Consider the following 239,979-nt stretch of genomic DNA (forward strand, 5'->3'; position numbering starts at 1 on the left):
TCTTGGGTGTCAGGGAGAAGAGAGAAACCAAGAAATGGAGGCCATCATTCATCCTCACATGCCCAGCACCTACCAAGTAAACAGTAGTCATAGAAATTGAAATGAATATACTTGGAAAATCAATAAAAGCTTCTTGGAAAAATGGGGTCTGAGCCGAATGAGTCTTTCTTTTTTTTAAGTTTATTTATTTATTTTTGAGAGAGAGAGAGAATCCCAAGCAGGCTCTGTGCAGCCCAGAGCTGGACACGGGACTCGATCTCACAAACTGCGAGATCGTGACCTGGGCCAAAATTAGGAGTTGGCCGTTTAATGGACTGAGCCAGCCAGGTGCCCCTGAGCTAAGTGAGTCTTAAGGCAGGATTTCCTGAGGGGGACCGGGGGGGGGAGGGAAACATGAGAAAGGTACAGAACTGGAGAACACACGGCAGACAGTTGGGCCTAGCAGGGAACCAGCCCCCCTTGGGCAGATGTGCCCCTGGGCATGGTGAGAAAGGTAAAATATGAGAAGAAACTATGAGAAGAGCTGAGAGTAAGGACCTCACAGTCCAAGAGAAGGAGTTTACACCTGAGGAAAGGGAGCTATGGAGAGCGGCAGGAGGTTGCTGAGCCAGTAAGTGATTGAGGAAGGCAGTCCTAAGAATGATGACTCTTGCGGGATGGGCTGCAGGGCAGGGACACTTTAAGCAGAGAGCCAAGTAAGGAGCTTCCTGGAACAATCCAGATTGCAAGCGACACGCCTGGACTAGGTGGTGGCGGCGGAGGGAATGTGTGAGATGAGCTCGAAGATATTGCAGGGGGGAGAACCCCGAGTCTGTGGTGAGTGACTGGAGCCTGACCAGATGGAAGAAGTCGGGGACAGGATGCCTTCTGGTGGGTGTTAAAAGAGGGGCGGGTCACGATCTCCACGCTGCCTCCCCAAAGCTCGGCACCCATGCATCACACTGTGAAGTCCCACCTTAAGGATTTGTGTTATCGCCCTTACAACACGCTTTCAAACAAAGAGGACTTTTTGCTGGGGAGTACTACCCAATGAACTGAATTCACTATGTCAGAGACTTGAGAGTTCTCTCCTCTTCCTGAAAAGGTTATTGGAAATGAACCTAGGGGCACCTGGGTGTCTCCGTCGGTTAAGCATCCAGCTCTTGGTTTTGGCTCACATCATGATCTCACAGTTTGAGGGTTCCATTCCAACGTGGGGCTCTGTGCTGACAGCACGGAGCCTGCTTGGGATTCTGTCTCTCTGTCTTTGCCCCAACCCCCCTCAAAAATAAATAAACATTTAGAGAGAGAGAGAGAGAGTGGGAGAGGGGCAGAGAGAAAGGGAGACACAGAATCTGAAACAGGCTCCAGGCTCTGAGCTGTCAGCACAGAGACCGATGCAGGGCTCGAACCCAGAAACTGCGAGATCATGACCTGAGCCGAAGTCATATGCTCAACCCACTGAGCCACCCAGGCACCCCCCCAAAAATGTCTTTTAAACAGGAAGTGAACCTACAGCTGCAGTAGGCATCCAAGAGAAGCCCGGACCCCACACTCCTGAGCCTCAAGAGTGAGAGAGAATTCGAGGCCGATGCCTGAGATGAGCAGAATGAACATTGCCTGGAACGGACAAAAACAGTAATTTTAAAAAACAAATAGAAATCAGAGAAGGAGAAAACACAAACCTTAGTTGGAGGCCGTAATGAAAACTCCAGAAAACACTGTTTATGTCTCTCTGTCACTGACAATGGAACCAGATTTTTAGCAGAACAGAGCACCGTCCTTTCTACTGCCTCATCGTTCTGGAAGCTGGATTAAACTAGATAAAATCTCTTTTTAGGTAGCGTATTGAGATATCCTTGACCTACAATAAGCTACATATATTTAAAATATGCCACTCGAGGGGCGCCTGGGTGGCGCAGTCGGTTAAGCGTCCGACTTCAGCCAGGTCACGATCTCGCGGTCCGTGAGTTCGAGCCGCGCGTCAGGCTCTGGGCTGACGGCTCAGAGCCTGGAGCCTGTTTCCGATTCTGTGTCTCCCTCTCTCTCTGCCCCTCCCCCGTTCATGCTCTATCTCTCTCTGTCCCAAAAATAAATAAACGTTGAAAAAAAAATTTTTTTTAAATAATAAAAAATATGCCACTCGATAAGTTTTGACACGTGTATGCACCCAAGAAACCCTCACCACAAGCCACATCATAAACGTATCCATCAGCCCCAATAAAGCCCATTTTTGAGAATCACTGAGAAAATCTCCAACCGGAAAGAGATCATCGGAGCCCCCTTGCTCTGCAGATGAGGAAATGAGGCACCAGGGAGGAAGCGGTCCACCCAAAGCCCCCTGATGAGGGCTGATGAGAGGTGGAGCAGGTACCAGGAGCGCCATCCTCGCTCTGCGGGTCACTGCTCTGACACTGGCCTGTCCTGTTATCCCAAGTAATTCTTCTCTGCTCTAGGAAAAGACCGTTTGAGACCAAATGCTTCTTTAGCAATCTATCAGTGGGGAAGCTGTAATTTAGAAAGAGAAAGATGATAGCTCTCTTTAGAAAAGGGCTCTAATGGCATGTTACTTTCTATTAAGGATAATGTTAGGCACACTGCCCACTTTTGCCCTTTAACCCCAGGAAGTAAGCTGCCTGATAGTAAGGAGAGTGAAGGATTAAATGGAACCACGGGAGACGCGACTACAAATTAAATCCTCCAGCAGAGCTTCCAGCCTCCAGAGCACTCCAAAATCAAAACTCAAATAAAATGTTTAGGGGCTCCTGGGTGGCTCAGTCGGTTAAACTGCCGACCTTGGCTCAGGTCATGATCTCACGGCTCGTGAATTCGAGCCTCACATTGGGCTCTGTGCTGACAGCTCAGAGCCCAGAGCCTTCTTGGGATTCTGTGTCTCCCTGGCTCTCTCTCTCTCTCTGCCCCTCTCCCACTCATGCTCTGGCTCTCTCTCCTTCAAAAATAAATAAACATTAAAAAAAATTAATAAAGTAATAAAATAAAATGTTTAAAAAAAGAGAAAGTGGACAATAACAAGAATAGGAACACAAGTGCACACACACATGCACACAAATATATGACCAATTTTCTCAAATGTTCAATATCTCTAATAACCAAATAAATTCTATATTTAAAAATGAAATGCCATTTTTTTCCCTGCTAAGTTGGCAAAATTGTCGGGCTTTTGGAGTGTTATAGATGTTTGTTTGCTTGCTTATTTTTAATATTACCCAGAACTGCTGAGGGTTTGGGAGAATGAGCACTAGTGAAAGGGTATATGCTGTTACAGCCTTCCAAGAGAGGGATTTGGCAATTGAAGTCCAAAAATCTACCAATGCGGACCTCCGCGCCTACCATTCTCCTCTTAGGCGCTTGTTCTTTTTTTTTTTTAATTTTTTTTCAACGTTTATTTATTTTTGGGACAGAGGGAGACAGAGCATGAACGGGGGACAGGCAGAGAGAGAGGGAGACACAGAATCGGAAACAGGCTCCAGGCTCCGAGCCATCAGCCCAGAGCCCGACGCGGGGCTCGAACTCCCGGACCGCGAGATCGTGACCTGGCTGAAGTCAGATGCTTAACCGACTGCGCCACCCAGGGGCCCCATCTTAGGCGCTTGTTCTAAGAAGATCGTTATGGACAGGAACAAGGATTTACCGAGGGTTGATATTGTTCCAAATGGTGCAGACTTGGAAGAATCCTGATGTTTTCTAACTGGCAATTGGTTAAATCAGGCAGAAATCCACACAAACCAAAGATGAAGGGACCATTAAAAATGACGTTGTAGGGGCGCCTGGGTGCTTCAGTCAGTTAAGTGTCCAACTCTTGATCTCAGCTCACGTCATAGTCTTAGGGCTGTGGGATCGAGCCCACTATCAAGCTCCGCACTGAGCATAGAGCCTGCTTAAGATTCTCTCTCCCTCTCCCTCTGTCCTTTTCCCCAGCTCATATGTGTGCTCTCTCTCTCCAAAAAATAATAATAAAAAAAAAAGTTTTCAATAAATATTTGAAAAATAATGTTAAAAAAAAAGAGTATGTAAAGACCTGGAAAGATGTTCACAGAATATTACATTTTTTTAAAAAAACCACTTACAAAACAAAACAATTATATAGGGGAGAAAATGATTATATAGGGAGGAAGAAAATACCCCCAAAGGTTAACCTAATGATTTGTCTACACAAATTGCCAAAACTTTTGCATGGTTGGCAGTAATGTTAATTTTCTTCATTTTGCTTAAAATTTAAATAAAAAGAAAGACCAAATCTCCCTCTGAGGTAGGATAGGAAACTACAGACCCCAGCATCTTTCCTTATACCTTGGTCTCACCTTGGTTTGGCATCCCTCCTAATACTGTGCTTTCTAGGCTGGCTTTCCTTTTGGCCGGTGAGTTCCCGATTTGAGTTCCCCCTAATACTCCGTTTTCTCACCTGTCAGTATTTTGGGGCTCCCCAGAGCTCAGCACCCCGGCAGCTCTCTGCTGCCCCCTCCTGCCCCCAGCAGACAACCACTGTGTCGATCCAGTGGGGCCCAGTTTACACTGGGCCATTACACAAATTCTTTTTGGTATTAAGTCAGTTGAGAACAAACAGACTCCGTAGATCATTTGCTGTTCGCAACACCAAGGTCAAACGACCTCCAGTACAATAACTATTCGTCCTTCCTCAGCTGGAAGTCAACAGAGCCAGCCAATGCCAAACTGTGAAGAACCGTCTTCTCATCCTTCTCTTCCTTCTCATCCTTCTCTTTCTGCATCAGAAATGGGACCATCCCATTTATGGTCCCGGTTCAGGGTCCATGAATGGATCCCTCATTTATGGACTATCTCCGACATGACCGGCGCGGTTAAGTAATAGGGCTTCAAAGATGGAGAAGATTTTATCAGGCAAAGAGCTCGATGTCTAGACCAGCAGTGTCTAATAGACCTTCTATAATGATGGAAATGTTCTATATCTGTGCTGTCCCATAAGCAGCCGCCAGCCACATGTGGCGATTTTTTTTTTAAGTTTCTTTATTTACTTTGAGAGAGACAGAGCGAGCGAGCAGGGGAGGGGCAGAGACAGAGAAAGAGAGAGAGAGAGAGAGAGAGAAGCCCAAGCAAAGCAGGCTCCGTAAACCGTCAGTACAGAGCTTAATGCGAGGCTTGAACTCACAAACCGTGAGATCGTGACCTGAGCCCAAATCAAGAGTCAGACGCTTAACCGACTGAGCCACTCAGGTGCCCCTTATTAATTTTGTAAAAGTTTGTTTATTTATTTTGAGAGAGAGAGAGAGGAAGCGTGAAGTGGGGGAAGGGCAGAGAGACAGGATGAAAGAGAATCCCAAGCAGGCTCCTCACTGTCACTGTCAGTGAGGAGCCTGATGTAGGGCTCGAACTCATGAACCATGAGATCATGACCTGAGCTGAAACCAAGAGTTGGAGGCTTAAGTGACTGAGCCACTCAGGTGCCCCGCCACATGTGGCTATTGACCACTTTAAATGCGACTAGTGGGGCGCCTGGGTGGCTCAGTCGGTTGAGCGGCCGACTTCGGCTCAGGTCATGATCTCGTGGTCCGTGAGTTCCAGCCCTGCGTCAGACTCTGTGCTGACAGCTCGGAGCCTGGAGCCTGTTTCAGACTCTGTGTCTCCCTCTCTCTGACCCTCCCCCGTTCATGCTTTGTCTCTCTCTGTCTCAAAAATAAAACGTTAAAAAAAAAAATTTTTTTTTAAAGAAATGTGACTAGTGTGACTGGGAAATTGAATCATTTTATTTTATTTTAATTAACTTTAACCTAAATTTTAGAGCTAAAACAGTGTAAAATATTTTCCCTTTAAACACTTTAATGTGTCGGTAGGACATTTTTAACTGTTGAAAATTCAGCATCCGAATTGAGATATGCTGTAAGTGTAAAATACACACGAGCTTTCAAAGACTAGTATGAAAATTAGAATATAAACTATCTCATTAATAATTTTTATATTCATTGAATGTCAAATGACAGCATTTGTTAGATAGTATACCTAGGATAGATTAGATAGTATCCATATCTTGGATTGATAGAACATTATTATAATTAACTGCATCTGTTTCCTTTTCCTTTTTAAAAATATTTATTTATTATTTTTTTAATGTATATTTATGTTTGAGAGAAGGAGAGATAGAGTGTGAATGGGGGCGGGCCAGAGACAGAGGGAGACACAGAATCCGGAGCAGGCTCTAGGCTCTGAGCTGTCGGCACAAAGCCCAATGTGGGGCTCGAACCCACAAACTGTGAGACTATGACCTGAGCCAAAGATGGACGCTTAACTGACTGAGCCACCCAGGTGCCATAAATGTCTATTTATTTTTTTAAAAAAGAGAGAGGGAGAGAGAGAGAGAGAGAGAGAGAGAGAGAGAGCAGGGGAGACACGGAGAGAGGGAAACAGAGGATCCCAAGCAGGCTCTGTGCTGACAGCAGAGAGCCCAATGTGGGGTCAAACTCATGAACCGTGAGGTCATGAAGTGAGCCAAAGTCGGACACTTAACTGACTGAACCACCCAGATGCCCTCCTTTTACCTTTTAAAATGTAGTTACTAGAAAATTTAAAATAACGTATGTGGCTTGCATTTAAATTTCTATTGAATAGCATTGTCTAGACTTAAAAAAAAAAAGTGGCATCTAAACAGTCTCCTACTAAAATACATTACAGTTTCCTGCAAATGTGCACAAAGTCTAATACATAAAAATTAAGCAGTAGACTTACCTGATAGAGTCGAGTAATTAATTCTCAAGAGGTAAAAAAAATCGTAAAATCCTCAATTTCAACATGAATTAAGTAATAACCTTTTATCCCAATTGAAAAAGTAATTCATGCTGCTTGTTAAGAATTGAAACATTGCAGAAATAACTGTGAAAGCTAAGGTACTCTTAGAAATAATGAACGGTTTTAGCTATACAAAAAACATATTGTGGGGTGCCTGGGTAACTCAGTTGGTTAAGCGTCTGACTTCAGTTCAGGTCATGACTCGTGGTCCATGAGTTCAAGACCTGCACCAAGCTCTGTGCTGACAGCTCAGAGCCTGGAGCCTGCTCTGGATTCTGTGTCTCCCCCTCTCTCTCTGCTCCTCCCCAGCTCGCGCTCATTCTCTCTCTGTCTCTCAAAAATAAACATTAAAAAAATTTTTAAGTGGCACAAAAACAGACACTCAGATCAATGAAACAGAATAGACAACTCAGAAATGGACCCACAAATGTATGGCCAACTACTCTTTGACAAAGCAGGAAAAAATACCCAATGGAATAAAGACAATCTCTTCAGCAAGTGGTGCTGGGAAAACTGGACAGCGACATGCAGAAAAATGAACCTGGACCACTTTCTTACACCATACCCAAAAATAAACTCAAAATGGATGAAAGACCTCAATGTAAGACAGGAAGCCATCAAAATCCTCTAGGAGAAAGCAGGCAAAAGCTTCTTTGACCTTGGCCATAGCAACTTCTTACTCAACACGTCTCCAGAGGCAAAGGAAACAAAAGCAACAATGAACTATTGGGACCTCATCAAAATAAAAACTTCTGCACAGCAAAGGAAACAAGCAGCAGAACTAAAAGGCCACGGACGGAATGGGAGAAGACATTTGCAAACGACATATCAGATAAAGGGTTAGTATCCAAAATCTATAAAGAGCTTATCAAACTCAATACCCAAAAAACAAATAATCCAGTGAAGAAATGGGCAAAAGACATCAATAGACATTTCTCCAAAGAAGACATCCAGATGGCCAACCGACACATGAAAAAATGCTCAACATCACTCATCATCAGGGAAATATAAATCAAAACCACAATAAGATACTGCCTCACACCTATCAGAATGGCTAACATTAACAACTCAGGCAACAACAGATGTTGGCAAGGATGCGGAGAAAGGGGATCTCTTTTGCACAGCTGGTGGGAATGCAAACTGGTGCAGCCACTCTGGAAAATAGTATGGAGGTTCCTCAAAAAATTAAAAATAGAAATACCCCAGGACCCAGGAATTGCACTACTAAGTATTTATCCAAGGGATACGTGTGTGCTGTTTTGAAGGGGCGCACGCACTCCAATGTTTATAGCAGCATTGTCAACAATAGACAAAGTATGGAAAGAACCCAAATGTCCATCAATAGAAGAATGGATAAAGAAGATGCGGTATCCATAGACAATGGAGTATTACTCGGCAATCAAAAAGAATGAAATCTTGCCATTTGCAACTATGTAGATGGAACTAGAAAGTATTATGCTAAGCAGAATTAGTCAGAGAAAGACAAATATCATATGACTTCACTCATACAAGGACTTTAAGACATAGAACAGATGAACACAAGGGAAGGGAAGCAAAAATAACATAAAACCAGGGAGGGGGACAAAACGTAAGAGACTCTTCAATATGGAGAACAAACAGAGGGTTACAGGAAGGGTTGTGGGAAGGGGAATGGGCTAAATGGATAAGGGGCATTAAGGAATCTACTCCTAAAATCATTGTTGCACTATATGCTAACTAATTTGGATGTAAATTAAAAAATAATAATTAAAAAAAAACACGTTGTTGTCATCGGTTATTTTTGTTAGTGTGACATGATAACTATATTCTGGGAAGAGCTGAATTATATTCCACAATATGGATGTACTATAATATATTTACGCAGTTCTTATTTATGGCATCCAATATTACAAAGAACATTCCTGGGGCGCCTGGGTGGCTCAGTTGGTTAAGCGTCTGACTTCGGCTCAGGTCACAATCTCACGGTTCGTGAGTCTGGGCCCCGCATCGGGCTCTGTGCTGACAGCTCAGAGCCCGGAGCCTGCTTTGGATTCTGTGTCTTCCTCTCTCTCTGCCCCTCCCCTGCTCATGCTCTATCTCTCAAAAATGAATAAACATTAACAAAAATTTTCTTTTAAGAAACATCCTTGTAGTACTTTTCTTTTTAATGTTCATTTATTTATTTTGAGAGACAGAGAGAGTGTGAGTGGGGGTAAGGGCAAAGGGAGAGGGAGAGAGAATCCCAAGCAGGTTCCACGCTCAGTGCCTGGAGGCTGACGTGGGGCTTGATCTCATGACCATGGAATCATGACCTGAGCCAAAATCAAGAGTTGGATGCTTAACCAACTGAGCCACACAGGGGCCCTGCTTGTAGTACCTTTGTATACTTTTTATGTTTACTTTTTCTGCTTCTAAAATAATATTTGCATAGTAAAAACATTTAAACATAACTGAAAACTCTAACACAAAAAGTAACTACCTCTCATGTTGCCCACTCTCCCTTGTCCCAATCTGTACCTCTGATGACTGTTACCAGTTGGATGTAGTATTCCACCAGAATTGTTTTCTGTATCTATATTAACCAGCTTATTTTTCTCTTTCACAAAATTTTAGACAGACTATACATGCTATCCAGCATACTTTTTAAACAATTTCTTTTCAAGTTCATTTATTTGTTTTGAGAGAGAGCAGGGGAGAGGCAGAGAGAGGGAGAAAGAGAGAGAATCCCAGGCAGGCTCCACGCTGCCCGTGCAGAGCCCGACGCAGGGCTTGAACTCATGAACTACAAGATCATGACCTGAGCCAAGGTCAAGAGTCGGACGCTTAACCAACTGAGCCACCCAGGCGCCCCCCACGCCCAATATACTTTTTAACTTAAAAAGATTGTTTGGGTGGAGGAAGTCAAAAGGTAAAAAGAAAAAAATGCAGTTGATACAAAACAGAAATTTTAATTCATATTTAAAAATTGTTTTTAAAAAGAGTGGATTGATGGATCAGAGGGTAACACTATGTGTAACTTTTTGAGAATCTGCAAAAATGTGTGCCCCGCATTTTTATAAGTATTTTGGAAGACACCTAAGTGAAGATAATCCTTCATTCCAAAGAGCCTACAATTTACAGCGTATGGAAAGATGAGATAAACATGCCTCCATTAAACATATAATTATAACCTAGCTTATAATTAAGAGCCAAACCATGTAGCTCTCAATTAAAAGTAGACCCACAGTCATAGAGAGGAAGGGAAGAGAAAAACATATGTATTATCTGGACACTTTTTCATGTTAGTGCATATACTTAAGTTACCAGTAAAGGCTCATCAATAAGAAATGTGTTCAATAAATTATGATATAACTATACAGTGGAATACTATGCAGACATGAAAAATGAGATCGATCTTTATGAATTAACACAGAATGGTGTCAAAAATATACATGTAAGCAAAAAAGGCAAATTGTTGAATAGTGTATATTACAATTCAACTTTTGTAAGAGAAAAAGTATTTGTACCATTTTGCCTGGCTATCCAAATGTATTTATTTCTAAATTCAGAGAGCAAGTGTTAAAATCTGGGTAGTGAATTCAGATTGTGAAGGATATTAAGTTTTCTGAATGTATTCAGGTCCTGAGTTTCAGATAGTGGATAGTAAGAGTTGAGATACAGAGAAATATACCTCAGGGTATTTGTCCAAATCTATTTAGTTGTTAGGTTTGGAAAGCAAGAGTTAAGCTTATTACGTGTGCTTATGCACAAAAATGGCCTGGAAATAATATACACTGAACTGTTAGCAGTAACCACATTTGGGGTGGAATTTTCTCTCTGTTTTAATGTAACTGTGTTCTGTGAGTTTCTTACAATGCACCTGTGCACTTCTAATCAGAAAACACCACCACAAAAATGTCATTTTTAAGAAGAAGATTCTGGGGCTGGGGTTGGGGGGGGGGGGGCAGGACCTGGCTGGCTCAGTTGGGAGAGCATGCAACTCTTGAACCCAGGGTCATGAGTTCAAGCCCCACGTTGGGAGCCTACCTAAAGCTAACTAACTAACCAACTAACTAACTAACTAATTAAATAAATAAATAGCTAGCAGATTCTGGAAACCTGGCAATCTAAACATACAATATTTCAATGAATATCCTTAAATATGTACCTATTTTGTTTGTGTGTACACCTGAAAGGGTATTTCTGTTGGACCAGTTCTTAACAGTAGATTGCTAGGTCACAGAGCATGAAGATTGTGTATATTCCTCCAAAGAAATTATACCAATTTTCTTTCCCACCAATACTGCTTCAAAAGGGCCTTTCTTCCCACTACTGGTATCATCAAACACTGGACCTATGCTGGGCTAAAATAAGAAAAATACTTTGTTTTATTTTGTATTTGTTTAATTAATTGTGAGGTTGAGCACCTTTCTGCATATCATTTAGAATCATTCACATTTCCTCTTCTGTGAACTTCCTATCCACATATTCTATTCCATAGATCATTTTGCTACTAACTAGTTTGGCTTTGTCTTCTTTTTAAAAAATCTTTACGTACTGGGGATATTAGGGCTTGTCCTAATTTTGTGTTCCAAAGAATTTCTCAGTTCGCCTTTTCACTTTATTTACTGAGATTTTCTCTCTCTCTCTCTCTCTCTCTCTCTTTCTCTCTCCAGAAGTTTAAATATTTGTATGTAGCCCAAGTAACACCCTTTTCTTTTAAGACTTCTGGATTTTAGCTATATTATGCTTGGAAAAGTCTTCCCAAGACTTCCTTGAGATTAGGAAACTTTTTACTAGTGCTTTTTTTCTAGTACTTTTGTGATTTCCTTGTTTTATCTTTTAGTTTTGTTCCATCTGGAATTAACTTTTGTATAAGGAATTGGTTCGCGTCACCTTTCAGACATATTCTTCAGGAATATGTTTCTCAGCATTTTATACGTGTTCTTTAATTTTGATCTCTTTTTTCCCCACAAATGAACAGAGGGCTTACATCCAAATAGGTGACTGATGCTAAAATGCACCACTTCGAGGATGTCTAATGATTTCCAGCTTTCTCTCAACTGAACTAAATTTGTAAAATCTCCTTTTCTTATCGCTAACATCAACACATTCACTTTTCCATGTATACATGTCAAGAACTAAATATTCAAATAGATATATAAACATTGATGAGCAAAGACGGCGATGCCATTGAAAGCAAACAAACGCAGTTGTTTAAAATGTTCCCCTGTGACCTCAAGTACAAAAATCCAATTTCTAGGAGGTTAGGTGTATCGATGCATCATGTCCAAAAAATCCAGTTATTGGACCTTGGAACATGAGAGGAAGAAGGATGGGGGTTCTTTATAGTACGATAGGATCAGGGCTACAACGGGGGGCTTAACCGTGGGAGCCCAGCATTGCTGGAAGAGCCACAGGAAATATTTCCTAGAGCGGTGATCTTTGAGATTGGTCTTAATAGCGAGGAGGGCGTCAACATTTGAGGAGTCCAACATCCGAAGATTTGGTGACTGGCATTTCAGGTAGAGGAATCAAGTGTGGGAAAGGTGGTTAGGCCGGAAGGGGCTTCTTAAAGTCCTCTCATCCTCCCCTCACCAAAGGAGGAAAGGATCCACTGTCAGGCTTCTTCTTACTGACTGATCATTTGACCTCATTCATGATAAAAGTATTGTTCCAACCCCACATATACATTTCATACCTTCTTACCTTAAAAGGCTTTTCCCTCCTTAAACTTCAAACAAAAACAAAGCAGAGCAGCAGATTGTACAGGCAATAACTGAATGACCAAACTTAGGTGTGGTAGCCTTAGCTTCTCACTCCCAGAATGCCTCTCCTCACCAGCAGGAGGTAAACCCTCTCCTTTGGGTCAAGGCCTAGATCCTGCCCTCGCACAGGTCGCCTTCTTCCACATCGTTCCAGTTACACTCCCAGCCTTTTTCCCTTCCTTGGTCTGAGCCCCCTACCTCCCACGAAGTCCCAATACACCCAGATCATTATTACACTAAAAAAAGAATTTTTCAGTATTATTTAAAAACTTAATCCTACTTGCTCTACTCCCTCAGCCCCAAGACTCTGCACATTTGAAATTAATTAAAAACTTTTAATACCAGTATTCCCAATTTAGCAACCACCAGGATATATCCCTGGACCTCCTATATAACACGATTTTCTGCCAAGTGTGCTACGGGCTGTATTCCTCAGGCACTGATGTTCTGGAACCCTCTCAGACCAGCTCGCCAGAACCCAACCTGCTCTTCCCTTCCCAACTCCACGTTCACTGATGCCACTTTGGTAGCTGAAATAAGCAATAGTGGGAGTATTTATATCATGCAAATCAGCAAGCGCTACAAAATCAAGGCTTTTAACAATCAGAGCCGATTGTTAAACGTTTACCAGCACACCACTGTTTTAATGATTCTTTTGGTTTCCAGTAATAGAAACCCACTTGAGCTAGAGTAAGCAAAAAGGGGAAATTATTATAAGAATCTGCTAGTGAAGTGTCGGATGCCTATGAATGCATAAACAAAGGGGTCTCAGGAATTAACAAGAATCAGGGACTTGGAAGCCATCACATCTCTCTGCCCTTCACTGTCGGTTTCATTCTTATCTTTCAGTCACTACCTGCCTTCTCTGGTTCCCAAAGTAAAGGGAACCGTGGACCCCCAAAATCTGCTGTTAAGTCCAGTCACCTGAGACTGATCTCTTTCCTGGTCCCAATTCCAAATCTGCAGGAAGGGACTCTGATAGGAAGAAAATCCTCCTGAAATCCATGCCTGCATGGGGTGAAAGTGTTATGGGAACAAGCAGGATCACTATGTACTGACATTCATGAGAAGCAGGGGGGAAAGAATCTCCTGGAATAAAAAAGGAATGAGGCGGTCAACTGAAAAAGGTCCACAGCATTTATGAAGATCTTTTCTCAGAGATTAATAGTTCCCACCATCGTCATCACAGGCAAAGTCCAGCCCCCATCCAAGGAGCACACACACTTTATTAGAAGTTATTTATCTTCAAGGGGCCCGTGGCTGGCTCAGTTGGTTAAGCGTCTGACGTTTGGTTTCGGCTCAGGTCACGATCTCACGGTTCGTGGGTTCTAGCCCCACATCAGGCTCTGCCCTGACAGTAGGGAGCCTGCCCAGGATTCTGTCTCCTCTCGCTGCTCCTCCCTTGCTCAGTCTCTATCTCCCTCTCTCTCTCAAAAATAAATAAACATTTAAAAAATATTTTTAAATAAATGAAAGAAGTTATTTATCTTCTAGGTGAAAGGAGCCTAAGAATCACAGAGAACAAAAAAATGGCTAAGACCCTGTATTAGCTGCAAGTCACAGCAAAACCAACTTAAAATGCTCAATAAGGCTAATTTTCTTGCCCAAAAAGAAGTCGAAAAGTAGGATGTTTCCAGAATTTGTTAATTCAGCAACTCGGGTCCTAATCTCTTCTATATTCTTGCTGGGAAGTGTTCAGAGTAATTCCATTTGGATACAGGTAGCTGTCACTGTTGCAGCCATCGCGTGCAGACTAGACATCTTTCACCAAATGAAAAGGGACCACTTCTTCCCTGTGCAGGTCTTTATAAGACTGAAGAAACCTTTCTCAGAATGCCCCCCACCAGCAAACTTCCCTTTCCAGAATTAGCTGCCATGCCCACGTGTGAACCACCCGCTGACAAAGGAATGGGGGCAAGAATGAAAACCCCCACAGATGCAAAGAGACAAGATGACCCTGGCCTGAGGTGGCATTTTTCCAAGTCCCTTTGTCCCACACTCAACTCAATGACCTGTTAGTCTTACTAACTCTGGCTGCAGACCCTTCCACTGGGGCCTGGTTTCTATCTCCCTGCTTCCCTCTCTTGATTTATACTAATTAGTAACAGAGTTGGCTCCCTGCCTGATATTCTCACTGCTAAATCAAGATTTTGAGCCCATGAAACTTCATGGTGACAGAAGGCCCTAATAAATGAAGACAATACTAGACAACAGGTCCTTGTAATAAGGCAGCTTGAGGAAGCATCTATGAAAGAGGCCAAGCTCCAAAGATAAAAGGTAAGAACTAGAAGAGGGCATTGCCTGGGATTATAACATTTTTATTTTTTAGAAAAGTATTTCATGCATGTCCTTTGCACACTTAGCTGAAATCTGCAATGAGAAATAAGTTATTCAAAACAGGACAATTCTATTTTTTTTTTCATAATACATCATTCCACTGCCAACTCCTCGAGGTCTCTCTAATAACTTCCAGTCTCCATACCAAAAAAAGCTCCGTTTTCTGTTTTTATCTGTAGCTTCGTGAAATTTAGATATAAAGTGAAGCTCTTCTTTCCGCTAAAAAGTGCCTATCAATGTACCGTTCGGTTCACATGCAATAGATACTTTAAAAAAAAAAAAAAAGTATCTTCTCCCTTTTGTCTCCTTCACCATTCCCGCATGTTTGTGCATAATTTGTATTTCCTCTTACCCTCCCGTGCACCTCTGTGACCACATGTTCCTGACAGATAGAGAAGATCCAGGTGGCCTGGTACTTGGAAACTTGTCAGATGTTATTCAAAGCAATAAAGAACACATCACACAAGTCTTTGGTATATTGTTACAGGGAAACCCTGTTTAGAATGTACTAATTGGGAATTTGCGATCATTTGAGGAAGGGCTGGCTGAAGTTAACCTTTGTACTATCTATGGAAGAAAAAAAAAGAGTTCACTGAAGTTCTGAATAGCGTAAACAAGATTGGAAGGGGAATAATTATCTACTTAAAAGAACCAGTTGTTTTGAAAAGCTTTAGAAGTATCCTTTTACATACAAACAGGGTAATTATGATTTAAACAAAGGCTGGCCTGTTTCTAAGCCTTCTTTGAAATGTCAATTACAAATTACTCTTGTTTATTCATCAAGGCAAAACCCACCCCTGCTTACCAAGCAACAGTTGGTTAGCTTGCTTCCACCTACTCTATTTGAAAATAATAAACCGAAGCTCTTTTAAAGCAGTATTGTTTAATTCAAGCTTTTCACTAATCTTGACTGTTGGTCCATCCTACAGTGTGGGTGAAGAGTTACTAAGTACTAGCATACAGCAATCGGGAACGCAGAGTGACGACCGCCTTCACTAACTTGGGGGAAAAGCTGCCTGACACAGAAAATCTACAAAGAACACTACTCCAGAGCCGCGGCTTTTATTTCTCATTTTGCCAGAGTAAGAAACACATTTTGCATGGCAACTCAGTACGCACACACTGAAACAAAAACAGTACTTACCCTTATTATGCGCAGTACACTGTTATTTTCTATTTATTTTTTCATAAATGCTAGTCACAGCCCTCGAAAATTGATTTCACAATCTATGAATGGGTTGCTGTTTTGAAAACACGAGGATCTGTTGGGAGATAGCATTCCATCCTGAGCGAAAGGGGCTGGTGCTGGGGAAGAGCTGTGGTTGCTCCCAGATTTCTTGGCTCTCCTCTCAAATCCTTGGCCATCAACCTCACTGCTCTAGTCACTACTGCCTCTTCTTGTTCCTGGATGTGCTGTGCAAAGCTCGTTTCCTATCCTCACCAGCCCTCCCGGCCGAGTTTCCAGTTCCCTCCTTTTCTTCAAAAGGCCACCCTGAGTTTCTGCCTGAGCTATCAATAAGCTGGCCATGCTCACCAATGGCAGAGGAGGCGAGCTGGTGTTGTGAGGTCTCTCCCCACGGTGGGGACCCTCCCCAGCTTTACCCAACTGCTCCCATCTCTGATTCTTGGTTCCATTTTCTATGAACAGTCCTCCTCTGGTATCTGGGCTCAGTTTGGTATTTAGGTCTCCCAAGTTCTTATCTAATTGCTCTCCATTAAGGACATGGATAATGTATTACCATCACGGTGAAAACAAAATCTTTATGGACAGACAAAACCCAAGACCCAGCGCCCCCACACTCACCAGCTACATGACCTCGGGTATGTCGTTCAATTTCCCTGACCCTCAGTTTCATTATCTGTGAAATTGGGAAAACACCTATTTTGCAGGCTTGTGAATCCTTATAAAAGGGCTTATGCTGGGGGCACCTGGGTGGCTCAATCGTCTGAGTGTCTCACTCTTGAGTTCGGCTCAGATCATAATCTCACGGTTCGTGAGCTCGAGCCCCGCGTTTGGCTCTGCGCTGACAGTTCTGAGCCTGCTTGGGATTTTCTCTCTCCCTCTCTCTCTGCCCCTTCCCTGCTTGGGCTCTCTCTCAAAAAAAACAATAAACTTTAAAAGTAAAATAAAATGAGGGCGCCTGGGTGACTCAGTTGGTTAAGCTTCCGACTTGGGCTCAGGTCATGATCTCCCGGTTCGTGGGTTCCAGCCCCACGTCGAGCTCTGTGCTGTCATCTCAGAGCCTAGAGCCTGCTAGGGATTCTGTGTGTGTGTGTGTGTGTGTGTGTGTGTGTGTGCATGCGCGCGTCTGCCACTCCCCCACTCGCACTTTGTCTCTCTCTTCTCCTCTCAAAAATAAACACTAGAAAACATTTTTAATAAAATAAAACAAAATAAGACAATAAAATAAAATGCTTGCTTCAGTGCTGGCACATAACAAGCATTCTCTAAATGTTGCCTATTTTATCAGTATTATTGTTGTTATTATTGGCTTCGATTTAACCAGCTCCTCTCTTCTCCCGCCAAAACCACACCACCCAGTCTTGGAAGGCAGATACTGGTTCAGAGTTTGAGACGGTGTTCCCTGTAGACATAGTTCTCATTCCCCATTCTCCAGCCCCTCTCCAAATACCTCCTGTGTCATACTCTTCCTTCACTACATCCATCTGCTAGACCCTTGCTTCCACCCCATAGTTCTCTGCATTGCAGTGCTTGACAAGAAGTGTGATGCGTGATGTAAGCGTCCAGAGGTCAGTTGTGACCGCTTAGCTGCCTGAAGGGGCCACAGATAGGAAGCAAGCCCAAGAACCCCATGCCTTCCCTCAAGCAAGCTACCCAAACAGGTTACAACTTCAATCATGAAAAGCAGAGGTGGCTTACTTTATCCCGTGCAGCAAGGAGGGACTGAAGAACTGTAGAGCAACCCAGGGACCCCATCCTTACAGCTCATGCCAGGCTCTACAGGCAAGCAACACCCAGCCACGACTAGTGTTTGCAGCCCAGGTTTCGTGAATTATCTCCTACCTCACAGGTTCTACTCCTCTCCCATTAATCCACTTCCAACCATGCCTGGCCATGCTTTGGATCCTCCCCTACCCCATCCTTGCCTTGTTCCATTGATTCTGTGCATTTCTCTCCTTGGCTTGGGATGTCCCCCCAGCTGTACTGGACCTCTGTTTTGGTTTAATGTATTCACAAATTTACCCTAATCTCATCTTTACAGCCCCTGGTTTAACTCAATCCTGATTCCTTCTTCTACCCCCACTATCTCCTATCCCCCACTCTAATCTGTTCTAGCCCCCATGGATAAGACCAAGAAAAGTAGCAGTCTTTGATAAGACTCTTCAGATTATAATGTTTGTATTATATAATGTGATCTAAATTCTAAACCCACAAGCAAAACATCTGAGGCATGGGTCCTCACTCTGTTATCCGGAGAATAGTCATCATCTTCCTTTTCCTGGTGAGATCATGTCACTTGGACATCACTTCTGGCCGTGTGAGAGGTGGTGATTGACTTACCTTGAAACCAAGATCTTTTAGGGGCGCCTGGGTGGCTCAGTCGGTTAAGCATCCGACTTCAGCTCAGGTCACGATCTCGCGGTCAGTGAGTTCAAGCCGCGCGTCGGGCTCTGGGCTGACGGCTCAGAGCCTGGAGCCTGCTTCCGATTCTGTGTCTCCCTCTCTCTCTGACCCTCCCCCGTTCATGCTCTGTCTCTCTCTGTCTCAAAAATAAATAAAAAATGTTAAAAAAAATTAAAAAAAAAAAAGAAATCAAGATCTTTTATCTTCAGAGAATAATGGCTAAGATCAAGGTAATTAAGAGCCCAAACTCTGAGGGGTGCCTGGGTGGCTCCTTAGTTAAGCATCCGACTTTGGTTCAGGTCGTGATCTCCCGGTCTGTGAGTTCTGAGTTCGAGCCCCGCATCAGGCTCTGTGCTGAGAGCTCGGAGCCTGGAGCCTGTTTCAGATTCTGTGTCTCCCTCTCTCTGCCCCTTCCCTGCTCATGCCCTGTCTCTCTCTGTCTCTCAAAAATGAATAAACGTTAAAAAAATAATAATTAAAAAAAAAAAAAAAAAAGAGCCCAAACTCTGAAGCCAGACAATGCGGGTCTAAATCTTGTCCCTGCAACCTGCTACTATATTTTCAGCTTGTTCCTTTGTTTTTTGTGTTTGTTGTTTTGGGGGGGGTTGGGGTTTTGTTTGGTGCTATTTTGGTAAACAACAAGCATCTTGATCATATCAAGTTAGAAATATCAGAATCATTCACTACGCCTTGGATATTGGCCCCTGTCCTGTCCTGTCTCTGCTTTCCCCAACTCCTCCTTTTTGCAGTCATGAATCCTTTTTTGTATTTATTCAGCTGCATTATTTATCTGTCATGTTGTCTGGCACTGTGCTGGGTCATAGAGATACTAAGATGACAAATCACGGACTCTCCCTTAAAGGTGGACAAATATGTATAGAGGTCAGAGGGACATGCAAAGAAATCCATTCATTAAAATGTTAAGGATGCCGAGATAGAGAATGCCGCAAAGTACGCTAGAGCATAAGGGAGTGCACAGTGAGTTCTGCCTGAAGGAACAACGTGGAAGAGGGTGTCAAGGAGTTAGGGAAGGTTTCATGGAAAAGGTTGATGCTTCAGGTGACTCTTGAAGTCCTGCTCTTCGCTCATGGCCTCAGACCTGTTCCAAAACTCAGGCAATCTGAACAAGACAGTCTCCACAAATAAGTTCAGAAATTTCACCCATGTCCTGGATTCTAGTGACCTAGTTCCAGTGGTTGGGATTCCCACATTGCCCCTCAGTTCCCTTTGTTGCTATCAATTAAGAAATCTACCATCAGGGGTGCCTGGGTGGCTCAGTCGGTTAAGCATCCGACTTTGGCTCAGGTCATGATCCCACAGTTCGTGAGTTTGAGCCCCACATCGGGCTCTGTGCTAAGAGCCCAGAGCCTGGAACCTGCTTCGGATTCTGTGTCTCCCTCTCTCTCTGCCCCTCCCCTGCTCACACTCTGTCTCTCAACAATAAAGGTTAAAAAAAAATTTTTTTTTTAAAGCTACTATTAGCAGGAGTAACCCCTGAGCCAAAAATCATAGCTTGTGATCTCTCTGCCAGTGAGTCATGAAGGGCTCAGTCCCCAGTATCAGGTTGCAGTCTTTATTATCATATATAATATCTAAGTCCTTCCCCAAGATTTAAGGCCTTCTTTGAACTCTAGCCCAGGGACTACAGTCCCTGCTGTTTATCTTGTCCTTGCCAGCCTTCTTCTCTGGGATCTGGGGCCTCCTTTCGTATCCCAGCTGGGGTTCTGCTATCCATCTGGAGAATGGTCTCCAGAATGGCCACCCATCTACTGAGACCTGCCTGAATGACCCACTGCTGGGATTCCCACTTAACTCAAAAGCCCAACCTCACATATGTCTGGATTGTGGCTAATTTTCCATAAAGATTCTCTCTGACCAAATCTTAGTCAGGCTCCTCTGAGCCCTCTTCACACCCAGATCTCAACTTTGGTGCCTGGCCCAACTTTTAGCAAGAATCCAGCTAAGTAAGTTTAGTGAGAGCTCCCTACCCTTAATATCTGATTAATATCCTCTTCTTCTATCTTTGATGCCTAAATCCTTGACTATCTTTAGCAAGAATCCTGTTAGGTCAGGTTGTCGAGAATCCTCTATCCTTGATGTCTCCTCTTAGTAATTTTCCATTCATTAACCTCCCCCCCACCCTGCTCCTTGGCTGTAAATCACCCCTCGTCCTTGCTGTATTTGGAGCTGAGCTTGATTTTCTACCCTATGGCAACAGATTTAACCCCTATTACAATACTCTTTTTCTTTTTAAGCAATGGTTGATAGATTTTTTTTTTTTGGTAGCACTTTGTGGCATAGTTTTTTTTTAATTCTTTAATCTCAACTTTACTGAGATATAATTCCAACTTTATTGGTGTATAGCATGCATAATTTATAACATGTATAGTTTAAGGTGTATAACATGATGATTTGATACACATATATATTGTGACAGATTACCACAATAAGATTATTTAGCACTCCATCACCTCGCACGATTACCATTTTGCTGTGTGTGGTGGGAACCTTTCAGATTTACTCTTAGCAACTTTCAACTATGGCATTGTAACAGTATTGTTAACCAGAGTCCCTATGCTGTACATTAGATTACCCAAAACTTATTCGGGTCTTTTTCCAGGCTCTCTTCCTCCTCACCAACTGTAGCTGATACATGTGCAGCAATGCAGCTCAGATAGAGTCACCTGAAAATACGGACCTGGAGAATGTGGTCCATTCCATGCCAACCAATGTCACCTAATTCATTCAGTCAGTCAGACCGTCAAAACATAAGAATACATTTAAATGGTTTGTGAACATAAATATATTTTCAAAGAGCTTCCTTATTTGTAGTACAGACATAAACAAAATACAAATATGCAAGGAATAAAATATGTCTTCTGCTCTTTTGAATAAAAAAAACCCATAGGAGATGCAGATCTTTGATGTTGTAACGGTGCCATAAACAAATTCACTGGCCTGTTTTTGGACAAAGGATTATCAGAAATTTTACCTCTTGGGTTCCAAGTATGTTTTTGTTGTTAGTAGAGAGACTCTATTGTAAAAGCCTCCTCACCTAGAGCTCTGGTGATTTTTTTGTGTTTTATTCATCTCTTTCATTTGGCTTTGCGTAAGGTAAGGACTTGATAAAATTCAAATTTTGCTGTACTTTGTGCTAATGTCAGGTACACGATTTTCCTCTTGAATATCTGCCTTCGTGTGGGTTGTTCCTGAAGTGTTTTGAAGGAAATGGCGTGTCAACCACTCACTGGTTCTCATGGCTTTGCAGTGGAGGCAGGGCCTTTCCCTGGTTTGGTAGCTTCCCGCATTCCTTTGCCTCTGAGCTATTTTCCTCTTCTGAATACTAGCTGGTGATGGGTGATGTTCACTTTCACTCTCCTTCCACGAAGAGGCTCCCGAGTTAGATTCTTCACCGTCACACTCGGTAGTATCACTATCACGTTGGGTCTGATTCACCCGGCTGAATTGAGAATGGCGCCTGGCTCGTCTTTGTTCCAGAGAGGCGTTGACCAAAGCCACTTCAGAGTCAGTTACGGGGGTGAGTTGGCTCTGCTTTGGTTTTTTCATCATTTGTAAAGAGGCCCAGTCACCATCTTTGCTTTGCCGCTTAAAGGAAGCATCTTTGCTTGCTAACAGCCAAGGAAACAGATGAATATGTTAGGCATGTTATTGGTCACCGGAACTTCATATTCCCTAAGGAAGCCTATGGCACGTGTGGACTCACTCTCAGTTGCCATTTGCCAAGCCACCACTTTTCTCCACTCACTTGCAAGTGTCGGCGTCTCCCTGCATCTGTACAACATGTACTACACCAAATCTCCTAAAGACCAGGAGGGTCAAATGGATGCTTGACACACTGCTTTTGAAGTTTTGTGGGCCCCTGATATAAGACCAAGGGAAAGGTCTCTAAGCCTTTCCAGAGAAGGACCCTTTTTTTTTTTTTAACGTTTATTTATTTTTGAGACAGAGAGAGACAGAGCATGAACGGGGGAGGGTCAGAGAGAGAGGGAGACACAGAATCCATAACAGGCTCCAGGCTCTGAGCGGTCAGCCCAGAGCCCGACGCGGGGCTCGAACTCACGGACCTCGAGATGGTGACCTGAGCCGAAGTCGGCCGCGTAACCGACCGAGCCACCCAGGCGCCCCGAGAAGGACCTTTTTTAACCTTGCCTTGAAGTCTTAAAGATTCCACTATGTATGTGAACGTGATTTGGGTAGCGGGAAACTAAAAAGGATCTTTTCTCTACACAGTGAGTGTGCTGGAGTTGTCTTTTGCCCAGCTGGCTGGCAAAAACAGATTGTTAAGCTTTCAGGAGTTTAATAAGATAGCTGTTAAAACACAGCCATTAGTAAAAATGAAATTATACAAACTCACCATTAAATCAATTTAGGTTACATAAATGTGATAAATACTCAAAACTAATCACTTCCTAATTATTTCATTACATTTTATTATGAGGTATGCTCTTAAAGCTATTTCTGTCCTATCTGGTTGGAAATACCACGTAATCATGTGCTACTCTGCATCTCTCCCCTGTAACATCACACTGGTAATTTGAAATCAGTTTTGATGGATGGCGTAGAAATCGACAAGCACTAAAACTCAGGTCTCGGTTTATGGGTTGTGGGTTGTTTAGGCTTAAAGTGATGAAAAACAGGTTACTAACATAGGTTACATTTAAAAGTGACATGGGCAGGGCGCCTGGGTGGCTCTTGACTTCAGCTCAGGTCATAATCTCTGGTTCTTGAATTCAAGCCCTGCATTGGGGTCCTCACTGACAGTGCAGGGCCTGCTTGGGATTCTCTCTCTCCTCTCCCTGTCCCCCTCCCTCTCTCTCAAATAAATAAACTTTAAAAAAAATGAAATAAAATAAAAAATAAAAGTGTCATGGGGTGCCTGAGTGGCTCATTGGTTGCGTGTCCGACTCTTGGTTGTGGCAGGTGATGATCTCCCGGGTCATGGGATTGAGCCCCATGTTGGGCTCTGCGCTGGGCATGGAACCTGCTTGGGGTTCTCTCTCTGTCCCTCCTCTGCTCACACATGTGTGCTCTCTCTCTCTCAAAATAAATAAATAAACTTAAAAAAAAAAAGTGTCATCCTGTAGCCACCACATTGTGAATAGCACCCAAAAACAAGGGAAATATGCTTCCAGAGTATTCTAAAACTATTATCCAATTCAGCAAAGAAGTCACATCATTGACAACCAGGTTAAGTTCTAACATACATCTTGTTTCTTTCATCTTACTCCTTAACTTAAAGGAAAAGAACATTCATTTTGGAGCTACACTTGTTCGTCCATTGCAGCCACAGGCCGGCCAAGGATGCAAGGGTCTGGCAAAAATCAAGGAAAGCATTTAGCTACAACTGGCAATCTATATGGAATTTACTATAAAGTGTATTACATGTTTTGTTACTTGTAAATTGTGCGACATACATCCTTCATGTCAGCGACATTTAAAAAACCCCACGTAGACACACATCCACATTTTTGGGGAGCCAGTTGTTAAAACACTTAACAGCACACCACAGCTTATAGGTTATTTAAAAAGATGTCATACATGGGGCGCCTGGGTGGCTCAGTCGGTTGGGTGTCCGACTTCGGCTCAGGTCATGATCTCACGGTCCGTGAGTTCGAGCCCTGCGTCGGGCTCTGGGCTGACAGCTCGGAGCCTGGAGCCTGTTTCCGATTCTGTGTCTCCCTCTCTCTCTGCCCCTCCCCCGTTCATGCTCTGTCTCTCTCTGTCTCAAAAATAAATAAATGTTAAAAAAAAAATTAAAAAGATGTCATACAAAGCTCACAATGCTGTAGCAACCCGAACATTAAAGGCTATGTGAAGGGAGAATGTTGAGGAATGAAGCGAGAGCTTGAACTCTACCTACCAGTAATTTATTTATAGACTCTAGGCTCTGCAAAAGCAGGTAAGCTGTCCTGGGCTAAAGCAAGGAGCTCCCGCAAGGGGCCACCACAGGTCTGGGGAGGCCCTATAGCCATTCTGGGCTGTTCTCTGTACTTTGCTTTCCACATTCAGCACACATTTCTCTCATCACAGTCCAATACCAAATATGTACCCATGCTCACCTTTACTGACCGAGGTGCTGGTCCCACTGTCTTCATCCTTTTTCTTCTCTGACATCTGTTTCAGAAATACAGATTAGTAATAGCAATCTCGGTTGGTTTTCGCTTACATTTACTTGTAAAACACTGCTGCCCTAGGGGCACCTGGAAGGCTCAGTCGGTTAAGCGTCCGACTTCAGCGCAGGTCATGATCTCACGGTTTGTGAGTTCGAGCCCCGTGTCGGTCTCTGTGCTGACGGCTCAGAGCCTGGACCCTGCTTCAGATTCTGTGTCTCTCCCCCTCTCTCTGCCCCTCCCCTGCTCATGCTCTGTCTCTCTCTGTCTCTCAATAATAATAAATAAACATTAAAAATTAAAAAAAAAATCCACTACTGCCCTAGACTCTTGGACAATGTCTAATTTTAAACATTCAGTACGATTCAATAAATTCTTTTTAAATTTTTTTTAACGTTTTTATTTATTTTTGAGACAGAGAGAGACAGAGCATGAATGGGGGAGGGGCAGAGAGAGAGGGAGACACAGAATCGGAAGCAGGCTCCAGGCTCTGAGCCATCAGCCCAGAGCCCGATGCGGGGCTCGAACTCACGGACCGTGAGATCGTGACCCGAGCTGAAGTCAGATGCTTAACCGACTGAGCCACCCAGGCGCCCCCGATTCAATAAATTCTTACTGAGTTTCCATTACAGTGATCCATCTGCTGCCCACTGAAGATCAGGCTTTGATGCCGAATCTACCAATGTGTTTTGAACCAAACCAAATGGAACAAAGACTTGAAAGAAAATACTGACAAGGATCTGTAGGTTATAAAGTTTTCCTGTATTCACACTGTAAAGACATGTTATTTAAACCTCTTTTTTTTTTTTGAGAGAGAGAGAGAGAGAGAGAGAGAGAGAGAGCTTGAGTGGGGGAGAGGGGCAGGGACAGAGGGAAGGAGAGAATCTCAAACAGGTTCTATGCTCAGTGTTGATTCCCCTGAACCTGGGATCATGACCCAAGCAGAAATCAGGAGTCGGATACTGAAATGACTGATCCACCCAGGTGCCCCTAAATATCATTTAAAAACAGATTTGATGGTACTGGGATTGATTTTAAATTACTTAAAAAATTTTTTTAATGTTTATTTATTTTTGAAAGACAGACAGACAGACAGACAGACAGTGTGAGCGGGGAAGGGGCAGAGAGAGAGGGAGCACAGAATGTGAAGCAGTCTCCAGGCTCTGAGCTGTCAGTACAGCTCGAACTCGTGAACTGTGAGATCGGGACCTGAGCCGAAGTCAGACGCTTAACAGACTGTGAGCCACCCCGGCACCCCTTAAGTTACTTTGTAAAGGACATTTCATCAGGTCTCCTTTCTATTATCTTTGAAGATCTTTACCAAAGTTCATAAACTTAATATCTCCTAAATCGTTTAGGAACTTTCCTCCAAAAGGCAACCATAACGCATTATCTGTGAATCTGGCAACAAAAAAGAAGTGGATTTCTTTGAAGAGTTCCAATTTCAAATATTCTAGCCCAATATTCCATAAATAAGTATGTTCCATTGTTCAGATCCGTGCCCCATTTTTTGATGCTGAACGTGATTTTGCCAAAAGATATAAATATAAAGCAAGTCTTTCAGAATGTATCAAAATTTTAGAAATACTGGTAACACTTTTGACACACAATAATTCTCACTAGGAATCTAATAATCCAGGGAATAATCCCCCAAAGAGAGAAGACTATGCACAAAAATAATCAGAATGTAATTAAGATAATATAAAACTCAAAATTCAAAAGGAGGCAATGGTTACATAAACTATGGTACAATCATCATATATGGTTGTAAAAACTATTATAATAAAGGCATGTCACAGCATAAGAAAATGCATGTTATAATATTAAGTTAAAAATCAAGATGCATGGGAATGCAAGCTGGTACAGCCACTCTGGAAAATAGTATGGAGTTTCCTCAAAAAATTAAAAATAGAACTACCCTACGACCCAGCAATTGCACTACTAGGCATTTATCCAAGGGATACAGGTGTGTTGTTTCAAAGGGACACATGCACCCCCATGTTTATAGCAGCACTATCAACAATAGCCAAAGTATGGAAAGAGCCCAAATGTCCATCGACGGATGAACGGATACAGAAGATGTGGTATATATATATATATATATATACATACATACATACACACACACACACACACACACACACACACAATGGAGTATTACTCGGCAATCAAAAAGAATGAAATCTTGCCATTTGCAACTACGTGGATGGAACTGGAGGGTATTATGCTAAGTGAAATTAGTCATTAAGAGAAAGACAAAAATCATATGACTTCACTCATATGAGGACTTTAAGAGACAAAACAGATGAACATAAGGGAAGGGAAACAAAAATAATATAAAAACAGGGAGGGGGACAAGACAGAAGAGACTCATAAATATGGAGAACAAACTGAGGGTTAGTGGAGGGGTTGTGGGAGAGGCAATGGGCTAAATGGGGAAGGGGCACTAAGGAATCTACTCCTGAAATCATTGTTGCACTATATGCTAACTAATTTGGATGTAAATTAAAAAAAATTAAAAATAAAAAAAATCAAGATGCAAATTTGTATATGCAGTATGATCACAAGTTCACTAAAAATATGAAAAAAGACTAAGCAATGTCCACAAGTGTTAGCAATGGTTGAGTTTGAGTGAAAGAGTGTTAGTTTTCCTTATAACTTTTTAAGTTGTCTCCAGTTAGGAAAAAAATGAATTTTTGTAGAAAGTCCAACTTCCTTCAGGTAGAAAGTGCTGTACTTGGGTATTCATAACTACAATCCAGGACCCTTGGCCCATTCCTTTCTTAGTATCTGATCTCTGCAATAGCAGGCAAGTATCTTTAACAAGGTGCCTCTCTCCTTTTTGGGTTACGGCAACCATTCTCTGAAAACCTTAAGAATGAAAACTTCTTTTAAGAAACCACTCTTTTGGGGGCGCCTGGGTGGCACAGTCGGTTAAGCGTCCAACTTCAGCCAGGTCACGATCTCGCGGTCTGTGAGTTCCAGCCCCGCGTCGGGCTCTGGGCTGATGGCTCAGAGCCTGGAGCCTGTTTCCGATTCTGTGGCTCCCTCTCTCTCTGCCCCTCCCCCGTTCATGCTCTGTCTCTCTCTGTCCCAAAAATAAATAAAACGTTGAAAAAAAAAATTTTTAAAAAGAAACCACTCTTTTGAACAAAAGATACAATGGGCATTAAGGAGGGCACTTGTTGGGATGAGCACGGGGTGTTATATGTAAGTCATGAATCATTAAATTCTTTTCCTGAAATCAGTATTACACTATATGTTAACTAAACTCTGATTTAAATTAAATACATATGTACATATATGTATGTGTATATATGTACATATATGTATGTATATATGTATATTTAATATATATTTATTTTAATATATTAACATATATTTTATATAGTATATATAAATATATATTTATAAATTTATATATTATATAGAAATTTATATATTATATAAGTATAATATATATTAATTTCTATATAATATATATTTAATTTAATATATATTTTAATGTATATTTAATATAATACATATATACATACATATATGTACATATATATACACATACATATACATACATATATGTATATATACAAAAGAAACCACTCTTTTAGAAATGATTGGGGGGCTTATTTTAAATTGAATATGTATAGAGATAATTATTAAATGATTAGCAGCTTATAAGCCTAAAAGTAATAGTAGTTGGTTATTTCCATGTAATCTGGAGTGATTTTTATTTCATTGCTTGCACTTTTCTATAATTTCTACGTTTTCTAGAATGCATACTTTTGTAATGGACGAGGAAGGGGGAATGTTTAAAAACATTTATTAGGTTTATATCATTTTCACAGAAAGCCTCTATATTTGACTTAATGTCACATTAAAATATAATCACAAAATCCTGAGAAAGATTTTGCATCAAGCTAAGTGGAATCATACGAACTGTGGTTATCAAAAGCATTTTATTAACTATCTGCGTGTGACTCCGTGAGTGAAAACAGCAGCAGAGCCTGCCCTGAGGAGTAGGGTAGAACAGAGGAGAGATCTAGGCTAAGGCTAGATCTCTGCAATTTCTACAACTCTGCAATTTCTCTAATTCACTTAACACCTCTTAAACTCAGTTTCCACATATGCAAAACAAGAAGCTTGGACTGGCATTGTTGGGAAAAATACCAGCACCAGCAGTCTGAATAAACACTAAACAAATGTGTAAACTAAATATAGTATTCATAGTCTCTGAAAGCAAAAAGTGAATGCATCCTGAAGAGTGGCAAATCCAGAGGAAATCCCTGTGCTTCGCAGTGGAGGATAATTACCACCACATTTCCATCACACTTTTACCATTACTTCAAGGTTTGTACATAAAGGCTCATAGGTTAGCAGAGAAAATGAAGTTCAAAGTGAAAGAAAAATTCCATCCTCCTTGACTAGCTCTCATACGGTTCTCAGATTTCAAATCTGGGACCCTTCAGAAGAAGCCGTTCAACCAATTGTAACTGCCATAAGGATACAAAGTGAAAGACGAAACCTCTAAGATAATTAAGGTTTTAATCAGCACTGAATAGATTTAATTCAACATTTCAGCTATGCTTTGAAGCAAACGAATTATATGGCAGGAAACCATGGTCTGTATCTCCTCTGTCACTAACCACTTGTGTGACATTGGACAAGTCGCTTGATTTCCTTGGGGGTTTATCAATTAAAAAAAAAAAGGAGGGATACTGATACCTTACTCGCCTACAGAAAGGAGGCAGGACAACGTGCTCTCTTCAGGTCCTTGAAGCTCAGGACTCTGGGACTCCAAAGAGCTGACGCAAGCAAAGGAGAAGAATAGCTTAGACCTCGTAAGTGGTCTTCATGAGGAAATTGCCAGGAATCAATTTCAATTTTTTGTTAATTTTCTAAAGTATCTTTTCTGGCCCATCCAGACAAATTCAATATACTTAGCTAGGGAGTTTAGGACACATATCAGCGATCACTATTCTAAATCTCCTTTTGGCAAAGTATCTACTTGAAGAAGCATTTAGACTTTAGATGAAACTTCTCAGGGGGAAGAGGTGGTGAGGGGAAGAGTCTCTGATTATCATAATGGAATCCAGCTGGCATAGATAGACCAAACCTCCTGCTCTCCTTCTAGAGCTGATGCAGCACTCGGTCTAGCTGCCCGTTGCCAGCCCAGTGTTCTGACTGTAATGCCAAATGATGGAGGTTTGATTAATCATCAGCCTGTATTAATGGCCAGCAAGGACTCCATGTCAGCAATTTATAAGAGCTCGGTTACTCATAATATGTTGGAGATTCACAGTCCTGAAAATTTGGGCTATCTCCTTCCTAAGAGGATGGTATTTTCTTCTGCTAGTAGGTGGTCTAGAATGGCGACCTTCGTTCTGTTTAGTTTATTTCTACATCTTATCTGGAGGGAGAGTATAGTGCCTCATTCTACAAACTCCCAAATCCTACAACACGTCTTCTATAAATACGACAACTTTAGTATCTTTGATTAGAATTACGTGGCTACAAAAGGAATGTGGAGGTCATTCACCAGTAGGGAAGTTCATCCCAGCATTACATAGTCTATGGACAAACTGCAAACCTAAATGTCTCAGAATCACAGATTTGTTCTGGTGCAACCACAAGACAAAGTCATGCAGTCATGAGGAGTGCTGCTGTGTGAATACGATTTGAGGAAGTGTTACAATATAACACTAAGTTTTGAAAAGGCAGGATACGAAAATATGTACAATACAATGCCAACAATGTAAGGTCAAGGAGAAATGGAGAGAAATATATTGAGATAGAGAAAAAGAAAAAAAACTAGAATATACTCCAAAATGTTAACAACAGTTATCTCTAGAGAATAGGATTACGCTAGCTTAAATTTTCTTCTTCATCCTTTTCCATATTCTCGGATGCTCTACAGCGAGATTGCATTATTTTTAAAATAACTTTTAAAAAGTAGTTGGATCGAAGTAAAGTGAATTTATTTTATGGAAAATCCCCTATTCTACAGTCAACATATTCTATAAAATGAAATTGGATAGCCTACCCAGACAGAAGCCCGCGAAAATAACATCAGGACCAATATAATGACAAAATACCAAAGCAGGAAGCTCCCTATTGCCCCGCAAGAGTCATCCTTCTGGCATTCATAATCCTGACTTGGAATAGGAAAACTTAAAGGTAGGGGAGGAGGATCCACCTCCCAAAATAAGGAAAAAAGGTCTCCCATGATGGCTTCTCGCTTTGGAAATAAAGCATGCTCAAAAGAATGAAGATGACTGAGAAGTACTTCACTCCATGTGTATGACAATTTCCTTGGCAACCTATTATGACATATACTTCAGTAACTGTGACAGGAACCGGCAAACACTTCTTGGATTTCTAAGCTTTTGGAAGATTTACCTAAATTATTTCTACGAAAGGTTATGGTATTTACCCCCTATGTCAATAGGGTGCATTCTGCCCTAATCTTTTTTTTTATTTTCCTGAAATTTGTATACACTGTATTTTCCTTAAATTTAATGCCTATAAAATCTAAGTCTCTGAGGTATTCATTGATTTTTTTCAGTGTCTTTTACATGTATCGTATCACATACCATATGTAGATTAACATACGTGGGTCTAATGTGTTATAGACTGGATTGTGTTCCCCCAAATTCATATGTTGAATGAATAACCCTCAATTTGACTATAATCACAGATAGGGCTTTAAAGAGACAATTAAGTTGAGGGGCATCTGGGTGGCTCCATGAGTTGAGCGTCGGACTCTTTTTTTTTTTTTTTTTTAATGTTTATTTATTTGAGAGAGAGAGCACAAGCAGGGTAGGGGCAGAGAGAGAGGGAGACACAGAATCCAAAGCAGGCTCCAGGCTCCGAGCTGTCAGCACAGAGCCTGATGCAGGGCTTGAACTCACAAGCTGTGAGACCATGACCTGAGCTGAAGTCGGAAGCCCTATCGACTGAGTCACTCAGGCGCCCCAAGCATTGGACTCTTAATTTCGACTCAGATCATGATCTCACAGAGTTCATGAGTTCGAGCCCCACATAGGGCTTTGCACTGACAATGCAGAGCCTGCTTGGGATTCTCTCTCCCTCTCTCTGCCCCTTCCCTGCTCACAAGCTCTCAAGAATAAATAAATAAATTTTTAAAAAGAGATAATTAAGGTTAAGTGAGGTCATAAAGATAAGGCCCTAATCCAATATGACTGATGTCCTTATAAGAAGAGTAAGAGATGCCCCAGGGGTATGTGGACACAGAAAAAAAAGGCCCTGTGAGGACACAGAAGTCAGTAAGCCAAGGAAAGAGGCCTCAGGAGAAAACAGTTCCAACCTGGAAAACTGTGAAAAAATTTAATTTTTGTTGTTTAAGCCACCCACTCCAGGGTACTTTTTACAGTAACCCTAGCAAACTAATACATAATGCCAGCTATATATCAAATTTGGATAATAGTACCGTTCCTTTTTTTTTTTTTAATTTTTTAACATTTATTTATTTTTGAGACAGAGAGAGACAGAGAATGAACAGGGGAGGGGCAGAGAGAGGGAGACACAGAATCTGAAACAGGTTCCAGGCTCTGAGCTGTCAGCACAGAGCCCGACGCGGGGCTCGAACTCACGGACCGTGAGATCATGACCTGAGCTGAAGTCGGACGCTTAACCAAGCCACCCAGGCGCCCCAGTACAGTTCCTTTTTAAGCCTTCAACAAATGCACGATAACTTAAGGACATCAAGAGAGGAACGATGAGTCTGTTGTAAATGACATCAAATGTATACAATTTCCTAGGAAAGATACATGGGGTAGGGAGGAACCTAGTATTTTAATTTTGACTGTACATTGAACCCTTTCACTGCGAACCATTTTTGAGTTAGTTCGTCTCAATCTAAAACTAGAGCAAAACACTACTGCTGCTAAGGCAGTCCAAAAATTATTAAAATCGCAGTTAAAAAAAAATCAGGTCTTTTAAGAGCATAGCATACCTGCAGATTCCATTGCATATTAATGATACGCAGTAAATAAATAATAATTATTATCTATTAAGGAAACAATTTTCTTCTATTTGACTTTAGATGCATTTTAGGAAACTTTTTGGTCATTGAGACGTACATGACGTAACAATCCACTAGCCTCTTGTGAAAAGGTGTGATGTTTTCATTAGGGTAACATTTCTCCACATCCCCAACGGCGGGTCCCAGCGCCCTGCTCTTCCTGGCTGTTGGCCCTGTGCTTTAGGCCGGCGTCGCCTCTTCCAGGAAGCTCTCCTTCCGGGAGCCCATCCGTGGCACGCCTCTGGGCTCACCTGCCCCCACCTCTCCTGCCCACCTAGGTCACCAGCTGGCTGAGCTCTTCCAGACACTAACCAGGGAGCTCCACTTTCGCATCCCGGCGCGGCTCAGTGGCACAGAGTAGGCGTTTGGATTCGTTCAATGAAACCAAACTGAACTCCCCGATGAACCTCTTTTCCCTCTCAGGATCAGTTCCGAAGAATATGCAAGAAAAGGGACGATTTCATTTTTTTAAACCTCAAAACCACTGGCAACTTTGACACGTTTGGGGTTTTCTTCTCACTGCTGCAACCTCATCACAGGGATATTTAAGAACTTACACTGGGTCAGAACACTTTTTTTTGTGAGAAATGCTTCGCTGAGGCTGATGGGTGTCTGGACACATTACCACATTCTTTACCCTACAATTGGCTACCCTGCTTAATGAAATCTGCTTTAAAATGTGAGTCCATAAATGCTCTAAGGAAGCTAAAGTTATATTAGTATATAGAAATTCAGCTTGTTACAGTTATTTCTTTTTACTGCGGGTTCAGAGCTTGGTCTGAATTTTTGCTGCCCAACTTTCTCCCCGCAGCTGAGCGGGAGCCACAAACCTTAAAGCTGTTTCCCAGGCAACGTTCCTAGCTCTAGGGCTCCCAGCCCTCTCCCCAACCTCCTCTTCTCGCGAGAAGGTCCGTTCTTCCGGTAACTGTCGTCCGGCAAACTGGTTGCCTACGCCTTAGAGCTTGGCTTCGCGCATGTGCAGTAGAGAGTGGCGCGAGCCAGCAGCTTCCGGCCGAAGAACATGGTGGGTTTTCGGGGTCATTTTTGTGCTTGGTGGACGCGGAGTCCACGCGTGCTGTGGGGTTTCCACGACTGCGGATCTGCAGAGGGTTCAGCCATGGGGGGTGTGGCCAGGCGTCCCTCCACCTGTAGCGGAAAGGAAGAAAGAAACGATAGGGGTTGCTGAAGTTTGTGCTGGGAGACCCAGGGAGGGAAGCTCTCGGGACTGGGAAGTTTTGACTCGCGGACTGGGTGGTGGGAAGAGCGCTGCTCTGTGCTTTCTGGGCAACGACTCCAGATATGGAAGTCTTAATGTTTTTCTGCCGGAGATGAGGCCTAGCGAAACAAAGGAAATATAAATCCCACGTGGACCCAAACTGCACCCTCCCCAGTCGCTCTCATCCCCTCCACAACAGGAGCGTTCACCCTCATAAAACTTCAATCCTCACACTTTATCGGCGGCAACACAAAATTGGGATCTTTGGCGCCCAGCGGTCCGAGTGCAGAGTTGTTTACGATCTTCTGCGTGAAGATGTAAGAGGAGAGCCTTAAAATTTTTTTTAATATTTACACTTATTTCTGAGACAGAGCATGAGCGGGGGAGGGGCAGAGAGAGACAGAGGGAGACGCAGAATCTGAAGCAGGCTCCAGGCACTGAGCTATCAGCCCAGAGCCCGACTTGGGGCTCGAACCTACAAACCATGAGCTCATGACCTGAGCTGAAGTCGGAGGCTCAACCGTCGGAGCCACCCAGGAGCCCCAAGAGGAGAGTCTTGAATGGCTTGTAGCTAATATGGAATATTTTCTCTCAAAGCTTGGTATTTTGAGTTTCTTAAATTAGCCCCCTTGGGCTAGTCTTTGTGACATTCCAAAACAATACGGAGTAATTGCACATAAAATTACCACCCTTTTAAATTACAAAATAAGACATTTTTATTCATTGGAAGTGTTCTCTGAAGTGATGAGCAAGTTCTCTATTGATTACAATATGGTGTATGGTGCCTATAAAGTTATAATTTAGGGCTCCCTTTTCATACAATAATAATGAAATGAAAATTTTTGGAAAGACAGTAAAGATAAGGGAAAATATGTGCAGCTTTTAGTTACAATTATAAAGGACACAAGTTGGATTTCTTAAATGGGGAAGTGGTTTCTCTTGGTTAATTCCTGTGCTTTTTTGTTTTTGGATAGATGCAAGGGGAGGCAAATCCTAGTGCTTCCCTTATTGACAGAACCATCAAGATGAGAAAAGAAACAGAAGCTAAGAAAGTGGTTTTAGCCTGGGGACTCCTAAATGTATCTGTGGCTGGAATGATATATACTGAAATGTAAGTTAATTAATCAAAAAAAGTGAAACTTAAAGAGGACAGTGGTTGGTTCCACAGGTTTTTGTGTTTTTTTGATTTTAGGTGTTTTCTGTTGTTTGGTTTTTGTGTTTGTTTTTTAAGATTTTGAAAAGCGTTCTTAATTTTTTCAGGACTGGAAAGTTGATTAGTTCATATTATAATGTGACATACTGGCCCCTTTGGTATATTGGTAAGTAATTAATTTTTACTGTGATTTAGGTTTGCTACCAATGAAAAACTGCATTCATGCTTAATTCAGCTTAGTATTCATTCCTTCACTCCATAAATATTCAAGTGTGTAGTGTGTTCCAAAAACTGGGAATATAGCAGGCAGGGAACAAGATCCTTGCCCTCATGGAAGGAACATTCTAGTAGAGGAATGTAGAGGAGACAAATTAAACAGTACAGTTCCAGGTAATCATTAGAGTCCTCTGATGAAAAATAACTTCTGGTGGTGGTGATTCGCATTTATTTTCTCTGAAATGCCTTCCCTAAATCCCTACCATGTCTCCCTTCAAGAACAATCAGATTTCTATTCCATTAATGCCTTCCTCAGGTTCCTCGTTCTGTCCTCCTCTCTACTTCTCTCTGCTCTTCAGTATAAAGAGGGTATAAAGAGTCTTTATGGCCATTAAAGTGAATTCTCTAGTCTAATACACATGTTAATGGTGTGGCAAGTGAATAAGCAAGAGTTTTGGGAGCACCTGGGTGGCCCAGTCAATTAAGCGTCCGACTTTGGCTCAGGTGATGATCTCACAGCCCGTGGGTTCGAACCCCATGTTGGGCTCTGCTGACAGCTCAGAGCCTGGAGCCTGCCTCGGAGTCTGTGTCTGCCTCTCTCTCACTGCCCCTTCCTTCCCTGCTCGTGCTCTATCTCTCTGTGTCTCTCAAAAAATAAATAAACATTAAAAATTTTAATGGGCAAGAGTTTTGGGATCTGCATACCTGAGAGTGTATAATCATGACTTCGGTAACTAGCTGTGTGCTCTTGCAAAAGTCACTTGACTCCTCTAGTCAACTGAAGGTGAAAATGTTTATTGTACAAGGTTGTGAGGGTTAGTGATTTTTTTTTTAAAGATTTTTTTATTTTTAAGCAATCTCTACACCCAACGTGGGGCTCCAACTCAACCCTGAGATCAAGTCGCTTGCTCCACCAACTGAGCCAGCCAGGTGCCTGAGAATATTTTGAAATTTACTAGTAAATGCCATAGACATTATACATAATAGACATTCATTAAATGGTAACTGTTATGAGGACTAAGAAGATAGTTTTCAGTTGTGTTGTTAAATTGCTAAAGTATGAAGGGTTTTGTTTTCCACTCACCTTTAAATGTTATCCCTTCCATCCTCCCCCTTAAAAAAAATAAATTATTCTCTTCCAGAGCTTGCCCTTGCGTCCCTCTTCAGCCTAAACGCCTTATTTGATTTTTGGAGGTATTTCAAATATACTGTGGCACCAACAAGTCTGGTTGTTAGCCCTGGACAGCAAACACTTTTAGGGTTGAAAACAGCTGGTAAGTGTTTTATATCTTTTGCAAAGGTGGGGGAAAGGTTGGCAATAAATCTTTCTCAATTTAATTTGCCCTTTTTATAGACTCAGCTGGAAGGGACTTCTAAAGCCATCTGGTTCAACTATATTAAACAAGTCTACAATAAATTGTCTTAAGACCAATGATTATCATTCCTATTTGTATAAACTGAATGGAAATACTATTCAACAACCTTTGTTCCATTGTTTAATTACAGTTAAAATTAAATGACTAACCCTTATGGATTGAAGCTAATCTCTTACTTTAAACTGTATGGAAATGGTAAACCACTACTTTGTGTCCTTAGGTAATAATATGTAATTTAACAACCAAGTTATTCTGTTACTTTCTCTTTTCCTGAAGAAAAGGATTCATTTCATTAAGTCTGTTTTTATAGAAATTTTACTTATACATGCATGCACATATTATTTATTTATTTATTCATTCATTCATTCTTTCTTTCTTTCTTTCCTTCCTTCCTTCCAGTTGTACAGACTACTCCTCCACACGATCTGGCAGCAACCCAAATCCCTCCCTCGCCACCTTCTCCTTCAATTCAGGGTCAGAGTGTGTTGAGCTATAGCCCATCTCGTTCACCCAGTACCAGCCCCAAGTTCACCACCAGCTGTATAACCGGATACAGCCCTCAGCTGCAAGGTCTGTCATCAGGTGGCAGCAGTTCCTATAGCCCTGGAGTGACTTACTCTCCCATCAGTGGTTATAATAAGGTAATGAATCTTTTTTCCTGGCCAGTCACATTATTTTAGAATTGGGAGCTACCTTGAAAATCACCAAATGAATCAAAACTCCTCATTTTCTCACTGACAGGACTGAGAAACAGTGGGTAATTGACTTGCCCAAATTGCCCATTTAAGAGCCAAGAACAGAACCCAGATCCTGATACCTATTCAGACGTTATGTATACCACACCCTAAAATGAAAGAAAAAAATCAGCTTTTGCAAAGATAATAGACTGAGAGTCACCCTCTAGGATCTTTCTGCAGGGTCTTTCAAACAAGTTGAGACTATGATAATTTTTTACTTTAGTTTTTTAAATCTATGTTTGCCCTCTTTCTTTGCTTGTTTATATGAAACTTTTGTATATCCTTACAGAATCTTAATGCTTTTCATCATGTGGAATATCTCCTAAGCTAAAAACTGGGATTGTTGTGTAGTTTGACTCTTCATGATGGACACCACCCTTCATGATGACTAGAAACCTCCATTCCAACTTCCACAAAGTGGGTTTGATAGAAGCAAAATTGACAAATTTGAAATTGTGACTCCTGCCTGAAGTGTAAGAATATAAAAGGAGTGTTAAAGGGGGCATGGTCACGTTTTCAGATGCTCTCACTAGTTAGAACTACATCCCTGTAGCTGCTAGTTAAATGAGGAATGTTTGGAAGTGAAATCAACACACTGCCCTTACCTGTTACATAATATTTTCTTTGTAATGAAATTGCATACTACTGGTTACCCAATAACAATTTTGGCAAATAATAACATTTAGAAAATTTTGTATAAGTTAAATTTTATGAGGAAATGTATATGTAGTGATAATTAATAACCCATAGGCAAATATGACTTACAGTTTTTGTTTTCATGAGAAAAAAATCACTCATAGTTTTACCAACCAAACGTAATTTCTGTTTAATGGCTACTTAATACCCATCTAGTGGAAACACCATAGTTTACTCTTGAATCTGTAAGTTATTTTTATTTCTTAAAAACTATTAATCTGTACTAAATAGCTCTGTATAAACTTGGTAACATTAATTATCTTTTTTCTCCGAGACTGTAACCTTCTTGAGTACAGGATTGTGTGTTTTTATTCATGTTTGTTTTCTTAGCATAGTATATGAAATATCAACAAATATACATATTTGTTGAACTAAGTTAATACCATGGAAAAGTTAATGAAATGGAATAGTAATTTTTCTAGGGAAAAAATGCTGAGATTGACTAACAGGTAGAAAACCTAAATAAGGAAGAAAAAATTTGAACTTTAATCAAATATATCTGCAGAATATATTAGGGTTCCGAAGTTTTGTCATTGAGTTCTTTTAAGTTTTCAAGAAACTTTTCAACTTTTGATAATGGAAATGTTGAAACATAGACAAAAACGAAGGGACTAGTACAGTGCATTTCTAGAGTCAGAAAACTGGATTGAAATCCTGGGACAATCTTGAGTGAATTACCTAATCTCTCATATCTGAAATTAGTATGGTAGTAATATTTACTTATTATTGAGAGGATAAAATAAAATAATGTACATTATGCATAAGATGTGCCCCTCAGCAAAAATAAACCAATTAGTGAATAGCGCAGATATCATCATGGCATATAGAAGGATCTTAGAGAAGGGGGCATCTGGGTGGCTCAGTTGGTTCAGTGGCCAACTCTTGATTTCAGCTTGAGTCGTGATCCCAGGCTTGTGGGATTGGGTCGGGCTCCGTGCTGAGCATGAAGCCTGCTTGGGATTGTCTCTTTCCCTCTGCCCCTCTCCCTGTTTGTGCTCTCTCTTTCTCAAATAAAACTTTTTTTTTTTTTTTAATAAAAAAAATAAATAAGAGAAAGCAGGGCGCCTGGGTAGCTCAGTCAGTTAAGCATCAAATCTTGATTTCGGTTCAGGTCACGATCTCAGGGTTGTGAGATTGAGCCCTGTGTTGGGCTCTGTGCTGACCATGGAGCCTGCTTAAGATTCTCTTCCTCACTCTCCCTCTGCCTCTCTCCCTTGCTCACACACTCACTCTCTCTTTCACTCTCAAAAAAAAGAAAGAAATCAATGTGGAAGAGGAGTAACATTTTTCTTTTTTTTTCAACTTTATTTCTTTTGCCACTATACTGGAGTAAATAGTTAATAAAATGGGTAATACCAGTGACCAGTAGTTGTATTTTTTTAAGTTTTATTTATTTAGGTAGTCTCTACACCAGACTTGGGGCTCGAACTCACCACCCTGAGATCAAGAGTTGGATGCTCTTCTGACTGAGGCAGCCACGTGCCTCCATATTTTTAAAGTGTTTAACTTCATAAAGAAACACAAGTTAAATGTAAATTTTTTAAAATTCTTCTATATCCAATAAACATTTTAAAATAGTGAAATGGACATATGCCAAAATAGGTCCGCCTATCAACTTTTTTCTGAATAGTACTTAGCACAACATTTTCATTTAATAGAATCGGAATATGTATTAAATGTTCATATGCTTTGATCAGATCATTTCCGTTCTAAGAATCTCCTGAAGGACATTTCTCAGAAATTAAGAAAAGATTTATGTAGGGGCACCTGGCTGGCCAGTCGGTAGGACATGTGGCTCTTGATCTCAGGGTCATGAGCTCAAGCCTCACGTTGGGTGTGGAACTTACTAAAAAAAAAGAAGAAGAAAAGAAAAAATTTATGTACAGAGATGTTAACATTATTTACAGTGGCCAAATCTTGTAGATAATTCAAATGTATTGAATGTAAAAATAAATAATGGTATGTATGTATAATGAAATATTGTATAGCTAGTAAGAATATTACAGAGGATTTTTATAGGAAAATCCTTGGTTACCTTTAAAAACACAATGAGGTTTAGGGACACCTAGGTGACTCGGTTAAGCGTCCGACTCTTGAATTGGGCTCAGGTTATGATTATATACTTTGTGAGTTGAAGCTCCACATGGGGCTGGGATTCTCTCTCTGCCTCTCTGCCACTTGTGTGCGCACACATACGTGCTCGCTCTCTCTCTCTCTCTCTCTCGTAGAAAAAAAGTTAAAAATGAGGTTTAAAAAACAATTGTTTTGTTTAAAAAAATATGTAAAAACAAAAATATATTGATATAGCTATATGCACTTAAAGATTTGAAAATACATAAAATATGAAAAGGGATTATATTACCTCTAGGTTGTAGTTCTAAGTATGACTTATTTTCTTCAAACTTTCCATTTTTTAAGACGTGCACATAGTGCTTTTTTAAAAAAATAGACTTTATATTTTAGAACAGTTTTAGGTTTGGGCACCTGGGTGGCTCAGTCAGTTGAGTGACTGACTTTTGATTTCGGCTTGGGTCATGACCCAAAGGTTGTGGGATCAAACTCTGCTTTGGGGCTCTGCCCTGATGTGGAACCTGCTTGGGATTCTCTGCCTCTCTCCCCACTGCACTCGCTCGCTTGCTCACTCTCTCTCTCTCTCAAAAAACAAAACAAAACAAAACAAAACAGTTTCACAGCAAAACTGAGAGGAAGGTACAGAGACCTGTCCTATACCTTTTGCCCCCCCACAGGCACAGCCTTCCCAATATCAAAATCCCCCACCAGAGTGGTACATCTGTTCCAGTTGATGAACCTGCATTGGTACATCATTATCACCCAGAGTCCACAGTTTACTTTAGGATTCATTCTTGGTTGTGTACATTCTGTGGGTTTAGATAAATATATAATTCTGTATACCCACCATTATGGTACGGTATCATATAGGGTAATTTCATTGCCTTAAAAGTCCCTCATGCTCCACCTATTCATCCTGTCCCACTCCTGACCCCGATCCCTGGCAACTACTGATCCTTTTGCTTTTTCCATGTTTTGTCTTTTTCAGAATATCATATAATTGGAATCATACAGTGTAGCATTTTCAGATTGGCTTCTTTTAGTCAGTCATGTGCATTTAAGGTTCCTCCATGTCTTTTCTTGGCTTGATAGCTCATTTCTTTTCAATGCCAAATAATATTCCATTATGCAGATGTACCACAGCTTATTTACCCGTCCACCTACTAAAGGATGTCTTGGTTGCTTCCAAGTTTTGGCAATTACGGAATAAAGCTGCCGTAAATACCTGTAGGCAGGTTTTTGTATAGACCTAGGTTTTCAACTCCTTTGGCTAAGTCCCAAGGAGCACAATTGCTAATCAGATGATAAGTGTAGTTTAGTTTTGCAAGAAACCTCCAAACTGTCTTCCAAGGTGGCTGTACCATCTTGCATTCCCACCAGCAGTGAATGAGAGTTCGTGTTGCTCCACATCCTTAGCAACTTCTGGTGTTGTCATTGTTCTGGATTTTGGCCATTCTAATGGGTGCGTTACTTTCTGAAAGTCAAAAACCAACACAAAAGTAAATTTCAATAAGAAAAAGTTCTTTTATTTTGTATAGTTGGCAAGCTATAGTCCTTCTCCTTCTTCTCCATACCCTACAACTGTTGGACCAGTGGAGGGCAGTGGGTTGAGATCTCGCTACCGTTCTTCACCCACCGTCTATAACTCTCCTACTGACAAAGAAGACTACATGACAGACCTACGAACTTTGGATACTTTTCTTAGAAGTGAAGAAGAGAAACAGCATAGAGTTAAGCTGGGTATGTATATTTTTATTCAGATCCAACTCTCATTTTTGGTGTTGCTTTTATGTTATCCTTACCCTATTGTTTTCATTATTTTGATAACTGTACATAAATACTTCTTTTTTACTAATATGTGTAGCTTAGGAGAGAAATACATTTTGTTCTTATATTTTATAGAGTTAGAATTTTAAGTGCGCCAAATTTAAGAAGTAAAATGCAGTTGAACTGAGAATTCTTGAACCTTTTATCTACATTAAGATTGAAAGCTTTTTCTATATATAAGTTATACTTTCTATTCAAAAATTGAGGCTATAAAATGTTTTTGAAGCGGTGCAGAGCAAAGCTTATTGAAGTGATAGTTGTCTCTTTTTGGTCCTTGGGAAGATTGGCATGACAGGGAGGGATAAAGGAGGGAGAACATATTTACTCCAGAAGTGCTGCTGTTTTTCAGAACATTTTCGAACTTCTCTTTAGTTTACTTTGAGAAACAGTGTTAGCAAATCTTAATCCATTTGGGGTGGATTTGATTATAACAAAGTCAATTATTTGAAACCAAATTAGGTTATTGAGCCACGTAATGATTTTTCCCCCTCAGGAACTTTCACAGAAAGCACATTAGGTGCTAAAGCATGGCCACAATGAGGAAGTCCCTTATTGGACCATGGCTCTTTGTGTCACTTGAAATCTCTCCATTGATTTTTAATTTAATTTTGCCTGAAAGTGCCAGAAATGTCAAAGAAACAAATCAATATTATCTTGTTATTTGTCGATGCATGCTTTTTCTTCTTGTGAAATTTTGAACTATTTCAAGTTTTCTGAAAATTATATAGAGTATAATGCAAAGAACAACCTATGTCATTCCCTCTCCCTATCTTTGTCTTATTGAGATATTTTCTGGCTTCCATTTTTATTTCCTCTTTGATCCATAGGACTTACTTAAAAGTGTTATTATTGTTTAAAAGTAATATTAGTGATTGGTGTTGCTTTTAATTTCCAAACACTGAAATGAAGGCTTGATTATCTTTTATTTTTCCTCTTAAGTTAATTGTGCTACACTAGAGATTGTGACCTCTACCCTGTTAATTCTTTGGTATTTTTTAAGACTTGCATTTGGGCCTGTTGTGTGATCACTTTTTATAAATGGTTTTTGGTATGTTGAAAAGGATGGCATAGTCTCTACATACTTGGCTCCATATTTGCTCATTGAACCAAACTTCCTGAACGTGTTCTTAAATTCTTTATCTTATTAATCTTCATCCACTTGCTCTATTAGTAAGAAAGTCAGTTAAAAGCTCCCACTGGTTGTTTTACATTAAATGTGTCCTCGTAATTCTGTTAAATTTGCTAAATGTATATGAAATTATGTTAAGTGCATATAAATTCATGATTGTTAATATCATTCTGGTCAGTTATTTCTTTTATCTTTATCTTAAGCTTTTTGCCTTGAAATCTTTTCTCTGATATTAACACAGCTGTACTGATTTTCTTCTGGTTAGTATTTGCCTGGTGTATCTGTGTCCATCCTTATACTTTGAACTCTCTGTGCCTGTAGGTTTTAGGTAATTCAGTATTTATATAAATTAAATAGTAAGTATTTTTGTGAGGAGCTACTTTGAGACTATATAAGTATCTTCTTCCTCATCAAATTTGACTTACTGGCTTTAACATCCTTTTAAGTTTCTTTTCAAAATTATTACTGTGTTGTAGTGGCTATCTCATTCCATCATTCCTTCTATATTATTCCCTTTTACATTTTTAAACATGTTTTGTGATAAAATATGCATAAGGTTTACCATTTGAACCATTCTTAAGAGTATAATTCAGTGGTATTCACATTGTTGTGCAACCACCTTTTACATTCATTTGTTGGCATTCTGTTGCAAGATAAGAACTTTTTCTTCTCCCCAATTATGTCATTTGTTTTAGTGGTTAGATTGTTTCAGGTTTGGGTAGTGGGATCCTCTGGTTTCTGTTTTTTGTTTGTTGTTTTGTTTTACTGTCTAGCACCACAAGATATTCCAGGCTTCTCTTGTACTTTCCTGGTTAACTAGCTCTGGAGTCAGTCCATTTCTCCAAGGGGACCATGATTGCTTTTAGTGGAGAATGATGTTGAGAAATTAATGTCTGGGCACTGGGTATGTCATTGTTGATGGGGTATCATTACTCTAGGTCCTCTCAACAGACAGCCAGGAATATATATGTATATACACACACAAACACACCTATATGTGTTTCCATATCCATCCGCCTATATATTAAAAACCATGAGTACATACTGATACCTCCAATTGCAGTCCAACTATGCAGGGTTTATTCTAGCCTCCTCCTTTTTCATATTTGTAACTCCTTTCTCCAATAGTAAAAAACCAGGCACTCACATTTACTCTTTCTCACACACTTTTTTTGCTGCCTGGCCACTTCATCCTTAACTATTTCGAATGCATCTCCCAAGAATGTGAACATTTTCCTTTCTGACTATAGCGTAATTACCATACTTGAGATGCTAGTGTTATTCATATTCACATTTCTTCCAATTGACCCAATAATGGCCTTTGTAGCTTTTTTTTTTCTTTTACTGGTGCAGGATCTGATCAAGGATCATTTTTCCATATTTAGCTGCCATGCTTCTTTTGTCCTTTTTAATCTAGAACATTTGCGCGTCTTTGTTTTGTTTTTTTATGACATTTATATTTGAAGAAGTCAGCCTAGTTGTTTTACAAATTTGGATTTGTGTGATCATTTTTCATTATTGGATTAGATAAGAATCAGTTTAAATACGATTTTTTGGCAAGAATACAACTTAGGTGGCAGTGTGCTCCTTTCAGCATATCACGTCAGGAGACTCATGATACCATTTTGTCCCTTTATTGGTGAGATTAAATTGGATCAGTTGGTCAAGATGATGGCAACCTTGGCCTTTCCCTTTTGTAATTAATAAATAATCTATAGTGCGATACTTTGAGACTTGTGAGTCCTGTTCCCCAACAGCCTTTTACCCGGTGGTTTTAGCATCTGAATGAGTTAATGCAGTGGTGGTTGCAAAATGGAGACTTTCTAATACTTTCATTTCTTCTGCATTTAGTAGTTTGGCATTCTTCTGTTGTCCCCCTCACCCCACAGTTTGTTTGTGCTGCTGGTTGGTTCTTCCATTAGCAGTATCTAACCTGCTGTTTAACTCACTGAGTTTTTTCATTTGTTGTGGGTGGGTTCTTTCCCCCCCAACCCCCCCCCAGTTTTCAAGGTTTTACTTGGTTCTCTTTCAAATATGCATGATTTATTTTAGTGTATCTTGTTCTTATGTTTTCAATTTTTTCCTATCTCAGTCACTTTAAACATGACTTTCTAAAAGTCTCTGTCCTGTAGTTCAGTTATCTAAAGTTCTCGAAGATTAAATACTCACATTTTTGTCTTGTTGATTCCTTTGCTTGGAACCCTGTTTCCTCTTGTGATTTATGTATTTCTTGTTTGTTTTTGGTAAGTTTATCTGCAGTACAGTTCTATCTGTGCTCTTCTATCCTGGGCAGGCTGGATACAAGCCTTGTCTCCTCCTAGCAGTTTTGTATTTGCCTCTGCCAAGTACCTAAGGAGTATTATGACCTTGAACTAACTTAGGTAATTTCTGGGCTAGGAGGTTCCTGGATTTCACAGGTAGTATAAATGGGTGTTCTAAACCCATATGTAAATGGATAATTTTTAAATCCCCATACAACTTAGATGAGTTTACTTATTATCTCCTGGTGCCAGTGGACAGATTTTTTTCTTATCTACAAGAATGTGGCCATTTGAGGTTCTTGGCCCTATGCTGGCTACAGGGGATAGAGGTAGGAGAAAAGGGTCTGAGTCCAACCCTACCCCACCTTTGCCTCATTACCATTTCCCACTTGGGCAGTGAAATCCAAGCTGATAGGTTTCCCAAAGCCTACAGAATTCTCCTGAGCAGCCACAGCATCAGCTCACAGGGATGCTGGGGAAAAATAATATTTCCTGCCCTCAAGGAACTCAAATTCTGTTTGGGTAAAAAGACAAACTATAGCCTTAAAGTGTAATAACTGCTCTGGTAGAATCCTCTAGAGGATTAAGTCCCCATATTAACTATTAACATTTCCTAGAAGTAAATTTATAAATTTAAAAGTGTAATGGGCAGTCTCTTTGAATGCAACGCAGGAATTATTACAGGCTATAAAGAGAATGCAGTGTAGTACAGGGAAGAGTGAGTGGAGCTGCTGGCCCACAGAGTAGTTTATTAATAGGAAGCTGTAGTCGTACCATTCAGAAAGAGCTACTAAAAATTCAGGCAAGGAACTTCCTTAGCCTATTTATTTCCTGAGGAAATTTGTCTTTTGTTTGTTTCTTGCTGAGTCATTTGAAAGTCTTAGAGAATGAAACAAGCCTAATTTTACAACAGAAATAAACAGATACTTTCAACTACTTGATTGATATTGCTCAGAAAATGTTCTTTTTAATCTTTAGCACAGGCAGTCTGTGTTCTCTAAAGAAGAGGTAATGTCAGGGAGGAGGGAAGAGAAGAGTCCCTTGGGGCTTTGTCTTCCTTGATTGCCATCGCCTAGGTGCCCAGGTACCCAGTGTTCGTGTGCTAACCCTAAGTGACACAGTTACTACAGCACACACTGATGCTCTTTAAATTCATTATTGTAGGGAGTCCAGATTCTACCTCGCCTTCCACCAGTCCTACCTTCTGGAACTACAATCGTTCTATGGGAGATTATGCACAGACTTTGAAGAAGTTTCAGTATCAGCTTGCCTGTAGGTCTCAGGCCCCATGTGCTAACAAAGATGAGGCTGATCTCAGTTCTAAACAAGCTGCAGAGGAGGTAAATGGAAAATAAAAATGACTTAATATTTCTGATTGCAGATTGTTAGAAAGTCTCTTCTACTTCTGGAACATTTTTTGTCTGTAATCTTCACTTTTACTGGCCAGAAACATAAATCTGGCACACATTAAACACTGGAAAGACTCCTGTGTAACTTCGTGTATCTAAAACTGAATTGTATTGTACGTTTTATTCTTCGTTGCATACAGTTGACATTAGCGTCCTGCCTAAAACGTTTTTCTGCATTCATTTATAAAAAGGTATCTCAAGTATCTATTTGTACTTAATATATACAAGACTCCTGCTTTTAAAATACATTTGGATTAGAACATTTGAACTTTATCAGTTTAATACCAAAAATAAGATTTTTGTTTTGTTCATAAAGCAGGAATCTTCTTTAAACATACCAACATAAGGAATTTTAAAGATCTGTCTGTGCATGTTCTTACATATTAATTAGATGAATATCAGTGTTGATGAAGTTGTTTTTCAGATTTTTTTTTCCACATATTTTTGAGAGTTGAGGAAAGTGACCAATTTCTGACAAGATTTTTCCTCACTGATTGTTCATTTGAAACATATTTTTAATAGGTTTGGGCAAGAGTGACTATGAATAGACAACTTCTTGATCATATGGATTCGTGGACAGCTAAGTTCAGAAATGTAAGTTCTGACATTACTCTTCAGACGATGTTGTTGCCTCTTACTATGCGAAGTGTGTTATTAGAGTATTATTTAGAGGTGTTAATTACTAATTAGAGTATCAGAATTAATTATTATGAAAAATGCAATATGGATGACACATATGTAAGGATAAACATGACATTTACCTTATGGTGTCTGTTTTCATCAGATTGTTTTTCTCTCCATATTTAGTAAATCAGTTTCTTTTGAATGATAAAGAAATAACATATCTAGTTATTAAGATCTTCCCAACAGCTCAATTTTATTTATTTTTTTTCAGAAATTTTTTTTCCATTTTATTTTTCAAAGAGCTTTTCTGGCAGAACCTTTTATATGTCTAGAAATATGAGGGAAACAAAAATGAGGTCCTTGCCCTCAGGGAACTTTTTAAGTTAGAGAGAGAAGGTAATGTATATTATAAGCTCCTTCAGAATATTTCAATTTCTTCAGTTGTTTTAGAGAAGAACCTCTTCTCTTTGGCCAATTCATACAGAATAAGTGAGTTCCCTTGTTTCAGCCCTGCCTCTTTCTACCCCTCTGTAGTCTCTGTATGTCCCAAGTTCTGTTGGACACGCTGGCCCCCCTCCACTGCAGGTAGTTCCGCTTGGATTCCACGGAGGCTGCCAGTTCTTCCACTATTTCACCCTTCAACACTCATCCACTCACTCTACATCTTCGAGAAATATGTTGAAATCACTTGTCTACTTTTTTATTCTTTTACTATAATTTTAATTAGGTATCAGGAGGGAGTAGTGAAAATAGCAGCCTGTTTTCTTGAACCAGAAGCACTGGATGGCTTTCTAAACATAAAAATTCCCTCACGAAGATGAAGGGTACAACATAGGGAATATAGCGCTGAACCCCTTGGGTAATTTTGTTGCATCCCAAGGGTGGCTCGCGAGTAGAATGCATTGAGTACATGTTGGAAGAATGAATGAATAAAATGATGTCCTAGTACTGTACTCTCTTTTATTTCTAATTACAGTCTTGAAAGTTTCAAGTTTTTTGGATATTTTTTAAAAAGCAGTGTGCATATAGCATATAATATTGTGTAATACCACTTACTAGCAGAGTCTGGTTAGCACGCGGTGATCAAAGACATTAATATTTGTAGCAAAACATGTGAATAGTCACACTAAGTGTGTAAATAGCCTCATTGGAATTTAGTTCAGGCCTTGCGGTATATCTGATTTGCTTGCTAAATGGATTACTGAAAAGTTTTGTTTTTATAGATTTCTTAATTCACAAATTTGTATAAGGAGTTGTAGACTTGTATTTCATCGGAAACTTCTTCACCCTTCCATTTTATAGTTAAACAGAAGCATGGAAATAGAACTAACGTAGCAGTTAAAGTTGCCACGAACACCTACGTGAAACACATAACACACGAACAACTTAAATGGGGTGTTTCCTTGGACAGTCTTTTCACATCCAGAATTAGATTGATGTTAGCCATCCAAAGTGGCATTTGAGGTTCTAATCCTAAAGAAATATTTTAATATGCATAAACCAGTATCAAATAGATCTGTTTTCCACGTAGTTAGCAAATTGAGTAAGCCTGCTGAGTTAATTATGTTAGTTTGAAAAACTATCTTATTAATTACAAACCAGTATAAACACGACATGGATAAATGTATGATAATTGCTGTAGAAATGTAAATCGGAGATTATCCTTTTAGCTAAGTATAATAACCACAGGAAATTTTGAGAAAAACTTAACTAAAATTTTTGTATTTTCGTCAGCAAAAAGCAGGCATATGTGATTTAAGAGTATAACTTTTTACACTCTGCTGGCTTGCTTACTTAACTGTCTAGACTTCAGGTAGCTGCTACTTCATTGTCTTTCACTATATTCTGTTAATATTCAACTACAAGACAGTAAAAATATTCTTAGTGTTTCATGAATATCATTATTTGAGAAATACTTTAGAATTATGTGTGTGAAATCTTTGCCTTGTTTCTTCCCTAGTGGATCAATGAGACAATATTAGTGCCACTGGTACAAGAGATTGAGTCTGTCAGCACACAGATGAGACGAATGGGCTGTCCTGAGCTTCAGATAGGAGGTATGTGAAAATAGAGACCAACATTTGATTTACCTTCAGTGAATCTGCCAAGTAGAAATTTTCTTTTTTTATTGGGCTGTTTAACAACTTCCTTTGTTATCTTGAGGTGAGGACAAAACTAAATGTTTATAATATATATTAGAATTTACTTGCTGTACAGTTCACCCCTTTAAAGTCTACAATTCAGAGATTTGAGTTGTGCAAAAAGAATCAAGTTTAGAATATCTCATCACCCAAAAAGGAAACCCCACATAACCTTTAGCAGTCACCCTGTTTTCCCAATAACGCATTCCGCAGCCCAAGGCAACTACCAATCTACTTTCTTAAATTTTTTTTAATGTTTATTCATTTTTGAGAGAGAGTGTGAGTGTGGGAGGGATAGAGAGAGAGGGAGACACAGAATCCGAAGCAGGCTCCAGGCTCTGAGCTGTCAGCACAGAGCCTGATGTGGGGCTCAAACCCACAAACTGCGAGATCATGACCTGAGCCAAAGTTGGATGCTTAACCAACTGAGCCACCTACGTAGCTACTTAGGCACCCCCCACGAATCTACTTTCTATCTCTATAGATAAGTGTGTTCTAGATATTTCATATGAATGGAATCATATAGCATGTTGTCATTTATGACTGGCTCTTTCACTTAATATGTTTTCAAGGTTCATCCATGCGTGTTGTGACATTTATCATTGCTTCGTTTCATTTTATTGCCAGACAATATCCTGTTATATTGATCTACAACATTTTGTTTACCCATTTATCAGTTGGTTGACATTTGAGTTTTCACTTTTGGGCTATTATGAATAATGCTGCTATAAAGAGTTGTATGCAGGTGTTTGTGTGGACATAGGTTTTAATTTCTCTAGGCTAGAATGACTGAGCCATGTGGTAACTCCATGTTTATTCTTTTGAGGAACAGCCAGACTGTTAGAAAGTAGCTGTGCTGTTTTACATTCCCACCAGCAGCGTATGAGGGTTTCAGTTCCTCACATCTTCACCAACACTTGTCTATCCTTTTTATTATAGTTATCCTAATGGGTGCGAAATGGTTCCTCATTGTGGTTTTGATTTGCATTTTCCTGATGTCTACTGATGTTGAGCATCTTTTCTTGTGCTCATTGGCCATTCATACATTTTCATAGGAGAAAATACCTTTTCCGATCCTTTATCATTTTTAAATTCAATTATTTGTCTTTTTTTTTTAAGTTTGTTTATTATGAGAGAGAGAGAGAGAGAGAGAACGAGCAGGGAAGGGATAGAGAAAGAGGGAGAGAGAGAATCCCAAGCAGGTCCCACACTGTCAACACAGAGCCCAACATGGGGCTCGAACTCATGAACCATGAGATCATCACCTGAGCCAAAATCAAGAGAAGGACGCTAAACTGACTGAGCCACCCAGGTATCCCTGGGTTACTTGTCTTTTTATCATTGAGGTGTTTTTTATGTTCTAGATACAAGTCCCTTGTCAGATATTAATTCCAAAGTTGTACAAAGCATAAAGAATGTGTAACAGTGCTAATTGAAAATCACCTATTTTCAACTCTTTTACCTGCAAAAAATGAAACTATTAAGGTTCCATATAATTTGCCAAAAATATATTTACCATAACATATTTAGGGTTAAGTAATTAGGTTTCAAAAGAAAAAGGAATATCTTAGTCAAGCGCCTCTTTCTTATTTTTTTTATTAAAAAATTTTTTTTAATGTTTGTATTGTTGTATATTTGAGAGAGAGGCAGACAGAGCATGAGCAGGGATGGGGCAGAGAGAAACGGAGACAGAATCTGAAGCAGGCTCCTCACTCTGAGCAGTCAGCACAGAGCCTGACACAGGGCTCAAACCCACGATCTGTGAGATTATGACTTGAGCCAAGGTCGAATGCTTAACCGACTGAGTCACCCAGGCGCCCCTCAACCACCTCTTTGTAGAGAATAAATTTTTCCTTGAAATATTTAAGTGCTTTGGATTGCACATTAGTACTTTCTACTTACTTTGCATGTCTTTTATTTATTTATTTTTTTACTTTGGGTGTCTTTTGATCAACCTTTATTCTCTGGAGACTAAGAATAGAATTGTATATCCCAAAGGTGTCTATTGAGTATCTAAGTGTTTCATGTGTAATTTGTATAACCCTCACATCAACCTTGAAAGCTAGCTGTCAGTGTCCCATTTTATGGATGAGGCTCCTAAGACACAGATTAAGTATCTTGCCCAGTGTCAACACAGAACAGTGTTTTGAGGCCAGAACTGTTAGACTGCAAAGCCCAAATAGTTACTTTCTAGATCTTGGTAATGTTATTTGAACCTGTGCTTGTTCTCTTTGAGCTTTCTTTAAAAGCTATAAAAATGTTATTTTCTACAATATTTTACCAGTGTGATGTGCTTTTTGAAAAGAACAACATTGCTGGGGTGGGGGGGGAGGGGGGCGCCTGGGTGGTTCAGTCGGTTAAGCGTCTGACTTCAACTCAGGTATTGATCTCATGGTTCGTGGGTTCAAGCCCCACATCAGACTCTGTGCTGGCAGCTCGGAGCCTAAAGCCTGCTTCAGATTCTGTGTCTCCCTCTATCCCTGCCCATCCATCCATTCATACTCTCTCTCAAAAATAAATAAAAACTTAAAAAAAAAAAAGGACAACATTGCTTTGTGACTACAAAATGCAGTGTATATTATGTTCATTGTAGAAAGGCTGGAAAGTAGAGACAGAAATACACAAGAATATTATCCATAATTCTGCTTCCAGAGATAACAACTATCAATTTTAAGTCACAATTATTATTTTTGATTATGATACTAACTACATATATGTATATCAATTGTAAGTTATACCATAATATAACATTAAAATTTAAAAACTATATTTAGGAGCTGAGGACATATATTACACATGTACGTTTTTTTTAATGTTTATTTTTGAGAGAGAGCGCTTGTGTGCGCAAGTGGGGGAGGGGTAGAGGAAGGGGGACAGAGGATCTGAATCAGCTCTGTGCTGACAGCAGAGGGCCCAGTGTGGGGCTTGAACTCATAAACCGCAATATCATGACCTGAGCTGAAGTCACACGCTCAACCAACTGAGCCACTTTAAATTAGGGTCATACATGAATAGATAAAGAAGATGTGGTATATACATACAATGGAGTTTTACTCAGCAATCAAGAAGAATGAAATCTTGCCATTTGCAACTACGTGGATGGAACTGGAGGGTATTATGCTAGGTGAAATTAGAGAAAGACAAATACCATATGATTTCACTCATGAGGACTTTAAGAGACAAAACAGATGAACATAAGGGAAGGGAAACAAAAATAATATAAAAACAGGGAGGGGGACAAAACAGAAGAGACTCATAAATGTGGAGAACAAACTGAGGGTTACTGGAGGGATTATGGGAGGGGGATGGGCTAAACGGGTAAGGGTCACTAAGGAATCTACTCCTGAAATCATTGTTGCACTATATGCTAACTAATTTGGATGTAAATTAAAAAAAAAAAAAATTAGGGTCATACAATTTTGTTAACTGCTTTTTCCCCCAATTTTTCTATTTGTTAAATATTCTCCAGTACTGGTTTTGTGGCTAGATTGTATTTTTTTTTTTTTTTTTGTATGTGTAATACATTGTATTTAACTGATCTTGATTATCTAAAATGTAGGGCTTTTTCCCTTTGTTGTTATTAATAATGCTGTGAGTAAATACCATTTTGCCTAAATCTTTGTGTACATTTGTAATGATTTCTTGGGGATAATTTCTTAGAAGTGGAGTTGGGGCACCTGGGTGGCTCACTTGTTTAAGCGTCTGGTCTTGGCTCAGGTTATGATCTCAGGACTTGTGAGTTACAGCCCCGCTTCAGGCTCTCTGCTGTCAGCGTGGAGCCTGCTTCAGATTCTCTCCGTCTCTCTCTGCCCCTCCCTCACTAGTGGGCACACGCACATTCTCTCTCTCTCAAAAATAAACATTAAAAAAAAAAAAGAAGTGGTTAGTTCAGTAGGAATAAATACATCAAAGCTTTGATGATGTACCTAACCCTTTGAAAAGCTTATACCAGTTTATACTCTAGCAACCATGTCACAGAGAAGAATGCCTTTTTCCCCAACACTGGACATTACTCGTAAGGTTGGACGTTCTGAAAATTTTTGCTTATTAATTTCTTTGTATAGTTGTGTTTCCTGATATGATAAATCACTGTCATAGAAAGTTTCTACTTGTCAGTGGCTTAAGAGGCAACTTTTTTTTTTTTTTTTTTTGAGAGAGCGAGCATTTGAGAGAGGGAGGGGAAGAGGGAAAGAGAGGGAATGAGAATCTTTTTTTTTAATTTTTTTTTTCTTTATTTTTGGCAGAGAGAGAGAGAGAGAGTGAGCATGAGTGGGGGAGGGGCAGAGAGAGAGGGAGACACAGAATCCGAAGCAGGCTCCAGGCTCCGAGCTGTCACTACAGAGCCTGACGTGGGGCTTGAACTCACGGACTGTGAGATCATGACCTGAGCTGAAGTCGGACGCTCAACCGACTGAGCCACCCAGGTGCCCTGAGAATGAGAATCTCAGGCTCCATGCTAAGCAGGAAGTCCAACACTAGACTCTGTCTCACGGCCGTGAGATCATGACCTGAGCCAAAATCAAGAGTTGGACACTTAGCTGACTGAACCACCCAGGTGCCCCTAAGGGGCAACTTTTAACTCAATGTGATTTTTTTTTTTAAGTTTATTTATTTATTTTGAGAGAGAGTGAGCGAGCAAGCACAAGCTGGAGAGGAACAGAGAGCATGGGAGGGAGAGAGAGGGAGAGAATCCCAAGCAGGCACTGTCGGTGCAGAGCCCGACGTGGGGCTCAAACCCAGGAACTGTGAGATCATGACGTGAGCCAAAATCGAGTTAGACACATAACCAACTGAGCCACCCAGACACCCCTCAACGTTTTTTGGGTTTTTTTTAAGTTTATTTATTTTGAGAGAGCTCTCACAAGCTGAGTAGGGGTGGGGCAGAGAGAGAATCCCAAGCAGGCTAAGCTGTCAGCGATGAGCCCTACACGCAGAGCCCCACTGGGGGCTCAAACGTACCAACTGAAAGATCGTGACCTGAGCCGAAATCAGAGTTGGTCACCTAACCGACTGAGTCACCCAAGCACCCCAGCTCAACCTGATTTTGAAAGCTATCGTGTATCTTTTTATACATACCCCACAAAAAAAATTTGTATCAGTTGTGTATAGATTTACCAGAATGGATCTGGCTGCTGCTTTTGGCGTGCGTGTGCAAGTGGTGTGTGTGTTTATAAATCTGGCCACCATGCCAGAAATAAAATAAATTGTAGGTAAAGGCGATAATGCTCATTGTGAAAGTAAACTATTCTATTCTTACTTTCACTTATTCTTTCAACGCCTATTGAAGGAAGAGACCCACATGAAGAATAATCTGTGTCCTATGTGTTTTGTTTTTAACAGAGGCTAGCATTACTAGCTTGAAGCAAGCCGCTCTGGTCAAAGCTCCTCTCATCCCGACTTTGAACACGATTGTGCAGTATCTAGACCTTACACCCAATCAGGAATACTTGTTCGAAAGGATTAAAGGTAACTAGTAATTTGAAGAGGAAAAAAATTTCACTACTTTGAGATTTTATAAATAAAAGTAACAAGGGGAAAAAAATTTTAAGTATCACTTTTTTTTGTTTTATGAACATATATTTAATTAGGGCTTAGTTAAGGCTTATTATACTTGAATAACGTTTGGGTTTTATATTTCATATTGCCTAAGACTTGTCAGAATGATGTATTTAGCCTTAAATGTGCTCATTAATTGCATTCTGTTGAGGGAAACTTAAATGTGAGCTACATGGGCTGCAGTAAATATTTCACCTATTTTCTACCCTTAAACCACTAAGAACGGGTGCCACTGTGACATTCCTTATCATTTTAGCATGTTGGTCCTTCTTTCTTTCAATTCTTGTAATGTATATTTAATGTGTTGCTACTTTGAATTTCTGTTATATTCGGATTATTTGGAGGGAAATGTGATCTTCTGAGGAGACGGATGTGAGAATCAGGAAAGTTAGCCTCCCTGATACTCCCAAACTCTCTTTATGCTTCCCTGCTTTTATTTGGATAAACTGTAAAATGTTCTCATCAGTAAAAAAAGCTTTAGAAATAGTATTTCACTCTTCAGATTTATCATAAATCTTAACTTGAAAACATTATGGTACCCTCTCTCCCCCAGGTTTGGACTGGGGTTCAGAAATAAGCATTTTTCATGACTTTTAAAAAAACTTTTTATTATCAGGAGAATTCAGATATTCCTAACACTAAACACAACATTGTGCTCAAGCCTCCTGTACACAGCCCCTGGGCCTGGCAGCCTTTAGCCTCTCGGCACCCCTGGCCCTATCTATATCCCCATCTACCTGCTCCCCTCCTGTGTTATATATAGTTCTATGTGCTGTTGTCACTTCATCTGTAAACAGCTCTGTATGTGTCTCAAAGATAAGGCCTTTTAAAAACATAACCTCAGTACAATTATCACACCTATTATTTTTTTAAAAAAATGTTTTAACGTTTATTTATTTATTTATTTATTTATTTATTTTTTTTTTTAATTTTTTTTTTTCAACGTTTATTTATTTTTGGGACAGAGAGAGACAGAGCATGAACGGGGGAGGGGCAGAGAGAGAGGGAGACACAGAATCAGAAGCAGGCTCCAGGCTCTGAGCCATCAGCCCAGAGCCTGACGCAGGGCACAAACCCACGGACCGCAAGATCGTGACCTGAGTTGAAGTCGGACACTTAACCGACTGAGCCACCCAGGCGCCCCCACACCTATTATTTTTAAAACAATTTCTTTATATCATGAAATATATAGCCTATGTATGTACGGATGTCCATCCATCCATCCATCTCATAAAATGTGTAATTACTTTGTTTGGTATTGCTTGAATTGGGATTCAGATATTATCATATATTGTGACTAGTTGATACAGCATTTTAGTTACTTTTAAGCTATAGGTTTCCTGTCCATCCTTTTTTTCATTTGCAACTTATTTGTTGAAAAAACTGGATTGTTTGTCCTGTAGAGTTGTCCATGTTGTGGATTTTACTGAATGCATGCCCATGGGGTGTGGTTTTACATGATCCTCTGTCCTCTGTATTTCGTGTAAATTCAGGTTGCAATATTTTGGCAAGATTGCCTGATAGATAGCAAGGTGTTTGTATATCCAGAAAGAAATGTGTGTGCACACATATATACAAAGTACATATAAAGTATTGTTATATTCTAGATCAAATATACAAAAAAGCTTAAAAAAATTGTACTTAAAAAAGTACAATGAACAGATAGAGGCCTTCTAGATTGAACAGTTAGCAACATTTTGCTATAGTTGATTCTCTTTGTCTACATATATACACACACACTTTTTTTTTTACTCTACCATTTGAAATTCATTATAGATATCATTACTTGTTAGTATGATAATTCCTAAAAATGAGAACATTCTTCTACATAAACCCAGTACATTTAACAGACCTTTAAAATTAGCAATATTTCTAAAATCATCTAATATATAATTCATATTCAAGTTTCCCAATTGTCCAAAGAATGTTACTCTTTTTTTTCCTAACCAGAATAGAGTCTAGTTTCACACATTACCTTATGGTGTTTTATCTTTCTTTGGTCTCTTTCTCTAGAACAGTTCTGTCCCCCTTTTCTCCCCACATGACATGGACTTTTTTAAGAATCCCGAATGGTAGTTTTATTCTGTGTTTTGGAATTGTCTGGTTTTTTTTTTCATGGTGATGTGTGAGTTACTATTTTATATCTTGTGTTTATGTTAGGGTGTTTTCATCAGGTTTTGAAGGTGTTATGCTTCCCTTATTGTAACCCCTTAGCCTTTTCTTCTTCTTTTTTTTTTTTTTTCATATTTTTGGCTTCTTAAATTTCATCTTTGTTGCTTCAGAACTTTCTCAGGGAGGCTGTATGAGTTCATTTAGATGGAATAGAGGTGGAGACTTCAAAGGACGGAAGTGGGATACAGACCTGCCCACTGACTCAGCTGTAAGTCACTACTTCTGTTTTCTCAGTTTAACATTTTCCCATGTTAATTGGATTTATGTGCTTTTATTTTTCCATTGTAAAAATAAATATTAAAAAGAACTTAGAAACTAAGAAATAAAAGTTTAAAATTGTACCAGCATCTATCTTAACCACTGCTAATAGTTTGGTGGGGTTTTTTGGTTGTTGTTGTTGTTGTTGTTTTAATTTTTTTTAATGTTTATTTGTGAGAGAAAGAGACACAGAGTGTAAGTGGGGGCGGGACAGAAAGAGGGAGACACAGAATCTGAAACAGGCTCCAGGCTCTGAGCTGTCAGCACAGAGCCCGACGCAGGGTTCAAACCCACGAGCAGTGAGATCATGACCTGAGCCAAAGTTGGAGGCTTAACTGATGAGCCACCGAGGCACCCCCTGGAGAGAGAAAATCTTTTAAGCAGGCTCCACATTCAGTACGGAGCCTAACGCAGGGCTTGATCTCACAACCCTAAGATCGTGATCTGAGCCAAAATCAAGAGTCATATGCTTAAATGACTGAGTCACCCAGGTGCCCCAAGATTGTGCTATTTTTTAATGTTTTTATCATAGTTGTTATTATCCCATACATAAAATTTTGTATCCTTTTTTTTTTTTTTCACTTTTGTTGTGTAAGTGTTTTTTCATTATTACCCAGTGTCCATTAACTTTTCCTATGTTGGACCTAAAAGTTTGAGAAATGTGGTAGGGGAGGAACCTTTGTTTTTCTGTTTTAAATAATATTGTAACTGGGGCGTCATGGTGGCTCAGTCAGTTAAGCATCCGTCTTCAGTTCAGGTCATGATTTCATGGTTTGTGAGTTCAAGCCTCACATCGGGCTCTGTGCTGACAGCTCAGAGGCTGGAGCCTGCTTCGAATTCTGTGTCTCCCTCTCTTGCTGACCCTCCCTCATTCACGCTCTGTCTCTGTCTCTCTCTCTCAAAAATAAGTAAACATTAAAAAAAAATTTAAATAATATTGTAAGGAATATCATGGTGCATGTTTATTCTTGGGGATTATGGCTTTAAGAAAAATTCCTGGAATTAAGATTTATGAGATCAAAGAGTGTAAAGTTTTTGAACATTTAAGAGTTTCAAGATGTTTTTTATTTTTTAATAGTGACCGTCAGTGTGGAAAACATAAAGCTCCAAATGATGATATTCAAATTGAGAATGTATGTCTGTTTTTATCTTGTTTTTTTGTTATTAACTATATGAGTATGAATGATCCACTTAACAGAAGACTTGGAATGTCTTGCTTTGTCTTTTCATTTTATAGATTTCATCTTATAAATACAACTACTTGAAAGCATTTTGCTAGTTCTCTCTTTAGGGAAACATTTAAAGATTGGAGTCATCATAAACAGCAGTGTTTTCAAAGGGCTTATATCTATGATAGATTTTCATGCTGATTTAAAAAAATTGTTTCCTCATCTTCAGATCATCATGCATGTATTTTGCACCTACCTTGATTCCAGATTACCTCCACATCCTAAGTACCCTGACGGGAAGACATTTACTTCTCAGCACTTTGTTCAGACACCAAATAAACCAGGTATAAACCTCCTAACAGAATGAGTTGAGATTTTCACATGAGATATATCTAGAGGTTTAGCTTGTTTTTTAATGTAGCGTATTTCCTTTACAGATGTGACAAATGAGAATGTTTTTTGCATCTATCAGAGTGCTATCAACCCTCCTCATTATGAGCTAATCTACCAGCGTCATGTGTACAATCTTCCAAAGGTACACTTCTTTTTTTAAAAAAAAATTAATGTTTATTTATTTCTGAGAGAGACAGAGACAGAGAGAGACAGAGTGCGAGCTGGAGGGGGCAGAGAGAGAGGGAGACACAGAATCGGAAGCAGGCTCCAGGCTCCGACCTGTCAGGACAGAGCCGGACGCAGGGCTTGAACTCATGAAACCGTGAGATCATGACGGAGCCCCCCAGGCGCCCCCAAAGTTACTTCTAAATGTAGAAATGGCTATTGAGGAAGGTCATGGTGATTTGCTTTGATAATATTTTTTAAATTAAAGTCTCTTGTCTAAGGAACAGGTAAACTGTTTAAATTAGGGAAAATGAATTTCTTAAATGTCCCTTTTTTAAACTATAAAAGTAATATATGCTTAATTTGGGAAAGTATAAAGAAAGAGCAGGGGCACCTGGGTGCCTCAGTCGGTTAAGGATGCGACTTCGGCTCAGTTCATTCGGCTCAGTTCATGATCTCATAGCTCACGGGTTTGAGCCCCACGTCGGGCTCGGCATTGGCAGTGCGGAGCCTGCTTGGGATCCGTGCTCTCTCCTCACTCTCTGTCCCTCCCCCACTCACACTTTGTCTCATAATAAATAAATTCTGAAAAGAAAGATCACTCATTCCATTACTTAAAGGCAGCTATTGTTAACATTTTTGTGGTATTGCCTTTGGTAAATTTCATTTTGGCCTTTTCTCTGTGCTATTTTATGGGTTGAAATCATATTATTTATGTAGTTTTATTTCCTTTTAAAAATTAACTTCCTTAAAGAACTCTTTTGCACTGCTGATAGGAATGCAAACTGGTGCAGCCCCTCTGGAAGACAGTATGGAGGTTCCTCAAAAAATCAAAAACAGAACTGTCCTATGACCCAGTAATTGCACTACTAGGTATTTATCCAGAGGATACAGAAATGCTGTTTTGGCGGGGCACATGCACCCCAATGTTTATAGCAGGGCAATCAACAATAGCCAAAGTATGGAAAGAGCCCAAATGTCCATCGACAGATGAACGTATAAAGAAGATGTGGTATATGAATACAATGGAATATTACCTAGCAATCAAAAAGAATGAAATCTTGCCATTTGCAACAACGTGGATGGAACTAGAGTGTATTATGCTAAGTGAAATAAGAGAAAGACAGATATCACATGATTTCACTCATATGTGGAATTTAAGAAACACAACAGATGAACATAGGGGAAGGGAAGCAAAAATAAGATAAAAACCGAGAGGGAGACACATCGTAAGAGACTCTTACAGAGAACAAACTGAGGGTTGCTGGCTGGGCGTTGGGTAGGGGGATGGGCTAAATGGGCGATGGGCCCTAAGGAGAACACTGGTTGGGATGAACACTGGGTGTTATATGTAAGTGATGAATCACTAAATTCTATTCCTGAAATCATTACACTCTATGTAACTAACTTGGATTAAAATTTTTTTTTTAAAGTGAATGGTAGAAAAAAAAATCTTTCTTAATTTAATTAACTTAAATATAATTTCCATCCTATAAAAATCTTTCATAGAAATACTTTTTAATGGCTATAAAAAAGTTATCATTATATGGGGTGCCTGGGGGGTGGCTCAGTCGGTTAAGCGTCCGACTCCGGCTCAGGTCATGATCTTGCAGTTGGTGAGTTCAAGCCCTGCATCGGGCTCTGTGCAGACAGCTTGGAGCCTGGAGCCTGCTTCAAATTCTGTTTCCCTCTCTCTCTGCCCCTCCCCTACTCATGCTGTGTCTCTGTCTGTGTGTCAAAAATAAATAAAAGCATTAAAAATTTTTTTTTCTTAATTGTTTTAAGTTTATTATAAGATTGTAACATAATTTATTCAACCGTTCTCCTACCATTGAACATTTTGGATGTTCTAAATCTTTGTTTTATAAATACTGCTGAATATTCATCTTTATGGGTATAGCTGTCTACATTTTGGGTAATTTCGTTAAAGTCCAAAAGTGGAATTCTAGGTTACAGAATATTTTCAAAGCTTTTAAAATATATTACCAAACTACTTTTATACAAAAGGTTATGTACCAGTTTACATTTCTATTCAGGTATCTTACTCTTAACTGCAGACTTCAGTTCTATTGATGACCTTTGTAGTTATTGTTGTTACCAGCTTCTTTACAAAAAAATTTTATATTGACTATAATCATAAATCGTGTTCTCCTTCAGATTCCTAGAAGAGAGTATTAATTGCATTTTTTTCAAATTTAATATTCCAGCTTTATAAGTGTTAATATTTTGGGCCATTGAAGTTTCTGTACAAATCCATGCAAATGAAAGTCTGAATTACACGGAATTCTGAGTTAGTAGAATGTGAATTGATAGGATCTGCATTTATCTTTTTGTTTGATTTGTATAATCTTTGGCTTGGCTTGGTTTAAATCTTGCTGTCTTTTTTTGTCTTTGTTCCAGGGCCGAAATAATATGTTTCATACATTGTTAATGTTTCTCTACATCATAAAAACCAAAGAGTCAGGAATGCTTGGGTAGGTATTGATGCTTTAAAAATGCAAGTACTTAACTTATTTACTGTTTTTCTTCCCATGTTAAGATTCTGCAGAAGCAGCATCATATATTGAAAAGATTGTGGACCGAACAAGAGATATGGCTTTTGGCACTAGCTCAGCCCTGTCACTAACCAGTTCTATTCTCTTGGGCAAATCCATTGATTCCTCACCAACCTCCATTTCCCTACTGGTTTCCCTCATTGGCTTTACGGTTGTGTCCCTCAAGAAGCAACTCTGAGGATGTATTTCAAGCTCTTGCCAATTTAAAATTTATCAACAGAACAAAACAAAAGCCATCCCATTTCAGACACAGCCTTCTGCAAAATGTTTATACTTCTAGAGAGGCTGAGTCAGCACCCATTCCATAATATTATTAACTGGGACAGAAAAATGGTCAGTTGAAATTGTTTACTTTGTTATTCTAAATATTTAGAATGAAGCTCACGTCCTGTTTCAATAAATTCAGAATTGTCATATGGTCATTTTGGTGATCCAAAATATTAGCGTATCAAATAATATTTTGAAGCAGGAGGACTGGTTAAGGCTGGGGAAATCTCGTAATGCAAGGTCTAGAACTCTCAAAACCTGACGTTAAGAAAATGTGAAGTGAAAGGCTTGGAGTGGAGAACGTCTGGGGTCCATTCCAGTTCTGATACGCATGCCTCTTTTCAGTTTAGCTTAGGTGTCCTGTTTTATGTGTGTTTTAGAACTACATTGTCTGATAGAGCAGCCATCCATCACATGTGACAATGAGCATTTGAAACATGACTAATCTGAATTGAGATGTTCTGTAAGTGTAATGTATATAGACCAGAATTTGAAGACTCAAGAAAAAGGGGGGTACAAAAGATCTCATTAATACTTTTGTGCATTGATTACCTGTTGAATTAATACATTGGATATATTGGATTCAATGAAATATATTACTGAAATTAATTAAACCTGTTTCTTTTTACTTTCTATAAAAATTTTAAGATGTCTACTAGAAAATTTAAAATTATGGGGGCATCTGGCCAGCTCAGTCAGTAGAGCTCACGACTCAATCTCTCAGGGTCGTGAGTTCAAGTCCCAGGTTGGGCATAGAACCCACTTAAAATAAAATTTTTTTTAATATAAATAAGATTAAATGTAAACAAATAAATTTAATAAATTAAATATAAATAAAATTAAATATAAATAAAATTTAAGAAGTAACAAAAATAAATTAAAAATATATTTAGAAAAAAATTTTAAATGATGTATGTGGTTTGCATTTCACTGACATCACATTATATTTCTACTGGACAGTACTGCTCTAGAGAAAGCCAAGTTCCTGTCCTTAAACATATTAGATTCAAAGATTTTTAAAAGACATAAACAGTCCAAAAAAATTTTTTTTCACCAAATCAGTCTATGGTTTTAATGTGATTCCTATCAAAATCCTAGCAAGTTTTTTTTAGTTCTCTTCTTTATTTTTTTTAATTTACATCCAAATTAGTTAGCATATATAAAAAAATTTTTTTAATATTTATTTATTTTGCGGATGGTGGGCAGAGATAGAAGGAGACACAGACTCTGAAGCAGGCTCCAGCCTCTGAGCTGTCAGCACAGAGCCCAGTGCAGGGCTCGAACTCCTGAGCCATGAGATCATGACCTGAGTTGAAGTCAGACGCTTAACCAACCCAGCTACCTAGGATCCCCTTTTGTCATATATATATATATATATATATATATATATATATATATATATATGTTTTTTTCTTTAATGTTTATCTATTTTTGAGAGAGAGAGAGAACGAGCAGGGGAGGGGCAGAGAGAGGAAGACAATCTGAAACAGGGTCCAGGCTCTGAGCTGTTATGACAGCACAAAGCCCGACAGCGGGGCTCGAACCCACAGACTGTGAGATCATGACCCAAACCGAAGTCTGACGCTTAACTGACTGAGCCATCCATGTGTCCCATTGTCATATATGTTTTAACGTAAGAAAGATTAAATAGGAAACTCACTTTTGTGAAGCATCTAAACTAAATATTCTTTTTTCCTTATTTTTTAATTACAAAAGTAATACATGCCCAATATGCAAATACCTAAATGCTACAGCAGTGTATAGACTAGAAATTGAAAATTCCCATCTGGTCAGCCTCTCAATCCCACTGCCTCTGAGTACCCAATGTTAGCAGTTAAAAGTGTATGTTTATAGACTACTTTCTGGGAATAAGTTGATCTGGGTTTTATTTTTCATTTTGTTTAAACATGTATTGTGCCTAAACATATTATCCTATGCTTTTTTTTTAATCTTTTTTTTTTTTGACATTTATTCATTTTTAAGAGACAGAGACAGAGCATGAGCAGGGGAGGGGCAGAGAGAGAGAGGGAGACACAGAATCCAAAGCAGGTTCCAGGCTCTGAACTGTCAGCATAGAGCCCGACACAGGGCTAGAACCCATGAACTGCAAGACCATGAGCCCAAGTCAGACGCTTAACTGACCGAGCCACCCAGGCACCCCTCGAATGTTTGGTTTTAATTGAAAGTTTATCTTTTCCTCTCTAGATCCAAATTGACATTTTGATGCATTAATGATTTGTCATGATAGCTTGAAGTTTGTGTTGAGTGCTAGGTACGCTTTGTCCACATAAAAGTGGAAAAATTTCAGAAGTACTTAGGAGGCTGGCTCAATCTATAGAGCATGCAACTCTTGATCTGGGGGTTATTAGTTCAAGCCACGTGTTGGGTATAGAGCTTATTTAAAAAATAAATAAAGTAAAATAAGATTGAAATATTTAGTGGGGTAATGACTTACTTAGAGGCCAAGAAGAATTCATACAATTTTTAAAGTGCATATCTTGGGGCGCCTGGGTGGCGCAGTCGGTTAAGCGTCTGACTTCAGCCAGGTCACGATCTCGCGGTCTGTGAGTTCCAGCCCCGCGTCAGGCTCTGGGCTGATGGCTCAGAGCCTGGAGCCTGTTTCCGATTCTGTGTCTCTGTGTCTCTGTCCCAAAAATAAATAAATGTTGAAAAAAAATTAAAAAAAAAATAAATAAATGAAGTGCATATCTTATTGAGCAACTTAAATGTGGAAAAGAAACATTTCAAACTAAAACTAATACATCTTTTATTTATTTGAGATTTTTTTTTTTCTTAACCAAGGGAAAAACTTTGAAATTATTAACTTTTTAGATGATTGATTAATCTACTTGATACATTCTAAAACAATCAAATGCTTAAAAACTATCCTATAACTTAAAGGAAATAAGCAAGTGGCTCAAATAGAGTCCATTTGGAATCATGCCCATAAAGCAGCAGCAGATTGATCCAAATACATTATCCAGTCAATGCCAGATATTTGTGCAGTTACTGGAATGAGGTGACTGGTTTACTTCCAAAAGGGGGAAAAAATCTAGACAGAATTAACTGCACAACAATTTAAGTGTTCTGTTCAGCAACTAAACCATAAATAAAGTTTAAAGCTACAACTAAATGACAAACTGAAACAAAATTTTATAGTTGCAACAGATATAGCAAGTCCAAGCTAATATCCATCATATGTAAAGAGCATATATAAATTCATTAGAAAGAAAATATATAGAAAATGGTCATAGACATGAAAAACTTACACAAAAAAGCTTTGTGCATATGGCTAATAATCACAAAAAGATGCTGGTTAGCCTCATATAAAACAAGCCAAAATTAAAACTTTTTTCCTATCAGATTGAGATTTAGCATTTGCAGGGTTTTTTTGTGTTTTTTTTTTTTAAGATTCTTTTTTTTTTAAATATACCCAACATGGGACTCTACACCCAACATCACAACCCTGATACCAAGATTTGCATGCACTACTGATTGAGCCAGCCAGGTGCCCCTCTCATTGGCAGTTTTGGTGAAGAGTTCCTTGAAGAAATGGGAAAAGCCAATTAATACATAAATGACCTTTTTTTGAAGGGCATTTTTGTAATATGTGTATATATTTTAAAATTTTTGTCAAAAGCAATAATTACTCATAATTTTACAAGTCCTGTGGTGCTATAAGTTCATGACAGAAATAACCAGTTCCCTGATCAGCCACCTGATCTAAAGACAGCCACCTGAAACTCTCTTAGCCTTTTTCTTCTGATATTATTATAGTTCCAAATAATAGAGGCATGCGGCTGTCTCTTGATTCTTCAGTTTGGGACATCGGAGGTTGATTTCTTTGTCAGATGAGTAATCTCTTTCTCTTATAGTCCTCTCCTTTGTACTTTGAATACTGTATAGTACTCTCTAGAGTAGGAGTAGATTTTTCTTTTTGTTTATATATAAGTAGGGTTTAGTTTAAGCTATATTAAGAATTCCCATGTACACATTCACTAAAGCATCCATAATAATTAGTAAATTCTTAATTCGGGTTTAATAGGTAAAATTCTCTAAGAAACCTAGAAGCTCTCCATGTAACCTCCATGTAAAAAATTTAATTGCTACCTCTACTTTAATCTTGCTAAAATTATTCTGTAATATTCCTTGAATTTTCCACACCCTGTAAACGCATTTGTCCTAAATTGGGGTTTTAAGCCCAGTGAAGAAAGCAATTACTATTACTAGGGTCCACCTGATAAGCCATATGTAACATAACTCATTACAGAATGGCATTAAATGTTATCAGTTAAATATGTATTCCTTGTAAAGACTAGTTTTTGTTATTTGAAGAGACCTTAAATGTTTGGAAATCAATTCAACTAAGAAGTTTTTTTTTTTCTTTTTATAGGAGAGTTAATCTTGGTCTATCCGGTGTGAATATTTTGTGGATTTTTGGCGAGTAATGTGGGTCGTTTAATTCCAAACATTAGGACTTTTATTTGATTGAACCAGGAGTTGAATCTAAGCATCTCTGAGTCACTGTGTCTTTTGAAATAAGATACATGTGTGTGTGTTAACAGACTCTTTTAGATTTAACGAAAAATTAGCTATTATGAAACTTCTTGTTAAAGTATTTCCTGTGTTCTCTACACCGAGAGACATTACCTTCACTTTTTTTATTACCTTTCAGATTTTTCAGTTGTCTGTGAAACTGCAAACCTTCAGATATTTGTTGACCCAAAACAGTGCAATTTCCCCTTAAGAAATTTGAGTCCTTTTTCATTGTAACCTACAAATGAGAATCATCCACCTGATTTTTCCCCACAAAAAAAAAAAATTATTTTTTTCAATCGCATTTTTGGTGTAAATACTTAAAAAGAAACAAGGAAATTGCTAATTCACCTTTTTTATCTCTTTACTTCCCTGTTGTTCTGTAGATCAGCCCAAGGCCCACATGTAAAGAGATGAGATCAACTTGTAAGCAATGTATTATTAGTCCATGTGCATTTTTAAATAATATTGAAAGAGGTTTGACAGTGTTGGCATGTTTAGAAGTCAGCTCTCAGATTAACTCACAGAGTTAAACTATCTGGGTCTTAGGTTAAAAGACTGAAGACATTAAGAAACTCTTGCTTTCTTTTTAATAATTCAATCTGACTGTGTTATTTTAAGAGTTCTCTTTTGAGATCATACAATATCTGTTTAAATTTTTTTAGATATGTTCAAAATATCTGGAGAGTAAGAAGTGACTGAGTTTTGCTTGACTCTATTTTCTTACGTATCTATGTATAGGACCTTGAAGGCTAGCTAGCAAGTGTGTTTGTTTTCCGGATTGACATCCTATTAGAGACCACTTCTGTCACCTTACGTAAACCTGGAAACAAAACTAGAATCTTCTGAGTAACTGCATTTTGGTCCTATATGTGCATCCCGTTTTTAATAATTTGTAAATTCTGTTTTTCAACAAGTCGTTCCTGTGTTTTGAAAGTCCTATGTCCAGAGGAAAGGAGGTTTCTTTTCACTGCTTTTGATGTATGTTGAACATGTTTGCTGTGGTATTTTAGAAGAAAATGTCAATTAAACATGTTAAATACGAGAACATGTGAAAATCTAAGTACTGTTTCAAAACTTATTGAAGGTGTCACAGAATAACAGTTGTTACATGGTTAACATTCTTTATTAAAGGGAATAAGGGAAAAATTTTAACGCATTAAGACAAAGGTTTTTTTTTCTTTATAGGACTTATGGCAGCTTTTAGTCCAAAAATTCAAAGCTATAATATTTTTATTTTGTGACTATCAAGAAAATATAATATGTGGGAAATATACATGTAAAAAGACTAGAGATACATGCTAAAAAAGAAAAGCTCTTTTGTTTGCATACTGTGAGTCTAGCATGGGTTACTATATTCTAGGTAGTTTTCTTATACTGACTAGTCTCCACAAGTGTTTGAGCCAACTTATACTTTAATGTAGCCTTTATTAAAAATACTTTGATAAATTAGTTGGCATTCACACGTCAGGAAGACAGTGCACTGCAAATATGGTAAAATTTTTTGGGTCTTTGTGTTAAAATGAGTAAATACCCACTTTAATTAAATGTTATTTATAGGGTATTTTTCACGAGTTTTTCTTTTCATTGCTTGACTCATCCTTGTGGGATCAGATCCACCAATTATGTTGATTTTAGATTATGTTCTCTGTATCATTTATCCTTCCCCCCCCCCACCCCAATGAATATCAGCCTTTACTTCAGCCAAATTTGTTTTAGGAGCGTATCTAGGTGTTCATAATTTAGTTCCCACGAAGACAAAAATGCTGTGTTGCTTGGCTTTCTCAAACTGATATATGGTACACTTTAAACGGATATTTCCGTGGTGAAGACACGTAGCATATGGCTGGCACTTCTAAACCCGGCTTTGGAACAGAGTCCTTTATTTTTTTAGAATATCAATCTTTTAAATGTGGACTTTTCCTCAAAGGTCAGTCTTGGTCCTGTGTTTCCCTGTCTCTGCTTTTCCTTAGAGATCTCATTCACTCCACAACTTCGTTTATCACCTCTCTGCATCTGATTCCCAAATTTACCACCAACCATAATGTCTCTCCCGCCTGAGCTCTGGCGTCCGACATTTCCATTCGTGTGTCCTGTGGACTGTGTGACCGGAACTGAATTCACATCTGCCAAAACCCGCTCGCTCTTCTAACCTCCCTTTTTCTGTTCATTGTACTACCAGTTGCCCACACTCAAAACTCCGGTGTCATCTTTGATTCCTTCGCTCCCTGGGTCCCCAATCCAATTAGGCAGCAAACCGCATCCATTCTTTCTTAACAGTGTCTCCTGCAGCTGTCCCTTTCCGTTTCTGCTGCCCCTGTGCTCATTTGCACCCTTATCAACTCACATAGGACCACTACGACAGCCTAATTCATCTCGCAGCTTCCTAATTGTTGCCGAGCTTCCAGACTTTCCAATTCATCCTGCACATTCTCTTCAAATTCATCTTCCTGAAACACCTGTTTGATCATTTCATTCCCCTGATCAATTCCTTACCCTGACATTTAAAGCCCTCCACAATCTGGCCCCAAGCTAGCCTTCTTCTCCCAGATCCTCGGCCCCAGCCAGGGCAGGCTGCCGCTCACTGGGCTCTCTGTGCGCTTCCTCCCGCTTGTCCCCCTCACTCTCTGGGGAACCCCCAGAGCAGCCTGCCCCTGCCTTGAGACTTCACTCTGATTAAACCTGCTATTTTTTGGAGCTAGTCCTGACCACTCCAGCTGGCAGTCGTTTCTCCCCCAGGGTGATTGGATCCGTGCCCCTTTTCTGGCACTCAGCAGCCATATGAATAGATTCAGAAGTGACTTTTGGTCTAACGGTGCGTCCTCGTATCTTTTCTCATCTGCCGAAAAGAACGGAGTTTTTTACTAGTCTGAGCTGTCCTGCTGTTCGGGACGACTTGACAATGGCTAAAGCCACCGTCTGGGAAAGGCTTGCATTCTCCTCTTTGAAGGATGCCTTTCGAGCAGCCAGGCTCCCTGGCTTTCCTTCTGTGTTAGGCCTGAGGAGAAGGAAGCAGCCCCGGGACCGGACAGCAACAGCGGGGCTGCCCGAGTGAGGTGTGAGGAAAATGCCACAACCGGGTCCCTGCACCCCAAAGGTCTTCCTCAGTGAGCTGGGTGAGGCCCTGCGCCTTAGCATGCTGTTCCAAATGCCACAGCGTCCACGGGAAGGGGCACGGGGTGCACCCATCCCTCGGTGACTCCGGTCCCGGCCGCCTCCAGACCGTGGGTAGTGGCCGAAGGCAAAAACGCGTGACTATGAGCAACAGGGGGCTGGGCTCTCTGGCGGGAAAGCTTCTGAGAAGGATCTGGGGGGGCCTTGTCTGCACACTTAAAATGAGCGGGGTTTGCACGAGCACCTGTGCTTCCTGGTCCCTGGTGACCAGGTTGCCACATCTCGCTGGGTGTGCCAGTGGCTTTCTGCTGAGTCTAGAGGTTGTTAGGTGTTGCTTCTGAGCCACATCTTTAATTCGAGCCCTGGAAGGTCATCCAAGATTCCATTTCCACACTGACTGAGCTGTACTCACCTCGGGGACAGGTCGTGGGTTCCACAGTCAGGGTTAGGAAGAGGAGTCCGTTACAGCAGAATGGGGCTGCAGAGCAAGCAGGACCCCGTCCACCCAGGGATATTTCACCACAGTGTCCCCTGCAGGCAGTCCCCAGCTGCGGCCGTGGGTGCCGTAATGACAGTTCAGAGCCTGGAGCCTGCTTTGGATTCTGTGTCTCCCTCTCTGCCCCTCTCCCACTCGCTCTCTCTTTCAAAGATAAATAATAAACATTAAAAAAAATTTTTTTAATAAAATAAAGCTATAGTTACATCCTTTCATGTCCCCAAAGCAAAATGAATACTCCAAAACCAGTCTGGCTAGAAGAGCCACTGGCCTGAATGGGCTGAGGCTTGGGAGGGCTGAGCTCTTTTCCCTGACTGGGGCAGCGTAATTACCTTTTACGCTGATTCTGATTCAGAGATCACTGAGAAGCTACAAGCTAAAATAACGGATGACAGTGCTTTTAGGTAGGGAAAAAACTGGCTTTGCAAAGTCCCCAAACAGCCTATTAGCATAAACGTAAGAAATGGCCCCTTTGGCATTGTGAAGCCACTATCTCGTTCATGGACCAGGAGACCTTCATGGCCTTGACACGCCCTTGCCCCACCCCAACTGCTCTTGCCCAGCTGGATCTGCCCCCTGCTCCCTCCTTCCTCCCCCCACCCCAGATCTGGCCCTTCCCCAGCATAGACAGTGCTACCTTTGTACCTTGAAGGCTGGGCTTTCTGGTCTACCAAGAAAACCCCGTCTCCTTCCTTTCCCATTTCTAAACTAGAAGGAAAAAATAACAACCCTGAATCAGACTCTGCTTTCATGAACTGCATCCCATAGGGGGAAAGTCAGAAGGTGGTGATCTGCTCCGCTGGGGGCAAGACTTGTTTTCTCAGGCAGCGGCCAGGCACGATTTTTCCTCAGACACACGGTGTGTAGACTGGAACCGGGCAGCTCTGTGATAGTTTTGGCCCAGGCTACAGGCATCCGCGTCCTGAGCTCCAGCTCCACAGAAAGGCCCCTTGTGCTCCTAATGGGGAGGGGCATCATCCACTGGACAGCCTGTGGGGCAGAGCAGTCCGGCTAACTCGTGAAAGTAAGACTTGGCAGAAGAAAGATCTAAAGCCATCAGCCCCCAAACCTGGTAGTTTGAAAAGGTGTTAACGTGGCATCCGTCTCAAGTTAGTTAACCACTCTTAAAAGTAAATTCAGTAAGGGGCGCCTGGGTGGCTCAGTCGGTTGAGCGTTCAGCTCAGGTCATGATGTCGCGGTTTGTGGGTTTGAGCCCCACGCTGGGCTCTGTGCTGACAGTTCAGAGCCTGGAGCCTGCTTCGGATTCTGTGTCTCCTTCTCTCTCTGCCCCTCCCCCACTTGTGCTCTCTCTGTCTCTCAAAAATAAATGTAAAAAAATTTTTTTGAAAAAAAAAAAAGTAAATTCGGTACGATGTTCTGCTTCCAGTTCAAAGTTCTGCATGAGTTCTTTAAAGTCTTTTTTAAGCCATCTTGAAAATTCCTGGAGCTAACTACCTTAAAGTTGTGGTTAGACTGTACTTAGAACTCGGAGCTAACGTCCACATCCCAGAATTATGGATTCTCTTAAATGAGACACAACGTATTTTCTATGCAGCCAGAGAAATGATCTTTCATTGAAACTGCTCTATCTCTGAGTCAGTTGCTACTTTTTCCCACCTCAAGACTCTGTTTCCCCACACATACGCCCTCCCCTCTCACCTACCCGCAGTAGTTTTCTGCTGGTGACGGATCTGCAGCTCTCACTGGCTTGCCCTTCTGACCCTGTCCCGGCAGGTGCAACAATGGGGCAGTGCTAGAACAAATACCAAGGAAAACCAGAGGCCATGCAGACAGTGGAACTCCTGTAAATGTTGGAGCTTCCGTTAGACTCTGGCTCCCTTCAGGTCCTTGAGGGCAGGTGCATGTGAGATACTCAGGAACTATTTGTTGGATTAACAAGCGGATTGAGTAGAAATTCACTTGAAAAGCAATCCTTTTCTTGTTCTGGACTGGAATTTTCAATGTGCTTTCCATGCTGAAGACTGGTAGAGAGCTCTCTGGCTGGTGAGTAGAAGGGCGGCAGAGAGGAAAAAAAGCTAGGGATTGGCAGTTGGCTCTAAACTTGTAGAGAAGAAGGTCAGAGGACCCACTCTACATTTCCATGCACCCTTCTTCATTGGGCTCTATGGAAATTAATTCAATAGTAAGGAGTACGTATACGCCTGGGAGTGGGTGGAGCCATCTAGATGCACATCTGCCAGCAGTTTCTCAGTTGGGTGCAAAATTGGTGGCATCCTGCAAGCTGACACAGCCGGAGCTGTGTTAGGATAGATGCGAGGTGTGAGAGCTGGGAACCCCGTGATCCGGTCCCGGGATACCATCATCCCGTTCCCTGGCACACTGCAGAGTTTTCTCCAAGTATGTGTCTCATTGGACCAGAAGATGTATTTCCTGAGCTGCTTCTCTGGAACATGCTTTCTCTGAGGATAGCCTCCGTCTGTTCCACAGAGTCTGTGCCCCCCTGGCCACACCAGGATCGGCCACACTCCTCCACTGCTGGTGGCCCTGGAAATTAGTACAGCCTTTTCAGAACATAACACGGGGCTACACGTATATCTCCGTCACTCCTGCTGCATAACAAACTATTCCCCCAAAGCATCATTTGGTATCACTTTTCCCCGGGGAGCTGGAAGACTGAATCGTCTTTAAGGCTCGTTCATTCACATGGCTCGTGGTCGACACTGGCTATTGGCCGGGGGCCTAACTGGGAATGTGGGCGGAATGCCCACACAGGGCTCCCACATGTGGCCTGAGCCACCTCTTAATTCCAAGAGCAAGTATCTTGAGAAAGGAGGGGGGAGATGGGGACAGAAGCATATTACTTTTTATAACCTAGACTCGAAAGTTGCACGTTTCTTCCACTGCATCCTGTTGATCGAGGCGGCTACAAAGAACGGGCCAGTTTCAAAGGGAGGGAGCCTAGACCCCACCTCTCCATGGAGAGAGTATGTGGGATGGGTCATATGTTGATGTGGCCGTTTTTGAAAAATGCGATCTACCACAAAGTGCAGTGCCCACCTCCTGCGATATTAATACTCTTTGGCCCATCGATCCCAGGACAATGTATCCTAGGAAAATATTCAACAGGAAAAAAATAAGTTATGCCTAAAGATATTCATTGTGAGCATTTGCTCATTGATTTATCCATCCCCCCAGTAAATATTGTTTAAATTCTTTTGCCAGGTGCTAGGAATACAGAGGAGACTTAATATACCCGTTTTCCCCTCACATGGTTTCTAGTCTATAATAGCTAAAAACAAAATCCATCCAAATGTCTAGTGCTAGAACGGTTTAATCAATTATTGTACCTCAATTCTGTGAGATCTATCCTTGAATGAGATACAGACTTAGTTTGACCTCTTTCTAAAATTCCTACAACTCTAACAAGACTATGTAAAAAGATGGGGGAAATGTCGGGTAGAAATGAAAGCAAATCAAAGTTGTACGTCTGCTGTGGTTACGATTATGTAAAAATATGCATGTGGATCGCCAACTACAACAGAATATCCAAATGTGAACTCACTTGTTGAAACGGGAACGTGGATGATTGTTTTTCCATTTTCAATTCCCTCTCAATGGTACGTCGCTTTTACAAAAAAAAAAAAAAAAAAAAAAAAAGTCCAGAAAGGGGGGTGGGGGGGGGGGAAAGTGGTGCAAAACAGAATTTTACAGGTCAAAGGAAGAGAAGGCTCTGCTGAGTGAGAAGGTGAGGTGGGACAGGTGGCAAATGAGCTTCAGCAGGAGGAGAAAGCAGCGGGATCCAGCCATGGAGACAGGAGCGGGGGAGCTGACTTTAATTAAACTGCAAAGCATCCCACCCGAGCCGCGTTTACCGGAGCCTGGGAAGTTGGGGCTCGCAGGAAAGGTTCACCTAAGGCTGCAGAGTTGACCGTAGAGACTCCGCCACTTTTTGAGCAGAGATTGAAGTCAAAGGTGTGCCCAAGGAGGATGCCCCTGCCCGCTGTCCCGAGGATGACAGAAGCAGGCAGGGAGGCCTGGGAGGAGGCTGCTGCCGAAGGCCAGGTGGGGCAGGAAAGCCTGGAGAGCGTTTGTGAAAGCAGAAACGGTCACAACGTGGTACCTTGGCAGACACAGCCCCCCGGGACTTCGGCCTGCGCGGTTATGACGATTGCAGCGCTAATCGCGGAAATTGGAGGAAGAAGAACCGGTTGGCAGAAGAGAGATTTTCAACACGCTGAGTTCGAGCTGTTAACTGGGACATCCACATGGAATGACAACAGATCGCTGGAAACAAAGTCTGAATCCTAGGGAAGAGATCCCCGTTTTGGCAAAATAGTCTGAACCTCCCACTCGGCCTAGAAGGCTCTTCCCCCAGCTGTGTGTAACATCTGCTTCCTGTCTTCAGGAAGAGCTCTGCTCAAATGCCACCTCCTTGGATGCTTTCTTGCCACCCTAAAATGGCACTGCTGTCACCATCTCCCTTACCCCGCTCAGCTCTTCTTCATTGCAAATACGTGAGACTTTACTTACCCCCACCAGCTCCCCCCTTTAGAGATGGGACGCCTGCGTCATCGTCCTGTGTTAAGAACTGCACGTTGGGGCGCCTGGGTGGCTCAGTCGGTTAAGCGTCCGACTTCGGCTCAGGTCATGATCTCGCGGTTCGTGAGTTCGAGCCCCACGTCGGGCGCTGTGCGGACAGCTCGGAGCCTGGAGCCTGTTTCAGATTCTGTGTCTCCGTCTCTCTCTGCCCCCTCCCCCACTCACCCTCTGTCTCTCTCTCTCCTTCAAAAATAAACATTAAAAAATTAAAAAAAACCCTGCACGTTAATGGGCAAAGGGGCGCCGATTCGCTCTTATGTGAATTTCCATTATGAAATGATAATAACAAATGGCATATATTCTTCTGACTCCTGAGCTCAGTCTAAAGATTGAAAACTTCTCTGCTCAAAAATACAAGTTAGAAGAAAGGACACCCACCAACTGGTTTTTAAGAACGTCTCCTGCATAGCGGCAGGTACTTCCAGGCATATCCCATTGGCCAGCCCTTAATCACAGGGACACATCAAGCTGCAGGGGAATCTGAGGAAAGTAGGTTTTGTCTGCCATGATCATGGCCATGGCCAGCTGATAATCCTAGCACTACAGACGAAGGGGAGGGGTTGGATGTTGGACAGCAGCAGCAGTCTGACACTGACGAGATGTCTATACAAACCCACAGAGCCTTGGCTGTGCCTGCCTCCAAGGGCCGTGAACATGGTACAGAGTCCATTGTCCCCTGGAACGGTGTAACTCACCAAGGGTTTCCTAACCCTCTCCCTGGTCCCTAGGCACTGACAATAACGAAATGTTCAACATTTCTGTGTTCCAGATGCCAAGATCTGTAGAGCAAAACATTGCAGTGACATCTACAATGCTTCTGCTTAACATTCTAAGTATTTTTAGCCAGCACCAGCTACATAATTTGTGGGACCCAGTGCAAAATTAAAATTGGGGAGGGGGGGGACACGCCTGGGTGGATCAGTTGCCCTGACTCTTGATTTTGGCGTAGGTCATGATCTCAAGTTCACAGGTTCAAGCCCCGCGATGGGCTCTGCGCTGACATCATGGAGCCTGCTTGGGATTCTCTCTCTCTGCCCGTCCCCTGCCCAAGTGCTCTCTGTCTCTGTCTCTCTCAAAATAAATAAATTAAAAAAAAAAAAAAAGAAAATGTGGGGTCTCTTGTTAAAAATTACCAAGAATTTCAAGACAGCCACAACAGAGCATTAAACCAATCACAAGGCCCTTCTAAGTGTGGGGTCCTGGGTGGCTGTCCAGGTGGCGGTCCTGTGACACCAGTTCTGTGTTTAGCCTAATAAAAGAAAGGATGTGTGTGTGTGTGTGTATCTTTTTTAAGTTTGTTTATTTTGAAAGAGAGTGTGTGAGCGGGGAGGGAGAGAATCCCAAGCAGAGGCCGCACTGTCGGCAAAGAGCCTGATGTGGGGCTCAATCCCATGAACCGTGAGATCGTGGCCTGAGGCGAAATCAAGAGTCAGATCAACTGACTGAGCCACCCGGAGCCCCAAGGAGCTCTTTAGATTGTGTGAAACACCACATGCAAGCAGTGTTGGCTTTGGGGGCCGCATCAGTTTTGGGGTGAGATGTTTTTCCTTGTCATAGCTTAGAAAGCCTGGAAGTGGCCTTGGGGATCAAGCAGCTGGACCGTCTCATTGTACAGAAGGCCCAGAAGCCCAAAGAGGGCCTGCCCCTGCCCAGGGTCCCGCTTGGGCCACTCTAGAAGTCCGGCCTTCAGACTCCGCGGTGCCGCAGGAGGTAGTCGTTTGTCCCCATCAGGCCGGCTCTGTGGTGCCAGGCCACAAGGCATCGTTGACACTCCTGGGACCTCCCAGCGCCTACTTGGGCTAGATTCTTCCTCCAGCCTGTATGGTCAAAGCAGACAAAACCAGGAGGCTCTCCGTCCTTGGTTCCTTCTAGGGGATGTGCCACGAGTCCTCGGGAGCTGAATGGTGGCTTGAAGAGCTTGGCCACTGCGCTCTGATACTTACTTCCTCTCCACAGATGCCTCCAGGCTGGGCATCCGCGGCCTTGGTGCGGAGGTGGGCAGAGAGGTAAGGGCGGGACGCGGCGCACCTGCCAGGTAGGTGCTGAGGGCTCGCCCCGAGGGCACTGGCCGGGGTAGAGGCCAGGCACGCCCTCCCGGTGGAAGCGGGAGCGGGAGGCCGCGGGCCCGGAGAGGATCGGCCGTGTGGGAGTCGCGCTGAGCCGGGGCAGGCGCAAGGGCAGATGAATGTGTCACGGGGAGCGGGGCGGGTGGGGTGTCAGATGGGCACGCTTGTCTCGGGGGGAAAGAAGGTTGTGCGAGACGCGAGGCGGAGGAGAGGGGAGCGATTAGCGAGCGGGCGTGAGTCACGCATCCAGTCCCCGGGCAGCGGCGCGCGCCGCGGGCTCCCCTGGGTGCGGACTCGGTGCCAGGCGGCGCAGCTGGCGCCGGGAAAGGTGCCAGCTTTCCTGCGGGGGCCTCGCGGGGTGGGGGCCGGAGCCGGGGATCTGATGGCCACCTGCTCCTGGCGTGAATCCAGAGGGCGCTGGTATCTGTGCCTGCGGGGCCCTGCCGGTCCGGCGCCGCCACCACCCCCATCCCCCCGCCCCCCCGCACGTCGCGCCCCCCACCCCCCGCGGCGGGAGGACAAAGAGGGGCCGCCCGACCGTCGCACGCGGCGGGCCCCGCACCGCAGGAGGGAAGGGCGCCCTGCCTGTGCCGGCGGAGGCCCTCCCGGCCAGGACAGATGCTGTCCCTGCCTCCCTGCCAGGCCGGGACGCCCAGGCCGGTGACTACCAGCTTCCCTGTGCCGTGCGGGGCCGAGGGCCAAAGAAATCAAGTGGTTTTCATCCCCGCCGTAGGCCGCAGGGCTGCCAGTGGCTCAGGCCTTCATCCTGAAGGCACCTGGGCCCCCACTGTGGCCCGAGTTTCTAGAAGGCTCTTTTCAGAGTCGACCGCTTCTCCCTCCCCGACGTGGGCCCTGAGAGGGGTGGCCGTGGGTACGAGGGAGCCTGCCTCAGAAAAGGCACTAGGAAGGGAGGCCTGGGTGGCTCAGTCAGTTAGGCTTCCGGCTTCCCCTCAGGTCATGAGGTGGCGGTCGGTGAGTTCGAGACCCACGTCAGGCTGTGCTGACAGCTCAGAGCCTGGAGCCCGCTTCAGATTCTGTGTCTCCCTCTCCCTCAAAAATAAATAAACATTAAGCAAGAAAGGGCACTAGGAAGCCCCCCTTCTCCAGGAAGCTGCAGCAGCCCCAGCTGCTGGAAGGAGCTTCTGTTCCTAACCTCCGTCCTCTAACTAGGCTGCTGCCCGGGAGAGGGAGGTAGGGAAACAACGGCCTCTCCTCCTGAAGGTCCCTGTGGCTATTCAGGCACCCGCTCCACTGGCTTCTCTCTGTATCCACGGGGTTACTCGGGGGTGTCACAGGCCGGATGTCGGCCTTTCCAAAACTGTACCTGTGGCTGCTGAGGAGGAGGGGGTCTCTTACACCCGCGTGGTCACTTGCGTTGGCTCCTCTCCTGAGAAGCTCCTCTGCCCTGGTTGGGGAGAAGAGTGGGGGGCACTGGCGTGTGTCCGGAAAGCTGAAGGTCACTGTCCTGCTTGGCCAGACCTAAGAGAGGGAAGGGCCAGGCCGGTCTCGCCCTGGCCTCTGTCGCCACTGCCTGACCGCCACGCAAGGCCTCAGAAGAAGGGATCTGGCTACAAGACTTCGGTGTCATTTCCCCGCCTTCAACGTCAGTCAGCAAATTTATTGAACTCTTAATATGCTCAGGGCCTCGCCGCTCTCACCTGAGGCTGATCGCTGCCCTTCCCTGCATCCATTTTCTCTGTCTGCAAAAATGAGATCAATACATCTCAGCTGAGACGTAAGAGGTTCTTCCACGGCAGAGCTGGTAAAGGAACAATAGCCAGAGGCCTTCACCTTCCCGCACAGCCCGACGAGCGTGAGGCAATAAATGAGGAGTGCACAGGAATCCCCCCCCCCCCCCCGGAGGGAGCGCGGTGTGGACAGGCTTCCTTCACAGCCGCTGAGGTGCGAGGACGTGTGAAGGTTGGCCCATCTTCACACTTGGTAGCAGATGCCTCCCTGGGTCACAGTCATCCCCTGCATGCGTGTGTTTTTGAACTTAAAAAATTTTTAATTTTACTTTTTAAAAGTTTATTTATGGATTTTGAGAGAGTGGGAGGGGCAGAGAGAGAGGGAGAGAGAGCATCCCAAACAGGCCCCGCGCTGTCAGCACAGAGCCCGATGCGGGGCTCGAACTCACAAACCGTGAGATCGGAACCTGAGCCAAAACCAGGAGCCAGACGCTTAACCAACTGAGCCACCCGGGTGCCCCGAGTGGTATTGAACTTTTCACGTCACCTCTGATTTGCCCCCTCTGCCTCAGCGTTTGAAACCTCATGGTTTATGTACCATAAATATGTATGCACAGCCGCTGGGGTGGTTCAGTCCTCGGGCCATTTTGTCGGTATATTTGTGTTTCCTGACCTTTTTAGAATATCCTTGAGAAACAGAACACAGTTCCTGTTTCTTTTGTTTCTTTTTGCTCACCAGGGTCTACCGTGGGGTTCTGTACACAGCTGGTGCTGAACTGCTTGCTAAATAAAATGGTGACAGCTTAGAGACGGTCCAGAAAGACTCAGTTGGTTGAGCGTCCGACTTCAGCTCAGGTCATGATCTCACAGTTTGTGAGTTCAAGCCCCGCATCAGGCTCTGTACTAACAGAGAGACTCTTAAGAGGCCCGTGGCGGTTACTGGAGATGTGGTGTGGCCCTCTCTGCAAGGCCCTGTCTCCCCAGTGCCCACACCTGGCTGAGGTGACCTGCCTGGGCCGCCCGCCCTCCCTCACCCCCTTCACGACATGAATGTGAGGGTGGGCCAGCTCCTGGCAGACCCGGAGCTGAGCTGGGTGCAGCTGAGGCAGCCCAGCCGGTGGCCATCTTGCATCCGCGTGGTTGAGGGCTAGGTTGGATGGGCTCAGGCCCTTCCATCCCCACAGAACGGGGAACACTGCTGTTGGGCTGCTCAAAGCTTATCCAGAGGACGCCAGACCTGAGTCTGCACCTTAGCTCCCAGGCAGCAGGATCGAGGGGAGGGAGCAGCACATCCTCAGAGCCCCCACCATACTCGCAGGCCAAGCGGCCCCCAACCCCCCATGGAGCAAGAGGATTTGGGGGCTTTAAGGGCCCAAAGTCTTGGCAGGCTTCTTAGTCTCCCCACCTCCCAAGCTGAGTCAAATTTCAATTGAAGCCTGTGAAGCACAAAGTCCTACAGAAACCATTAGGAGAGTCTTCTGGAAAATAGAGACTGACAAGAATCCCTGCAGGGAAGAGGATGAAAGAAATCACAGCTCACCAAGCCCTCTGGGCAACCAGTCCCAGGGCACCCAGCAGACGGCTTCTCCATCTCTGTCGTGCCCAAGTCCTCTCCCAACCCTGATCTCATTAAAAGGAAACCAAAAGAGCCATAGTATTTGGCTTCCATCTGGTCTCTTGAGAGTCAAGGACTTTAATCAGTAAAATGTTAAAGAATAAAATAACTCTACAATAACAAGAAAGCCGCCAGCTGGCCCTTCCAGTGACCTTGCCAGAGTGCCTGGGAAATGGATCACACCATCTGGGCTTGACTTCCCTCCTGGGGAAGAGTGAGCAATTATGCCATTTTAGGATCCAAGTTTACAAAAAATTTATTTCCCCAAATAAGAAAACTTGTGCCCCCCAAACAGCTTGTATCTAATATATCATCTGCTTCCTGCATCCCACTGCCCCCACCCCAAACCAGCCCTCCTCTCTTCCCTATTCCAGGCCCACAATTCCAACATGGCATCTTCGGGAAGGGTTGACAGTTCAAGGCACCACAGAGGGCTCCCTGTGAAGAAACGTGGAAAAGCCTAAGAGCAGGAAATAAATTACACTGGTTGAAAAGATAAGAAAATTGGTCGAATTCCTCCTCCAGGTCCAAGTGTAGGACTTACCAGACCTCTTCCTGGGGCCATCTTGCTCTCATGGGGAGAACCTAAACTCAAATCTATGAAGGAAAGACAGAGTGGGCAAGGTGCCCAGCAGGTGACAGTTGAGAGAGAAGAGTGCTGGTGGTTCAGGCTGGGTCTCCCTTTTTCAAGGAGCCACTGAGAGGGAGCTTCAGGGTGTAGACCTGGGAGGCAGCCCTTAAATTCCCACATAGCGTCCTCTGGCAATGGCCGACTAGCCCTTACCCCATCTGGTGTGTCCCTGGGAAAAAGAGGCAAAGGGGAGCGGGAAGGACTCCACCACAGTAGGCAGGGTTGAACCTGGAGCCTGGGGCTCAGGCTCTGTGCTCTGAAGTGCCGTGAGGAAGGGGCTCAGGCTCTTCCTCCCCAAGAGGGACAAGGAAGAGGAAGCAGTCTGAGGTAAACCTCCCCATCGAAGGATATATGTTCAGCCTTGAGCCACTTGGCTGGCTCCCCCTCTCACCCCACTCCCCTCCTCAGACTCCTTTTCCACAGCCTGTGGAAGCCCACAGAAGCTTCTTTCATAGCCATGGAAGCTTTGCCCGGTTCAAAGGGTTAGGCACCACAAGCAGGCCCCGGGGGTCATTGTCATCTTGGTCTTCAGTGCCCTTTCTGAAAGAACTGGCCATCATCCTCCCAGGACCAGCCCAGACTGCAAAGGTTGGTGTGGCCCGAGAGCAGTGGGAAGAAGCTACCTCCCTGAAGGGTGACCTCTGAAGTCAGACCCCAGAGAGACACCCTCGTAAGGTCAACAAGGGGCTTTCAGGGTGAACAGGGCCAGTGAGTGGCACCTGGGTGGGGGTGGGGGGATCCTGAGTCTGGGACCAGAGCTTCTTCCAGGCTGTTACGTGTGGTGTCAGTTGCTCAGGAAGTATCTAACCATGGAGCTGTGGATATTCTGGCACTTTCCAGGTCACCCTGAGTTTCTTCTTATGTCTCATCTTCACAACTTTTGAGGGCAGGTTTTCTCATTTAAAAAACTTTTTTTAATGTTTATTTTTGAGAGAGAGAGAGAGAGAGAGACAGAGTGTGAGCGGGGGTGGGGCAGAGAGAGAGGGAGGCACAGAATCCGAAGCAGGATCCAGGCTCCAAGATGTCAGCACAGAGTCCCACGCGGGGCTCGAACCCACAAACCGTGAGATCATGACCTGAGCTGAAGTCCGGTGCTTAACCGACTGGGCCACCCAGGCGCCCTAGATTTCCTCATTTGAGAAAGGAGGAAGGCAAGGCCCAGAAGATCACATTCTAAGTAGAATCACTGAGACCCAAAGCCACGTACTGTTTAAAGCTCATGTAACTAAAGTGCCCCGGCCAGTGCCCCGGTCCAGGCGCACCCGCGGCATCAGGGCCCCCCTGGGCCTGCCGGCTTGTTCTCTTCAGGGCAGGCTCTCCTCCAACAGAGGCCGCTGGCCCCCACAGCTTCAGGCTCGCAGCCTATCTGGTCAGCAACCCCAAGAGAAAGGCCCCGAGTCTTTAATTCTTTAAGAGAAAGTATTGAGAATACTCTTATACGTACTACCTGGATTTGTCGTATCTTTATATTCTGTCCTGAGCTGGTGTTTTAAAAACGATCTTTTAAAGAAGAAAATACAGGAAAGGGACAAATCGTGGTACCTTCAGACAATGGACTATTATTCAGCACTAAAAAGAAGTGAGCTCTCAAACCATCAAAAGACATGGAAGAAACCTGAATGCATATCATTAAGTGAAAGAAGCCAAGCTGACAGGGTTACATAACGTGTGATTCCAACTATGTGACGTTCTGGAAAAGGCAAAACTACAGAGACAGTAAAAAAGATCAGGTGTTGCTAGGGTTTGGCGGGGGGGAGGGGGGTAGGTGGAACATTTTTAGGGCGGTGAGAACACCGTGTATGAGACCGTACAATGGTGGATACGTGTCATTACTCATCATCAGTCCAAACCCACAGAATGGGCCCCACCGAGAGCGGACCCCGAGGTAAACCACGGACTCTGGGTGACAACCACGTGTCCATGTGGGTTCATCAGTCGCCACCAAGGTACAGCTCTGATGCTGGATGTTGTTGGAGGGGAAGGCTGGGGTGGGGGAGGGGAGGCACATGGGAAAATCTCTGGACCTTCTCAGTTTTGCTATGAACCTAAAACTGCTAAAAAAAAAAAAAAAAGATGAAGTCTCTTAAAAACACACAGAAATACAATTATTAAGAACGATGACACCCAAGTCTCCACGATGCTCCCCCCACCCCCCGAGTTAGTTTCCCAATTCAGCTTCAACAAAGTACCACAAACTGAGACGCTTCAACCACGGGGAAGGTATTCGCACACAGTGGTGGAGGCTCAAAGTCCGAGGTCAAGGCTTCCGCAGGACCGGTTCCTTTTGGGGCTGGCTGGAGGGGGGGGGGGGTCCATTCCCTGCTTCTCCCCCAGCTCCGGTGTTTGGCTGGCAATCTCTGGTCTTACAGACGCATCACCCCATTCTCCGCCTCCGTGCTCGCGTGCTGTCCTCCCTACACGTGTGTGTCTGTTCTCAGATACCCTCTTGTTATAGGGACACCAGTCATACTGGATGGGGACCCGTCCTGATGACCTCATTTTAACTCAATTACCCGTCTCTGAATATGATCACCTTCTGAGATACCAGGGGGTTAGGACTCCAACCTATGTTTTAGGAGGTGGGGGGGGGGAGGACCCGTTAACACCCACTGAAGACACAGCCTTGCCCTGACCTGTGGGGGCCGACTGAGCGCCACATGGCTATGTCGCTGTTCGGACTGCATGTGTCCCTGGCGGTATTCCGGCTCGGAATTCTCACGGGTGATTTCACAAGCAGGCTGCAACTCACACCTGGCTCTCCCCATCTAGAGCAGCCTGTCAACGCACGGCGGGGTTAGACACATTTTCCAGGTGTCACGGGACGATGCAACACGTGGCGGGGTGGCCTTCACTCGGCAGGTGCAGCCAAGCCTCAGCCCGGCACACCCAAAAGGTCTCCCGGAGACTTGGGCGCTCCCAGCGCTTTTCTTCTCTTACGACGTCTCTGAGCCACAGAACCCATATGCCAGACATTCCGCGGAGGCAGTTCCGAGGCGAAGTGTCTCAAGATCTATCGCCCAAAACACACTTACTGTCTGACACAGCCATTTCTATTCCTCTTAGAGTCCCTTTTTGCATTGCTGACTCCCGAGAAAGCTAATTAATTATTGGAGACACCACTATTAAATTGACACGGTGATTAATCTGATAATCCCTTTTATGAAATTACCTCTGAAATGCTAACTTTTCATCTTTTGGAACTCACTGTGTAAATTACTCTGAAGATTACATTGTACCGGCTTTTGGCTCTGTAAATCTTAACGGCAGTTTTTTGCCAAAAGCAATAAAAGCTGTCCCGAATTTTATCAGGTCAATCAGGAAAGAGGCAGGCAGGCAGGAAATTGAAGGTGACACACTGCAAGTGGGGGGTTTGCCTGACGGATTGTTAGAACCTGCTGTTGCCAGTTGGCTACAGGAGACTTTGCGCCGAGGAGAGGCACAGCGGTAGCCTCCTGAGGCAGAGGGACAGGAGCCCCTGGTCGCAGGTGTCGAGGCTCCTTGACACAAGAGCCAGTGTGGTTCTAAGCGGTGGTCCCTTCCCCCCTTCTCTGCACCACCGTCCCTACGTCCCCTCCCAATGCACCTCCTGCAGTGGTGGAGACCTCTTGGTGCATGACAGAGACAATGCCTGCCCTCCTGGCACTTCCATTCTAACAGAGGCAGTCAGACAATAAACAAGATAAATGACAAGTGACAGGGTGTGAAGGGGATAAGGGAGATCTAGCGGGGGTGGAAATACACAATTTTTAAAATATTTTTTTTAATGTTTTATTTATTTTTGAGAGCGAGAGACAGAGGGCGAGCAGGGGAGAGGCAGAGAGAGAGGGAGACACAGAATCTGAAGCAGGCTCCAGGCTCTGAACTGTCAGCACAGAGGCCGACGCGGGGCTCGAACCCATGAACTGCGAGATCATGACCTGAGCTGAAGTTGGACGTTTAAGTGACTGAGCCACTCAGGAGCCCCTGGAAACATACAATTTAAACCAAGGGTCAGGGAAGGCCGTGTTGCCTTGTTTACCTCACCCTGGCCCTGCCTCGTTGAGATGACATTTGAATAAAGAACTGAAGGCGAGAGATTGGCCACATGGATGCTGGAGAAAGAGCTTTCCAGGGCACAGCCAGTGCCATGGACCTGGCATGGAAACCTGACTGGTCAAGGAACAGCAAAGGGGAGCTGGAATAGAACGAGCAAAGGGGCAGAGGCAGGAGTTAAGGTCACAGAAATTTGGAATCCATGAGCCATGGAAAGAGCTGAGTAAACCTGGCACTTCGGGGTGTTTTGCAAGGGAAAAGCCAAGTCTGTCGATCCTGTTCTCTGCAGGTGTTCCCTCCCAGCCCTGGGTCCTGTCCTGAAGGCGTCTTCCAGGCAGACCACAGCGTCTAAGGGCCCACTCAAGGAGAAGGGTGTGGACTGCACGACGTGTAGGTGAGCACTTCCCAGGCCTATAGTCCCGCTGCCAGGGTTCTCCATGCATCTGCCCCGGGAAACTGAGGCACCTCCCTCCAGCTTCCCACAAAGCATCCACGTTCTTTCTGCTTTGCGGGGGGCAGGAAGCTTACTGCCTCCCACCTCCTTCTGTCCCAGGTTTTCTCCCATTTCTGCCTACACAGGTGAGAGCCGAACAGTGAACCCCCCCACCCCACCCCCGCCCCCGCCCCCAGCCAGGAAGGCCCATGCCTGAGGTGGAGCCAGTTTCTGACCAATCTCTTATGAAGCCTGGAAACCAGAAGAGGTTTCTGATGCCCTCAGCGTGCGGGAGTTGTGGTCAGCAGCTGGAGTGACGTGGCGACAAATGGAAAGCACCTGTCCCCTGGAGGGGGGGAGGGGGGGCACCTCCAGCTCACTCTGCAGCAGGAGAAGGGTGGGCTTCTCTGTTTCAGACAAAACCTATCTATGGCCTTGAGGCTCTGGATCCAGCCTCTGTGGCTGCCCTCCGGCTGAGCTGCCCCACGGAAGGATTTTTCTGGAAAGGGACAGCCAGGTGCACACTTGGGGAGGCTCTGAGATCTCCGCCATCCCTGTTTTCTGCCCCCTAGGTGTGGGGATGGAGCCACTGACCGCCAGCTGTCACAACAGCGTGTGCGGTTGTTTTTTTGGTGTGTCCCTGGCCCTCCCCGCTCATCTGCCACTGCACGGATGGTGCCTGACTCCTCTCCCCCGCTCCTCCCTCCATCCAGGCCCACACCGCGTTCCAGAACAATCCCCCACCGTGCGTCTGTGGAAGGGGCCGGTCTCCCCGTTGCTTTTCCAGTGAGCCTTTTCTTCCCCTGAAGCACATCCAAGAGCGCCGCACCGACTGCCCTCTGGGTTGCCATGGAAACGAAGCATTCTTCCCACTTCCCTCTTCTGTTTACCTTGGTCAGGGACTGCGGCAAAAACCAGCCAGTCGCTGAAGGGGAGGGCGGGCGGCTGGGGGAGAGGGAGGGAGGAGGGGAAGGCAGCCGCTCTAAACCAGATCATTCCGGTTCGGAGCGGTTCCCCGCTCTACCCCCGAGAGGCTCTCCAACTAGGCGTGGGCCGCGGACGGCGGCTCCGCGCCCTGAGATTAGTGGAGAGGGGTCTGGAGGCTACTCCGCACCCCCCGCCCCGGGCTCCACGTCCGCCTGCGCTCTGCCTGCCCGGGCTTCCTCCCCCGCCGGTGCGGGGTGTTGGCGGAGCCTTTGTCGTGCGGCCCGGGCTCGCCGGCCTCTGCTCGGCGGTGGTCGGTCGGTCACGACACCAGGGCGCCCGGCGGAGGGTGGGGGAGCGATGGGAGCCGACGTCCAGCCCCGCTCTGTGACCTGGCCCAAAGCACCCTCACCCTGCCCGCACCGCTGCCGTGGCCTCCCAACCGAGGGCCCCGCTTCCTCTGGCACCCTCCCTCGGCAGCGGGGGGGATCGGTTCGTCCTCTCTCTGCCTTCCAGCTTCCAGTTGATCTTAGAGTGAAAACCAGACGCTTTGCCCGGCTCTTCCATCATCTGCCCAGCCTGCCTCTCCTTGCTTCCCTGGCCTCCCCTCCCGGGTTCCCGTCCTCCCGCTACGCGGCTTCTTCCCCTTCCAGAAGACGCCAGGGGCCGGGTTTTTGTCTTTGGAATGCTCTGGCCCCTTGATGTAGTGGCATTCTCCCTCATGTGCTTTCTAGCTCCTGGCGCGCAGTCATTGATTGCATCCTCGGGAGGCTCTCCCTAACTTGTCCGTGTCCGGCCGCTCGTGCTTCTTCACAGCAGCTGTCTCCCCGCTCCCCGCCTCCCATGGAAGCTCCCTGAAGGCAGGCGTGCTCCCCGCCGCCTGGCCCGGCCGGCTCCCGGCCCCGCGCGGGTGCGTACTAGGTGCTCAGTTAGTGAGCGGTCCGGGCGGGCGCGCGCCGGCGCCGACCCCGGCCTGCGCACCGCGCGCTCCCGCCTTCGGGCCGGGGGTCGGGCGCCCCCTCCCGGCTGAGCTCCGCCGGCTGCCGCTGCCCGCCAGGGGGAGGCAGAGAAGCCCCGGGACGCGAGGTCGCGGGCCCGAGGCCGGCGCGCCGCAGGGAGAGAAACCGGCTGCGGGCCTCGCTCGTGCGGGGGAGGCGGCGGCGGCCAGGCCGCCCTCGCCGCCAGCCCGGGGCTCCAGGGCCCCGGAGGGCGACCGTTCTGGGGCGGGGGATTGCAGGCAAGGCCACCCCTTCTCCGGGCTTTGCGGATCTGGGTAACTCTCTCTGCAGGCACGTCACTGCGCTTGGCTTGCCACCAAGTGGGGGTCAGCCCTCCAGGCTTAACATTCCAGTACCGCTTTGGTGGGGAGAAACGAAGCAGGGAAAGGCGCGGCTGGCGCTTCAAGGAGGCACAGGCTGGGTGGGCTCCGAGGTGGTGAGGTTGGCGGTGGGGGGAGCAGGGCTGGAGTTCCAGTCCTGGACGCCGCCGGTGCACCCCTAGGTACATGTCACTCCCCGCAACGGCCGAGTTACCGTTCTTACGGATCACCTCTCTGTGGGTGGCAAGTGGGCCTCTTCCTTTGGGGGGGGGGGAGGGGGCAAGGGCAGTTGCCAGCATCCTGAGCCACGATCTGATCTTGGCTGTTGCAGTGCACGCTCTCTACCTTTTCCCCCAGGATGAGGCTCAGGGAGTAAATGAGACCCCAGATGCCTGGCGGAGGCCGGAGCAAGTAAGTTCGCTCACTTCAAGTGGAGGAGCTCTTGTAGACATCCTTGGCCGTCGCAGGGAGAGCCACCTGGGCTCCAGTAGCCGGGCAGCTTTCGGTGGAAGGTGCAAGAGGGACGAACTGACCGGTGTGGTCTAAGGTGATGCGGACTGAGTAACATTGGCTTTCTCTTTGCACAGCTGCCATGGGCACAGCCACCCTACAGCTCCAGGCCAGGTGCGGGCTCCTGAAATAGCAAGAGGCCGGAGCTCCCAGCTGTCTCTGTCCTTCTCTCCTTCGCAGCCCTGGGCTGGGCTGGGCTGGGCTGGGCTGGTCACTGCCCGGTCTGCCTGAGCTGAGCTCCGCGCCTTCCTTCCTAGGAGAGCTGCGGAGGCCCTCCTGTTAGGCGGACCATTGGAAAGGTCACTCGTGTGTTTGAGGATTTGAGAAAAGTGTCTCCCTCTTCCACCGGAGACTTCGAGGCCAGACCCCAAGGCCTGTGCAGGATGGGTGGGTTTGCCGGGTCTGCTTTGTGTATCGCTCAGAAGCCTTCCACCTCCCCTCCCCTCACTGTGGAGTGGATGACAGAAAAACCCTCTAAAATAATGTCTTATCTTGCTTGATTTTATGAAGGGACAGGATGGTGAGGAATGGTCTTCGGGCAACAATTAAATCTTGAGACTTTTTTTTTTTTTCTTTCCCTCTCCTGGATTTTTTTTTTTCTCCTACCAGCTTCCAAGATTGGCTTTTAAATCGAAGATTTCCAAATACCAGTCAGGCTACCTCTTAATCAATGAAGAACTTAAAAATACTAATACTCCAGCCCTGCCCTTTGAATCACCCAATTTTTTACAGCCTGATTTGGTCAGAACGGACCCAGATTCACAGTATCCTGAAAAAGGGCTAAATCGAAAGAGTCATGAAGGGTTCTGGTTTATAAAGGAGAGAAAAGGGGGAAAAAACCGAACAAAAACCGTGAACATACTTAAAAAAGCCAGCAGTCCCTGCTGTGGCCCTCTACATCTCCCGGGCCACCTTACCACTGTTAGCTCTTTTGGCTGTTTTTGTTTGTGTTTTCTGATACCTTCCTTTATGCCTCTAGTCAATATGCTTTCCTGGTTAGTGCTTAATTTGAGACATTCTGTATATTACCTTCCGCCATGGAACATGAGGATTTAGCTCTCACCTATGTCACCCCACTTCCCTTGTCTCGTCCTCTTACTTTCTTTATTGGTTAATTTTGTAACTTTTAGTAAATACTTCGTCTTCATTTTCCTGTACCATCAACTATAGAGAGCGAGAACGGTAAATACCCCAGGCATGCTTCAAAGCACCTCACACATTATTGCAGCCACACAGTAACCAGGACTGAGCCGAGAGCCAAGAGCTAACCAAGCCTTGGTTCTCCAGCTCTCCAGGCCATCTCCTTCCAGCACTGTACTGAGGTAGCCGCTAGCTCCGCATAACAGCTTATACTTACAGAAGTGAAAATTAAATGGAATGAAAATTGTAGTTCTTCGGTCACACTAACCACATCTGAAGTGCTGAATAGCCAGTGGCTACCACATACTGGACAGCGCAAATATGGAACATTTCCATCACCGCAGGAAACCATTGGTTTTGCGCTGGTCTGGAAGCTGGGCCTTTTATCTGAAGGTAAGTATGGAAACTGGATGGTTTTACCAGTGTCGTCTCCCATCAAGCAATTACTACCAAAGATTAACTGCAAGAGAATTGTGGTCCTACTGTTCAGTTATAAGAGCTTCGTAACAGCATTCTGACAAACTAGAATCTTTCACGTGTAACTGGAAGAACAAAACCACCCAAACCAACTAAGCCACTGAAACCTCTTCCCACCCAAGCTAAGACGGGGCTTAACTAAGAACCGAATTAGATACCAACAAGAGTTCATTTCAAAGCTCTGGCTGGTCTAAAGTCTAAAAGGCACAGGGTCCACTTCTTGCCCCTGATGGGCCTCACGGGAGTATACTTCAGAAGACGTAGGAGAAATAAAGCAAAGGAAACGAGAATGCTCTGCGTAATGAATGTGCTCTGCGTATAAACTGTAACGTGGGCTGGGAAGCCCTATAAATTAGGGGGTAGAAATTGTTATGTTTTCCTCTGGTCAATTAATGGCAGAATATCGAAGATTACTTGTCCCAGGAAGGTATATTTGATCCAACAGTTTGTCGATGAAAACTAAGAGGCATATGTGCGATTCTGGACGAGAGACCTTAAAAGTGACCAGACTTGGGAGTGTCCACACCTACACCGGACTTCAGAGCCTGAAGAAAAAGCACTGCTGGGAGAGGGATCCTAGCAGAGGGTGAAGCGATACAAAGCAGAGGTTTTGGAGAAAGAAGCGTCTGGAAGACCGAGGCAAGAACCAGGAACTGTGGTTTCATCCCCAAAGGACCCCCTGGGAAGGGCTCAGCTCCTCCTGGGGTTTTTTCCTTGACTCAGAGACAGTTGTGACTCTGTATGTAAAGATTCACATCTTCCCTTTGAATTCCCTGTAGCTCCTCCAACTCTTCAGAAAAGCCTTGAGACATCCGTACAGACTTGGCTAGTGGGAGTTTGGGGAATATACAGAACGGGACAGGAAAAGGGAGTGTGGTCTGCCCCACAGTCACTCGCTCCCTTGCTGGTGTCCTGAGGGGAAGAGCGTTCTGTTGAGGGGACGGTTGTAGGTCCAGGAGTCCCAGATGGTGAGCAGAGAGAGGGACGCACAGCAGGCGGCGGTGGAAGGCAGATGACTCACAGATATTAATTACAGAGAAAAGTGCACCCTGGTGGGTGGGAAAGGGGTGGTGGAGGCGGGCAGACGGATGCTTACGTCATAGAGGTGAGCTCGCATACACGCAAATCACCGTCCCACAATCAAGGCAGCCTTGAGCCAAATAGATTTGGATAAGATTTATTGATCAGATTGTTTTAGAAAACCAACAGCAAAACACTGACAAGGTACATAAATACAGATTGGACATTTTAGGGTAAATTCACTATTTTTCCTACGTGCTCGTAGGAGACCAAATAAGGTGGAAAAGCTGTCCTGATCATATGGCATGCACACCAGACTGCAAAAGGACTTCCACACTATTTAACAGGACTGTGGCAAATAGCTTTACAGTAAGGCAAGCATCGTGTGTGGCCTAAGCACACCCTGTACAAAGAGCCAAGCCCAGGCCTGCCCTCAGAGACTGCGTGAGAGGTTCCCCTTTCTTGCCTAGGTTCTTCCAGTCAAATCCTCATCGGCAGGTGCCTTTACAGGGAAATGCCTGGCGCTGTCCCTGCTCAGACTCTGTGTACAAGGAAGCGGCTTCAGAGAAAGTCAGTGTGTTTCTGATGCCTCCTTTGTATTCTAAATGTGCAACTAGTAAAACAGCAATCACTACAGCTCAGTGAGACTGCCTCGGACTCACCCTGCGCACTAAGCAGGGCCTTTCAAAAACTTCTATGAAGTGAAAAAAAATAAAATCATGAAAATTACAACTAAAAAGATGGTACCGCTTTTGAAGCACAACTCAGAACTCCTTTTTGTAACACCAGGTAAGAGAAGAGGTCGCTTCCCACCAAACCCAGTGACCTCAGAAGGGAAGCAGCATCACTGGGCACGACCCGCGGCGGCACACACGGGAGGTACAGAGCTCTACGAAGCCGGCCTCAGGCCCTGCCAACGCCCCTAGAGTCCCGAGGAATTTGGGGAACCAAAGCACTTTAAGCTAACAGTGACCAGTTTTTGGAGCTCGCGATCACGGGACCGTAAGCCCTCATCCGGCCTGGAGCTCAACGCCAGAACAATGAAGAATAAGGAAAACGGCTTCTTGTGCTACATCAGAGTGCTGGCAGGTAGACGATTTATAGTAACGGTGCCACCTGCTAAACATCTGCAAGACCACATAAAAACAAACTGGTTTTACAGAATTAAGACCAACACAGACTTACAGGGTAATTCAACCTTTTCCTACATGCCAAGCTATATGGCTGGGAACAGAATTCCCAAAGGAAAAAATAAGGCTCCTGCAAGAACAGAGGAAAAGCAAGTATTTGTCAAGAGCCAAAGAAATGTGTTCAAATGATGGGATTCTCTCTGCATCACACACAGCAGCTTTTTCTTCCTCTAGGTGCTAAGAGTTCTTTGGTGGTTATAGGAGAGACAGCCTAGAACTCAGGGCAGGAAAACCGTGCCGAAGCAGAGGAGTGAAGAGTTAACATCTCAACTCAGGATTACCACCCGTGGGTCCTAATTTCAGCATTCAACAGCTGTCATCAAATTGACAATTACAGCTAATAGGGCTGCCTATATGCTTGCTGGTTTCTAGCCCTCCGTGACTCTTCGTTTTCATTTCTAACTACTTATTAGCCCTACTCCACTGAAAAGGAGGTGCTTGTGGGAAAGGGGTAAGGAGGAGGAAGAATATAAATGGATCAGTTGTTTGATAGAAAAGTTGAAACACTGATTATCTATGAGTTTCAATTATCTGTGCTTTACTCTTGCTACTCTGGGTAACCAAAGGTCACTGTTAATAAACCTTTTGCTTAGAAATGTTAATGTTTATCATCATATGTTTAAATCTAGCTATGTGATGGACATGAATAATTTAGAGCAAATTTTTACACCATGTCACGAGGGCCCTGAAAAAAGACTCTGCCAGTGGAAAGGATTTCAGTTTGGCCCCTGAAGAACAGTGAAAATTTCATTCTATTCTATATTGGTTAATAAGATTTTCCAGAATGTGGAAAATATTTTATTAAATGAAGAAAGCCTCATTTTCTTCGTTTAATAAAGTCTTATATTCACAGATAAATTAGTATGTACATGGGAAAGCTGACAGTATTAAATATTAGATTTTAATTCTCCATTTAGAAATTCCTTACAGGTAGACTTCCTTTTTTCGTGGGCAAGAAATGTAGTAAGATATGCAAACATGAGACAGTACAAAAGATGACTGGGGGAAAGTCTCAACTCTAACAAACCCAAGGAATAAGAAGTCTTTAAGAACTGGAGTAAGAAAACAAGGACCTGAAAATCCAGATTGACCAAGAGTTGGCTTACGCTAGCTGGTCACATCTCAAATTCTTGGTATAAGTTGACTCTAAAGGAATGAGCTGGCTTTCCCCAAGGCAGATTCAAAAAAAAAGAAAAAAAAAAAAGTAGTCTACCTGCTTTATAGTTACACCCTATATATAATCTGTATATATCCATATGTGTTTCTATATATTGCACTTAAATTTACAGGACTGCAGTAAGATGGCAGGGAGTACCTCAAAGAGGCAGAGGAGCAGCAGGCATAAACTTTCCTAAACCAAGTAACAGTGTCAGGAATTCAGGGTGCTGGTTATAGGGATACTAAATGGTCGGGGACCCCCTATATAAAATTCTGCTCATCTATATTTAAGTCATCATACACACAGTCTCATTTGGCATCCAGAACATGTGCATATGTGTGGTTCTATAGCACTCAGAGCTGGTCATTCTACATCGCTTTCACTAGTGTTATATGAAAAGAAGACACTTTAGGCCAAGGGTATGTACTTTTATAAAAATGTCACACACAAGGTCTTGGATGTCAGGCCTCCAAAGTCTACCTCAAAGAAGACTGCCCTCAGAAGGCTTAAATCCTTTTTGCTAGCAAGTGTGGACTGAACTAGACTCTCTTTCTAGCTCTCCAGTGTAGCAAAGCTAGAGACCTGCTTATTTCCCAAGGAGCACGGAAGGGTAAGCACAGAGGCTGAGCACTGAGGCTTTGGTCCCTACGTAAATCCATGACAAATACCCTTTCGCCACCCTAGACCGCACAGCTTATTTAACTGGATATAGTCCACCGAATATCCAGAGACCAGGCTGGAGTCGTGCGGTAAAGCTTTGTTTTGAACTCATGGCGCTGTTCAACCTGACTTGCTCCGGAGAGAGCTCCTCACTGGAGTAAGCTTAGCAGTGGGCGGTAAGAGGTTAAATGTCAAACAGACTTGGTCGTGGCAAGATGGGGGTGGGACCTCTAGAGGGAGTTGCTCCTTGTCCTGCCTCTGCCCCACACCCATCATTCCCCCAAAAGGACCCAAACTCACAGGTGAGTGGTATCATAAGACCTTGCAGAATTTGGGCTCCATGAACTCAACCCAACATGGACGGGATGTTCTAATAAGGCATGGAAGTTAAGAGTCCAAGTCTAGAGACCACAGTTTTCTCTTGCCCAGAACTCAACACTGGAGGGTGACTTTTTAGCCATAACTCAAAGGTGATTTTAAATCCACACATGAGCTAAAGAGATCCCTTCTGGGATGAAGGAAAAAAGAAGAGTAACTTTAAAAGCTAAGTGAAAAAGAGGCACTTAAAGGAAAAATGTGTCCCAAATCTCCCGTCTGAGTCTCCTGTTGTGAGGTGACCAACGGGATGATCAGCACTGTGCCTTCTTGTATGCCTTCCGCACCTTTCGTACACCTGAGGACTTCCAAATGTTCACGTCTCAGTGACTTGCTCAACTACTCTAGCAGCCTGATGGCAAAGAAGTGAAAATTCAGGTCACTCCTTTTTTTAGAGTTAAAATACAAAACAAACCAGAACTAAAATGTCACACCAAAAAGCTAATGATCTTCAGCTTCATTCCTTCCTCATGCTAGTTTTGAAAACAATAGTTCTTTGGGAAGGATGGCCTGTGGCTTTTCCCCCAAGACCTTTTATCCAATAACTAGACAATTACTCACAGCACCATGCACATTAAAGCAGACAAAAAAGAGGCAATAAGCTAAGGGAAAAATCAAGGGCCAGTTGGCTTTCTAGAGATAAAACCAACCCACTGCCTGAGAAAATGGCAGGTGCATGGCCCAGTGTTCAAGTTCTGAAAAGGAAACGGCCAATATGATGGTCAAAGCTCACAGCCTGGAGCTGAAGCCCTCCCCGCCTTGCTCTTTTCTGGCCTCTCACAAGCTTACTTTTACGCCCCATGGCATTTATGCCACATATTTAGGGTCTACAAGTCCCCCCACGAAGAAGTCAGAGATACTTGAAACCAGTTGTAAGCACAAGGGAATTTCAAAACTGCCCAGAACAAAGAACTTTGACCACCATCAATTCCTTGATTTGAAACGTTCTTGGTGCCATAATTTCTAAGAGCAACAATAAACAGCACAACTACAACACACACACACACACAAGCCTTTTGACAGCCAAATCTAACCATTGCTGGCACCAGAAGAATGTGGAAAGAAATCACTGATCAAGAGTTGCTGAGCCGCCTGACTTTCCTCCAAAGTCAAAGGATGGGTTTGGGTATCGATGCAGCAAGATGTCAGCCGGTGCTGCCATCAGATCCAGCCACGCAATTAGAGGCGTCTTGGAAAACAGTAAGTTTGACGTCTAGGTTGGCATGTAACCTGCACAACTCTCAAGGTCAGCCTTCTTGTTGTTGTTGTTGTTGTTGCTGGATTTACATTTTTTAAAATTTTATTTGTTTTTGTCAATGATGCTGCTTTAATTTGTGGAGCACTGGCTGACATGGTCATAGTTTCAGAGATCCTTTAAAAAATTCTTTATCTGATCATGATTCATAACATTGTTAAGGTACTTTCAGACTTTCCCTCAGGTCCATCCAGGAAGAGGGAGTATGTGAGTATGTGTGTGTGTTGAGGCAGGAGGGAGAGAAGCAAAGAAAGAAGCATGAGGGAAAGTGAGATTGCCATAAACTTAAAACCAATTTACAGAAAGGCATCTGATGTATTTTCTGAATAAGGCCTTGATCAGGGTAACCAATTCTACACTGCCCATAAATAAAGGAGTCTCTTTAAATTAACATTTCCAGTATCAATGAACAGTCCAGACATCCTCATTTCAAGCGCTCGATGAGTCCCTGTGTGAGTCCAAGGTGCAGAAGCTGTGTGCGGGAGAGGTTTGCTAGGTTGGGGAAGGCTGCAAGCAGCTTCTCCCATGCCAGTTCCAGCAGGCTCGGCACCACCAGCCAGATCTTAAACAGTGACCCAGTCCGTTTGTTTTCATGGATGTTCACCACTCCTCCATGAATGTACATGCAACCAGCCTATGAACAGACGGCAGTCAAAAGAGGACAAATTCAAATGGGAGAGAAGCAGGTAACTTAGGCTGAAGAGTCAGCGACAAAGTGCACAGTAGGCCAAATGGAGGCGGGGCAAAACAAAAAGAATTTCTCACTGATCCCAACATAGTGCAGAGATCAAGAGGCGTTTAAATAATAAATGAGTTTACTAGGGGAAAACTGTAGCTTTTTTCTTTTTTTTTTTCTTTTACTTCAACGAACATTAAAGTGACATTATATTAAGTATTCATTGTGCCAAACACTAGGAACACAAAGATGAAAATAAAGGTCTTTGCCTTGAGAAACTGGTGGGATCTTAAAGAACAAGGCATCGGGGGGCTAGAGCTATCCTGCCCTCCCAGAAAACACCTTTTATGTCACTGCAGGGGCCTAAATGCCACGCACAGCATTTCTTTTATATTTCTGCTGCTCTTTTAAACTGTGTATGATGGTTTTTCTCCCCTCTTCTCAGAAGAAGGGCTGGCTTTGTCTAGAAGAAAGTTTTAGAAACACATTCTTTATCCAAGGTTGGTAATATCAGAATCTTTTTTTCTCGCTAATATCACTGTAAAGATTTATCATCTGCAACTATGTAAGGAAGATATGACAACAAAAACTTACTGGTGTAACAGCTGCACAGTGAAAATAAACTGGCTCTGGCATGGTAGCTGGGAGCTTCACCCATTGAAAAGTCTGCAGATTCAGCTTCCAGATGTCTCCCAGGATCACTTCTCCATTATAGCCCCCACAAATAAACACATCTATCAAGAAGAGAGAGAGACCCATGATCACACCAAAGAAAAGAGCCACAGCCACAGCGTGTTTTGTAGATCACCTGGCAGGCTGACAGGGGACAAGTTCAGAGGATTCCCCCCCACTACAGACGGCTCTAGCCGGGTGGTCCTCCCCTGCTGCTGTCTTGTCCCTTGCTAAAGTATGGATACTATGCTGGGATCTTTGCTAAGACTAAGGATGCAGCAAGCCTCTAAGCAGGCCTCATGTCTGGGTCCTCAAATTCAAATACCTGTAGGCACAGGAAGTGAATGAATGAGAAGATCCAGGGAAAATAAACAAACAGGAGATCCAGGGAAACAAATAAGAAGAGCGCACATGCCCTGCACCAGCTGACTGATACCATGTAGAGTTTAAGGTCAGCAACTGTTGGCCAGATCTGTTTTTATGAGAGAAGCTGGAAATCTGGATTTTTTTTTTTTTAAGTGAAACACTTCGATTCTAATCCAAAAAAATTTCATACACATGTGAGCCAGACAAAACATAACTGCAGGTCACCAGTTTACAAATTCTTCTTTTAAATAATGCTCTAGAAAGGATGGACACCTATCTGCCCATAGAGACAAACGTCTTCTATGTAGACATTTAACCTGAGGAGAAACATTCACTGCAATGTTCAATTTGGGGGCAGAAAAAGTAGTTCTTACAAATTTTCTTTAGCCAAAAGAGGATAGTTTGAAGCCCCATTGGATCTAAACAGTTTTTTAAGTTCTTTAAACCTTCTCCAAAATCAAAGGTGTTTCTTGCTTTCTTTCTTTTTTTTTTTTTTTTTTTACCGTTGTCATTGCTTTGTTTTTGTAAAATTAGACAGTTATAACTGGACGACTTGTAACAAAGTCTACATAAACATTCATACCAAATGCCCCAAACTAAGGCTGAACTCCACTAGTATACTGCCTGGCCTCAACAAATCAAATGAATAGATGTCTTAATTCAGGTCTAGAAGAGGGTTAAGCCAATACTTCATTAAACTACAAAATACACTGGAAACATTTTGGCCTAAGATTCAAGAAAAGTTCAGCTCCAAAGCAAGGTACAGCTTTGCTTCTTCCAGAGGCAAAGGTGAACAACGCCACTATCTACAAATCCTACCGAGAAAGCAGGAGCCTAATAAAATGTACCTCTGTACTAGAGATGGCAGCATGATCCTAGTGAAATCCAAACAAAACTGCCGGAAGGATACAGGCTATCAAATTCATTTACACACACCTTCCTCCCAGGAAAAATGGAAGGGGGTATACCAAACGGTCAAAGAAGTTGTAAATTAAAAGACAGGAGGGTTGTCCAAAGAGGAGTCCATTTATCACACTCGGATGAAGTAGCCTCAGCTGCTTTCTGAAGCCACACAATGCCTCTGTTGTAATACGGCCAAAGAATGAGCCAAGAGTCCTATTTGGCATCTGACAGAACACAGAATAAACTTTAGAAAATACCACTCTGGAGGACTTATTGTAATTTTAATACTTTGTCCACCAAGGTGTCCATTTTGTATGTCAAGATCATTAGTGTTACCCACCACAGCCACAGACATTGGTTGGGGTGAGGTGCTGAAAGGTCAGGTGGTGTAATAAAAGCTTATTTATCACCAATTTTTGAGTTCTCTGGTAACTGAGGGAACCCAAACACCCCACGAGGTTACTGGATGAAAACTGCTGAGAAAACCGTAATTTTATGGGTTTCCCTTTAAGTTTAAACTATGAGAAATAGACTCTTCTCAAAGTTATGCCCCCTTTAAGGAGCTATTATTAAGAAATAAAGCCACCTGGGTGGCTCAGTCAGTTGAGCATATTGAATCTGGCTGGGGTCACGATCTCACGGTTCATGAGATTGAACCCCACATCGGGCTCTGTGCTGACAGCATGGAGCTTGCTTGGGATTCTTCTCTCTCTCTCATCATTTCTCTCTGCCCCTCCCCCACTCACGCACTCTCACTCACCCTCTCAAAATAAATAAATAAACATAAAAAAAAGAAGACATTCTTGGTACATACGATTACAAAAATGAAACTAGAATGTTCTTTAGAATACTTACCATTTTTTATTTGAACGCAACTGTGACATCTTCGGGCTGCAGGAAAACCTGCCAAACACATGAACACGAATATCCCATTATCCACAGAAAGAATAGAGTAACGGTGATGTGCCACGGTGAAAGACACCCTATGAATAACTTACTTAAAACAATCCCTTTGTTGCATTGAGCAACCATTGTTTAGTCCCTCCAACCCTTCCTTTTTTCACATTAAATTAAAGCCATCGGAGTCCCATCATAACTACAATGCTCAGGTGCCAGGGGAACAAAACGGGGTTACTAATGGCCTTCCCAAGCCCTTATGCCCACAAAAAACAGGTGGACCTTGATTCAAAGTGCCTGCTTCCTAACCCACCCACATCTCCCTATTTCCACAGAACTCAACAATCCCCATTAAAAGTCTCTGCACAATTGCGGAGGAAGCATAATTGGGCTAAGGGATAAAATAAGTTATAATACTAGTACAACAGATATTATACTTGTCATATAACTCAAAAAAAGCACTTTTTCTCTTCTAAAATAAGTAAAAATACAAAGCATAGTTATTAAAGAAAAATGAATCAATAATTTAAATTTACCTATTTTTTCGTGGGGTTTTGTGGCAATTTCCTCCCATGCATTCGTTTCAAGGTTGTATGCATGGATCTTGGGGAGAAAAAGAGAAGATACACACACATAAATAACTTTAGCTTATTTTTTTAGAGAAGGAGTGTGTAAGTGGAGGAGAGGGGCAAAGGGAGAGAGAGAGAATCTTAAGAAGGCTCTGTGCTAAGTGCAGAGCCTGATGTGGGGCTCAATCCCACAACCCTGGGATCATGACCTGAGCTGAAATGAAGAGTCAGACACTTAACTGACTGAGCCACCCAGGCACCCCTGAAAACTGAATTTTTAACAACAACCTGTATAAACATGTATTCTTGGTTGAAAAGTCTTCGTTTCTTTTGCTTTTCTCTGATTTTCCCTAATACTAATATTAAGGCAAAAAACATTAAATGAAGCAGTTGAAAACTAGCAGATATAGGACTCCAATTTTTTAAAATCACAGAAAAAAAACGAAGTAAAAAAGTTGGAATTCTACAACTACCACATTTTTCGCAATGAACGTGTGTATCATTTTTTTTTATACCAGAAAAAAGCAACTGTTCATAAGAAAATATGAGAATGCAGTTTTGACAAAACTTGAAAAAGATCAATAAGGTTCCAAAGCAGACCAGGAGCTCTGTAGCCTAATCTAGATTTTTCCCTGGGAGATGTGCATTTAGAAATGCCATAGGAATGGATGAATAAAAACCTTCAGAGTACAGCTTTCTAAAGTGAGTGACGCAGAGCCCTAAAAATACTGTTCTTTTTAGACATCTCACTGATGATGAGAGACATTCTGTGGGACATTCTGAGCAACGTGGCTCCAGTTCTCATCGGTTTCTCCATTTAAGCTACTGTGTCCTCCTTTTGGTCTCTTTCCTCATCCAGTTTGTGCCAGGATTCATTTTCATGTGTTTTTAGTGGGTGATCACTACAACTGTCAACTGGAAAGTGTAACAGAGGCATAGTTCGGCCTTCTGTTACGAAGAGCAGGTAACACACAACAGCTGTTAATGAAGAGCCTGTCCAGAAATCTAAATATCTACAGTAACAGAATTATCTTGCTTGGTATGAAACATGCCTCTTCCTATCCTTCTCTCTCTCTCATTATTATTATTTTTAAATATACCTTGTTTAAGGAATAAGCTGTCCAGGAAGTACCACCTCCCAAGATGTAAATCCTCTGCCCATCATGTGCAATTTCATGTCTGTATCTGAAAATACACAATAAAATCCATTTATAATAAAGTGAAAAATTATCTACCTAAGATTTAGCTACAGGATATTTTTATTGGATAATTATTCACAGTAATAAGTTATTAGAAATAACCTAGGTGGTCAACAAGAGTGAATTGATTCAACAAATTATAGAATATATATAAAATGGATTAGTATGCATCCAATAAGAAAGTAGGTGTAGAGGATGGTTAATATATTGGAAACTTCTTTTCGTGTCATTAACTAAAAAAAAAAAATGCTCTCATGTAAGAGCAGATAGGCTATAATCTCATTAAAAATTTATAGTTACACAAATACGCACAGAAAATGACTACAGAGATACATCCAAAATGTTAACCCTGGTTATCCCTAGATTTAGGTTTTGTTTTTTTATTTTCTTCATTTTGCTTATCTGTATTTTCCAGATTTTCTAAAGTGATCTGTCTACATTTCATTAGAAACCCAGGACTATGCGCTTTTAAATGAAGATACTTATTTAATAGATACAAAGATATCAGAAAAATTATGCTACTCAAAACTGTGAATATAATGTGAAACACCTACCAGAACTTTCATCCAAGCAGTCTAGCTAGAAGCTGAAACAATTTATAATATGTCCATAAAATGATTCAAGAAGGCAACCATGTGAAAATGCTTTGAAAACTTAATCTATTTCCTCCTTTCCCTGAGGCCCTGGTGCTGATAAAATAAGTTACATCAAAATTACTCCAGTAGCGGTCCACCTCCCAAGTCCTCACACGGTAGTTCTACAATCATCAGCCCACTGACATACTGCAAAAAAGATAAAGTCTTCCTTAGCACCTCTATGCTATTTTGTTTAAAGGAAACAAAGAGTTAACTGCATTCATCCGAACAGAGTGAATAAAAAAATGTTTACTGTCTTTGCATTTAATGTGTATTTTTTTAAGTTTATTCATGTAAGTAATCACTACACCCAACATGGGGCTTGTACGCACAGCCCTAAGACCAAGACTTGTGTGCTCTTCTGAGCCAGCCACGTGCCCCCACTGTCTTTACTTTTAAACAGGAGGGGAAGAAATTAAGTTTTTCATAGAGCTTACTGCTAAAAGGCAACTCCTATCAGGAAACAAAAGTGAAAGGCCTACACCTGTTCCTAGAAGGCAACTAGGAGCACCATGTGATGTTTGCGTGCTTAACAGGGCACTTAAAATCAGTGGCCTCCCCCCCTCCTTTCCATCCATCCATCCGATCAATATTCATTGAGTACTACTATGGGAACTGATGCCACGGGCACTGCGCCTTCTTCTGGGTATGCAGCTGGGAGCAAATGAGCCAAAGAATCCTAATATGCTAGTTAAGAAGGGAAATCAAAAAAGTAACTAGAAAGTAATTGTTTTGTCTATAACATGATATTTAATTACAATTGCTACCATTGGTTTCTTCTTCAAAGCGTTACTATCTTCTTAATGCAGAAAAACTGAGGTATGAAAGAAAATAACATGAGGAAAAAAATCTATAGTTAATGGAGAAATAGCACTCCTTAACCAGAAGACCTTTCTTTAATGCTGAGCTGGCATCTACCAGCCAGTTAGCTATTTTAACCAGGCTTTAAGAATTTTCTTTAAACCATATTACCAATATTCTGAATAAAGTCAAATCTCAGCAAGAATGAATAAATGTGCTTTAATCCTAGAACCTTACCTCTCTTCTGGCAGATCACAGGATAGGTTGTTTGGTTTCAGTTGTGTCCACTCTCTGGTATTGAGATCTAATTTGTGCAGATCTGTGCTATAAATATAGCCAGTTGTCCCTCCAAAAACATAAAGGGAGCCATTGATGATCGCCATGGCCTGGGAAACAAGGAAATGTGAACACCACTGACTCATGAACACTTTGTTAAAGAATGTAAACTTACTAAATACCCCAAAATCAGACTTTATGAAATTCTTTTGTACTTTTTAACCTAGCATATCAGACGTTTAAAGGATTAAAGATTTTAGAGAACCCAGAGATTACTTTTAGAAAGGCAGAGCTTTGCTCAACTGGAAAGCAGTCCTACCTAGATAGGCAAGAGGACTGGATGTTCCTTACGGGTCTTAGCCAACCCAAGAATGTATATACATCGGGGGCATTAGCATTTCCATGCAAAGCTGCTTCTCTTTCTAAGCAGTATGAAGAAAACTGCTCGAAGAAGAAGAAGCAGATATGAAAATAAGCCACCAGAACTCCTTAAGTAAAATGTCTAGAGTTAGCAGTCATAAAACTTCACATTTTCCACCAGATTCTTCTTTAGCATAAGCTCAGCTTTTGTTATGATCATGTTATCAGAGTTTAAATGCCTCCTGCGGTGGGATAGAGTTATCTAGTGTGTGCCTCTACACATAGCTCAGAAGGAAGGTATTTACCAGTACGAAAGCTGGCCAGCTGAACAAGAAGCCAAAGCTTAGCTGTTTTAAGCTTAGTCCATTACTTTCAAAGGGTCTCTGATGCTGGTAGGTCGCACCCTATCTTTTTGGATATAACTTTTCAAACCTATGATTTGAAGCACGGCAATGTAACTAGAAACTCATCTCCACATAATCTGTGTTTTAGCTCAGATCAGTCTTATAAAAGTCTTGTACCAAAGTGCGGAGATCACCTCCTCTACTACTTAGGTTAGAAAGCTCTCCACAGAATCGCATTGTTCTAAAGGTGGCAGCGTGCAGACCATACGTAGAGCCCAATCTCTCACTGGAGGTGGGGGTGGGGATGTGGTGGGTCCTGACACTGAAAAATACTTCTGTATAGATCTAGATCACGATGCCCAATTGGACTAGAAACAAAGAGTGAGGGAAAAAAAGGAAGGGAGAAGGCGAGCAACCAGATTTATAAATTACAACTTCGTATCAGAACTGAAAAATCAAATATTAACCCCAGTGAATTTATTCTCTGTTAAAAACATGGAAATAATTATTCTGACATTGTCCCCCAAACTAGAAAAATCTGCAGAAATACATCCACCGTGACTGGCCACAGATTGGTACCTGTCCATATATACGACTGGGTTTCTTCCCACGACAGCTAAGTAAAGCCCATCTCTTATACTTCACGTTACACACGTGGACATCATTGCCGTTGCTCTCGCCAAATGGGATGCCTGTACCTCCGAATACCAACAGGTTGTTTCCATGCAGCACAACTGGGGAAGGAGAAGCACAAATTCCATTTACGTACTGGCTACCTGTAATATGTTCCCACATAAACCCAGAATCACTGAGAAACTGGGGGGAAAAAAAAAAGCCTGCTTTAATGCTCTCAGAAGATAGCCCAAACCACTGACATCTAACTACTACAAAGTACTGCAGAAAAAGGTTTAATTCACACTCTATGGACTGTGTCATGTAGCCAGCTCATTGTTAGGTGTGTGACATGTATTCAATGTGTATTTGTGGAGTTCATGAAATACTGTGGATAATAATACTAAATGACATGAACCACTGCCGCTCAAGGCGGTTCAAGTACGCAGTAAGGCAGAGGAACATGAAGTATTATCTTTGTCTTAGCAAAGGCCCAGCAGGGCTCTGGATGAAGGGATAAAATGATCATTCTGTTTTTGCCAGGGGAATGAATGATCTCTACATTTTAAATTATGGTTTCTGTCACCTTAATCCTCCACCAGATAAAAAGAAACACCAATATCCTGCTGGTACCTTTGGTGTTCTTCTCTAGATCTCTTCTGTTCCTGCCACACACACACACACACACACACACACACACACACACACACATTCTTTCTCTCTGATGACAAATGCTCCCAAAATAGTGCTACTGTATTATTTCAATGGCATTTCTTTTCTAAAATCAATTATTCAGTTAATACAGAATAAGAATCAGCATGGGCTCTGAAGCCAGCTAGAGCTAGGTTTCAATTCCCATGTGACCTCAGGAAAGTTATTTAATCTCCAAATTAATCCTCACAACAGCCCTATGAGGTGGGAACTAATCTTATCTTCTCCATTTTTATAGCTGATGAAACAAGTGGAGAGTGGTTTAACCTTGTTGAACGTTCCCCAAAAAGAATCTTGCCAAGCTAGGATTCAATTCCAGGCAATCTAACTCCAGAGCCTGCACTCTTAGCCATTTCCTTAGGGCATCTCTGTAGCCTCAGTTTCTCTTTTTTTTTTCCCTTCCAAATTTTGATTTAAATTCTAGTTAGTTAACATATAGTGTAATACTGGTTTTGGAATAGGATTTAGTGATTCATCACTCATATATAACACCCAGTGCTCATCTCAACAAGTGCCCTTAGTACCCATCACCCATCTAGTCCACCCCCCCCCCACTCACCTCCCTCCATCAACCCTGTTTGTTTTCTATCATTAGGAGTCTCTTGTGATTTGCTTCCCTCTTTTCCCCCGCTTCCCATATGTTCATCTGTTTTGCTTCCTAAATTCTACATGAGTGAAATCATATGGTATCGGTCTTTCTCTGACTTATTTCATTTAGTATAATATACTCTAGCTCCATCCATTTCATTGCAAATGACAAGATTTCATTCTTTTTGATGGCTGAGTGATATTCCATTGTGTGTGTGTGTGTGTGTGTGTGTGTGTGTGTGTGTGTGTGTACCACATCTTGTTTACCCATTTATCAGTCGATGGACATACTTGCGCTCTTTCCACTCAGTTTCTCATTTGTACAATGGCAGTAAGTAATTCTAGTTTGTGCATTATACAGATGTCATTAGGTAAACAGATACTACACGTGAAGTACTTTGTTCAGAAGCTATCATTGCCATTATAAGCCCCATCTGTTGATCTTCTACTACATTGTGCTTAGCATACATACATATATATGAAACTTTATACTGAACCCACTGAGATATCACTAATCCCAGTTTACAGGTAAGGAACTTGACGCTAAAACTCATCAAGCAAGCAAATGGTACACAGCTAGATTTAAACTCAGGACTATCCAACTGCCAAGTGATTCTGAATCACCATGCTATATTATTACCATAGTGAAAAGTCTACCCATTAACAGGGTTTAATCATATTACAGCATTATTATAAATTACGAACAAAAAACACACGGCACTAAACCTGTTCTCACAGACATTGCTTAATTATGAAAGAGTCAAAAGTTCAGGACGGCTTGCACTCACGTGACATAGATGCCAATTCCCGGGGCATGTAGCCATCTGTGCCCATCTGGTGCCATACTCCTGTAGCAAAATGATACCTCCAAAGCTCCCTGAAGAGAGGATAGTCTTCATTATCTGGCCCTCCAGATTCATCGTAATCTGGGTTATAACCTCCAAACACATAGAGGTTGGTATTATCTGCCACACAACGATGTCCACTTCGTGCTGGTGGAGGTCTGTGGCCTAGGAAAGAAGAGGACAGTCTTCCACAGATGGCCAAGCAGATTAAAAACACAAACAAAATTTGGTCATAATCATTTTAGCTTTAAAAGGGGATGGGGAAGATTTATAACGTGGATTTACTTTTTATTTGCTTAGGTTATTTTATACATTCGCGCATACTACTTAAGATAATTTTAAGGAGCTAGTCTCCATTTCTATTTCATACAACTACTTTCAGATTTTGGAAACTGTAAAAATATTTTTTTCCAAGGGAGGAAAAATAGCATTATAAACTCAAGAAAATGGCTGACAACTTGAAATTTGCAAGAGAAGGAGGAGGGGTTTAATAATCCAAAAGCTAACAGGACAAATTTTCTTATTTCCTTAGAGGAGAACAAAAACACAGGCCAACTAAATTAAACTGAAAATATTAGAGAACTACATAAATATAATCACAAATGTGAATGAGTCATGTATAAATAAAAATACACACACATAAAACCTATGATTTGTCCACAGTATATAATTACACACTTAAAGAGAAAACTGGCTTTCAAAGAGTTATAGCAAAATTTAGAATTTAAATCCCACTCCAGACATTATGGCAGTCAACAAAAAATATCCTTATACTTATCTCAAAGAGCATCTTTCACCCTATTAAGAGCTTCACTAAGGAAAGCTATTTCTACAATTGATATTTGAAAGCTTTCTGAAGCTTTCTGTAATTTCTGAAATTATATCACCTAGTTCACTAAAAACGACTTCAAGATTATTTTAGAGCAAAAAAAACCTAAAATTTTATATTGTTTCTATTATCCTTACAATTGTTTATACCAGTCTACACAAACCCTTACATAGCTATAGAACCAAAGATGCTTAAACAACATATTGGATAGAATAAGAAGCTACTATAGCTGTCTGTTACCTTAAAGACTTATCTAATTTCTTATATTAGGAATAGGCACTAGTATAATGTTAATTAATATTTAGGACGATGCTGGGCACCTAACAAACTTCTGTAATATAAATAAACATTTATTATCAACCTAACATAAGCCTTATATATATATATTCTTAATCAAAATCCCACTTCCTAAGGTATAGTTTTAAATAAGAACTGAAAAGAAATTGCACAGATCTAAGAGAAACTAAAAAACTAATGAACCATGAATCACCGAATCACTCAACTCCGACCTGTTAGTCCTGCTTGAGAATCTTTGACGGTTCCTTCCTGTTCAAGTACGGAGTGTTCAACTAGTGATTTAGGGCCTCTGATGACCTAACTTTGTCCTGATCTCTCACACTCCTGCCTGTTTAAGTTTGTCTCGCTGCTTGGAAAGGCGAGTACTTCCCTTAGACCTTGGCCTGGCCTCCTACCCTTCAATGCCTACTTGTGGAAATGCCTCCAAGTCCAGCCCTTACAGCTTTCTCACCAATAAAACCCTAGGGCCCTTACAGTTCAGCACCCTACAATTCAAATGATAGGATACGCACTTTCTATAAGATTATGTAAACACATGAATATATTAGGCAATCTAGAATCAGTTAGAAAATTGACTCATGAGCCGTGATTTACCTCAAGTGAAGAACTCAATTTCTCTTTCTAGGAATCTTGAAATACAGAAAGTGTGGTGTGGAAGAAAGAGCAAAGGCTCCTACAAATATCCAGATTTGAATCCAGGTTTTTTTCTAACTGCTACCTTGAGCAAGTCACTGACCCTCACTGAGTCTCAGCTTCCTCATCTGCATAAGGGGATATTATTCTTGTACCTCACAGATTTTTCATACTGCTATTAAAATGTTTATTAATAAAGTTTTATTTTAATGTTTATTTATTTTTGAGAGAGAGAGACAGAACACGCCCGAGCAGGGGAGGGGCAGAGAGAGAGGGAGACACAGAAACTGAAGCAGGCTCCAGGCTCCGAGCTGTCAGCACAGAGCTTGACGTGGGGCTCGAACTCATGAACTGTGAAATCATGACCTGAAGTCAGGCACAACTGACTGAGCCATCCCAGCGCCCCTAAAATGTTTATTGGTTTATATATGAATCTTCAACGTATCTGCAAGCTATTTGAAGAGAGAGAAATGTACTTGTATTCATCTTTCTAGCACCAAGCCTAAGGCACACAGAAAACACTAAACAAAAACTTACAAATTTAATTCTTCTCTACTCATTTTGTTAATGTTTTTCTCCTCCAAATAGGTTATAAGCTCCTCAAGGGGAAAGGTCATGTATAACAATTATTCTGTACTACCTCTAACACCTAAAACAGCTGGAGATATTTAAGGCACTAGAAGTTTCACTGATTTTAAGTCAGAGTAAACAATGACAGGGACGCTCAAAACAGTACAGCTCTCAGTGGACTTTGATATAATTATACTTAAGAGATATACGATTTGGGGGGCAGGAGTTGGGTTATACAACGGTCTTCTCAAAATATAAATGTTTCTAAAAATTAGTGACACAAGTTTAGGGGCACCTGGGTGGCTCAGTCGCCCGAAGTCCGACTTTGGCTCAGATCGTGATCTCACAGTTCATGAGTTCAAGCCCCACACTGGGCTCACAGCTGTCGGCACAGAGCCAGCCTCAGGTCCTCTGTTCCCTTCTGTCTCTGCCCCTCCCCTGCTTGTTCTCTCTCTCTGTCTCAAAAATAAATAGTATTTATTAAAAATAAATATTTATTGAAAATATGTATATTTTTAAAATATATAAATAAATAAAAATTAGTGAGGCAAATTTAAAGAAAAAACAGAATTGCTGTGGTCAGCAGATGGGAACTCTAAGAATCTCTATAACGTCACTCATTTTATTACCTACAGTCAACAGACAATTTTTTAAAACTGCTTTTGGACAGAAAGAACATACAGTCTATTCTAGGATTTTCTCTAAATGGCTGTACAGCAGATACTCCATTATAAGTTTATTGACAACTATTTTTGTGACAACTATAACTCAAATGTATTAAAGGTTGAGGAGTTAGTGAAAAGACAGTTTTAGATTTATCCACTCGTTCATTAAGCCAAAAATCTTATCAGATACTTGCTATGTACCAGGTACTGTGTAAGATGCTGGGGATACAGCGAAAGAGAATGGAGATACCATAACCATTTCTGTCCTTTAGAGCTTGTAAAGGCTAGTCCTACACTGTCCAATGCAGTAGCCACTAGTCATATATTAATGTTGAGCATTAATTAAATCAATCAATTAATTAACCAACATTAATGTTGAAATGAGGATGGTCCAAACTGAGATATGTTCTAAATGTAAAATGCCCACTGGATTTCAAAGACTTAATATCCAAAAATGAATGTAAAATTACAAATTTTCGTATTGAATACATGTTGAAAAATTTTTTATATCCTGAGTTAAATAAAAGTATTATTAAAATTAATGTTGCCTGCCTTTTACATTTTTATTTTTATTTATTGCTTTGAAATTTAGAAACAAATTTTATTTAAGATCTGAAATACAATTCCTAAAATATCAACTTCTCCAGAAAACCGTGGCTACACAATGCATTGCCTCTATCATGTTAGAACGTGCATTAGACTCAAATACAAAAACCATGAAACAAACCACCATCCTTCAACAATTTGAGCAGAGAGAGAATGCCTAAGGAACAACATAGATGGACTTGCAGAGGACGGGCTGTTTTACTTCAAGCACCATAAAAAAAAAAAAAAAAAAAAGAGCACAAATGGCCTTTTACATTTTTAATGTGGCTACTAGAAATTTTTAAATGTTGTGGTTCACGTAACATTTCTATTGAACAGGGTTGGTCTAACTCAATTGCTGGCTTTTGTAAGTAATTTCATTATCTATGCAAATTAAACTGCTGGGTAAAGACCATCTGATCAATTTTTGATAAATATTAAACATCCTGTCAAGAGGTCTGATAGCCGGGAGTGAAGAGGTTACTGTTCTTTCTCTTTGGTCAGTAACTAGAGATTTCTTTGTACATATTTATAGCCCAAGAGTGACTAACATATCAGAAAGTCAAATTTTATTTTGAATAAATCATGGGAGTTTGTCAGGGATAATGTCATGGAGACTAAGCATTGATTTTCATTATGTGGGATACAGCATAGGCTCATCAACTTGACCGAAATAAAATCGGGTTTTAGATTGTTAAATAGTTCTCTGAATCCTCCCCCAAATTCTCCACGTGTAAATCCCACCTTCCTAAAAATGACTTGCTACTATTAAAATCACCCAGGGAACTAGGTTACCTGATTCAGGAACTTCCACTAGAAAATGTAAAAACTCCAATGTGAACTTGTATGCAGAGGTGAACTTCTAATATCCAGAAGGCAACCTCCAGCTAAGGCAGTGTGCACCTACCATGTCTGAGCCATCTTCTCTTCTGTGTGCTCACCCTGTCACAACAACTTGCTGTTTACCCCAGGGAGTAAGCAGGAGCTTATGGTAACCAGGGAAATGGGCTTTAGTTTCCAGCCTAAAGGAAGGAAGAAGCTAGCTGTCCCCCATCAGGGGATAGATGATTAAGTTGCAGCTGTTTTCACCATTACAATATTGTAACAAAGCTTCCGTTATGTATATTGAGATGCAAATGTCTGAGTATTTCTGGGTCAAAGGAATATACGCTTTGACCTGTTACAGATGCAATGTTGTCACAGAGCCATACTGCTCTCCAAAAAGACTGGAACAATTTACACTCCAGCAATGATTTCTGGAAGTGCCTATTCATGCTGTCTTCAAGCTCTTTCATTTGTGCCCATCAGAATGGTGCAAACTGGTGTCAGGTAATTTGTATTTCCCTGATTTTTACTAGTTCACATGTTTATCAGCCCATTTTATTTCTTCTTTGGGGAACTGCCTGATCACATCCCTTGCCTACTTTTCCATCTACTGAGTTTTCTTCTCACAGGTTTATAGAGATTATTATATTTCTTTCTTCCAGCCTGCTACTTGTCTCAATTTTGTTTATGGTATCTTTTAACAGATGGAAGTTTTCGTCTGAATCTTTCAGTCTTTTCTTCTAAGGTTTCTTTGCAAAAAGAAAAAGAAACAAGGCTGCTCTGTATCTCATTTATTTCTAAATCATTATAAAATTATAAAGAATTCCTACTTACTTCTAGTAATTTTACAGTTTTGACTTTTTATATTCAGAACCTGAATATATCCAGAACTTATTTTTGTGTATTATAGGAGGTAGGGCTCTAACTGTTCCTCTCAAATGGATAGGCTGTTGCCCCCAAACCATTTATGGAAAGCCACCTCTTCTATACTGAATCGAACCTTTATCAGACACGAAATTGACATGTTCTAGAGTAGAATCAGGAAAATCCCAATTATCCAGGTCTAATCACAAATTTAGACACAAAATCTATTACTCTTTAAGAATGCACACAGTCAATGCAAAGCAAAACCACAAAATCTTAATGGCAAAAGCTTGCAAATAAAATAGCATGTTAACATTTATTGCTTAATAAGTCTATTACTTACAAGATGTAGCCACCTCTAAATGTTCTATCAAATATGTGTGGGGAGGCCATTAAAAAAATAAGAACTTTCACCGCTAAAAGTATTAGCTGGTTATAAATATCAAATAGCTAAAGGATAAATTGTTTAACTGGTCACTTTTTTCCAAATATGAAGCTTTCCATTACCTCTGCCGGAGAAGACAGGTCTTCTGTTGTACACCTGGAAACCTGACAGGAAATCCAAGGAAGACTGAGCCAGCTAGCTCCCGCCCCTGATCAGCAACCAGACCTTTTTACTACTCCCAGAGTCCAAGATGCTCAGGCAAAAGCAACCCATTCATATCAGCATGCAATATTACTTAGTTGTGTAAGCATTTCCTACCAAAGAGACTCTATGCCCTATACGAGATGTGTATGTAAATATTTGGCTTCTCAGGGCAGAGTAATCTTTAGCGTCTAAGATGGCAGCAATAAAATAAATTCGCTTTGACAGGTTCTGGTGTTATCGTGAGTTAGTTTCAAGTGCTGAGCACAGCATACTTGAGACAGCAGTCACACTGTTCTAGGGATCAGTGGCCATGGGCTTCTGGGATCTGTTCAGTTCCACTGTCTATTCCTATACCATTATCACACTGTCTTAATTATGTTAGCTTTGAAGTATCAATCGACATCTAGTAGGACAAATTCCCCTTTGTGTTACTTTTTCATAAACCTCTTGGCTGTTTTTCTCCATTACTCACGTAATGAATTTTGAAATCAGTTTGTTAAAAACCTATAAGAAGTTCTTTGGTATAAGACACCATCTTATACAGATGATCAAATTTAACGGGGTCATAATGGGACAAATCAACACCATGTGCAATGAGATGAGCACAGCATTACTTCCGAGTATTCCTACCAAAAATGCATTAAGCTGAATGTAAGGGACACTGCACAATATAACTAGTGTTTACTGTTCAAAAATATCAACACCAAGGCTGAAGACGAGAACTGAACGCAACACGTGATCTGGGACTTTTACTAAAAAGGATATCATCGGAATAATTGGCAAAATCTGAAAATAAGGTCTGTAAATTAGATACTAGTGTTAATTTTATCCATTACTTATAGTTTCCTATTTTGTGTACGAGTCTGCAGTCAAAGAGACTACTTGTTTTTTAGGAAAAGACACTTAAGTATTTAGGGGCAAAGGGGCATGATGTCTGTAGCTTACCCTCAAGAATGGTTCAAACAAACAATATGCATGTATATGTATACATGTGTTATACATATAGAAAGGGGGGGGGGATGGGCAAGGAGAGGAGAGAGAGAAGAGAGGGAATAGGATAAAGCAAATGTGATCAAATATTAACATTTGGAGAATCTGGGCAAAAGGGATAGAATTTTTTACCATTCTTGTAGCTTCTCTGTTGAATCTGAAATTATGTCATGAAGGAACATAATCTCTAGCCTTTTATCCTCATCTTATTTGATAGTCATCAGTAGTTTCACTGTTTTTATTTCTAAGTAGTTTACAAATTTCCATATAATTGTGACTAGGTATCTCTTTTATTTTCTAATTTGTTGCTGTTAATATATAGGAAAGTAATTTATCTTTGCAAGTTTAAATTTTATCCAGCCAACTGTGTGAAGTCTAGTATTAGTTATCATTAATTATCTTGAATTTTACAGTAGACAATGATATACATGTTATTAATGACAACTTTCTGCTTTCTTTCCAATACATGTACCTTTTATTTTTTTCCTTGTCTTCTATTGTATTGGCTGAAACCTCCAGAATAAGGTTGAAGAGTGGAGATGATAGTAAGCATTTTTGTCTTATTTTTACTTTTTTTTTTTTCAGTATATGAAGTTTATTGTCAAATTGGTTTCCATGATTTTTACTTTAATGAAGATATTGGTAATGTTTCACCATTATATATATTTGCGGTTGGTTTCTTTTTTAACAATTTTTTTTGAGAGAGCATGAGTGGGGGAGGAGCAGAGAGAGAGGGAGACAGAGGATCCAAAGTGGGCTCTGCACTGGCAGCAGAGAGCCTGATGTGGGGCTCGAACTTGCGAACTGCAAGATGATGACCTGAGCTGAACGAAGTCTGATGCTTAACTGACTGAGTGGGCCACCCAAGGTGCCCCTACAATTAACTGGGTTCTTATAGATAGCCTATCAATAAAATAAATTTTCCTTTTTTCTTGGATGCCTGCAAATGTTCCCTGCCAGGAATGGGTATGATTTTTTTAAATAAAATTTTTACTGAAATGTAACATAGAGAAAATTGCATAGGAGAGTACAGCTTGATGCATTTAACATTTAACAAAATGAACACACTGAGAATCAAAGTTTATAAAATGCTTTTTTTGATATCAAGAAAAGCTTGTTTTCCCACTTTTCTGATTTTATTGAAATAGTTAAGCTTTCTTATTTTCCTTTCTTTTTTTCCTAGGGAGATCTTCATCCTATAACCTCTAATAATTTTTAAAACCCATAAACTTTTGTTTTTCTAACAATATTAAGAATAAACCACATATGGAAAGGAAGTTGGCTATTAACAGCGTTTACTTCTGTAGAGGGGAATAAAGTGGAGAATAAAGATATAAAGTAGGACCTTTGCTTTTTTAATTTAATCTCTTTCGCTGTGAAATATAACACATGTACAGAACACATAAAACTATAAATGTGTAGCTTAACAAATTATCAAAAAGGCAATATGTAATCATCACCCAGGTCAAACTACTGAATACTGGCAGCACTGAGACACCCCTTACCTGCTTCTTTTGGTCACAACTCCATCCATCCCACCTCCTTCACTTCTAGAGGAAGTATATTTCCTGATTTTTATGGCAACTATTAAACTTGCTTTCTTTTAAAGGCTTTATCATACCTAAGTTTGCATTCCTAAACAGTATTGTTTATTTTGGCCTAAATTTGAATTGTATTTTAAAAAAAAAATTTTTTTTTTTAATGTTATTTTTGAGACAGAGTGAGGAGGGGAGGGGCAGAGAGAGAGGGAGACACAGAATGCGAAGCAGGCTCCAGGCTCCGAGCTGTCAGCACAGAGCCTGATGTGGGGCTCAAACCCACAGACCGTGAGATCATGACCTGAGCCGAGGTCGGACGCCTAACTGACTGAGCCACCCAGGTGCCCCTGAATTGTATTTTAATAGAATGATATATAGTATGTATTCTTTCTGGGCTCTTTCTTTCATAACTAAGTTTCTGAGATTCATGCATGTTGTTGGGGTGAATTAGTCTGTTCATCTCCATTGCCAAATAGTATTACTTTGTGTGAATATATACCATGATTTATCCACTCTGTGTTGTGTGAATGGAGATTTGGGTTGTTTCAAATTAGTGGTTCTTAATGCTGCTATAAACATTTTTGTACAAGTTTTCAGGTGCACAGGGGTCAATGTTTGTAGGCCATAAATCTAGAAATGTAATTTCTGAGTCATATTGTAAATCTTTACCTTTACTAGATAAGGCCTAACTGTTTACAAACTAGTTGGTATTGTCAGTCTTTTTAATTTAGCAATTCCTAAAGGTTTGTAGACCTCTTTTCATCATGGTTTTAATATGCATTTGTCTCTGCGGTGCCTAGGTGGCTCAGTGGATCAAGCATCTGACCTCGGCTCAGGTGATGATCTCGCAGTCTGTAAGTTCAAGCCCCGCGTCAGGCTCTGTGCTGACAGCTCTGAGCCTGGAGCCTGCTTTGGATTCTGTGTCTCCCTCTCTCTATGCCCCTCCCTGCTTACACTCTCTTTCTCAAAACTAAACATTGAAAAAATATGCATTTGTCTCATTACCTTTTTTTATTTATTGACCAACTGGATTTTTCTTTGGGAAATGCCTCCTCAAGCTTTTAATACATTCTTCTATTGTGATGTCTATTTTCTTCTTCCTAATCTGTTAAGTTTGTTATATATGCTTGAGATAAGGACGTTCACTTTTCACCCTCCTATGTACTTCCGTATTATTTGAGTTTTAATAAACCCATATTACACCTGTAAATTCTAAAACAAAAAATCAGATGATCTTAAGCAGTTTCACTTTCTCCTTACCCCCAATTTGTTTAAATCACCTGAAATGTCACAGAATGTTATTTATAGGTATATCTATCTATCTATCCACACACACACACACACACACACACACACACACACACACACAAATATGCACACATACACATATTTATATTATCCTGTGTTTTTACAGAATGTTGTATATATAACATATATACACACATATGCATACACATACACGCATTTATATTATACTTCTACATTTTTATAAATCTTTTCTTAAAAATCAAACTAGGCTTCATAGCCCCTTTATCTGGACACAACTTTAAGTTTTACTGGTTTCTTTGCACACTGTTGCTTTCTATATCCAAATCTCCCTCTTTCTTGGATTTGTTTTCATTTTACTGGGAGTATCTCTTCAAAGTAATTTTCCAAAAAGGGTATGTATGGTAAACTTTCAGAATTCTCATTTATTTTGACCCCCACATAAACATTAGTGAGGCTGGGTGCAGAGTTCTGTTCAAAATAATTTTCTCTTAGAACACTGAAGCTACTTCTCTTCAAGAAAATCATGTTGCAGGTGAGAAATCCAACACCAGTCTTTCTATGTAAGCTATTTTCTGTCTCTGGAATCATAAGGAGTTCACCCATGTACAGATAGAAGCTTTTGTTTGTGTTCTTCCTGCTTGTTCCTTGGTAGCCCCTTCATAGCCTCTTCATTTTAGGGAAATATTCTCCATTTCTTTATTTTCTCCCTTCCATTGTCTGATCTTTCCTTCTGTAACTCTACAAAATGAATATTGACCACTTAGATTTGTCCCGACAGTATGAGTTTCTCTCATGTATTTTCTCTTTTGGTCTTCTTGCCTTATGGTCTCTACATTTCCTCTTTTATTTTTGTAAAAATTGGTCTTAAGACTATTATTGACCACTCCAACTGCATTTTTATTTCAGCAATCGAGACTTCAACACAGAGGTGCCTGAGTGGCTCAGTCAGGTAAGTGGCCAACTCTTGATTTCAGCTCAGGTCATGATCTCATGGTTCGTGAGATCGAGCCTCGTGTCAGGCTCTGTGCTGACAGAGAGTAGAGCCTGCTTGGGATTTTCTTTCTCCCTCTTTCTGCCCCATGCTTGCATGTGCTTGCTCTCTCTCTCTCTCTCAAAATAAATAAATATAAACATTTTTTAAAAAGACTTCAACACAGAACTAATTATTTAATCATTCCTTTTTCTCATGGCAGTTGGTTTTTAATTTATGGGCCCAATTCACTCTTGATTCTGAGGAAACCTCCTATGATCAGAACTTCCTAAAGTTCCATTCCGCTTCCTCATTATCTCTGTTTTTCCCACGTCAGCTATTTGTTCATCTTAGTCATCCTCTTTCAAGTTTAGTCTCCTGCAAATGTCTGATGGGCCTGGATCACCTATTTATATTAGTAAGTGAAGGACTACATGGGTTAGTAACTGTAAGAGGCATGGGTTTCCTCAACAGTTGTATTACTCTGTCTCCAAGACTCCAAATGAGAGGTCTCTTTCACTGTGGGTCTCTGCAGTTAAGTGGTACAGTGGAGGTACACTGACAGACAGGTTTCCCTTTCGAAAGAAGCTGAGAAAAGGTAAGCAGTTTTGCCTTAGGATTGCCAGAATAAGGCCGTATTTTGACGGTAGGGTCCTTTAATGTACGTCAATCCCGGATTGAGTTCCCTTTCTTTTCCTGCTCCTGTTCCACCCTCCTCACCCATCTATTGTGGAGGCGCACACTACCTAAAGCTCTGCTTTGTGCTCCCACTCTCTCTCCAGTCCAAGTCCATGGGAACAGGGCCTGCTCAACCATCCCCAAAGCAAATCCCCTAACCCCACCTGAAGAGCTGTTCTCGTAGCTTTATCCTAGGAACTAAAGCTGTTGTCAGAGCTCTGTCTATAGAGACGGAAGAAGGGAAGTAACTGTTTTGGAGGAAGTCCCTTAATTATTTGCCTTGATGTTCCATTTTTCCTAAACCTGCTCCCTACTGCCACACTTGCAGACTCTAGGCTTGGAGTTTCAGTAAAGAGGCCCTATGGAGAATTCTCTGACTTCAGCATGCAGCCGGAGCACCTATTTTGAGTTCCATGTTACTGTTTTGGTTTCTCAATCAATAAAATTCCAACTGCTTTCTATTACCTTGAAATTCCTTAGACTTTCTGGTATCAGCAAATAATAATGAAAGCAGCTAACATTAATTCAACATTGGCTAAATATAAAAACTCCAAGTACTTTGCACACATGACCTCTCTCGGTCCTCACAATGACTCTAGAAGGTAGGCACTGCTATCATCATCCTTATTTTACAGATGAGGAAATTGAGGACAAAAAAAAAAAAAAAAAGAGTAAGGAACTTGCCCAAAGGCACACAGTTGGTAAATGGTAGAGCCTGGATTCAGACATAGATAATTTGGATAAAAAGCCTTTCTTTTCTACAATCACAATTTATTAGTTTTCTTATGTCTGTTTTGTCTTTTGCAATGATATCTAAGAAGTATGGAAAGATAAATGGGTATGTTTAGGCCATCATTTTGTAATGGAAACCCATTGTTTTTATTACACCAATATTGTTTTCACACCACACTTTTAATTGGTAGAAATATCTTTCAGAGAAAATGCAGGTTCTAGAGAAGGAATCCAGTGACAGAAAACGAGCCCCTTGAAACTGTTAAATCAGAATCAACAGAGGTAATGCATAGGATTCCCAAAATGAAAGACTTAAAAGTGGCAACTTCAAGAGCATAGATTTTTTTTTAATCTAAGAAAACGATAAACGACAGCATTTTTGTGTTCTCAACAACTCTAGTTTACTGCCACATCACCAGAGAGAAGTTGAGAACATACGAAAATTTTAGTCCCATCCTATTTATTCCCTGACAGTGGCCTTAATAATTCAATTCAACTGAAATACATATGATACGCCTACCACTTGCACTGTGCTACAAACTGGAGACAGAGAAATGTCAGGCACTGTCCCACCATCCCTGCCCTTGCAGAGCTTACAGTCTAACGGCAGGCACGGACAAGGAAACTGATGACTGTAATTCAGTGTGATAAGTGCTATGACACAGGCAGGTACACCGAGGGTGCCATCGGGGCAGAGACAGGCCTTCCCAGGAACTTCCCTGGAAATAACTCTTAACCTGAGGGCTCAAGGATACATTATTATTGGTTTGGGGAGATTAAACTGAATGTATCATCCTCTCTTCAAATCTGCCCCACTCTCCACCCATTTAACATGGGTAAAGAGCACACAGGTCCACACAGAAAGCTCCTCCTCTTCAATATTAGTCGAATCAAGTGTCATCAAATTCTACTTCCTTATATTTCAAATCAACTCCCTACTCTCTACTCCTAGTACAACTACCTTCACTGCAGTCTCCATCGTTTCTCACCCCAATAGCTGTAATAACCTTGTAATTAATCTTTCAATTAAATATCTTCACTGGTTAAAAACACAAAATGATTCTGAAAACTTCCCTTGGGTTGTACCCCACTTGATCTGGACCTTCTCCAGCTTCTTCTCTCCATCCCCCTTCCCCCTATGCTGAACCCCCTACGGTTCTCTGGAGACTATGCTCTGTTTTGCCTAACTGCCTTTCCTTAAGCTATGTGGTCCCCATGATTTGAGATGTTCTCCCTTGCTAACCCTCCCTTGCTAACTAACACCTATTCAGCGTTTAAGTACATCTCTTCTGAAAAGTCATCCTGATGGCCACTCCTCTGTCTGTGCTCCCCACAAGCTGAGTCAGGAGCCTCTTCTGTGCAATCCCATACCATGCTACCTCACCAGGACACTTATCACAAAGAATTACACTCAAATTATTTTCTGTAATTGTTTATCTGATTCTCTGTTATTTAGATACTGAGCTGATACACTGCCTGCTACACAGGAGGCAATCAAGAAATACTAAAAGAATGAAAGAATGAACGAACGAACGGAGAGAGTTAAGTCTGTGAAAGCTGATGAGAGAACCAAAGGAGATAATGGAGAGAAGGACAGAACGCTGGAGAAATGCCCACCTGTAGTGGGTAGGAAGAAAGAAGCTAGTGAAGGAAACAGAATGAACAATCAAAGAGAAGAAGAAAACATCTAGGATTGTACAGGAAAGTAACCCAAAAGAAGAGAAATATTTAAGAAGGTGCAGGTGGTCAACAGCATCAAACACTACAAACAGGTCAAAGAAAGCGAGAACTAAGACAAGACCACTGATTTAGAGGCAGTCACTGGTGACTGATGATGGTGATTGATGCTGGTTTTACTCCCACCTCCCTCTCAGCACAGGCAGAGGCCATCTTCCTAGGCCATTCATTGTTGGAGGCAATTTAGGGCTTACAAAAGAACCAAAGATATGCGACTTACCTGTACTAATCTCTTTTTTCCATGACTGAAGAATTGAAAAACAGAATATTCAAAAGGAAATAAAATCTCACCATCCAGATATAATGTTGGTTCAGTTTCCTTTGTTTTTTTTTATGTTTATATTTGTACAAAATTGTATTATATTAAATTCTATATCCTAATTAAACAATTTCTTAATTGTACTTAAATTTAGTCAGCCCAAGTTAGCCTTCTCATTGTAAATCAATAAATTGGCATTTTAACTTATAAATAGAAAAAAGAAAAAAATGTTATAGAATTCGATGTGCCACTTGTTTGGCCACATATGCAAAAATGGTTTTGTCATATAATATTAGAATTATCTCTTAGTCTGTATCAATAAAATCATTATTCATTCTAAAAGGGAGCATAACACCCTAAGTATCTTATTTTGACCATTAAGTCTAGATTTCATTCTTTCCATGCTGTGGAACATGGCTGCTAAAAATAGATTAGGTACTAGATATAGAAACATCTATTAGCAGCTGCAGGATTTTTTTTTTTTTGTAATAATCTTCAGTCAAAATTAGATATACTGGCTTATAAATAATTTAATAAAGTCTAAATCATCACATTAAGTGTGCTTGTCTGACAATTTGCTATATCTAGAAAAACAGTGTGAACCAGTTTTCAACCCTCTTCTGAGATTCTTTTTCAGTATGGAGTATGTTCTGGTAGAAAAAATAAGAAATAGAAGGAATGCAACACTTCTAAAAGTAAGAATTACAAGGTCAAAGGATGTCAACATTTTTAAGGTTTTTTATATCATATAGCCAAACTGAATCCAGATAGGCTGTGTTAACTTTACACTTCCCTCAATATATGAGCTTCACGTCCCCATACTTTTGCCAACACTGGGCATTCTTATTTTTAGCCTTTAGCCAACCTCATACGTGAAAATGAGATCTTATTATTTTAATTATCATGTTTATGTAACAATAGTGAAAATAAGTATTTGTTCATATTTACTGATGCTTCCTTTTTCTGAATTGATTATTCATGTTCTTTTATCTATTTTTCTAGTGGGCATTTGCTTTTAAACTATTGATTTATAAAAGCTCTTTATATATTCATGGTAGTAACCATTTGTTACAAATATTTCCCCCTTTTAATTTATCTTGTTATTTATGGTTTTTGACATAGAGGTTTTTAATTTTTATACTGTCACATCAGTTAATCTTTATTTATTCCTCAGATGATATTTAGAAAGTTCTTTCCCACGCCCATATTTTATAGATTATTCACTCAAAGTTCTCTCTCATATGGCTACAGTGGAATAATACTGATATCAGTTAGATGATTTATTTCTACCATCTAGTACACATTAAGTGTTTCTAACTCCCTAAAACTTACAATTCCAACTCCAACAGTGGTCAATATGAGACACAGGTTTAAAATTAAGTTCTAGACTTTTCTTACTCCAATTTTAGCTGTTTAGACAATTTTTAAAAACCAGAGTTTTGACTTTAGAAAATTCAAAGTTCCCTTTAACCCATATGAAGCACAGATCTCTTGCTAGTTATCACCCACCTCTCAAAAACCTGTTAGGGATCCTTATGATGGGACAGGACTGAATGAAGCGCCTCCTAACTGGGTCCCATCGTATTTTCTTCTTACCTGTTACCACAATCATCAGCAATAAGTCAGACACATACAACACATGGCAAATAATACATAGTTACTGTAGTTATAAAGACAGAAAAACAGGAAACAAAACAATACTTGAATACAGAAAGAAGTGATGTAAAGTAGCATTTAACCCTGTTTTGGAAGTCAAAACAAAATTAAATTAATATACAAGCAGTGATGAAGGTATTCAACTCACCCCCAAAGAATGCAAACAATATGTGCACCATTTTTCAGAATTCTGGTTCAACAGAACATGCATTCAATAATCACCAATGCCATCTTGTGGCAAAAATTCACCAGTAGCTTTACAAACAAATTAGAAATTATGACATTTTAAAAAAATCAGTGAATGTCAAAAAAGGAGCACTGACTAAAATTAACTCGGCATAATGCAGGCTCCTGTTCTCTTCCGGGTTTGGTATTCTTTTATCGGTTATACGGTTAAGAGGATAAAGCAATGGGCACCATTCTTTGAATATGAAATAAGCAGATCTTGCTATAATTAAAATGTCATGGTGACAACCAAATAAAGCAAACATTTAATATCTTGGCACTTCCACTGGGAGAGAGAAAAAAGGAAATTCATCTGCCTTCCAAGGAAGCAAACCAGTTCCATATTAACCCCAATTAAAGCTTGTTTTCTTGTAATATAGTAGAGAAATACAAAGCATTATTGAACTGTTAAAGGAATAATTTTGTCTCTTTCCAAAGTTTTGATAGCTCCCAAAGATGGCTTTTATTGGCAATACAAAAAGTTAACATTTGTATAGAGTTTAAAGTTTATAAAGAGCTTCCACGCATGTTACCTCATTTGATCCTCACAACAATCCTGTACGGCTTCAACAGTTATTTCATGAAGCATCTGCTATGCCTTGAGCCCTCGGCCAGGCTCTAGTGTAGCGCAAGGATATGTCCCCTACCCTCAACAGCTCTTGGTCTTATGAGGAAGGCAGATGTCTAAACAAACAATTACATTACAGTGAAGTAACTGCCATAACAGTGGCCGTAAAGACATTTTGAGAAAGATGTTATCATCTTAATTTTACAAGCCAGGTAGCAAAGCAACTTAATGCCTCACTCAGGATCCAAGCTCAGCCTGACTTTAAAACCTGCCTTCTTTCCACTACACCACACTTCCCTGTCTCATATTCATTAGAAAGCGTATAGGTTTTGGGTTTGGCAGTTGCAAATACACTTAGATGTTCATCAGCAAGGTACTGGTACACAAATCCTGTGCGATGAAAAGGCATTACTGGTGCGTGCGTTATGCACTTCATACTGTGGAGTAGACAGACTCCTTGGCAAGGAGAAGAATTCTTTGTTTTGCAAAAGGGGTTATCTTTTAACTGTCTAAGTCTTTTAAATCAGCAATGCCCAAATCTTGGTCTACAGACCACTGCTAGGCTAAGGTGAAGATTCACCAGTCCAAAACAAAATGAGAAAAAAGCGGACAAGGTAGTGATTTGTTTTTTTTAAAAGGAAAATGTTCCGTTTAAGTAAATGGCCTGTCCTTTTTTCAGAGATTAGAATTTTTTTTTGATCAAATATGCTTCATTTTAGGAGATGAAGGTTAGAGGAAATGGTTAGTTGGTTTTGGTTGAATTATTCTTTCTTAGAAAAACAGAAAATGTTCAAGGTCTATGTGTATCCCCAAAATATATACATATATATACATATATATGTATGTATGTGTATATACATATATATGTGTATATATATATATTTTTAATTACAAATTTATGACATCCAAAAGTCTGGAGAATCACAGGTTAAATCAATACAATTTTTGTTGATGACTCATAAGACCAACATTATAAACCACACTGTCAAAGGATACATAAGATGTATAAGAAACTTCCCTTGCCCTCAAGAAGCTTATATTCTAATTAGGGAGACAAGACAGACACATAAAACAATTAGATAGCAATACAAGACAGAATATAACAAGTGATTAGCTTAAAATTTGACATTTTTATGTATCAAAAGTGTTAAAATGTACATACCCTTTGACCCAGCTATTCCACTTCTAGGAATTTATTCCTAAAGAAACAATCACAGATGCATGGAAAGATGTATGGACAAAGATACTCACTATGATACTATTCATAATGGCAAAAAATTAGAAACACTTTCAATGTCCAATGATAGGGGGATGGTTAAGTAAGTATGCTAAATAAACATACTTAAATATGTTCATATTTCACACACCACTAAAAAGTATATACAAGAATATTTACTAACATGGGAAAACATTCACAATATATTGCAAACAAAAAAATGCAAGTACAAAATAGTACTAGAGTCTGATACCATATTAGTAAAGAAAAAAGTGCTTGTATAGATTCACGAAAAATACAGGAAGGATGTACATCAAATTTTAATTGTGGTTAACTTTGGGTGGTTATTATGAATGATTTTTGGATTTTTCTCCTTAATGCTGGTCTTTATTTTCCAAGCTTTCCCATTGAGTAGGCATTACTTTTGGACTGGAAGAAAAATAATACCATATTACTTTAATTTATTTATGCTATGTTAAAAAAATACTGTAAAGAAACATACCAAAGCATTAACAGTGGTTATGATTAGGGTTGAGGGTTATCATCTCTTTTATATTATCCAAATTTCTAGGACATATTTTATAATGGAAAAACACAAGCAAATATAGAATGACACTGAGGGAATAACATTGAAAATGACTGAATCAAAGTTATAATAAAAATGCTTTTGATGTTTTCTCAGAGCTCTGCCACACATCTTTGGCCTCACTCAGCCGCCAACATGAAGTCTGTCATAGGCATAAGCTAATGTTGAGGTTATTCACACAAGGTAGGCACTGACTTCAGAACCCACGTTTTCTTCCTTCACCCAAAGATCAGAAAAAGAGAGAAACCAGCAATAGAGCAAATATATGCCGTTCCAAATTCATATAGATATGTTCCTGGTCTGAAGTTTTGCTCGTTAAAGATTTCATTTGTATAAATTCAAACTGCCAATCTTCATTCGTGATTGCTTCTACTCTTCAAAACAAAAACAAAAAGGATAATTTCTTCAATGATTTCATCAATATTTTATTTTTGCTGATTTTTGTTATTTTTTTAAAGTAATCTCTTCACCCAACATGGAGCTCAAACTCACCACCCCAAGATCAAGAGTCACATGCTCTACCGACTGAGCTAGCCAGGCACCCCTATTTTTTGTTTTTAAGTGTTTTCTTTTTATTAAATTTATTTAATTATAAAAATGACACAGTCATTGACTGAAACAGGCTATTAGGCCAAGCACATTCTCCTTTCTCCAAAGCCCAGCAAATAACACAAAAGCCATTTTAAATTTTTTTTAATTTTTAAATTTTTTACAAATCCATAATCAAAAGAAAGCAAGGAATGTCTTCGGTGGACTAACACCATCAGGAATCACTGCAACGTGAGAAACATAGTCCGATACACCCAGAGGAGAGGGCTACTGCAAGTGGTCAGGGCAGACCTCACAGTAAATGAAGCCCAGAGGTGGAAAACAGCAGGAAGAACTGACACAATTTACAGAATTTACAGGTTGGGGGCCAGCACAGAAGTTACAAAGCAGATCAGCCTCTCCCGCTCATTTACCTCTTTGGGTCAACCATTACAGAACAGAGGGTATTTGCTCCAGAGGGAAACGGTGGCATCAAAGGAGAGGTGTCCCTCCCCTCCCCAGGTAGGAACAATGACGATAAACACCAGATCAGAGAGACAGGACAGAGCTTGGGTGGATACTAACTCCCAGGTCGAAGAGGGGACGCTCACACTAAAGAAGACCCTGGCAATGGTGGCTCCATCCTACTTCACATTTCATCTCTCCCTACAACCATTAAAGATCTGCTGCAGTAACAGGTGTGATATTCACAGGAAGGCTAACTAGGACTCTCAAATAAAGATGAATAAGCAAAAACCCAAGATTCAGACATGAAAAAGACTCAGGCATGAATGTGACAAACAGAGGAATTCAGACTAAAGAAAGAGAGTTAACAAGTTAAATAGAGTAAGACCTTACATCAAGTATAATTAATATCCTCAGAGATATGCAAAGTAATAATACATTTATTAAAAAAAATCAATTGGAACTCTCAGAAATTAAATTTTGATCACCAAACTAAAAAACCTAGGAACTGAAAAGACACAGTTAAACAGCAAACTAAATTAGTACAATGAAAGATGGGGCCAAGAAATTCACCAGAATATAGTATAGAAGGAAAAAGAAGTAGAAAGTATTTTCAAAAGTTAAGATATAAAAGAGAACTGAGCAATCGCTACCAAAATTCCAACTGCCCTTTTTCCAGAAATGGACAAGCTAACTGTAAACTTCATATTGAAATGTAAGAAACCCAGAAAACCAAAGCAATCTTGAGAAAGAACTAAATTAGAAGACTCGCACTTCCTGACTTAAAACTTACTACAAAAATACTGTATTCAAAACAACTTAGTACTAGCATAGGATGGACATAGAGATCAATGGAATAGAATTGAAAGTCCACAAGTAAACCTGTACATCTATGGTCAACTGACTTTTGACGAAGGTGACAAAGGGGAAAAACAGTCTTTTCAACAGATGGTCCTGAATTCTGTATCTACTCAAACTCTCAATCGTGAGAGTGAAATTAAGACATTTTTTAATGTACTAGGAAACAAAAATTTTGCTTCTTTCAGACTTCTGGCAAAAGAATTACTCAAAGATATATACTTGGGGCACCTGGGCAGCTCAGTTGGTTAAGTGTCCGACTCTTGATTTCGGTTCAAGGTCATGATCTCACGCTCCATGAGACTGAGCCCTGTGTTGGGCTTAGCATGTAGTACAAAGCCTACTTGGGATCCTCCCTCTCTCAAATAAATAAACTTAAAAACTTTACTTGGAGCTAAAAAAAATTAATCCAAAAACAACAAACAAGGTACAAGAAAAGAGTAAGGGGAGAAACCAGTAATATCTTGAAGTTAAGTGCTGATTGGGAAAAGAACAAAACACAAAAGTTTACTAACATTCAAAACTCCAATCTTAGATGATATTGACAGGAATCACTGTGAGGGTAAGAAGGGGGTTGAGAGAAGGGAAAGCAGAAGAATAAAGTCTTTGCCTTGTTTAGAAGAAAGATGCAGAAAGTGATTAATACAGATATTGATAGAAAAACACAAATTTAGGTATTGTGCAAAAAAATTAGTAGGAGTACTAGATGGCTTCACTCCGAACATTTAAGGAAGATATATGACACCCATCTTACACAAATGCTGTCAGAGAATAGAGAAACTCCCTTAGGAGACTAATAGAACCTTGATATCAAAATCTGATAAAAACATTAAAAGTAATTACAGGTCAAAATCCCTTATAAACAGGCTCAAAAATTCCAAACAAAATATTACCAAATAAAATCAAAGCTATATAAAAGGATAATACATCATGATCAGGTAAAATTTCTTCCAAGAATGTAAGACTGATTTAACATTAAAAAATCAGTATAATTCGCTATATTAACAAAATAAGGAGAAAAACCACAACATCATTTCAATCAGTGCAAAAAAACCTTTGGATAAAATACCAAACTGCAAAAAAAAAAAGAAACTTAAGCTCACACAAAAACCTGTACACAAATGTTCATAGTAGCTTCATCAATAATAGCCCAAACCTGGAAACAACCTTCCAATGAATGAGTAATTTAACTGTGGTACATCCATACCATGGCATAAGGCTCAGTATTAATGAACTACTGATATGTGTAACAACTTAGATGGCTCCCAAGGGAATTGTGCTGAATGAAAAAAGCCAATGCCAAAAGTCAATGCCAAAAAGTCAATGCCAAAACTGTAGGACTCCATTTATGTAACGTTCTTAAAGTGACAAAATTATAGAGATGGAGAACAGATTAGTGGTTTTCAGGGGCTTACCAGGGGAGATGGCTGTGACTATACGAGGGTAACATGAGGAGTCACTGTGATGGATCTGTTCTATATCTTGACTAGGTGGTCACACAAATCTACACATGTGATAAAACTGCCTAGAACTCAATACAAACACACACACAAATGAACGCATGCAAAACTAATGAAATCAAAGTAAGGTCAAACAAGCAGTATCAACGTTGACTTCCTGGTTGTGTTATTACACAATAGTAACAAAATGTTATCATTTGGGGAAACTAAATGAAGGGTGTATGGAGCATTCCATATTCTTTCTTACAGTTGCATGTAAATCTACAATATCTCAAAGGAAAAAGTATTAAAAACATGACAAAAACTGATTACGTTGCTATGGGGCAGACTGCATTCAAAATGCTATGTCTGAAACAATTATAAATATTTTAATAAACCAAACTATTTAACATGATCTAAGAATTCTGATTTAGGTGGCTATGCCATGTGGCATGATCCTATTGCTTTATACAATTCAGTGTCTATAAAGAATTTCAGAAGAGAAGCAAATTAATACTGTATTCAGAATCACTGCACAGTTGTGTAGGTTGCACACTGCACAAGAGCTCCAGGCCAAGTGGCTAAGTGAGGCTAAAATCCAGCCAACACTCTACTCCCCAGTGTACTAACAGGACTATGCTTACCTGGAAAAGGCTTTATTTATTTATTTATTTATTTATTTATTTATTTATTTATTTATTTTAAGATACTTATTTTGAGACAGAGAGAGAAAGTGCATGAGTAGAGGAGAGGGGGAGACAGAGGGAGAGACAGAGAGAGGGGAAGGGGGGAGAGAGAGAGAGAGAGAGAGAGAGAGAGAGAGAGAGAGAGAGAGAATTCAAGCAAGCTCCATGCTCAGCCTAGAGGTCGATGCGGGGCTCAATCCCATGATCCTGGGATCATGCCCCGAGCCAAAATCAAGACTCGCAACTAAATAAGCCACCCAGGTACGCCTATTTTTTTTAAGTATACACTCAACGTGGGACTTGAACTCACAACCCCAAGACCAAGACTCACATGCTCAACCGACTAAGCCAGCCAGGCACCCCTGGAAGAGGCATTTTTAAGTAATTTGCATAACAGCACACTTTGGGCTGGCAGTGACCACTTTTTAAGTAAATGACTTTCTTTTACACTTAGAATTAACATTTATCCAGTGTCTACTCCTAGCAGTTAAATACACTCATTTTTAAGTTTCTGTCTTTTGCCTCTCAAAGCAAGAAGATCTGAACCCATAATCTTAATTCTGTCGTGTTAGTTGAATACAGGGTATTCTTTTGGAGTCTTTGGATCAGTCTCAAATCCTTTTGGAAACAAAGAGGTATGTAAATCAACACAAACTAAAATATAAATTAAAGTGCTATATTGTACTGTGTTATGGCTTAGTCATGGCAGCATTTTACATATACATGTTTGTGTGTGTGTGTATCAAAACAACTGAATTCCCTTTAATAACAATACTGTTCCAGGACTCATTTAATCCTCACCACATCTGTATGAGACAGATACTATTATGATTCCCAACTTACAGAGGAGGAAACCAAGACATAGAGAAATTAATTTTCCCAAGGTCACTTAGCTAGGCAAATGAAAAATCTGGGATTCAAACCCATGCAGTTTAGATCCAAATCACTCTTAACGACTCTATAATAATGCTCTTAGTCACAATTCAATTCAGCACCTAAGAAATGTGTCTAATAGAGGCATTTGCTAAATACTTGTTGAACAAACGAATGAACAAATGAAAGAACATTAAGGCAAGGACTCTCAACTAAAGGTACATTCTCCCAACCCCTCCAAAGAAGTTGTTCTCCTCTCCCAAGAGTCTGGTGTTACCCGCACCCCCCCCCCCATATACCATCATATTGCCACCCTTATTAAAATAAAAGCCATAGTAAGTCATTGTAATGAATGAAATAACTGTAGTGTTTCTCATCCCTTAGGCTTTTAGGAAACAAGAAGCATGCACTCTGGTTCAAGGGCCTTCAAGCTAGGGGTAAGCAGCTATTGACTACTTACTCGCTTCTACTGTCCTTCGCTAATACATACACAGGAAATGTATCTTTAGGGAGTTACAATATTGAGGCAAAAGCAGCTGTATACCCCCCAGCTACCAGATATGTTATATCATCTGTCTTCAACTACACCATTTACTTATTTACTTACTTATAAAAAACATTCTATTTTCAGATATATCTCTGTTTATAAGCTAACTCAGGTACTTTTGACACTAAGAGAGGGATAAATGGTAAATGAATGAAAATTGCTGGTTCTTGCCATCTCTGTTGCTTGTCATTGCTGTTTCTTAAAACATGTTCATTTCCCCTGCTGTGCTGCATTTTTCTGTTTTCTTTCACATTAGTCTCTTGTCTCTTCTGACTTTACTCCTCTGACATTTGTTGCAGAAAGGAGGCCTATCCTGCACAGACTTCTAGAAAAGTGAAGTAATCATAGCACACTGAAAGACATCTTCCAATCTTAAGATGCTTTTTGTCATTTGGTTTACATTATTAGTTATTCAAGTATTACTTTACTGGAGAAAAGAAAAAAGCCTCGTTGGTTCAGTTTTGTCTTTGGGAAAGGGAGGTAGGCACAGGAGTTGTACTAGGCTCAAACTGTTCTAAAAGGTAGATGGAATATTTGAAACTAGTGCTCCTAAGTGAATCCTCAGCTATACTGTCCTTCCTTCGGAATAGTAAGAATAAAATAGGCTAAAATCTTTACAGATTAAAAATTAATAAAAAAGTATAACCCATAAACCTGTGTTAGATTAAAATATTAAGTCCAACAAAAAAAATCTTGGGAACACTCCTGATTTAAAATAGCACTACACATTCTTAATGTTTATGAATGGCTGCCAAGGTTTTCAAATAAATTTTTAAATAAAAACCTTACTCCTTTGGATCAGCTTAATCTTTTGATAGAAAGAATTAACTATAAATATACCATAAACTATATATAAACTAAATGGTCTCTAAAGCTCTAAAAATTCTACAATTCTCAATGGAGTCGGAAATGCTCTAAGCATCTCAGAAATTACCTAGTGCGATAGTTCCTGAGATGCTAGACTAGCCGGCTCATTGCAAACTTACTAAAAATAATAAAAATAAAAACAAAACCAAAAAGCAGATTACCAGGTCTACCCCGGTAGGTCTGGCATATTAATTTTGGTGGGGAATCAGGTTCTATTGAGGCTAATAAAAATTACTGGCTCCCTTCCCAGAAAAATGCACATTTTTGTACATTTTGTACATTACAAATATGTGCATTTGTACATATTGATATGTACATATCAATTGTACATATGATATAATCCCCTGAAGACCCATCCCCTGAAGACAGACTCATGAACTGATGGCCCCCAGGTTAAAAAGTAAAACAGAATTCAGACCCAGAATGTTATCAATGTTTTCCAAAGGGTGGTTAAATGGAAGAAAGAACAGATTCATTCTATAATCTATAAGAAGATACAACTGGGAGAAAGTCATAGAATTTGTAGCTGCACTTAAGGCAAGTCTTTGTAATAATTAGAGCCAACACATAATTTGACAGCTTTCTCCACAATGTAACAGGCAGTCCATTAGTCTAAGAGGTCAAAATAAGGAGACATCTTTAAAATAGAGATTTAGGAACACCTGGCTGGCTCAGTTAGTAGAGCATGTGACTCTTGATCTTGGGGTCATGAGTTCAAGCCCCACATTGTGCACAGAGCTTACATAAAAAACAACAACAACAACAATATTAAAATAGAGATTTTATAAAAAGATTAGAACTATTGTGGAATGGATTCTCATATTGTGTAGAAGCTAGGGCAAGATAATTAATTTCTAAGGTCTTTTTCAATTTTAACATTTTATGGCTCTAAAGAGTTTTAGAAGAGAGGACAAAGGAAAAAGATAAAAAGTTAATTTTAAAACTTTTTTTTTTTACTACTTATAAAATATTTTTTGTGTTTAAGTATTAAAAAAATAAACAAGAGCCTAAATGTCCATCAACTGACGAATGGATAAAGAAACTGTGGTTTATATACACAACGGAATACTACGTGGCAATGAGAAAGAATGAAATATGGCCTTTTGTAGCAACGTGGATGGAAGTGGAGAGTGTGATGCTAAGTGAAATAAGTCATACAGAGAAGGACAGATTCCATATATTTTCACCCCTATGTGGATCCTGAGAAACTTAACAGAAGACCATGGGGGAGGGGAAGGAAAAAAAAATGGTTAGAGAGGGAGGGAGCCAAAACATAAGAGACTCCTAAAAACTGAGAACAAACTGAGGGTTGATGGGGGGTGGGAGGGACAGGTAGGTGGGTGATGGGTATTGAGGAGGGCACCTGTTGGGATGTTGTATGGAAACCAATTTGATAACAAATTTCATATTAAAAATAAATAAATTAATAAATAAATTAATTAATTAATATAAATAAAACTGCCTGCATTTGTATTCTATGAGTATCTGTGTTAATGTGGCCATCCTGAAATGTAAACCATAGCTAGAGAGTCTGCTTTCCTTCTTTTCTTTTCTTTTTCTTTTTAGAGATGGAGGGGGCGAGAGAGAGAGAGAGAGAGAGAGAGAGAGAGAGAGAGAGAATCCCAAGCAGGTTCCACGCTCAGCTCAGAGCCCAATGCGGGGCTCAATCCCACAACCCTGGGATCATGAGCCAATACCAAGAGTTGGACGCTCAACTAACTGAGTCACCGAGGAACCCCAAGAGTCTGTTTTTCTTAATTTAATATTATCTCCTTTTTTATCTCCAGCAAAGCTTCGTTTAAAAAAAAAAAAGAGGGCCACCTGGGTGGCTCAATACTTTGCTACTCATTCTGTTCCTTGATTAAAATTAGAAAAGTAATCAATTTTGAAGTGAAGACACAATTATTTTTTGTTGTTTATTTTTGAGAGAGCGAGAGACAGAGTAGGGGAGAGCAGAGAGAGAGGGGGACAAGAGGATCTGAAGCAGGCTCTGTGCTGACAGCACACAGCCTGATGCGGGCTTGAACTCACAAACCGTAAGATCATGACCGGAGCCGAAGTTGAACGCTTAACCGACTGAACCACCCAGGCACCCTAGGACACGACTGTTCTTTATGAATTCACTTTCCCTTCTCTCAAGTCACCATTTTCTGTTGGCAAATGCAATGTCTTCAAAGAAAATATTTAGACTTGACCAAAAGCAATAAAAGTTGTGTTGGACCAAACCTGGGAAAAAAGCAACAAACAGTCACCAAATAACAAGTTTTTAATGTTTGCTATCTTATACAAAACTGTTTTTAAAAGTTCAATATTTAAAATGAAGCTATTTTGAAAAATTGGTGACAATCCTGTCATGTAACAAGCAGAAAGCCAATAAGAACTTAAATGCAAAACTAAAAAATATCAGATTGAATACTGCTAAAGCAGACATGACTTCTAGTAAGATACTTGCTTGAAGCATCATATTAAAAAAGAAGAGCTATTCTAAAAAATAAAATAATAGCTATTCCTTCCTTAAAAATAAAAATTTCAAAAGATACATTTCACAAGAACATTTGCATTGTAGTACTTTTTCCATAAATGCATAGTGAAGTTTTGTACTTAAAATTATAACTGAGCAGAAAAAAATTTGATGTAGTTTTAAAAAGTTATTTTTCTTCTGAAATGGTTTTCTCAATGTTTAGTTTAGTATATGCATGTGCATTTAATGCTAAATATGTTACCTCTTTCTAAAGTACCCAGTTTGGAACGCACATTAGAAATTCCGTATTCTGGGGTGCCTGGCTGGCTCAGTTGGTAGAGCATGCAACTCTTGATCTTGAGATTGTAAGTTCGAGTCCCATGATGGCTGTAGAGATTACTTAAAAATAAAATCTTTAAAATAAAAAAAAAAGGTGCACCTGGGTGGCTCAGTTGGTGAAGCGTCCAACTTCAGCTCAGGTCATTCGTGGTTTTGAGCCCTGTGTGGGGGCTCTGTGCTGACAGCTCAGAGCCTGGAGCCTGCTTTGAGATTCTGTGTCTCCCCCTCTCTCTCTGCACCTCCCCCTCTTGGACTCACTCACTCTGTCTCTCTCAAAACTAAATAAACATTAAAAAAAATTTTTTTTATCTTAAAAAAAAAAGAAAAAGAAATTCCATGTTCTTGCATGAGGTTTGCATGTTTGTATTTTGAGGAATTTGTTTTATGTGACACCAAGATGTTTGTGGTTAGCAGTTTTTGATCAATTACACATCTGATTCAAATTAACTGAGTTGAGAGTTTGTTGATAAAACCATATGGTAGGAGCTACTGTGGGTAAAAAGGGAAATAACTCAAAGAAAAAGCACTATTCAACTCCAAAGACTATTTATTCCTTTTTTTTTTTTTTTTTTTTGGTAAGTGAGGGAGAACGTGCACACATGAGCCAGATAACGGGGAGGGGGTAGAGGGAGAGGGAAAGAAAGAACCTTAAGCAGGTTCCATGCCTAGTGCAGAGCCTGACCCAGTACAGAGCCCGATCTCATGACCTGAGCCGAATCAAGAGTCAGATGTGTAACCACCTAAGCCAACTAGACACCCCTAATTTCACTGTCTAATCTTATAGACAAACCAATGATATCTTAGAGAAAGCTTGAAGTAAATTCACTGACCATATAGCAAATATAATAAGAACATGATATCAGGTTGGATTCTAAATGTAGCAGGAAGCAACTGAAGGATTTTGATCTGGGAAGCACATCCTAAAAACCATAGTTTTGCTTTAGGAAGATTAATCCTGTTTCAGTATATAAAATAGAATACGAGAAGAAGACAGGAAATGACAGAAACATTAATTAGTATAATCCAGTTATAAGGCAGTGAAGGCCTGAATTACATTAGTAAGAGAAAGAAGTGGGAAGGATGGGCAGTAGAGAATACAGCACAGAGTTAAGAGCATGGACTGTAGAACCACATTGATTGTTCCAAATTCCAGCTCTGTCTCTAGTTAGCTAATGGCCTTAGACAAGAAATGCTGGGTCTCAGCTTCCTTCTCTGTGAAAAGGGAACAATAACAGTACCTACTCCTCACTGGGTTATGTTTATAAAAGTTCCTAGTGTTATTATTATGAGGATTAAACCTAAACACTCCCAGACAAAATGGATGGGAAAGTTGAGTAAAATAAAGGGATAAATAGCAGCATGAGTTTTTAGTTTCATAACTAGAAGAAAACTTTAAAAACAGACATTATATGGGTAAGTTGGTAATATTTATCACTATGCATTGCAGGAATGTTTTCTCTCTCTTTAAATTTTTTTTAATATTTATTTTTGAGAGACAGAGCATGAGTGGGGGAGGGGCAGAGAGAGAGAGACACACACAGAATCCAAAGCAGGCTCCAGGCTCCCAGCTGTCAGCACAGAGCCCGATGCAGGGCTTGAACTCATGAACCGTGAAATCACAATCTGAGCCAAAGTCACTCAACCAACCAAGCCGTCCAGGCGCCCCAGCAATATTTTCAAATTGTAGATGAGGAACAGTTTAAATAAGTATCTATTGCATGAATGGTAAATTACTGTACATCCATATAACACAATACTTTCAGCCATGAAGAAGAATCAGATCAATCAAAATCTAAATAGTAATATAGAACTAGCCCCAAAATATATTTTTAGTTAAAAAAAAGGATAGGTTCATAAAGAATACTTTATATTGTACTCTAATTGCTTAAAAATGAAGATACAATGTATCTATATGCATACATATGCAAATTCTATTTCTGGGAAGGTACACCAGAAACTCTTAACAGATGATTCCTCTGGAGACAGTCTAGAGAACTAGGGATTTAGGGCAGAAGGGAAATTTTGTCTCCTTTGTATACTATTTGATTTTACCATATTTATGTAGTGCTTTTTAGTTAAAAAATTTATGAAAAGATATTAGGGGATAGGCTGAGTCCAATAACAGGAAATCATATTTACATATTTTAGCCTGAGCATAACTTTTATTCATTCTACAAGTTTGCTCAATATAGATAACTGGTAATCTGGTCTAATGATCTTAGGGTTCAAAACCACTAAAAAACTGCTTTTAAAAAGGTCTTAAAAATAGTTCAGGAAGGAAAAACAAAGTGAACCTTAAAAAGTATAGAGGCTATTAAAAATTAGGCTGTGCTTCAAAATTCTAAATTTATATCTCGGTTTGTGATATGAACTGTGTTATAAACAGTTCATAGTTCCGTAGGCCAGCCCACCAAAGCCTACCATACCGACGATGGTAACTAGAGCACCGTAGTATTAGAGTCCACCATTTTAGAGCCTTGAACAAGATGACCTCTCCCTCCTTCTTGAAAGGCTTTCTTCCCTTGGCTTCTGTGAAATCAAGTAGTCCTAGTTTTCCTATTATTTTACTGACTTCTTTGCTTGCTTCTCCTTTCCTTCCCACCTTCCAGTTAGTCTTCTGTCCTTATTTCTATTTAATCTTCCTTGGTGATCTCATCCAGCCCAGCAGCTTTAAAATACCATCTATATGCTAATAATTCCAAAATTTATATAGTGACCCTCTACTTCTCCCTTAAGTTTGATTTATATATGAAAATTGCCTACCCCATATTCTCCACGTGGAGGTCATATAGGCATCACATGCTTAACATAGCCAAAACAAAATTCTTGACTTACCCCCACAATCCTGCTCCTTCCCGTCTGTTCCATCTCATTTAATGACACCATCATCCATCCAGTTGCTCAAGACAGAAACATATGATTCCTCTCTTCATACCTCACAGTAAATCCTGTTAATGCTATTTTCAAGGGGCACCTGGTGACTCGGTAGGCTAAGCATCTGACTCTTGATTTTGGCTCAGGTCATGATTTCATGGTTCGTGAGATCAAGCCCTGAGTCGGGCTCTGCACTGAAAGCACAGAGCCTGCTTAGGATTCTTTCTCTCCCTCCTCTACCCTTCCCCTGCTTACACACACACACACACACACACACACACACACACACACACACGTGTGGTCTCTCTCACAAAATTAATAAACTTTAAAAAAATGCTACTTTCAAAATACATCTCATATTCAATCACTTCTCACCACCTATACCACTATACCCTAGTCCAAGCCACCATAATCCTTTGAGGAGACAACTACAAGTCTTCTAAATGGCTTTTATGCTTCACTTTAGCCAATTCCCACACTCCATTCTCCATCCAGCAGTTAGAGGGAGTTTTAAAAAATATAAATTGCTGGGGCACCTGGGTGGCTCAGTCAGTTGAGCCTCCAACTTCGGCTCAAAGTCACGATCTCACAGTTCGTGAGTTTGAGCCCCGTGTCGGGCTCTGTGCTGACAGCGCAGAGTCTGGAGCCTGCTTCGCATTCTGTGTCTCCCTCTCTGTCTGTCCCTCCCCTGCTCATGTTCTATCTCTATCTCTGAAAAATAAACTTAAAAAATTTTTTTTAGATGTAAATTGCTGACTGACTTATTTTGCTTAGCATACTATTCTCTAGCTCCACGTTGTTTCCAATGGCAAAATTTCATTCTTTTTTATGACTGAGTAATATTCCTGTGTGTGTGTGTGTGTGTGTGTACACATATACATTCCACAGCTTTATCCATTCATCAGTCAACAGACACTTGGACTGTTAAGTCAGTCAGAGAAAGACAAATACCATATGATTTCACTCATATGTGGAATTTAAGAAACAAAACAAATGAGCAAAGGGGAAAAAAGAGAGGGAGAGACAAACCAGGAACAGATTCTTAACTATAGAGAACAACCTGATGGTTACCAGAATGGAGGTAGGTGGGGGGATGGGTTAAATAGGTGATGAGGTTTAAGGAGCACACTTGTAATGAGCATCAGGTATTATATGGAAGCGTTGAATCACTATATTGTATACCTGAAACTAATATTATACTGTATGTTAACTGGAATTTAAATAAAAAACATTAAAAAGATGTAAATCACATCTTATCAATCCCTTGCTTAAAACTGTCCAATAGCTTCCCTTCACCTTTAGAATAAGGAAAGGTCACAAATTCAGTTTTAGACATGCAGAACTTGAAGGATATAAGGCATGTAAGTGAAGACGTGAAGACAGTAAGTATATGGCCCTCAAGAGAGATTTGGGCAGAGGTTAGAAAGTGGCCTTACTTATTGGCATATGGATAGAAATTGAAAACCATGGATTTGGAAGAGAATACTTAAAATTAAGTTTGGAAAAAAAAAAAGGGTGGAGGCATAGGATCATGACTTGAGAACTCACATTAAGGCCTGGTGGAAAAGGAAGAGTTGACAAAATTAAGACTGGGTATGAGAGGCCAGACTCATAATAAGAAGAGCAGATCCGACACCTAGAAAGCTGATGGAAAAGGATGTTTTAAAATGAAGAGAGATCAAATAAAATGGAGATTGAAAAACATTCGTTTGATTTGATAACACATTAGTCATTCTGTGACTTTAACAAGACCTACTTCAAAGACGTGATGGGGAGGCATGGCGATTAAGACAGCAACTCTAGTCAATGCTTTCACAAACTTGGCTATCAAAGGAGAAGGAGAGGGGCACCTGACTGGCTCCGTGGGTTAAGTGTCTGACTCTTGATTTTGGCTCAAGTCATCATCTCACAGCTCATGGGTTCGAGACCCACATTGGGCTCTGGGCTCATAGCACAGAGCCTGCTTGAGATTCTCTCTCCCCCCCTCTCTCTCTGCCCCTCTCCTGCTCACACTCTCTGTTTCTCTTTAAATAAATAAATAAAAACAAAAAAGGAAAAGGAGAGATTAGAAGACATAAGACTTAAAGCTATAACGCTATAGGAATGATTTGATGGAGAGAAAAAGGTTGAAGACACAGGACATAATATACATTTTCTGGAAAGGCAGGAGGGGACAGAATCAAGGCACAGATGGAAGAGTGGTACAACTGTTTATGATAATGTTCAACATAAAAGTGTACTTGGAAAAAAAGAATATTTAGAAAAGCCACACAAAACTTGTATGTGCTAAATGCCTCAGTAAAGAAAATCTATTTTAGACTATGTAATGTAAAAGAACTCTCTTGCATCAATACCTGCAGACATTGATAATTACCAACTCATTCAATAAACATTTACTAAAAGCATAGTAAGGAGCTGGACAGTGTTCTAATCTCTGCAGAATACGGTAAAGAGTAAGACCTTACTTTTGCCTTTAAGGAACCCATAGTTAGCAAGCAGGTAAGTTGAGAATTGCAATTCAGTATACATCAGTACTGTGATACACACTTTGTATATATATACAAAGGAAGGTGGTGACACAAAGAAGGGGCACAATAGCATGGGCTTTGAAGTCCAACAGACTGGTCTGAATCTGAACTCTGACATTTATTAGCTATATACCTTTGGGCAAGTTATGTAGCTTCTCTCTAAGCCTCAGTTCCTCATCAGAGAAGAAGATGCAAAAGTTATTTTCCTCACAAGGTTAGGAGGATTAAATAAGTTAATGGTTATAAAACACCTTGAACAGGGCCAGACACATAGTACCTACTCATTACAAACAACCTATTTGTATTAAAAAAGAGATTTAAAAAAAAAAGAGAGAATTTTAAAAAGTTGTATAAAGTACACTTGAATGGGTCTTAGAAGACAATTAGGAGAACGGTACTCTAGAAAGAAGAAATAAAATGTACTGTAGTATTACAGTAAATTACACATTTTTAAAAATCTCTCTCCAACCTACCTTTTGCCAAGAATTTAAAGCAACTAACTACAAATACTTCTATACATAGCTGAAATATAAAATCAAAGACATCAATGGTGAGGTTAGAGAGATAGAAAGGGACAAACTGAAGAGTTAGGGTAAGGAGGAGAAATTGAGAAGACTGTGACCAATTGGGTAAGAGGTGAGCAAAAGGAAGGAATCTACTGTGATTCCCAGGTTTCTGGCTTGGGTCACTAAATGGATGAATTAGCCATGAAACTAGTTAGGATAAGGAGCAAAGAAGAAAGAACAGGTTTGGCAGGAAAGATGATGAAATTATTTTTAGACGCTGAATTTAAGGTACTCTTCAGTAACTTGGGTGGTAACGTCTAGTAGCCACAGGCAAATAGTCCAACAGGAAAGTAGGTCTGGGTTGGAGACAGATTTAGGCATTGTCAGGAAATTAATAACATCACCCAGGGAGAATACAAGAGTCGGAAGGGAAAACAAATAAACAGACAGATATATTCTTGGATACTAATATTAAGGGGCAGATAAAGGAAAACTAATGAGAAGTTCAAGAGCTAAAAGGATAACTAAGAGCTCTTAAGGAATAGAGACTTTGTCTAATTATGGATTCCTAGGCTCTAGTACAGGAGGTAGTCAAAATAAAAATCTAGAGAAGTTGGGTAGGATGAAGACTAAGAGGTATCCAAAGGGTTGAACAATTAGGAAGTTATTACCTTAACAAGAGCACTTGAGTGGAATGAAGGAGGCAGAAGCAAGACTGCAATAGATTGAAGAGAAAAAAAAGAAATTAAAATAAATAACAGAGTCTATTCTTTTTGAAAGCTTGGCTGTAACTGAGAGAAATAAAACAGGACATGGGGTGGCTGGTGGCTCAGTCAGTTAAGCATCTGACTTTGGCTCAGGTCACGATCTCGCAGTTTGTGAGTTCGAGCCCTGCATCGGGCTCTGTGCTGACAACTTGGAGCCTGGAGCCTGCTTCAGATTCTGTGTCTCCCTCTCTCTCCACCCCTCCCCTGTGCATCTGTTTTCTCTGTCTCTGTCTCTCTCTCTCAAAAAATAAGCACTAAAAATTTTTTTAAAAAAAGAAAAGAAATAAAATAGGACATCAGCTAGAAGAAAACCTAAAAGTTATTCACATAATAAATTGAGAAACAGATTCTTCCTAATAATAGAAAGTATAAATGAGTGTTTATGAGTAAAATATTTAAACATACGACAGCTTTTGGGTTATTTTTTTGTTTTTCTTTTTAAGTTTATTTATTTATTTTGAGAGAGAGTGCATACATGCAGGGGAGGGGCACAGAGAGAGGGAGAGAGAGAATTCTACGCAGGCTCCAGCTGTCAGCACAGAGCCCAGCACAGGGCTTGACCCTGTGAATTGCGAGATCATGACCTGTGTCGAAACCAAGAGATGGACACTCAACCAACAGGACCACCGAGGCGCCCCTAAATACACAACAGTTTTAACAGAATCCAAGTTGCTGCTAGTGATATGTAATTACTTACATAGTATTAAAGAAAAAACAATTCACTGATAACTAAAAGGAAAGCAAAATATCAAAATGTTGATATAATGGTTTTTAAGCGGAATTACTATGGATGATTTTCAAGTTCTCACTCAATACTTACCAAATTTTAATAATGAGCTTCTATTCCTTTTATAATTGTGGTGGTAAGAAGTGGAAGACAATAAACCATACTGAACCAAAATTAATGATGTTTCAAAGGCAGAAAAAATTTAAGAGATTCTAACTCAAAGAAGATAGACCATAGAAGAGATGAAATATAAGCAGGTTGAAAGCAGGAAAGAAATGGAAGGAAAAAATAAAACCGACACAGAAATGAAATCTTCATTGAATATAACACAAAGGAGTACAAACACTGCTGAAAACATAGTAAAGGACACGGACAAGAGGACTGAGAAAGGCAAGCAAGATATAAGTGAACTCTGAAAACCATAAAACATTGTTGAAAGAATTAAAGAAGATCTAAATAAATTTAAAACATCCCATGTTCGAGATTGGAAGACTTAATGTTATTAATATGGTAATACTCCTCAAACTGATATGCAGATTCAACACAAATCTCTATAAGAATCTCAGTTGAGTTCATATAGACTGACAAGCTGATTCTCCAATTTACATGGAATTGCAAGGTACCTAGAACAGTCCAAACAATCTTGGAAAAGAATAAAGTAAGAGGACTCATACTTTCTGATTTCAAAACTTGCTACAGAGCAAAAGCATGGGAGGCAGTGAGGTAACAGCACATGGACAGACATATAGATCAATAGAATAGAATCAAGTGTCCAGAAATAAACCTGAATGTTTATGGTCAACTGATTTTTGACAGAAATGCCAAGGCTATTCCATGGGCAAAGAGCAGTCTTTCCAACAAATGATGCTGGGACAACAGGGCAGCCAACTGAGACAATCTCTACCCTACACCAAACATGAAAACTTACGCAAAAAGAATCAAACATAAATGTAAAAGGGAAGCTATATAAAACTCTTAGAAAAAACACAGGGATAAGTTTTCATGACCTTGGATTTGGCAAGAGTTTTAGATATTGATAAACTGACTTCATTAAAATTTATTTATTTAGTTTTGGACTTCACCAAAATTTAAAACTTTTGCACTTCAAATAACACAATTAAAAAAGTGAAAAGGCAGGGGCAACCTGGGTAGCTCTGTGAGTTGAGCATCAACTCTTGATTTAGGCTCAGGTCGTGATCTCAGAGTCATGGGATCAAGCCCCTGTGGGGCTCCATGATGAGTGTGAATCTTGCTTTGGATTCTCCCTCTCTCCCTTTGCCCCACTCCCCTGTTCACATGTGTGCACTCTTTCTTTCTCTCTAAAAATAAATTTTTAAAAATTTGGTGGGGGGCGCCTGGGTGGGTTAGTCGGTTAAGCGTCCAGCTCTTGATTTTGGCTTAGGTCATGATCTCGCAGTTGGGTTCAAGCCCCATATCAGGCTCTGTGCTGATAGTGCACAGCCTACTTGGGATTCTGTCCCCCTCCCTCTCCACCTCTCCTCACTCTTTCTCTCTCAAAATAAATACATACACTTAAAAAAATAAAAATAATAAGTACAAATAAAAAGTCAGATAACAACAAGTGTTGATGAGAGCATGTGGACGCAATTGGAACCCTCATACACTACTAGTAGGAATGTAAAATTCCAGCCACTTTGGAAAAGTTTGGCAGTTAATGAAAATATTAAACATAGAGCACAGTGCTACTATATGACCTAACAATTTCACTCCTAGGTATATACCCAGGAGAAATGAAAACATATGTTCACTCAGAAATCTCTACACAATTTATAGCAGTCTTATTCTTAACAGCCAAAAAGTAGAAATAGCCTAAATGCTCATGAGTGGATAAATGGATAGACAAAATGTGGTTTATCCATACAATGGAATATTATTTCTCCATAAAAAGGAATGGAGTACTGATATCCACCACTTTAACATGGATGAACTTTGAAAAAATTATGCAAAGTAAAAAAAGGCAGTCACAAAAGACCACATATTATATGATTCCATTCATATGAGACAGTCTACAATAGGGAAATCTATAGAGACAAAAGGTAGAGTAGCGGTTGCTTAGGGTGGGGGTGGGGTGGGGAATGGAAGCAAGAGGATAAGGGAGGTGCAGCTAAAAAATATGAGGTTTCTTCTTGAGGTGATGGAAACGTTCTAAAATCAACTGTGATAATAACTGCACATATCTGGCTATATTAAAAAACCCTGGTACTTAAATGGTGAATTGTTTGTTTGACATGTGAAGTATATCTCAAGCTATTGAAAACAGAAATGGAAATGTTAAGAAAGAGTTTAAAAGGATTAACTAGGGAGTTGGGGGCTAAAAAAAATAATAATAAAGGGATTAACTACTCTTGTACTAAAGAAAATAAATAAAAAATGGAATTGATGGAACTGCAAGATATTTAGAAAATAACTACAACAGGAAGCCTATAACCTACAGAACACAACTAAAGCGGTATTTAGAAGCATTCTTATGATTTAAACACTTAGAATGAAAAGAGCATTAAGCATCCAACATAAAAAGACAGAAATACAACCACAAAATAAAACCTAAGAAAAGCTAAAGGAAGGATTTAAAACAATGAAAGAAAAAAGTAATAAATAAGAAAATAGTAGAACTAACTTAAATAAATCCAAGAGCTGGTTCTAAAATCTAAGAACCAAGAAAAAAACACAGGAAATTTTTTTTTTTAATCATAAAAGAGTATCTGTTCAACTTCACACAAAATAATTTTAAAAACTTAGATGAAATGGGTTATTTTCTAGGATAATAAAATTATCAAAGCTTCCCCTAAAAGATGTATATTGTAAGAAGCCAAATTATCATAAAAGTAGACATTATTTGTCAAATAGTTTTTCTTCCCCTCAAATACTCAAGGTCCAAAGATTTCACAGGCAATTGAATCAAACCTTTAACTTCAATGCCATTTAGCCAGAGATAGAAAGAAAACAAATTTAAAAGCACAAAAAAACACAAAACTTTGAAATAACTTTTATGAAAGTGGCATAATCCAACAAAGATAAACCAAAAACTACGGAGCAATTTAGTTTATGAGGAGTGATACAAAATTTCTAAATAAAGTTTAGCAAATAGAACCCAACAGCACATTTAAAATAGTAATACATTGTGACAAAGTGAATTGATTCAGGAATGCAAGGATGGTCCAGTAGTACAATTCACCACAAAAGTAGATCAAAGGATAAGAATTATGTAATTTTCAAAGAAGCTATAGATGAAGGCTTTAGATGAAATTTACTTCTGTATTAAAAAATCTTAATAAAATGGTAATAGTGGACTACTTTAACATGATTAAATACGTACACTTCAATCTGAAGTCAGATCACATTCCAACAGGAAAGCACCAAAAATACCCAATGAACTTAGGAATAAGACAAAGATCCACTATCTTACTGTTTCATATATTTTGGAAAGTACTTGCCAAAATAATGTGACAAAAGGAAGAAATAAGCATAAAAACTGGAAAGCAGATAAAATTATCTTTATTTGGTAATGATATGATTATTTAACCCCACAACTCTAAAAAGACAACTGGGAAACTAGCTAGTATTAGAATTCTAAAAGTGGCTAGATACAAAATTAACACTCAGAAATTAACAGCATTCCCACATTCAAACAAGATAAAAGATATAATAAAACTATAAACTCCATTTACAATAGCAACAAAAAAGATAAAATACCAAGGGCTAAACATAAGAAATGTGAAAGGTCTTAATGAAAAAATTTTTAAATGTTATTGAGAGATGCAAAAGAAGACTTGAACAAGAAATGAATATATTCCCTGCTCTTGAACAGAAGAATGAACCACAAAAAGACATCAAATATCTCTAAATCAATCTATAATGTTCTATCAGTAAAAATATCAACAGCATGGGGGAGAGGAGCTATACAAGCAAGACTATCCAGGAAAACCCTGGCAAGTAGAGTAAGAGCAGACTATAATCAAAGAATGGGGTCATTAAGGTATAAATAGGTGAACTGATCAATGAACAGGATAAAAGCCCAGTAAGAACCTCAAATTGTATGTAGGAATCAAGTACACCTATAGACAGTATTTTAATACTGCAATAACTTGTAGCCACCTAGAAAAAAGTCGGATTCTTACCTTAACACTTTACATAATTTATATTTTATATAGATAAGTACATTTACCTTAAAGTAAAATTATAAAAGTACCTAGAAAAAACAAGAATTTTCATTTTAATCAGAAATAAGAGTTAAATAGGAAAGGCCTTTCTTATGATGCAAAATCTAAAATCCAAAAAAGAATGATAATTACAACTACAAAAGAATTTTAATTTCTGCTGAAAAACTGTACCATAAACAAGGTCAAAAGCCAAATGATGAGCTATGAAAAATACCTTCAACACATAGCAAAGACAACTAATTTCCTTAAAACACAGAGTTCCTATAAACAATATTAAACATCTTGATAGAAAATGAACAAAAAATATAACCAGATGAATAAAAACTATAAGCAGATGTTATAAATAAAGTTAACAAATATGGTTCTTATACCTATTGAAAAGATGAAGAAAAATACCTATTAAATTGGCAATTTTAGAAAGTTTGATAACCCACTCTATTACCAAGGGTCTGGGATGCAAGCACTCCAACACCAACAGTGAAACATAAACTGGTACAATCTTTATGGAAGGCAATTTCACAATATCTATGAAAATCTAAATAGTACATATCCTTTGACCCAGCAATCGCACTTCTAGGAATTTATTCTAAAGACAGACTCACTCATGTGCAAAAATATATAGACAGATATTCATCATATCATCATTTATATTAGCAAAACTGTAAACATTTTAAATGCCCATCCAAACAAAGAAATGCTACCATTTCTTTCCACGTGCACGTGCACACACACACACACACACACACACACGCACGTGCACTCAAAATTTATCATTGCTTGCTTCTAGGGTAAGAAGCCAATTAGCTGGGGTCAAAGGTAGAAGGAAAACTTGCCTTTTATCATATGCTCTTTTGTACCATTTGGATTTTATATCAGCAACATATATCACATTTCACATTTTTAAGTTATCAGTACTGTTTTTGCCCAGCTTTACCAGTTGTTACATATTTCCTTCTCCTTGTCAGTTTTTCAGTTCTTTCATTAGCAGCAATGTCTAACTGTCATCGCAGGTAATACATTTAATCAAACTGACACCGTGAAATCACAATAGTATCTTGCACTCTATCATCTCCATGATCTGGGTGCCCCTGAGCTCTACCTCTGCATACCTATTCTACAAAAATGTTCCCTGTTCTTTCTTTACTATGTGTATAGAGATTACGAATTAGAAATCCAGGACCAACAAGCTATGAATGTCTTGGCCTATGGGACAAACACAAAATCACGACTGCATTTTAGGAGACAGCAAAAAGGCAAGAAGCTGCTCAAACAAGGTTTCACAAAATTATCATTTGTGCTGTCACCATGAATGCAGAGTGTGGTCTACTTTTAAGTGTAAGAACTTGATTTTATCCATTTGTCCAGAGTCAATGGGGCGGTAGAGGATTGAACCACACTAATCAATCAAATTCACAAGAAACTAATTGCTTACATATAATGCCAATGCATCCATCTAGAATTTAAGTACATGTACATATGTACAGACGTATGTGTGTGTGCATATACGAAGAGTGTCAAATCATGCAAATCAAGGAATCACCCATAAATGATAAGTATGCCCAAGGAGAACCACATGGCACTATAAGTGTGTATAGAGAGAAGAGAATAAATCAGAAGGTCAAAGAAGGCATCCCTGAAAACACAGTGTGATCGAGTTAAGTTCTAATGGAAGAGAAGCTAAAAAACAAAAACAAAAAACCCTAAAAGCCAAAAAACAGAAGTGGAGTTAGAGAGTTCTTGGATGATGGGCCAGCATGTGAAATGGCCTCGTGGCAGAAAGAGCATGATATGTCTAAGGTAGCAGAAAACGATCTAACAGCAAGACCGTAGGACGTAAAATTAACTCAAGAGTTACACAATGCAGTGCCTTTTAGGTCATGTTAAGGATTTTTGCCTTACACTAAAAGCAATGAAAAGCTAGTGAAGGGTTGTAAGCAGAGATGAGAACAGATTTGCGCTTGCAAAAGATGAGCGTGCTATAGGTATTGCAGGGCGAGAGGAGAAGCAGAAAGACTGCTTAGAAAACTGCAGGAGACCTAAGTGAGGGATGATGGCAGCAGGAGCTGGAGTTATAGAGCAGAAATAAAATAAATGGAACTTGGTGATTAATTATACCTGAAATACAGGGGAGAAGAAAATTTAAGGAGGATGCCCAAGTTTCAGGTTGCGTAACTGCGTGGATAAAGATGCTCTACCACTGAAGGAGAGAGCAAGAACACTCCAGGAAGACCAGAGTGTTTTGTTTTGTTTCATCAGGGACTAGATGGAGGGTCTGCGTGCAAAAAGTAAGAAAGGGTTCTGGGTGCTTAGTATCTGGCAGTCTTGGTAGAGCCGGACAAAAAATGGAAAATGGGATTAGATGTCAATGGAGAGAGAAAGTTAGCTACAAAAACTTAAAAAAAAAAGAATCCTTTTTTAACCTCCAGGGTCAGCCATAAAACAGGCCTAGATATTTCTATGCCTCACCAGCACCTAAAATCTTAAACACCTCAATATACAACCTTTCAATGAGTGTGGGGGGAGGGGAGGGGACAGCCAAAATGCAATGTTGGGGAAAATAATTAATTGGTGTAAAAGAATTTGAAATATATTGAGATGGCAGATGTTCCCAATTCTGATAGTAAAGAAATGACAGAAGCTGCCTACTTGGGGAAGGAAGAATGAAGCACCAATCAAAAGGAAAAGAAAGAGAGAAGAGGCTGATCATCCCAATGCATGAATTCTCACAGTTTAAATTTTTCACGTTTTATCTTTCCCTCTGGACAAATGGCTGTTCTTGGCCTTGTGTGCTAAGGAAACGCAGAAATAGCTCCACACCTAAGCCCCACATCAGAAAGCATGGCTTCCACTGCCATCTGGTGGTGGCAGTGAGGAAGTGCACCAACTAGGTTCTTGGAGCCTGGGAATGCCTATATGAAGTCCACGGTATAATTAATCTGAGATCAAAGCCCTAAAGATCGCAGTGGTAGAGGGAAAACCGGTAATAGTCTTTGGTAAGAGATTTATCTTCTAATCTGTCAATACACAAAAATAGAAGTTTTTGCTGTTAATTTGAGGTAGGTAAAAGGATTTCTCCTTTTTTCTTTTTCATGTTAAAGATCACATATATAGCAGTTCTAGAATACCCAGTCTGATACTATCACCTCAAACTCAACTCCTAGTATATTATATATTTGACTATTTACAACTGCTTCAATGTTAACTTTAATGGCACATATAAATGGTTAATGTGCATTTCTAACACACATCAATAACCTCATCACCAGCAAGCAACTGTCTCATTGAACGTGCAAAATTCCCTTTGTTGTCTACAAATTAATCAAATAATTTTTGACTACTTAGAACCACAGGCATGGTACTAAAATGAATTCAAAAACCATCATGTTCTCAAAACTCACCAGCTAAGCAAATATATCACTGATAAAATCAACATTATTCACAAACAATATGGTGAATGATTAACACATCATTCCTGATCATTCTCTTCAAGGTAAAAAAATACGCTTGCCCAATATAATATTTGACATTCTGTGCAATATTTACTTCCCTACCTTCCCTCTACTACACTTCACTTACAAATGTACCTCTTTAAAATTGTCTGCACACACACATCGATCTGATTTGTTTTTTAAAGCATCTGAACTCCAGGATAGGAAATTGTAGGCCAAAACGTAAAATAATCACATTGGATACATTTTTCCAATTCTCAATCAGCTGCTTTTATCATAATTTTGTCACCAAGTATATTCTTGATCTTCATTTTTCTCCCCTTAAAATCTAGACCACGTTATCGATTCTGTCTCTGGACATTGCAAAATATTAATAATTTAACTAGTTTTTCCTAATTCTCTTGGTTCTGTTCCCCATCCACATCCCAACACCCTCTACCCCTCTCCCCGCGCCTTTCCTCCTCCTTTCTAGTCTCAGAATGCCTAACTCTTAAACACTCGAGGTGGTTTTTACAAAAACACTCTTTGGAATGTTCTTCCCTCTTCTCTCAACTTAGCACCCTTTAAAAAATAATGTCCCACAGCTAGGCGCCAATATCCTCCTTCTACAGGATCAAACTGCGGAAGAGGATGAGACTGGGAACAGAGTAACCGAAACATTTGGGGATGTCAATGAAACATCGGCCTCTCCTTTGAAAAGAAAACACAACTCTCAGCACAGAGCTTTCAACAAAGCAAAAATGCTTCTTTTCGTTGTGTTCCTGCTCCGTCCCTGACCTCAAAGACACCTTTCCTTTTCTCTAAGCCCCAGTTCCTCTGCTATGCGTGGGGCCTGCCTTTGCTCCTCCCAAGGAAAAGAAAGCCAGGGAGAAAAGAAAAGGTAGCAGTCGCCTTCCCTTCGCGCCCGCAAGCTGGCAGGACCCTGTCCCACGACTCACCTGGCAGGTGCGGCCGCCCGGAGAGTTGCACGAATCTGTTGAGCTGGCCAGTCCCCCGACCCCCGCTGCCCCCACTGCCCCCGCCGGCCCCGCTACCTCCGCCGCCGCCGCCACTGCCTGCGGCGCCTCCTCCCCGCCGGCGGTTCCTGTCCCAGCCCTGGGCGGCCGACATGACCCGCTAACGATTGCGGCAGCCGGGTCCCGGCAGCCCCTGGCCCGGCAGCACTAGCGGAGCCTCCTTGCTGGGCTCCTCAAGAGACCCGGGAGACTGGGGTAGGGGGAGCGCCCTGTCCTCACCAGCGACCAATGACTGGCTTACTTGGTGACAGGCAGCCAATGGCCAGTCGCCTTCTTGGCAGGTGGAGGGAGGCGGGGAGAGACGTGGTAACCATAGCTATGGCTAAAAAAAAAAAAAAAAAAAAGTGGAGAGAGAGAGAAAGGCAGAAGCAGCCACTCAACACACGCATCAACCGCGCTAAGCAAGCCCGCGTCGCGAGTCCTGCGGGATCAGGAGGGCCAATCGAAGGCCGAGCAAGAGAGGCCACGCCTGCAGAAAGAGTCCCGGCGATAGTCGGTCCTCCAGCCGCGGTTAGGGTTCAGGAACTCTTCCTATAAGTACTCAAATCAAAACTAGGCTGTGAACATAATACACATGTTTGGGGGCAATACAGTATTTCGCCGGCTGTGCAGACTGAGACCCCTTTCCCTGTTAACACACACAAAGGGCTCTGTTGGAGGAGGAAAAAAACAGAGGCGGAGTCATAGCTTAAATATAAAAGTGAGGTAGTCTGGGTTTCATTTGTCTTGTCTTTGAATTGAGTAGCTAAGCTCCTCAATTAAACACCAGCCACCTACCAAGCAAGCAATTTTAAACTTGGTTAATAAACATAAAGAAGTGTTGAAGCTAACCAGTAATCCTGGAAATACAAATTAAGACTCCAATGAGAAACCATTTCTGGCTTATTAGGTTAGTAAAGATTTTAAAAATAACACCTATCAGTAAGAAGAGTACCAGGAAAAAGGTAATTTCATGGATGACTGATGGCTATGAAAATGTTTTTGTCCAATCAAACCCTTTTTTGCTAGTAGAAAATCTGAATCACCTGAAAGAAACACAGAAATAGGTACGGAAGATGAAGATTGAGGAAAACTGCAGATGTACAGTTCAGAAATTCTTATTAAATAATTGTCAAATTATTACTGTCAAACTATTGTTCCAAAATTAAACAGAAAACTTGGCTATGAACTTACGGGGGGGGGGGCAGTGCAAAGTGGGAAAATACAGATTATTAAAGATGTTTATGAATGATAAGGGAAAAGCATATATACTCTTCAGAGAAAACAACTTTTCAAGGTTCTTAGGTATGGTGGCTTTTCTTTTTTTTTCCTGTAAACCTTTACATAGGAGAACCTTATGTGATGCAAGGAAAAAAGAAAATCTGCTGTAGCTGAGGCTGCATACATATGCTTTTGGTCAAATCTCATGTCACCAGTGGTCCTGCCTCCTTATTTTCCTACTTTTAGTCCCTCAAGGCAGGTGTTTTACCTTGTAAGCACTATAAGGCACTGCTTATGAAAATGTTTGAGACTTGAAAAAAAAAGTTTATGGCTCTAAAATATGAAAGTCAAAATTAATAAATGTTAATTTTTCTAAAGAAATTGTAACATTGAGTAAACCAAATAGTAGATGAAGGAAATTTTCTTTTTATAGGAGTATTCCCTAAATAAAGAACAATACAATATCACCATTTTTCAACCCTTAATCCACTCAGAGATCAACCTATTGAATATTACCTACTGCTAGCATCACAAAATTAAAGATGAGACATATACGCCTCTAGAACATAAACATAAGTATGAAATAGTCTTGTAGAAAAATTGAACTTGAATCTCATCAGATATCTATATCTATCAATTTATAGGAAATACCGAGGATAGAGGAATATAAAAAAAAAAATACTACAGAGACACAAACAGCAAAATCCAGACTATGGAAATTCTACGGAATAATCAAATTTCTCAACAAATAAATTACAAAGGAAAATGGGAGATTTGGAAGGAAAAATCTATATGATAAGAGACCAGTGATAGTGGTATAATTGTGAATATACTAAGAATCACTGAATAGTAATGGTTGCACAACTTTGTTATTATATTAAAAACCACTGCATTGTGCACTTGAAAGGGTAAATTTTATGGTGGATTTTATGTGGATTATATCTGAATTGAAAATTTTAAATAATATGGGAAGGGAGGAATGGATGTGGAGCTAGATGAAACATATTAACCATAAGATGAAGCTGGGTGGTGAAGAAGGACATAAGAACTGTTCATTATACTGTTGTGCCTACCTTTGTATATGTTAGAAATTCTTCATAATAAAAAGGAAAAAAAAAGGTCTACAAAAATAAGATTATATTAATGAATCAACTGAAAACTATCTCATGTAGTTATTATATATTATGTAGTATATATAATACACATATAATTTGTATGTAATATATATGATAATCAGTTTTAATTCCAGAAACAAAATGAAACTTTTGTTCTTAACTAAATTTAAAATATTAAATTATTTTTTTTAATGCTTATTTATTTTTGAGAGAGAGAGCACATGGGGGAGGGCCAGAAAGAGAGGAAGACAGAGGATCCGAAGTGGGCCCTGTGCCAACAACAGAGGGCCCAATATGGGGCTCAAACTCTCACACCCTGAGATGGTGACCTGAGCCAAAGTCGGACATTCAACCAACTGAGCCACCCAGGTGCCCCAAAATTATTAAATTATTTTGAAAACCTTCTAAAAATTAGGTTGCCATCAAAACTTTTTAATGTGGAATATAGGTACACTTTGATGGGCATTGACATGATTTGGACAGGGGCCTTCAAAGTAAGTGCACACAGAGGCACATGGCTGGCTCAGTCAGTACCCATGCGACTCTCGATCTTTGGGCCATGAGTTTGAACCTCATGTTAAATGTAGAGATTACTTAAAAAGTTAATAAAGCAAGTGCATGCAGACAATATGTACCTGCTAACAAAACATAATATGAAGTACATGATACCACCTACAAAGTCATCATATCAAAAATATTCACTTGAATCTATTCAAGATTTAACCTCTAACATCCAGTTTACAGAAACTTTCAGGGTACAAAGGAACAAGTGAAATAACATGTGAAACAACTAAATCCAAGGAGACAATCTTCACTATATCTAGCCTGGTTTCATCAATAAGTCAATGTAATGAAAAACAAAATGAAAGAACACAAAAACAAAATGGGAAGGTGGTGACCCCTAATGGAATAATAGAGGTAGGCAATGACAATCAATGGCTGCTAGCATAACAAAAAGGAACAAGCAGACATTACGTGTGTGCTAACGAAAGTATAATCATTGATGGTGTACTATTCTTTTTTAAAAAAAAATTTTTAACGTTTATTTATTATTGAGAGAGAGCATGAGCATGAGCACTGGAGGGGCAGAGAGAGGGGGAGACACAGAATCCGAAGCAGGCTCCAGGCTCTGAGCTGTCAGCACAGAACCTGACGTGAGGCATGAACCCATGAGCCATGAGGTCATGGCCTGAGCTCAAGTCGGATGCTCAACCGACTGAGCCACCCAGTGGCCCCTATGATGAACTATTCTTGCCAAAAAACTGAATCTGAATAAAGTCAAACGTGTAACTCTATCCGTTTACAGGATATAAAAAAACAGTACATGTGAAAGTACATGGAAAAGTATGTTTTATATAAATGTAAGGTCATATTCTCATGTTAGCAATCAATCAATGTATAGCAATCCTTTAAAAACATTTACTGGGGCGCCTGGGTGGCTTAGTCGGTTAAGCGTCTGACTTCGGCTCAGGTCATGATTTCGCGGTCCGTGAGTTCGAGCCCCATGTCGGGCTCTGTGCTGACAGCTCAGAGCCTGGAGCCTGTTTCAGATTCTGTGTCTCCCTCTCTCTCTGACTGTCCCCTGTTCATGCTCTGTCTCTCTCTGTCTCAAAAATAAACGTTAAAAAAACAAACAAACAAAAAAACGTTTACTTCTTGGATTGTTGGTTAGTTTGTCATAGATTAAACATGACCCAGAATCCTATAAATTCCTTGGTGAATAGTCAAAGGTGACTAACTGCTTGTCATCAGTCCAGATCAAATCAGCATTGATACTGAGAAGCCCAAACTAATGAGTCTGTAGTTTACTTAATTACAAAAATTATAACCATCTACTCATAAACATTACACACATAAGCATCACACATGACGACACAGATGTCGTCAAAACGCAAAGTATAAATTGTAGCTAAGGTTAGGTCTGGCTGCCCAGAGAAAAGAAGGAAGAAGGCTCACATTTATTGATCACCTGTTGTGAACTAGGCACTTTTATGTATATTATGTTTTTTAATAGGCAGATTACCTACCATAGCATTTTTGAAACATTAAGTCATGAAATCAATTCAATGGAACATGACCAGTATTTCCTAAAAAGAAGAATGAAACTGTAAGAGTGCAAGAAAAAAAAGGGGTGGGGGGACAAAGTGGTTCAGGAAGGTCTTGAAACACCTTGCCTCTAGGTATTCAAGTTGGAAGGGCCTCCTCTGAAGGGTTATAGAAACCTTAAGCTCCCCTCTCACAATGTTTAGGCAGGCATTTGATCAACAAAAGGGTAAGCAACCAATGTGTTTACCAAAGTTTTAGGTTCCCAGAAGCCCAGTAACTTCAGCCCTGTCTAAAAAACTTATATGGAAATTTTGAATGCAACTATTTGCCCTTATCCCACCCCCACTTAAAACACACACACACACACACACACACACACACACACACACACACACACACACACAAATATCCCACTGTTTCAAAGCTTCCATGTTTCTTTGTGTAGCTTTAAACATAAAAGCCTGAGTTTGCCTTTGATATGTGGAAAAAAGACCTTGGACTTTGCAAAGGTAAAACCAAGATTTCATTTTGGATAGGGAAGGTATTAAACAGTTCTGCTTAAGATGACACCGGAAAGACAAATCTCATTAAGGAGCTTAGGCTGAATCCTAATGGAGTGAGGAGTCATTGAAGTCTTTAAGAAAAGAGGTGACATGATCAGATTAGTTTTCAAAGATCACTCCAGAGAACTGGGTTGAGGATTTATATGGGAGGCTGTCCATTGCTGTGGGTGAACCTGCCTATAGGCAGCACCCTGAGGGAAAAGACCTCTGCTCCCAAATATCTTCTCCTGGCCACACTAAGGATCTATCATGTTGGGGCACCAGGGTGGCTCAGTCCATTAAGCGTCCAACTCTGGATTTTGGCTCAGGTCATGATCTCACGGTTCATGGAACCAGGGCCTTGCCCCAAGTGGGGCTCTGCACTGACAGTGCAGAGACTGCTTGGGATTTTCTCTCTCCCTCTCTCTCTGCCCTTCCCTTGCTTGTGCTCTCTCTCAAAATAAATAAACTTAAAAAAAAATCTATTCTCACATGCATATTTTTGAGCAGTATCACAAAAGATTGGAATACTTGTTTAGGCTATGACTTAAATGCAATATTGCTCTAGCACTAAGCCATGTAGTCTTATAATCATCAATTACAAAGACAATGCTCTCGCACCTGGCTACCTCAGTAAACTCTTGATCTTGGGGTCGTGAGTTCAAGTTCTACATTGGAACCTGTACATTAAAAAGTACAAATAGGAGTGCCTGGGAGGCTCAGTCAGTTAAACATCAGCTTAGGTCATGATCTCACATTTGTGAGTTCAAGCTCCACATCAGGCTCTCTGCTGTCAGCACAGAGCCTGCTTTGTATCCTCTATCTCCCTCCCTCCCTCTCCCTCTCTCCCTCACCCTCTCTCTCTCTCTCAAAAGTAAACAAACATTAAAAAAAAAAAACGTTTGGAGCGCCTGGATGGTTCAGTGGGTTAAGCATCGGACTCCTGATTTCAGCTCAGGTCGTGATCTCATGGTTCATGGGTTCGAGCCTCACATCGGGCTTTGCGCTTGATAGCACATGGAGCCTGCTTAGAATTCTCTCTCTCCCTCTCTCTGCCTCCACCACTCATTCATGCACTTTCTCTCTCCCTCTCAAAATAAATAAACTAAAAAAAAAAAAAAGTAGAAATAAATAAACCTAAAAAAATAACACTCTTGTAGCAGTGCTTTATAACTGAAAGACTGAAACAGAATTAAACTAGTTTATTGTCTTTTGATAAATTTACTTTTACACTTGACATCAGAAAAATGACATAATGAGATGCAGTAACATATTACTTTAGCTGTTGCAGGCTAATGAGAAGAAGACAAGGACTGCCATATAACATGAAAAAATACACTCATGGCATATTTGAAGGTTGCATGCCATCACAGAAAGCAATCCAAAAGCGAGTTTCACAGTGCTCCTAATGTTCCAAGTCCAATAAGAAATGTTAAGTTTCTACAGAAAACTGAATAATGGTCAATCGTTTTTAAAGTTATGTGATAGAGTCATTTGGATATTTACTTATTTACTTCAGTAATCTAATAGAAAGTTCTGGGCTAAGACCAGACTTTTTTTTTAAGTTATTTATTTATTTAAATAATCTCTACACCCTACGTGGGACTCAAACTCATGACCCTGAGATCAAGAGTGGCACATTCTTCCGAATGAGCCAGCCCAGTGCCCCTGGACAGTTTTTTCAACATCTGAAATATTGAACTTGAAGTCCAGATAGGATTTACTGTTACCAATTCCAGTAATAATTGTTTTACATATTCATTTGATTCAGATTTAAGTGACACTAACTTAACTGCAAAGGAACAAGATAATTTTATGAAGATATTAAGTGACATCTCATTAAACTGACTTCAGGAGAATGCTCTCTGGCAAAGATTTGTCAAGCATTAAGTCTCATCCCAAACAAATAAACAAAACCTTGAAACTATTAATATCATTTTGTATTTTTGGTGTGGTAAGCTTATATGAACAGGCACTCCCTGCATATGTTAATACTATTGAAACTAAATCACACACAGATTAAATAAAGAGCCTAAACCAGGCCATATTTTTCTACTTTTCTCCAACATTGGTGATTATAGTTCAGCAAACATCATTCAGTAATGTGAACTGTTTTGAATATATGGTTATTTAATTTAGAAGTTTATTCTGATTTTGTTTTTAAAGCACTAAAAGCATATATAAGAAGCTTATAAATAATGTATGCATTGAACTTCTGATAAAAATAACATGTCAACATTGAAGAGGAGGTTTTCTTCTGTGTAAAACAGGATGAATAAAATCAAAAGGTAGAATGAACATTAATCATTTTAAGACATACTGTTCTACCAAATGCTCCTTCTTGCTTAAGATAGATTTAATTGAGTTTGTCACGCGAAACCAATATAATACTAATTAATATACTACCTCTAGAGTTGTAAGAAACAGGTGTAAACCATACAGTATAATACAAATGTGAGGGATTTCCTACGTAACGTAGATTCTTTTTTTTTTTAAGTTTATTTATTTCGAGAGAGACAGCCCACGTGGGGGACACAGAGAGAGGGATAGAGAGAGAATGCCAAGCAGGCTTTGCACTGTCAGTGCAGAGCCTGATGCAGAGCTTGAACCCACGAAACTGTAAGATCATGACCTGAGCCGAAACCAAGAGCTGGATGCTTAACCGACTGAGTCACCCAGGCACCCTACACAAAGTAGATTCTTAAAAAATGCTTTTTAATTAGTCAGCTGGGAGAGGTGAAATAAGATAAAAATACATAAAGTTGTAATAGTCCCAAGATTGGTCCAATAGCCACATGGAAAATGATTTTGAGTCTTTATATCAAACTCTGATTTGTAAAATAATGAATACATCCTTACTGCATAAACTGTAAATAGAAGATATAGAAAAAGTGAAACTCTCCCATTCACTTGCTACCCAATCCTACTCTCCACCCCCAAAAGACCATTAATGGTTTGATGTCTATTCTTCCAGATCTTTTTTTTTTTAAGTTTATTTTTATTTTGAGAGACAGAGTCACACAGAAAGAGAGAGAGAGAGAGAGAGAGAGAGAGAGAGAGAGCATGAGCAGGAAAGGGGAGAAGAGAGAGAGAATCCCAAGCAGGAGCCCAACATGGGGCTTGATCTCACAACTGTGATATCATGACCCGAGCTGAAATCAAGACTTGGATGTTGGGGGCGTCTGAACTGGTTAAGTGTCCAACTCTTTTTTTTTTTTTAATATTTATTTATTTTGGGGGGGGGGGGGAGACATAGAATTTGAAGCAGATTCCAGGATCTGAGCTGTCAGCACAGAGCCCGATGTGGGAATTGAACTCGTGAACTGCCAGATCATGACCTAAGCCAAAGCCGGACGCTTAAGGGACTGAGCCACCCAGGCACCCCAAGCATCCAACTCTTGATCTCGGCTCAGGTCATGATCTCATGGTTCGTGTGTTCGAGCCCAACATGGGGCTCTGAGCTGACAGCACGGACCTGCTTGGGATTCTCTGTTCCCCCACTCCCCACTCTCTCTCCCAAAAATAAATAAACATTAAAAAAAAAGAGTTCGATGCTTAACTGAGCCACCCAGATGCCCCTCCAGATCTTTTACACACACATGCAGGTATTCTATTTTAGTTTGTTACACAGATGGGATTACACGGTGTATTCTGCAGGCAGTTTTTGTTCTTCTATACAATATGTCTTGGGCACATTCTTACTAGTTTTTAACAGGATTTCGTTATTCTTTTTTAACCTGCAGACATTCTTCTGTCCTTTGGTGGAAACAGTAAGAGTGAAGATCTCTTAGTCCCAAAACAGCACGTTGTCTTTTAGGATGTAAATTTACAAACACAGCAAAAAGCAAATGAAAAGATGTAAAGAAATCCAAGGACACTCCAAATAAATTCAAGCAAAGTTGGAATTGCTTTCAGCACCTGAATAATCTTTCACACCGAAAAACAAACAAAGGAATAGGATTTGGGAGGGAGGATTCCTCTAAATGGGAAAGATAATTTGTCAAGGTCTGGGTGGATCTGGGAATACCTTTATCCATGCTGCATGGTAGGCTGAAAAACTCCACTGACTTTCATTTCCCCTGAGAGATTTCACAAGACTATGTTCTTGTTTCTCCATGCAAATTTCACTGCTTAAATCAAGGATTCTGAAACTCTTTTAGCCTGGTAAGGCCTATGGATATTTTTTTCAGAATAATCTTTTTAATGCATAAAATAAAATGTATAAAATTACCAAGGAGACTAATTATACTAAAAGATAGCTATCAAAATATTAAAAGAATTTTTTGATATAGTAAATCATATGCCTCTTATACTAACACATGAAATAACAAAGTTGAGTGGGAGTCTCCATAACTACTATATTTAAAACGGTATAAACAATATTTTAAGGTACTTGCAGTAACTCTAGTGGTATATGACAATATCTGGATTTCTATGGGTGACAAAGTGACAGTACAATTAATACTACTGTGGTTTGAACAGCTGATGGGAATTAAGGATGCATTTACTGTGATGAGCACAGGGTATTTTATGGAAGTGTGGAATGACTATATTTTACACCTGAAAATAATATTACACTGTATGTTAACAAACTGGAATTTAAATAACATTTTAAAAAAAGAAAAAAAAATACGACTGTAGTTTATTGCCTACATTTCTTTTGACAGAAATGTTAAATTTCAGTTAGGGGATTGTGAAAATCCTGGAACTTTTTCCCCTATTAGTTTCCTTGGTGTATTGGCTTGCTTGGGCTGCCATTACAACATCCCACTTAGTAGGTGGCTTAAACAATGGAAATGTATTTTCCCGCAATTCTGGAGGCTAGAGGTCTGAGACCAAGGTGTCAGCAGGGCTGGTTCCTTCTGGAGGTTCTGGGGGAGAATCTGTTTCATGTCCCTTTCCTAGTTTCTGGTGGTTTCTGGCAATCCTTGGGATTCCTTGGCTTGTAGCTACATCACTCCCATCTTGTGACATGATGCATTCCCTGTGCATCTCTGTGTCCAAATTTCCCTCTTTCTATAAGGACACCAGTCATATTGGATTAGGGCCCACTCAAATCCAGTGTGACCTCATCTTAACTTAATTGCATTTACAAAGACCTCATTTCCAAATAAGGTCATATTTATAGGTTCTAGGGAGACATAACTTTTGGTGGGGGGAGTGGGGGATACTATTCAACCCAGTATACTATCCAAGTTCACAGATTCCCTGGTTTAAGTGGAATCAGTACGAAGTCTGAAAGAGAGAAATGATGAAAAATGCTAATGGTTATTGTGTGAAGAGTGAAATTATGGATTGTTTTCTCCTTATCTCTAATTTTAGAAAGTTTTAGAATATGACTTTATTACTTTCAGAGTAAAAAATAAAGAAATTATGACATGTTATTGATTTTAATCATTAGCAACTTTTTAGATAATAAAAGTTCTTTGAATTTGGCCTTAGATAATTTTATTGGCATAAAGGCAAAGGGACCTGGATGGGTAAAAGGCTCCTGCTTTTATATATCTGTGAGGTTATAGATTAACCAGAAAAGTTTCTCTCGAGGAAAAATGTACAGTCATGTTTAATTCTTTTAGTATAAAAAGAACATGTACAACGTCTCATAGACTTAAGGAATCCTTGGATAAATACAAACTATAAATACCATATAATGAAGAAATTAAAAAACACTAGTAAACATGCCTCATTAAAAAGAGGTATGGACCCTATATTTGTGGCCAATTTTAGGCAAGGGTGCCAAGTACATTTAATGCAGAAATAACAGTCTTAACAAATGGTGCTCGAACCACTAGATTTCCACGCACTAAAGAATCAAGCTGGACCTCTTTCCTCAGACCATATATAAAAATAAATCTAAAATGAATCAATGCCCCGAACATAAGTGCTAGAACCATAAAAGTATTAGAAGAAAAACATAGAGGTGAATCTTCACGATCTTGGATTTGGCAAGGGATTCTTAGATATGACACCAAAAGCATAAGTAACAAAAGATAAAACAGAAAAATTGGATCTCAACAAAATTTAAAACTTACACATCAAGGGACATTATCCAGAAAGTGAAAGACAACCTACAGAATAGGAGAACATATCGGCAAAGTATGTATCTGAGAAGAGTTTAATGTCACAAATACATAAAGAATTCCTAAAACTCAACAAAAAGACAACCCAGTTGAAAAATGGGCAAAGGGTCTGAATAGACACTTCTCCAAATAAGAACGGTCAATAACCACATGAAAAGATACTTGGGGCACCCGAGTGGCTCAGTCAGTTAAGTGTCCCGACTTCAGCTCAGGTCATGATCTCACAGGGTTCGTGAGTTCGAGCCCCGCGTCAGGCTCTGTGTTGACAGCTAGAAGCCTGGAGCCTGCCTTGGATTCTGTGTCTCCCTCTCTCTCTCTGTGACCCCCCCCCCCACCCCGCCTTCCTGATTTTCGCTCTGTCTCTCTCCCTCTCTCTAAAATAAATAAACATTAAAAAAATTTTTAAAAGATGCTCACCACTATGATTAAGGAAATGCAAATCAAGAGCACAAAAGATGGCACGTCACATTACCTAGGTCAGCTAACATAAAAAAGATAGACAATAAGTGTTGACAGGAATGTGCAGAGATTAGAACCCTCATACACCGCTAATGGGATTGTCAAATGGTACAGCCACCTTGGAAAAGTTTAAGAGTTTCCAAAATGTTAGAGTTACCAGCTGACTCAAATTTTACTCTTTGATATATACCCTAGAGAAATGAAAACCTATGTCCACACAAAAACTGGGACACAAATATCTACAACAGCATTATTCGTAACAGTCAAAAAATGTAAACAACGCAAACGTCCATCAACGGGGAATGGAAAAACAAAATAAGGCATCCATCCGTACAATGGAATATTATCCAGTCATTAAAAAAACGAGGTACTAATACAAGCTGCAGCATGAATGAACCTTGAAGACATTATACGAAAAGCTACATATCGGGGCACCTGCCTGACTCATTCGGTGGAGCATGCAACTCTTGATCTCGGCATTGTAGGTTTGAGGTCCATGTTGGGTGTAGAGATTACTTAAAAAAAAATCTCTGAAATACATATTGTATGACTCCATTTATATGAAATGCCCAGCAAAAGCAAATCCATAATGACCAAAAAAAAAATAGATTAGTGGTTACCTGGGGCTGGGGGAAGGGAGGAATAGGGAATAACTGCTAATGAGTATGAGGATCCTTCATGGAGTGATGAAATGTTCTGGAATTAGATGGTAGTGATGGTTGCACAGCTCTGTGAGTATACTAAAAACCATGTTATGTTATGTAAGTTACATATCAATAAAAAGTAGCCCATAAGAAATAAAAAATGTTTGATAAATGTATACCCATTTAAAAACTTGGTCATGTTTTATGGAAATTAAATTTTCACTGAAAACGTCAATCTTGCTGTTGGACACATCTTTGTACTTTATGGAAGAATTGTACTTAGCAAACATAGTATATTTGACTCATTCTTAAGAGGTCCAACACAGCATAAAAAGCGTACTTACATAAATTTTTGTATATTCTCACATTTAAAAAACCACACACACACACAGGGGTGCCTGGCTGCCTCAGTCGGAAGAGCATGCGACTCTTGATCTGGGGGTTGTGAGTTCAAGCCCCATGTTGGGTATAGAGATTACTAAAATATAAATAAATAAACAACACCCCACACATACAATAAAGACAGTCTGACAGCTGGAGCTATCAGCAGAACTGTCTGCTTCCCTGGGATAAACAAAGTGGATAAATTGACCCTGAGAGTGAGATTAGCATGCCAGAGGGTTTGGGAGAGGGCATTTGGGATTAACACCATGGAAAGGAGGGGAAGGAAGCAGGATAGGGCAGGGAAGAAGCTGGACTGCCATGAAGTCTCAAGGTTGGCCCCAGGGGACCCTACAGGAAACTCCAAAGCTGGATGGCCCTTTAGCATTGTCCTGAGTTGGGACAAGGATGCTGGGCCTTTTATATCCCCTTCTTGATTAGTCCCTGGATGCAGATTCCCTGGGGAAGGCAAATGGCTCTTTTCATTCAAGTAACTCCTCAAGGAACTGACAGCTGAGGGAAGGGCTTCCTGCTGGTGGTACTCCCAGGAGCTATGAGATTTAGTTCTTTATTCCTAAAGGGGGCCCTCGGTGGTGCAACACTGCCTCCACGACCCTATGCTAAAGGTGGTCCCACTTTCATCTCGGCCTATTGCTCAGTCACAAGTCTTTTTTGCCAGTTGATCGGATGAGACAAACTCCTTCCAATCTGATCTCTTTCCCCCAATCACACCTATTTTAGCTCCAGCACCTGATTGTCCCGGGACAATTTACAGACTAAATTGGGTCCCTAGTACTTAGTACGTCTTCGGAGCATTTCTAATCATAATCTCAAAACTACAGGAAAACGTATTTGTTGAATGTCTAACTTCACTAACACCTGTCTCCTTTGTTCGCTGTCATTGACAACGCCTAGGACGGCGTCAGTAGGGCACACTCAATAAATACTTGTTAGACAAAGGAGGGAGGGTGTTCAGTGCCAATGCCACAGACACTCGCTCTCTCTCTCTCTTTCAGAAACCCACTGTAACTCGGTTTTTAAGAAAAGTTCGAAATGCTTTACTCTTAAGAAACAGTCGCCATTTCTTCCCTTGTAAAAACACGGAACTCAGGAAGGCCCTATCAGTTAATTAATTTAAGACTCAACCTGGCCCCCCATCCCTGTCGAATTTGCAGAAACACCGCTCCAAACACCCCACATCATAAGCCTCAACCTAGGCTTAAACACTAGGAGCTCCCAAGGCGGTTTACCTCGTTCTGTAATGAGGGTTTACCTCGCTCTAAGATGGCCACGAAGGGGTGGGCCCCGCGGTCAGATTCTGCGAGTTGCGTGGGCAAACGCGCCGGACCGCGCCTCCAGAGGAGGATCTTAACCGCGCAGAACGGAAGTTCCTGAGCCTTCAAGCCCGCGGGGAACCAAGTCGGCAACGGACCAAGATGGCGGCGCCCAGTGAGGGGCAGGCGTTTGCCGCGGGGGTTGAAAAGAATTGGGGTGCGGTTATTCGCTCCCCAGAAGGGACGCCCCAAAAAGTCAGGCAGCTGATAGATGAGGGGATTGCTCCAGAAGAAGGAGGCGCCGAAGCGTGAGTTCACGAGTCCACCCTGGGTCCGGCGCCGGCGGATTGGAGAGGGTTTGGGGAACGCGGGCCCCGGGCGGGGGGTGGGGGGGATCCTCTGGGTCGGCACTTTTGTCTGCAGGGTTGGCAACGTCCCGGGATCTGAAAGAGACCGGGTTTACTACGTTTACTCGGTTTTAGTCTCGGGATGTACTGCTTTCAGCACCACGGGCGGCATTTTGCTATAAAACGGGTTGGGGACGGAAGGGTAAAAAAGGCGACTGCTAACTGAATATGCACCTGACATCTGTTAGTGGGGTTTCTTAATCTTTTTTGAGCCTTAGACACCTTTGGCAGCCTGGCAAAGCTTATGAATCCCTTCTCAGAATATTTTTAAATGCATAAAATAAAGTGCATAGCAACATAAAGGGGACCAATTACTTTAGAATGCGGTTATCAAGATAGTAAAAAGAAAAAAAGTGCAATAACATGCTTCATTACTGGAAAGTTAAGTTATCTCTAGTAATAAGTCTATTATTTACCATAATTTTGAAGTAATCATGGGCATAAGTGATATTTCACAACATGTTCAACAACCGTAATGTGACAAAATGCCTGTGATTTCCACTGGTGACAAATTCATAAGTACTGCTGATGCTACTATGTTTTGTGAGGGGTTTTTTAGTACCTTCATTCGTATTTGAAGGAAGTGCTGAATTTCAGCTAGAGGTTAATAAAATAAACGTCGCTTTTTTTCTCATCCAAGTTTATGGATCCTCTGAATTTCTTTCAAGAACCGCACCTCCCTGAGGCTGGCTCTCTGAGAAAGATTCCTAGAATGAGTTTATATCTTTCGAGTTATAATAGCTGCTGTCATCCTGTTTTTATTAAGATGATTTTTGTCCTCAAGGATTCCTCCCTCTACCCCTTCCAGGTGCTGTTGAAATGCCTTTCACTAAAAATAGATAATTGTATTGTTGGGTTTTTTCCTCCCTGAATTTTTTTCATGAAATTGCCCAAAGGATCTTTACTTTGATTTGAATTCTGAAACTCTGCTTTGGGAGAGTGGGTATCAATGGTCGACTCAGGTAGAAACCTATCAAAATTATTTTTCTCTGTGTTTAAAGGAGTTCGATTTGTAAGGTGGCTCAAACTTATAATGCATAGAAGCTTTGAGTCTCATTTTGTGTTTACTAAAGTTGTGTGAAATACTGTTGGAGAACAGTATGTGAGCTAGAAGTTCTCCGGTATAGGATTAGTGGAGGTAGAAATTACTTGAAACTTAGATATGAACGAACAGTAAAGAAATTTGAATGCCAGACTGACGAATTTGGATTCTATTTAATAATTATTGTGAAGCTAATTAATAATTTTAAGCAGAGGAATGACATTACTGAAATGATTTTTAGAAAGGTTAAAATCCAGCGTGGCGTGATTGACACTGTGATGTGCCGAAAAGCGAGATGCAAAATGTTTAGGGAAAGTGATGCTGTGAAAGATTTCTGAGAGTTCTGCCACTTTATTTTAGGAAGGACACATCTGCCACATTCCAGTCAGTTAATGGGTCACCCCAAGCGGAACAGCCGCCATTGGAATCTACAAGCAAAGAAGCCTTCTTTAGCAGAGTGGAAACATTTTCTATATCCTTCTTTATTAGTTCACGTGAGTTGCACTTTCCGCTCCTGGAACGAGGAATAACAGCACTTATTTTGATGTTGTAAATTTAAGAATTAAACTTGGGGGAAAAAAAAAGAATTAAACTTGGTAAGATATTTTATAGGAAAATTAGCATCATAAAATGTTATTCCTCAAAGGGATATTTGAGATGATCTGGCCTTTGCTTTTTGTTGTTTCGTTAACTAATTATTTTGAGAGAGAGAGAGAGAGGGAGAACCCCAAGCAGACTCTGCACTGTCAGTGCAGAGCCCAGTATGGGGCTCCAACTCTCGAACCTCGAGATTATGACCTGAGCCGAAATCAAGAGTCAAATGCTCAACCAACTTAGCCACCCAGGTGCCTCTGACCTTTTCTTTTTGCAGAAGAAAACACTAAGAGCTTGAGAGGAAAAGGAATAGTAACTAACATTTGTATGTGGTGTGTTTTCATGTATATTATCACATTCAGTCTTCACCTTAAACCCGTGAAAATAGGTATCAGAAGAGGAAACAGTTTCAGGTAGGTTATGTGACTTGCCTTTGGTCAGCCTGCTAGCTAATGGCAGAGCCAGGATTATAGCATGAGGCTATGTATACTACACTTCCTGTCTCTTTCTGGATTTTCCCCTATATTATTAGTTATCTGTTGTATAGCAAATTACACTAAAACTTAATGGCTGAAAACAACAAACATGGGGCGTGCCTGGGTGGCTCAGTAGGTTAAGCATCCGACTTCAGGTTAGGTCATGATCTCATGATTCATGAGTTTGAGGGCCCCCTCCCCCATTGGGCTCCCTGCTGTCAGCACAGAGCCAGCTTTGGATCCTCTGCCTCCCTCTCTCTCTGCCACTTTCCCGCTCACTCACCCTCTCTCAAAAATAAATAAACATTAAAAAAAAACCCACATTTTTTGTCACAATTTCTGTGGGTCAGGAATCTGGGCATGGCTTACGTGGGTCCTGTGGTTCAGGGTTCCTCACAGGCTGCAGTCATCTCCAGGCTCCGCTAAGAAAAGATGCATTTCCAAGCTCACCCACGAGCTACTGGATTGAGGGCTTCAGCTCTATAGTGGCTCTCGGGTAGAGACCTCCCTGTGTACCTTGCAGCATGGGCCTATTGACAGGGACCGTTCACAAACCGTGGCAGCTGGCTTCCATCGGAGTGTGCAAGTGAAAGAGAGCAAGACAGAAGCTAAACTCTTTTTGTAACCTAATCTCACAGGTGACATCCCATCACTTGTGCCCTTTTCTATTCACTAGAGTGATTTTTTAAAAATATAAAACGATTATAGACTTGCAGAAAGGTTGCACAGGTTACAAAGAACTTCCTTTCTAAGCTACCTTTAAGTAAGTTGCCAAAGTGATACCTCATTACCCCCAGATATTTCCTACACACCAGGACTTTTTTCCTATGTAACTGCAATGCAGCCATCAAAATCAGGAAATTTCACATAATAAATTACTGCCATCCAACTCTCAGACCCCAGTCATTTCATCAGTTGTCGTAATAATATTCTTTTTTTTCTTTTTAAGTTTAAATATTTTGAGAGAGAGAGAAAGAAAGTGAGCAGGGGAGAGGCAGAGAGAGAGAGGGAGAGCGAGTCCCAAGCAGGCTCTGTGCTTTGCTGTCAGCACAGAGCCCAATCTCGAACTCACGAACCATGAGATCATGACCTGAGCCAAAATCCAGAGTCGGATGCTCAACTAATTAAGCTACCCAAGTACCCCCTAATAATATTCTTTATAGCAAAAGGATCCAGTTGAGATTCTTGTTTTTCCTTGAATTTCATGATCGTGATACTTTTGAAGATTACAGGCCAGTAGTTTTGTAGAGAGTACCTCAATTCACATCCATCTGATGTTTCCTTATAGTTAGATTCAAGTAGTTTAGGAATATCACAGAATGGTGCTGTGTTCTCACTGTGTTATCCCTTTCCTGGTGATAATCACTTTGATCACTTGATTAGGGAGTGTCTGCCCATCTTTGCCCGTCTTTTCCATTGTAACACTTCTTTTGTAATTAAAAAGTAGGGCGGGGGCGGGGGGGGGGGGGTACCTCCGAGGCTCAGGTCATAATCTCGCAGTTCGTGTGTTCAAGCCACGAGTTGGGCCCTGTGCTGACAGCTGGGATCCTAGAGCATGATTCAGATTCTGTTTCCCTCTCTCTCTGCCGCTACCCTGCTCTAGCTCTTTCTCTCTCTCTCTCTAGCTCTCAAAAACAAACAACCATTAAAAAAAGTGTTTTGTGCAGAGGTGCTTTGAAAATATGCAAATATCCCATTCCTCATCAAACTTTATGTAATTTATTTGTAGCAGCATGAGCTGCTTTTTCAGTGGATTTTAATCTGTTACTATCATTATATGTTTTGATATTACAGTTATCCCTGATTTGGTGAGTGGGGGCCCTGTAGAGATTCTCTTTACACTCCACTTGACTCCCAACACCTCAAGGTGCAGCCCCTCTTTACCCAACTTGGGTTCTGACACCCTGTGCTGAACTGCCTCCCTCACCCTCCTGGCTGTTCTCCTTGCTCACCACCTGATGGCTCTTGGACTAAATTTCTCAGGAAGAGGAAGGTATTTTAATCATCTACTGCCGTACACTAATTCCTCATTTTCTGCAAAGGAACCTTGTCCTTTGTTCTTTTTTGTTTTCATTGGATATAAATTGACCACCGCTTGGGGTATGATAATCATTTCTTTCACTTAGCCAGTTAAGTAATTCTGTTACTTTTATTTTAGGTGATGCCAACTCCTTTAACATCTATATCTAAATTCTGTTTTCTAGGCTTCAGTCCTTCTTTTGCTAATATTAGAATGTTTTCAAATTCCTGTATCCCTTATAAAAATATAGAACTTTCCTGCATCTTCTTTCATGTGTTGTGTGTGTGTTGGTGTGTGTGTGTGTGTGTGCTCTGTAAAATAGAGCTCTTTAGGTAAAATGTTGAGTATTGAGTTTTAAAGATCAATAAATGTTTTAGGACATTTTCCCAAGCGCATACTTCTAGATGCTCTGGGTACTCTCAGCCTGTTTAACACACATAGACTACGTGCACACATTAGTTCATAATAATCAAATTTTGGGCAGGGGAAATAATGAAGAATATTATTATTATTAATTTTACTGACTATTCTTTAGAATGTAAAAGCAAACATGGTACAATAAAAGAGCATAGATGAGTGGCAGAAAATATTTCTGCTTGTTTGACTTTTACCATCCTTATTGCTGAGGCATATCCCTGTACTTTTACAAGTGTTTTTAAATCTCTAGTATTTCACAATAAGTGAAAGGGAATGGCTTCTGTATTCCACCCCACAACCATTAATAACGTCAGCATTTTATTTATTTATTTATTTATTTATTTATTTATTTTTAATTTTTTTTTTTAACGTTTATTTATTTTTGAGACAGGGAGAGACAGAGCATGAACAGGGGAGGGTCAGAGAGAGGGAGACACAGAATCTGAAGCAGGCTCCAGGCTCTGAGCTGTCAGCACAGAGCCCGACGCGGGGCTAGAACTCACGGACCGCGAGATCATGGCCTGAATCGAAGTCGGCCGCTTAACCGACTGAACCACCCAGGCGCCCCAGCATCAACATTTTAAACATGTAGAATACATAGGGCTTTGTAGAGGAAAAGTTCAAAATTTTTTCCCTCTGGTTATTACTCAAATGACTTCCGTTGTTCTGTGAAGTATGTGCCTGTGCTTTAAAAAAACATTTTTTTTAACATTTATTTATTTTTGAGAGACAAAGCACAAGCAGGGGAGGGGCAGAGAAAGAGAGAGGGAGACACAGAATCTGAAGCAGGCTCCAGGCTCTAAGCTGTCAGCTCAGAGCCCGATGTGAGGCATGAATCCATGAGCCATGAGGTCATGATCTGAGCTGAAGTCAGAGGCTTAACCAACTGAGCCACCCAGGCGCCCTGCCTGTGCTTTAAAAATAGTTTTTCAGGGTGCCTGGATGGTTCAGTCGGTTGAGCATCCAACTCTTGATTTCGGCTCAGATCATGATCCCAGGTTTTGGAATCAAGCCCCATGTCAGCCTCTGTACTGAGCATGGAGCCTGCTTGGGATATTTCTCTCTCTCTCTCTCTCTCTCTCTCTCTCTCTCTCTCTCTCAAAATAATAAAAAATAAAAAAGTAAAAATTAGTTTTCCAAACTTTCCTTACTTGCTTTTCCTCTTAATCTAACGTGTTTATTCCTATATATGTAAAGAATGAGTTAAAGTTTTTGTTTCTGACTTACTCATCTTAATATACTTGCAGCATTGTTTTTCTTAACATGAATACTCTCTGAAATGGGCAGGTAAGCCCTCTGAGCTGTCTCCACTTGTCTGTGCAAAGTACGGCTGGGTCACAGTTGAATGTGATATGCTCAAGTGTTCCAGCTGTCAGGCTTTTCTCTGTGCCAGTTTACAACCAGCTTTTGATTTTGACAGATGTAAGTATAAAGTACAAATTACGTTTTCCTCCATTTTCAAAGATATATTAGACTGGTTTTCTAAGAAGACCAGTCACTTGTGTTTGATCAAAGAATGTGTACTGTTACATATAGCAAGGCGAATCTGTGATTGTCTTTGTCCTAATTATTAGCTTCAGTTACTACTGTTTTTTAAAACTAAGCTACTTTAGAGTGAACCTGACTTTCTGTATTCTGGGAAACTAACAGCAGAGTATATTTACTTTATGGTTTCAAAATTTATACTTAGGCAAAGAGACAAGGCACTTCTATGAAGCCTTGTGCTTTAGAACGCCCTGCCTTATAAGATACATAATACTGTTACTGACCTTAGGATCTTGATTTAGAACTTGTTTTCTGAAAAAAATATTAAGATGATGCAGTTGCTAGTATTTTCATATCTTCTAAAATTATTTTAGTCATTTTTATTTTTAATTCTATCCACACTCTTAAAGGTTCTTAGTCATTAGGTTTTGAATCCATATAGTGTTTTCTAAGGCACTGCTGCCTGTATGGGTTTCAGATAAGGACCGATGTGCTGAGCTGAAGAAAGCCTTGTGCACCGCCCATGAGAAGTTCTGTTTCTGGCCAGACAGCCCCTCCCCAGGTACTTATTTCCAAGATTTCCCATTGACCATCCCTTCTTGGTTGTTGCATTTCTAATATTGTCTGTTTCTTTGTGAAAATCTAGTCTTTGAAGTTTCATTTTTTCCTTTCTATTTAGGCTTTTAAAGAAGAATTTACATTCATTTACTTGTTAGGTTATTACTTAACTTTATTAAGGGCATTTGACAGCTTAGCCATGCATACATTATCCCATTTAATTCTCACAGGGGCCCTGGGAGGTAGATTACCAACACAGTTTTTTAAGTGAGGAAACAGAATCAGAGATCTTTTTTTCCTAACGTTTTTATTTTTGTTTTATTATTTTATTTTCTAATTTGAGAGCACGCACATGCAAGTAAGGGAGAGGGGTGGAGGGAGGGAGGGAGGGAGAGAGAGAGAGAGAGAGAGAGAATTAAAAAAAAAAAAGAGGCTCAATGTAGAGCCTGACACGGGGCTCGATCCCACGAACCTGGGATCATGACCCAAGCTGAAATCAAGAGTCAGTCACTCAACTAACTGAGCCACCCCGGCACCCAGAATCAGAAATCTTAAAACCAACTGGTGAGGAGGCAAAACTGTGGTTTTATCTGCTTTCAAACTCTCTGCTTTGCCCCCCATAGCAAGCAGTCCCATGTTCTCCCCAGGCTTCCTTTGGTGCACTAACTGTGGCAGTTAAATGGAGTTGGGGTTCGGTTCCTAAAACCAACTCACGGGAAGCCAAATGAGAGTGATTACAAATGTATAATTTGTCCCAGTGAAGTGACACAATATAAACAACAGCATTGAAGCCAAAGACGGCCTCTATAAGGGCCTTGGCAAGGCGCCCTCTCTTGAATCCGGTGAATTTGTGATTGTTTTCACTTGAGTTATTGACTTTAATCATTACTTTTTTAAAAAACTAAGCTACTTTAGAGTGAATCTGACTATGTATTCTGGGAAACTAACAGCAGGATATGTTTACTTTATGGTTCCAAAATTTATACTTAGGCAAAGAGACAGGAATTTTATGAAGCCTCATACTCTAGAATGCCCTGCCTTATAAAATACATGATAGCTCCTTTGTTACTGGTCTTAGGATCTTGATTTAGGAGTTGTTTTGTGAAAAATACTACGGTGATGCAGTTGCTAATATTTTCATATTTTTTTAATTTAATTTTTTTAAACGTTTATTTTTGAGACAGAGGCAGAGCACAAGCAAGGTGGGGGGGACAGAGAAAGAGAGGGAGGCACAGAATCCGAAGTAGGCTCTAGACTCCGAGCTTTTAGCTCAGAGCCTGACACAGGGCTCAAACTCACAAACCGGGGATCATGACCTGAGCCGAAGTCAGATGCTCAACCTACTCAGCCACCCAGGCATCCCAATATTTTCATGTCTTTTAAAGTTCTTTTAGTTCTTTTTCTTTTTAATTGTATCTATATTCTTTTTTTTTTTTTAAAGTAGGTTCCATGCCCAATGTGGGGCTTGAACTCATGACCCTGTGATCAAGAGCTGTGTGTTCTACCAACTGAGCCAGCCAGGTGCCCCAATGGTATCTTGGACTCTTAAAGACTCTTAAGTGTTATATGCACAAAATGCTTCAGAATGAGGGAGCCCAAAATGTAGTCACAAGTGGGAGTTTTAAATATTTTACTGGTCACATGGGCATATTCCTGCTGAGTGAGTAACTTCTACAGCAGAGCCTTCTGGAGGGCTCACCAAGACCAGGTGCAAAACTTAATGCTTAACCAGACATTAGTGCCAAAAAGTAGGTATACTTTTTATTATTTCAGTAGGACAACTCAGGCTAATTCCAGGGTCACTGACACCTGGGAATATTCCATGAATAACCACTAAGAAGGAAAAAAAAATAGATTGAAAATGTTCATAGAGTGCCATCTACTGATAGATGAACAGGTGCTAGAAAGGGACTGTTAGGAAATGATTTTTAAACATTTTTTACGTTTTTATTTATTTTGAGAGAGCGAGTGAGCAGGGGAGGGGCAGGGAGAATCCCAAGCAGGCTCCGCTCCTGATGCAGGGCTTGAACCCACAGACTGTGAGACTGTGACCTGAGCCGAAAGGAAGAGTAAGATGCTTAACTGACTGAGCCACCCAGGTGCCCCGAGAAATAACAGGTTTTTTTTTAAACTTTTTTTTTTTAAAAAACATTGATTTATTGTTGAGAGACAAAGACAGAGCATGAGCAGGGGAGGGGCAGAGAGAGAGGGAGACACAGAATCCAAAGCAGGCTTCAGACTCTGAGCTGTCAGCACAGAGCCCGACGTGGGGTTTGAACCCATGAACCGGGAGATCGTGACCTGAGCCGAAGTCGGACGCTCAACCAGCTGAGCCACCCAGGCACCCCAAGAAATAACACTTAAAAAAAAATTTTTTTTTTAACGTTTATTTGTTACTGAGAGATGGAGAGACACAGAGCATGAGCAGGGGAGGGGTAGAGAGAGGGGGAGACACAGAATCCGAAGCTGTCAGCCCAGAGCCCGATGCGGGGCTCGAACTCACAAACTGCGAGATCATGACCTGAGCCGCAGTCGGTCACTTAACCAACTGACCACTCAGGTGACCCAAGAAATAACATTGTAAAGTGAAGGTCATGGTAACAGAAGTTTCTGCTGTTGGCCCAGCTATTTCTCTGGATAGTACAACCACATTCGCTCCTTGAGGATGTGAATCGTCTCTCCGTGTGCCCTGTCCAGGTTTCTAGGATCCGCCCAGGACCCTGCTGGTGGTTCCTGCCTCTTGGTACTACACACACTCAGCTTTCTTGGTCCTATTCATAACTTCAGCTGCCACCTACTTACTTGCATACCTCTAACTCCTATCCAGACCTCTCTTTTGAGCTTGACTCATTTCCAGCTGCCTTCTAAACTTTTCCATATCTGCTGCAGACCTGGAATTCAACATATACAAAACTGAATGCTTCATTTTATACCTAGAACTTGCTCCTCATCTTCTATGTTCTCCATCTTGGTTAATGGTACTGACACCCCCCACCCCCGCCGCCACCAGTTGTCCTAGCCAGAAACCTGGAAGTCACCTTAGATGCTCTTCCCTGTTGTCACCACCTGGTCCTATCCATCCTACCTCCCAAATCTGAAATGTGACCTTTCAGTTACATCATCCCTTGGTTTGGTTCTTTCACGTTCAAGAGACTTTAGTGTGAAGAAAGGAACACCGACAACTATCTGTACTTTTAGTGCTTTTATTTATTAAGCATATCTAATAAATACAGTTTTGTAGGTAATTTTCTAACATTTACCAGTATTTACAAACAAAACTAAATCCCTTTAAACATTTCAAATTATAATAATTATAATTACTAATTTACTAGACTGATTATTTTGAACATATCCAACACTGAAGTAGACCAAATACTCACATGTTAGTTATAAAACATATTTTAATTCATGTTAAAACATTTACATGATGGGTTTAATTTCTTCTGTTTGCTCTTTTGCCGTCATCAATTTTTACTAGTATTTTCTTAGAATTGTAGGAATCAGACCAAACCCTAAGTTGGAAGGTGATCAGAAGGACATTGGGATCTGTTTTTTTCTCCTAAGTTTTGTCAAACCTGAGCCACTGGTCATCAGAACATGTTTTATTTTGGGGCGCCTGGGTGGCGCAGTCGGTTGGGCGTCCGACTTCAGCCAGGTCACGATCTTGCGGTCCGGTCCGTGAGTTAGAGCCCCGCGTCGGGCTCTGGGCTGATGGCTCAGAGCCTGGAGCCTGTTTCCGATTCTGTGTCTCCCTGTCTCTCTGCCCCTCCCCCGTTCATGCTCTGTCTCTCTCTGTCCCAAAAATAAATAAACGTTGAAAAAAAAAATTTTTAAAAAGAACATGTTTTATTTTTATTGTTAAACCTCACTTGATTTTGTAAAGTCCATACCTTTTTTGTTGATCTTAGTTTTTTATAATCAGACATTCCTTGTAAAATGATACATCTTTTTAAATTGATGGCATATATTTTTGACATATTTGGTTACTGGCAACAAGTTTAAATAGTTTGATAATATTTAATAATATTAGAGACCAAAATCTGGTTGTTAATGATACAATAAATGGCGGACAAAAGTGCTATTGTTAACTACTTTTGTATCTCTCTCTTTTTTTTTTAAGTTTTATATATTATTTATTTTGACAGAGGGTGGGGGGGGCGGAGAGAAAATCCCACGCAGGCTCTGCACTGTCAGCACACAGCCCAACGTGGAGCTTGAACTCATGAACCGTGAAATCACGACCTGAGCCAAAATCGAGAGTCAGACGCTCAACCAACTGAGCCACCCAGGTGCCCCTGTACCTCTCAGTAATAAAACTGGAAAAGAGATTTTTTCTTCCTTTTTCTTTTTTTTTAAATGTTTATTTTTGAGAGAGAGAGGTTACCCAGGGGAGAAGCAGGGAGAGGGAGACAGAGGATCCAAAGCAGGTTCTGTACTGCCAGCACAAAGCCTGATGCGGGGCTCGAACTCACAAACTGAGATCATGACCTGAGCCAAAGTTGGACACTTAACTGACTGAGCCACCTGGGTGCCCTTTCTTTTCTTTTTTCTGTTTCTGTTTATTTATTTTTTTGAGAGAGCAGGAACACGCATATATGTGGGCAAGCAGGTCAGGGGCAGAGGGCGAGTGAGAGAATCTTAAGCAGGCTCCGTGCCCAGCTCAGAGTCTGACCCAGCACAGAGCCCCACATGGAGCTCGATCTCACAACTGTGAGATCGTTGACCTGAGCCAGAATCAAGATTTGGACCCTTAACTGAGTGAGCCACCCGGAACCCGCCCCCCCCCCCCCATTTTTTAAACAGCCTTATTGAGGAATAATTGACATAAAATGTGCATATTTAGGTATACGGTTTGGTAAGTTGTGACATACTTGTGGGCTTGTGAAACCATCACTGCTAGATTTCTATTTAACATCGGGAGTTGATATCATTATCCCAATTTAACACTATATATTACTATGTCCTATTTTTCTTACAGTATGAAGTGTCATTGATCATTAAGAGTTTTATAACATGGATGCTCCTTCTCTCCATCTTTATGCCACCAGTATCTTGCAGGGATTATTACCTTAGGTCACTTTAATGTCTGCTAAGCTTAATTTTTTTTTTTTTGCATCCCAGCTGGCCCTTTAGGATCTCTACTCTAAACTACTGCATATTACCTATAATACCTCTTCCTCCTTTAAAAAAATCTTTTCGGTAATTTCTCTTCACATACATTAGTAAAATCGTGGTCTAGTTACTCTCTACACTTCAACCCCGTCTCCTACTACTTTCCCCACAGGCGCACTGGGTTCCAGTCCCGTGAAACTGTTGAGAAACTCCGCACCTGTGCCATCCTTCGGGCCTTTGCTTTTGCACACTGTTGTTGGTCTCAAATTCAGCTTAGACCTGACTGCTTCTGAGAAACCTTTCTCAAGAAATCTACTTTTTTACACATGTTCACAAAAACATCACAGCTCTGTCAAAAAAAAGTCAATAATTCTTAATATAAGTACTCGATCAGTTTTATCAGTGCCTGTCCCCTGTTGTTCCGTACACGTCTTTGACTTTTCACCATTTACACCAATATGATCTTCCAGTTTACCTTGTCCGCAGATCGATTTGGGATGTTGCCGTTGGATGAGCCTGCTGTTCTTGTTAGCGAATTCCTAGATCGTTTTCAAAGCCTTTGTCACTTGGACCTTCAGCTTCCTTCCCTGAGGCCAGAGGACTTGAAAACTATGGTGAGTTTTTCTTAGCGAGCCTACAGCGGCCTTCAGTTGTCACTAGCGATTGTACGTGAAGCATTTCCTTAAATGACCAGAGGATTCAGATTGCTGTGAAGAGAGCTAGTTGTTTGCCCCTCAACTGAACTTTTTCAGTCTCTGCTAGAAGGGCAGCTATTGACAGTTAAGTAAATGGTTCCCTCGAAACTTCTAGATATTCTTTAAATGGCATACATTCAATTTTATCTTGAGTTGTTACTTAAACTATTTAACAGAAGATACTGAAATGTGACTTCATATGGTTTATTGCTTATCATTTCCCAAAGAAAATACTCCAGGAGAAGTTATAAACTCCCTTCTCCCCTGTGAGTAGACATTAGAAATGCTCTGCCCTATCTTTAGTGCCCCTATCTAGTGTCCTGTTTCATCACCCTGCACACACTCTGGAGACAAGCTTTACTGTAGGAAATAGTAGCTATTATTTCGCTTCTTCAAGTTGCGAGGCCATTTGGATTTTAACTGAAGTGTTACCCTCTGTGCCTATTATAAATGTCCCTTGTCCCTAGCCAAGGCAGCTTTTTTGTTCACCCTGTCAGTTCTTTATACAAAAATAAAGACCTTGGTAAGTTCTCATTTTGTCAAGAAGTAAATTTAGTGTCAGGTCAAGATATAAATAGTAATCTGTTTTTCCTATTTTGGTTTGAAGTGCACAGGTTTGAGAGAAAATCCGCAATTGGTAAATATCTTTTTTTGCGAGAGAGAGTGCACGTGCAGGGGAAGGGCAGAGAGAGAGGGAGAACGAGAATCCCAAGGAGGCTTCTCACTGTCAGCGCAGAACCCAATCTCCCCAATGGTCAGATCATGATCTGAGCTGAAATCAAGAGTCAGGTGCTTAAAGGACTGAGCCACCAAGGCACTCTTGTAAATTGATTTTTTTTAAGTTTATTTATTTTGAGAGAGCGAGGTGGGGGAGGGGCTGAAAGGAGAGAGAGAATCCCAAGCAGGCTCCTCACGTCAGCTTGGAGCCCAACAGGGAACTCAGTCCCATGAATCGTGAAATCATGATCTGAGCCAAAATCAAGACTTGGGCGCCCAACTGACTGAGCTACCCATGTGCCCCTGCAATTGGTAAATTGAAAACAAATTAGTACTAAGAAAAGATTTAGTAGTTCTAGGAAAGCTGCTACCTTTCTCAGTCAGTAGATTCAGAGCAATTCAGGAAGGTTTGTAATACCTTAGCCCTGTCCTGGAAGTAAGCCTTCTGTAATGAAGAGAATTGTCTTCGTGTTTGGCACTTCTTTCATGATTTTTGCGTTGTAACCATCTAAGTACATCATTATATGTCATTTTTGTGGTTGGACGTTTAATTTAAGGAACCTTGGTTCCTTTATAGTGCTTGACAGAAGACAAGATCAGTCTTCTCCTGCACCTGCTTGAAGACGAACTTGATCACCGAACGGATGAGAGAAAAGCTGTAAGCAAATTAGGCTCAGACATCCAAGTCCACGTCACTGCCTGCGTCCTCTCTCTGTGCGGCTGGGCATGCAGGTCAGTCAGTGAATTTGCAGGGTGACATGAACTTTGACATCGTCATACACTGGTTTACATCAGTCACTGATAGTATTTGTAGATCACATGGTGTTTTCCTGTCAGAAAAGCAGAAAAAGAAAACCTAAGAGGGTGGTGAGGGGATGATAAGAATCAGTAACAGTTCCAGAATTAGAACGCGGGAATTCTTGGACACACCCGAACTTTGGTTTTTTTGGTTTTTTTTTTACTATCGCTTCCCAGCTGGGAATTTGTGCTCCTGTAAGCAGTGAAGCTCCTTTCTGTTTATAGAAAGGAAGAAAAATCAGTTGAGTTCATAAAAACTACCAAAGGAAACGTCAGCCAGAGCCCTCTGAACCTCCATGTTGGTATTTCTATTCCAGCTGCTCAATTTAGCATAGACTCCCTCTGAGATAGAAAACTGTTGGAACTGGGACACCTGGCTGGCCTAGTCGGTAGAGCATTCAACTCTTGATCTCAGGATTATGAGTTCCAGCCCTGTTACGTATAGAGATAACTTAAAAATAAAATATTAAAAAACCAAAAAACTGTTTGAACCAATCTTGATTTACCTTAACTACGCATTCTTTGATAGATCAAGGGATATTTTTTATTTAAGGTTTGTTTGTTTACTTTAGAGTTTATTTAAGTTATCTCTACACCCATTGTGGGGCTTGAACTCAAGACCCTGAGATCAAAAATTTCATGCTCTTCTGACTGAACCAGCCAGGTGCCCCAGGAATATTTTCATTTAAAAGGAACAGAAGAAATTTATAAAATAACCTTTAATGTAGTCTTGCCTTCGAGATGACACCAAGACCATTAGATCTTTCTGTAGGAACTTTGTGAGCGACACTGGAGTTGGGGTCCTGAGATCAGAGGACAGGGGCCTCGAGATGCCATGATTCCCAATCCACTGAACTGTTCCAGAGACTTATTTGATGAGATAAAGCATTCTCACAAATGATTACACTTAGTCCCTTGGAAGTGTTACCTTTTGAGAAAACTCTTCTTTTCTGTTCCTACCTAGTTCTTCTCTGGAACCCATGCAGCTGTCCTTGATAAGCTGTTCACAGTGTACGAGGAAGGTGGGGCTCTGGGGCTTCCAGCAGATGGAGTCTTCCATGACTGAACTGGATGCATCGTTTGGCCTGACCAGCTCCCCCATCCAAGGCCCTGAGGGGCGGGCAGAGCGCTTCCCTCTTGTGCCTGAATCTCCTCGGAGGATGATGACTCGGAGTCAGGATGCCACATTTTCCCCTGGCTCCGAGCAGGTATAGACTTACTTGGCTTGTTGGGGTGGCCTTTTTAAAAGCGGCATTCTTGGGGGCGCCTCGGTGGCTCAGTCCAACTTGAGCGTCTGACTTCGGCTCAGGTCATGACCTCAGGGTTCATGAGTTCGAGCCCCGCATCAGGCTCTGTGCTGACAGCTCAGAGCCTGGAGCCTGCTTCCGATTCTGTGTCTCCCTCTCTCTCTGCCCCTCCCCTGCTCGTGCTCTGTCCCTCAAAAATAAATAAACATTTAAAATAATAAAGCAAGTAAGCAAGCGTTCTTGGGGTGCCTGGATGTCTCAGTTGGTTAAGCTTCTGACTCTTGATTTTGGCTCAGGTCATGTTCTCAGTGGTTCTTGAGACCAAGCCCCACGTCAAGCTCTGTTGTGACAGCTAGGAACCTGCTTGGGATTCTCTCCTCCTCTTTCTCTGCCTCTCCCCCTGCTCATGCATGCTTTCTCTCTCACACTTTCTCAAAATAAATAAATGAACATTAAAAAAAAAAAAAGCATTCTTGCCAAAAGTGTTGTGGTGGAAAAGTTGGAGGTTAACTTAGGTGGGGAAGCTTTAGTTCTGACCACAGTGATCAAAATACCGCATGTTTTTATTCACCAGTTGCAATGCAGAAGCTAAATTCATGATTTTGTACAAAAATCGATTATTTTTTGAAGAGTTTAGATATGTCGACAGTTCAGAAAGTAAATTCTCACAGTTTAAACTGTGAAGTATTTGTTTTCACCTGCTTCTAGAAATACGTCTTCTGACCATAGTCATTTCCATCATTGGTGTACTTCTCTTCCCTCTTCTTTCCTTCAGGCTGAAAGGAGTCCAGGCCCTGTCGTCTCCCGAACTCGGAGCTGGGACTCTTCTAGTCCCGTTGACCGTCCTGAGCCAGAGGCTGCTAGCCCCACCACCAGAACTCGTCCTGTGACCCGAAGTATGGGAACAGGAGACGGCACTGGCCTGGAAGTGCCATCTAGCCCTCTCCGGAGAGCCAAACGGGCTCGCCTCTGCTCTTCTAGCAGCTCGGTGAGTCCACCTGCGTGTAGAGGTCCTGGAGCGCAGACAGCACGCCAGACCCTCACCGCGTAGTACAGAGAAGCAGGTGTGGTCCTGCGGCTGTGAGAAGACAATGTGAATAAGTTTCAAGATGGGATAGTGGGGTGACCAAAAGGAAAAAACTTGAAGAGGTTTGTCATTTCAGTTCTTTGGAATGGATTCCGCGGGGGTAGTAACTGTTTCAAGCACATGGGGCTGGCAGGGGGATGGGAGGACGTACCTGATCAGGTGCTGTTGATTTAACACAAAGGGAATGAAAGAATTTGGAAAGAGAGTGGGCACTACATAGGCAGTGTTCAGATTTTTTTTTTAAAGTGTATTTATTTTGAGAGCATGAGCTGGGGAGAGACAGAGAGTGGGGGAGACAGGATCCCAAGCAGGCTCTGCACTGACAGCAGCCAGCCTGATGCGGGGCTTGAACTCATGAACCGTGAGATCACGACCTGAGCCAAAGTCAGATGCTTAACCAGCGGAGCCACCCAGGTGCCCCGACACAGGCAGTGTTTAAAGGAGACATCAAATTGGAAATGTGGGCAGTTGTGAGATTCTGAACTGGACAAGTCACAGCAGTGCCTCTCTGGATTGACGTGGCCTCTGCCCTTCATCAGCACTATTTCTTTTCCTCCTCTCAGGACACATCTTCCCGAAGCTTCTTTGATCCCACCTCTCAGCACAGAGACTGGTGCCCTTGGGTGAATGTCACATTTGGCCAGGATACCAGGGAGGATGGCAGAACTGAGGCAGATGCCAGTGCCGCGGCAGAGCCAGGCTGGAAGGCCGTGCTGAACATCCTCTTGGCCCACAAGCAGTCCAGCCAGCCAGCTGACACAGACTCCATGGTGAGATAAGCCATTGCCTCTGTGTGTGCAGCACTCGCTGTTTATGGGATGAGGAACAGGGGCTGGTCCTATAATTAGCACCCTGCCTGCCCTCAGCTCTCATAAGTCAGGTTAGACTGGGTCCGGGTTCGTCCTGGAGAACAGGCGTGGAACTGATTCAGTCTTCCTGCAGTTTAGCATTTGGCATTCCATCACATTCTGGTAAATTCTTTGTCTTCTCAACTAAAGTGATTCAAAGTAGAAAAGGAACACAGAACCAGAACTAGATGATGAGGCAGCTGTTCCGGCCTCATGTTGCACAACAGCTGCTTTTTCTATCAGTTGCTGTCACTTGCATTTGGAGCCTGGCCAGTTAGCTTAGCCGTCTGAGTCCTGTGCCCTGACCCCAAGATGGCGATTTCATTCCTCATGGTGGGCACGTTACTTGGCTCTGTTCCACAGCCCCAGACTTGTGCCCTGAGCCTCAGCAAGCCACGGCAGTAGTGACTGCTGCTACCTGCACATGTGGGTAAATGCAAATCCATCGTGACAGCTGAGAAGACGGGTCACGTGTTTACTGTGTGTAAAGGATGGAAGTGATAGGAGGGTAAGCATTAAGGAATCACGGAAACTGGGTTCTCTTTCCTTTGCTGGATCATTGCCAAATTTGCCTCTTAGCACGGTGTAGATAGAATAATTTCTGATTTCCGTAACCTCCAAGGACAAAGTAAAATAATACTTGCCGGTACACGTTTAAAAGAAGTGGTCCCAGGTTCGTGGCTCAACAGGATCATGGGATTCTACTGGGGACAACGATAGCGAGCCCGAGAATGTACGTCTGTACCCTTTAAATACACAAATGAAGGCTTTCCAGGTTTTTCCGCAGGAAGAAAATCTACGTTTTTCTAATTTAAAACCTTTGAAAATACATAAAGCTATCTGAAGACAAATGTCTGCACGTAAATTCTTCTGCCTAGATCTTCATGAAATAGTGTACTGGAAGTTTTTATTGACTCCCCTCTGTCACTATCTTGCTAACAAGAAATCCCACAGGGTTTTTACGGGGTTTTTTGTTTTTGTAGTGGGAAAAGTTGGCCTCATAATTGACCCTGGTTTCCAGGACTTTTAAGATCCTTTTTGGTGGTTTGTCTTTTAACCTTCCCACAGCTGCTGTGACTGGGAAGTTCAGAGCTTAATGAGGCTACACAAAGGATCCTCATGTTAGAAAAAAGCTTATGTTGTTTTTCAACTTAAGTTCCTTTTAACGTTGTCACCGTATTAACTAAATTCCCCTCGGTCATTAGTAAGAGCTCAAACTCCCCCCACCCTCACCTCCCACCCCGGGACTTTTATTTTATTGAAACATTCATCCACAAAGAGGATGAGAAAACAGTGAAAATGTCATCTGATGTCAGAAACTGGAGATAACTTTATGGATTATCTGCTAGATTATTACTTATGTTCTCATTGAGACCCTGTACTCTTTATTGTGCCTCTCAAAGGCTGAGAGATCAGCGTGTTCTGATTCACTGAGAACTTTTATCTTTTAGTGAATTGTTTTGTCTCCCTGTAACACCATTTCTCAGAATCTCAGATCACTTCATAGGCATGATCAAGTGGCGGTGAGAGTCTTCCTATTATTAGCTCTGCTGGCTAAAAATGAAGCTGAGAAGGCCAGGGTCATAGTTTACGCTCTAAAGAGTCATTTATTTTACTCCTTGGCCTTGAATTATACTGTTAACCCCAGCGAAGCATCACACGAATGTGAATCTTTGTTCACAAGAAATAACGAACCAGGGCCAATTCGGAAACCGGTGGATATGTGCACTGCACTAATGGTGGGTCAGGAGTGTCAGCCTCACAAAGATGAGGACAGATGAAGATACTTGGAGGGAGGACATGAGCCATGTGTTAGAGGCTCAGAGTGTGTTAGCAGTCTTGTGACAGAACGCAGATTTTTAGTCTGGTTTTAGGTGTGTGCTATGTATACGATATAAAGTAATACGAAATATAAAATGGGTTTTATTCAATTCTAGATGTACCTAGATCCCCGTGGGAGGAATTTATAGACGAAGCCTTAACGCCGTTACCCGTCTTTCATCTCTATAAAAGAATTTAATCTCTAACAATGAGCTTTTCTACCTATAGAGTCTCTCTGAGAAATCGAGGAAGGTATTCCGAATATTCCGGCAGTGGGAATCCTTATGCTCATCCTGAAGATATTCCAGCCCTTCCTGGAGAGAAGCGGAATGAGTGACTTGGAGAAGCAAGAGTCTGAATTCCCTTTTGGGCGGCGGATTTCTCCATCCCGGTTTAACCACAAGGATCCCCCATCTTTGTAAAAGGCAGCGTCACTGTCTGCCGTCTGCCTGAGGGGAAGCCTGTTTCCGTGCCGGGATTGGACAGGTGAAGTACGCCAAGCCTGGCTCTGTTAAGGGAGTGCGGGGTTGTTAAACTAGATGGAGGACCGAGCACTTGAGCTCTTCTGGTGTCTGTCAGTACGGGCTGGTGTTGTGAAGACTCTTGTGTCCCAGGAATGTGACAGAATGTGTTAATAAAATGCTTATTAGGATTCTTACTGCCGGCGAGTTGTGTTCCTCCTTGCCTCTGGGCTGTTATAAACAAGGCAGACACTGAGCACACGTCAGCGGAGCAGTAGGCAGAATCAAAATTTTCGTTTTCAGATTGGCTGCAAAGCCTGAAATTTGCTTGTGATTCTCATCAAAGAGGTATTTCTTTTTTTTTTTTTTTTAATTTTTTATTTTTTTTTAATTTTTAAAATTTTTTTAACACTTGATTTATTTTTGAGACAGGGAGAGACAGAGCATGAATGGGAGGGTCAGAGAGAGGGAGACACAGAATCTGGAACAGGCTCCAGGGTCTGAGCTGGCAGCACAGAGCCCGACGCGGGGCTCGAACTCACGGACCGTGAAATCATGACCTGAGCCGAAGTCAGCCGCTTAACCGACTGAGCCACCCAGGCGCCCCTCAGAGAGGTATTTCTGAACCAGAGAGTGTTCGTTATGTCACCGGGAGATCTCCTGATGTGTTACAGTGAATGGTAGGCTGTTCGTGTTCTCTGTTCACTTTGACAACAATAGGCAAGGTGAGGGAGGAAGGTCCTTCAGGAGAGACACCCTCTCCACATGCCTTCCGGTACATGGCTCCCTCCGAGGGGGACTCCCCCAGGCTCCTTCACTGCTGCTGGTGAGCATCAGTCTCTGTGGTGAAGATTGACCCTGACCTGCCCCGTCTAAATAAGACTGCTCCCTGATAAAGGGACCGTGAAAGCTGATAAAGGGACACTGATAAAGGGACATTTCTCTGAAATGTCATATTTTCTTTGAGTAACTGTAGTTTGTTTTATGACTCACTTTTTAAAAAAAATTTTTTTAACGTTTATTTTTGAGAGACAGAGACAGAGGGGAGGGGCAGAATGAGGAGGAGACACAGAATCCGAAGCAGGCTCCAGGCTCTGAGCTGTCAGCACAGAGCCCGACGTGGGGCTTGAACCCACGAACTGCGAGATCATGACGTGAGCCGAAGTCAGACGCTTGACCAATTAGGACTCACTTTTATACTCCAGTATCTTAAAGAAAATAAGACATCATAATATTCTGCCCCTGCTAAAACTTCGGTTTCCGTCTCTAAATACATTTTTTCTATTTTCTTTACCCAACGAAAATTAACGATCTCGTATTATCTAATACCCAGTCCATATGCAAAATTCCTGGGTATTCCGAATGTTTTTACATTTGATTTGTCTAAGCCAGGATCCAATTCAAGATCATGGGTTACATAAATCTCTTTAGTTTGAAGGAGAGTCCCTTTTTTTAATGCATGTCAGATTTTCTAATTTGTCATTTTTCAATCCTAATTTTTAAAAGGGTAAATAGTGTTGATATCTCTTCTGAGTGAAGCCCCTGCCAGTGGCTGAGGCCAGGAGAGGCTGCTTCCAGGTTATTTTGTAGGGGTGCTCTTTTGCCTTTAGCGTGAGCGTGCGTTGTCAGGCCCCGTGGTCTCCTTAGAGGGGCACACTGCCGGGCAGCTCTCTAATGTTCATGGACATGAGCCTTTGGGCCCAGGGGGTAAGCCCTTTGCTGACTGGTGACTAAGTGAGTTTGAAGTCTGCTCTCTGGAAGCTCCTGTCGTCTAGGTCACCACTTTAGGAGTGGTGTAGAATCATTAACACAAGGTCTTCAAAAGGACTGCAACCCTAATTCTAGGTTATAATAATGTGGGTAAATTGTTAAAAGTCTTTCCACTGCATTTTTTTTTTTTTTGAGAGAGAGAGAGAGAGTGCACACACTTGTGATCTAGAGAGTGGTAGAAGGAGAGAGAGGTTTTTTTTTTAATCTTTCTAAGTTTATTTTGAGAGAGAGAGTGCACACATCAGTGGGGAAGGAGCAGAGAGAGAGGGAGAGAGAGAGAATCCCAAGCACTGTCAGCACAAGCCCTATGTGGGGCTTGAACTCTTGAACCATGAGATCATGACCTGAGCCAAGAGCATCAAGAGTTGGATGCTCAACTGACTGAGCCATCCATGTGCCCTTCCACTGCAATTTTTAATTTATACCTCCCTCCAGGGAAAATAGTCACATTTCTTTAAAAAAGACAAAGCTCCACAAGTTTTGTTTATGAGTGTGTGTTTAAAGTATAAATGGAAGCAGTTTGGGATGGGCTTTGTGCAATTCAAGAAACATTCCGTCTCTTCCATGTGCAAGGCCCTGTACAAGCCCTTGGGTAATGCAAAGGTGAAGGACTACCTGGTTCCTGCCCTCAAGGAGTCTGTCTCCCAGGCTGAAAGTCACATTTATAGACACCTGTTGCACAAGACAGAGTGCTCAATACTCTGGAAGAATTAGTATAACAAAAGAAGCGAGGGCCGCCTGGCTGGCTCTGTTGGTAGAGCATGCGACCCTTTGATCTCAGGGTTGTGAGTTCAAGCCCCACGTTGGGCATAGAGCCTATTTAAGAGAAATAAGAATCAACTCTCACGTATGGAATTGGAGAGAATTTTCAGGAAGGTATAGATTTGAGCTAGACCTGGAGATGAGTGGTAGATACAGGCTCTGTGAGAACTGGGACCTTGTCCCTCTTTTTTTTTTTTTTTTTTTTTTAAATCTACCCCCACACATGGGGTTCAAACTCCTGACCCCAAGATCAAGAGTCCTATGCTCCACCAGCCAAGCCAGCCAGGCGCCCCCTTGTCTGTCTTATTTATAACGTCAGCACTTGAAACTGCCTGGCTCACGATAGACACTTAATGAAATAAGGACATTTGAGGCTAAAGGAATGTTGTGAGCAAATGAGCAGAATTTCACGTGTTCCTGAAAGAGCAGGTGTTCTGCTGTGGCTAGACCTTTGCACTGAGGGATAGAAGAGAGAGGAAAAGAAAATAAAAGTTGGGCCAGATAGGAATCTTGTATGTTCTGCTGAGGAGCGTGGTCTTGATTCTGTTGGAAAACGGAAAACTCATTGAAGAGTTTTTGAGCGGGGAAGTGACATTAGTGCTTAGGAAGGTAATTCTGGTGTGTGTGGATAGCACGCATTAGGGGAGACAGGAAGGCTCTAAGGGAGGTACGATGGCAAGGACAGAGGGTGGCTTGAGAATAATGTCAGGACAACTTCAACATGAACAGTCTGGGCATGAAGAAAAAGGAGCAATCGGGTGACCTCGAGGTCTCTGGCCAGCCATTCAAGATCAAGAATCCAGGTGGGGAGGGAAGAAAATAGTTGTATTGTTTAACATTTTGGGGTTAGTGTCTGTCTAGAAATGATGTTCCAGAGGACCGGAGAAGAGGATCCAGTATGTTGAAGTCAAGGCTCATTGTTTTAAATGTCTGCCATCTAGAGAGCTGCGTGGAGGTGAAGCCCTCCACCTTATCGTCAGCCTGTGTCACCGCGTACCTGAGGCTTGAGGCTACCGGTTTCAGGTTTCTGGTACATACTCCGCTAGGCTGTACTGAGTATACTTTCAAATGGTAATGGGTGTTCTCAGAGGGCGTGATGATTGACTTAAAAAAAATTTTTTTTAAACGTTTACTTATTTTTGAGAGAGAAACAGAATGCGAGTGGGTTAGGGGCAGAGAGGGAGAGACAAAGAATCCGAAGCAGGCTCCAGGCGCCAAGCCATCAGCACAGAGCCCGATGCGGGGCTCGAACCCACGAGCCGTGAGATCATGATCCGAGCCGAAGTCAGACTCTCAACCCACTGAGCCACCCAGCTGCCCCATGGTGATTAATTTTATGTGTCAGCTTAACTGGGCTGAGGGATGCCCAGATAGCAGGCAAAACATTATTGCTGGACATATCTGTGAGGATGTTTCGGGGAGAGATTGGCTTTTGAGTTGGTGAAGGAGTAAAGATCGCCCTCACCAGTGCGCGTGGGGATCATCCAATCCATTGAGGGCTTGAACAGAACAAATACAGAGGAAGAGTGAAAGCTTTTTTCCCTTGAGCTGTGACATTTCATCTTCTTTTCTTGGACCTCGGACCTCCTGGTTCTCGGGCCTTCAGGCTTGGATTGGAACCGTACCACCAGCTTGCCTCCAGCTTGCGTGAGACAGAGGAGGGGACTCCTCAGCTTCTGTTATTGTGTGTGCCAGTTCCCATAATAAATCTCTTCGTATGTGTCTATATATATTCTACCTGTTCTGTTTTCCTAGAGAACCCTGACCGATAAAGATGGCATTGAGTTCATGAATTTCGTCCTAAAGCTGCTGGTCTCTTCCACACATTAGGACATCACTTCAGCCCTGGGCTATTACTTGTTCTTCTTGTGAGTTCTTCCTATAACTCTTTCTGGCATGGCCTCTCTAGAAACCCACTTTTCCTGATTTAAGTTTTTTTTAACGTTTATTCATTTTTGAGAGACAGAGCATGGGGGGGGGGGAGGGTGTGCAGAGAGCGAGGGAGGTGGACACAGAATCCGAAGCAGGCTCCAGGCTCCAAGCTGTCAGCACAGAGCCTGATGGGGAGCTCAAACTCACGAACCGTGAGACCATGACCTGAGCTGAAGTCAGACGCTTAATTGACTGAGCCATCCAGGTGCCCCTTTTTAAATTTTTTTAAAGTTTATTTCGAGAGAGAGAGAGAGCGTGAGCAGGGGAGGGACAGGGAGAGAGAGAGAATCCCAAGGAGGCTCCACACGGCCAGTACAGAGCCCGACTCAGGTCTCAAACCGACAAACCACAAGATCACGAGCTGAGCATAAATCACGAGTCCAGACACTTAACCAACCCAGCCCACCCCCACCATGATTTGATTTTGTTATCTGAAAATACAATTTTTCGGGGCACCTGGCTGGCTCAGTCGGTAGAGCATGCAACTTGACTTTGGGGTTGTAAGTTTGAGCCCCATGTTGGGTGTACGGATTACTTAAAATCTTGGAAATACAGTTTTCTTTCGGCAGGCCTTTTAAAAGAGATAATTGCCTAAGGACACGTGGGTGGCTCAGTCGGTTAAGCGTCCAAACTCCTGATACCAGCTCAGCTTGTGATCTCGCAGTCGTGAGGTTGGTGGAGTCTGCTCAGCTCGGAGCCTGCTTGGGATTCTCTCTCCCCCTCTCTGCCCCTCTCCTGCTTGCATGTGCGTGCTCTCTCTCTCAAGATAAATGAAAGTTGTTGTTGTTTTTTTTTTAAAGATAACTGCCTAAAATTTCATTTTTGCTACTTTACCATCCTCCAAGGTGGCATTATAAGCCATCATTGTAGGGAATTTTCCTACTTTCGTTAGCCACACTAGGCAGCTTGTGGGGATGCTGTGGAATCTCTGTGTTCATCATCTGCCAGCAAATGGAACTTCCAATGCCTTCCTATCTACTTCGCAGGTGAGAACCTTCTTTTGCAGTCTTGGTCCCAGCATCAGGGTGGGTGGCCGTATCTTGGAGACCCCCTGCTATTCTGGGTCATTTAGACTCCCTCATTTGGGCAGTCCTCCCTGCCTTCGGCCTCTCCTTTTACTGTTTTGGTCCACCAAGGTCTCAAGGATTCTATGTTTAAAAAAAAATTTTTTTTTAATGTTTTTATTTATTTTGGAGACAGAGACAAAGCATGAGCAGGGGAGGGGCGGAGAGAAAGGGAGACACAGAATCCGAAGCAGGCCCCAGGCTCGGAGCTGTCGGCACAGAGCCCAACGTGGGACTCGAACCCACAGACCGTGAGATTATAACCTGAGCTCAACTGACTCAGCCACACAGGGGCCCCTCAAGGATTCTGTTTTAGCAAAGGTTGCACTTCCCATCCAAGTAGCTTTGGGAAAGATTGAAGTTCAATGACATTTAACAATAAGTGCTGTCATACAGCTAGAATGTGGCAGAGTTGCAGTTAAATCCGTGTTTCCCACCCTTCTGATCTTTCCATGGTCATACAGCTGGGACTAACTTTCAGCGTGGTGACTCTGTGATCCTCCTTTCCCGAGCACAGAGTTGAGATCTGCCCCTCACAGCTGAAAGGACTATCTTGCAACTGCCCGTGGGACGCTGGCATCCAGAGGTGAGTCTTTTGCCCAGCTCTTTTTAAATTTTAGCCAACTTTAATCGATTTAGTGGGTGCAACATGCTGTTTGGGGGCTTTCCTCATTCGTCAAGCCCTTGGACCAGTCGTGGCTCCCTCGGAGCCAGCTTTTAAATCCCTTCCCACCCTATTCCACCCTAGCAACAAAAACAGCTGCACGTACAGCTTGACCAGCAGCAAAAGTACAAACACTTCCTCCTCAGTTTTCCTTGCTATTTTTAGTTTTATTCCTACCCTGGGTTTTCTTTGGCTTTATGTAGCGGTCATCTGGGTCAGCTGACCCATGCCTTCTGAAGTAGATGCCGCGTCTCTAATTAGAGACCACTCATTCCATCTGCCTCCCATTCTCTCTTCTCTCTCATGGCTGTGGCTCAAGTGTTGCTGGTGGTCACTGTTTTTCTTTCCATGGTGCCTCTCTGGTCTGTTGTGGAACTGAAGCCAATTAGGAAGACCAGGAAAGGGGAAGCCAAGTTTGTATGGAGGTCTGTGGGGAGGAGCAGTAGGCCGCGGAGAGTTGGCGGTTTATTCAGATTATCCAAAGATTCAGACCACTTTAATAATACGCTTTTCAGCTTTCTGACTTCACTTCTGTCAGCTGCCTATCGCTATCGCAGTAGATAGGTGTGGGGGTGGGGTGGGGGGGGGGAATGGGCCTGTTGCCCACAGTAGGTGAGGAATAGCCATCGAGAGGATGGGAGTAGGAACATAAAATGTCTGACCAGGAAGGAGGTTTACCTCCAGGACCCCACCGTTCTCATGAGGAAACCAAGGTCCCAGAAATAAGAAGATCATTGTTTAGCTTCCATGCCCATTTCCTAGCGAGTCTTGTCCAGCCTAACTAGGACCAAAGGAGAAGGAAACACACATGTGAGTGCCTGGGTGGCAGGGTGGGTTTCGAGCCATTTCGAGAGGCAGAGACTGCAGCCGGAGCCCGCCTCTCTCATGCGACCTGAGCCAGAGAAGAACATTCTGGAACAGGAGAACCCCTGAAAATTGAATTTACTACTGCTACAGATAGCTGTCATTCCCTGTAAGGGCTGTTGGTACCCACCTTTCTAAACACCACGTGTTTTATTTCACTGGAGCCTCAGAACAAGCCTATGAGGAAGTCACATTACTATCTCTACTTTACAAGTGAGGAAATTAAAGCAGAAGTTCATTGCTTTCCTAACACTCTGCTATCTGCCTCCTAACCAAGAATATAGTTCAAAAGAGAAAAAGTGATCTACCGGAAGATGTTCAGCACATGCTTACTTATCATAAAAAGTTGAATGTAACTTAACCATCTGACGGTTGAAGAGTGATTAACTCCACAGAGTGCAAACCAGCGGAACACAATTCGAACTCTTTTTTTTTTTTTTTTTTAATTTTTTTTTTCAACGTTTATTTATTTTTGGGACAGAGAGAGACAGAGCATGAACGGGGGAGGGGCAGAGAGAGAGGGAGACACAGAATCGGAAACAGGCTCCAGGCTCTGAGCCATCAGCCCAGAGCCTGACGCGGGGCTCGAACTCACGGACCGCGAGATCGTGACCTGGCTGAAGTCGGACGCTTAACCGACTGCGCCACCCAGGCGCCCCCAATTCCAAATCTTAAAATGATCGTTGTAATAAATCCGTTGCGGGGCAGAAAGTTGTTTGTGACATGTGTGGAAAACGGTGCAAGGGCATGTACCTCCGCTGTGGTTTACATGGCCACGACTAGAAGAAAACTTGAGAGAATAAAAAAGCTCATGTATTAAAATGGGACGTGTGACGTTCTTTGGATTTTTTTTTTTAATCGTCACCCTGCCGCTTGTGTGGCTAATTTAAAAATTGTCTCCTTAACTCTTAAAAACGGAGAACAAACTGAGGGTTGATGGGGGGTGGGAGGGAGGGGAGGGGAGGTGATGGGTATTGAAGAGGGCATCTTTTGGGATGAGCACTGGGTGTTGTATGGAAACCAATTTGACAATAAATTTCATATATTAAAAAAAAAAAATGGTCTCCTTAGTCTTTGTAATTGTACAATCAGTAGTCTGTGGCCTAGCAAAGGTTTCTGGTCACTTTATGTTCTCTCCACCCCCAGCTATCTAAGTTTTCATATTTGTTGTTTTTCCTGTTCTGTTTTGTATGCCTGTGATAGAAGGTAGGTGAGAAACAATAGAAGTAATAGCAGTAAGTGGGAGTGTTCAGACAGAATAATAATAAAGCTTTATCTTGAAAGTTGGCCAAGTAATGTATTACCTCATTCTGGTAAATATTTTATATGCAAACAAATATGCAAAACCCATTCTTTGTAGCTTACCAGCTCATAGTGGTATCATTTTTCACAGTTTATAGACTGGGCAGGAGGGTGACCTGTCGTAAATCCTGCAGTCAAGGATATAGAGGGAGCTGTGCCCTCCTTCCCTCCCTTCCTTCCGTTCACCTTCAAGCCACCTTCGCCCCGCTGTGGAGTCTAGCCCGTCCTTTTGTGAGCGGACTCTCTTCATAGCTGTTAACAGAGAAATGGCCACACACCCATTCACTGCCCGTTCACATGCCTGTTCACGGGCCATGCCCGTTCACTGCGGCATTATTCACAGTTGCCAAGAGTTGGAAGCAAACTGAATGTCCATGGACAAATGAATAAAGAAAATGGGGTATATGTACAATGGAGTATTATTCAGCCATTTAAAGAGGAGGAATCCTGTCCTACGCTACAACATGGATCAACCTTGAGGACATTATGCCGAAGGAAAGAAGCTGGGACAAAAACTGTGTGATTCCACTGTGATCTAAAGGAGTCAGACTCAGAAACAGAAAGTAGAACGTGGTTACCAGGTGCCGGGAGAAGGGGGGAGTTCAGTGGGTACAGAGTTTCAGTTGTGCAAGATGAAGAAGTTCTAGAGATCTGAGCACGGCAGTATGCATGTAGTCAACACTACTCTAAAAAATTGTTAAGATGGTATGTTTTATGTTATGTGTGCTTTTTTGGTGGTTGTTGTTGCCACATTAACGAAGAGAAGAAATGGCCGCTTCTACAGAAGCAAACCACCACTTGAACACTGTCCTTTTAACCCTTACCACCTAGGTTTGGGCCACATTGCCCATCATCCCGTTTCTTTCTATTGACATGCCTTTTCCGTCTTTGCCCTGAGACCTTCCGGCTGTGCCGTGGTCTTGGTCTTCCATGGATTTAAGTTACTCCTCTAATAAGGGAAGAAAGTGGACGTGATAGATTCTTTTGTAGATTCGAGGAAATTGTATGTCAAGTGAAAAGCGACTTAGCAGATGTTAAGTGACTAGAAGATCCCCCCCTCCTTAACCATCATGCCGCGTCCCGGAAGAGCTGAGGTCTGAGCTGAGGTCCCCGTAGCCTCCTTGCGAATCAAGATCAGATGCGTGGCCTCGGTGCTGAGCGGTGGTGCAGCAGTACCTGCCAGGAGCCGCTAGATGGCCCCCATGCTCCGCATCTGACTTCCTTGCAGGCTTTCTGAATTCTAGCAGGAACAGAGAGAGACTAGACAAACCTTGCCTCCCCGCTTTGTATGAACGACTAACAGATCGCCAGTGGCAAACATTACTGCTCTTATTTTCTCAAGTGGCTTATTTTCATTTTCAGCATCAGTCTCCCATTGTCCTTGCTTTGCTACCGGTCTTCTCTCTTAACCAAACTGATGTTCCTTACAGGCTGAAGCTGCCTTGTTTCTACCATAGGCTTGTACTAGGATGGAAAAAGAAATGGACTGAAAACACAAGACAGTGAGTAGGGAGAGAGAGAAATAGAATGGATGTTTATTGAGGAGCCAGAGAAGGAAACAAAAGAAAACAAAACAAAAACTTGGGGTTAGGACCCTGTGTCCGGGATTAGAGGCGAGAGAGAGGAGCACGGTTGAGAAGCAGATTGGAATAGGAATTCAGCTGTAAGAGGAAACCCAGGGGACGATCAGCCACTGGCAGGGACATCAGCACACATGCGGTAGGTAGCCCTCCTGAGGGGTCATCTCCTGCCAGTCTCGGCACCACCACTCGGAGCTGGGTCACCTCAGGGTCAACCCACAAAGCTAGGCAAGCCACTAGTGATGCTTTGAAGACATGCTCATAGGGGCATGGGCCAGAATGGTGTCTCATCATGACCGCAGTGTGGCCCGGACCTAGCAGATGACCCTTTTCTTGTGAGGATTCCAAAGCCTGTGACTAATGGTAATTAACCATGACTCACTGTAACACTGAGCACAAAGAGGTCATTGTCTCCACTGAGTTCAGTGGGGGAAACTGAGGTATGGAGTGGGGAAGCAGCTTTGCTCCATTAGTCAGGGGCACCAGGCCGCGAGTTTATCACTGCCCTGCTGAAATGCCCTCGAGGCTGTCCTTGATAATCAGGAGTAAACACTTCCCGTGGGCTGTTCAGAGGAGAAGAGCAGGACCTTTCCTCAGTGCTGTTCCATGTGGACCAGAGCCATAGAACTAGCAACTCCCAGTTGCAAAGACCCTTTGGCTCGATAACCCCTCCACTACCTCTGCTTCTACAGGGAGGAGTCTGGAGGCCAGGGTGACAGCTAAGATCACACCATGGGTGTTGTGAGTGGGTCAGGCCTTGCATCCTGAGGTGCTGTGTGCTGCTCCCTGTACACCCTGATGACAGCAGGAGAGAGGCAGGATTGTGCAAGTTACAAGCATGGGCTCGGGCTCGGTAGCCTGGGTTCAGATTCTGGATTTGTCGTGTACCACCTGTGTGCATCCGAGCCAGCTCCTCTGTGCCCTAGTTTCTCCATCTGTAAAATGAGGCTAATGCAAGTAGCTAGATTGTCGGGATGTTTTGAGAAGCGAAGTAGATAAATGTAAAAAAAGAAAATGATAACAACAAAAACGTGTAGCAGGGGCACCTGGGTGGCTCCGTCAGTTGAGCGTCTGCCTTCGTCTCAGGTCGTGATCTCACGGGCTGTGAGTTCGAGCCCCGCATCGGGCTCTAGGCTGACAGCTCAGAGCCTGGAGCCTGCTTCGGATTCTGTGTCTCCCCCTCTCTGTGCCCCTCTCCCCTTCACGCTCTCTCTCTGTCTCTGAAAAATGGATAAACCTTTAAAAAATGTTTAAAAATACATAGCTAATTTTTTGTAGTATTATTTAAACAAGGCAGGTATGAGAATACTTAGCTCTACACCTGGCCACTCAGCTCCCCTACTGGGTCCAGCCCACTTGTCTCGCTGGCCATTTCTCCAGTTTGCCTGGCCTTCTGGGTCTCCTGAGAGAAGGGAGCAGTGAAAGAATAGACGTTGGGCTCAGGAGAAAGAGACATCCCGGAATTTCTTCCCCTTTCTCTTACTCCGAGGTAGGCTCTTTTAGCCCAGCAGCCTTCGTGACATCATCAGACAATGCAGGTGCTGCTGGCTCAGCTCCCAGCCCAGCTCTAGAAGCATCAGAAGGCATCTTGGGCAACAAGACACAGACCAAGATAACCACATTCCTGCCCATCTCCTCAGGCCTTGGCTCCAGGCCCGGCAAGCCCACCCTCTGAACGAGGTGGGATAATGACGACAAGAAAGCTAATTACAGTCGTCACCCTGCTGGGTTGAGAATACTGGCTTGTTTGTCTAGCACAACTTAACCTGAGTCATCCAGCCCGTAGCCTATAGCCACCTGGGCCTGGACCTGGGCCGGCAGGCTGCCCGGAGTCTGGAACACCTTCTGCATGCTCAGCCTGGCGAGTGCCAGCGCCTCCTGCCTGTTCTCCCCTCCCGAAAGCAAGCGGAGACCGTTTCGCTCCGGAGACACAGTTCCAGACTGAGCGAAGAGCCCGGCCAGGGCGCATTCTGGGGTGAGCAGAACCAGAGCGGGGGCCTCACAGCCAGCCTTCGGAAGGTCACCTCCATGGATCAGAGATGAAACCAGGCGTTAGAGAACGGCCAGGGCGCCAGCTGCCTCGCGGCTTCCATACCACCCGCCAGCCTCACTGTTGAGCTGCTCCCTGTCCCCCATTCAGGGGTCCACCCAGCGTTTTTCCCAGTGTGGAGACTGATGCGGGGCTCCATCCCACAGTCCTGAGATCATGACCTGAGCCAACATTGAGGGCCGGACCCTCAGCCAACTGAGCCACCCAGGCACCCCTCGCAAAAACATTTTAAAATTAGACCTAGAAAGTACTCTCACAGAAAGTATAAACGAAATAAGAATGAGAATCCCCTACTCCCTTTCTGACTCACTGAGTAAGGGAAACTAGAAGGATGTGACAGAGGAGAAAGGTGGGCCCCTTCTCTGGGACTGGAGGAAGTTTACAGCCTTGAGGTGATTTCCACCGTCAGGACCATCTGTGGCACGGCTGCTAAAAAGAACCCAACAAGGCCAAGTGGGGACACTGTAGGTGGGACAGGAGACACAGGAAGCAATGTTGTAAGGCAACAATCCCAGAAGCCGAGGGATGTGGCTCTCTCCTCCAAGAAAAGAGCTAGAAAGCCCCATAAAAGCAAGCTCAGGCCAAGAGGCCAGCTTCCCCCGGGGGCTGGAGGACCTGATTAGTGGGGTTGCCTCAGGCCCTGCCGCCCCACAGCTGTGGCTGTTGCTTGTGTCCGGCTCTCCCTGCAGCTCCCCAAGTAATTGGGGGGCTCAGCAGTAGTGCCTCCTGCTGTGCAATCTGCTCCCCGTGAAAGCCTCAGCATTCCTGGTGCCACCCATGGCCCCTCACACTTTGTGGTTGGGCAGGAAGTGAGACTGATGACAGACTATCCCTGGAGGGGAGGGAGAGGCAAGGCAGGAGGGTGGAGGGAGACCTAATTCTTCCTTGCTCCCTAGAACGTGACTTCAGCGTCCTCACACCTGGCTTTCCGGTCGACCTGCCGACTGAGGGTGACTCCCGGCCCTGACCTTTACGACGGCCTTATAAAGGCTCCTGGTAGGCGGCGAGCAGCCATCGGCTTCCCCTCACGGAGGCCAGCCAGGCGTGGGCCCGGTGTTCTTCCTCCACTAAACAAGGCCTCATGGCTCCACTCCCTCGGGACGGGGCCTGGGCCCTGTGATGCCAGGAGACTCTCCATCACCACATATCCTGGGACATGCGGTCCCAGAGCCGGACCGAGTTCGTGAAAATATGACCGTTTGGAACTGCCCTAGAGGACAAGGGACACACCATCTCTGTGCCCAGCGCGCTTCATGCAGGCGGTACTGTGGTGCAGGGGGCGACTGGGCTGGAACGGGGAGCCTGGTGGTCCCAGTGCCCCAGCACTGCCTGTCGCCCTGATGACCTTGGGCAAGCCAGTCTCCATTTCAGTCTGTCTGTCCAATGGGGTAGTAGTAACTATCTAACTTGTTGAGAACTCACTGATGAGGCTAAAGAGCCTCCGGGAAGTTGGAAAGTGTCTGTCTATCTGTCTCTGTCTCTCTCACACACGCGTGCGCGCACACTCACAAACACACACACACCACGTGAGCTGCGATGAGTTGGGACTTGATTTGGGGAGGGGAGGCGCTACCACAAGAGTGGGGGTGATGTGCAGACAGCGGCTGGTATCTGAGTCAAGAACAGGGAAAGATCAGACGGGAGAGACGGCAGTGAGAAGTCAAGGAGCGAGGACCCAGAGAGGTCAAGCTGAGAAGCTTTGGGGCCGTGGTGTGGAAGAAAGAGGAGTGTCAGGTGATGCCCCAGGCAGAGGGACGTTGTTTCCCTCGGCAGCCGCCGAAGTTTCCCCTCCGGAGCTAGGTGCAGGCCCGCGGTCAGTGCCTGGCCTGTCCACTGACGGACGGGACGTCTGGATGCCAGGCTGTGCCCCGTCTCTGGACACTGCCCGCTAAGCCAGCAGCAAACAGCAGAGGCCTGCAGACTGTCGGGCGTGAATGCCAGAGATGACATTAGTTCTGCAGAACGGGTCACCCCATCATGGGTTTGGGTCCATCCTAGGCAAGTAAGACAATCCTTAGAGAATTCTGATTTTTTTTTAAAAAAGATTTTCTTTTGGGGCGCCTGGGTGGCTCAGTCGGTTGAGCGGCCGACTTCGGCTCAGGTCATGATCTCACGGTCCGTGAGTTCGAGCCCCGCGTCGGGCTCTGTGCTGACAGCTCGGAGCCTGGAGCCTGTTTCGGATTCTGTGTCTCCCTCTCTCTGACCCTCCCCCGTTCATGCTCTGTCTCTCTCTGTCTCAAAGATAAATAAACGTTAAAAAAAAAAATTAAAAAAAAAAAACGATTTTCTTTTTAAGTAATCTCTACACCCCGCGTGGGGCCGGAATCCAAAACCCCGAGATCAAGAGTCGCACGCCCCACCGGCTGAGCCAGCCAGGTGCCCCAAGAATTCTGATTTTTACCCCCTTGACCACCCGAGGGGAAAGTCAGTGCCACCCAAGGTCCCCAGCTCTCTCAGGGAGTCCCCAAAGGGTGCCTCACGAGCATCCACGAGCCAGTCTGTCACCGGGCATCTTACACCAGGCTTCAGCTCCCACCGGCTGACCACAGAGCTTCTCGAGGGAGCCCAGGCCCCCATGCTTCCGGGTGCCCCAAGAAGGTGGACTGCCTGTCTATGTGGGGACAATACCCCTCTCCTCGATTTAGTGGCAAGCATTGTCAGCGCACTCCAAAGCTTCAGTGCACGGTCCAAGTCTCCCAAAGCCATTTGTGAATGGTTTGGTTAAGCTTCTGGCCCTTGTCTTCAAACCATATGGGACCTGAAGCAAGACAGAGGAGGCCAGGAAGGAGACCGACACAACCTCTCCTCCCCTCCACAGTCCTCTGCCCTTTGCCTTTAGCACCCTAAGGCCAGTTTAGCTTTGGAGTCAGGATACCTCCGTCTCCATTTCAGAAAAAGCTGTTCCTCTCCATTTCTGTATCTACAAGATTGATTTTAGTGCTTTTTCCTGAAACAAAGGAACCGGGTGCCCTTGAGGCATACTGATGCCTTATACAGGAGCAGCTTTCCAATGAGAAGCTGATTGTGATTGTTCCCTTGCGCTCTGAAAATCTTCGGCCTGAGTTTCAGCAGGGCACAACGGTTACATAAAAGGATGTGAGGAATGAAGAGAGGACGGAGGCAACTGAGCTCTGAAAAAACGTGAGGTCGTGTGTAAGATGATCTCTCAGGACTTCTCAGCTACTTCATCTGCTGCCCCCTTCATGGATCTTCCTCATTCCTGTATCCCCAGTGCCCGGCCTGGCGCCTGACCCAGAGAGAGTGCTCAGGAAATATTTGCTGCGTAAATGAACAAATCGATGTCCAGAGCTGGCACGGGAGTTCAGAGTCAAAACTCACTGTCTTGCAGACTGTGCAGCATGAAGACGAGGGGTTCCATTCTGGTCCCTTGAAGAACCTACTTTGACAGGGGTCGGGAAGACATGCTTTGCCCTCCTCTTGAGAAGAGAGCAGACCGGAGTAAGAAGTGGATGGGGAAGTTAGCCAAGGGCTAGAAAGGGGAGATTTGGGACGATGTTAAGGCTGAGAAACGAAGAGCAGGAGAGTGTCCCAGCAGGTGTGTGGCCTGCATGTGGCAGCAATAGGAAGGTTGTAACCTAAGACACACCTCTGTGGCTCCTCTCCAGCTCACTTGACATTCTCAGCAAGGGGGAGGTACATGAGAGAGCTTCTGTGTCAGCCCTTGGGTTTAGTTTTCATTAAAATGAGGATAGGGCGCCTGGGTGGCTCAGTCGGTTAAGCATCCAACTTTGGCTCAGGCCATGATCTCACGGGGTTCGTGGGTTCGAGACCCGCGTCAGGCTCTGTGCTGACAGCTCAGAGCCTGGAGCCTGCTTCGGATTCTGTGTCTCCCTCCCCTCAGTTCCTCCCCTGCTCACACTCTGTCTCTCTCTCTCAAACTAAATAAAGATTAAAAAAAATTTTTTTTAAATAAGGGTAACCTCCCAGCACTGGTCAGTAAGGGCTCTATAGCCTCCTATCTACTGAGGGTGTATATTTACCCTGAGGGCAGAGATAAGCGTGCAGCCCTTACCAGCTCCAGGGCTGGGATTTCATAGGGTGAATAACAGGATCTGCATGGTCTGGACCTTGCTTGCCCGTCCTTCAACAAAGAATGACAAGCTGGGTTTGGGGGTAAGCATATAGAAAGGAAAAGAGTGAGAAAGGAGCGTATTTGAGGGGTGTCAAGAGTTTTAATTTGGCTGTAGTTAACTTTGAGATACTCGTTAGGAATCCATGGCAAGACATCATGGAGGCACTTAGGACCATGGGGTTCACCATTCTGTTCTCTTTATTTTCTGTAGATTTGAATTTTCCCATACTAAAACGAAAAAGGAAAGAAGGGAGGGAGGGAGGAAAGGAGAGGAGGGAAGGAAGGGAAGGGAAGGGAAGGAAGGAAGGAAGGAAGGAAGGAAGGAAGGAAGGAAGGCAGGCAGGCAGGCAGTATATGAGCCTGGAACCCCAGGAAGAGGCTGGGTTAGAGGTGAAAATTTGGAGATGATCTGAGTACACTTGGTGTTAAGGTCATGGGCCTGGAGGAAGTCACCTGGGACAATCAAGGAACCAAGCTCTGGGAACCCTGATATTTAGAAGCCAAGAAGAGAAGAGGTGGAGGGACATAGGACGTGAAGAGGATGTGTCCTGAAAGGTGATAAAGGAGTTTTAAGGAGGGGATGATCAACAGTGTCATTTGGCTAAGTTGAGGGCTGGGAATTGACTGTGACCTTGGCAAGCTGGAGGCCGTGGTTTCAGTGCAGTGGTGGGGGCAAAGCCCATAGCTGATGGGAGTAAAGACACCAATGATGTGTGTGTGTGTGTGTGTGTGTGTGTGTGTAATGAAGACCGATGTAGGTAACACGACTGATGGGCTTTAGCTATACAGAGAATAGGAGTGGTGGCTAGAAGAGCACTTTGCCTGTTTTTGTTGCAAGAGCAAAGATATTACTGAGTGTCTGCATGCTGATGGAATGATCCAGTGGGGTGGGGCAAACATGATGAAAAGCGCTGATGCCAGAGAGAGAGAGAGAGTTAACTGCGAGAGCAATATGTCTGAGTAGAAAGTAGAGAAACGAATCCAGGCAAAAGAGAGCCGGACGAGGGAATGGTCTCTCTCCCTTGGCACAGTTGTGTCTGTGTGTGAGTCTGGGACTGCCAGGGCCCTTTCCGGCCAGCCTGAGGATGAAGTCCATACTAAAGGTGGGGCAAGGGAGAGACAGAAAGAACCTAGATTCTCTGACATCGCGGGGTTGCTGGACCACTAACCTGTAGCCTGTCATTCCCCTGGACTTGCTGTTACGTGAGAAAATAAACCGCCTCCCTGTGTAAGCCAGTTCAAATTAGATGTGTGCCGGGGAGAGGTTGTCTTTAACTTTATTTTCAAATAATTTTAGTTTCAGAGAAGTTGCAAGAATAGTAAGGAGAACTCTCATAAACTTGAGTCACCAACTTCTAACGTTTTGCCATATTTGTTTCTTTTTTTATTTTTTTTTAATGTTATTCCTTTTTGAGAGAGAGACAGAGAGAGCGCGCAAGTTGGGGAGGGGCAAAGAGAGACACAGAATCCGAAGCAGGCTGCAGGCTCTGAGCTGTCAGCAGAGAGCCTGACACGGGGCTCGAACTCACGATCCCTGAGACCATGACCTGAGCTGAAGTTGGACCCTTAACCAACTAAGCCACCCAGGTGTCCCTGACCATATTTGTTTTCTAATCCTTCCTTTATACCCACACAGACAAACTCTTTTTTTTTCCTGATCCATTTAGAATGGATGACATATCTCATGCCCCTTTATTCTCTATACTCTTCTTCAGTGTATTTCCTAGGAACTAGGATATCCTCTTACACAATCACAGTCTGGTTATCAAATCTGGGAGAGTATACTGATACAAGAATTTTATTTAATCCACAGTTCATATTCTAATTTTGTCAACAGTCTCAATGTTGTCTTGTAAAGTATTTGCTTTTCCCAGCACGGGGTCTAATTCAGGATGACATATTACATGTCATTGTCATTGCCGTTCAGTCTCCTTTAATCTGTAACCATTTCTCAGGCCTTTTGGGGCGGGGGGGGTGGCTTTCATGATATCATGACTCTTTTAACAGGCTTTTATAGAATGTTCTTCAATTTGGTTTGTACGGTGTTTCCTCATTATTAGTTTCGGGTTACACATTATTTTTCCCTCTCAAAGTAGATTTTTTTTTTAAGTTTTATTTATTTATTTTTTAAGTAATCTCCATCCCCAATGCGGGGCTCGAACTCACAACCCCAAGATCAAGGGTCGCATGCTCTTATGACTGAGCCAACCAGGCGCCCCACAGGTTACACATTTTTGACCTGAATATTACATGAGGGACAGGGTGTCCTTCTCAGGGTACCACAGTGGGAGACACATGGTCTCTTTTTACTCCACGATGAAATGTTAGTTTTGATCGCTTGGTGAGGACGTTGTCTGGTTTCTCTACTGTATGGTTATTATTAATCCTTTTGTAATTAATACGTAATTTGCAGGGATGTGGTTTGAGACTGCGTCAATATGCTGTTCCTCATTGAGACCTCTCTCCTATTTAGCGTCCCCTGATCACTCTTGCCTGAGCCAGTTTTTACTACTACGGTTCTTGTTGGTTTCTTGTGGTCCAAAGCCTTCTAACCAGTGGATCTTAGACAATGTTTGGTATGAAAATGCAAGCTGGTCCTGTGGAAGTGAAGAGAAAAGGACATGGTGGCACCCTGAATTGGGCTGGGGAGAGGCTCAGCTGTCCACCCGGGTGGCTCCAGGAGGGTGTCATTTCCTCAGCTGGCCTGGGACTCTCTGGCAGATAGGGGCCAGAGAGCACTGGGGCTGCAGGAGGAGCTCTGGGGGCCTCCCCCTGATAAACTCCCTGTTTTCTTTATGAAACTTCTTGTTGGGGCACCTGTGCGGCTCAGTCAGTTAAGCATCCAACTCTTGATTTTAGCTCAGGGGATGGATGATCTCACGGTTCATGAGTTGGAGCCCCATGTTGGGCTCCTTGCTGACGGTGCAGAGACTGCTTGGGATTCTCTCTCTCTTCCTCTCCCTGCCCCTCCCCCACCCACTCGTGCTCTCTCAAAAATAAATAAACATCAAAAAAAAAAAATGGGGCACCCGGGTGGTTCAGTCGGTTAAGTGTCCGACTTCGGCTCGGGTCGCGATCTCACAGCTCATGAGTTCGAGCCCCGCGTCGGGCTCTGTGCTGACAGCTCAGAGCCTGGAGCCTGCTTCATGTTCTATGTCTCCCTCTCTTCTCTGCCCCTCCCCTGCTCATGTTGTCTCAAAGATTTCTTGCAACTTTTCTTTCTCTAGCCCAAACTTTTCCCCCAGCTCTTTGTCTGCATTTCCAACAACTTCCTGGACGTTTCCATTTGGATGCCCTGTTGTCACTTCACATTCAATGTGACCGAAAGTCACCGTCATCATGATTATCCCAGTCGCTTGGACTGGAACCTCAGAGTCATCTTTGGCATTTGATGTGTCCTCTCTTGCCACTATCATTCATCTGTCCCTCTGTCGCCTGGTCTGTCTGGTATCTGTCACAGCCTCAAGCGTCTCCTCCCACCTGTACTGCCCTCCTCCGGCCCAGACCCTCTTGGCACCCTGTCTAGATAGATCGCTGTCCAAATTAGCTCTGACTCCAGACCTGACCCGGTCCCACCTGTCCTGCACACGCTCCCGCCTGAGAAATCACTCCAAAATGTACGTACACCCTGTCCCCATCCTCAAAACGTTTCAACGACTCCCCATTACCTGCGGAACTGGAGCTTTCCCAGTCTGATCTCGACAACCTTTGTACATTTAAATTCCACATGAAGAGTCTGCTCTACGTATAGACTTCTGAACACACCACCCTCAGTCCACCTCCGTGCCCTTCCTGTGTCTCTCTCCCTACCTCGACTGAGCCGCTTTTAAGATCCAGCCTTCATCCCTAGGGGCGCCCGACTGGCTCAGTCCGTAGAGTATGCAACTCTTGATCAAAGGGTCGTGAATTCAAGCCCCATGTTGGGTGTGGAGCCTACTTAAAAAACAAACAAAAAAAGATTCAGCTTTAATCCCAGTTTCACGCCAGTTCACATGATTCTTTGCTCTGAACTCCAGTACAATCCACTCTCTGTAACACCCACACTTATCTCTTGCTTACATCTTTCTTGCGAAGATCTTGCAACATCTTTGCTCTGCCATGGTGGTTGAGAATGTGAGCTCTGGGGGCGCCTGGGTGGTTCTGTCGGTTAAGCGTCCGACTTCGGCCCAGGTCATGATCTCGCGGTCTGTGGGTTCGAGCCCCACGTCGGGCTCTGTGCTGACAGCTTGGAACCTGGAGCCTGCTTCGGATTCTGTGTCTCCCTCTCTCTCTGCCCCCCAACCCCCGACTCATACTCTGTCCCTCTCTTTCAAAAATAAATAAACGTAAAAAAAAAAAAAAAAAAAAGAATGTGAGCTTTGGAGGAAAAGGGAGGAAAGAATTTGGGCTTTGAAGGGAGATTCCCTGAGTTGAAATCCTGACTTTGCCATTTGTTAGCTGTGTGAGCTTGAGTAAGTTACCTAACTTCTCTGTGCCTCATTCATAAGACGAAAATACTGATGCTATTTCCTTTGTAAGGTTTGCTATGATGATTAAATGACTTATTACACAAAAGCATTTATAAACATAGAATTACCACACGATCTAGCAATTCTGCTAAGTATACACCACAAACAATTAAGAGCAGGGATTCAGACAGATACTGGAATGGTTAAAATGGTAAAAATTTTTAAGTTTATTTACTTTGAGAGAGAGAGAGAGAAAGAACGTGTGTGCATGTGTGCAAGCAGGGGAGGGGCGGGCGGGGAGGGGGAGAGAATCCCAAGCAGGCTCCACCCTGTCAGCGCAGAGCCCAATGCGGGGCTTGATCCCTCAGACCGCAAGAACAGGACCTGAGCCCGAAATCAAGAGCTGGATGCTAAACCAGCTGGGCCACCCAGGTGCCCCCAAAATGGTAAATTTTCTGTTATGTATATTTTACCACAACGTAAACCCCCGTCCTCCCAGAAAAGTGCTTAGAACCATACTTGGCACATAGTAAGCGTTCAATAGTTGTTGCTATTATCATCTCGCATATTACTGTCTTTGTTAAAGCTTAAGAGATGCCAAAGGCAGTAACGTGGGGATCACTGTGGCTCAAGGCTGGCCCGCACAGATCCAGAAGCACGATCTGTCAATGCATCTGGAGTTCACCAGGCTCAAGAGAATCTATTCATACCGATTCACCTGAGTTACATTCCCTAAAATCTGATCAACCAGATCTCTAAACGCCCATTCTCGGAAAGCCTCCTGGAAAACAAAGTGTTGTCTAGCGGTTCCTTAGAGTGTGCAATCAGAGGCCAGGGGTCAGGGGATTGTAACCACTGGCGGCACTGGGGACCGGTCACTCGAGTGTCCCTCATCTCTGCAGGGATGGCTTTTTCTGCCTGGCATACCACTCAGGGCACCTTCTCCCTGGGATCTGTCACCGGAGATCACACGATTTGTGTTTGCTCTTCGGGTTGCTGGTTTCCAGATTGCAGGTGGATTCCCCCATGCCTGCACTCGAATAGGACGTTCTGTCCTTAGCCAAGTTACGAAACCATTACTTTACTTATACGCCCTTTTCGTTCTCGATCTGACTGTATACCCTGGCATGGTTCTGAGGGTTTCCCCGGTCTTCAACAGCAGCACATCCGCAAACCTTCAAGGGGAAATACTTCTACCTCTGGGTGAATGCCTTGATTTTCATTTCCCCTGGAAGGTGACCATCTCTCGGTTCTGAGGGCACCCCACGGACATACACCGTCTGTAATCTTCCTTTACTGGTCATAGCTCCTGTTATGACTTGGTTTATCATTTCATTCATCCATTCAACAGCATTTATTGAGCACCCACTGTGAGTCAGGCGTTACGCTAGGTGCTGGGGATACAATGGTGGGCAAAATGAACAGTTGCCCCCCAGAGTATATAACCTAGCAGACAGAAAATGGCCATAAGGCAGTGAGATTGTTTTGTGTGTGTGTGTGTGTGCGTGTGTGTGTGTGCGCGCGCGCGTGTGCGCGCGCACATATTCAAGCACGGGGACAGGATCCGTGGGCAGAAAGAGGTGCCCTGAGATTGGTATTTCTAACAAACGTGTAGAATTGAGATTTCCAAATGAGTCCTCTCCTTTAAAAGTCACCACAGGAGACGATTCCCCCCCCCCCACCCCCGCCCCTTCTAAAGAGGCTGCCATTGATCAGAAGCTTTGGTTTGGTTTGATTTAGTTTTTCAGCTTTTCACAAGGAATAGCTTTTAGAGCCTTTGGAACATTCTCTGAATAACCTCCGTGGTGGCAAGGCTGTGAGTGCCGTGCAGCGGATCTGACTTTCAGTAATAGTTAGAAGACATGCAGCGTGAAGTCTGGCAGATCACTGGTGTGATAAAACTAGGTAATAACACTGTGGGTGGAAAAATAAAAAAATAAATGTGAGTCTCTGGAGACTGATTCTTGTCATGCTCAAAAACGGTCTCTGGAAGCAACCGCCAAACTGGAAAGCCAAGAATGTTTGGAACCGCAGCAGCATCACCGTTTGGCCCTCAAGGGTGAAAAGGGGGATGTTTATTTGGATGCAAAACTCCAGAGAACAGCTGGGTTGTTGGACTCCGCAACCTTTGCGTTCCTTGTGAATTGGAGAGCCTATGGTTCTATTTTTGTATAAAATGCAATCTTATTACTTCGGAGTCATGAACTCCCAGGAGGAGGAAAGGGCCTGAGGCAACATCTTCCCAAGCCTCAGTCTGTGCCAACCGCACTGAGGACAGTTTAGCGCCGGGATGGCGGTCCAGCCCCGGGTGCCGGGGTCTGGATTAACTCCAGCTCTGTCCCTCGCTGGCTGTGACCGAGGTCTCTCTCCACCTCAGCGTCCTCATCTTTAGAACAGGAATAATAATCATGACCACCTTGTAATGGCTGCATCAGATCGTTGTGAAAATCAAATGAGTTAGGGCATATTGGAAGGCCTTGAGGACAGGGCCGGGCACACAATCAGGCTGGATAAGTGAACAGATAATTTTCCCATGACGTTGCTAATTCTTAGGAGCAGGGACCACGGCTGCTATTTTGTGTTTCATGGGTCCTAGTATGGGTCTATCAACATGGTACATGCTCAATAAAAACTTTTATTTAAAACTATTAAGGGGCGCCTGGGTGGCTCAGTCGGTTAAGCGTCTGACTTGGGCTCAGGTCAAGACCTCGTGGTCCATGAGTTCAAGCCCCACATCCGGCTCTGTGCTGGCAGCTCAGAGTCTGGAACCTGCTTCGGATTCTGTGTCTGCCTCTCTCTCTGCCCCTTCCCTGGTCACGCTGTGTCTCCCTCTCTCTGTCTCTACCTTTTCCCTGGTCATGCTGTCTCTCTCTCTCTCTCTCTCTCTCTCAAAAATAAACATTTTTTCAAAAATCTAAAAACATTAAAAAATACCTATTAAAAATTGTTCATTTGCATTGTTATATATCTAAGATTATATTTTATTTTTTAAAAGATAGAGAAATCTTTTTTAATGTTTATTTCTTTTAAGAGAGAGAGAGAGAGTGCACAAGTGAGGGAGGGGCAGGGAGAGAAGGAGAGAGAGAGAATCCTAAGCAGGCTCCAAGCTCAGCACAGAGCCTGACATGGGGCTCGATCTCATAACCTTGAGATCATGACCTGAGCCAGAATCAAGAGTCAGATGCTTAACCGACTGAGCCACCCAGGCTCCCCTATATCTGAGATTTTATTGATGTAAAGATCAAATTGAGTAATAAAAATCTCTCTGGACTTAAAAATATATATATTTTTTAAATTCTAGGATAAAGCATACACAATATTTCTGCAAGAGGTCTGTGTCCCAATGTACACATCTGCTTAAACAGATACCAGCCCCTTGCCCACTCCCTTCCTCCTAGCTACTTTCACTGGGATAATGTCTCCCCTTCCACCTCGGTTCCCTAGGGTATGAAGAGACTCAGGGCGCCTGGGTGGCTCACTCTGTTAAGCGTCCCACTTCAGCTCAGGTTATGATCTCGCGGTTTGTGGGTTCCGGCCCCGTGTTGGGCTCAGTGCTGACAGCTTAGAGCCTGGAGCCTGCTTCCGATTCTGTGTCTCCCTCCCTCTCTGCCCCTCCCCCCCACTCATGCTCTGTTTCTCTCTCTGTCTCAAAAATAAATAAACATTAAAAAAAAGAAAAAGAAAGGAAGAAAGAAATGAAGACTCAGGAGTTCTCTGCTCTCTGGGAGGCAGGGTGAGCCGGGGTGGAGTGGGAGCAGGAAACAGAGGGCCCTCTATTTTAAGTCCTTGCTTCGGCTGTTCGGCGGGGACCATCCTGTCACCATTTAAAATAGAGCCCTCCCGGTGGCCAGGGCAGGCTCGAAAGGCCCACTGGGACCCAACTGACCCAACATGGCAATGGAGCTGACCCTGCAGCCTGCTGGCATGGCCGGCTGCTCCAGAGAGGAGTGCCTTTGTTTTGGGGTCAAGTGGTAGCTACCTGACGCGGTGGGAACTGCCAGGGGCCGTGCTGGAAAGAAGGCCACGGTTCCCAGAGGGCTGCAATGCCTCAGAGGCCTCTCCATCACCCAGGAAGGCCTCAGGATCCCTAACCAGCTGGCTTCTTGCTGGCTTGGTTCTATTTTTAGACACCTGTGGTAGGTTGGATTCTCTCCAGCCCTGACATACTCCCAAGCTACCCGCAGAATTTTCAGCAACTCAGGCCAGCTCTGTTCCCTCCTTAGAACTGACCAGAAAGCAGAACACGTGAAGGTCATAGGAAAGGGTGGAAGGTCAAAGGTCCAGCTGCCCGTCGGAGGGGGCAGGTCTCAGCCTGAGGTGATCACCTGCTCTTCATGCCTGGTGTAGTCCAGATACTTCCAGGCCCAACCGTAACCAGACGGAAAGGTGGTCACAGTCTCCCAGACTTCTGCCCCTCGCAGGCCTGACTCAAGGTCCCCTCGTAGCCTTAGGCCTTCGAGCGGCTGAACCCCTGCCCTTCCCAGCCCTCCTCAGTTCAGACCCCTCCTCCCATACGCCCGGGTCAGGCGGGTCTCAAAACACAGGTGGCTTGTTAAAATTTCCTGGCTGGCTTGTTAAAAATACAGATACCTGGGCCCTACTTTAAACTCATTAAATCAGAGTCCATGTGGCAGAGCCAGGCGTCTGAATTATTTAAACAAGTTTCCAGGTGATTCTGATTCACACCAGCCTCGGAGTCAATGCCCTCGCCAGTCACGTTCTCTTTGAAGCTCACTTCCTTGTTGGAGTGAAGCTGGAAATCCCCAAAGCTCAGTTTGGAGCCATCCATACTTTCTGCCCCTTTGAAAAGCAGAGTTTCTATTAAACGATGCAGACAGCAGATCCCCCAAATAAAGAATTTATTTGCCTACAAGTGGCATACCTTGCATATCAGACTCTGCTTTTTAAACTATAAATACAAGGGAGGCACGTGGGTGGCTCAGTCAGTGGAGTGTTCGACCCTTGGTTTTGGCTCAGGTCCATGATCTCACAGTTCGTGGGTTCGAGCCCCGCATTGGGCTCTGTGCTGGCAGTGTGGAGCCTGCTTGGGATTCTCTCTCTCTCTCCCTCTCTGTCTCTCCCCCTCCCTCACTCATGCTGTCTCTCTCAAAATAAATAAATAAACTTTACATATATATATATAAATATATGTGTTTATATTTATATATTTATATTATAATTTATAATATATGATATATATTTATATTATATAATATATAATATTAATATATATTTATATCATAATATATAATATAAATATATATTAATATTATATAATATATTATATAATATAATATATAATATATAATATATATTTATATTATATATTATATTATATATATAAATATATATAAATATATATATTTATATTATATTATATATTATATATATTTTTATATATTATATATTATATATTATATATATTATATATAATATTATATATCTAATATAATATTATATATAATATAATATATTATATAATATAATATTAGATCATTATTTATAATATTTATATTATTTAATTAATTATTATATATTATATAATATTTATATTATATAATACATAATATATATTTATATATTATATATATATATATATATAATACAAGCATTATTAGCAAGAGTAACATAGCCAGGAGAGCTGGCCTGGTGTAGTTCATTTATGCAAGATGTATTTCTTGAGCAGCTGTTTGAAGCCAGACATGATTCTAGGCACTAGGGATACAACATTGAACAGGCCAGCCGGGGGCCCTACCCTCAAAATGTTGACATTCTGGTGACAGGTAGTCAATAAATGAGCAAATAAGTAAATAAAATCATTTCAGACAGTAATTGAATCAGGATTCTCTCAAGCATAAGTAATAGAAGACCCCAACTAAACTTGCTTCAATGGTAAGGGCGATTTCAACTGTTCCCAGCGTTTTCACAGATTTCCCACTGTTAGGGGTGAATTGTCTCCCAGGTCCCCCCATCCCATCTGCCCCCCACCAGTTCATATTTTGAAGTCTTGGCCCACAGTCCTTTAGGATGAGACCGAATTTGGAGATAGGATCTTAAAGAGGTAATGAAGTTGAAATGAGGTCATTAGGGTGGCCCTGATCCGGTATGACTGATGTCCTCATAAGGAGATTAGGACACAGACAACAGAGGGAAGGCCATGTGAAGACACAAGAAGACGCCATCTGCAAACCAAGAAGAGAAGCTTCAGAAGAAACAATCCTGCCAACACATTGATCTTAGACTTCTAGCCTTTAGAACGATGAGAAAACAAGTTCCTGTTGCTTAAGCCACCCAGTGTGGGCTACCTTGTTATGGCAGCTTTAACAGACTGATACACCCACCCAATGAGAACTCCTGAGCTCAGACAGCTCCAGGCTTGGTTAACTCGGGAACTCGATGGCTTCATCAAGGACCCAGCTCCCTCTCATCCTTCTGCTCTGCCGTCCTCCATCTGTCCTCAGCAACCAGCATGGCTTTAAGTTGGCTCTTGATGTTCCAGCCATCACACTCGGGCCAAAACCCTCCGGAAGGAAAGAGGGACCATTTCATGCCATGTTTCTCCTTTTCAGACAACAAAGCTTTTCCCAGAAGCCCCCCCCCCCGCCCCCACCACCACCAATAGTTCCCCTCGTATTTCATTGGTCCGAACGTCATCACAGACCCATTCCCTAACTGAGCACTGGCAGAAGGACTAGGAGCATCGTAATTGGCTTAGACTCATCAGGATTCACTCCTGAGATGACGGGGTGGGAACAAAATCGGAGTTCTGTTGGCAAAGCAGAAGGGGAATGGCCTCTGGGGAGGCAGACAACAGTCTCCACTACGAGGCGCTCCGCAGAAAATAACAGCAGATGATAAAGAATGATGGAGGTGGAGGTGACGGCAACCGTGTTAGACAAGGAGGTTGGGAAGGCCTCTCTGAGTAGGTGACATTTGAACTGATCCCTGACTGACAGGAAGGAGACAGCAAAACCAGGCACAAAGCATTCCAGGCAGTGGAACCGCACAAAGGCCCGGGGGTGAGAACAGGTTGGCTGCATTCCAGCATCAGGAAGGCACAGAATTGCACTCTCTCTACCCAGACCTACCCTCAGCTCCTCTCTTTTCTCCTTTCTTCCTCTCCTCCCTCTCTGCCTCAGTCTACCTACCTGCAAAACAAGGCTTCGTGACAGACGTCAGTCACCCCATGTGCCTGAGGCATCAGCAGGGGTGGACACCAGTCTGACTGCTGCCAGAAGGATGTCACAAGAGCAGAAATCTCTGGAATGACCGTATACTTGAGGCATTTGCCTTCTCTGGAGCCTCCTCTTCCTCAGACTGTAAATTCTTCCTCAGGAGGAAAGCCCAAGGCCTCATGGTACTTGTTCGCCAGGACACCTGGACGGGCTTCCATCAGGAGTTTTCCACCCTTCTGGGTGCTTTGAGAAAAGCGTGCCTGCTCCCCCAGGAAGGTAAGTGTCACAGGCCAGCTGTCCTCTCTCCATCTCATTCCCATCATGTCTGCCTGGGCAGGGAGGTAGGAGACTGTAGGGAGCAGACCCCGGTCTCTCCAGAGAACTCAAGAGTATGTGTCCAGCATTAAGGAGGAGGCATGGCCTTACTGAATGTGAAGCCGGAAGGGACGTCAGGGCTCACCTCTCCACCTGCTTCATCTGTTATTTTTCTTTTTTCACTTAAAAATATTTCTTTAGGGGCACCTGGGTGGCTCCTTCTGACTCTTGATTTCGGCTTAGGTCATGCTCTCATGGTTGGTGGGATTGAGCCCCACATTGGGTTCTGCACCAGCAGCATGGCACCCGCTTGGGATTCTCTCCCTCTCTCTCTCTCTCTCTCTCTGCCCTTCCCCCACTCATGCACATTCTCTTTCTTGCTCTCTCTCTAAATAAATAAATAAATAAACATTAAAAAAACATTTCTTTATATTCTCATTATGAAAAAGTGAGCAGAAAAGCAGTCATAACTAGGGCCGAAAAGGTGAAGCCCCATTGGTGCACTGGTTATCGCCACTTCGGAAGGTCACCTCACCTCATCAGGGTGACCACGTCCATATCTCATGGCCCGGGGTCCCACTCCGGGAGAGAGAAGGTTGTACATTCCAGAAGATGCATGCAAGAATACTCACTAGGAATGCTCCTAGTGGTGTGAAACCAGCAGCCAGGCAAACGCCATCGAAGCTAGAGCGCCTGTGTGAGCGGTAGTGTGTTTGCACAACGGCTTGCTATAGCCTCGGTGAACCTTACAATAAGCTATTGAAACGAACGCTAGCCAGAAAATACAGAACACGCGGAACACGTAGACTAAATTCTATAACATTTTAAAAAATAATCAAACGCCATTTAAGCATATATGCTTAAATGGGGGAAAACGAGAAAGAAAGTAGAGGGAAGAGGTTCCCGCCAGGTGGAGCCAAAGGGACCCACCTGACAAGGGGCAGCCAGGGGCACCCGGACGTTGGTGATATGTTCTTTCGCAGGCCGAGCAGAAGGTGACCGGTGGTGGTTTTGGAAAATTGTTCTTGTGAAGAGCTTGTGCCTCGCGGAAGACGTACGAGAAAAACGTTTCCCTGTTCCTCCCGCTGCGGTAACTAAAAGCCCCAGACGTGAAATATGAAACAAATGTAAGAAGACTTTGAAAGGTGGACAGAAGTCAAGCCAGATAGGGACAGGTCCCCCCAAACGACTCCCTGGCGAATTCCCTGGACCTTCTTTTTCCTCCTATATCTCAGAGGTGGGGCCGAAGAAGCCAGAAACCAGAAAGATGAGTGGGCACAGATGGAAAAAGAAAAGTCCCCCCCCCCCCGCCCCCTGACGGCCTGCTCTCTCTGACCAAAAGACCAGAAAAGGGACCACCTAGCAAGACAGAAACCTTTTAGATAACACCCACTCGTCCAGTGCGACACTGCGGGAAGAGCTGAAGCTCTCACAGTCCGGGGGAGAATATTTCAGCCTCTTTTGATTACAAGGGACAGAGATTCTTTTAAGAGAAAGGAAGATGTTTCTGGAAGAGGAACCTAGGAGAAGCCGAATAGAGGAGTCAGGAAAGCCGGAACCTGGGGAGCCTTCTGTGTCCCCCCACCCCCAAATCTCATGGCATTTCTCAGCCAGGCTGCTCTTTCTTGCCCTACTCTCAGCCCTGTGCCCCCAACCTTTGCCAGGTCCCAGCTTCAACACGAGCCCCGGCGGCTCCCCCCCTCCACGGCTGCTCTCCAGGGTGGCGATTCCTGAGGCAATCTCTTTCGGCCTCTGTCCCTCTTGCTAACTGGCTCAGTCTCTCAATTTTGTAATTTCAATGAGCCAGGGTCTAAGTGAATCCAGGCCTGGGGGTTAGGGAATGCTTCGCAGAGGAAAAACTCATTTGAAGGGAGAGCAGATGTTTGCTAGCGAAATACAAAAGGAGGGCATTCCAGGTAGAGGAATGCTTGGGCGAATGGAAGTTGTTGTAGAAGGTCATGGCCCGTTCAGAGCACAGAGAGGAGTTCAGGGAGGCTGGGTGGCAGAGACGGGAGGGAAGCTGGGAAGAGAAAGTGAGATCAGACTGCAAATAACTTTGTATACTGAGCGAAGGGGTCGGGGTTTTACCCCATAGGCAGCGGGGGGCCAGCCTCCATGTTGCACACAGAATTGCTTCCTGCTACAGCTGGGCTCTGCTGCTGTATCATGGCTGTTGCCCTGGGCTTTTTTTTTTTTTTTTTAAGTTTATTTAGAGAGTGAGCACGAGTGGGGGAGGGGCAGAGAGAGAGGGTGAGAGAGAATCCCAAGCAGGCTCCATGCTGTCAGTGCAGAGCCCGATGTGGGGCTTGATCCCTGCCATAATGGGTGAGATCTGGGCAGGAGGGAAAGACCTGACTCAGGCTGGCAGGAGAGAGGGCTAGGAGACCTTCTCCAGGTGGAATCCACGGCACTTGGTAAGTTGAGGTACTTGAGGGTGAGGCGGGGGGAGGAGGCGTCTAAGCTAGGTGAGGAGGAAGGTAAGAGTTCTGTGAACACACTCAGGGGACAGTAGAGAAGAAGCAGAATTGAGAGTAAGACATTGGACGGGGTTTTGAGCATGTTGTTTGGAGATTTCCGGCAGGCAGTTAGAAATGTGCACCTGGGGCTCAGGAGAGAAGCCTCCTCCTTCACCCCCATTTCAATCTGCTCTATATGGTCAGCAGAGATGTCATCACTCATTTGTTCTGTGTGCGTAACCGTGGCTGGCCACCTCCGTACCTTCCAGGTTTTGACATCACTTCAGATCCTTCACTCAAGCTGATGGCGGGGCCTGGAGCCGTGATTTCTGCCCAGGCTGATTGCGGTTCTGTACCTTGTCTTTCAAGATCTACGCCCACGTTTGAGTCTTTCCTGTTCAGTCAACTCGTGGCACTTACACATATCCTCTCGAATTGCCCCGGTGACTCTCCCTCCTGTGCCCCTCTGCTTTGACAAACAGTCCCGTAGCCTCGGTGTGGAGCTCTTCTTTTTGCCAGAAGGACGAGTCTTTCTCAGGCCTGGGGAGAAAGGAAAGGGAGAAGCAGGTGTAGAGGGCACGGGTGGGAGTGGCTGGGGCTCTCACTTCCTCTTCCACTAGCTGGTCTAGAAACCTGCTGACAGATCCCTTTACATCACTGAAGTCCATGATGGAGGTGTCTCTGAGGCCTGGGCAGAAGTTCCAGCTTGAAAGCCTCTACTCTGTGACCTCCCCTGCCCTCAAGGAATTCGCACACACACACACACACACACACACACACCCCTGGTCCCTGGAAGAAGGTTATAGTAGCTCTTAAGTCAGGTTCTCTAGTCAAGATTGGGAGACGGAAATGAGCATTGCTCTCGCCCTCCACCACAGGCTAGCTCCGCGCGCATCTGTTGCCTCTGCCTTTTATGCCTTCCTGTGATAGAGATTTTGCCCCTGACCTCCCTGCCCTCCCCTTCCCCATGCTTTCCCTAAACTTTGTCCAGCCTTAGAGCTCTACCCCACACGACCGATGCTGAGGAGACGCAGTGTCCTAGCTCGGGTTGCCGTAACAAGATACCATAGAGTGGGTGGCTTAAGCAACATCTACTTCTCACAGTTGGGGAAGCTGGGAAGTCCAAGATCAAGGTGCTGGCCGATTGTGTGCCTGGTAAGTCGCCTCTTCCTGGTTTGCAGATGGCCGCCTTCTTGCTGTCTCCTCATATGCTGGAGAGCACGCTCTGGTCTCTTCGTTTTGTAAGGACGCTAATCCCATCAGAGGGGCCTGTCCTCATGGCTTCATCCAAATCTAATTACCTTCCAAAGGTCCCATATGGATTTGCTGTGGATGCAAACATTCAGTCCACAGTGCTCTAATACTTTTGACGTTGTCACATTCTATTCCAGAATTTTCTTATCTCCGCATATATCTGATACCGTATATTGGCTTGTTTTTGTTTTCTCACTACTAGATTGAAAAGCCGTTGGGCGCAGGTAATATGTCTAAACTGAGTATCTCTGAAGAGCCTGGCACATAGTCATCTCTCTATGGGAATCTCGACCTCTCCGTGGATGGAGATCTGGGCCGTGACCCTGTTTGCCCTTGCAGAATCAGGCGTGGCCCGGAGTGAGAAGATCAAGGCTCAGCCACTGACCAGGTCTGCCATACACGGGATGTGGTGGGCAGTCCACTGTCTCTCCTCATCTGAACAGCTAGGATAAATAACACCTGTCCTACCTTTTTCACAGGATTCCTGCGAAAATTAAACAGGGAAACATTTGTAAAAGCCCTTCCTTTGTCAAGTTCAAGTGTGTAAAATTATATACAGTGTGAGACATTGTGATCATTATCTGGGGCACCAGCCCTGGAAGGGAAGGGTTCTACAGTCCCTTATCTATTTAGGATTGTATGGCTCACCTGAGCCGGACTTAGCTCCGGAATACGTCCAGAGTGTCCGTTTTCTCAGCTCGCTCATGATCCAAGGCAGTGCCAGCTGGAGCCTGAGAGAGAAAGAGAGAGAGAGACAGAGAAACAAAGGGACAGGGAGAATGAGAGACAGAAGCAGAGATAAAAGGGCAGACTTCACCCAACTTCAGGGCTAAGATTTTGCAGGGTGGGTATTAGCATGCTCAGGGACTTGCTTACTCTTTGTTCAACAAAGAACAACTGTCATGGTTTGGGTCTGAGCTCATAGAGCACGTAGTTAACTTTGAGATACTCATTCAACATCCATGGCAAAGGGTGCCTGGGTGGCTCAGTCGGTTGAGTGTCTAACTTCAGCTCAGGTCATGATCTCACGGTTCATGAGTTTGAGCCCCGTGTCAGGCTCTCTGCTATCAGCGTGGAGCCTGCTTCAGATCCTCTGTCCCTCCCCCACTCACACACACACACACACACACACACACACACACACAGACACTCTCTCTCTCTCTCTCTCTCTCCCAAAATAAATAAATAGTTTTTAAAAAATCCATGACAAGATATCAAGAAAACACTTAGGACCATGGTGTTTATCATGCTGTTCTCTTTATTTTCTATAGGTTTGAATCTTCCCATAATAAAAAGAAAAGTAAAGAAGAAGGAAGGAAAAAAAGAAAGAAAGAAAGGCAACATATGAGCCTGGAACCTCAGGAAGAGGCTGGGTTAGAGGTGAAAATTTGGAGATGATCTGAGTACACTTGGTGTTAAGGTCATGGGCCTGGAGGAAGTCACCTGGGACAATCAAGGAACCAAGCTCTGGGAACCCTGATATTTAGAAGCCAAGAAGAGAAGAGGTGGAGGGACATAGGACGTGAAGAGGATGTGTCCTGAAAGGTGATAAAGGAGTTTTAAGGAGGGGATGATCAACAGTGTCATTTGGCTAAGTTGAGGGCTGGGAATTGACTGTGACCTTGGCAAGCTGGAGGCCGTGGTTTCAGTGCAGTGGTGGGGGCAAAGCCCATAGCTGATGGGAGTAAAGACACCAATGATGTGTGTGTGTGTGTGTGTGTGTGTGTGTATGTGTAACGAAGACAGATGTAGGTAACACGACTGATGGGCTTTAGCTATACAGAGAATAGGAGTGGTGGCTAGAAGAGCACTTTGCCTGTTTTTGTTGCAAGAGCAAAGATATTACTGAGTGTCTGCATGCTGATGGAATGATCCAGTGGGGTGGGGCAAACATGATGAAAAGCGCTGATGCCAGAGAGGGAGAGTAAACTGCAGGAGCAAGGTGTTTGAGTAGAAAAAGAGGGAATGATATCAAGGGCAAAGATGTTGGAGATGGTCCTAGGAACAACGGCGATTCATCCTTTGTTCAGGAGAGAAGACAAAAGATGTTTATCAGTCAAGGGTTAGTTTCAGGAAGTTACTATCGCAGTTTTCAGCAGAATATGATTTAACATGGAGGATGAAGGCTAATACACTCATTGACAAATTTCTGAATGGCTTCCAGGTAGATATCAAGGAACTGATCTGCCAGGGCAGCTGAAACTTCTGCTATAATCAGCGTAAGAAGGAAACATTTGAGCTCTAGAGTATACCATGTAGGGGTGCCTGGGTGGCTCAATCAATTAAGCATCCAACTTCAGCTCAGGTCATGATCTCACTGTCTGTGAGTTCGAGCCTTGCATTAGGCTCTGAGCCTGGAACCTGTTTCAGATTCAGTGTCTCCCTCTCTCCTCTCTTCCCCCACTCTCTCTCTCTCTCAAAAATAAATAAACATTAAATTTTTTTTTTAAAAGAGTATACCATGTGGTTAGGCAAAGATGTCTTACATATTAGGCCAAAAGCACAATCCATAAAGGAAAGAATTCATAACCCCATCAAGAAGTCATGTCCAAGTACTCTGGCGGCAGTCCTAATCTCTGAACCATTGTCATCCTAGCCCTGGCTCAGACACGCAAGGGATGGGGAAGATTCCAGTCCCAAGTCAGTTGTCAATTCGCTCCTGGCCTCCAGGTCTTTAGCTCAGTCCCCAGACATTGTGGAGCAGAGACAACCAACCTCACTAAGCCTGAACTCCCGACCCATTAAATCCATGCACCCAAGAAAATGTTGAAAGGAAGGAAGGAAATTAGTTCAGTATATAAGTCTGTACCTCCAGGAAGGAAGAGGTTGGGTCAGAGATGTAAACTTGAAGGTTGTCTGAGTTCACTTGATGGTTTTAAACCACTAAAGTTTGGGTTAATTAGTTATGCAGCAATAGTGGCCATGACAGAGAGCATGATAAATGTTTTAAGGACACAGTGGGAGAGTAAATATACTGCCTGGGTAGTACTGATGGCCCACTGGAATCGTCAAAAATTTGAAGTGAATCTAGACAGCGTGATCTTGTGTTTTGCTTGAACGGCATTAGACGGAGCAAATGCAGAGTCATTGGGCAATCGTTGTGTTCATTTCCTAGAACCGCTATACCCATTTATCACAAACCAAGTGGCTTAAGACAACAGAAATGTATTCTTTCACAGTTCTAGAAGCTAGAAGTCAGGAAGGTATCGGCAGGGCCATGCTCTATCAAAGGCTCCAGGGAAGGACCCTTCCTTGCCTCTCCCTAGCTTCTAGCGGTTGCTGACAATCTTTGGCATTGCTTGGCAGGGACATCACTCCAGTCTTTGTCTCTGTGGTCACGTGGCATTTACCTCTCCTGTGTCCTGTGTCCAAATTCCCCTGTGTTTATCAGGATATCGCTCACTGAAGTAGGACCCACACCAATCTAGTCTGACCTCTTCTTAATTTGAGTACACCTCCAAACAAGGTCACATCCACGTATTCAATATATCTTTTAGTGGAACCCAATTCGGCCCAATATGTCTTTTAGTGGGACACAGTTGGATTCTAACCAGATTTGGATTTTGCCAGGTGAACACCATGGTAGAAGAGGCAGCAAGGGAGTGTGTTGTGTGAAGCACGTAAGAGAGTCACTATAGTTATTGCTCGGGGCTGAATTATGCTCCCCGAATCCATATTTAAAAAGATATTTCTTTATTGAAGTCATCTCTACGCCCAACATGGGGCTTGAACTCAAGAGCCCGAGATCGAGAGTCACCTGATCTTGTGAGTCTATATTTTGAACTCCTCCCCGAATCTATATTTTGAACTCCCAGCCCCCAGGACCTCAAAAGGTAACTATATTTACAGATAACATCTTTAAAGAGGTGATTAAGTTAAAATGAGGCCATTAGGATAGAGCCCTAATCCAATCCAGTTGGTGTTTGTATAAGAGGAAGAGACACAAAGGACACAGAGAGATGACCGTATGAAGAAGCAGCAACCATATGAAGAGAGGCCTCCGATGAAATCAACCATGCTGGCACCTTGATCTTGACCTTCCAGCCTCAAGAACTATAAGAAACTTGGGGCGCCTGGGTGGCGCAGTCGGTTAAGCGTCCGACTTCAGCCAGGTCACGATCTCGCGGTCCGTGAGTTCGAGCCCCGCGTCGGGCTCTGGGCTGATGGCTCAGAGCCTGGAGCCTGTTTCCGATTCTGTGTCTCCCTTCTCTCTGCCCCTCCTGCACTCATGTTCTGTCTCTCTCCATCTCTCAAAAATGAATAAATGTTAAAAAAAAAAAAAAAGAAAAGAAAAGACAAGTAGGAAATGATGGTCAGAGCGACGGACTCTCAGATCCTCGGTGTGTCAACCCACCCCTTAGCAGTCTTCTCAAATGGCCCCTGAGATGGTTGACCCACATACAGAGTCACACGCAGACTCACCAACATCTCACAAAAGAGGGGGCACTGTTTCCTCCACTGTGTTTTAAGAACAAAGAAATCTTTCCCAGAAGTCTCACACCGGTCTCCCCTCCCTATCTCAGAGGTCAGAAATTGTTATCACATTCCATTTTGAAATCTCTAGCATGGGAAAAAGATGATCATCACTGGTTTAGTTCAGCACACATCTGTGTGGAGGAAGAAGGATTTTTGGAGTCATCCTAGCTTGAAGGAAAGGGACACTATGTTCTCAGTCCTTTCTGCTACCAAGGGATGGCAGCCGCCCTCGGCTGATGGCTCATGCTTCGAGGAGGTGGGCGTTTCTGAGGAAGGAGAGAGAAGTGGTTTGGGAGCAATCATGAGGTTACCTGACCTACCTCTAGACCTTGTGGTATTTGGGATGTAGGACCTCTTCTCTTTCCCCTCCCTCCCTGCACTTCAGCCACACTGAACTGCTAAGAGCCCATCTAACACGTGCTGTGCTCTCTCTAAGCACACCATGGTCTCCCCTCCTGCCCTTGAATTGGGTTTCTTCGTCTTTCCTAAACACCTCTTTCTCCCCCACCCAAATCCCTCCCTTAGCCTAGCTCACTTAGATGTTTTAACTCTCAGCCAAAGGGTCACCCCCTCCAGGAAGCCATCCCTGAATTCCTCACCGAGCATTCTACACGTGTCGCAGATATGAACGGTTCAACAACAGTGAGGGTGTCAATGATGTTACTTTTTGTTTGTTTGCAGAGAGAGAGAGAGAGAGAGAGACAGCGTGAGTCAGGGAGGAGCAGAGAGAGGGAGAGAGAGAAAATCCCAAGCAGGCTCCACACTGTTAGCGCGGGGAGCCCAATGCAGGACTCCAACTCACAGCCGTGAGATCGTGACCTGGGCTGAAATCAAGAGTCGGACACTCAGCTGGCTGAGCCACCCAGGCACCCCTGATGTTACTTTTCAAAAAATGTTTTTGACGTGAATTAGAACCACCCCAAGCCCACCTGTTTGGATGGGAGGGGAGTGTGATAGCAATCCTTCCAGAGGTGGCTTCCACGCCTTTGGATCATCACTCAACCCTGCAGTGGTCCGAAGGGGGGCCCCAGATTCCTGGTCCTCCAACAGAGAGAGACCCCGGTTGGCTCTGCCATTTCTGTTCTGTGAGCCAGTCCTGCTGCTCCGGGCCCGTCCCTGACTGTCTTTGTCATCGCTGTTCCAGGGGATCCTGCCGACTCCTGGTTCAGCTTCCTGCTCAGAGTTTGAGCATCTCCACCCCTCTCCCGGGAGCCACAACCCTAACGAACCTAATTCTTCTTCCCAGTCCTTGAGAGTCTCCTGGAATCCAGCATCAGCCCCGTTCCAACTCCCTGAATATACCACCCCTTTCTTAGACAATAAAATCGCATTTCAGGGCACCTGCGTGGCTCCGTCCCTTAAGCATCCTACTCTTGATTTCGGCTCAGGTCACGATCTCACGGTTGTGAGTTCGAGCTCCATATTGGGCCCGCCGTGCTGAGAGTGCAGAGGCTGCTTGGGATTCTCTCTCTCTCCCTCTCTCTGCCCTTCCCTGGCTCACTCTTGTGCTTATACGCGCGTGCGAGTTCTCTCTCAAAATAAACAAACTTAAAAAAAAATCTAATCTCATGGATGGGAGATTACACCACCTCACATTCTCTCCTCCCAGAGGTAAAGATTTCCCAGGAATGATTATAAGGGCCTACTTTACCATACTGGGAGGGGGAAAATGCCTTTCCTTCCCTCTAAGGCATCCACAGTAACAAAAAGAAACACAGGTTGATTCTCAGTAAATGGCTCTGCTACATAGATCATGCTTTTTACATCTCATCCTAACCAAGATGAGAAAAAGAAAAAAGAAAAAGAAAGAAGATTTACCTGTACTATAGTTATGTATGTTTCGGTCTCCCTAATGCCCTTGGAAATATCTCGAGGACAGACACTTCATGTTACAAATCTTTGTATTTCCAAAATGAATGCTTAATAAATGTTGGCTAAGTGAAAAAATTGCCCACGGAATTCAGAACTTTCAGGACAATATTGTAGTTACCGGCCACGTTGCAAGGCTTAAATATCAAGGTCTGTGTTTGGCATTCTCTTTTACCAATAGAGAGCTCCTGATCCTCAAAGCATGACTGCAGCTTGTGTTTCTAGACTGCGGACAGTTAAAAAAACATTTTTTTAACGTTTATTTATTTTTGAGAGAAAGAGACAGAGCACGAGTGGGAGAGGGGCAGAGAGAGAGGGAGACACAGAATCCGAAGCAGGCTCCAGGCTCTGAGCTGTCAGCACAGAGCCCGACGCAGGGCTTGACCCCATGGGTGGTGAGATCATGACCTGAGCCGAAGTCGGACGCCCAACTGACTGAGCCACCCAGGTGCCCTGGGGACAGTTTTATATAAGGCTGAAAGTTTGTACTGGAATTTTCTATCGTATTTGGCCAAATCTTTGCCAGCTTGTGAAGGTCAGTTCCAGGTTTACGCAGTAGACTTGATGTTCCTGATTCCAGGCAATTAGTAGCCAATGTGTTAATTAACAATTTATCAAATACAGACTTCTTGGGGAAAATTTTCACCCAAGGAAAACACTGGAAGACCATTTATGTGATTGGACAGGTTTTTTGTTGTTGGTGGTGGTGGTTGCTTGGTTTCCTTGTGTATATGTAGAATGATTGTTTTTGTTTTGTTTTGAACTTACTCCATCAAAACTTTGGCTTCAAGGTATTAATAAAATAGACCAGGGGAACCTGGGTGGCTCAGTCGGTTAAGCGTCCGACTTTGGCTCAGGTCATGATCTCATGGTTCGTGGGTTCAAGCCCTGTGTCGGGCTCTGTGCTGACAGCTCAGAGCCTGGAGCCTGCTTCGGATTCTCTGTCTCCCTCTCTCTCTCTGCTCCTCCCCCGCTCATACTCTGTCTCACTCTGTCTCAAAAATAAACATTAAAAAAAAATAAAAAAATAAGAAAACAGACCAAGTAATAAACAACTGAATGAGCACTGCCCCAGAGACCAAGTTACCATGGGATGAAGTGTTTCTACCCAGGCCGAAAATGAACATTCTTAGCACGGCTGACCACTGCAAGCAGGGTTATTCGGTTACAGAAGGCAGGCAGCCAAAGGAGGGCTCCTTGGCATAATCTTCTGACTCAGTATCTCCTCCCCTTCCCTGGAAACAGAGGAGGGCTTGGAAATGCACTCAGCTATCTCGAGAGCAGACACATTGTTATCCCTCAGTGAGAGAAATTTAATTCCAGAGAACTGTGGGGGGGGGGGGGGGCGGGGAGCTCAAGGGACAGCAATCAAACCCCAGCAGAGCTCGAGAGGAAGGTATCTAATAACCAACAAACATTTATTTCTCCAAAACAAGTCGGACCCAACGCGTCTGTAGATTCTCTTCTTCTCTCTCCCTGACTTAGTTACCGATCTGGTAGATGGCTGGGACGCAGTGGGAAGCAAACTCTGACACCGTCATCGGAAATACTCGCCCCCTCCGGTGCCGCACAGCCACACTCAGGTTAGATGTGAGGTCGTCCTACTTGGATGACGAGGGAGGGTGAGTCCTGGTGGGCCTGGCACCAGAGGCCTCCTCGAGGATGGGGTGATGTGAGGAATCAGGGCGTGGTAGGGGCATGGCATGCCTGGCACAGACAGAATGCAAGGGTGGGGGAACAGAACGGAACGGAACAGAGCGGAAAGGGGGTGGGCACAAATATTGTGGGGTTGGACGCCTCTGTGCCACTGAGGCACGCCTTCCTAAGGAAGGCCGCCTGAGCTAGTGATCTAGACACGGGCCTTCACGGAATGAAAAGGAGGTGAGATGCTCCATCCTTTAAGCATTTACATAGCAAGTTGTTATTGACGGGCGTCTAGGTGGCTCAGTTGGTTGAGCGTCCGGGCTCTTGATTTTGGCTCAGGTCACGATCTCACGGTGTGTGACCGCGAGCCCCAGGTCGAGCTCCGTGCTGACAGTGCAGAGCCTGCTTGGGATTCTCTCCTTCCCTCTCTCCCCACTCCTCTCCCGCTCACTCTCTGCCTCTCTGTCAAAAATAAACACCTAAAAAAAACGTCGTTATTGAGGCCTTGACTATGCACACCAGTGACTCTGCTGGGCAGTAGGAACTTACCGCAAGAGAGATTGGTGTTCGCCCTTGTGAAGCTTTTAGTACCATGAGATAGGTGGATATTCACCAATCAGTTCCACAAAGACAATCAGGAACATTGACCCTCTGCAAATATTCTAGTCTCCTGTACTGGCCAGGGCCTTGCCTCAGGCCACACTCCGTGTGGCCTTGATTCGTGGCCAGAGACAGATTCAGCTGTAACACAACATTCTGAAGGTCTCAGAGGATGGCTCCTTTCCTCCCTCGACATCCCAGAAAGGCAAACTTATTAATGAACCAAGTTAAGTTAGTTTTGGGGGGAAGGGGGGTGTCCATGATTTATTTACATATTACTCGTGGTGGGAGCGCCTGGGGGGCTCAGTGGAGCATCCGACTTTGTCTCAGGTCATGATCTCACAGTTTGTGGGTCTGAGGCCCACATCGGGCCCTGTGGTGACAGCACAAAGCGTGCTTCGGATTCTCTGTCTCCCTCTCTCTCTGCCCCTCTCCCACTTTCTCTCTCTCTCTCTCTTTTTCTCAAAAATAAATAAACATAAAAAAAATTTAAATATTACTGACGGCGGCTATACAACCTTCTGAAAATCAAGTTCACACCTTTTGCCCAGGAGCTCCGCTTTATCTGGAATATATCCTAAGAAATTTTAATTTTTTTTTTAATTTTTAAATATTTATTTTTTGAGAGAGAGAGAGAGACAGAGCGTGAGCAGGGAAGGGGCAGAGAGAGAGGGAGACACAGAATCTGAAGCAGGCTCCAGACGCTGAGCTGTCAGCACAGAGCCCAATGCTGGGCTCAAACTCATGGACCGTGAGATCATGACCTGAGCTGAAGTCAGACGCTTAATTTACTGAGACACCCAGGCGCCCCACCCTAAGAAATTTTTAAAAATTAGAGCATGGTATACAAGCATGCAGTGTTAATTATAACAAGAAAAAGAAGGGAGGCGGTAGCATCCATAAATCGATAAACAGTTAAATACACGATGGTACATCCACATGATGGGATCGTTTGCAATAGCTAAAAACAATGTTAGGAGCAGGCGCACATGATTTAGTAAGTGAAAAAATTTGATATAAACTCATATATACGATACACTTCAATTATGTAAAAGTATGTAAACATAAAAATGAAAATGTACCAAATATTAAGACATGTGTCTCTGGGACATGGAATTATGGATGACTGTTAGTTTCGTTACATGTTCTAAGTTTTCCCCACTGGGAGGATATTATATTTTTCTTCCTTTCTTCCTTCCTTCCTTCCTCCCTCCCTCCCTCCCTCTCTCTCTCTCTCTCTCTCTCTCTTTCTCTCATTCTATTTAAAAAAAATTTTTAATGTTTATTTTTGAGAGAGAGAGAAAAAGAGAGAGAGAGAGAGAGAGAGAGAGAGAGAGAGAGCATGAGTGGGGGAGGGGCAGAGAGAGAGGGAGACACAGAGCCCCAGGCGGGGCTCAAACTCATGGACCATGAGATCATGACCTGAGCCGAAGTTGGACTCTTTAACCAACTGAGCCACCCAGATGCCCCATCTATCTTTCTATTTAAAAAAAATTTTTTTTAATGTTTATTTATTTTTGAGAGAGAGAGAGGGAGACAGAGCATGAGCAGGGGAGGGTCAGAGAGAGAGAGAGGGAGACACAGAATCCGAAGCAGGCTCCAGGCTCCGAGCTGTCAGAGGCCGACGACGCAGGGCTTGAACTCACGGACCGTGTGATCATGACCTGAGCCGAAGTCGGACGCTCAACCGACTGAGCCACCCAGGTGCCCCTATCTTTCTATTTTTTAAGTAATCTCTATACCCAACGTGGGGCTCACACAGCCCAGAGATCAAGAGTCACAAGCTCTACCGTCTGAGCCAGCTAGGCGCCCCAGAAGATATTACTTTTAAATCAGAAAAAGATTATTACAAATGAAAAATAATAATTTCGGGTCTACAAGGAGCTATGGTTGAGTTTTAAATTCTAAATTTTTCTTCCCTTTTCCTGCCCGGCTGCCTTTTCTCTTTGTTTCCATTTGAGGAACTGTGGGCCTGCGAGGTAGGGGCAGGTATTTGGTTAACTGAGCTTTGAGGGGCCTGCGGCACCCCTTGAAAACAGCTGCTCCCCTAGCCTTGGTCACCCTCACCCTCCCTCTGAGGGAGCAGAGGCAGGCATAGAGGTGAACCACACAGGCCTAGCAGGCCTCCTTTTGGGCCCCAGGAGGAAGCAAATAGCTCTGAGACTAGCTGGGGAGCGGGGGAGGGAAGCTGAAGCAGGGGAAATGAAGCGTCTGGGGCCAGAGCAAGCAGAGAGGCCTCTGGGGACTTTGTGCGGCACCCTCCCTGCCCTAAAGACTGGTATTCCCAACAGCTACTGCACACCTTTCCTCCTGTTCGACGTGAGGGAGGAATATTTGAGATATTAGGGGTAACTGAGAAGTCAGGAGTGTGGAAAGGGAATGGGGATGATAGACCAGTCCCGGCTGGGTCTGGACGGGGCAAAGTGTTGTACCCGACTGGTAACCCGTCTTGCTTGTAGCAAGAGGCCCGGCGGGTGGGTCTGAGACCCTGGGTGTGTTTCAGAAGCTCCTGGGTAGAAGATGTTGGATGTTTCTATCTTCTTGGGCACTGGTCAAAAATCTTGGGCAAGGTGCTAGTTTAGACAATGTATCACGTACTGGGATCCTTGGACGCAGCGAGAGTGTTTCCTGTCTTTATTCAGTGACAATGAATACCAAAAAGAGTTTCCTTTTCAGGAGTTGAAAATTCAGGCAGCCCAGAGGCCGACAGAGCAGGAAACAAAGGCACAGGCACCTGTGGGGGGGGGGGGGGGCGGGAAGGAGGAGGTGAACGAACGCCGGGGGCCTCCTGGGGAAGCCAGGGTAATCTATTTAGAGTCAGGAGGAGAAGGAAAAGGGCCTCACGGCCACCAGAGTGGCCTCACCAGAGCCAGAGCCTGTGTGTTATTTCCAGGGCAAAGAGATACAAATAATGAAGGAAAAGGCAGAAGGATCTTTTAGGGACTGGAGTGGAAAGCCCGGAGGGGAAAAACTCAGCACATTCGCTTGTCGTTCCTCTGGCCTGGCCTCTTATTTTCCCTTGTCGCCCTGTGCCAAATGATCTCTCTCCTCAGATAAATCAGATTTCTTTCCCACATATTTCTGCATTGAGAGAGCACAGGAAGACATAGGTTGTCTTCATTCCATTTCATTGACTCACTGATTCATTCAACAAACATTCCTCTGACCTGCTGCTTACGGCAGTAATTCCCAATTACTGATGTAATTTTTTTAGGTTTTTTTTATTTAATGTTTTGATTTATTTTTGAGACAGAGAGAAGCATGAGGTGGGGAGGGGCAGAGAGAGAGGGAGATAGGAACCTAGGCGGGATCCGTGCTGACAGCAGAGAGCCCCATGCGGGGCACGAACTCAGGAAGTCACGAGCCACGAGATCAGGACCTGAACAGAAGTCGGATGCTTAGCTGACTGAGCCACCCAGGCACCCCCAGTTTAGCAGGCCACTTCAGGGGGACCAAAATATCCCTTATCAAAAGCATGATTTAGGGGCACCTGGGTGGCTCAGTCGGTTAAGCATCCAGCTTCGGCTCAGGTCATGATCTCACGGTTAGTGGGTTCGAGCCCCATGTCGGGCTCTGTGCTGACAGCTTGGAGCCTGAAGCCTGCTTCGGACTCTGTGTGTATGTCTCTCTCTCTGCCCGTCCCCTGCTCATGCTCTCTCTCTCTCTCTCTCTCTCAAAAGTAAATAAACATTGGGGCGCCTGGGTGGCTCAGTCAGTTGGGCGTCCGACTTTGCTCAGGTCATGATCTCACGGTCCGTGGGTTCGAGCCCTGCGTCGGGCTCTGGGCTGACAGCTCGGAGCCTGGATCCTGTTTCGGATTCTGTGTCTCCCTCTTTCTCTGACCCTCCCCTATTCATGCTCCCTCTCTCTCTGTCTCAAAAATAAATAAATGTTAAAAAAAAATAATTAAAAAAAATAGTAAATAAACATTAAAAAAAAAAAGCATGATTTACGCTGCAGGTGAGCCCCACTTCTCTCCCTCTCTGCCCCTCCCTCACTTGAGCCCTCTCCCTCTCTCTCTCTCTCTCTCTCTCTCTCAAAAAAATAAAGTTAAAAAATAATAAACATTAAAAAATAAGGGAAAGAAAAAATACAGTAAGAGCACGACTTATTTCAATGCTTCTCAGACTTTTTCACGTCATAGCACAGACCATGGCACATGTCACAGTTCGTGTCATGGTAAACCGTGATATTTATATGACACAAAGGATAAACCGATGTGGAAGGCTTGGTCCAGCCACTAGGAGCCAGCTGCTCCAGGGCCGTGGGGGTCCATCTTTCCTCCCCACATCTGTCACCCACATCATGCACACCGTTAGGAATCCCCAATCTGACACTTGGACCCTCACCACTAAAAAGAATAACAACAATAATAATAATAACAATAACAACAGCAAATCCCTAGAACGAGTAGATAGAAGGTATGTCTGTCGGTGAGACAATGATGACCTAAACTGTGTACTCGTAAGAATATCCTCCCCAACTGCCACAGCTTCTGAACCAAATGAGAACAGGGCTTGGGAATCAGATAAATTGAGCTGAGAGTGGAGCTTTATTACTGAGAAAGCCCGCTTGAAAAAAATGGAGCTGGTACCTACATCCAAATGAGCTTCCTATTTTTAATTCCCTAAACTAAACTTACAGTCTTCAGCAAAGCATCTGGATTACCGCAGGGCAAACACCCCCAATCCTTTCTGCCAAGGACTAGTGAGTGGCTCACCCCATGGAGTGCAGGAGATCAGAAGGATTAATGTGATTTTTCCAGTACGAGTCTCCCCCCCCCCCCGCCCCCCCAGAGAAGCCAGCAGACGTTTCTATTTAATGGGGCAAGGTAGGAATGCAGGGTGATGAAAATAGCCTAAAGAGCATTTGAGGGTTTATAAACCCTTTACTCTCAAGTAAATGCGTAGTTTGTCTGTCTCCGCTTCCTGGAAAACAGAGCTTGAGGCAAAGCTTAAGGGTTAATGTTTCACCGGGGAGGTTGCAAGCCCAGGGCCTCAAGAGTGAGGAACAGAGATGAAGGAAAGAAGGAAATCAAATAATGAGGTCACGTATTATCAAGCTGGCTAGGGCCTCGCAAGAAAAATCACAATGGTTGTTGCCCAGTCACTTGGGATATCTCCAAATATTAGCAGAGTCGGCCAGGGAGAGAGAAGCAGGGCAGGCAACGGGCAGTGTCCCTTTCTGGTCAGTGTTTACCCCATAGGTGTTAACTTCCTGTGTCTGGGTTGTATGGGCCCCTCGGAGCAGCTGCGGGGGAAGCCAGAGGCTCCTGGAGTCAGGTTGCGCTGGACTTGGGTGCGAGCTGCTGTGCCCTCCCTCCCGAGGGGAGATTGACACGGCGCCTGAGCAGGATAGAGCAATGGCAGCAGCTGTGACCCTAGGGCCACTGAAAGAAGTCAGTGCGGCAGCCTCTCCAGCTGGGAAGCTGGGCAAGATGAGGCAAGATGGCTTGGGAAGGGGTGGGGCTTAGCCAATCTAGAAGATGTATCAACTGGGTCTGGAACACGAACTTAGAAGAAAACTGTCTTGATTTTGGATTCGCTCAGGACCCTGAGGCTCTGAGCAGTCAGGTGTCCTGTGACTGCAACTTTGATAAGCCCTGGTTGAAAACAAAAAAGGATGTGAATTGAGAGGCTTCTTGTGCTCTCTCCTCATGATGAAATAATCCGACTGTCTGTGAGGGCCCAGAGGCCTTGCAAGTCTGAGCTGGATGTGCAACCCTACAGAAGGCCTGGGTCACCGGCCCCGCCGCTAACCAGGCAGCCAGAAACGTGGCAGGGGAAGACCATCGTTTTCTTTTTTTTTTTTTTTTTTCCCAAGCTGTGTATGATATTATTACTATTTATTGAGATATAATTCCCATATCGTAAAATTCACTCTTTCAAAATGTACAATTCAATGGCTTTAGTATAAGCACAAGGTTGTGCAACCAGCAGCATAATAAACTTTAGAACATGGGGCGCCTGGGTGGCTCAGGTCGTGATCTCGCAGTCCGTGAGTTCGAGCCCCGTGTCGGGCTCTGTGCTGATAGCTCAGAGCCTGGAGCCTGTTTCAGATTCTGTGTCTCCCTCTCTCTGACCCTCCCCCGTTCATGCTCTCTCTCTGTCTCAAAAATAAATAAACGTTAAAAAAAATTTTTTTAATAAAAAATAAAATATAAAAAAAACCTTTAGAACATTGTTACCCCCAAAAGACAGCCCATTACCCACCAGCATTCACTTTTCATTTCTCCCTCCCCCAGCCCAGGAAACTACTTTCTGTCTCTATAAATTTGCGTATTCAGCACGTTTCGGATACGTGGAATCAGTCTGCGGCACACTGTGCCTGGCTTCCTTCGCTTCACCTGTGCTCAGGGTTCATCCATGTAGTTGCATGTATTAGAACTTGATGCCTTTTTAGGGCTGATTAATCTTCCGTTGGGTGGATATAGCACATTACTTTTTTCCATTCATCAGTTCGTGGGCATTTGGGTGGTTTCAACTTTTTGGCCATTATGAATAACGTTCCTGCGAACACGCATGGGCAAGTCTTATGTTTTTCAGTCCTCTTGCACACGTACGTCGGAACGGCAGTGCTGTGTCATACCTTAACTCTCTGTCTAGCATTTTGAGGAACTTCCAGACCGTTTTCCAAAGTGGCTGCACCATTTACCTTCCCGCCAGCTCTGAATGAGGATTCTAGTTTCTACAAGGCCTCACCAATACTTCCTGTCTGCCTTTCTGATTACAGCCAGCCTAGCGGGTGAGAAGTGAAAGGTGCCTCAGTGTGACTTTGATGTGCATTTCCCCTATGACAACTGATGTGGAGCATCTTTTCATGTGCTTCTTGGCCATGGAGAAATTTCTATTCAGATGCTCTGCCCGTTGTTAAAATTGGGTTGTCTACTTATTTTTGAATTGTATACATTCTGGATAGGAGAAATTTATCAGATATATGTTTACAAATGCTTTCTTGATGTGTCCTTTCAAGTACAAAACTTTTCAGTTAAAAAAAATTTTTTTTAGTGCTTATTCATTTTTGGGTTTTTATTTATTTATTTTTAATTTTTTTTTCTAACGCTTATTTATTTTTGAGACAGAGAGAGACAGAGCAAGAATGGGGGAGGGTCAGAGAGAGAGGGAGACACAGAATCTGAAACAGGCTCCAGGCTCTGAGCTGTCAGCACAGAGCACCACGCGGGACTCGAACACACAAACTGCGAGATCATGACCTGAGCCGAAGTTGGACGCTCAACCGACTTAGCCACCCAGGTGCCCCCAAATTTTTTATTTTTCTATGTTTTTAATTTTTTTTAACTTTTCAATTTTTAAAAATATATATCCGATGCATATCTTTTTATTTATGCACACAGAAATCGACGTACGCTTTTTTGAGCTATAACTGACGCATAACATGTTAGTTTCAGATGTACAACATAGTGATTTGATGTATGTACAAATTGCAAAATGGTTATTTTTAACCAAGTAGAATGTGAATGAATCATGCCAATCGAGGTATAATTTGGTAACAATCCTCTCTCTTCCCCTGCCTGCCATCACGGGCCGGTCAGCTGAGGGCACATTTCCTGAATCCTTTGCCCTGTGACCACTGGAGTAAGGCCAAGGCAGCCAGTATACCCTGAGGAAACCAAATTGCCTCTGGAGACATTGGGAGAAATCAGAGGAGACAAATTTAGGGAGGAAAAGGGACCAGGAGTCCCGGTTTCTCATGTTAACTTTCTTTTTCTTTGGTCAACTGAGCAAATCCATACATCTCACATTCCCCTAGTGTAACTCCATTTGTCCTCCAGCAAAGTTAGCACAAGATACCTGGCTGGCATTGAGAGGAGTACGAAGAATCTGGTTAAGTCCCTTCACCACACAGTTGTTAAGTTCCTGATTCGATGTAAACTATCATAAATGCAACCCTGCTGGAATTAACCAGTTCCCCCGCCTCCCAGTCTATGAGGGGTAAGCAGATGAATTCCCCAGGTGCCCCATAACATCTGGGATTGGAATTCAGAACCCCAGATTTTGAGGCCAATTCCCTCAGGGCCAGAGCCTCCCCATTCTTTCCCAGAGAACCAGATTGGAACAGTGGGTATGGGAAGCCTGACTCCACACTTTCTGCCTTTTAAGTGCAAATGTCTGTTTTAGGCACAGACAATACGAAAAGACGAATCAGACAGTTCCTGCACACAGTGCGGTAGGGAACGTGGCCTGGACACTAACAGCCACTCCAACCACATGACACCCACAAAATGGAAGTGCTGTGTACACACGGAACCTGGCAAGGCTGCTCTTGACTCCCATAGATGGTCTCAGATGGGCAGCTGTGTTTGCCCTTGACCTGCAATAGCGCCACGGTCTGGGGGGGAAGGGCTAGTCCCACATCTGATGGGACAAAACAGGACTTGGCCCCAGAGAGGGCAACGTAGTAACTCTAGTGTAAGGAAAAGTTGAGGTTCTTCTTGGTCAATAGACTAGAAGATAAAAGGCCATTCCACCAAAGCAGGTGAAGCTTCCGTATCTCCAGTCGTCAACACCTCTGCCATGTTGAAAGGGAAGGAGAGTCCAGAGGAGGGGAGAAGATGGGAGAGGAGGCAAGAGGATGTTTGGTCAACATCTGTTCCTGCTGTGATCTGGAACAAGGAAGAATAGGACCGTTTCGTTTTTGCTTTGGTTTTAATAATACCTTTATTAAGCTAATTCGCATACCATACAATCCCCTCAAAGTGTATGCCTTAATGGTTTTTGGTATATTCAGAGTCGTGCAATCATCACCACAATCAAGTTTAGAACATTTCCGTCACCTTAAAAGGAAACACTGCACCCCTTAGTGGACACCCTCCATTCTTCCTCTTCTCCCCAACCCTAGGCAACTGTCAATCTATTTTCTTTCTCTATAGAGAGGCCTATTCTAAACATTTGGTATAAAAGGAATCACACAGGGGCATACCTGTTAGGCTTAGTCAGTGAAGCGTGCGATTCTTGATCTCGGCGTTGTGAGTTCAAGCCCCATGTTGGGTGTAGAGATTACTTAAAAATAAAATCTTAAAAAAAAAAAGGAATCATACAACATGTGGTCTTTTGTGACTGGCTTCTCTTTGCAAAATATCTACAAGGCTCATTCATGGCAGAGCGTGTCGCAGTGTTTCTTTTTATTGCTGAATAATATTCCATCATACTGGGTAGACTACATTTTATTTATCCATTCATCAATTGATGGACACTTGGGTTGTTTCCACTTCTTGGTATTATGACTAATGTTGCTTATAAACGTTTGCATACAAGTTTTTGTATGAAGGAGTTGGACGTTTCGTCTGGCCATTACCAATTATTTATTAACTGCCTATTGTGTACATAGCACAGAAATGGGAGTAGGGGTGAGGCAGAGGATACAGGAGGGCAGAGACCCGAAAGAGCTATACATGTAAAATATAATTTCCCAACTGTCCTCTGATGAAAGGCATATAAATCAAAATACATTATAATGAATCTTCAAGGATTCTGGCTCAAAAAAAAAAAAAAAACTGCCATAGAGGGGACAGCTAAGAACATCTGATTATCAGATGGTCACCACATTTTTCATGGTATTTCATAATGTATGTAATTGTTGAATCACTGTGTAGTATACTTGAAACTAATATAATACTGTGTGTCAACTGTACATCAAGAAAAAAGATTTATTTTTACTTTATTTTTTAAAGTTTATTTATTTATTTGGAGAGGGAGAGAGAGAGAACAAGCAGGGGAGGGGCGGAGAAAGAGGGGGAGAGAGAGAAAATCCCAAGCAGGTTCTGTGCTGTCAGCCCAGAGCCCGACTCAGGGCTCGATCCCATGAACTGTGAGATCATGTGACCTGAGCTGAAACCAAGAGTCAGATACTTCACCGACTGAGCCACCCAGGTGCCCCCAAAAAAGAGATTTATTTTTAAAAATCTGATTATGGACTGAAAATTAGATGGTAATTAGGGAATCATTGCTCATTTTCTTAGGTAGAATAATAATATTTTTATAAAGGAAAATGTCCTTATTTATAGGGTATATATGCTGAAGTATACAGGGCTGAAGTGTCATAGTGTCTGAAGGTTATTTTCAAAAGATTTAGCAAAAAAAATAAAAATAAAAAAAGACATTTCACACACACACACACACACACACACACACACACATCTTCAAGCAGATAAAGCAAATATGGCAAAATGTTAACAGTTGTTACATCTGGATGGTGGGTATTTGGGTGATCGTTGTATTATTGCCTCCATTTTTTTCAGCATATTCGAACATTTCCAAAATTAAAATCTAAAAATATTACCAAAAAACTAAAGCAAGGTAAGGAGAGAAAAGTAAGGGGTATACCTTTTAACACGGAGTGGTGAAGGAAGGGCCTCTTTAAGGACAGGACGTCTGAATAAAGACCTCATTGCAGAAAGGAGGGAGTTGCCCTTTAGGATGTATGAGAAGAGCATTCCAGGAAGCTGGAACAGCCAGGTCAGAGGCCCTGAAGTATAAACCAGTTCGGTGTCCAGGGATATAAGCAACAGAATGTCTGAGGGGATACGGGGGAGGCAGGAAATGAGGTTGAAAATGTAGCCTAAGCCTAGATTATACAGCATTACAGAGGGCACAGAGTTGAGATTTTGTTCTGAGTTTAAGGATGACCCACTGAAGGACTGTGAGTGGGGAGTGACTTGGGCTGAATTAGATTTAAAAAAAGTTTTTTTTTTTAATTTTTGAGAGAGAGCACAAGCAGGGTAGGTGAAGAGAGAGAGGGAGACACAGGATCCAAAGCAGACTCCAGGCTCTGAGCTGTCAGCACCGAGCCCCATGCAGGGCTCAAACCCACAAACTGTGAGATCATGACCTGAGCCAAAGTCGGACACTTAACCGACTGAGCCACCCAGGCGCCCCTCTTTCTTTTCTTTTCTAAGCTAAACTCCTTTCAGAGTTTAGCTTAGAACGGCCTGGAAACCTTCATGGTCACAAAGGAGGTGGAATTTGGGCCGGGCCTTCGAAGTAATGAGTTCATCAGCATCAACAAATGAGGCAATTAACAAACAGGGTGGCACAGCCAGATTGCAAGTGGCACGGGCTTTGAAGTTGGGGGCCTGGATTTGAATCCCGATACTGCCATTTACTGGCTATGTGACCTCGGGCAAATTACCGAACTTCCTTGAACCTGAGGCTCTTCATCCCTAAAGTAGGCAAATAACATCGGTCCTGCCAGGCTGTTAGGTTCTAAGTAACATGCCCTGGCACCGTGCCTGGCACAGAGCAGGTGCTCAGTATGTAAGTTTCATGCCACTCTACAGAGAACATTAGGAAGAGCTAACTTTGTGAGCTTCCAAGGGACCGCTTTACACTGTCAATATTTTGTTGCCTTTTCAGCGAGTCTTCCTTTTTTCCTTGTATTCATTCAGCATTTGAGCATTGACTGTGTCCCACATGCTCTTCTAGGCATTGGCTGTAGAGCAGTAAATGCAACAGACAAAATCCTTGTCTTCAGAGAGTTTACATTCTGGTGGAGAGAGAAGATAAACAGATAGCTAAGTGAAACCACGGTACGTCATATGTGAGGTGTTGGTAAACCCCAGGGAGAAAAGCTAAACAGAGAAGGAGAAGACGAGGGACCGGGGTGGAGTTGGGACTGCAGTTTGACATAGGGTGCTTAAAGAAGGTTCGACAGGGGCGCCTGGGTGGCTCAGTCGGTTGAGCGTCCGACTTCAGCTCAGGTCACGATCTCACGGTCTGTGGGTTCGAGCCCCGCGTCGGGCTCTGGGCTGATGGCTCAGAGCCTGGAGCCTGCTTCCGATTCTGTGTCTCCTTCTCTCTCTGCCCCTCCCCCATTCATGCTCTGTCTCTCTCTGTCTCAAAAATAAATAAAAATGTTAAAAAAAAATTAAAAAAAAAAAAAGAAGGTTCGACAGAGTAGGTGACATTTCTGCAGAGACCTAAACGAGATGAAGGAACAAGTAATCTGTTTATCTAAGTGAAGAATGTTTAAAACAATTTTTTTAATATTTATTTATTTTTAATTTTTTTTTTAACGTTTATTCATTTTTGAGAGACAGAGAAAGACAGAGCATGAGTGGGGAAGGGGCAGAGAGAGAGCGAGACACAGAATCGGAAGCAGGCTCTGGGCTCAGAGCTGTCAGCATAGAGCCCGACGCAGGGCTCGAACCCACAAACCGTGAGATCATGACCTGAGCCGAGGTGGGGCGCTTAACCGACTGAGCCACCCAGGCACCCCAAAGTGAAGAATGTTTTAGATGGAAAGAGTGGCAAATAGAAAGGCCCTGGGGCAGGAGCAGGCCTGGTGTATTTGAGGAAGAGCAAGAAGGCTAGCTAGACAGAGGTGAGGGGAAAGGGTAGGGGCAGCTCCTGTAAGGCCTTGGAAGCCTTTGGCTTTGGCTTTGGCTTTGACATAGGGTGAAATGGGAAGTCTTTGAACAGTGAGGAGACAAGAGTCCATTTATGGTTTAAAAGGATCACTGGCTTCTGTATGAATGAATTCGGGAGTCGAAGAGAGGAGATCCGTTGGAAAACAATTGTAGTAAGGATGATGGTTTGGTAGAGATGGTGGGAGAAAGATTCTGGATGTATTTCCTAGCACATCCAACAGGATTTCCTGATAGATTGAATGTGGGGTGTTAGAGAAAGAGAGGGGTCAAGAATGGTAGTCCCAACTCTTTGGCCTGAGCAACTGGAAGGATGTTGTATTAGGTTGAGCCAAATGAAGTGGCCAATGATTGGCTGTTCTTAGCTTTAAATTTATTTATTTATTTATTTGGAGACAGACAGAGACAGCGTGATTGGGGAAAGCACAGAGAGAGAGAGAGAGAGCGAGAGAGGGAGACAGAGAATCCCAAGCAGGCTCCTCACTGCCAACAAGAGCCCGACATGGGGCTGGATCCCACCAACCATGAGATCATGACCTGAGCCGAAACCAAGAGTCAGATTGAGCCATTCAAGGGCCCCTGACGGTTCTTTAAAAATGGCAATTTCATACAGGTGCCTGTGGCTCAGGTGGTGAAGAGTCTGACTCTTGGTTTCGGCTCAGGTCATGATTTCAGGGTTCACAGGATGGAGCCCTGTGTCAGGTTCTGTGCTGATAGCACGGAGCCTGCTTGGGATTCTCTCTCCCTCCCTCTCTCTTTCTCCCTCCCTCTCTGCCCCTCCCCCTCTGACCCCTCCCCTGTGCACCTGTGCTCTCTCTCCCTCTCTCAAAATAAATAAGTTAAAAAAAAACAAAAGGGGTGCCTGGGTGACTCAGTCAATTGAGCGTCCAACTTAGGCTCAGGTCATTGTCTCACTGTTCCAGGGTTGGAGCCCCACACTGTCAGGGCAGAGCCCGCTTTAGATTCTTTGTCTCCCTCTCTCTCTGCCCCTGCCCTGCTCAATCTTTCTCTCTGAGAAATAAATAAAAACATTAAAACGTTTTAGCAATTCCATATATTTCAAATTAATAGCTGCCATTTACCGAATGGGGAAAACTATGTGAGAGAGAGGGAGGGATGGCATCACAGTTTACTTTGGGACCGGAGGAGATGTCAAATAGACGACTGTATGTATATGTCTGCAGTTCAGGGGCTGGGCTCCAATCAGAAATGTACACTGGGCAGTCAGGGTATGCACAGCCATTGAAGCTGAGACAGGGATTCAATATAGAGAAAGAAGAGCAGAGAGCCCAGGGCTGAGTCTGGAGCCTCCAGCATTTCCGGATCAGGGAGATAAGGAAGCTGCAAAGGAAACACAGGAGGCCACGACTGGCAAAACAAAGGCTCCACAGAGGGCCCAGGTGAGAGCTCCCTGGATGGAGGTGTAAATAGTTTTCTTTTTTTTTTTCTTTTTTTAAATTTTTTTTTCAACATTTATTTATTTTTGGGACAGAGAGAGACAGAGCATGAACGGGGGAGGGGCAGAGAGAGAGGGAGACACAGAATCGGAAACAGGCTCCAGGCTCTGAGCCGTCAGCCCAGAGCCTGACGCGGGGCTCGAAACTCACGGACCGCGAGATCGTGACCTGGCCGAAGTCGGACGCTTAACCGACTGCGCCACCCAGGCGCCCCAAGTGTAAATAATTTTCAATCTTGCTCCCTCCTTGAGCCTCGGCATTAGGGTGTGTGTGTGCGCCTGGGACTGAAGGGCTTATCTGTCTCGAAGTTCCATGCTCACTCTGAATCATGCTGCTTTGGGGGGATTGGTGTTCGTCCAAGGAGGCTGTTGCCACAGGTAGTGAACAAAACAAGCCGTGGCAATGATAGCGCAGATGAAATCTTTCTGTCCTCACTGCCGTCTGGCCTGCATGTTCCTGAGCAACCCCTGACTGCTTCTGTGGGGACAAATTGTAACAGGGTTACATGGAGATGGCTTGAAATGATTGATTAAGTTTCTTTCTTTATTTTTAAGTAATTTCTACACCCAGCATGGGGCTCAAACTCACGACCCTGAGATCAAGCGACCGAGCCAGCCAGACGCGCCTTGAAATGATTTTTAAGCTTTCATTTCCACAGCAGCAAGGAAACTGTTGATATTATTGCCTTCTAGAGGGTTCCGGACCTGTGATCTCAGATGCTAGGAGTGCCAGCTCCAAACAAACCTATTTCCCAACAGAAATGGTCAACTGGAATCAGGAGGCCTTATTGGAGGGATTTTCACATCTCGTGGGGACAGTGATGAACTTACTTTGGTTTTAGAGCTCTTGTGTTAACAGGTACCTTTGGAGATAGAGCAGCTTTGGGGCTGTGGTCTTCTACTCAGTCCATCAAATGATAGCTTTCCTCTTGCTCCCTCTTAGTGTCTGGCTCAAAGCAGCATATTCTCTCCAAACTTGTTTGCTTGCCTTCGAGAAGCTGCTCCTGAGATCGAAGGCTCCATTGGTCAAGCTTGGTCCTGCCCTGGGGAGAGATAAACAGGCCCCAAAAACACTTCCCAGATTGCAACACTGGTGAGTCAGGCAGGCTGGACAGCTGTTCCCTCGTGGCACCCTGGTTATACCTGATAAGGAAAAACACGGTTCATTCCAGCACACTGCCATGTGTGTGCACATACATAAACAGATACTCCCGGGCCCCAGCGTTGTCTTAGAGTAAATTATTGACATTCTGAATGGCTAAAACATTGGGTAAAAAGGCGAGCACAAACACTTTGCTCGAGAGGAGCTCCAGGTTTTTGTAAGCCAAAAATAAGTCAAACAAAGGCTGTCATTTGGCACGACTCAGGAGCTACCTTTCGAACCCACCTGGTCAAGGGCAGATTCCAGAGTCTTTTGAAGCTCTGGAAAGATGACGAGAGGGTTGCAGCGGGGGAGAGGGGAGGAAGTCAGAATGGAGGAAATGGATTTATGAAGGAGCAAATGGCAAAACGCCCAGAGAGAAAAGGCGTGTCCTGAAATTGTGACCATACCTTCACCACAAAGGTGAAGGAATTGGCACTATGACATCTTCAAGAAAAAACAAACGAACAGACCCCAAAAGAAAAAAAAAAGTGAATGCCTTTCTCCTTAAATGATATACAGTGCATAAGGAGTGGGGCAAATGGAGGGGGGTTGAAATTAATAATATAATAATAGCACCACAAATAATATATTACATCTTATAATCAACACTTCACATTACCTCTATGAAAAGCAATTTATAGTTTACAAGGGGCTTTCACATTCATCTTCTCCATTTACTCCATCAACCTACTCAAGTGGGTAGGGTATTGTGAGCCACATTTTACAGATGAGAACACTGAGGGTCTGGGAGGATATCTGCAATTAACTGAGTCATAATTAAGGGCTAGGGATGGGCAGGTCTGTCCTGAGTAACCCAGAGCTAAGACACTTGCTAGACAATAATTCTCCTCCAAGTGATTGCTTTTCAGGGAGTGCTCAGGGGGCTAAATTTCCATTGCATTTCCAGGTAGAGCAGCCCCACCTTCTCCAGTGTTGTCCAGAACAAATTTCTCTAAACACGTCTCTGACGATTTTTGTTTCCTGCTTAGATCACAGCAGTGTATGGCATCTGTAAAAATTAAAGCCCACCAGGGATGATTTCTAGATCCACCCCATGCCCTTCTTTCTCAAGAGTCCCATCCTTGACCTGTTCTTTCTGTTCTGGAAACACTTTGGGTCCTCTGAGCCTGGCTCGGAGCCTTGCTCTCCCATGGGGAGGAAACATCCTTATTTGCGTAGGATATTATGAAAGCACAGGACCCACCTAGAGGGGTCTGGGCAGGTGTTTTGAAAGTGTTGGTGCCTGTTGGAATTTTCAAGCAGAGGTTCTTAAACTTTGGCCTGCATCAGAATCATCTGGGGAGCTTGTTAAAGATATGGACATCCAAGCCTCACCCTAGACCTTCTGAATCAGAGCCCCTGGTGGTGGGGCCTGGACATTTGTGAGCTTAGCGAGCTCCCCAGGTGATTCTGAAGTGCACCAAAGGTTGACAACAGCTGCCTTAGCATGTGAGTAGGGGGTTACTCAGGTGAAGGAGAGTGAGGAGCAGTGCTGGGGAGAGGAAGTGGTAGCCGCAGGAGCCCGGAGAGCCTGGAGGAGACAGTCAGGAATAATTTCCGCCCCATCCTTCCCTCCCTTTAACAAAGTGGTCACATGGGGCTCCTGGGTGGCTCAGGCAGCACAGAGCTCGCTTAGGACCCTCCATCCCCCCCCCCCCCCCCCCCCGCCCTTGCCCCTCCTCCCCGCGGCGTGCACACAGTCTCTCCCTCTCTCAAAAATAAATACAAAATAAACATTTAAAAAAGAACAACGACAACGAAACCAAAGTGGTCACCTGAAGGGGGTTAGAAATCTCCTTCAGACAGGTCCTCCCTCTGACAGAATTGCTATGTGCAGTCAGAAAGACCAACGTATCCCCTTCGGAAGCAGTTAAAATAGCCTGACTTGTTCAGAAAGTGGAGTAGAGGTTAGCAGGGGCTGGGGGGGAGTGGAGAATGAATGAGGATTTGTTGTTAAATGGGCATGGAGTTTCTGCTTGAGACGATGAAAAAGTTCTGGAAAGGGAGAGTAGTGACGGTTGCTCAACATTGTGAATGTATTTAATACACTGAATGGTGCGCTTCAAAGTAGTTCAAATGGCGAATTTTATGTTATGTATATTTAGCACATGCACACAAACAACTAGTCCTTTGGAGGAATG

The 239,979-nt window shown here is 42.6% G+C and overlaps 4 protein-coding genes and 2 long non-coding RNA genes across 20 annotated transcripts; 3 read left to right on the plus strand and 3 right to left on the minus strand.

Annotated features, from left to right (window-relative positions):
* Nucleotides 1-21,190: 21,190 nt before the first annotated feature.
* Nucleotides 21,191-33,029, minus strand: SSMEM1 (serine rich single-pass membrane protein 1). Of its 3 annotated transcripts, none has more exons than XM_027075475.2 (3): nucleotides 32,890-33,029; nucleotides 24,486-24,540; nucleotides 21,191-22,034 (listed from the first exon to the last, which is right to left on the minus strand). In XM_027075475.2, exons 1-3 carry the CDS (start codon nucleotides 32,908-32,910, stop codon nucleotides 21,538-21,540), a joined length of 573 nt encoding a protein of 190 aa, XP_026931276.1. In that variant the 5' UTR covers nucleotides 32,911-33,029; the 3' UTR covers nucleotides 21,191-21,537. The 3 variants fall into 3 exon arrangements, with proteins under 3 accessions (XP_026931276.1, XP_014926533.1, XP_014926532.1); XM_015071047.3 differs by lacking the exon at nucleotides 32,890-33,029 and adding an exon at nucleotides 32,509-32,645; XM_015071046.3 differs by lacking the exon at nucleotides 32,890-33,029 and adding an exon at nucleotides 30,577-30,839.
* Nucleotides 33,030-33,123: 94 nt separating this feature from the next.
* Nucleotides 33,124-67,561, plus strand: TMEM209 (transmembrane protein 209). Of its 9 annotated transcripts, XM_053218083.1 has the most exons (16): nucleotides 33,484-33,601; nucleotides 34,768-34,904; nucleotides 35,054-35,112; nucleotides 36,305-36,436; nucleotides 36,938-37,179; nucleotides 41,580-41,781; nucleotides 46,423-46,598; nucleotides 47,190-47,261; nucleotides 49,252-49,348; nucleotides 54,773-54,898; nucleotides 57,271-57,368; nucleotides 58,817-58,931; nucleotides 59,025-59,122; nucleotides 61,546-61,619; nucleotides 66,643-66,675; nucleotides 66,888-67,561. In XM_053218083.1, exons 1-15 carry the CDS (start codon nucleotides 33,599-33,601, stop codon nucleotides 66,659-66,661), a joined length of 1,650 nt encoding a protein of 549 aa, XP_053074058.1. In that variant the 5' UTR covers nucleotides 33,484-33,598; the 3' UTR covers nucleotides 66,662-66,675; nucleotides 66,888-67,561. The 9 variants fall into 9 exon arrangements, 6 of the variants coding, with proteins under 6 accessions (XP_053074056.1, XP_053074058.1, XP_014926545.3 ...); XM_053218081.1 differs by lacking the exon at nucleotides 33,484-33,601 and adding an exon at nucleotides 33,124-33,256 and having other exon boundaries at nucleotides 66,361-67,561; XM_015071059.3 differs by having other exon boundaries at nucleotides 66,361-67,561.
* Nucleotides 67,562-80,249: 12,688 nt separating this feature from the next.
* On the minus strand, nucleotides 80,250-149,304 carry KLHDC10 (kelch domain containing 10). 5 transcript variants are annotated; one of them, XM_027075468.2, is made up of 10 exons: nucleotides 148,935-149,304; nucleotides 121,160-121,246; nucleotides 105,564-105,785; nucleotides 103,444-103,598; nucleotides 102,122-102,270; nucleotides 100,350-100,434; nucleotides 99,217-99,283; nucleotides 98,639-98,686; nucleotides 96,437-96,576; nucleotides 80,250-80,480 (listed from the first exon to the last, which is right to left on the minus strand). In XM_027075468.2, exons 1-10 carry the CDS (start codon nucleotides 149,104-149,106, stop codon nucleotides 80,265-80,267), a joined length of 1,341 nt encoding a protein of 446 aa, XP_026931269.1. In that variant the 5' UTR covers nucleotides 149,107-149,304; the 3' UTR covers nucleotides 80,250-80,264. The 5 variants fall into 5 exon arrangements, with proteins under 5 accessions (XP_026931269.1, XP_053074059.1, XP_026931270.1 ...); XM_053218084.1 differs by having other exon boundaries at nucleotides 149,031-149,301; XM_015071035.3 differs by lacking the exon at nucleotides 80,250-80,480 and adding an exon at nucleotides 90,669-95,800 and having other exon boundaries at nucleotides 148,935-149,280.
* On the plus strand, nucleotides 85,323-91,253 carry LOC128314720 (uncharacterized). Its single transcript, XR_008296644.1, has 2 exons — nucleotides 85,323-87,791; nucleotides 87,968-91,253. It is a non-coding gene; the product is annotated as an uncharacterized LOC128314720 (long non-coding RNA).
* An 8,165-nt stretch (nucleotides 149,305-157,469) lies between the features above and the next one.
* Nucleotides 157,470-162,918, minus strand: LOC128314719 (uncharacterized). Its single transcript, XR_008296643.1, has 2 exons — nucleotides 162,730-162,918; nucleotides 157,470-157,671 (listed from the first exon to the last, which is right to left on the minus strand). It is a non-coding gene; the product is annotated as an uncharacterized LOC128314719 (long non-coding RNA).
* On the plus strand, nucleotides 162,864-182,735 carry ZC3HC1 (zinc finger C3HC-type containing 1). The gene is made up of 10 exons (XM_015071062.3): nucleotides 162,864-163,061; nucleotides 164,563-164,674; nucleotides 168,981-169,131; nucleotides 169,673-169,756; nucleotides 175,351-175,478; nucleotides 176,854-177,008; nucleotides 178,039-178,282; nucleotides 179,097-179,309; nucleotides 179,972-180,178; nucleotides 182,306-182,735. Exons 1-10 carry the CDS (start codon nucleotides 162,916-162,918, stop codon nucleotides 182,372-182,374), a joined length of 1,509 nt encoding a protein of 502 aa, XP_014926548.1. The 5' UTR covers nucleotides 162,864-162,915; the 3' UTR covers nucleotides 182,375-182,735.
* The last annotated feature ends 57,244 nt before the right edge of the window (nucleotides 182,736-239,979 follow it).

Source organism: Acinonyx jubatus, chromosome A2 (genome assembly GCF_027475565.1).
Source record: "Acinonyx jubatus isolate Ajub_Pintada_27869175 chromosome A2, VMU_Ajub_asm_v1.0, whole genome shotgun sequence".
NCBI lineage: Eukaryota > Metazoa > Chordata > Mammalia > Carnivora > Felidae > Acinonyx > Acinonyx jubatus.

Bases quoted from the DNA above. Each gene is read 5' to 3' on its own strand.
- KLHDC10 (XM_027075468.2), bottom strand. From the start codon at position 149,106: ATGTCGGCCGCCCAGGGCTGGGACAGGAACCGCCGGCGGGGAGGAGGC. The intron at 98,687-99,216 runs GTAAATTTAAAT...TGTGTTTGGCAG, and splicing joins AAAACCCCACGAAAAAATAG to GTTTTCCTGCAGCCCGAAGA. The intron at 96,577-98,638 runs GTAAGTATTCTA...TCTTCTTGATAG, and splicing joins TTGCGTTCAAATAAAAAATG to ATGTGTTTATTTGTGGGGGC.
- SSMEM1 (XM_015071046.3), bottom strand. From the start codon at position 30,759: ATGGGAGACCTTTTTTCCTTATTTTGGGAGGTGGATCCTCCTCCCCTA. The intron at 24,541-30,576 runs GTAGGCTATCCA...TTTCTGAAACAG, and splicing joins TTTCGCGGGCTTCTGTCTGG to ATGTCAGAGAAGAAAAAGGA. The intron at 22,035-24,485 runs GTGAGCATGGGT...CTTGGCTGTTAG, and splicing joins CAGCACCTCGGTCAGTAAAG to CAAGCAAAGATGCTTCCTTT.
- ZC3HC1 (XM_015071062.3), top strand. From the start codon at position 162,916: ATGGCGGCGCCCAGTGAGGGGCAGGCGTTTGCCGCGGGGGTTGAAAAG. The intron at 164,675-168,980 runs ATATCCTTCTTT...TAACATGAATAC, and splicing joins GCAGAGTGGAAACATTTTCT to TCTCTGAAATGGGCAGGTAA. The intron at 169,757-175,350 runs GTACTTATTTCC...CCTTGTCCGCAG, and splicing joins GCCAGACAGCCCCTCCCCAG to ATCGATTTGGGATGTTGCCG.
- TMEM209 (XM_015071059.3), top strand. The intron at 36,437-36,937 runs GTAAGTGTTTTA...CCTTCCTTCCAG, and splicing joins TTTAGGGTTGAAAACAGCTG to TTGTACAGACTACTCCTCCA. The intron at 46,599-47,189 runs GTAAATGGAAAA...TATTTTTAATAG, and splicing joins CTAAACAAGCTGCAGAGGAG to GTTTGGGCAAGAGTGACTAT.